General features: G+C 46.0%; 1 protein-coding gene across 2 annotated transcripts; it reads left to right on the top strand.

The window, feature by feature from the left end:
* The first annotated feature begins 46,026 nt into the window (after nt 1–46,026).
* NTN1 (netrin 1) lies at nt 46,027–283,347 on the top strand. 2 transcript variants are annotated; one of them, XM_084647598.1, is made up of 7 exons: nt 46,027–46,228; nt 72,562–73,604; nt 172,166–172,354; nt 198,650–198,799; nt 202,136–202,189; nt 251,207–251,281; nt 282,909–283,347. In XM_084647598.1, the coding sequence occupies exons 2-7, from the start codon at nt 72,587–72,589 to the stop codon at nt 283,235–283,237; spliced, it is 1,815 nt and encodes a 604-aa protein (XP_084503724.1). In that variant the 5' UTR covers nt 46,027–46,228; nt 72,562–72,586; the 3' UTR covers nt 283,238–283,347. The 2 variants fall into 2 exon arrangements, with proteins under 2 accessions (XP_084503724.1, XP_084503723.1); XM_084647597.1 differs by lacking the exon at nt 46,027–46,228 and adding an exon at nt 71,966–72,124.
* Nucleotides 283,348–288,358: the final 5,011 nt, after the last annotated feature.

The following is a 288,358-nucleotide window of genomic DNA, read 5'->3' as shown; positions in this document are numbered from 1 at the left end:
ACCTGAAGAAACCCTTCTTGTTACTCTTAACATCTCTTGCTAGCTGCAACTCCAGGTGTGATTTGTCCTTCCTGATTTCACTCCTGCATGCCCGAGCAATATTTTTACTTAGGATCTTTTGAAAATGTTGCCTCTCATCTATATAACATACGTTCGTAGGGATTCTGCAATACAGAATGAGCTAGGACAGATCATTTGCTTCAATACAGTTGCCACCCACACAAAGACCTCAAAGACCCTAAGCAACCTTTAGTTGCAGAAAGGGATTTGCATAAACAACATTTTCCTTATCTAAACAAATCATTCTGGAATATGCAAAGGGACCGAGCTGCATGACAGACAAGCAGGCTGTAAACATTTCCCTTAAAGTGACCTTCATTTTAGCTTAAATAAAAGTTCTTTTCCAGTTAAAGGAACATTAACAAAAATCCATCTACTCCAATTGCCCCACCTTCTATTTGTAGTTTCTCATCCTCCAAGTTAAGCAGGCCCCATTTAGCACCAGTAAAATTGATAATGTGACTTTTGCAAATGGGATTTAAGCTCCTAAATCTCACAGTTGCTTTTGAAGATGTTATTCTGCAGGCTTACATCCCTCCCTATTCCGCAAATCACTAAAGCCCATGCTTAAGTACTTTGATGAACAGGGATGGACTCCTGAATCAGGGCCTGAATGACTGAGTAGAGTGTTTGCAAATTTGCACAATAAATTAAATTTGATCCTGTACCACAGCTTTTGTAACCTAAGTTTCAGCTGAGAGCACAGTGGTTACAATCAAGGTATAAGTGACAGCTTCATAGCCCATTGATGTCAATGGACTAGCTACCATCGATTCCATTTGGCATTGGATCAGGCCCTCAGTCCTTCCAAATGAAAAGAAACTGTTTTTTTTTCTTTATGGGGAATAAAAAGGGGTTTTGTCTAGTTGTTTTATTAACATTAGAATTCAGGTCTTGTCAACGTCATTTTCCCTAGAGTACTCTATGGACAACTGGAGAAGTGGCAAGATGGTGGTATCACAGACACAAGGTGAGTGAGACTGGATTAACTGTGAAGGGGAGTGGTTTGTATTCAGACTGTTTAGAGTTCTTTGGTTTGAGGTTTTTTGAACATCCATTTAACTAAAAGACGCTCACCCCGGCCTGGTCCATGAAGAGCTGTGAGGCTCCAGATCCGCATCTCCGTGTCCTCCAAGGGATACTTGCTGCAAAAACAGGGAAGGAAAGACTTGATTTTCCTGGGGTAAAAAAACAAGCAGACAGAAAAACTCTTTATAGAAATTGCTTTCAGGCCTTCTTTATATACCCTAACGGAATCAAAAAGGGCACAAGCCCTTTTCCTGTATCTCTGGATTTACAATGGCAGAGTCGGCAGATCCTCTCCTACAGGATCAGTTGGGTGGTGACAGGGTAGGTGTGGGAGAAGCGAAGGGTGGGGGGTATAAACACAACTACCAGTCTGTCCCTCCACTGCTCACTTCGGACGATGTTACAAACTGTAAGGAGGAAGCTCATTTCACAACCACCACCCTCTTGGAGGATTTGCATAAGAGCCTGTTGTTGCAGTACTAGGACCTTTTACATGCTGTGTGTGTATGATGCCATCCATCGTGGGGAGGAAGCTAAGCAGCAGAGTAGCCAGGCCAAGTTATAGCTCAGCTATCCAGTAGGTTCCTGACTCTTATATGTAACTGCACCTGTCACCAGATTAAGAACTTGACTGCACCAGCCAGTGCCCACCTCCAATTCAGCTATGCACCTTCTGCACTGTAATGAAGAGTGAGCTCACCTATCTTGCAATCAGGAAAACAGTGTGCACAGCCAAATGGGAAGTGGGCAACATGCGGCATGGTGCCCAGCCCAGAGATTCAACTTCAAGGTAGCAATAAAGCCTGAGCCTGCACTGATGTGTGCACCAGGAGCTGGGAACAACTGCAATAATTGTTGTATGTCCTTCCCCCTCCCACGGCTTTTTATACATGATCTAATCCACTACCTTGGCCCACTCCCGATGGGTAGTAAAACGGACCAAGCAATGGGCCCAGTCTTCTGCACAGTGAACCAGACGACAGAAAACCTGCATCCTATTCCTGGCTCCGCCACCGACCTTCTGTGGCGAAGGCTTTGGATGAGTCATTTCACTGCTCTGTGCTTCACTTTCCCCATCTGTAAAATGGAGACCCCTGCCTCTCCTTTGTAAAGCACTCTGGGGGCTATTAATGGAAGTGCTATAGTGTCAGTTTTATTATTCTCCTGGAGGGAAACACAGGGTCCTGGGAGACCGGTACTGCTGTGTCAGTGTTATGAAAGCAAGTATAGCAGAAGCACCCAAATGCATAAAACAGCATATTAAGGACTGACTCCGGACTCTTGTGGAGAAGCAGCCAGCAGAGTATGAGGAGCTGCAGGCACCCCAGAGCTGATATGGTCAAGCACCGTCCAGGTCAGACCAGGGTTAGGCTTGCAGACCACCCCACAGGTGCTCTCAGACCTGCTGTCTAGTCATTGCACCAGCCTGCTCCCTGGCGGTCATCGCAGCTGAGTGTGTGTGCAGGGTGCCAGGGCTGGCCAGAACCCCACCCCCTGCTCAAACCCACACCCACACCACATGTTGACATCTCCCTAAGGCTGAGAAATATCTCCCCTTCCACTCAAGGGCCCTGCCAGGTGACACAGAGCTCAGAACTGCCCCTGCTTGCTGATGGACCTAAAGAAGCAGGAGCACGGAAGGGAAGGGGTCCCAGGCCTGCCTTGGAGGAGTAAATCTGGATTAGTTTGGAATCCTTGCTCTGAGCCTGCTCCTACTGCAACTGCCTTCTCCAGAGACCAGGTGTCCCCCATGTGGCAGAGGGTGGTACTGCACCTTGCAGTACAGAGCTCGCACTAGAGCAGAGGTGGGCAAACTACAGCCCATGGGCCCCATCTGGCCCAGCCCCTGAGCTCCTGGCTGGGGAGGCTAGTCCCCAGCTCCTACCCCGCTGTCCCCCTTCCCCTGAAGCCTCACCTCACCTCGCCGCCGGCGCAATGCTCTGGGCGGCGGGGCTGGGAGCTCCTGGGGCAGCGCAGGTGCAGAGCCTGGCCGGACCTGGTCTCTGTGCTGCGTGGTGGCCGTGGGGGGTGGCCCGGCTCCAGCCGGGCGGCGTGGTTGTAGAGCCACCAGCCACCGGTGCTCCCGGCAGCGCGGTTAGGGGGCAGGGAGCTGTGGGGGTGGGGGGTTGGATAGAGGGCAGGGGAGTTTGGGGTGGTGGTCAGAGGGAGGGGGTGTGGCGGGAACAGGGGGTTGAATGGGGGCAGGGGTCCCAGGGGGGGCAGTCAGGAAGGAGCGGGGGGTTGGATGGAGTGGCAGGGGGCAGTCAGGGGCAGGGGTTCCGGGGGGGCAGTCAGGGGACAGGGAGAAGGGGCAGTTGGATGGGGCAGGGGTCCCGGGGGGGCAGTCAGGAAGGAGCGGGGGGTTGGAGGGACAGGGAGAAGGGGCGGTTGGATGGGGCAGGGGTCCCGGGGGGGACAGTCAGGAAGGAGAGGGGGGGTTGGATGGGGTGGGGATCCGGGGGCAGTCAGGGGACAGGGAGCGGAGGTGTGTGGATGGGGCAGAGGTCCCGGGGGGGCCATCAGGAAACAGGGGGGGGTTGGATAGGGCAGAAGTCCCAGGGCGGGGCCAGGTGGATAGGAGGTGAGGGCCGGGCCACGACCGCCTCCCCTAACCATCCCTCCGTACAATTTCCTAAACCCGATGTGGCCCTCAGGCCAAAAAGTTTGCCCGCTCCTGCACTAGAGACTATATCAGGGGGTAGCTGTGTTAGTCTGTATTCACAAAAACAACAAGGAGTCTGGTGGCACTTTAAAGACTAACAGATTTATTTGGGCATAAGCTTTCGTAGGTAAAACACCACTTCTTCAGATGCATGGAATGAAAATTACATATGCAGGCATTATATACTGACACATGAAGAGAGGGGAGTTACCTCACAAGTGGAGAACCAGTGTTGACAGGGCCAATTTGATCAGGGTGGATGTAGTCCACTCCCAATAACTGATGAGGAGATGTCAAGTCCAGAAGAGGCAAAGCTGCTTTTGTAGTGAGCCAGCCACTCCCAGTCCCTATTCAAGCCCAAATTAATGGTGTTAAATTGGCAAATGAATTTTAGTTCTGCTGTTTCTCTTTGAAGTCTGTTTCTGAAGTTTTTTTGTTCAAGTATGGCTACTTTTAAATCTATTATAGAATGTCCGGGAAGATTGAAGTGTTCTCTGACTGGCTATTGTATGCTACCATTCCTGATGTCCAATTTGTGTCCATTTATTCTTTTATGTAGGGACTGTGTGGTTTGGCCAATGTACGTGGCAGAGGGGAATTGCTTGCACATGATGGCATATATAACATTAGTAGATGTGCAGGTGAATGAGCCTCTGATGGTGTGGCTGATGTGGCTGGGTCCTCTGATGGTGTCACTAGAGTAGATATGGGGACAGAGTAGGCAATGAGGTTTGCCACGGGGATTGGTTCCTGGGTTAGTGTTTCTGTGGTGTGGTGTGTAGTTGCTGGTGAGTATTTGCTTCAGGTTGGGGAGCTGTCTGTAAGCGAGGACTGGCCTGCCTCCCAAGGTCTGGCAGAGTGAGGGATCATTTTCCAGGATAGGTTGTAGATCGTTGATAATGTGCTGGAGAGGTTTTAGCTGCGGGCTGTACATGATGGCCAGTGGTGTTCTGTTATTTTCCTTGTTGGGTCTGTCCTGTAGTAGGTGACTTCTGGGTACCCATCTCACTTTGTCAATCTGTTTCCTCATTCCCCAGGTGGTATTGTAGTTTTAAGAATGCTTGATAAAGATCTTGTAGGTGTTTGTTTCTGTCTGAGGGATTGGAGCAAATTTAGTTGTATCTTAGGGCTTGGCTGTAGACAGTGGATTGTGTGATGTGTCCTGGATAGAAGCTGGAGGCATGTAGTTAAGTACAGCAGTCAGTAGGTTTCCGGTATAGGGTAGTGTTTATGTGACCATCACTTATTTGCACTGTAGTGCCCAGGAAGTGAATCTCTTGTGTGGACTGGTCCAGGCTGAGGTTGATGGTGGGATGGAAAGGAGATGAGAGACTATAGATAGCAGAGGCCAGATGTAGCCAGTAATGCAGGTTGCTGAGACGTGAGTTTGTTGTACATTATCCAGGGAGCATTAAGGATCAGGGAATGTAATCATGCCTCTTATTGTGGGAACAGCTTCAGAAGCAGTCAGGAGTGCTGCACTGGTGGGGAGAGGTTGAAATGGGACCCGCTCCTCTCCCCAGCATCTTCAGGATCCAGAACTGCAGGGGAGGCCTCCTCAGCTCTGAGGAAATTGTACCCAAGTAGTGCCTTCCCTCCCCCACATCTTCACCTTAGCATCACTGCACTCTTACCCTCTCCTCCCCGATCCCTCCCCTGCCCTTTTATTTTATAGTTGAGCCCCTCTGAACTAAACCACCCAAAACAAACAAATAACTGCGGCACTAACATGCTGTTTGCTGCCATCACATTGTTCTCTCTGCTGGTGTGTTCGACCCCTTCCCCTGTCCTGGGTCTGTCTGCTACTGTGACTTTATACACCGCTAGCAAAGTGGGGCTGCAATCTTGGTTGGTTCTTAGGTGCTACCATAGTAAACATGATTAATAATACATACTAATGTGGCTGACAGGTGGGGTATCATGGTGGCTCTTAGGCCCACCATCCCCGCTGGAAGCTGTCTCACTGTAATAATGTAATTCACAAAACAATTACAGCCCAGTTTTATTGGAGAAATTTTTTTAAAAAATCACAAGAGCTGCCTTGTGCTGAAGTTCTGAGCAAAACAGAACTCTGTGTACTCCTTTAAACAGTTGTTAATGTGATGAGTTGTAAACTGAGTTAAAAGCTACCACTTTAAATTCCAAGGCGTGCCCTGGTCTTGCCTGCAGGCTAGGGGACCCTGAGGAAAGTGTTCAATGATCAGTGTCAATCTGCTTCACCCAGCCTAGAACAACATTAGGTGAATTGTGCCTCTCTGCCTTCGGGAGCAGCCTGCTTTGTCTCTCTCTGTTTTGGGGTTCTTGTATGTTATTGTATTGAATTTCCAGAAATAAAGTTGTGTTAGGTTGCACCCTTTCAGCTAGAGGGTTTTATGTTTTCAGCTAACTTCTCTGTGTGTATGCTGGGAATTTAACAATTAAGGGCTATGCTTTTTACTAGGGCTGTCAATCACAGTTAACTCATGCGATTAACTCATAAAAATTTATCAAGGTTAAAAAAATTAATCGCGATTAATCGCAGTTTTAAGTGCACTGTAAAACCATAGAATACTAATTGAAATTTTTAAAATATTTTGTATGTCTTTCTACATTTTCATATATATTGTATTCTGTGTTGTAATTGAAATCAACTTAAAAAAAAGAAAAGGAGTACTTGTGGCACCTTAGAGACTAACCAATTTATTTGAGCATAAGCTTTCGTGAGCTACAGCTCACTTTCCGATGAAGTGAGCTGTAGCTCACGAAAGCTTATGCTCAAATAAATTGGTTAGTCTCTAAGGTGCCACAAGTACTCCTTTTCTTTTTTGCGAATACAGACTAACACGGCTGTTACTCTGAAACCTGAAATCAACTTGTATACTATTTTTGATTACAAATATTTGCACAGTAAAAATGATAAACAAAAGAAATAGTATTTTTCAATTCACCCCATATAAGAACTGTAGTGCAATCTCTTTGTCACAAAAGTGCAACTTACAAATGTAGAATTTTTTTGTTACATAACTGCACTCAAAAACAAAACAATGTAAAACTTCAAAGCCTACAAGTCAACTCAGTCCTATTTCTTGTTCAGCCAATTGCTAGGACAAACATGTCTGTTTACATTTACAGGACAAAATACTGCCCTCTTCTTAGATACAATGTCACCAGAAAATGAGAACAGGCATTTGCATGGCACTTTTGTAGCTGGCATTGCAAGGTATTTGCATGCCAGATATGCTAAACATTCGTATGCCCCTTCATGCTTCAGCCACCATTCCAGAGGACATGCGTCCATCCTGATGGCTCTTGTTAAAAAAATAATGTGTTAATTAAATTTGTGACTGAACTCCTTGGGGAAGAATTGCATGTGTTCTGCTCTGCATTTTAACCATCTTCTGCCATATATTTCATGTATAGCTGTCTCAGATGGTGACCCAGCACATATTGTTCATTTTAAGAACACTTTCACTGCAGATTTGATAAAACACAAAAAAGGTACCAATGTGAGATTTCTAAAAAGATAGCTACAGCACTTGACCTAAGGTTTAAAAATCTGAAGTGCCTTCCAAAATCTGAGAGGGATGAAGTGTGGCAAATGCTTTCAGAGGTCTTAAAAGAGCAACGCTCCAATGTGAAAACTACAGAATCCAAACCACCAAAAAATAAAATCAACCTTTTCTGGTGGCATCTGACTCAGATGATGAAAATGAACATGTGTCGGTCCGCACTGCTTTGGATTGTTATTGAGCAGAACCCGTCATCAGCATGGACACATGTCCCCTGGAATGGTGGTTGAAGCATGAAGGGACATATGAATCTTGTTTGTCTGAGCAAGTAGCTGAACAAGAAGTAGGACTGAGTGGACTTGCAGGCTCTAAAGTTTTACATTGTTTTATTTTTGAATGCATTTTTTTTACATAATTCTACATTTGTAAGTTCAACTTTCCAGATAAAGAGATTTCACTACAGTACTTGTATTAGGTGAATTGAAAAATATTATTTGTTTTGTTTCTTTACAGTACAAATACTTGTAATCAAAAAGAAATATAAAGTGAGAACTGTACACTTTGTATTCTGTGCTGTAATTGAAATCAATATATTTGAAAATGTAGAAAACATCCAAAATATTTAAATAAATGGTATTCTATTATTGTTTAACAGTGCGATTAATCGTGATTAATGTTTTTAATCACTTGACAGCCCTACTTTTTACTGTCTAGCTTAAAACCCAAAGAGGCTTGAAAATAAGATTACTAACTTTGTCCTTTTCCATCTGGCCGAGTTTTTACTTGTTTTTTTTGCTCCTGCTGTGGCTTCAATGGATCAGTTAACACAGCTCCTTCTAGATATGTTTCTTAATTCCTTCTTTGTGCACTGCATAATGATTGATCATTCCAGCCCTGGGAAGGTTTCTTTGGTAACCTGTGTGCTCTGCTAGACAGACAGCTGCCTGCCTGCCTGGTTCCAGCATATGACCTAAACAGTGGCTGTTCTTTCTTACTGGGGAGTTTCCATTGAATTTTATATTTCTCAGTGATGAAATTTAAAAGATTAAATGGATAATTGGATCCTGGCGTGAAATCCTGGCCCCACTGAAATCCATGAGAATTTTGCAATGGACTTTAATGAGGCCAGGATTTCACCCCAGATCTTATTCCACACCATTATAAAGATACAGTAGACTAAAATATGAGATGTCCCTTTAGGAATCCAATCCTGCAAAGTTGCTTGTGGGTCTCTGAGTGGCCCCTACTCCTGTTTTCTTCAGCAAGAGTGGAAGGTGCTCAGCATCATACAAGATCAGGCCCTAAACAGGTAATTCTCCCAGTGAAGCATCCTGCAGTATGATCTGCAGAGTGACATCCGCAAGCCCAGCACAGCTCCGACTGACTTGGCCAGGAGACAGTCACATGCTGGCATATCAGTGAGAACATGTGACCCGTGAGGGTCCTGGCTAGAGTCACAGTCACAGCCACCTCACATGCAGGACACACTCAGCAAGTTCAGCCATGAGTTAGGGGAAATCTATTAATTGCTCAGGTCTACTCTAGCCCTTGACTCAAGAGAGGCAGGAATGCCTAGTGGTTAGGGAGCTAGACTTGGAAGCCCTAAGTTCAAGTCCTTGCTCCATCACAGACTTCCTGTATGGCCTTGGGCAAGTTACTTAGCCTCTCTGTGGCTGAGTTGCCCATCTGTACGATGGTGAGTACAGAACTTCCAGGGGTGCTGTGAGGATAAAGACATTAAAGAATGTGAGGTGCTCAGAAGCTATGGTGATGGCAGCCAGATAAATACCATAGATAGAGATCCATCACCAGGATGGTTTGATTTAAATCAAAGCCATTTAAATCAGCAATTAGGAAACTTTGATTTTTATCATCAATTTTAATTGGTTTGTTTATTCTTTCCTTTTAATTATTTTCCTAAAGAAAGGTGGTTTTAATTGATTGGTAACAATTAACACATGTTGGTTTGCAACAAAATACACAGCCTTTACACTAAAATTTGGTGCTTCTTTTTGTTAACCAGGAGGGTGAACTATCCCAATAACTTTTATTTAAGCAATTATATAGCTTAGCTTTAATGTATTCAAATTCTTATTTTTTATATTTTTCTAATGTTAGAAAATGGTGAATGATGCATTTTGTATTTACTACATGATGATTAATTTTTTACTTGTGATGTGTGTCAAGTTATATTTGAATGGAAATTCAAGTCCAATTAAAAATGCGCAAAAACATCATTTCAATTTTGTTATTAAATAAAACTACCTTAAATGTGCTGGATGCACAAGGGAAAAAAAGTTTATCAAAATGTTTTGTATTTAAAACCAACTGATGTATTAAACAAAGGAGGAATTATCTGTAGGTATTATCTGTAGTTAGTGAATTTAAGTGAGTTTAATGGATTATTTCTGGTAAACATGTCTTTGAAGGTTTAAGAACTAGTAGATCTTATTCTCTCACACCTAATATTTATTAGTAGATTGGAAGAAGAAAACAAGCTTCCCTGCTTTTCAACTCCCAATCAGTGTCTCAAATTCAAATGAACTAGCATTGAACTGAATTAGCTGAATAAACTGAAATGAAAAGAAAATCTCTCTCTGTACCTGCAGAAGAGGCTACTGTTGTCAAAACCTGGTTTAGCACTTCAACAAACTCTCCCCACTGTATTTTATATAAATCTCCCCACTGTATTTTCCACTGAATGCATCCGATGAAGTGAGCTGTAGCTCACGAAAGCTTATGCTCAAATAAATTGGTTAGTCTCTAAGGTGCCACAAGTCCTCCTTTTCTTTTTGTGGATACAGACTAACACGACTGCTACTCTGAAACTCAACAAACTCTCTTTCCAGGTGTTTAGACAATGACTTCCACCCATGCAGTGGTCTGACTTTCTTTAAAACTTGGCAGTAAATATGCACAACTTAATATTATTTTTTGTATTTATGTTATTTGAATAGATTATAACAAGTTTAGGCCTTAACATAGGTTATCAATTTCAATTTTAATTTTAAATGGATTTAAAAAAAAATAAACCTGTATTTAATTTAAATGACAAAAATCCAATTTAAGTAAAAAAAAATTCAATTTAAATTAAAAAAAATCCATTTATGTATTTAGGGTTTTTTTTTTTTAAATCGTTGATTTTTTTATCAACCCAGCTCATCATACTCAAAACAAGATCACAGTGGCTCACATCACGTCAGTACACAGTATGAGCAGCAACGCTCTCTTCTCAAGTTCCTATTGTGTGTGGCTGTTCAGCAGCTCTGACAATGGTTATGCAACGGGTTGCAAACCAGTTTCTATCCTTGCCCCATGTCTTCACACGCTCTTAGCTTCCTGGAGCCATGACTAAAATTTTCCATGATTTGATTCTGTCATGGGGAGGGGGGGAGAGGCATTGTGGGGGGAGCTGAGGGGTTAAAATTTTGCTGCTGTCTTAGGCCCTGATCCTGCAATCTGATAAAATTTTGGATTTAGAGCGAGTCCAAAATATGTTTTCCCATTACAAAATACTACTACTAAGAAATAATAATTCTGGCTACTTTTATTTTTCCACAGGGTTAACTCAAAACTGAGCTCAGAAACTGGACACTTTGGGCTGGCTCACAATCAATGGAAAGACACTCATTGTCTTCAACAGGCACTTAACTGGGGCCATAGAACTTAGTGCCTGTGAGTTAGCATCTCAAATACAACTTTATGATGAACATCCCCTGGTCAGAATGAACTGGCCATTGCTAATGTAAGTGTGCTGTTGCAAAGTTTCATAAGAACAGATGATGCTGACAATGATCGCTGTAGCATGTAAGAGCTGGACTGGGGCCCCACTGCACAAGCACGTAACAGAAAGGCACCATCAGGAGCTGCCATTGTGGGAGCAGCCCCATGTAAAGCACATTGCAGTACTCCAGCCTGGATGTGACAGCTATTGGAAATGTGTGACTCGGAGAAGAAAAGCTGCAGCCAAAGGTTACAGCTAACTGGCCAGTGGTGTTTGGGACAGGGGCGATGACAGATCCTCTAAGACCTCAAAGCTAATAGCAAAGTCATTGCGCAATTGTCAGGAGTGCAGCTCTGCAGCTGCACCTGCTCGGTCTCCTAATGAGTCCTGATCAGCTGAGGAAGCCAGCAGGCTGGTTTTTAGCCCAGCAGCAGCAGTAACTCGCTGGCTGCTCAATGCACATGCCCTCCGCTCACCCCACTCAAAGCCCTGCTCCAGCCTATACCCTGCCCTGCACCCACCCTTGTTCCAGTCCTTTCCCAGCCTGGCTCCTGCCTTCACTGACTCCAGAGAATCTGATTCTGAACCTTGGCTCCTATTCCTAGCTCTGATTCTGTCTCACCCTGGGCTCTGGCATTCGGACTCTGACTATGGTTCTGACTCTTGACCCTGGTTCCTGTTGATGACTATCTCAACTCTTGGCTTTGGAATTGAGATGCTGATGCCTGCTCTGACCATTAGGCATGACTCCTGCTCTGACCTGGTCTCCTGACAACAATAGAGGCACATACATTGCTCCCACCCGTCCCTCCAAATGTTCCCCCCAGCCAACCAGCATCACTTCTGAACTGAGCCTTACCCAGCTTCCTTTTACCCAAGTCCTGGTCTTGGTGAAGCACTGTGTGGGGAATCATGTGGAGCCAGATCCACTGCCAGTGAAACTCAGTGTAGCTGTATTAACTTTTATGGAGTTACATCAGTTTATGCTAGCTGAGGATCTGGCCCATAGACGTTAGAATCTGGGCCCAGTGAAAAGGAGACAGAGAGCTGAATACCATTATCATACTGGTGGCACCCTCCATGACCTGGCAAACAGCCCTAGTGGCCTCACATATCCATTGAGCAAGAGGAATGATGTAAGGGACCTCAGACGTAGGAGAGGAATTACTTAACACTGCCCTCTGCAAACTTCCAAACAGGAAGGAGCAAACCCAATGTCAGGCAGTGTGCTGAGTAATAACATGAGAGAACTCCATGCTTGTAAAATTAAACTGGCCCTTTAGTAAGAAAAGGATATACAGCAATGCTGCAACTGCAGCTAGCATTCCAGTCATGTGCACACAGACTGACTTCCTGGTGCCTCCTCCAAACCCTTCCTTCCTGCAAGCTGTGCACCTCCCTCCAGGTTCCATGTGGCTTGCTACAGACAGCGTTGTCCATCGCTTCAAGGACCCTCACACAAGTCAGTGCTATGTTGTGTATTAGCTTTGCACTCTGTGCTTGCCTGTTACGAACCTTGTGAACATTGTGTATCAGGCTCAGAGCAGTCAGTCCTACCCATGCTTCGTGTCCTGCCTACAGTGTGAACCTTGTGATCTGTGCTGCAGGCAAAAAGCATCCATTATCTAACCAGAATCAGGCTGTGGATCTTGACTGGTTCCGAGTGGAGACAAAGGATGCCAAATCCAAATCACATACAGACAATGCAACAGAGGCGCTCTCATTGCCTGCTAGTAGGATGGGCAGGAGCAGAGCAAGTTTTAATGCAGGTAATTGGCTGGCTGGTCAGGTCGGGCTCTGAATCCATATGAAGCTGTTTTCTGTTGGGACTGTATGGAAACAAACAGTGCTGCAGCACTACCTCCAGAGGAGGTGGATGGTCTATGGGTGCTGTCCAGAGTGCTAGAGAGAAGCAACGTGTTCTCAGTTGGCTCTGACAGTCTAGCCATACGGCTGTAGTCATTTTTTAGACTCCTTGGGGGAGACAGGACAGAACTGGGTATTTAGTTTGTGTGTGCAGATTTATAATAAACCACAAAGGAATGTCCCCTTCATAATGCTCTGCATACTGCTGGTAAAACTTCTGTGGGACTCCCCAGCAGGTACAAGGGTCTGGCCATGTGAATCAGATTGCAGGATCAGGGCCTAAGACAGCAGCTAGATTTGAATGAGGATGGGGAGGTGGCTGGGTGAGGAGATCTAGGGAGGGTATTTTCCACATGGCAGAAGGCTCAGAAATGGGACTGGAAATGAAGGGGGTGGGGAAGTTCCAGGCCCAAGGTAGGAAAATGAAAGGACAGGCAGTCAGAGATACAGGATTGGCCAGCCCACAGCAGTAAGCCAAGAGGAGATGGAAGTAAAATGGATCAAGAGGAGAAAGGACACAGCCCATCCACAGCCAGGTTCATGGTCAGGCAGTCTGTGGGGACTGACAGCTATGGTGGCTGTCATATTGCCAAGATTTACCAACAATTTGTCACCTCTTGATCACATGGTGCCCAGGTGTCCTGTTATGAAAATCATCCCCACACAGGATCAGCCAATGTCTCTGAGGCCCACAGCGCCCCGTCAGTCTACTTGAAATAACATGTCACCAAAACAACATGAACAAGTGAGGCTGGGTGGCTTGGAGAGATGGTTGAGCCACATGGGGAACAGGTTGGTCTGGTTGAGGTGGTGCCCACGGCAGCGAAGATGGGATGCTGGAACTGAAGTAAAACAGGTTCAAGGTGAAGTAATTGAGTATTTCTGAATCCCCTGCCGAGCTAGGGTGTAAGTGGAGTAACTGGAGTTTGTCTGAGCTACAGACAAAAGTGTTTTCTGTAGAAGCAGGTCCCAAATGCAGCTAGTGTGAGCAGAAATGAGGAGCAGAGATACATTCCCATTAGACTTCGTGTCAGAACTCCATCTTGCCCCCCGTTGTTTGTGTGGTAATTGGTCCCATCTCATACTTCATGGCTTCTTTCTCCTTCCTTCTCCTGCCACAGCTCCTTTCTCCTGTCTACTGAGTGAGCTGCTTTCGATGTTCACGTATGCTAAATAAGACATGCCCTGGTCTTGGTCCAGATCCATGAATAGAAGCCCCCAGACAGCTCCCATTGCAAAAGTCAATGAGGCAGCACATGTGTAAGGGAGAACAGGCTTTGCCCCCTGCCTTCACTTTAGTATTTAAACTTATGGGTTCTCCTTGAATAAAGCCCTGAAAAGTGACCCTCATTTCAGAGAGAGAGAGAGAGAGATGGAGGCCTCAGAGCCCTTTGACTGTTATCAACATAGTGAAACCAGCTCTAATACACACCAAGTCTCACTGTAATTGTCCCCTCCTCCTTGTCTGACACAGAGGAGAACCCACTATCTCTGCCATTAAAGGTGATAATGACAGGGAATTTCCCAGAGGCTTTCAGTTAAACTGCAGAAAGAGAGGCCAGAGCTGGGCACAAGGGCATCTTTGTTAGGCTTTGTCTAAACTGGCACATTTGTGATAAAGTGATAAAACACTTCCCTGAACAACAAAAGTTTTAACGACGAAAAGCACCGGTGTGGACAGCGCTTCGTCGGCAGGAGCCACACTCCTGGCGACTAAGCTACCGCTCCTGGTTGGCTACACAGCACACCTTACAATGATGTGGCTGCAGTGGTACAGCCGTGCCATTGTAAGGTGTGCAGTGTAGACATAGCCTTAGCCCCTGGTGTAGCACCTGGCTGCCATACTAGAGACTCACGATACATTGCAGATGTGCCGGGGGTCACTGTGGTGTTGGAAGGCTTTCGTTGTCATGTCATGAAAGTCATGCAATGTCCTCTACCCACACTGCTCTGCTTCACTGCCCGGTGCCCTCCTTAGAGCAGTCTGGTGACTGTCAGCCTGAGACACGCTGCTATATCATTTTGGCAGCTAAGTACTTTTAAAGCAGATATTAAAACATAAAGGGCTTGATCCTGCCAGCACAGGTGCAGAGAGATGCAAGCTGGATAGAGACCCTGATCCAGCATTAAAGAGAGTGCAACTACGCATCCAACTGGTTACTCTGGCCAAGGAGCAGAAGGGAGGCCTGAGAAGGCAGGTCATTGCTAAGCAGTGAGGATCCCCCCTGAGCTAACATCCTGGCAGACACCCCCACTGTCCCTCTACACCCCCACCCCTTTTGCCATGTGCTCCACAGTTGAGGAATGAGAGCCCTGCAGGACTGAGACTCACAACAGCTCGGAGAGGAGGGCTGCACCCAGTACTGCTAGGCAGCCTCTCCCTGCGTACCCACTGGAGCACACCAGCCTTGTACTGTAAGGCTCCCAGCTCGTGTGTGGCTGGAGCGTGCTGCTGCTTATGGCTAGTACCTGGGTACTGAAACTATAATGCCTCACTGCACATACAGCAGAGGATAGGGCGTGTGGGTTGGATAGCAATGCTGATGCAAAAGGACACTTATCCTGTGGACAGTGAGGGGCTAATACCTAACAGATCCTGATGCCTCTCTGAGCAGACAGGACACACTTAAACCCAAGAAAGACACAGGAAGCCCTGGGCCCAGACTATTTAAATTGTCAGCTCTTCAAGGCTCTTTTTGCTCTGTTTGTACAGCACCTAGCACCATGGGGTCCTGGTCCAGGACTAGGGTTGCTAGGCACAACCACAATACAAATCATAACTAACAATTCTCAGAGCTATGCCAATTTACACAGGCTGAGAAAAATACCACCTCCACCTAGCTCTGATCTAGTGCTTCTCATCAGTAGACTCTAAAGTGCTTTACAAAGGCATCAAGCACCATTATTCCCATTTTCCAGATGAGGCAACTGAGGCACAGGAAGTTGAAGTGATTTGCCCAAGGTCACCAAATAGGTCAGTGGCTGAGCCAAGAATAGAACCCAAGTCCCAGTCCAGTGCTGTATTCACTCAGCCACACTGCCTCTCTGGCAACCGGTGTAGCCTCACTAGTATCAATGCATCCTTGACCCTGATGCACAAGCTGGAGCAAAGCTACAGTTCCACAAATTCAGGCCTGATAAAAGGAGGAGACACACAGGAGTTCCTGAGCCATAACTACTTCCTGGGCGCTGTCCTTGGGAAGGCTCTGTCTCCCTACGACACATGGCACCACAAGCTGAGACTGTGTCCTGCGTGGGGTACTATGCCAAAAGATGCACACTCCACTTTCCCATCAGCAGTGGCTGGGAAGGAAACAGCGACAGTGTAGGCTGAACTTTAATATTTTTATTGGCATAACAGAGCACACACAGGGGCTGAAGGAGTTAGCCCGCAGAGCGAGGTATCTGTGTCTAGTGCAGATTTCACACGGATAACGATAATGCTGCAGTGTGTATAGTAAGAGAACTGGTTTGGCAGCCGATATCCCTGAGCAGCTTCTTTCACTGCTTCAGTATAGACCATTTCTTGCACTAGAAATGAGGGTTTCCCAGCCCCAGCAAGTGTGTTGCCACCATCATCTCTGTGGTTAGGTGTTGATAGATATTTGGCTGTGTGTGTGTGTTCCCCCTGCATGCCACCCCAGACCTGCGCAGACAGCTGGCATGGCAGATCTCGAGCAAAGCATCCAATGACCACAAGATCCAGTAAGGGATAAAGGCACCTGGCCAGAGTTATTGTCAACAAAGCATAGTACTAGTATCCCACAGACCTTACTGGACCATTAATACGTGTATGCTCGTAACAATGGATCAGCTGAGTGAACAGTGGGATTTTCCGTTCCTCCCTAAGGCCAGACAAAATACTCCCTCCGAGATACATCTTTATACCCTGATACAAACAAGTTAGTACTGCCCCTTTGACATAGTTAGTTACCGCCCCCTGACGTCGCTAGTTACCACCATCATCTTGTACATGTTAGTTCAATCAAAACATCTCTATATTACTTACTATCATCCTGACCTTATCTTTTAGGAGGGGTCAGAGTGTTCCTGTTATCCTTGATATTGGGATGTTCTGGTACCACTTAATATCGGGATGTTTGCGTGAGCACTCTGTGACTAGCAGTTAGGAATGTGTATTTCTGCAATATCAGCCCTGGTTTTGCCAAATTCTGTGAGAGGTCCTGCCTCATACCAGGTCTTTAATACAAGGACTTATGTCTCAGGCTCTCTTCCTACTACAGTCTCCACCCCCTTTTTCCTGGCCGTGTATCATGGTCATTTCCTGAGTACGTTACAGCGTGTGAGCTCCCTACATCTGTTGCTCCCAATACGTTTCGGAACCCGCCCTTAGGAGTCCCCCACAGAACTCACTGGAAATGGGAAACGGCCTGTTCTGCAAATTGGTCCAATAAAAGATATTACCTCACCTACCTTGCCTTTGTTCTGGAAAGGCAGGTGGCCTGTTTCTGGCTGGTGAAGCCTGACACACAGTGGTCTGGGTCCTGAACTGCACTAGGATGGGAAAATGTATTTAAGTAATTAAGGGATAAAGGCACCCAGCCAGAGTTATTGTCAACAAAGCATAGTACTAGTATCCCACAGACCTTACTGGACCATTAATATGTGTATGCTCGTAACAATGGATCAGCTCAGGGAACAGTGGGATTTCCCGTTCCTCCCTAAGGCCAGACAAAGATACCAGGTGCAGATAAGCTCTGCTTAGTACTGCTGAAGCAGGGGGAGCTCAGAGCCCTCTTTCCACCTTCCCGAGCTTGGGGCCAGCCCTGGTACATTTTGGCCCCTGCAGTAACTTAGTGCACACTCAGGGCTGCTTTAAATTTTGTGGGCTGGAACGATTCCCTAAAGATCATTCCAGCAGTCAAGGATCATTGGAGCAGTCAAAGGATCCATTTGTTCCCCTGCCCCAGCAAGCCTCCACCCACCCCTCGTGGAACAGGGAAGGTTGGGGGGCTATGTTGGGTTTCTACCACCCAAGGATTCCCCGACGTCAGAGGAATTCCCAGCTGCCCCTTTGGAAAGGCTTTCAGGCTGCTTTGTGCTGCCTCAGTAATATGAAGGGGCTGGCACGGGGGCAGGAGATGTGACCCATTGCCCCTATTGCAGGAGTCATTAATAAGAAGGCAGGGCAAGGTGCCCAGACAAGGGCTGCACCTTTAGAACATCAGAAAGAAACTGGCCTCCCTCAGCTTCTGGTCAGCATCCAATGCAGCCTCCCCTGATAACCTCAGCTAGCCAGTCTCTCCCCCCCTGGCCTCCCTCCCCAAGGAAGGCTCTGGAAAAGAGGTGGATCTTATAGGATGCCCTGACAGCAACCAAAGCCAAGCCCTGGGGGAGCAAGTTCCAAACTCCAGGACCCCACCATAAGAATGCTCTGCCCCACAGAGTTTCCACTTGCTTGTACCATCAGCACGGGTGCCTTAGATGAGCTCAGCTGCAGAGTTCACATCCCAGCAGAGAGACAGTCTCGGAGAATAAGCTGAATGCTGCGGTTTGTCTGGGCTGTGAGAAATATCCACAACCACGGAACAAACTGACTCCATTTCATGGCAGCCCTATTAAAAACTGCATTGCATTGCTGGCACAGAGCACAGTTTTCACCCGGTTTGTAAGAAAGTAGCGCAATGAGTGCTGACATTTCTAAATTCCATGCACTGATTCTTGCAACAAAATCTGTGGAACTTCAAAAGAGTGACTGTCTCACTGCCAAACCTGTCACTGCACAAAAATATTCTAAAATTGCAAAATTTGGGGGCTTCACAAGAGTTCAGAGTGAAATGGCAAACATATTTCTGTGAAAACCAGGTAGGGGTTTGTTGGTTAGTTGGTTGGTTGATTTTTGCAGTCTTAGTCACAAAGTTGACAATGAGGATGATGAAGGAAGGGATAAAAAATATTCTCTTTGGACAAGATGGTCGCCAGTATGAACACCAGAATATTCAGACCTGGGTGCCTAAAATCCACACTTAGGCCACCACACAGAAACAGACATATTCCCAGAGACACTGAGTATCCCCAGCCCCCCTGAAGTTCACATAAATTACAGATGCTCACAGTACCAGGTTTACAGTGGTTCCATGGTGCCAGGCCCATGCTCAAAAGGGTCCCCGGCACGGCCCACTCCACTCCCAAAACGCTGACCCCTCTCCACCGCCTGGGCCCTTCCTCCCACCACCGTTTGCTCCTTTTGGCTGGCCCAGGACTCCTCTCCACCTCCGTCATGGGCAGGCAGATCCAGCACCTCAACACACACAGACCTTCCCCATTGCCCAGTGCCCTCCAACAACAATCCCCCACTGCCTAGCTCCCCAAAACACACAAACCTCCCACGCTGCCTAGCACCTCCCACCTCCTCACAGCCCAGCACCCACACCCGGCAAGGTCTGGGGGTGGAGTGCTGGGCATAGGGAGATGGGGGCTGTTGAGTGGGAGGCTGTCTGATGAAGCACGGGCCTGCCCACAAGGTGTGCGTCTCGCGGCTGCCAGCTTGTAAACAGTGCCCTCGCACTGGGCTGGGCAGAGCAGGACCACCACTGCCATGCCACACCCCAGTGCCCCTGGCCAGCCCCTCACTTCGGGGACTAACCTCTCTGCACTATACTCCATTTCCCCCATGGGGGCTGTGATAAATGAGGAGGGGGGTAGCTCCCTTTTATGACACCTACCCACCCGGTTAGCTATAAAGTCCCTCTTGGTGGCTGTTTTCTGCTTGCTTTACCTGTAAAGTGTTAACAAAGTCCCCCAGGTGAAGGAAAGGGAGTGGACACCTGACCAAAAGAGCCAATGGGAAGGCTAGAACTTTTTAAAATGGGAAAAAACTTCCCTTTTATGTCTCTTTTTTCCCCCGGGAAATAGGGGATCAGGGAGCAGTTATGCTATGAGAAGCTTTAAGCCAGGTATGATCATAAATCGTCAGATCATACCTAGAACTACTTATTTGGAACTCCCAAATGTGTAAGTAGATTATGAATGTTTGGAAAGATGCAGTTAGGGTTATTTCTGTTTATTTCCTATGGCTAATGGACTTCTCTGTGCTAACCCCAGGTGCTTTTCTTTGCTTGTAACCTTTAAGCTGAACCCCCAAGAAAGCTATTTTGGGTGCTTAGTTTTTGGAATTGCTCTTTTAAAATCTAGCAAAAGCCTAAGTTCCAGATATATTTTCTTTCTTTTTTGGTTTTAATAAAAATTTACCTTTTTTTAAGAACAGGATTGGATTTTTGGTGTCCTATGAGGTTTGTGCATATGTTGTTTAATTAGCTGGTGAAAACAGCTAATTTCCTTTGTTTTCTTTCTCAGCTCTTCCCCAGAGGATGGGGGAAGTGAAGGGGCTGGAGGGTACCATACAGGAAGGAATTCCCAAGTGTGTCTTCCTGGGTTCCAAAAGGGGTTTTGCATTTGGGTGGTGGCAGCATTTACCAACCCAAGATCAGAGAAAAGCTGTAACCTTGGGAGTTTAATGCAAGCCTCAAGTGGCCAGTATTAATTTTTAAAATCCTTGCGGGACCCCACCTTCTGCCCTCGAAGTGCCAGAGTGGGGAAATCAGCCTTGACCGGGGCCCACAAATATTTTTGGCACCAGGCCCACAAAAGGTTACTCCAGCCCTGGATGTTCAGTAGTTTTCTCTTTAGGGGCCTAAATATGGATTTGGGAGTCTAATTTTAGGCACATAGGTTTGGAAGTGTTGGCTGTAACCAATAAGTTCATGCTCCAGGCCAGGCCTGGCCTGCATTACCTCTTTGCTGGGAGATTTGTTTTTGATGTCTCTGTTGGTGGCAAATTCGATTGGTGATGTGCAGTGCTGTTCATGGGGCTTGAGCTAAAAGGTGCACGGAGGTCTTGACAGTCTCCAAGGCTGACAAGCTAGGACACTTCACTAGTGCTAAAATCCACAGGTTTTTTTAAATAGCATGATAGATATTAACACTAGAAAGGTGGTGTGGTCTAATAGCTAGGATGTAGGAGTCTAGAGATCTTGGTTCTAGTCCCAGCTTTGGTCTACTGTGTGATCACCTCCTGCCTCTGTTTCCCCTCACACCTTTTGTCCGTACAGCACCCAGCACAGTGGGGCCCTGATCTCAATCCGATTTTCATGGGGTAATACAGATAGCGATAACCTAGAAGTGTGTTTTGAATATAAGTTGCATGACAAATGACCACCACACTGGAAATAAACTCACAAGACATCATCTAAGAAAAAAACCCAGAGACGAACATGGGGGCTGTGAAGGTTTCAGGATCCCTGGCCCTGTAGCAAATTCTCTGTCCCCCAATGCAGATAACGTTTCTCAGCTGGGGGCGTCTACAGCTGAAGAAGGCTAATCCACGCATTAGGCCTGCCTGCACCTGACAGCAACAAGGCAATTAACATTCATAAAATAGGGATTGATACACTGGGAGGAGGGAGGGAATATTCCAGCAGAGCAATGTATCTAGCCATGGCCTGTTAGGTTTTGCATTGCCTTCCCCAATCCCTGCAGTTATTGCAGGTACCTGTGTCTAGATAGGAGCACTTTCACACCACCATCCACAACACAGCCTGTCCCCTATCGGATATCAATGTCCAAGTTATAGTTTCATCTTCTGGCGCCCTGGCCAGTCACATCAGGCTGTATCATCCCTGTTCTCCAGCTGGATGCTACTGAAAACAATCAGCATCCACTCTGCAGCATTCCACTAGATGTCAGTACAACCTAAGGAGGATTTGTGCTGGAAATGGCCCACCTTGATTTTCATACACGTTGTAAGGAGAGCGGTCACTTTGGATAAGCTATTACCAGCAGGAGAGTGGGGTGGGAGGAGGTATTGTTTCATGGTCTCTGTGTATATAATGTCTTCCGCAGTTTCCACAGTATGCATTCAATGAAGTGAGCTGTAGCTCACGAAAGCTGATGCTCAAATAAATTGGTTAGTCTCTAAGGTGCCACAAGTACTCCTTTTCTTTTTGTGAATACAGACTAACACGGCTGTTACTCTGAAACCTAAGGAGGGAGGATGGCAACTTGCTTATGGAATTGTCCCCAAAGGTCCAGCAAACATGGAGTCAGGCAGCAACATCAAAGCAGCACTATTGTCCTAGGTGTGAATTCAACTGGCCACAGCAAAGCCAGTTCTGCAGCGAGGCCCAAAAGCAGCCTGGTCTAATGGACTGGGTGCAAGCCTGGCAGCCAGTTCAAGTCCCAGGTCTGTTGCACACTTAGTGTGAGGTCTTGCACTAATTGTTCAGGATCAGGTTTTCACAGCCATTCAGCACCCACAATTGCGCTGGATTTTTGAAGTCTTCAGCACCCAGCATGCACCCAATCAGCTGAGCTCTTTCCAAAAAAATGAGCCTTTAATCCGTATGTCACTCAGCTTCCCCTTCTGTAAAATGGTAACAACACAACCTACCAGGCAGGTGTGGTGTGAGTTAGAGGGTGCTTTCCAGATGTGGTGAATGCCTGCAGCTCCCATTAACTTCTGTGTGATTTGTGGGTGCTCAATGCTGCAGAAAAATCAAGCAACTAATGTTTGAACAGTGCTTGGTAGATAGGACACTAGAGATATTACATAGTAATGGTAATAACTGTATCCTGGACTGAAACACGTCTGCCTTCTGGCCTGTTCTGCATGCAGGTTTTGTCCCAGTATTACTCTTTCAGTAGGGAGGTGATTTTTTTAACCAAAATTCTTATACCAGTACAACTAGAGTGCACGTGGTTATATCCCTGAGGGAATAAGCTATACTGGTATAAGCACCTTTATACCAGTATAATTTGGTCCACACTAGGAAGCTTGCGCCATTTTAACTCTACCAGTAGAGATGGGCTGGAACTGTTTCTGTTAAAGTCCAATCCCATTTGCATCTCAGGCAGTGCAGGATTCAGCGGAAGCTGGTAGAGGTGGTGATCTCAGCTGGGTCCCTCCCTTAAGTAAACTAAAATCTGACACTTTTGTAGCACCTTCCACCTGAGAATCTGAAAGCACCTCGAATTGGAAATCTCACCCATCACACTCCCAACTGTCTCAGAAGAAGAGTCTGGGTGTTTCCAGACCCAGGCAAATCCAGGACCTACAGAATCAAGTCCCCCCCCCCCCACAAAAAAAAAACCCTCTAAAAACATTAGCAGTCTTTGAATATCATTTAACAGTTTGCATGATCTTTAGGTTTGGGGGAAGCTTTGAGTCTGTCCTGAGTTTATCTAAATTTGCATGGTTGGCATTAGATGTAGATGACTTAGGTGAGCATCTTGTTATATCTATGATTAAAAGGACATGAAATTAAAGTATTGTGATATTAACATAAGAACAGCCATACTGGGTCAGACCAATAGTCCATCTAGCCCAATACCCTGTTTTCTGACAATGGCTGGTGCCCGGTGCTTCAGAGGGAATAAACAGAACAGGGCATTTATCAAGTGATCCATCGCCTCTTGTCTATTCCCAGCTTCTGGCAAACAGAGGTGCAGGAAACCCAGAACATGGGGGTGCATCCCTGATCATCTTGGCTAATAGCCATTGATGGACCTATCCTTGTACTTATCTAATTCTTTTCTTAACCCAGTTATAGTTTTGGCCATCACAATATCACCTGAGAATGAGTTCCACAGGTTGACTGTGCATTGTATTAAGAAGTACTTCCTTATGCCTGCCGCCTATTAATTCCATGGGTTGACTCCGGTTCGTGCATTATGCGAAGGGGTAAATAATACTTCTCTATTCACTTTCTCCACACCAGTCATGATTTTATAGACCTGTGTCATATCCCCCTTAGTCATCTCTCTACTAAGCTGAACAGTTCCAGCCTTTTTAATCTCCTTTCATATGGAAGTGTTCCATACTCCTAATAATTTTTGTTGCTCTTTTCTGTACTTTTTCCAATTCTAATATATCTTTTTTGAAATGGGGTGACCAGAACTGCATGCAGTATTCAAGCTGTGGGCATACGATACATTTATACAGTGGTATTGTGATATTTTCTGTCTTCTTATCTATCCCTTTCCTAATGGTACTTAACATTCTGTTCGCTTTTTTTACTGCCACTGCACATTGCATGGATGTTTTCAGAGAACTCTCCACGATGACTCCAAGCTCTCTTTCTTGAGTGGAAACAGCTAATTTAGACCCCATCATTATGTATGTATCGCTGGGATTATGTTTTCCAATGTGTAGTATTTTGTATTTATCAACATTGATTTTCATCTGCTATTTTGTTGCCCAGTCACGCAGTTTAGTGAGATCCCTTTGTAACTCTTTTCAATCAGCTTTGGACTGAACTATCTTGAGTAATTTTGTATCATCAGCAGACTTTGCCACTTCACTGTTTACCTCTTTTTCCAGATCATTTATGAATATGTTGAACAACCCGGGCCCTGGTACAGATCTTTGGGGGACTCAGCTATTTACCTCTCCCCACTGTGAAAAGTGACAATTTATTCCCACCCTTTGTTTCCTATCTTTTACCCAGATACTGGTCCCTCTTATCCCATGACTGCTTACTTTCCTCAAGAGTCTTTGGTGTGGGACCTTGTCACAGGCTTTCTGAAAGTCCAAGTACACTAGATCAACTAGATCACCCTTGTTCACATGCTTTTTGACACCCTCAAAGAATTCTAATAGATTGGTGAGGCATGATTTCTCTTTACAAAAGCCATGTTGATTCTTCCCCAACATATAGTGTTTATCTATGTGTCTGATAATTCTGTTCTTTACTATAGTTTATTTCAACCAACTGGCCTGGTATTGAAGTCAGGCTTACTGGCCTGCAATTGCCAGGATCATCTCTGGAGCCTCTTTAAGCAATTGGCATTACATTAGCTATCCTCCAGTCATCTGCTACAGAGGTTGATTTAAATGATAGGCTACGTACCACAGTTAGTAGTTCTGTAATTTCACATTTGAGTTTGGGAGAATACCATCTGGGCCTGGTGACTTATCACTGTTTAATTGATCAATTTGTTCCAAAACCACCTCTGAGGAATTGTTCCAGTCTGAGGAGATAATAGATCTGTCACCTAAAAAGAATGGCTGAGCTCTGGGAATTTCCCTACAATCCTCTGCAGTGAAGACCAATGCAAATAATTCATTTAGCTTCTCCACAACAGCCTTGTCTTCCTGAGTGCTCCTTTAGGACGTTGATTGTCCAGCAGCCTGACTGACTGGCAGGTGTCTTGCTTCTTGTTGTACTTAAAAAAATTGCTGTTAGTTTGTGTCCTTTGCTAGCTGCTCTTCAAATTATTTTTTGGCCTGCCTGATTATACTTGTATACAGGACTTGCTCGTGTTTAGGCTCCTTTCTATTTTGCTCAGTAGGATTTGATTTCCAATTGTTAAAGGGTGTCTTTTTGCTTCTAGCTGCTCTCTTTTACTTTAAGCCCTGGTGGCTTTTTTTTTTTTTTTTTTTTTGGTCTTCTTACAGGTTTTTTTATATGGGGTATATTTATAATTTGAACCTTTTATTATGGTGTTTTTAAATAGTTTCCATGCAGCTTACAGGCATTTCACTCTTGTGACTGTCCCTTTTCATTTCTGCTTAACTAGCTTCCACATTTTTGAGTAGATCCCCCTTTTGAAGTTTAATGCTACCGTGGTGGGTTTCTTTGGTAATTTTTCCCCTACATGGATGTTAAATTTAATTACATGATGATTGGCATTACTGCACAGTTCAGTTAACTTGGTAGTGTAGACAAAGCCTTTGTTGAGTACACTTATATGGACACCCAAAAATCAATTTAATAAAAATCAGAAAAGATTGCTCACACGACCACCCTCTGGCAACAGATCACGCCCACCTTGGGAGCACCATCATCGACAGAGTGAGCAATGCACTGTGGGTATGTATCCCACAGTGTAGGGTGACACCTTCTGTTGCTAGGTATTGTGGGAAGGCATGTCCTGTCATGCATTGCTTTGTGTCCCAGCCTTCCCTTGGCTTCTAGCTTTCTTTCGTGCCATTTTTAATATGGCCATTCTTTGCTGTGCACCCTGGCATCTGTAGTAAGAAGGGATGGATCCTGGACTTCTCTCCTATGCTCTGTTAAGTGTCATGAGGACATCACACATGGCACTGCACTTATTCATGAAATTACTGACAGAGGAAGACTGGGAGGTACCCGACGTTCTGTATGGTATGGATAGCAGCAAGTTTACATTGCTTTTGGCATTCACAGAGCAGCTGCATAGGATAGACCATCACTGTTGGGCTAGAGAAACCAGCACTGAATGGTGGGATCACATCATCATGCAAGTGTGAGACCAAGAGCAGTGGCTACAGAACTTTTGAATGTGTAAAGCCACCTTCCTGGAACTGTGAGCTGAGCTGGCCCAGACCTGCGGCACAAGGACACCAGAATGAGAGCTGCCCTCTCGGTAGAGAAGCATGTGGCAATCACTGTCTGGAAGCTCATGACTCCAGATTGCTACTGGTCAGTCGCAAATCAATTTGGAGTGGGGAAGTTGACCATTGGGGCTGCATTAATACAAGTGTGCAGGGCAATAAATCACATCCTGCTACGAAGGACCGTGACTCTGGGAAATGTGCGTGAAATAGTAGACTGCTTTGCAGAGGTGGGTTTCCCTAACTGTGGAGGGGCAGTAGATGATGCACATATTCCAATTTTAGAGCCAGACCACCTTGCAACAGAGTACATCAATAGGAAGGGGCACCTCTCCATGATGTTGCAGGTGCTTGTGGATCACCACAGGCATTTCACAGACATCAATGCAGGGTGGTCTAGAAAGGTGCGTGACCAGGGCCATCCTTACCCATATGCAAAGTACGCAGCTGCATAGGGCGCCAAGAAATTTTGGGGCACCAAATTTCCTGGTGCCCTGCGCACCTATGTGCTGCTCCAGCCCCTGCTCTGCCTCTTCCCCATGGCCCCCACCCCTGCTCCGCTCCAGCCCCACCTCTTCCCACCCCTGCCTTTTGGATCCAAAGGCCAAATAAGGGCAGGGAGGGGCAGAGTTGGGGCGAGGCCAACGTGAGCACCCACCGGCGCTGACAAAAGTTGGCACCTGTGCTCCACCTCTTCATCAATAGTTTCATCCCCCAGGTTAGGTTCCCTTTCTGCCACCTCCGTTCCCTCCGAAGTATCCGCCCAGCTCTTGGCGATGGAGTCACGGTCACCACCAAGGACACTGCTCCGCTCCTTATTGAAACAGTAGGTCGTAGGTGCAGCACCGGTTTGCCTCCCTCGCCTTACAGTCGCCTGCCTCAGCTCCTTGATCTTCGCTCTGCCCGGCTGGGTGTCCCGATCATAGCCCTTTTCGCACACGCCTTGAGAAACGTGCTCACAGGCATCCCAATTCCTATGCGTTCAGCACAGCTGGGACTGCACAGACTCCTCTCCCCATACACCGATCAACAGCTCCATGGCAGTCCAGGCAGGAGAGCCTTTGGTGCAATAGCCAGCCATGGTTACCATGATGCCATGAGACCTCCCTATGCCGAGCCAGCAAGCAGGAAATGAAATTTAAAATTCCTTGGGCTTGCAAGCGGCAGGGGTTGGTTGTTGTTTACCTGGCTGCAGGCCAGTGGAGTTCAAACTGCTGACCAGAGAGGTCAGGATCTGCATTGTGGGACACCTCCTTGAGGCCAAATAAAGCTATTAAAGCAGACATGGTGTCGACACTGGATCTTTGTTGATAATAAAGGGAAGGGAAAAGAAAAAAAAAAGTCTCTCATAGGGGTGGAAGTACTTTGTTGCCAAAACTGGGCATTTTTCCTGACAAAAGTTGCATTGCAGTATGTACACACTCACTGTTTTGTCGCCAAAAGGCGATTTTTGGTGACACAACTTGGTAGTGTAGATAAAGCCTTATATTCACCTTTTGGACCAGATCTTGTGCTCCACTTGGGACTAAATCAAGAATTGCCTTTCCCTTTGTGGGTTCCAGGACTACCTGCTCCAAGAAGCAGTCATTAATCTGATGAAAGGGTGAAATGAGGTCCCAGTGAGCTTCCAAGAATCAAATGGTGAGAAAGCAGGTATCCATCCCCTGGATATGTAATCACTGGGAGGCGAACCAAGTATTTCCCACTACAGCATCATTCAGCAGAGCACTTAAGTCCCATTGACTTCAAAAGATCTGCCAAACATTAAACATGGTTAAGTGCTTGGCTGAACAGGGACGGACTTAAGCATGTGCTTAAGCACTTTGCAGAATCGGGGTTGTAATGACAATAGCAGCCGTGTGAATTAATCATTAATTATCCTTCACTGGCATTGTTCATTGAACCAGCTGGTGGCCAGATGCTAGAGCTGATTTAACTCAATTAGCTGGGTCTCTTACCCAACCCACCACAAGATGCTCTCCCGAGACAAACTGGGAGACAGCGGAGTGGGTGGGGGTCCATAGGCAGTAGCTCTTGCAAATGAGCCAAAAGTGAACCTCCCTTCTGCTGAACCCGTCAAAGCCATACTCCTAGCAGCTCTTGCTCAGCATAGCAATAGCAGAGGAAGAGCCTGCTTACCCACTAATCCCCCCATACAGTGTACTCTTTAATGCAAAATCATCACCACAGAAAGCACAGCCCTGGGCCAGATAGCTGGAACTTGGTGAGCTCACCGCACGGAAGCAGGCAAGGACACATGGTGCTGGTTTTAACCAGGCTGCAATGTTATTAGTCAAATTACACGGGGGACGGCCCAGCAAGTCACTCACACCCCATGGATCCTTTGCCAATCCTGGTGGTTCCTACCCCAGGAGGCACCAATCACCATACCAGGAGAGTTTCTGGCTGCCTTCACTTGCCCACTAGCATCCCTTCCCCCTTTCGGGGGTTGAGGCAAGAGGGGACCTCGACCTCCAGCCAGCACCACCATCAAGCGTATAACGTGGATCAAATACCCCTATTCATTATTTTGTTAAACCATTTTATCTTATGCTACATCTGTACTACTGGGAATATATTTACATAAATCTTTAGAGCCTAGTACACTAGCAACAATTTTGCCAAGTTCATGTACTGAACAGTGAACTTGAGAGCATCTGCTCTAATACATGGCCTGACTTTGGTTCACAGCCTCTGATTCAGGCCTCAACTCTTGCTTGCACCAGGCCCAGTGCTCCAGGCTCTCTCTCTCTTTGCTACATACTGGGGTAGTGCCCTGGCCCCGGTTTGCATTTGCTCCAATCTCATAAGGAGATGCCCTCGGCATGCCCACCGTGTTACCTTTTTCGATCTGGAGCCTAAATCAGTGAGCTCCTGCACTGGGCACCTGCCAGAAGTTGTGACGACTAAATGACTCTCACATAGGTCCAAACTGTGCACTTCGGCAAGGGGAGAATTCTTGCCCTCTGGCTTCACAAAACTCAACCCCTAGGTTTCACTGCCAGGAAGGTGAAAAAACCCAACCAGCCTCTGCAGGTATGGGGAAAAAAATCTTTCCTAGCCCCAAAGCAGCAACTAACACAGCCTGGCGAGACCCAGATAAGGGAGGGAGGGTTAACTACTGGAAACCAGCAAATAGGAAGTGGCCCTGAGCACATGGCTCTTATCATAGCTCCAAAACTCATGCCAAATCGCACAAGACCTCAAATTTACCCTGGAAGTCTCAGAGGACTGGGCCCATCCTGTCCTTCCTCCACATCATGGAAGCCAGTAAAACACACCCCTCGGTAGGCCCGGGTCCCTCAGCTCTCTCCAATGGAACAGCGAAGATGCAAGGTGTGGGCAAGAGAAGAAGGCAGAAAGGAAAACGTGTATTTATCTATAGCACAGAGATAACAGTTTCATGGAAAGGAAGAGAAACTGGGTGGGAATGGACGGGGTGGGCATAGCCAGGTGCTCTCCTCTGTTAGGAAACTTGTTGGGATATTTAAACTTTTCCTTTTGAATCTCCGGGAGCAGGTGCAAAGCATTAAACAAGGGCGTGGAAGGTGGAATCTGAGCAGCCCTTTGTCCTTGATCTCAGCGTGGAGCGATTACACCCCCACAAAACAAAAAGGAAAAGCTTTAGTGTAATCCTAGTGTTGAGGAGCTGCAGTCAAGAGCAGGCTTGGAGAATTAACAGGTCTAATCAAGGTTCTGTACCGCTGCCATTCATGCAAATGTGAAACAGCTCCACAGGAATGCAATTAGTGTCCAGCATTTATCTCGTGCTGGTAATTTTTTTAGCGCTCTCATTCCACAGCTACCTGGCAAGATTGCTTCCATGCCAATATTGATACTAAATGATCTACTGGCAACACTGCAGATCTCCAGTATGATTGCTCTTGTAGTGTAGATACATAGCGCCTACTGTGACAGTTTTCTCCTGCATCAAAGGGTTTTTGCCAAGGAAACTCACTTTCTAGAGGCTTTTCTGATGGGAGCAGGAAAGTTAATGGACAACTGCAGGCAAAGATTAAAGCGATGTTGTACCAAAAAGAGTGAGGCATATACATTCAGGGACACCACACCAGCACCACTTGTCCCATTTAATCTATCTGGCCCACTTCTGAGGGCACCTTACAAGCTTTAATGTATTTACCCGCACAACAAACCTGCGAGTGCTATTATCTATGTGGTACAGACAGGAGACTTAGGCACAGAGTGGTTACGACTCATCCACAGTCTCCCCCTTAGGTTGTACTGACATCTAGTGCAATGTAGGAAATCTGCAGCAAAACAGGGACTTGAAGCCAAGTCTGCCAAGTCAGCCCCCTAACCACTGGACTGTCCTTTTAGTGAGATGCAGGGAGTCCAGTGTAGCACATGAAGGGGAGAGTGACAACACTGGGGATCATTTGGTTTTGAGAGAAGATGATTACAAGTGAAACTCGCCACTGTGCCGAGGGGGCAGTACATGGGCTATGCACTGTTTGCGTCGCTCTTAAGCCGGATATAAATGGTTCATAGTGTTAGTGCAAAAAAAAAAAAAAAAAACCAAAAATCACCGAGGAGTACTTGTGGCAGTTTAGAGACTAACAAATTTATATGGGCATAAGCTTTCATCGGCTAAAACCCCCTTCATCAGATGCACGGAGTGGAAAATACAATAGGAAAATATATATACACAGAGACCATGAAAAAAATGGATGTTGCCATACCCACTGTAATGAGACCAATTAATGAAGATAGGCTATTATCAGCAGGAAGAAAAAAAACCTTTTGTAGTGATAATCAGGATGGCTCATTTCAAACAGTTGACAAGAAGGTGTGAGTAACGGTGGGGGAAATTAGCATGGGGAAATAGTTTTTACTTTGTGTAATGACCCATCCACTCCCAGTTTTTATTCAAGCCTAATTTAATGGTGTCCAGTTTTCAAATTAATTCCAATTCTGCAGTCTCTCGTTGGAGTCTGTTTTATGAAGGTTTTTTGTTGAAGTATTTCGACTTTTAGGTCTGAAATTGAGTGACCAGGGAGGTTGAAGTGTTCTGACTGGTTTTTTAAATGTTATAATTCTTGATGTCTGATTTGTGTCTAATTATTCGTTTGCGTAAAGATTGTCTGGTTTGGCCAATGTATGTGGCAGAGGTGCATTGTTGGCACATGATGGCATATATCACATTGACAGATGTGCAGGTGAATGAGCCTCTTATGGTGTGGCTGATGTGATTAGGTTTTATGATGGTGTCCCTTGAATAGATATGTGGACAGAGTTGGCAACGGGCTTTGTTGGAAGGGTAGGTTCCTGGGTTAGTGTTTTTGTTATGTGGTGTGTAGTTGCTGGTGAGTATTTGCTTCAGGTTGGGGGGCTGTCGGTAAGGGAGGACTGGCCTGTCTCCCAAGATCTGTGAGAGTGAGGGATCGTCCTTCAGGATGGGTTGTAGATCCTTGATGATGCGCTGGAGAGGTTTAAGTTGGGGGCTGAAGGTGACAGCTAGTGGTGTTCTGATACTTTCTTTGTTGGGCCTGTCCTGGAGTAGGTAACTTCTGGGATTCTTCTGGCTCTGTCAATCTGTTTCTTCACTTCAGCAGGTGGGTACTGTAGTTTTAAAAATGCTTGATAGAGATCTTGTAGGTTTTTGTCTCTGTCTGAGGGGTTGGAGCAAATGCGGTTGTATCGTGGAGCTTGGCTGTAGACAATGGATCATGAGATGTGGTCTGGATGAAAGCTGGAGGCATGTAGGTAAGTAGAGGTCAGTAGGTTTCCAGTATAGGGTGGTGTTTATGTGGCCATCACTTATTAGCACTATAGTGTCCAGGAAGTGGATCTCTTGTGTGGACTGGTCCAGGCTGTGGTTGATGGTGGGATGGAAATTGTTGAAATCATGGTGGAATTCCTCAAGGGCTTCTTTTCCATGGGTCCAGATGATGAAGATGTCATCAATGTAGTGCAAGTAGAATAGGGGCGTTAGGGGACGAGAGTTGAGGAAGGGTTGTTCTAAGTCAGCCATAAAAATGTTGGCATACTGTGAGGCCATGCGGGTACCCATAGCAGTGCCGCTGATTTGAAAATATGCATTGTCCCCAAATGTGAAATAGTTATGGGTGAGGACAAAGTCACAAAGTTCAGTCACCAGGTTTGCTATGACATTTTCGGAAATACTGTTCCTGACGGCTTGTTTTGTTTTGTTTTGTTTGCATCTTTGTGTGGAATGTTGGTGTAGAGGGCTTCTACATCCATAATGGCCAGGATGGTGTTTTCTGGAAGATCACCGATGGATTGTAGTTTCCTCAGGAAGTCAGTGGTGTCTCGAAGATAGCTGGGAGTGCTGGTGGCGTAGGGCCTGAGGAGGGAGTCTACATAGCCAGACAATCCTCCTGTCAGGGTGCCAGTGCCTGAGATGATGTGGCGTTCAGGATTTCCAGGTTTATGGATCTTGGGTAGCAGATAGAATACCCCTGGTCGGGGTTCTATGGGGGTGTCTGTGCAGATTTGTTCCTGTGCTTTTTCAGGGAGTTTCTTGAGCAAATGGTGTAGTTTCTTTTGGTGACCCACAGTGGGATCAGAGGGTAATGACCTGTAGAATGTGGTGTTAGAGAGCTGCCTAGCAGGCTCCCTGACCAGGAGTGAATTTCACCCTCAAGATCTGAGTCTCATTTACACTAAGCTCAGATTTTCAAAATTACTGAGGTAGCTAAAAATGCAGATGGGGACTAGGGGGAAACTAGGCTCCTAAGTGCTGTTGAAAATCCCACTAAGCACCTATTTGCATCTTTAAGTGCCTTTTAAAAATCTGGCCCCTTGTGTTTAAATGAGCTAAGGATTAGTGTAAAATTAAGCCTGCTGGTCTATATGAAGTTGGCTCACAGACCAGAATTAGAAAGGTGTTTATATTTATTCCCTACATTAAAGAAAGGTTATTTCACAGAGGGGGCAGGGAACTTGTGGAATGGGTTTCCTCTTGATGGGACAGAATGTAGCAGCACTGATGCACTGAATTGATAGTCGATGAGTGCACTAAGTGGAATTTAGTCCATTAAGGGGGCATTAGTGAATTCTGTGTTCAGAACTAGGAGCCATAGTCTGCCATGGGGGTGGGGAGGGAATTTAGGAAGACTGTGCTGTTTTCTATCTGGATTGAAAACAGAGGCTGGGTTGGTTGTGTGTTGGCAGGGGAATGCTTTTTGCCTGTCTCTAGCATGGAAGGAACATTTAAAAAAAACCACCACGAATATCTGAATAAGCCTCCTCCTTTCCCATATTTTTGTTTTTAAATCACCAGCCACCAACCCGGCCCGCTTGGCAGCAGTCACTTCAATACTTTGCCTCTGGCTCAGGCAGCAGGTGGTGTCCATCTCTTGAGTTCTCAGACCATGGCAGACGTGAACGATGCATTGCCTGCTCCTATCCGTATGTTACTACGGAACCATGTACAGTAACTCTATGGAGCCTGAGTTTCTCGCTCCCTGTGATAAATAGTGGCACTGTGCTTTGCATCCATAGACCTCAAAGAGCTTTAAAAAGGTAGGTATCATCCCCACTTTACAGATGAGGAAGTTGAGGCAGAGAAGTAAATTCACTTGGCTGAAGTCCCTGGCTGAAGCCTTCACTCTCCACACAAGGTAAAGGATATGAGGAAACCACATAGACATGACTGGCATCTAAACAACTGTGAATTCTAACTATATGCAAGCCTACCAGGCCTAACTACCTGAATATATACACTGCTGCTGTCTCAGGATCTGGTGGCTTCTGCCATAGAACACAGGAACACCAACTAGCAGAGGTGGGAATAGATCCCAGGCCACCTGAATCCCAGTCCAGCATCTTACCCTTGCTGTCTCCCAGGAAGGGCTTTTGGCAGTATCTTCAGCTCACCGCAGCTCGCTTGCTGCTAGTTCAGTTGGAATCACATTGAGCTCAAACCATTTCTGCCAGCAGGAAGTGTGTGTACATAGTAGGGAGAGGATGGGGTGGGAAGGTAGGTGTGTGACTTAGCCGCAGCAAAAAGCTTGGAATTTGGATCGACAAACAAACCATCTCACAATGACTTTGTTGTTGCAAAGAAGATGGATCAAGCTGGGTGGTACCCACCGAAACGTGCCAGGCATTGATAACCTGCTATGTTTGGGCAAGGGGGAGCTCACTCAGGGTTATCGGCTGTAACCAAGAATGATGCAGGCCATTATTGCACTGCACTGAGCACACCGCCAGGGCAAACACAGAGCTTTGTTCACTCTGCTTGCTCAGAGCAGATGCATCCATCCCCTCTTGCTTACCCTATTGATGGGCACTGATTAGCCAGGCTTGGACAACAATAAGAATTAATTAAACTGATAAAGAGAGGAAGTTATGAGACAGCCCTTAGATAAGGCTTTGTTCATACGGTGCCATTTCCAGGACCAGTGGTGGGGAGCTCTTTGCAGCCAATACAGCCTAGTGACTTTTCACACCCAACTCGATCGGTCTATCTCCTCGGAACAGGAAATACAAGAGGTCTCCCCAACTGGATACTGTTATTTCCTGTCCACAAGCAACCCTCCTGGATGTGTGTTCCTCTTTCAAAAAAGGTTATATCCACTCCAAGTCCACTTAATCTCCACTTAATAAATACTTAATTAAGCAAAATTCTGGGTAAGGCTAATAAAAACAGGTTTCCCACTGTCCTGTTCCTTCATTTAGGCCTATCCACTCACAGTAGACAGAGGGTCTAGCTCTTGCTCCCACTAAGTCAATAGCAGTCGTGGCATTGACTTCAATGGGAATGGGAGCAGGCCTTGAGTGCGGGCAGCCTTGCTTCCCAAAGGTATATTAAAAGGACACCAGGAAAGCTCACCATGGCTCAAGAGCTGCAGAGTTGCAGTCAGCCTAATTGGGTCGTTCCACTGCTTTTTCAGAGACAACGGGGCCCACTTCCAAAGAGAAAGGGGTCGGTGTGCTGAGAGCCACACAGCCCAGAGCCAGCAAAAAAACAGGAAGAGAACTTGGCAAATTTGATTAGACAGTGGAAACACGTGTTGGGCTGAAGAACAGGGTAAGTGTGTTCCTAATGAGTCTGTGCAAGTTACAGGGACATCAAACAAAACCAAAGTATTCACTTTCTGCCACTGCCAGCAGCTTAGGCCCGATAGGTATCAGGGGCCTTTTGATCTGCAGGTGGCAGGAGGGAAAGTGTTTAGTCATCAATCTGCATTATTATTACAATATTACCTTTGCTACTAGGAGTCAGCATACTACTCCACTCCTGCTGTTTAAAGAGATCAACTCACAGCATCCAGCAACCAAGATGGCTCCATTTGCTCTGTTGAATGCATGGGCAGTAATGTCTGCAAAGCTTTGGCATGATTTTATTCCACTTTTTCTATTTAAGCTAGATCTATTTTCCACTTATCACCTGCATCTATAGCACCCTGACATGGGATATCATTGGGGGGGGGGTTGGACCAATGTTCACTTTGCACTCCCAGTCAGTACCCAGCTGGGGAAGCTAATGATCCTACTAGTGGACCAAATTTAGTGATGAATCTCTGTCATGTGTCATCTGAACCATGTTGTGCATACACTATGATGTGACACCATTATGTTACCTCTGACATCCTCTATACAACCCTAACAAGTGATACCACTGGTCTTCACAAACTAAGCAGGGCTCAGCCTAACCCATGCTTGGAAGACCTGTTGGAAGACCTCCTAGGAGTACTGGTCACTCAGTAGGTGATGCTTGGGGTCAGCAATGCTCTAACATGGGAGCTAGAGGGTGGCGGAACGTATTAAACCGAAGCCCTGACCACTTGTGGTCAGTAATGATCACACCACACTCCTTGCAAGAACAGAGCTACTAGTCCCAGTGGTCTGGTCAAATCCTTCTGAGTCTGGCCTGAATCAGTGTCTCCTGAGCCAAGCAGATTGTGGTTCTCCATAACAACCAACGCAGCACAACAGAACAAACCACAAAACTGCTCACCCCAGTAATGTGGAAATGGCAGATTTGTTTACCTACTGCTAAAGGAACAGCCAAGGTTACAGGTTGTGAGAAGCCCCTGAGGTACCACTAACCACTGTAATGCAATGTAAACAGTCAGTTCTTTGGCAAGGGGTATTTCCATGCCACGAGTGCTCTCAGAGCAACCCAGCTGCTCAGTGTAAGGCTTGCAAAGCCTAAGCACTGGTGTTGGTCAGACAGTAGGGAAAAATGGGGTGTGGGAGAGTGGAATTGTGAAAAAAAGTTTCCCAGCTTTGCCTAAGTCTGAAATTGTGACAAATTTTTTAAATTAAAAAAACCTGATCAGCTCTACGACTGGTTGAGAAATGGAGGCAAAGTCACCAAACATTTCCCTAGGGTTTTTTTGTTTTCTTAATATTTCAAATTTTGTCAAAGTTTCAAAATTCAGAAAATTTCCCCCAGTTCTGCAAAGCTCCGGATGTAGCAGCTGTACCATGCACCGTGCTTCAAGGTGGCCTTTTATATTTCTAACTGTCCCCCTAAATGCCTCTTATCTCAACACTGTGCATACTAGAGCTGTGTCTGTTTGGTGCTAGGCTGACCACCTCTGTGGCTGGAGTCCTATATAGCCACACTATAGGTTCAGTCTGGCAAGTGGCAGGACAGGTTTGCCCCCCATTGCTCTCCACCCACGAAGTCCCTCGATTCATATCTAGATGGGCTGTCTCAGACTGAGACACTCTGGCACCCTCAATCCTTGGATTCCAAGGACAGGAAATACCAATAGCAAATACCTTTGGTGGCACTGGATTCTCTTGTTTATTGGCAGTGAGGGGTACTCCCTTCTGCAATACAGGGCTTGTGTTTGCCTGAACTGCTCACAAAGAGCAAATAAGCATGAGCAGGAATATGGTCAAATCAAACCCCAATTCAGAATTCAGACAGCCATTCACAAGCACCTCTTGTATAGCAGTTGTCCAACAGGAATTATTACAGGGCAGGGAAACAATGAGGATATTTCCTGTGATGATGTTCTGTGCTGGTTTCCACACAGACAGTCTATAACCAAGTGCTCTGTAGATCCAGCTTTCAGCACAACTGCTCTTAGAGCAAATAAAGCCTTCCTCCAGTCCCATCTCTGGTCCTGTCATCCCCAAGACAAGCCCCAAAAGGGCATAGCCTCTTTGTGGTGCTTTCACCATGGAATGCCACTACACGGTTAGTGATCACATGGTCACCAAAAGCTCCAGTGGCATTAAAAGATCACCAATAAGGGACACAGACGGAAAAGCCAGACTGTCTTCAGACCTACCTAGAAATCGACCTGGGTGTTGTTTGAGCCGCGAGGAGGCTAACTCTGGTCCTAACACTGAATCGAAGCCATGCTCCCTCCCTCTCAGTCTTGCTCAGATGGAATCTTTACTTTGCACCAGATCAAATCCCTTTTCATTGTCTATTCTGAGAAAATACCAAGACCAGGGCTTCAGCTCTGAGCATCTAGCAAGCTTCATATAAAAATAGACATCAGGGTCCTGCAAATGATTTTTGGTGAGGTAGAAATTCTCAACCTGGGGAGCGCAACGATTTACAATGGATTCAAAGAAGGAAATCTTAGCAGAAGCTAGTTGAGCCTCCCAAGGTATACAGACGTTAATACCATGACTTGTCAGGCATAACCAATTCTATAGTATATATCAGGGACGGGCAACTGTCCGCCTGGGGGTCACATACAGCCCACCAGATCATTTTATTTGGACTGCCACAGCCAAGTTCAGGGCAGGCAACCCAGCTGCACCAGGGCCAGAAAGGGGGCAGGGAGGGGTATCACAGGAGGAGGGCCTGACCTGCACATGGACACGTGAGTGCAGGAAATGCTAACTCACCCCCCATCCCCAGGGCCCTGGGAGCAGGACCTGACATCCGCCCCCAGCATCACATCCTCACCTAAAAGTTTTTAGTGGCCCTCTAGTACCTTAAAGTCGCCCATCCCTGATATATATCACCATAGTATTGTTTTATTATACTGACTGTACAAAGGTGGACTCACCACTGGAGTGCCCCCATGTGGCTGGGCAACCCTAGCAGGATCTCCTGCTTTAGAGCCCCCTGACAATGGCTGCTCCAGTTCCACAGTGGTCTGTCTCTTGTGCCTCAGCCCTCCAGCCAGGTCACCTCAAAGTGTGGGGTAGCAATGTCCCAAACAGGCAGTGTGCCACACCGGTCATCGGTCTGACCACTTCCACCTCTCCAGGGTCCCACTCTTCTGGGAGACTCATGGCCCCAGGGCTTCTCCCTGGAGTCTTCACATCAAACTCAGAAGTGAAACACAAACTCAACAAAATCAACCTCTGCCCTCACCCTTGGGCATAAACTTTTAATGCGTCCTCCCCAGCCCTCAGTTCTTCTGCAGCACACAGCCTCAAGGGTTCCCTCCCTAGACTCTTACCTCCACTCTGCATCCTACATACTCATCTATCCCCAAGGCTGTCTGCCTTCTCCCAAGCCCAGTTCAGGAGTCTCCTTCACCCCCGCTGTCCTCTCCCATCAGGGACCAACCCACCATGTAAACTCCCTCCTGAAGCTCTTCAGTTGAACACCTCCCTGGGTTTCTTTCCTGGAGCTCCAGGTCCTGCCCACCACCAAAGCAGGCTCCACTCCAGTGGCTTCTCCATCTCTCTCTCTCTGGGTTCACTCTCAATTACTCAGAAAGGGACTGTAGTTCTTCCCCTGCAGCCTCCTATTAATCTGCACTTCCCTTCTTTGTAGCCAGCACCCAGCTCCATCCCCAGCTGGGCCTCATCTTTCATTAAGGCTGGCCGACCCTCCAGCTGCAGCCAGGTCGCCTAACTGGCCTCATAGGCCCAAATTAACCCTTTTATCACCTGTGTGGGAAATGGACAGCATCACACTGATATTTTGTAATTTATAGAGATGCTGGCAAGATAAAGGTCAGAACTGCACACATGGCCTTATGGAAATTGTAAGATTTTGTTTATTTTAGCATTCTGATCATTGACGCTCCTTGTTTAATTTTTACCTGGCTTGGACATTGAAATTAGACAGGTTAGTTTCACGTTGGCTCTCATTTGCTAATATGATACTAGAACTAGGCTGTTGTGTCTAGGTCAGTGTTGCTAACTGCAGGGGAAATTTTAAATTAAAGACGTTTTCATTGAAACTTAAACAGCCATGACAACATTTCTATTCCTAGTGGTGCTCCAGGGAGTGAATATGGTACTATTCAACACAAAGAAAGTGGGCACAATCTGGCTTCATCGAGTAACTTCGACCTAAACTCAAAGCAGAGAAGACTTAGCCTTTGTCCCCTCAAGATATTACTTGCATCCACAGAAACAGCCGGTTCATTCCAAGCCCACTCTGTTTTACCCACTAAGTAATGTGAAATTTCTTCACAATAGGAGAGGCTTGTAAGAGCTAGTGAATTAAGAAAGCTCAGGCCACTACTTGAACCAAATCTGCTGATTGAGACTTAGCAGATGCTCTGCTGGAGGCAAAGAAACTTTGCTTTGCTTCCTGCAGGGTCGCAGCATTAAAGATTTCAAGGAATATTTATGACAGAGTTGGTTAGAATCAGCCCAAGATTTCTACCACGGGCATGCTGACTGTTTTACCTTCTGCTCTGTTTGTCATGGATCATCCATGAATTGTAGAGATCTGTGAGGGACAAGCCAGGGCAGGGGTCACCTAGTGCCCATTTCATCAAGAGTGGAGGACAAAACATAGTTAAAAAGTTATGCCAACACATCTATGCAGTGGCTTGTTGGAAGCACAATACATACTTTTCCCGCCCAGCCCTCTGCAAATGCTCTGGTTACATCAATCTCTGAAGATGGACCATCACCCTGATAGGACTGGTGTACCTCAACCTTGAATCACAGGAGAGAATGATTTGCCCCACACCAGACACATGGCTGGTGAGACGAAGGCAACTGAGAAAAATAAATAAGCCATCTGAGTTGACCATTAAAGGAAAACAGGGAGGTAGGGGTTTGTTGGGGGTTTTTGTTTGTTTGTTTGTTTTGTGACAAAGCTCTGTCTTTGCCTCCGTGGGTCCCGCGTTTCCTGGCAGATTTCGCTAGCCTCAGAGGCTCACTGTGACCCTCCACGTAACCCTTCTTTCTTTAGAGACAAGGGTCACTGCCTACTGAGCCATTTTCATCATAAGCCAGCAAGGGAGGTGAGGAGAAGTTATCCTTCCTTGCACAGTCTCTGTTGTCTCCCAGTCTCAGTGATTAATCAGGGGGCAAAGGTGGCGGGCGGGGGGGAACCCAGGCCCACCCTCTACTCCAGGCTCCAGCCCAGGGACCCTAATAGTATCAGCTATGGTAGCTGACCTTTTAGAAACATGGCATGTACAATTCCCTGGGCTACTTCCCCCACAGCAGCCCTCAATTCCTCAAGCTCCACTTCACCCTTACCTCAGAACCTCCTTCCTTGTGCCTGATATGGTGTGTACTACTCAGCCTCTCCAACAACACAACTTCCTCCCACAGCTCCTGACATGCACCCCCACCTGACTGGCTGGGAGGCTTTTAACTAGTTTCAGCCAGCCCCTGATTGGCTTCAGGTGTCCCAATCAACCTAGCCTTCTCCCTGCCTTCTGGAAAGTTCTTAATTGGCCCCAGGTGTCTTAATTAACCTGGAGCAGCTGCCATTTCACTTATCCAGGTACCAGGGATTTGTTTAGCCTGGAGCTAATATATCTATCTCCCACTACTTTTTTTAGCCATCTGGCCTTGCCCCGTCACAGTTTCCGTTCCTTAACTTGCAGGTACTCTACAAGGGAGAGCCCACAATGAGAGGAAAATGGTGTGTCATCAACACCACTGGTAGCTCTTCCTCTGTCCGCACACATGGGGGTCTGTGTCAGGCATACAGCCTCACCCTGGAGGCTTCCACCCAGGCCCTGGTCTTGATTTGCTGGGAATGCATCCTGCATGTCCCTGCCAACAAAAGCCAGGTGGGGGATCCACCCACTGTAGGTGTCTGTTGGTAGAATCCCTCAAGAAGCAGGTAAGAGAGCTGCAGAAAGAGGTGGCTTGTCTGTGTAACAACCAGGAGCACGAGGACTTTGACAGGACACACACGTCTGGGATAGAGGATGCTAGCCAACTACAGATGACTACAGCAGCATCAGAGTAGGAAGGAGAACCAGCTGCTCTATGGGGAGAAGCTGGCTGCTGGCCAACTCATGCAGTAGATAGTGCTTCACCCCACACTCAGGTCCCCCATCCACTGTGGCCAAGAACCAGTATGATGTACTGGTGAGGAACAGACTCCAGTGGCTGAGAAGGACGAGCCACCTGCCCCCAAGGCTGGGAGGTTCATGATCACAACTCCCAAAAGGAGTAGGCCTAAGGTGCTGGGGGTTGGGAACTGCCTTCTGAGAGGGACAAAGGCATCCATCTGCCAACCTGACCTGATATCCTGGGAGGTGTGCCACCTGCTGGAGTCCGCATCCGAGATGTTATGGAAAGGTTGCCGAGGCCCATCTGTGCCTCTGACCACGAGCCCATGCTACTCAGCCACATGGGCACTAATGAGATTGCCAGGTCTATCCCTGGGCAGATCAACAGTGACTACAGGGCTCTGGGAGCAAAGGTGAAGGAGTCTGGGACACAAGTTGTGTCCTCATCCATCTTCCCAGTTCAGGGTTAGGGCCCAGGCAGGGACATGCATATCCCGGAGATGAATGCATGGCTGCACAGATGGTTTTGACAGGAGAGCTTTGGCTTCCTTGATCCTGGGATGCTGTTCCAGGAAGGACTGCTGGGAAGAAAGGGGGTCCACCTTAACAAGAAGGAAAGAGCATCTGTGGACACCGATTCACCAACCTAGTGAGCAGGACTTTAAACTAGATTCAGAGGAGGCAGCTGACAAAAGCCCATAGGTAAGCACAAAAAAGGACTAGATGTTGTGGGTGACCTGGAAAATTACAATAGGGTCACAGGAGCAACAAGAGGGAAATCAGTGGAGGAATCAGCTCAACATCGTAGATGTCTATACGCAAATAGAAGGAATATGGGGAATGAGCCGGAAGAACTGGAAGTGTTAGTACACACACTAAAATATGACTTAATTTGCATCACAGGGACTTGGTGGGATACATGTCCTACCTGGAATATTGTAATAAAGGGGTATCACTGGTTCAGGAAGGACAGACAAGATAAAAGGGGAGAAAAAAATTGCATTATGCTTCAAGAATATATACACTCATTCTGAGGTCCAGAAGGTGGTGAGAGGCAGACCTCCCTAGGTAAAGATAAAAGGGGGGGAAATGGGGGTTATGTCATGGCAGGGGTCTACTATAGACCACAAATCAGGAACGGGAGGTGGATGAGGCATTTCTAGAATAAATAGCAGAAGTATCCAAAACACAAGACTTGGTAATAATGGGAGACTTTAAAAAAGTAACATGGCAAAACCCAAAATTTCCAGTAAGTTATTGGAATTGGGGACTAACTGTTTCATAAAGTGGAGGAAGTAACCATTGGAATCGCCATTTTAGAGTGGATTCTCACCTACAGGGAGGAATTAGTTGTGAATCTGAAGCTGGAAGGCAATCTGGATTAAAGTGATCGTGAGATGATAGATTTCATGATTCTAAGGAAAGGAAGGAGTGAGGAGTAGAATAAGGACAATGAACTTAAAAAAACCCTGCTCTTCTTCTCCCCTCTCAGACCCCACCCCCTGGCCAGGCCAGTAGCCACAGCTGGGCTGTGGTAAGAGCCATGGCTGCCCAGGGAACCCAGGCTGCTGTGGGGAGACTGGACCCACCACCTGCCATGAGTGGGGCACCCTGGGCGGGAAGGCATGAACCAGGCCCTGGTCTCGGGCTGCCCAGTCTCCCACCCAGGGCAGAGGGAGGGTCCAGGGCTCCCCACAGTGGCCTCGGCTCCTTGGGCAGCCACGGCTCTTACCACAGCCCAGCTGTGGCTACTAACCCTAACCCTTTTCTTTTTGCAGATACAGACTAACACGGCTGCTACTCTGAAAACTGATCATGATGTCTTGCACTCCTAATATATGCTTAAGCTGCCCATTCGTGCCCTTAGAGATCACTGCAAGTGCTCCTATGATCACTGGAGGTGTCTTTATTCTAGTTTTCCATAATCGTTCCACTCTGTGGCAGAGTTCTTCACACTTCTTGTTCTCTTCTTGTTTCTTTTTTATATTTCTTTCTGCTGGTATGGCAATATCAGTTAACAGGGTCTGGTTTGTCTTCTTTTCTACAACAACTATGTCTGGCCTCTTTGCCTCCACCATTTGGTCTGTGACAATTGCCAGATCCCATAAAATCTTAGCCTCTTCGTTCTCTAGAGCACTTTCGATTTGGTGGTCTTAATACTGCATGGTTCATTTAAATCTGTACTTGCCATAGAGGCTCCAATGCAAACACTTGGCGACCTCACTGTGTCTGTTTATATATTCTCTCCCAGCCAGGCTCCTGCAGGTGCTGAACACATGTTCCACCATCTCTTCCTTTTTGGAACACATTCTGCAGTTCGTGGAGCAGTTCTATTGGTAAATTTTGTTTCAAATAATTAAGCCTTAAAGGACTGCTCTTATGCACTTATAATGAGGATCTCTGTTTCTCTTTTGAGGTATTCTTCTACAAGCCATTAATTTGTTAATCTTTGATCACTAATGGGTTCCATCTCTCTCCACCACTGTCCATGCATTAATTTTTGTGTAAATCTTTCAAGTCTTTCTTTGGCAATTTGCTTTCGCCTTTCTTTTACGCTTTCTTAGTCTGGGATGCATACTTGGCCATTGCTTGTTATCGCAGCCAGATGATCTTTTACTTTGGCTGATTCCTTGTACATTTTGATGTTGTAATCTTCATTGTCATTTGCTTCCTCCACAGAGAGAGAACCTTTTCCTCTGTCACATCATGAGACGCACATTCCATCCACGACTGGTTTGATATTCGTTGCTCTCTGCATTGCCAGGAGCTTTTTTGTTTGCATGTCAAATTTTTCTTCTCCTCTTGATTCCACTTGATCATTCTGGCAGTGTACCACTGTACTGGTATCACATGTATATTTATGGTTTGGATGAAATTCTTTGTGTTGAGTTTTGTCCTTAGAGTAGTTCTTATTCATCTGTAATATTCTTTCCTCACTTCTTCTTTGACTTCCTTATGTAGTAACTCCAATAATTCCCTGATTCCAAGGTATTTGGAGGGGCCATGCTCAGAAATATCTTGGATAGTATCTTTGTTAACTTATATGCCATCTTATGGTACCAATTTACCCCTCTTTACAGACACCAACACATAATTATGCCTTCTATCTTCACCAAAATTTTCTATACCTTATCTATCTCTGCATCTCCTTTTGTAATCATACATATATGTTCAGATCATCCACATATAGCAAATGGTTAACTGGTTGGTTGCTCTTTGCTGATATGATAACCACAGTTTATCTCACAGAGCATGGATGTCAATAGCAGCAGCACAACATTGGTGATAAGGAATCCCCTTGAAAGATTCTGCTTTTAATTTGGACCTCATCAATGAGAATCCCTTCCAGTTAGAATCATATGTTCCAGTTAACCATAGATTGTTGCAGAAAGGAAATGATCTTTTGATCAACCTTGTGCATTTCAATGTCACAACAATCCACAAAAGTGGGATGCTGTCCTATGCTTTTTGGTAGTCTAGCCACATCATCTCTACCTTTTTATTTTTTTGTTTTGCATCTTCTGTGATCCTTGTGTTCAGCCTGAGGCACTCTTTTGTCCTTCTCATGTTTACTATGCAGACTTTTTGTTCAGGAAGCAGCATTCCATTATGAGCTAGCACTGTCTGGATCTTCTTTGCCAGAATTGCTGGTAGAAGTTTCCACATAGTTGGTGAACGCATGATTAGTCTATAATTCACAGGATCACTGCAGCCTTCTTTCCTTTTTTGTATGAGGATGATTCTCCCTGTCACCCTCCATCTTGGGCACCCATTCTTCAAACATTTTATTAAGTTGTTCAGGTAAACAGTCATGGACTGTTGTTAGGTGTTTCAGCCAGAATCCATACACCCCATCTGGTTCAGGTGCTTTCCAAGTTTTCAGTCCTTTCAGCACCCAGCAAAACAGGACCCTGATCAGTCCGGGCTTCTAGGCACTGCCATAATACTACTAATAAAATGTAACTGTGAGCTGAAATATATTTATGTTAGTAACAACACAGACATGGTGTATGAAGGCAGCAGAGAAAATTTCTGCTAGCCAGAATTCCTTTTCTAATTTTCCCTGTTATCCCTCTTTAGATTCCTAGTGGGATCTGGAGCCTTTAAACACCTTATGTACCAAACCTTCCCTGTTTGCTAATTGCAAATGGAAATGTCAACACATTCCTGCAAATTTGCTACTGTGCAACTTCTAAGGAGTATAATTCCGCCCCCCCCCCCCACACACAGTTATTTTTCTGTCCCTGTCCCCCCATCCCCCCAGTCCAAGTTTCCAGCCTTTTCCTGCGCTTGCTAAGTTGAAAGCACTCAGCATTCCTGGTTCCTGTGAGGAGAGTTTTAAATCATGCATTCTATTCTTCCACCCATTCTCTGTGGTATTTTTGTAACCTTCGGCACTGGGCAATGCAAACCATGCCAGGTATGTTTGTGCGCTGGGAAGTTTTTGGAACAACACCCCCCCACACACACGCACACTCTCCCTCCCTCCTCCTTTATCTTTTCATTGAAAACAAAACTGGCCCAAGAGAATCAACTGGTTGATCATTTTTTGGATGTGCAAGGGTTCCCTGATTTAGCCCTTTGGAGCTCACAGAAGCATGAAATCCCTAACAGTCTCCCTCCCCAATGGCTCAGCCGAAGGCAAAATGCCACAGCAGACATGGTACAAACTTCAGCGACACAGCCTGCCCATTCAGAGCCTTGTTCCCACTCCTTAGCTCACTGTGTCTCCTTTGCAGCTCTGGGGGCTTCTCTGCAGGTAGAGGACTGCTTTGCAAGGAGGAGAGTCGGCTAGACACCACGTGGTGGGCTATTTTGGAAGAGCATCTTAAAGGGGACGTGCTCCCCAAACTCTTGATCATTCCCTGATTGTGAGACCTAAATAGCGGAATACACTAATACTTCCTCCAGCACTGGGCTGTCTCTCAGAAGGTAAGAGCCGGCTGCAGTCTGCCTGGAGGAGATCCAGTGCCTTTTATTTGATGTATAATAGGATGACAGTGCTCCTGCTTCTCGTTCTGCTTTCTCTTGTTTGACTCTCCTGTGGGCTAAACTTTGTGCGTGTGTATCTGTGTGTCCGCTCTATCGTTTTCCATACAGACTGGGGTCTAGATAATTGTTTGTATCGTTCAGGCAGAAAAAGTCCCGTGTCTTTTCGTGGGGGCTTGTTTACTATTGTGAGAAAGGAGACAAAATAAACGACGGGTTTGGAAAGTCAGGCATAAACTCCTCCTGGCCCTGGAGGACATAAAAGCAAAGCCTGGTGAATATCTGGGTCATGAGATTCAGTGTCCTTGAGTTTGAAGTTTGGTGTCTTTACCCCCTTTCTTTCAGCTCTTTTTTCCTCTCTTTTTCCTCTCTTTTTGTTGCCAAAAACAATTTATCAAACTCCTTCTAACTCCTCACCCCCACCCCACTGCTAATCGTGTTCACTAAATTATTAGTGCAAGCCGCTGTTATTTCCCTCTGACATCATTTTCCACCTGAAATCTGAAAGGTCATCGCTGCTTTATAAAAGTGTGTTGATTTCTGAGCGACAGGAAACAATAATTTAAAGCAAGTCACCAAGTGGCTGGAGGGGCCTGGGTTTTAGAGAATTCCCCCGCAATGCCGAACCAAACAGAATTCCTACCCTTTCCCCACTATCACCCCAGTCAGAATGTCCGCGTTTTCAATCTATTATCTGCATTTAAGATATTACACCGATATTTTCACACCTAAAACTGTTCCCCCTACCTCGCCGCCCCTCTTTCCAGTCCCCATCGCCTTGATTCAGCCCTTGGTAATTAATTTGGCATTTCAGAATAGCTACTGGGCTGGATAATGCCTGCATTCATCTCCCCAGCCTAATCTGAACAAAATCTGGAAGAAAAGCTTTCAGAAAGACAGAAAATGCCATTCGGTTACTGTTCAAAAGAACTGTCACTCTATAGGAATAAATCGCTCCTGATTATTTCAAACTGGGGTCTTCTTTGGATTTCCATAAAACTTACAATTACTTGGGGGAGGAAAAAAAAACTTTAAAATTATTTTTTTTTAGAGGGGAAAATTTTATCGTGTTCTCCTCCCCTAAAAATAAAAAGAAATATAGTTTGCAAACAGATGTGAAAATAATAGTTTATTGCTAAAAATAGAAGAAAAAAGCTGTAAAGAATGCAAACATTGAAAGTTATTTGACTTTTGAAATAGTGTAGATTTTATTAAAAGTTGCGATTTAAATACATTACATCGAGTTCCCCCTCCCCCCCCTTCCACTCCTTTCACCTCCGACGCACCCTGGCCTCAAATCCGAGGTGACAGGGGCAGGATCTAAAATTGAGTCCCCACAAAATGATCACAGTATCAGAGCAGTAGAACATATTCATTTGCCCTTAAACTCTGAGAGCGATCAAACTTCCATATCTCTCGGCAGGGCCGTCGTTTTCTGCACTTCATAAGCCTGGCAAAACTCCTCATTGACTTTACTGGGAGCAGAATCGGATCCCGTTAACTTCAGGAGAGTTTCCGCGGAGGCAGAACTCCCCTAGACGCCGCTTTATAATGTTCAGATTTTCAGGATTCTTTTTAATACTTTGTGTGTCGCTGTGTGTGTGGGGGGGGGTGATATAACCCCGTGTACAGGCTCCTGTGGGGAATCATATTTAGCCCTGAAACGGACCGAGCAGGCAGCAGCTCCCGTTAGAGAGAAGAAATGGACTGGAGCGAGATCAATGGGTTTTACGTTGGATCTAATTCTGGAGAGGTCTGAACCGGTACCTTTAGGAAAAGGTTCTGGAAGGCTGAGAGGCAACGGTGAAATTTAGCTCGAAGTGAGAGTTTTCGGTTTGCAACCGCCCCAAAAGCCCAGTCTGGTCTAGACAGGGGAGATTCTTTTACAGCCTCTCTCGGGTAGACATGAGCAAGGGCGGTTACCAAAAAGCCAGATGCAAGGATGGTCATGGATAAAAGGAACTCGTAGAGCTATCTTATGCTATCACCCATTGTTTCCTCCCCACAGAGGAATTTTTGCAAGGCAGATGAATGATGCGAACTTTTTCCGGGGAGCGGGAGCGGGCACAACTGGAAAAAATGCAGCAGGTTTCGCCCAGTCCCCATACCCCTGTGCAGGCAAGGGCAACAAGTGTTTGAAGGCGAGCCTGAGAAAAAGTACTCAGTTTTAAGTGCACAATTCGCTATTTCTTTCCCGAGATTCACGAGAAAGGGGGGAAGAAACCCATCGGAGGGCACGCACCATGGCCTCACGGGCTCTGCGGCAGGCGTTGCAGTTTGCTCAACTTAAAAAAAAACAAACCACCACCCAAACGGGGGCGAGATTTCAAATGATCAAATAGGGCCGTTTTGATCAATCCCCGCTTCGCGCACGGCGACAAGAAAGAGGTTAAAAGAATCCCCTCGGTTCAAAAGAAAACGCTGCCGTGACATGACAAACACTTTTCTTACGTAGTAAATTCTTCCCTTGCAAGCGATTCCACAAACACTTTCTGCTTAGCGGGCATGCCGTGTCCTCAGAGCCTTTAACGAATTAAGGAAAACATTAAATAGATCCACCGATGGAAATTCAGCCTTCTGTATCAGTCAGAATTATCTATCTATCCGCCCGATCCCTCTCTCTAGCTGACTGAATTTCCCTTTCTGAATATAAATATATATCCGTGTATTTTTAATGGTATATCCCTCTGAAAACTAATCAATTAGATCTCTCTCTCTCTATATATATATATACACAAATGAATATATATATTCATTTGCTATATGTTTTTCTCTCTGAAAGTTACTCAATGAAACCCTCTTCCCTGCATTAGCAGTTTATAATTTAAATCGCCCAAATTAAGATCCCGTCGGATTCGTTTGCATCTTGTGGTTATGTTGTTCCATAGCAACCCAACCCCAGCGTTGGGGCTTTTAAAGCCAATAGTCGCCGCCGTTTGTTTGCTGGCCGGGTTTCACGCCACCGGCCCTTTCCCCCTAGCTCTTGGCAGCGGATGGTTTCTTCACACCCGGCAGAAATCTGCGCAGGACATTAACGCTAGAGCTGCAGGGACCGGCTCCTTCTCCAGCCAACGCGCCGCGCGCCCCAGGGCGGTCCGGGGGGTGCCCTGCAGCGCGGACCAGCATTGCAAAGCCGCGGCCCGGGCTCCAAAGGCCCCGAGGGCATCAGGGATCGCGGGTTTTCTCCGAGCGGACAGCGCCAGCTTGCCCCGGCCAGGAGGCTGCTCGGAGCTCCGGCTGCGCCCGCAGCACGTGTCCACCTCCAGCCGAGCCAGGGCGCCGCGCTCCGGGGCCCTCTCGCTCAGCCCAGGCCGGCCCGAGCTCCGGGATCTCTTCCTGGGGCCTTCCCCCGGGTTGCGGGCTCCATGCGGCGCAAGGAGAGTCGCCGTTAATCCCCCTCCGCTAACCCATCTTCCCTCCCATCGACCGGCAGCCCCGTCCGCTCCTCCCCGCAGTCAGCTGGACACATGGCCCCCGTGACAGGCTTGGCCCCCAGCCCCCTCTGCGAGCCCCGGAGCCGACGGCTTTTCAGGCAGGCAGCTTCCCTCCTGGTGGGCTGCACAGCCATATGGTAGCGTAGCGCCTTGCCTGATGCTTCCTGTGTCCAGGGCCTGCTCCCTAAGGGGGGGGATCCCGCAGCCTTAAAGGGGAGAGGAAACGTGGGGACAAAAGGGGTCTCGTGATGGTAGTGAGGCATCTTAAAGTTTCTGTGTGAATATACCAACACAATAGATTCTGCTTTTATTGTGTCCTATACTGCCGCTGCTGCAGTTTCTTCTTCTTCTAGACTTCTTTTTATAACAAATTGATTGCAAAGAAAAAGGAATTTATGAATCTCAGCTGGGAAAATATTTTATCTTAGTAATCAGTGATAATATGTTGCTACCTGCTGCCTGTGTTGCTGATTAGTGATTTAATTTGACATTAGCCCATTGAAAAATATTTCAGCGCAAGGTTAATTTGACATTATATTAATTAATAAATAACAGTTAATAACCATGAGCTGATATATCCTCAGGAGGTTTAATGTCCATTTAAAGTGCTGCCATGTATGTCACCAGGCTCACAGACATGTTGCATGTAGTTATATCTTATCCTTGATTATAATGATGATGGTGATAATAAGCATTTCCCATCTGAGATTCATCAATTCCTTTTTCTTTTTGATCAGGGCTTGACGACTGAGATTAGAACATAACCATATGCAGTCAGAACAGCAACAACTCTTATTTCATTCCGCAGTTCCAGACCCAATATCACTGGCTTATGTAGGACGCCTTCTCCCTAGTATTCCTTTTTCTTTCAGGAAAGCACATAAAAGAACAGGTGAAGGACTATTTAGATAATTAGATGTATTCATGTTGGCAGACTTTAACAGCTCAGAGAACTGGTAGGTAAGGTCCCATGGGAAGAAAATCGAAGGGAAAAAGCAGTTCAGGCGAACTGGCAGTTTCTCAAAGAGACCATATTTAAGGCATAATGGAAAGCTATCCCAGTGCAAAGCAAAGAAAGGAAGAACAGTAAGGGTGTGTCTCCACTGCAATTAGACACCTGCAGCTAGCCCATGCCAGCTGAGTCTGGCTTGCAGGATTCTGGCTAAGGGGCACCACAATTAAAGAGCCCCTTAGCCCGAGCCCTATGCGCCTGAGTCAGCTGGCTTGGGCCAGCCACGGGTTTTTAACTGCAGTGTAGACAGAGCCTAAGAGGCCAATATGCTTACATCAAGAACTTTTTAATGACCTGAAAATCAAAAAGAAGTCCTACAAAAAGTGAAAACATGGACACATTACTAAGCATGAGTACAAAAAAAATAGTTCAAGCATATGTGGGACAAAAGCAGAAAGGCTAAGGTACAAAATGAGTTACAAGTAGCAAGGGATATAAAAGGCAATACAAAGAGGTTCTATAAATGCATTACGAGCAAGAGAAAGATGAAGGCTGGTGTAGATCCACTACTTAGTGGGGAAGAACAGCTAATAATGGATGACATTGAGAAAGCTGAGGTGTTTAATTCCTATTTTGATTGGGGGAAAAAAGGTTAATGGTGACCAGATACTCAACACAATATTAACAACACAGGTGAAGGAACACAAGCCAGAATAGGTTAAAGAGTTTAGATAAGTTAGATGTATTCAAGTCGGCAGGGTCTGATGATATTAACCCTAGGGTTCTTAAGGAACTAAGCAAAGAAATCTTGAAACTATTAGTAGTTGTCTTTGAGAACTCCTGGAAGACGGGTGAGGTCCTAGAGGACTGGAGAAGGGCAAACATAGCATCTGTCTTTAAAAAGGAGAACAAAGAGGACCTCAGGAATTATAGACCAGTCAGCGTAACTTTAATACCTAGAAAGGTACTGGAAAAATACTATTAAATATTCAATTTGTAAGCACTTAGAGGAAAATAGGGTAGTAAGCAATAACCAACATGGATGTGTCAAGAACAAATCATGCCAAACCAAGCTAATTTCTTTCTTTTACAAGGTTACGGGCCCAGTGAACAGGGGAAAGCAGTAGATGTGCTATGTCTTGATTTGTATGTCCCATATGACATTCTCATAAGCAAACTAGGGAATGTGGTCTAGATCAGGGGTTCTCAAACTGGGAGTCATGACCCCTCAGGGAGGTCGTGAGCTGTCAGCCTCCACCCCAAGCCCTGCTTTGCCTCCAGCATTTATAATAGTGCTAAATATAAAAAAGGTGGTTTTAATTTATGGGGGTGGGGGTCGCAGTCAGAGGCTTGCTGGGTGAAAGGGGTCACCACTACAAAAGTTTGAGAACCACTGGTCTAGATGAAATTATTATAAGGTGGGTACACAGCTGGCCAAAAACCATGGTCAGTGGTTCACTATCAAACACTGAGGGTGTATCTTGTGGGGACCTGCAAGGGCCTGCCCTGGGTCTGCTATTATTCAACATTTTCTTGAATGACTTGGATATTGGAGTGGAGAGTATTGCTTATAAAATTTGCAAATGAGACCAAGCTGGGAGGGGCTGCAAGCTCTTTGGGGGACAGGGTTAGAAACAAAAAGATGTTGACAAATTGGAAAATTGGTCTGAAAGCAATAAAAATGAAATTCAGTAAAAACAAGTGCAAAGTACTACCCTTGAGAAGGAAAAATCAAAGGCAGAACTCCAAAATGGGGAATAACTGCTGAAAAGGATCGGGAGGTTATAGTATATCATAAATTAAATAGGAGCCAACAATATGATACAGTTGCAAAAAACTCTAATACACTGGGGTCAATTAACTGATAGTGCTGTACATAAGACACATGAAGTAATTGTCCCTCTCTATTTGGCACTGTTGAGGCCTCAGCTGGAGTACTGTGTCCAGTTTGGGGCATCATACTTTAGGCAAGATGTGGAAAAATTGGAGAGAGTCCAGAGGAGGGCAACAGAAATGATAAAAGGTTTTGAAAACCTGACGTATGGAGAAAGGTTAAAATAAGTGGTCATGTTTATCCTTGAGAAAAGAAGACTGAGATGGGACCTGATAACAGTCTTCAAATATGCTAAAGGGGCTGTTCTAAAGAGGAAGGTGATCAATTGTTCTCCATGTCCACTGAAGGTAGGTTAAAAAGTAAAGCGCTTAATCTGCAGCAAGGGAGATGTAGGGTAGATATTAGGGAAAAACTTTCTAACAATAAGGTTTATTAAGCTCTGGAATAGACTTCCAAGGGAGATTGTGGGGTCACTGGGGGTTTTTAACAAGAGGTTGGACAAACACCTGTCAGGCATGGCCTAAGTTTACTCGGTTCTGTCCTCAGCACAGGGGGCTGGACTAGATGATCTCTCAAGGTCCCTTCGTGCCCTACGTTTCTATCATTCTATAATTTAAGATTAGGGAGTGACACTGAAGCCCTAGCAAATTTCAATTATTCATTGGCACTGGAGTCTTTGTATGCCATGGGGTATCTCTGTAGAGACTGCAGCTTTGTTTTTGCCATTTAAACTCATTATTTTGGATACTGAATTGGCGTTACAGATTCACAGAGTATAAACCCAGAAGGGACCATTGTGATCATCTCTAGATCATTTTAAAAAAAACCTGGCTAGTGGACACATCATGCCCCAAGCAACATACATGGCTGGAGATTTCTCTCCTTGTGAGTTAAATCTGAGCATTTTATATGTTGAATGTGTGTGCACGCACCTTATTAAAAGGCCCAATCCCGCTCAGCCTTACTCATTCAAAATAGTCAATGAAATGGGAGTTTTATATATGTAAGGAAATGTTACTCCTATTTATCACCTCTCCAATCTGATCAGTGTAGTCTGTGCTGCTCTGTACTCCAATGTCAAGCTAGTTCCTGCCCCAGAGATCTTAAAATCTAGAAGGAATGGGTAAAAATATAGGACTTGGCCCGGAGAAGTGCACAAGTCTCGTTTGAAAGCCTAAGTGGAGGTCTGAATTTAAAGGGCCCAGAGCTGGGGCTGAAGACCCTAGTGAGGGCAGATAGGTTTGTTGCAGTTTTGCTACCCCTGAAGGGATTCACTTTGATTGTATGACCCGGCTATGCCACTCCTGTCAAGAACAAATGGATATAAACTGGCCACCAGGAAGTTTAGACTTGAAATTAGACGAAGGTTTCTAACCATCAGAGGAGTGAAGTTTTGGAATAGCCTTCCAAGGGAAGCAGTGGGGGCAAAAGATCTATCTGGCTTTAAGATTAAACTTCATAAGTTTATGGAGGAGATGGTATGATGGGATAACATGGTTTTGGTAATTAAATATTCATGGTAAATAGGTCCAATGGCCAGTGATGGGATATTAGATGGGGTGGGATCTGAGTTACCCAGGAAAGAATTTTCTGTAGTATCTGGCTGGTGACTCTTGCCCATATGCTCAGGGTTTAGCTGATTGCCATATCTGGGGTCGGGAAGGAATTTTCCTCCAGGGCGGATTGGAAGAGGCCCTGGAGGTTTTTCGCCTTCCTCTGTATCATGGGGCACAGGTCACTTGCTGGAGGATTCTCTGCTCCTTGAAGTCTTCAAACCACAATTTGAAGACTTCAGTAGCTCAGACGTAGGTGAGAGGTTTTTCGCAGGGGTGGGTGGATGAAATTCTGTGGCCTGCGTTGTGCAGGAGGTCATAATGGTCCCTTCTGACCTTAGTATCTATGAATCTATAAGTGAGGCTGATAACCTACAGGGGTGCCGGGAGCAGGAAAAGGCCTGTAATACTGCATGCAGCCGCCAGAGGCATTCAAGAAGTGAATGCACCCAATAATATATAATAGGAGACTCTTACTAATTCAGACTAATGACAAGACTGTTACAAATTATTGACTACTGTGAATTACCAAGCAAGTTAGCAAATACTGTAAAAATCAAGACTAATGCATCACCAGATGTACTTTTTCCACTTATTTTGACAATTGTTCAGCATGGTTTATGGCCATCCACTATAAGGCCCTTATAAGCATAGTACAGTATATTGTAAAAATAACAAAATTTTAGAAGTATGAGCCCTCACTGCTATGGCACCTCTACTAGTAAATCTTTATTGACAGATGTTTAGAGACTGCCTGGGTTTTTTTGTAAGGATCATAAAGTGTGTGGATTAGAGAAATGCATCTGAGAAAGGTTCTACAAGGTGAGTATCAAATTTTCAGTTAATGAAACCTAGTATATAAGAACAGCAATTAATTGCATTCCGTTTTGGGGTAATTATGGCTCCATTCAGCAAGGTATTTAAACACATACCTAACTTTAAGCATGTGAGTAATTCCATTGATTTTACTGCGACTACTCACATGCTTAAAGTTAGGCATGTGCTTAACTACTTTGCTGAACTAGGGCCTATAAATGCCCACCTTATATCAAAGTCAAAGTTTGCTTCAAGCTACAGATGGTTCACGAGGCTGACACAGGTGCATCAGTGTCCATAGCCATCGACACACAAGGGAGTGTTTTGGCCAGCATCACATCTGACCACCTCTCGTGTCTCTAACCTAATGGATCAGGCACTTGTTTTGCAGCTGGGTGAACTGGAGAAAGCCTTTGAGTGTGAGATCGTCCAACTCACAACTGTAGTCAAGAACCTTAACAACTCAGCCACCGCTCCTCAATCTATATAGTAAAGTCAGGATGGGCAGAATTCGATATTTTTTTATATAACTTTGATGGATCGTGTCTATTTTCACTTTTAAGCATTTTTAACATTTTTATCAATTTAATTTTCATAGTTGTGCGAAATTATGGGTTTTACCATTCTTATTTTATGACACTAGATGCTGAGATTCAAAATGTTAAAGTTTTATAACTGCTAAAACACTAATTTGTCAACATCATACATCAAAATACACAAAGTAAATGGCCTTAAATCAAACCCTAATCAATTCTCAAGCAGCACTTTTCTTACTTTGCCTATCTGTAAATTTCAATTATTATGGATGGAAATATTTTTTCATCAGTGTGTGTGCATGGTGAAGTCAATCGACATTTACAGATAAAAACTGAATCCTTCCAAGCCTAAGTACAGTGTTAACCAAATAACTATGCATACACACCAGGCATTCTTCACACATCCTTGTTCATGTAAGTATAAAACAAAACCAGTGCACCATGAGGGTGGAGAATCCTGATTTCAAACTGTGTAGGGAAGCAGCTTGAGAACCATACAAAACTAAACACTGCCTGTCACTATGGGCCTCATTCTGATTCCTTGACTCAGGCACCGATCCTACAGAGACTTGCACATGTGCTCAATGTTTTGCACTGGGAGTAGCCCCATTAATATCAATAGCACTACTCACAATGTGTAAAACTAAGCATGTGCATAAGTTTCTGCAGGATCTGGACCTTAGGCATTGATGGAGAGCATGGAGATCAGGTCCAGCATCGCAGACTAGATCTTCATTGAAATCAATCATAAAGCTCTCATTGATTCCAGTGCAAGCAGTACAGGTACCAAATGAGCAAACAGGTCATAATTCTCTGCACAGACCAGTCCAAGGGGTAGACAAAGATGCTGCCACAGGGGAATGCACCTTTTCACTAAGAAGTTGAAAGCAGCAAATAAACCATATCTCCTTGCACAAAGGGCTTTCAACTTGAGAACTCTTACAAGCTGGCACCCTTCCTGTACCATTGCAATGGGCTCATCAGCCTGCTGCTCACATATGACCTGGCCACTTTAACATCTGTCTACAACTGTAGCAGCAGGGCAGGCTGATGTGTGGATGGAAATACGTTTTTGCAGGTTAGCTGCTTTTTAGGGTGGGACCTAGACTGGGGAAAAGAGAAAATCATGCCACAGTGTCATGGATTTCCATGTTTTACAGGAAGATTATTTTCAAAATGCTGAGGCAATTAAAATGATAATATGATTTGGTTACTATGGCTCCAATTCAGCAAAGTATTTAGCACTTGTTCATTTTAAGCATGTGAGTAGTCCCATTGGAGTGAGCGGGACTGACTTGCTTAAAGTCAGCCAAGTGCTTATCTACTTTGTTAAATTCTTCTTCTTCCTTGAGTTAGTCCCATCAAATGGGGTCTACTCTGCGAGCCCTCTCCCTCCAAAGTGCTCTGCTCAGAAACGTATCCTCTATGGCACTACATGCTAATGTATCTGCCTTTATGACATCCCACCACTTCTTCTGGGGACGGCCTCTCTGACTTTTTCCTTCAGAGTTGGACTTTCCTTCTGTCTATTGGACTTTCTTATCCACTTAGTTGTCAGGACTGAGCTTTCCATGACTGACCATCTGAGCCTGCCCTCTCTCATTTTTTCAGTTGTGGGTGTTACTTTGATCATGTCTCTAATACACACATTCCTCGCATGGTCTTTCTTGCTTGCACGACTCATCCTTCTCAATTGTTGCGTTTCTGTGGAACAGATCTTTTGCTCACATTTCTTCTTTGTTGCCCAGCACTCAGCACCATACATTAAAACTGAACAGACCACTGTTTTCTAGACTTTCTTTTTTAATCTTAATGGTATCTTCCTGTCATGTAGCACACCACTTATCTCTCTCCATTTGAGCCAGGAATTTTTTATCCCAGCTCTAATTTCATCCTCCATTTTCCTGGATTCTGGAACCCAGATACCTCAAACTGCGTTTTCAGTATTGTTTGCACATCTAATTTCAAGGATAATTCTTCAGTGTTCACAATATTGAAATTACATATCATAATACTCTGTTTTTCCTTTGCGTATTTTGAGCCCATGTCTCTCCAACACATTTCTCCATTTATCAAGATCCTCTTTGAAACTATATTTTCCCTCACTGCATAGAATGACAGCATCTGCAAACAGCATGTACCAAGCTGCCTCCATCCATACGTTGCTTGCGTGGGTATTCAGAACAAGGATAAACCAGAAAGGGCTTGGTGCTGATCTCTGGTGCACTCTGACCTTTTACCCATAGTTCATCTGTTTCACCACCAGAGGTTCTGACTATTAATGTTGCACCTATATACATGGCTTGAAAGAGCCACACATAAAGTTCTGGTACCATTTTCTCCCTCAGACCCCACCATATGAGTTCTCTTGAAACCTGGTCAAAGACCTTTTCCAGATCAACCAACACCATGTGAATATTTTTCCTTTTCTCGCTAATTTTTTCTACTAGCTGCCTCAGGGCAAAAACAGCATCTATTGTCAACCTTCCTTCCTGGCATGAAGCCATATTGATTTGCACTAATATTTACTTCCCTTCTTGGTCTCTTATAGATGACTCTCTTCCACAATTTCATTGCATGACTCATCAGCTTTATACGTCTATAATTTGTACCATTGCCAGCAGCATCACCTTTTTCCTTGTATATTGGCTCCAAGATACTTTTCCTTGACACATTTGGTATCTTTTCCCACCTCATGATTGAATTGAACAGGGATCTCAGGAGATGGATGCCTTCTATTCCAAGCTTTTTCTTAGGGATTCCATCTGAGCTTAGGACCTTATTATTTTTCATTTTCTTTCACAGCGTTTGCCACTTTATCTGGCGTGATAGGCTCCACTAGATCTAAATTAATCACTTTGAAGTTGCATTGCTCTCCTGGGTTTTCTTCATTTAAAAGCAGTTCAGAATACCTTTTCCATTGATCTTTTATACGACTCATCAGTCAACACAATACCAGTTTCATCTTTGATGAACTTTACTTCCTTTATATATTTAGTACTTCTGTCCCATGCTTTCACCAGTCTATATGCATCTTTTTCCCCTTTCTTTCTTCCAAGTCTAGCATAAAGTTCTTCAAAGACCTTTGCTTTCTCAACTACATTCCTGGCCAATTTCTTCACTGCCTTGTATTCCCCCAGGTCTCCTTTGCTCCTACTCCTTTGCCAGAGTTTAAACTTTTTTCTCTTATCTTTTATCACTTCTTGTACTTTTTCACTCCACCACCAAGTTTATTTTTTAATAAAGGTTTTTCCTTTTGATTCACCCACTATTTGTTTAGCACTTTCCAATATATTTGTTGCCATAAAATTCCCAAATTTATCCATTCCTTCCTCATGTGTTGCTGACCTCATCTTCTCCATAATCAACTCCCTAAAGTCCTTCTCAGCCTGTAGTGTTTGCCACCTTATCTGTGGTGTTACCCCCTTTGATATTCTCTGTGTCTTCATTTGAAGAAACATATCTAAGATGAGAGGTCTATGTTGACTTATAAGTCTCCCCTGCAGTCACTTTGCAGTCTTTTATATCTTTTATTTTCCTACGTTGTTAAACTGTGGCCTAAAATTAATATCCTTCCTTTCTAGAGCCAGGCTGCCTTTGTGCTAAAAATTCAACTGAAACCACTTCAGTCTTCAAAGTAGCTTTTTAATAAAAGTAAAGGTGGTTTCCACCAAAAAGCCATAGCAAATTTTCCTCATCAAAATTTTGAAATGTTCAGTAATTTCTGACCGATACTAGAGCTGGCAAAAAAAAATGAAGGAAATTATCAGTGAAATAGTTCATTGAATTCCCCCCTCCTCATTTTTGTTGAAACCTGTAAATTTGTGAACAGCTCTATTTCCAATACACAGTCTTGTTGCAGGTTTAGTCTGAGATTTCCAAAGCCACCCAAGAGATTTAGATGCCCAGTTCCCATTTAAATTAATGGGAACTAAGTGTACAAATCCTTTATGCTGTTTTGAAATTCCCAGCCCTTCAGAGTTGCTATTTCATAATCTCCAAAGCTAGAAACAAGTGCTGTATCCCATTAGAAAGGGGCAGCCCCAGCTCATCTGTAAAATCAAGGACCCATTTCTAACCCCAGCATTTCATGAGATATATTAGCCCATATTGGATGGATGAGTATTACCAGATGTGCAAATGTAATGTAGTCTGTAGTGGTCCCTCACTGTCAGGCTTGGAGGTAGGCCACTCTGCCTTATCGCATCAGACAGCAAACAGCCAATTGATGCTCTAGAGGCTCCGGCTCTCTGGGTGGGGCCAAGCAGTCTCTAGCCCAAGCCTCTTGGCAGGGGCAGACAGCAATTCACCATTTATAGCTCTGGCCCTCTGAGCGGGGCAGAGACAGGAGCAGTCTTTTGCCAAAGGCCTCCTGGCTGGGGCAGACAGCAAGTACTAGTCTGGGGCTCTGACCCTCTGGGCGGGGTAGAGCAGCAAGCAGTCTTTAGCATCAGCCTTCGGGCTGGAGCAGACAGCAATCACAGTCTAGGGGCCCACAGCCTCCTGGTTGGGGCAGGCCACAGACAAGGCACAGGTCTTCCAGCCTGGGGTGAGTAGGCAGCCAACCTGGGGGTGGGGTAGGTGGCAGGGAGTCCCAGCCCAGGGCCCTAACAGTGGAGGGTGGGTCCCACCGAAACACACTGATTTGTACTGCGACAGCACAAACCTGACTAACATCTGGTTCTCCTGGGCTACTTCCTACTGCAGTCCGTTGGCACGGCTTCATGGGCCACACACCCTTAGTGGCTTCTGGGCAGATGGCTGATGGCAGTCCCAGTAACTCCTCTTGTCCGGTGGCAGGGTGTGGGGCGGCTCGGGGCCTAGTCTGGAGTCCTGCAGAGGGCTTGAGATGTCTGCCTCGTTCCCTAAGTTGGCCCCAACTGAGCTGTGGGGACCTCTCTATACTTCCTGTCCTGCCTGTGCACTTCGGCAGGGGCGGGGCTGGTTCGGTTCCACCCACCAGGGCTGTGTAGTGGTCCCTCACTGTCAGGCTTGGAGGGAGGCCACTCTGACTCACTACACAGTCCATTCTGGCTTTGGATAGGACATCCCACATTTGGGAGAAGCTGACTTTGTGTGGCATAAGTTAGGCGCCCGCCTCGCTCCGCACCAAATGGAGGAGGAGATGGTGGTAGTGGTGTCAGTGCTCATCTTATAACTTTTAGCCCCGTGGTTCAAGCACTCCTCTCAGTGTGTGAGATTCAAGTTGAATTCCCCCCTTTCTGTCAGAAGGGGAGAGAGACTTTGGACAAGGGTCTCCGTCAAGCATTCTCTAGCTACTCAGCTGCGGGATATTGCGATGTGGGGATTCCTCAGTCTCTCCTGTTGAAGCTGTTGCACCGTGAATGCATAATGAAAGAGTGGCTGGAGCAGGGGGCTGATCTCAGACACTCTCACCCAGTGACTATTCCACTGTGGATAAATACTAAAATAGTCACTGGGCCCAAGAGAGACATAATGGGTAATCCAGTGGTTATGAGACCACCTGGGAGATGGAAGACCCCACAGCCAGCCTCCCTGCTTCAATTTTTCATTATTTATCCTCAGTACAATGACTTCAACAGAAGAGAGTGAGGGAGCCACACATCAGTATATCCTATAGACCAGCGTTGGCGCACTCTTCCTCTTCAGCATAGCGGGGAGACCTGAACCTGGGTCTCCCACATCCCAGGGGAGTGCTCTAAGCACTGGGCTGAAAATTATAAGGTGGGCAACTCTTCCTCCTCCTGGGTTTTGAATGGAACCCAATCTAGTAAGCAGCTTCTCTCCATGCCTACGGGGTCAGGCCCTGCAAGCAACTTAAGCAGCTGAACTCCTATCTTTCCCCCAGTTTGTGAATTGCTCTAGGGGTCAGGTGGGAGATAGGTGCCCGGACAACCACAGGGAGGCAGCAGTGCACAGGTCCAGGGGCAGAATCCTAGGTGCAGAGGGAATTTTTACTCTGAAAAACTTGGGTGCTGAATGAGTTTAGGCACCTGCAGGGTTCAGCGGGAATTCTGCGGGTAACAATGGGTCCCAAACTGGGACTTGTGCACTTAAGTCTGAGGTCTAGGATCCTAAATACTCTTGTGGATCCCACCCTAGGCACTGAGGCCAGATCCTAAAAGCTATTTAGATATCTAGCTCCCACTGAATGGGAGTTAGGTGTCTAAATACCTTTACAATGTGAGCCTCATATACTGTGATGAACAGTGGTATAAAATCCTAAAATGGATACTTGGACAGCTTGTGTGTCACACGGTTGTTTCCGGACTCTAAATCACATTAAAAGAAACTGAAAATACATTAAATCCTTTCTTGATAAGACATTTCCATGAAACTCGTTTCTGTAGTTGCCACAGGGCTGTTGTGTGATGGTGAATTGGCGGGGAAAGTGTCTATGAGGCAATCTCTTTTAGGATGTGGTACCCTCTGAAAACATTTGAGAAGCCCGGGATTCATAGGCAGAGTGAAGAGGAAGGAGTCACAGGTAAATGGTAGATGCAGTTTGTCAGATGGCTGTCACCACTGCATATGCATAAGGGAGGGTCGTTAACCATTGGAACAATTTGCCAATGGTCATGGTGCATTCTCTGTCACTGGAGATTTTAAATCAAGACTGGGTTTTGTTTTTTGTTAAAGATACAGTCTGGTTCAAAAGGAATTATTCCAGAATTATCTATGGCCTGTGTGATGCAGGAGGTCAGACTAGATGACCACAGTGGTCACTTCTGGCCTTGGAATCAATGAATCTATGCATCTAGGAAGTACTGTTTTAGGTGCCTTTGGTTAACAATGAATTGCGGCCCAGTGTATATAAGTCTATAGTTGTAAAATAACCATATCTAAACATTTTCTACCTTGTTTTGTCACTTCTAACCACCACTGGGAGATGGAAGACCCCACCCCCTGGAGAGTCAAAAGCCTTCCTTGAATCCTGGGAGCTATTTAATTTTTAAAAAATCCCACAAGAAGGAAAAAACAACCAAAATGTCATTTATGTATTCAGACACTCCAAAGCATCCTGTTTCCCATATTATTCCTCCTTCTTGGGGCACCAGATGCTGCAACTAAAAACTCAGATTGTTCCCAAATGAGCTAAGCAAATAATTGATTTTTTGGTTCAGAAGGTGAAATAAAAAAATCTGTTCATTTTGAAAAAAACTGATTTTGCCCTGTTTTTTCTGATTGAAATGAAAAACCAAAAACCAAAAAACAACAGGGTGAATGGATCAAAATAAAACATTCTGATTGTCGATTTGAAATGATATTGTGAAAAGAAATGTGCAATCAAAATGACACTTTTCATTCTGAAAATATCATTTTGAATTAACACTTCATTTTGAAATTCATTTTGATTTTTTTTTTTCAAAATGAATCATTTTGATATTTCAAAAATTGTTGTTGTCAGGGAGGGTTTTCAGCCACAACTGTTTGCTGAGTTTGGCCCAAATTCATGAATAGCTGCAGTGCCCTCAGAATGCTTTTTTCAGCACATTTACTATTCACCAAAAAATCTTCACCCAGCTCTATTCCCAGCCCACTAAGAGGAAAAGGTCAAAATGGTGCCATGTAAACAAAGTGTACAGTGGGTTAGATCTGGATACGTTATTTATCCTTGCTCCTCACTGGTGACCCTCCATAACCCAGAAGTGGATCTCCCTCCTCTGCCACTGGTGGGTTATTAGGCCATCTGATGAGAATAATGTGTCACTCCATTCTGGGTGAAATCTTGGCCCTATTGATGTCAGTGAACATTTTGCCATTGACTACAGTAGGGCCAAGATTTCATCCGATATTTTCTTCTGAGCAAGAGACTCCCACATATGTCTTGGATTTCCAAAGAGCAGATGAAATTAACAGGGATTTGGCCACCCAACTCCTTTAAAACCCCAGCCATAAAGCATGTATTAGCAGGTACTCACAAACTCACTTGTCTGTGTACACTGCTATAAACACAGACACCCCATTCTCAGCCCAGCCATAGCGGCTGGATTAAGCCTGCCTCTCTCTTTCACTGCACTTTATTATTATATATTGTTTTCCCTCTTCCAAAAGGGTTCCCCTAATTGTGCATGTTATTTGTATCAGTTGATTGTGGGGCTGGTCATGGAGCACTGAGTAATTCATAGTGTTTGGACAAGACAAACATTGTTCTGTCCCTAAGCAAACCTCCAGGAAGGTCAGCCCAGTTCATCCCATTGCTGTGGAGAGCTAAAAGTATCCAGATGATGTGAAAATCAGACCCTTTTCATGGAGAGGAGGGGGAAAAACAAGCATGCAAGCACACATCAACAAGTCCTGACATTCCCACATTCTGCTCCTTTCCATTCACCTCCCATTGTTTTACCAGCACAAAGTTGTCCCAAAGCCTTTGTCAGGCTATATTTAAATAATGAACTGGGATTCCCTCTGGAAACCAGGGCAGAGATACAGGCAGTCAAGTCATGCATTTTGCCATCTGATTCAGGAGGAATATTCAGTAGCAGAAGAGAAATAGTTGTCTTCAGCCAAATGTGACACACTGTACCTTATGGCACCTTAGAGACTAACAAATTTATTTGGGCATAAGCTTTCCTGGGCTAAAACCCACTTCATCAGATGCATGGAGTGAAAAATACAGTAGGCATCTGATGAAGTGGTTTATAGCCCCAAATAAATGTGTTAGTCTCTAAGGTGCCACAAGGACTCCTTGCTGTTTTTGCTCATACAGACTAAGGGCTACCCCTCTGATACTGTACCTTGTCCTTGTTCATGGCTGTCAGCTTGGCGCTGTATTCCTGTGGGTTTGGTTTGAAGGAGGCAAAAGGAGAGCGTTAATCATTCATGTCAAATGGTTTGTTTCATGGATCAGGTTCATAAACAACCATTTTTCAAACAACAGCAACTTGATCTGGAGTAGTTTAGCTAGAAACATATGCTACAGTTGAAGACAACTGAAGAAATACTTGCTGTGAGTTGTCTGGCCTAAGAAATCCCTCGCTGGGCATTTAAAAGACGAGCTGTAGTATAATGAATAGGAATGTGTTATGCAAAGGTCTCCCATTTACAGTGTTTGCTACAGAGGAAGTAGAAGTTAGAATCCGCCGTCCCTACTGATACCCCACCCGGCAGATTTCACTCTGATACCCGTACAATTCTCTTAAATTCTCCTGCCACTTATTTAACTAAATTAGAGAAATACCACAAGACGGTGCTGCATTCGGTGTGGAACCAAGGGCTGGGTCCTGTCGGCCTTGTACCGCCAGACTTCGGCACTTGGGTGTCACTGAATGCAGTTGTTATGGATTTTTATACTGAATGAATCCGGAGCGCTGGGGTCTAACGTTACACGGGCGGGGGTTAAAAAAGAAAACTTCTTCCTGCTGTCTAACAAAGGAAATCTCTCTGTTTCTCCTTCCTTCAGTACCACTCACCCACACCACTCCCCCGCCGACACACACACCCCCTCCCAGTCACTTTACCCCTTTCCTTTCCTAAGCACAAATCTCTGAGCTTTCTAACAACCTCTCTGGGAGGGTCTTTGCGTAGCTATCCCAAACCGCGTGTGGGAGCATCTGCCTCTGGGTCCGCTCCCGTACCCGTGGCGGGGCTGATCCAAAGGGGACGGGTGTGAGCTGCAGCCGGCCACCACTGGACGAGTGGCCAACGAAACAGGGACCCTTTTGTGCTGACTCCAGCGATGAGCTGTCTGAACTCTGGGCTGCACCGAGCGAGGCCGGCGGGAATGCGCGGGGTAGCTATACCTGACCCCCCCGCCCCGCCCGGGCTAACGGGAGAGGTCTTAGGGGTAGCCCGCCCCGCACTCACTTTCCCCAGCCCTCGCCGGGGGTCCCGCTCCAGCGCCCACCCGAGCGCTCACTCATGTTACCAGGAGGAATTTTGCATCAGAAAGTGCCCACCTGAGCGGCGCTTTCCCACGCGGTCCTAGGTGAACTGCCGGATCGGGCCCCTGGGTGCGTCGCCTTTTTTTTTAATACAAAAAGAGGCTAATTAAATAGGGCCGCATCCTGAAGGTCCTGATCCGGCAAAGCCGTAGCCGGCTGAAAAGCTGTCGGAGGAGTCTCTTTCTTTCTCTCTGCAATCCATGGCATGAGCAAGGACTAGTCACTTGGGTTAGGATTTGAAGGATCGGGCCCTCAGGCAAAACTCCCTTGAGATCCGGCAATGGGACTTCAGTTTGTCACGAAGGGCCCGCTGTTTCCATAGATGGCAAGTGATCCCCCCCCCACTCATCTTAATGGGCATTAGATAGTTATTGAAGACAGAATAGATTAAAATATATTGCATTTGCTAAACTGCAGCAAAACCGTCTTTTAAAAAATTCCCTGGAGAGCGAAACCGACTAGCACGATCAGCAGTCACCGAGCATGTGAACAAAGCACAGGAATCGCGTAAACAGCCACCGCTCCTCCGCGTCGGTTCCCAAGTCACCCCCGTTATCGAAAGGCCAGCCAAGCGAATTCGTTTAAACCTGCGGCGCCCCAGGGCCTCTCGAGTTCACTTCGAACTATTTTAGATTTGTTTTTTTGTCATCGCTGCACTTTTAAATCTAAGAATAAGATTTTATTCCAGAGAAAGCGATTTGTACCGGATCAAATCGATAAAGCCACAGCGACGTAAAACGATGCGAACAAGCGGCTAGAAACTTTGACATTTACACGGTCGTTGCCGACCGAGCATGAACAAATAGACATAAATAAATCCAGGACAAGATTAATCAATAAATGCAGCTTCCAGTGGTCGGCTTTTATTAAAGGGTCGATCTCCACTCTCAGGTTGACGTTGTCTGCAAAGCCCCTCAGTTGAAAAATGCACCTCCCGCTGACCTCGCTGGGACATACTTCTTGCTAACTCAATCCTGGTTTACACTGACTGCAGGGTGTTCCTAATCGTTAAATTAGACGGTGGTCCCGGTGTAATTGTGTGACATTTCGTATGATTTTTTAAAATTACTTTGATGGTAAAGAGGGCGAAAGAGGCCTGGTTTTTGTAAATACACTCTCTGATACTCACATATATAATATTCATACACGTGTAAAGTTATATGTAATACGCTGCAGAAACACGATTACGCATGTAATATCTCCCAGTGTCTAGCCACACTTTTCACTGCATCGGGACCCCTTAACTAGACCGACTGGAGACTTTTGAAAGACTCAAACGAGACTTTTGAAACCGGAGTCTCTACTAACTTGGGAAATCAATCAAAGAAAACAGGAGGGGATGGGTCGGAGGGTCTAGTTTGTATTTTAAATTCTAGCTCGGCTTTTGACTGAGTGTGAAGGTGTCATTGGACCAGAGCTAAGAAAACAAATCGGAGCAACCCCGCAGCTTCCACGCTGCGCAACCTATCATTTTAACATCAAACCCACCGCCCAGCCCCTCCTCCCCCTAGCCCGCGACCAAGCCGCTGGCCTGGGTGTCAGTTTCACGGACTAGAAAAGGATCAGTCAGACCGCATCGTTCGGGGGAGGGGAGCCTCAAACTTCCCTGCGCTTAAAAATATAATTTTAAAACAAGCTCCTTTCCCTGGGGGAGAAACCCAGAGAGCAGGGAGCCTCGGGTGGGTCTCCCTGAGAAGTCACCTCCAAAGTGGAAAGGAGATTTGGAGGTGTTCGGTTCGCACCCACCTACGCCACTTCTTCCTCCCCCACGTTTTGCTCAGTTTTCCCCTCGAAGCAGCAGGATGCGTCGGACCTGAAGCCATCCCCACCCTCCGGTTGCTTTGGAAAATGCTTTGAACAAAGGGGTGGTTGCAGAGAGGACAGTGTAACCCCGCACCCCAGCCCCTCTCCCTGAGCCAGCTCCCCGGGGACCCTGAAATGTGCTCCATATAAAGGGGGAGCCTGTCCCTAGAGCCATGGCTTTGGGGGCGCCAGGAACATGGCTTGCACCCCTGCCTCGGTGTATGTGCGGGGAGCGGGGGTGGGGTGTGGGACAGGCAAATCTCTCTAACTCCCGTGGCGATTCCGAGTCCTGGGTTAACGTGGTTTTTAATGAGGCTCCTGTAATCCTGCCTTGGCGCTGCCTGGGGAGATGGAGCTGTAAGAGCGCCCGGGGGGGAGGCTTTCGGGCTGTTTCACGGCGAAGAGTTAACAAATCCATCCAGCAGCAGGGCTGTCAAGGGGGAGAGGGCTGGGGGCCGGGGGCCGGAGGGAAGCTGCGCTCAGGCTGCCGGAGCCCGGCTGCCCTGCAGGGAGAGCGGTTGCACTGCCAAAGACGCCCCGCTGGGCTGAGCAGGAGCGGGAGCAGATTAATCAGGCCCTAATTCAATTTACAACAACCCCTTTTATTCAGCTCGGTGGCAAGGAATTCAAAGAGGGAGAGGGGCGGGGGGAGGGGAAGAGGCGGCTATTCGCGTCGCTTTCCATCCCCCGAGCAATGCTTGTCACCGCGGCGGTTTGCAGAGACAGGGGGCAGCTTGCGGAGCGCCAGAGCCCAGGAGATTGAGTGACAAATGCATAGGGAGCCCGCGCAGAAAGGGCACCTCCGTTGGAGAAATAGAACTGCCCTTTTAATCAAGGGGCTCGGCGGAACGCAGGCGGGGGTGGGGGACGGTAAACAGGGCAGGGCGCTGGGGTTGGCAATGGGGCGGAAAGCTGTGCCAGCCCCGCACCCACTGAGGGCATCCTGGCGGTGCACAGCTAAGCCCACCAGCCTAGAGCGCTGGGCACAGCACCCGGCCTGCGGACACCCCTCCCACCCAGTGCATCTATCCAGCAGGGAGCCATCTCCTGGGGATGCTCAGAGCCCCAGAGAAGGGAGGCTGCCATGGACTCAGTGGCTTTGGATCGGACTTTCCTGGTGCCTGGCAGCGTTTAGGTCTAGCAATATCTCACCTCTTGTATTGGCCGGTGGCATGGTGTGGGGAATGTGCTGGGTATGTCAGTGAGCCTCTGCAAAATCATGTCTGATTCACCCCCCGAAAGGCGTCTGATCCTTGTCTACACGCTTTAGAACAGAACCCTAGCAGTCCGGATTCGAGTACTGGCGTGCTCCCGGAGAATGGGCTTGTTCCCACGCACACGGGAATGACACCTTGGGTTCAGGGAGAGGAAACAACCCGTTGAGGGTGAACACCCCCATGGAGTCGAACGCAGCTAGTGTGAACTAGCGAGAGCCGCTGGGAACACGCGAGAATAGCTCGGCCCACTAACTTTGAACAAGTCTCCGTGTCTTTCCGGAGTTAGTAGATCCGCCTGGCAGAGAAACTGGGCGGCGTGTGGGGGGGAATTAGTCTTCTGATGCGGCCCCAAGTTGGACTGAGACCGGAGGGAATTCAGCCCACGAGAACAACCGACAAAAAAATGACACGCGTGCCTTTTAGAAAGAGTTTGATGTGAAAGATTTTAAAGGGGCCGCCACGCTTTTAACGGACAAAATAACTTTTACCTGCCGGGGCCCAGTGCTGTGAGCTGAGGACAGAGGCTATCTAGTGTGCACTGTTTAGCGACAACTCAGGCAGTTTGGCACCCCCCCCCCCACAAGCTATCTTCTGTGATCCTGGATGGGAGGGGGGTGGGTAAAGGCACAACCATTCTATCCAAAATCTTGGTATTCCATAGAAAGTCACCCGGGCCAGTCCCCTGATCTCATTTTGATTTATTCTTCGGTTTATTCTTAAATTATTGATGGCTTTTCCTTTACCTGTAATCAGTGTCCTAAGAGCTGGGAGTTTCAGTAAGAAAGAGTGAAACACTGCTCACAATACACACACCATATCAATATTAGTGACACGTTCATAGGTTCATTCAGAATATAGATATGTTTCACTCTTTCAGGATGAAGCTATGAAGTATGATTATTTGCTAGTTATTCATGATAACTTGTTAATTATAGACACCTCTATTGTATAATCTACACTGTAACATAATCCAGTGGGTCTAATTAGTGAGGAACTACCAAAGCCGGAGCACAGGTGATAAGGAATCCGATGCGGAGTCTGGGGGCTTCCTTTCATTTGCGCACTCGAGAGCAAGCATGAGATGCAGCCTTAGCTGGAAGAAAGGGCTACGGGTTGACGGAGGGGGCTCGGCTGTGTTTTTACAGACAGTCGGGAAGACAGGGCTGAGCAGGGAGCTTCTTCCACGCAGGGTGTGACTTGTCGGTGGAAATGAACGTCCCAAGAAGCATTTCCAGGTGTCTAGCTGAAGCCCAAACACGCTGTAATTCATCCCCGGGATGCAAACAAGTGGTTGATTTGGACCTTTTCCCTCCCATGCCCGACGGGAGCCCTTGCATTTGCTAATGCAGCATGATTAGCGCTCCTAGCTGTTCTGAAGCGAGGTAACAATTCACCAAAACACCCGGCGCAAGGGGAATTGGAGTCCAGAGGAGTTTGGGGGTGAGCGAGGGGGGCAGGAGCAGACGTTGCGCTACCAAATACAATAAGCGCCCATTGTTCGCGCACCCACAACTGGCTTAAAAGGGGCTTCTTGGGGAAGAGCCAGCCTGCAGGGGCCCTCATAACTGGGGTGGCCCTGGTCATAATAGTGAATCCTTGGCAAGTTCAGCGAAGTGACCTTCACCATGGAAAGTACCCTAACGGCACAAATACGCTGAACTTTATACAGCGCGCCTGGGTACGTGTGTGTACAATATGTGTGTGCAGTGTGTGTGTCTGTGTAGTGTGTACTGTGTAGACGTGTGTGTGTACACTGTGTGTAGTATGCACTGTGTGTGTATACAATGTGTGTGTGTTGTGTGTACTGTGTGCGTATACAATGTGTGTGTGTTGTGTGTACTGTGTGTGTATACAATGTGTGTGTTGTGTGTACTGTGTGTGTGTACAACGTGTGTGTGTTGTGTGTACTGTGTGTGTATACAATGTGTGTGTGTACTGTGTGTGTATACAATGTGTGTGTGTTGTGTGTACTGTGTGTGTGTATACAATGTGTGTGTGGGTGTGTATATAAAGCGATTGGGGTGGAAGGAGCTCTCTGATTCGGGGGAGGGGGGGAATAAAGTGAATAGCAGGGTTTCGGAAAGCAGTCTTGCGGGGGAGGGTGTTGAAATCTGCGCCCCTTTCTGACATCTTCCCGGCAGGCGGCTAAGAGGCCCTGTCCTGCCAGGACCCATCGCCCCAACAGTCGCTGGGAACTTCTTTTATGCAGTTTAAAAAGTCCCGTCCCCCCGCCCCCCGCCCACATACAATTTCCTTGTAGGTGTTTTTTTATTTCCCCCGGACAATGTGTTCCCCGGAGAATATACCTGAGACGGGAACCCGTGAGGCTGCCCAGGTCTCGGGGGGGCTCCGGTGCTCTGCTAGGGCCTGCGGACATTTCCAGCTCTATAAACCTGGATGGATCCTATCGTAGGGTCCCTGTCTTCTCCCAAACGCTCTGACTAACCCCGGCGGGGTAGATTTGCCTCTGTTCTCTGCCTCGAGAGTGACCAATTCGTGCCGGCTCGCCCAGTATAACCACGGAGTGCCCCGTAGGGCCTTGCATAAGAGTTGTCCTTGAGAGCACAGCTGTAGGGGCCCGATCCTGCACTCTTTCCTGGGGCAAAACGCCCAGGGAGAGGCCGGAGCAGCCCATGGACGTTCTGTCTGAGCCCGAAGAGCGGGACCGAACCCTGGGTGGAAAGGGTCCCGATCCTGTGTTCACTGAAGCTGATGGGTACCGATTCTGCTCTAACTTTCTCTAGACTCCTCTTTCCACCGACTCAGCAGCGTGCCAAGGCTTTTCTCAACCTCAGACACCAGCGCAGTCCCCCTCCCAGCACCTGCTTGTTTATTTAGACATGATTTCCCCGGCTCCCTCTGAACAGGCGCAGCTGCTCCTTCCCAATAGCTTCCCGAACAGACTTGCAGAAAGCTCTGCTCTGACTTTGTCTTTACACCCCGTGCCTGGCATGACACAAAACCCTTCGCCCCGCGGACAGAGGGCAGAGAGGTAAATAACAGTAAGGACCTAACGAGGAGCTAAAGGCTGACGGCCAGATCCCTTCAGGACCCCCAGTACAACCCCTGCGGAGCCGATAGAGTAACCGAGAGCAGAGTTTGTGCCTGAGGACCCCCCCCACACACACACACCAGCACTTCCCAAGGGAGAGCACGAGGAAGGTCCTTACTACAGTCAAAGGAAGAGAGCAGGGCCCGATCCTGCTGCCATTGCAGTGGGTGGGAACGGCAAACCCCTCCCCCTGCCTCGGCTCCTCTCTTCCTTTGCCTAAGGTTCGTCTTTGCTGCGCTGTAAAACTTTGCTTTCAAATAGCCGATGTGCAGTAAAGAGTCTGCTCTCCCCGATTCCTTCTGTCTGCTCCGTCGCCCCCTGCCCCCTCCCAACGCGCTCCTCTCCCCTCTCTCTGAATTAGATGCTTTGCCTGGTTTCCCCCCCTCCCCATCCTATTGATAAACTACCAGTGGATGTCGTTGTGTTCCTTGTGTGAGCGGAATGTCACTCCTTTAAAATGACCTCAAACTCAGCAGAAGCTGGGAACGTCATTCAGGCTCTCTGCAAGGCGCGGAGAGGGAGGCAGGGAAGGACAGAGTCCCGCCACTAGGGTGTTTTTGGGTGTGTGTGTGGGTTTTTTTTGTTTTTTTTTTTTTGGTCTGAGGATGGGAATGCTCTGGGCTCTTTGAACCACACACCGTTCAGCATCCAGCGCTTCCACTCCACAAGCCAGGAGCGCTCGGCTGAGAGCTTGAAGACGGGCTGTGCCACCTTCCCCGGGAGCTCCAGAAACGTTACCCTTGTGCCTCAGGAGGAAAACCAAACGAGCGAAGAAGGTAGCGTCCCACCTGTTGGTCTCCGACGGCTACAGCTGCAGGGGGGTTAAAGCCACCAGCCTTCGCGGCGGGGGCTAGCTTGGGAGAGGGGGGCCGGGGTCGCTTTGCGCTTCTGATCCAGCCAGGGTTTCTCTGCCTCCAGCAGGCGCAAAGTTCTCCTTCCAACCCGCCAGCTTCCCGCCGGGCTGCAGGCTGGGTTTCCTGGGCAGTGCCCTGGCACGGGAGGCTCTTCCCGTTCGCTGCCTGGGCAGCGATCCCGCTGGATGGGAAGCGCCCGGCTTGCAGAGCCGGTCCCCAGCAGAGCGGGCCGGGCTGCGCTCCGCGCCCCATCTGCCGGGCTGCAGCCTTCCCTCGCCGGCCCGGGTAGCGGAGCCCTTGGGTTTGTGACGGCGGCTTCACCTCCCCGCTTCTCTCTCTCTCTCTCTGTTTGCCGCCAGGCTCCCCGGAGGAGGCGCCCGCAGGATGCCCGGGAAGTGCTGGCGGGTTCTGGTCACGCTGCTGTGGCTGTGGTGCCTGGCGGGCGGCGCGCGCGGCGGCTACGGCATGAGCATGTTCGCGGTGCAGACGGCGCAGCCGGACCCCTGCTACGACGAGAACGGCCACCCGCGGCGGTGCATCCCGGACTTCGTCAACTCCGCCTTCGGCAAGGAGGTGAAGGTGTCCAGCACCTGCGGCAGGCCGCCGGCCCGCTACTGCGTGGTGAGCGAGAAGGGCGAGGAGCGCGTGCGGACCTGCCACCTCTGCAACGCCTCGGAGCCGCGGCGGGCCCACCCGCCCGCCTTCCTCACCGACCTCAACAACCCGCACAACCTGACCTGCTGGCAGTCGGAGAACTTCGTGCAGCACCCGCACAACGTCACGCTCACCCTCTCGCTGGGCAAGAAGTTCGAGGTGACCTACGTGAGCCTGCAGTTCTGCTCGCCGCGCCCCGAGTCCATGGCCATCTACAAGTCCATGGACTACGGCCGCAGCTGGGTGCCCTTCCAGTTCTACTCGGCCCAGTGCCGCAAGATGTACGCCAAGCCCAGCCGCGCCGCCATCACCAAGCAGAACGAGCAGGAGGCCATCTGCACCGACTCCCACACCGACATGCGGCCGCTGGCCGGCGGCCTCATCGCCTTCAGCACCCTGGACGGCCGCCCCTCGGCCCACGACTTCGACAACTCGCCCGTGCTGCAGGACTGGGTCACGGCCACCGACATCAAGGTGGCCTTCAGCCGCCTCCACACCTTCGGCGACGAGAACGAGGACGACTCCGAGCTGGCCCGCGACTCCTACTTCTACGCCGTCTCCGACCTGCAGGTGGGCGGCCGCTGCAAGTGCAACGGCCACGCGTCCCGCTGCGTCCGCGACCGCGACGACCACCTGGTCTGCGACTGCAAGCACAACACGGCCGGGCCCGAGTGCGACCGCTGCAAGCCCTTCCACTACGACCGGCCCTGGCAGCGGGCCACGGCCCGGGAGGCCAACGAGTGCGTGGGTAAGTCAAGCCCCCGGCCCCGGCCCGAGAGCGCCGGGGCTAAGGCGCGTGGGGAGGCGGGTGTGCCCGGCCGCAGGGACCCCGGAGAGCGCGGGACGCGGGGCCCTGGCCCAGGGGAGACTCGCAAGCGGGCGGGAGATCCAGCCGGGCATGGAGCCTTCCTTCCAGCCCTGAGACCTAGGAGAGGACGCTCAGCCGACCCTGGCCAAGCCCTGGGTGCAGGTTAATCCCCCCCCCCACCGCTCCCATGCCCGGTGCCGCTGAACGGTGCCCCGGGGGGCTGGGTGGGGCAGGAAGGCGGATCGGGGGGCTCGGCGTCGGGCCCCGCAAGCTGCTAGCGCACGTGGTAGGTGGCCGAGAGGAATGCTGCAGCGGGGTCGGGGTTAGTGCCCCCGCACGCTGGCGGTGTTGGGTCAGAGATGGCCGGGGAAAGCCCAGGCAGAAAGGTGCCTTGTCCCGGCTCACCAAGATCACATAACCCGCTGCAGCCGGGACAGGTCATGTCTCATGAGTTCTGGGTGGGGAATAAGCCTGCTAGTGACACATCTACCGGGCACAGACTAAGGCCCCAGCCCACGCTACACAGGTGCCTCCCCATAAGTTGTGATGCAGAGGAGTTCGAGCCTAGGGAGCAATTGCATCGGTTAGCTCAGACTATACACTGTCAAGCCTGACTCAAATGAATTGCATTCAGACGTGCGCGAGGTTAGGATTGTTAGTAAATATTTATCCAATGACAGCTCCAGAAGGGCAGGGTCACTTTCTAGTCCTGCCTAAATGTAAATAATTCCTCAGTTGTGGGCCATCCAGGCGGCTTTTAAGGCAGACTGTTATAGCCTAGCTGAGAAGCCTCCAGCTCATAAAGCTGTGCATCAGGAACGTTTCAGTGGCTTTATAGCTCCAAAGAACTGACAGAGCTCTGGCAATGAGTCGCCTTCTGAGAACACAGTAGGTGGTGTTTTCTCCAGCTGACTTTATATGAAATCAATTAAAGCAGCAACTCCCTCTGAAGATGTTGTCCCAGCCCTGTGAAGTGCCTTCAATTGGTCCATGAATAGGAGAGAGCAAAGGAGGGTTTGTGTGGAGTTGATGTGTTTGTGTCATTTCTGTCTCAGGCAGAAACACTGGCCAAGCCAATAATACTGTGGGTCTCTAATGAGGGACTTGAATGAGGACCAAGGCTGAAATGAGAAACAGCAGTGTGCTTGGGGGATGATTTATTTAACTGGGCCTGAGGCAAGAAATATAGATCCTCTTGGCTGTAAACAATTCCAATAATCTAGGTTATCATTCAAGAAAGATTCTTAGCGTATTTACAGGCAGTGCTGCAATATTCCGGCATGGGTTGTTCCTGAGAATGACAGGCAGGAGGATGCTTTGTGGTTGGTGGTGTGTAGTTAGTTGCATGTTCTCAGACAAGGCGCAGATATTCCTGGAGCAGTTAGGAAGGCTTCACCCATCCCAGCTTTCCCTTTCCCTTTAAAAGGTGATGTTGACATTCAAGAAGACAAGTGAGTGAGAAATTGGCAAGTATAAGGTGGGCACAGATAGCTCATCAAACACCACTCAGAGGAACCCTTCCTCTCCTAGCCCATGACTTGCACAGCTCTTGCTGAAGTATCTCTCTCCTGGCCTGTAGCATGCCCTGCTATCCCATTCTTGGGCTCCCACACAGCTTTGGCGTGCACCTTATTCCTGATCTCCAGCACCCCCTTATAGTCTGATCCTGAGGCTCCTGCATTCAGCTCTGCCAATGCTGATCTGCAACACTCCCTTGTCCTGAGTCCCCCACATCTCTGCTAATGCACCTTAATCCTGTCCCACAGCAAACCCCCTCCCATTCTTGTCCCGAGGGCATCTCCCCCCAGCTTTGCCCATTCACCTAAATTCTGACCTGTAGACATTTTCACTTTTGCCCCTCACTCCCAGCATTGCCAGTAATCTTCTAATCTAACCTACAACCGCCCCTCTTTTCCAGTCATGCTCCCATACCCCACATCATATTAATACATTTTAAAGTTGGCCTGTAGCAACCCTATTCTACAGGGCTGGCCAGAACGAAAAAAAAAAAAAAAAGAAGAGAGGTTTCAGCATTTGTTTTGGTTTTGCACTGGAGCAAAAACTAGTTCTTTCAAAATATTTGTGCAAAAAATCAAAGAGAACAAGAGTGAGTGAGACCCACCCCAAAGTAGCCCAGTGGTTTGGACACTCACCTGAAATGTGAGAGAACCAAGTAAGTGCCCTAGGCCATGGCTTTTCTGTGGTGAATCTCTCTCTCTCTCTCTCTCTCTCTCTCTCTCTCTCTCTCTCTCTCTCTCTCTCTCTCTCTCTCCTACATTTCCATGAAAAGTTTCAGTTGTGATGAATCAGCATTTTCCTATGAAAAATCCCCAGCCAGTTCTACCATTCTAGTCTTTGGGGTCTTCTAGCCAGAGACTTAGTCATGTCACACGCTGGTAATGCTGCGGTATGAAAACTTGCCCATCAGAGATTAAACTGAGACTCAGCTATAACTCATTTTTACTTGTCATCTAAGCCACATTCCAAGACTAGTTAACATATAACAATACTCACTTATAAAATGCTTCAGCAGCATCACATGTGTTTTAGCACTTGCATATCTTGGGTAGATTCTCAACTGGTGTAAATTGGAGTCAGTGGAGCTATGCTGATTTACACTAGCTGAGGACCTCTTTTATTAAAAGTGCCTTAATGCTGTATTATTCATTTCTGCATCAAATTCTAGCCATTGATGATACATAAGTCTCTGATCCTTCTTACACTGGTTTTCTACCACTGTGACTCCATTGACATTGATGGCATTCCTCTGGGGTTACACCACCATAAACAGAATCTAGCCCTTGGAGAGAAACTTTTTCTGAGTGCTTGTATCATTTGTGAATATTTAATCACATTATTTACAAAGAAAGTATATATCACTTGCCCTGTCATCCAAAATATTCCGCTCCAGTGATAAGAATAACATTGTGCAGCATCTCCGAACAGTTTGTTTTTCCTTTGCTTAAATCATAATCAGATGTGACTTTAAAGAGTATTTAATTTCTGTTAAGTTAAATTTAATTTCTGTTAAGTTCTGAGGAAGTGAGCTGTAGCTCACGAAAGCTTATGCTCTAATAAATTGGTTAGTCTCTAAGGTGCCACAAGTCCTCCTTTTCTTTTTAATTTCTGTGTCTTCCTCTTGAACACCAAGAATAATAACAAAGAAAAATACTGGCAATGCACAGGGTTATTTGGCTCACTACGTCTTCTTCCTTTAGAAAATTAATACAGCTAAGATACTTCAAGGTTAATACAGAATGCAGACATATGTGCTTTGCAAAACCTTTTCTAAACCTGTCATGTCAAGTCTACATTTTAGTAGAATTCTACTCTGCCAACATACACACGTTCTCTCTCTTCTGCTATCAATCTACCAGATTGATAGATAGATAGATAGATAGATAGATAGATAGATAGATAGATAGATAGATAGATAGATAGATAGACAGAAAAAGAAGAATTTAGTCCAGTTTTAAATGGAAATTACAACACAGTCTTAACTGCACAGCAGTTACTGATGTATGTGTGTATACAATAAAAAAGGTTTCAGAGTAGCAGCCGTGTTAGTCTGTATCCGCAAAAAGAAAAGGAGGACTTGTGGCACCTTAGAGATTAACAAATTTATTTGAGCATAAGTTTCATGAGCTACATGCATCCGATGAAGTGAGCTGCAGCTCACAAAAGCTTATGTTCAAATAAATTTGTTAGTCTCTGAGGTGTCACAAGTCCTCCTTTTCTTTTTACAATAAAAAAATTACTCATGGATGTAGGAAAGCTAGATTCTTCTCTTTAGTGAAACTTTGAATTTCTTCCAGAAATAATCCTAAACAGCATGAAAGAGAAAAATATAATGTTTCAGGGTTGGTGACACTTAGCAGAATACAGGAAATGTTTCATTCATCCATGCATTAGATCTTCGACTGGGGTAACTCAGCAGAGTTCTGTTAAAGTCCACTGAACTGTGCTGATTTACACCATCTGAGGATCTAGTCCAGAATGTGTATGTAGGTATATGTAATCTATACACACATGTGTGTAATCTGAAAGAGTGGTGGTACCGATCTTTCTTTTAATGGATATTTTATTCTGGATGAATTGAGGCTTGTGGAAGGGGTATTCACGATCCCTGTGAATTTTTAGGCACCACTGTTTTTCACAGATGGAAGACAAGGAGCTATATTTCATAAATGAGTTACTGGGGTTTTAATAAACGTCCTGTGAAATTTAGAACTTCCTATGTGCCACTTCGGCATTGTATTTTTGCTGAAAATAATTATTAAAAATAAATCACATAAGACAAATGCTCCGAGATCTTCCCAAGTCTGCGGCTGGGCTATAGTTTATGAAAACTAGTTCTGCAGCCGAAACCACGGATTTGCATAGCACAGTTGTTATTTAAACCCTACGCCAAAGATGGCTGTGTGAAATGAGCTCCTTGGTGCCCTGTAGTTCAGTTTGTCTGTTGGGTGTCTACCTGTGTTACAATGGTAATAATGACACAAACAGAGCTATGTGAGTGTGCTCTTTATTTGACTGTTCTCTCAGCTGCAGGACTCAAATGCTTTGCTGCTGAAGATAATTCTATAGAGTATATTGGAATAGCTTTGATGCAGAATAATATTAGGGTTTAATTCTCACTGTGGAAGTTAATGGAATCCTTGGTCACAGGAGTACTAGGAAGATTAAATTCACAGGAAAGGAATGACTACAAAGGGAAAGGTTTGTCTCTTTACCGTGAGTATGCTCATTACACACATTCCTTGGTTTTTATGCTTATAATTTCTACCCTTGTGTAAAAAGTGGCTTATTGGCATTAACCATGTATTGCTGTTTGAGGACACCAAATCCCAAGTCTTCAAAGGAGGTGGTAAAACCAATCCCTTAGGGCCTGATTCTGATCCCACTCACATCAGTGTAAATCTGGAGCAGCTTCAGTGAAGTCCATGGAATTGCCAGGGTATAGAAGTGGCCGAAGGGAACGGAGTCCAGATTCACACATACACTCTGACTGCTTTGTGCCACTTTCGCAACACCTAACCTCTTCTTTTCTGACCAGTTAAACTGGGTTGATGGCTGTTTTCTGTCACTGGCATGGCACATAGCAGCCAGAGCATGCTGGCAAATCTGGCCCTATGTCTTTAAAAGACCAGAATGATATAAAATTAATACAGCAGACATTATGTGGATTAAAAACTGGCTAACTGATAGTTCTCAAAGTGTAATCGTAAATGGGGAATTGTCATTGAGCAGGTGTTTTTCCAGTGGGATCCCATAGGGATCAGTTCTTGGCCTTACACTATTTCACATTTTATCAATGATCTGGAAGAAAATGTTAAATCATCACTGATAAAGTTTACAGATGACACACAAACTGTGGGAGTGGTAAATAATGATGAAGACACATCACTGATTCAGAGCAATCTGGATTGTTTAGTAAACTGGGTGCAAGCAAACAATATGCATTTGAATATGGCTAAATATAAATGTATACCACTATGAACAAATGATGTCTGGCATACTTACAGGATGGGGGACTCTATCCTGGGAAGCAGGGACTTAGAAAAAGATTTGGGGGTCATGGTGGATAATCAACTGAGCATGAGCTCCCAATATGATACTGTGGCCCAAAGAGCTACTGTGATCCTAAGATGCATAAAGAGGGGAATCTCGAATGGAAGAGGTTATTTTATCTCTATATTTGGTACTGATGTGACCACTGCTGGAATATTGTGTCAAGTTCTGGTGCCCACAATTCAAGGAGGAAGCTGATAAATTGGAGAGAGTTCAGAAAAGAGCCATGCGAATGATTAAAGGATTAGAAAACCTGCCTTATAGTGATAGACTCAAGGAGCTCAATCTGTGTCACTTAAAGAGACAACTAAGGGGTGACTTGATTGCAGTCTATACGTAACTACATGGGGAACAAATATTTAATAATGGGATCTTCAGTCTAGCAGAGAAAGGTCTAATGTGATTCAGTGGCTGGAAGCTGAAGCTAGACAATTCAGACTGGACAGAAGGTGTTAATATTTAACATTGAGTGTAATTAACCATTGGAACAATTTACCAATGGTTGTAGTGGAGTCTCCATCACTGACAGTTTTTAAATCAAGAGGGGATTTTTTTCTAACATCTGCTCTAGGAATTATTTTGTGGAATTTCTCTGGCCTGTGATATATAGGAGGTTGGACTAGATGATCACAATGATCTCTTTTGGCCTTGAAAATCTGAGGGCTACAGGGAAGCATGGTCCAGCCCCTCCTCTTATTGTGAGATTAGCTTTCTTTGGTTTTGTGCTCTGTGTATGGTGTGAAACTACAAACACAATGGAGTTCTGAATAACTTTCATTTTTAATACAATTAATGACCAGCATAGAAATAACCGGGTAGATTAAAGAGTGACAGTAATGAAGGAGTTAACAGGTGCAACATGATTAGCCAGTGGGTCTCCGTGGGAAATAGCATCTCCAAGTCCCTAGTGTGAAGCTAGTAAGTGCTGTTTAAATGTGTAAACAGTATAGAGCTGTCATTTATCTCAGTTAGCCTACAACATCTGGAGCAGAGCCACTGCTGGGATTCTCATTAACACCTAGTGACCAGGATCCTCCAGCTATTCACATGAACAATATACCAGGCTCGCCACAAGCTAAAGAGAGCCCCTTTCTGCCATGCTGCACTACCATTGTCATGCCAGAGCTGCCATTTCAATAAGCCAAAAGAAAAGGAGTACTTGAGGCACTAACGAATTTATTTGAGCATAAGCTTTCGTGAGCTACAGCTCACTTCATCAAATGCATCCGATGAAGTGAGCTGTAGCTCATGAAAGCTTATGCTCAAATAGAAAAGGAGGACTTGTGGCACCTTAGAGACTAACCAATTTATTTGAGCATGAGCTTTCGTGAGCTACAGCTCACTTCATCGGATGCATACCATGGAAGTGAGCTGTAGCTCACGAAAGCTCATGCTCAAATAAATTGGTTAGTCTCTAAGATGCCACAAGTACTCCTTTTCTTTTTGCGAATACAGACTAACACGGCTGTTACTCTGAAACCTATGCTCAAATAAATTGGTTAGTCTCTAAGGTGCCACAAGTCCTCCTTTTCTTTTTGTGAATACAGGCTAACACGGCTGCTACTCTGAAACCTCTCAATAAGCCAGTTTCTTTCCTTTGGTCTCGCTGAGTATTTTACTTCTGAAAAGCAATCACCCAAACTTCTCTCCGGCCGCCAAAGGTAAAAGAAGACACAGAAGAAGGTGCTTTAAAATGTGTATTCCCAGGGTGGATGTTGGAAAGGCAGTGAAAATCATATCTCCTTCCTGAGGAATGCCAGTCTTTCTCACCACAGTTGGTACCTATTTTTTTCCCCTTAAGATGAGCTATGTTTTTTGTTAAGTGAATGTATGTCTTGGAATTAATTCAAGATCACATCCTTAATAGTCTTATATGTTTACACTTCAAAAAGTCCACTTGATTTGGTGTTCTTCTCTGTCAACATGATAATTTCTTTCTATGTCTGTTGTACAATATACAATCACCACATTACATTGCTCTTTGGGTCTAATTTATAGTTACATGAATTCCAAATAGCTTTCTTACCCATAAGAAACATCCCCAAAACTAACCACTTTCCATGCATACAGCTCTTTAATCAAAGATTCTCAAAGCGTTTTTACAAGCATTTGTTAGGAACATAGGAATTGCTGTATCAGAGCATTGGTTCATCTAGTCCAATGTCCTGTCTCTGACAGTGGCCAATATTAAATGCTTCAGAGTAAGGTGCAAGAAACCCTGTAGAAGATAATTACAGAATAATCTGGTCCCTAGCATAAATTTCACTCCTAACTAAGCTCACACCACTGTAAGGTAGATGAGTGCTATTTTCCTTATTTTAGAGATTGGTAAATAGGCACTGGGATATGAAATGACTTGTTCAAGATGAGAGACAAGGTGGGTGAGGTAATATCTTCTGCTGGACCAACTCCTGTTGGTGAGCGAGACAAGCTTTTGAGCTACACAGAGCTCTTTGTCAGGTCTGGGAAACTTAGGCTATGTCTACACTGCACACTTTACAACGGTGCGGAAGTGCTGCTACAGCCACGCCGTTGTAAAGTACACAGTGTAGCCGCTCTTTGTCGCCAGGAGAGAGGTCTCCTGATGACAAAATAAAACCACCCCCAACGAGGGGCAGTAGCTTCATTGATGGGAGCATGGCTCCCACCGATGAAGTGCTGTCCACACCAGTGCTCTTCATGGTTAAAACTTCTGTTGTTCAGAGGGGGTGTTTTTTCACACCCCTGGGCGGAAAAAAGTTTTAACCACAAAATGCGGTGTAGACATAGCCTTGCTCAGAGTGCCACAGCTAAATACAAGGTGGAACAGATTGTTGAGCATAAGTAGTTAACACATATTTCAAGGGACCTTTCAAGCTGGAGTGGCCCATTAACACCCTTCCAGTCAGGGAGCTGGGGAGTTTGTTACAGGGGTATAGATTCAGGGCCGTCCTTACCCATAGGCAAAGCACACACTTGCACAGGGCACCAGGAAATTTGGGACACCAGCTCCTGCGCAGCTGCGTGCTGCTCCAGCCCCTGCTCTGGTTCTTCCCCAGGCCCCCGCCCCTGCTCTGCCCCAGCCCCGCCTCTTCCCTGCCCCTGCTCTGCCCCAGCCCCGCCTCTTCCCTGCCCCTGCTCTGCCCGAGCCCCGCCTCTTCCCTGCCCCTGCTCTGTCCGAGCCCCGTCTCTTCCCTGCCCCTGCTCCGCCCGAGCCCCGCCTCTTCCCTGCCCCTGCTCCGCCCGAGCCCCGCCTCTTCCCTGCCCCTGCTCCGCCCGAGCCCCGCCTCTTCCCTGCCCCTGCTCCGCCCGAGCCCCGCCTCTTCCCTGCCCCTGCTCTGCCCGAGCCCCGCCTCTTCCCTGCCCCTGCTCCGCCCGAGCCCCGCCTCTTCCCTGCCCCTGCTCCGCCCCAGCCCCGCCTCTTCCCTGCCCCTGCTCCGCCCGAGCCCCGCCTCTTCCCTGCCCCTGCTCTGTCCGAGCCCCGCCTCTTCCCTGCCCCTGCTCCGCCCCAGCCCCGCCTCTTCCCTGCCCCTGCTCCGCCCCAGCCCCGCCCCCACTCCCCTGAGGACTCCAGAAGTGGTTGGGCTCCCTGCACTCACTAGTAAGTAGGGCAACCTGGCCCCAGCCTACTTCGCTCCCCTGGCTCCCAGTTGCTCCCCTGCCTCCCGGCCAAGCCTGGGAGGCAGGGGAGCAAAGCAGGCTGGGGCCAGGTCACTCTACTTCCCACAGGAAGTGGCCAGCCCCCCTCCCCCCATCCCCTATGGAGGCCTGGGGCCAGCCCCCCCACCCCCGATCCCCCCCGCAGAGGCCTGGGGTGAGGCTCCACACAGACCCCCCTCGGAGGCCTGGGGCCTCACACAGCCTCCCTGTGGGGGGGGCTGCGTAGGGCACCAAAATAGCTAGGGACGGCCCTGTATAGATTGGTTTCAGAGTAGCAGCTCAAATAAATTGGTTAGTCTCTAAGGTGCCACAAGGACTCCTTTTCTTCCTGTATAGATTGTTATAATAAGCCATAAATCCAGTATCCTCATTCTTAAAGGAAACTGGCCCAACACTTTCAAACAATGAATCTAGGAGCTTAAATTCATAACTTTGCTAGACGTTGTTACAACAATCTATAACCCCTCTAACAACCCCCTTCCTTTTCTCCCAGTGACTGGAGGGGTGATAATGGGCCACTTCACCTTGAATGGTTCCTTGAAATATGTGATAACTGCTTATGCTAAACAATCTGTTCCATCTTGTATTTAACTGTGACGCTCTTGAGTAAGTGCTTGTCTACACTTAAGCCTGGTCTACACTGGAAAATTAGGCCAGGTCTACACTACAGACCTATATTGGTATAACTACGTCATTCAAGGGTGTGAAAAGCCACACCCCTGAGCGATGTAATTATACTGACCATGTAGAGCTTCCGCCTCTTGGGGTAGTTCTACCGCCTTGGGGTACCGCCTCTTGGGGAGGTTACCTACACTGATGGGAGAATCCCTCTCAATTCTGTGTTGGTGTAAGTAGTGTCTGCATTGAAGCATCACAGCGCCATAGTGTAGACAAGCCTGAAGTTTCCCAGACCTGTAGAAGAGCTTTGTGTAAGCTCAAAAGCTTATCTCTCTCACCAACAGAAACCGGTCCAATAAAAGATATTCCGTCCCCCACCTTGTCTCTCTAATATCCTGGGACTGACACGGCCACAACAACATTGCTCAGGATGACACACACACAAGATGACACAGAGCCAAGCCCTTGATTCAATCCTGACTCCCAGTTATGTGCTTTACCGCTATAGACAATACTTAAAATACAGCCCAATCTTACAACTCACACAAGTCCTTACTCACCGGAGTAGTTCCATTGACTGCAGTGGGATTACCTGCGTGAGTAAGATCTGTTTGCCTGAGTAAGAGGGCCCAATGCATTTGAACTGGTAATACTTCCTGGAAATTCCCTAGCACAGTGGTTCTCAAACTTTTTTTTTCGCGGACCACTTGAAAATTGGTGATGGTCTTGGCAGACCACTTAATGATCTTTCCAAATGTTGTTTGTACCATTAGCTAACTATTGTAAAACACTTTGGATAAAAGCACTATATAAAAAAACCCGTAATAATAATTAACATTTTTTTGTTCTACGAATAAAAGCACACAACTCATATTTTAATATCAGTAGTCTTACCTTTCTAATGTGATGGATGTGCCCTCTCTCCCCTGCTGCGGCAGCCCCCGAGCTGGGGCTGGGAAGAGGGGATCTCTTCCCCGCCACAGAAGCCACAGAGCTGGGGCTGGGAAGGAGGGCTGTCTCTCCCTGGCAGCTGCAGCCCTGGAGCTGGGGAAAGTCACCTCTTTCTCTGGCCGCCGCAGCCCTGCACATCCCAAATTCCCCCCACCCCCTCTTCTCACCTCACTGCCCCCTCCCACCTACCCCCTATTCTCCCCAAGGCCACCACCTCACCTTACATGTGTGTCTTCTCCAGGGTCCAGGCACCTAATTAGTGGACATGCCTGCTCGGCTCCACTAATTAGGTGGGTGGCCCTTCATTCTCTCGTGTGTTGCCACCCAGGTGTGCACCTTAGAGGGAACTATCCGCGGACCACCTGAATGGAGTTCGTGGACCACTGGTGGTCCGCGGACCACAGCTTGAGAACCTTTGCCCTAGCACATTCAGCCATTCCAGGAGTCAATATGACACTCACCTTCTTTTCTTGTTCCAAATTAGCTTGTGAGATAGAGGAAATGAGTGTGTAATTCTGATGAAGCTCATGGAGTTCATGCCAGAAGCTACTGTGTATTGGGCTTAAATTTGTTTTAATAATTCTATTAGTGGATTCTTCAGAAAACACCACTTTCTCTTAGGCTATGTCTATACTACAAAATTAAGTTGACCTAACATATTTCGGCATACAGCGGCTGCAGTAATTACATTGTTTGTGCATGTCTTCACTTTGCTCCTTCTGTCGGAAGTGTGTGTCCTCACCAGGAGTGCTTGTATCGATTGTACTGTCAGGGTGAGTCAATGTGGAATGGCTCCTGAAAGCCAGTAACAGTTGACATAATCAACACAGTGTCTACACTGTCACTGTGTCAACCTAACTACTTTGACCTTGACTTTACATCACTCGGGGAGGTGGAGTTATTAAGTTGGCATAGTGGGGCAGTTACATTGGCAGGAGCAAAATTTAACTCTAGACACTTCCATAGTTAGGTCGACATAAGCTGCCTTGCACAAACCTAACTCTGTAGTGTCGAGCAGATCTTAGACCTCAGATTTCTGAGTTACATACCGGTTCATCTTTTCCAACAAATGCCCTACACTTATCAGGAAGCAAGTGCTTTGGAAGAGTAAAACTGCTATAAACCAACATTTCAAAGTGGGATTATGTATTTCAGTTTGTAGAGCGCCCTAGGTACTGTATGAATTAGAATACACCAGTTCTAAATAAAATCCACTACCAAACACAACAAAACAAACAAACTGCCCTGCCAAGACCATACAGCCTAGAATAATCACCCATAGATAACAATCATAATAAACCTATTCAACCACCACCGACTTCCCAGCAATACTCCTCCCACTCTCAGCAGCAGGATCACGATCAAAATCCAGAGAGCAAAGATGGGAATTGCAACATGCATTGAAGGGTAACAGACCCGGGCTTAGGCAGACAGAGGTTGGGAACGAAAGGTGAAAAAGTCAGCAGAAGTAGAGTGATACTTCCTGCTTCACTCTGAAATCTTCTTCAGTAGGTGGAGAAGGTGAAATCCCTCACAGAAGCAGTGTTCAGAATGCCAGGTTCCCTGCCATTGAAACCTGAATTAGCCTGAAGTCAGTTTTGTTATTCTTATTACTGGACTGGTCAGACATCTTCCACTGGAACTTTTTTGTCTCCTTTGATGGAAAGCTGGGTTCTCAACTAAATGAAAATTTTCACAGAAAGTATCTGCTTTCCTTGAAAATTTTAAATTTTTCATCAGAGAACCTGAAAACCAAAATTTCAGTTGTCAGCCTCAAATGTTTCCATTTTTGCTATTGTTTGGCTGGAAAAAAAATCAATGTTCACACTTTTGGCTTTTTGATGAAAAGTCAAAATATTCCCTGGGGGAAAAAACACTTTTCCTGACCAGTTCTAATTCTTATTTATTATTTCAAGGGGCCCACCAGTGTGTTAGAAGCTTCACATGGAAAAGACAGGTCCTGGGCCCAAAGAGCTTATCATCTAAGGATCCAATTCTGCAAAGGGATCCACGCACCCACACCTTTCACCTTTTTGGAGTCCCATCAAACATCAGTGGAACTCCCTCCAGACCTGATCTACCCATGTGGACCTCTTTGCAGAATCAGGGCTTAAAGGATGGATGTGGCATGGAAGTGAGACAATAACATGCTCCAGGAAGAGGAGGGTGAGAAAGGACATGGCTTGGAGATATATTATTGTCGTTAGTTAGTTAGATGTACAACCTGGTGAATCAAATAGGATTTTTTTAAACAGTGTTTTAAAGTGATGCAAGTGACACAGTCCCTGACTTGGTACAGACTTGGGCACGGTGGTTTGTTTACTATTGCAGAGGGCATACCAACATACTAGTAGTTAGTTACATAATATTTCTGTGTTGCTCTCCCCTCTCAACCTTGGTTCTTCAGGTATCATCTGCTCTGCACTGAAGAATAGCTCTGTGTAGTGCTAAAGTTTGTCTCTTTCGCCAACAGAAGTTCGTCCAATAAAGGATATTCCCTCGCCCATCTTGTCTCTCTAATATCCTGGGACCAACACGGCTACAACAACACTGCAAATTGCACTATTTGATCTGTTCCATTCCCGTCAGCGTCTGGCCAACCCAAGCCAATTGCATGCCAGCCCAAACTGTTATAAAGCATCCAAGTCCTTTATAGTGGGAAGGGACTGGTGAAAGAATCCACCAGTGAAATGGCTTCTGAGCTCAAATATTTGCTAGACCATGGTAATGCTTGCGAAAGAGGCCAGGGAACCTTGCCCGTACTTTTAACAGATTTAGTAGCATCAGTAAATTAGAGCCACTAGTTTGCTCTGTAACTTTTCATTAATTTTTTTAGTGTTAGAGATAAGAACCGCTGTAAAACACTTCTAAAACTCCCATTAACATGAATAAAATTCCCTCATGGTTTCCTTGGATATGGGAAACACAATTAGATAAATATATACTGCATTGTATTGAGCAAGCACTTTGAACATGACCTCTGTAATTTGTTCCCATACCATTGGCTTAATCTATGGGGCCAGGGCGTGAGATGAAGTAAGCACCTGCACATCTCTCTGACGTCAATGGCACTTGCAGGTGCCCTTTGCCTCTCAGATTTTGGCTCTATATTTTTGTTCGCCTAGAAAATGTTTAACAATAACAACTGCAATCACAGTGTGAAAAGGGAAACATATTGTTTTTTCAGCTACAGGAGCTGGCACAAGATGCACATTAAGTCTCTCGTTGCATTAGGCTGGAGAGAGCCTTGTTTGCCATAGCAGCCTTCCCATGCCTGAGTTGGATCCTACAGTTAGATGTGAGAACAGTCTGCTGGTAACGATGTTCCTCAGCTAAAGGGAAACCGCAGGTCAGGCTTACTGGGCGAGGGGTAACTGATAGACTCTTGGAAAACTGTAAATGCAAAATCCTACCAATGAATAACTTCCTCTCCAATGAACCTGGGGCTGGACTTTAGTATTTCAGTTGTTGCTGCTGGGAAAAAGTTTTCAGGGCAAACCGATTAGAAAAACTATTCTGAGACAGATCTTTAGCTCGTGTCACTCAGCCTAGCCCCATTGACTTCAACAGAGCTTCATTGATTGACACCTGCTGAGGATCTGGCTGTAATTCTACACAAGCATTTGAGGTCTGTTGTATTTTTCCCCAAGGAGTTCCTCGGGTGCTTTATTAAACCCTAGGGTACCCTTCATTTTAACCAGCTTTAATCTTCCTGCCCTCAAAGCTTCATGTCACAGTCATCATTATTCAAGTGCCTAATTTGTAAAGAAAGAGGTGCCGGGCCTCAAGCATTCATAACTGATGCAGCAATCCCAGAGGTGCTGGGGTTGTGAACTGCCAATCCTAGAGGTGCCGGGGCTCAGCCCTGGCAAGCCCTGGCACAAATGAAGCACTGAATTCTTCCCATCAACATTTCTCTTCAATCAGCCTGAGGGGATGCTGTTTAGCAGCAGAAGACTATCTCTCCCAGCTCCGTGGGTCAAGGAATGAGAAGCTGAGACTGGCAACTGAGTCCGAGTCAGGCCTGTGGCAACCCATGGCGCTATTCCATAAGCCATTGGACCAACCCCACATCCCATGCTGGCCTGGAAAATGCATGCAGGTGCCTGCCTGGCAATGGGGAACAGTGCTTTGGGGATTATAACACATTTAGTTATTTATCAACTTGCCAATTTAAATGCCTGATTCCTGTGATTTTTTCTAGAAAACCTGCTGCATGAAAAATATTTTCATTAATCAAGGAGGAGGGAAGAAGCAGGGATGGGAAAATAAAGGTTAAACATTTGCTTAAATTTTATAATAACTCAGAGGACAGTTCAGCAATGGAACAAACTGCTCAGGATAAAATTCTTCTGTCTCATAGAGAAACCGCTAACGTGCCTAATTTTTTCTGCACTCGAGGCTTATGCGGCTCTGGGGACGAGGTCCACTGCAATTGTATTTATTTACTACATGCATATAGGGAGCCCATCATAGTGGAATCTGGGCACATTTGACATGCCCTAATATTGGGTCTATTCATATTTCCCAGTACGAGCAGAAGACAGACCATGCTTCCCTCAGCACTGAAGACAAAGGGCCAGATCCTCAGCTGGCGTATCTTAGCATAGTTCCCTTGACTTCAGTGGAGCTATCCCAGTTGACACCTGCTGAGGATCTGGCTCACAGAGTGAAGAGAGACTTAGTCAGTGAGATAGGTGGCTCCAGGATTTCATGCTGAAATTCATGGGAAGCAAATCTGAGGGGGATTTGCTGAGCTCTGGAGCCCCTTCTGAGCCAGTGGATTCTGTGCTGCTGTGATTTAAGTGTGCCAGCATCTCTATATGGACCTGAATGTGGTATTTTTATATTAGTGTCGACAATGTTCTCAAATCAAAGTGGGCAAAGACCCAACATCCAAAGTGTTGTATTTCCTTACCCTTCACCTCATGTTTTCTTACCTTTAGCTGAGTTTTACCCTCATTCAGTCTTAGAGGCAGTGTGGGCTGGTATCTAGAGCACTGGACTGGGACTCTGGGTTCTAGTCCCAGGCGTGCCACTAGCCTGCTGGGTGACCTTAGGCAATTCACTTCTTCTCCCAATGCCTCAGTTTCCCCTATGTAAAATGGGGCTTGTGATATGTATCTCCTTTGCAAAGCACTTTGAGATCTACTGATGATAAGTTCTCTCTCCCTCTTTCTTTGTGTGTGTGTATATATATATATATATATAAAGCTAGGGATTATTAATACAGAGGCTAATGTTTCATACACATGGATTGGAGCGGAAGCCAGAGCTGGTACTTGTCATGAAGGGGTTTGGATGCTGTCGTCAGACAGCTGCACAGATAATCATTATGTTGGGGGCAGGGTCTGTCACACTCATTCTTCAGCTCAGGACCCCATGGAAGAGAAGTGAGAAAGAAGCTGTGAAGAAATGGCCATGCAAATGTCCAGGAAGCCAGAAGCAGTACTGCAGCTTGGGCATTCGTCCTGCTCATCGGTGGATATCACATGCTGATGGCAGGTGGAAGCTTTGAAGCAGCTGTTTTTTCCTGTGATGAGTGGAGACACATGCACTTCACTAACCACAGACCCTTGAAGCAGGATCTTCAAGCTGTCTTTGCAGACATTCTTATCCTGTCTGAGAGCAACACATCAGTGTGGTGCTTGAAATAACAGCATTTATATACAACTGGCATAAAACAAAGACAGGGCTAGTTGCACAGGGCCTGCTTTTCAGAAATGATGAAAACCCACATCTTATTGCATTCTGTAGGAATTGTGGGTGCTCATCACCTCTGGAAATCAACCTCTTCCCCCTTTCTGTGCCTCAGTTTACCCATCTGTGATGAGGGGAGGGCAATGCAATACCCTCTCTTGTACAGTGCTGTGGAGTGTGGGTGAAAAGTGCTATTTATTATTACTATGCCTATGTGTTCAGTATGAGTTTTTTCAAGAGAAAAATGGCAAGTGAGGTCAATGATGCAGTCAAATGAGCTGCATGGACTAAGTGGAGTAAAAGCAAAGCCTCTGGCTGGGATGGTCTACAGGAATTCTACTTCAAAATCCATTCTGTGTAGGAGAATTTGTTTCAGAAGAAACATTTGATCCCAAGCATTACTGAGCACCCATAATTTCGATCAACTTCCAAGTGCTCAGCACCCCTTAGGATCAGGCCCTAAATCCTGGGACAGCCTAAGGAAGGTTCATTCTGCCACATGAGGCAGAATGGTATAATAGGTATGGATGACATTGTTATGAAGGACCAGATGGGAAGCAATATCCATAGAAGTATTGGCCTATAAACTGGCAGAGTTGCTAACTGTAGTCTCACAAGTGAGCCTTGCACTGGGAGAGCTTTCTCACAGCCTTTTATTCTCGGGAAGCTTAAAGTTAAACTAATTTCCAACAAAAAGGTTTTTACACAAACAAAACCAGCACAGTTAAGCTAAAACAAAACCAGTCTTGGAGGTTTGCCTTCCCTTTAGCTTGTCCACTGCTAATCTCTGCTCTCCTCTCTCTGGGCCAAAGCATGACATCCTTATTCTGTCCTGATTGATACACACTCCCATTGGCTACAAGGGAAGTTCAGCCTGTGAGAGGACTGAGCAAAATCCGATCTTCTGTGATTATCAGGGATCTCGCTTTGAAAAAAGCATCTGGAGTTTAGGCTCTTCTCTCTTGACTGGTTTCCCAATGATACCAAGGTTGCTGGGCTGTCTGAGCCCTGCCTTATTTTCCCAAAGCACACTAACACTTTCTCTTTATGGCCACATGTGGGAAGCAAGAAGTCCTGGCTGGGAACTAGCCCCCTCTTTGCCAGTTCCAGTACCCAGCGATGGATTATTGAAGTGGGGAAGCACAAGCCTTACATCAGGACCTTTGAAATGGTGTGAAATCTTCTCCGGTCTGTAAGATTTTCTGTGAAAATTTGTGGCCAGCTTAGCATTTCTGGTGCTATTGAATTGCAGGCGTAAATGTGGGATGGCCCCAGGTAGGGCATAGGGACAGTCCACAATGCAAAATTGTGTACTGGGATGTTATCTGGGAAGCAAGCACTGACGCGGCCTCATTTCTGCCTTCAGTGGAGTGTGCGCCAACAAAAACACAGCCAATCTCCCAAAGCCAACACCTCTCAGGCTGCCACACCTTAGACGAAGATTAGGACAGGAAACACTTATACACTGTGGTTACTAATAATCATTGCAATAATGACTAACATTTATTTGGTTCTTTAACACAAAGAGTAAGTTCGCTGCCCCAAAGAACTGACAGATTGGAGAGAATTTATGGTATGCGTATTAATCAATTTTCAGATTAATGTTATGCATATTTATTAAACTCATTAAAACATCTTTCCCTTTCTAGGTAGGTTTAGAAATGCCAAGCAGTGTTATCTAGGAGAAAATGATAAGGGCTAGCAATCCCCCGGCCTCAGCCACAGTCCGGAAAGAACATACTGTAGTATCGCATAAATTGTTCAACATCAGGGCGTTACCTTTTCCTCTGAAAAATCCGCCACTGACATGTGACTAGCAGAGTCTGTGTCTAGTACAGCACCCTGTGCCTCTTTATGAGGCCTCTCTGTTATAGCACCCTGACATAAGGCTCCTACACTCTCCCCCTGCCCCCGTGTAATTAAACCCCAGTATAAATGCTTGGCACCTCACAGGGTCTGGGTGTATTCTCCCATAGAAAAGTGTCACAACAGACCAGGAGACATTTTAAATATAGAGGCTCAAATTGGGCCTCCATTTACACTTACACAATCCCACTGATTTTTACCTGGGTTGTATGGGTGTGGCTGAGGGCAACATTTGGTTTAGATCTTTTTACCTGGGCTGCTTCCCAGCTGGCACGCCATGGGAGGGTGCATCCAGCTGTCCCTTGACCATGTCTCTTTTCACCCGTCCTCTCCTCCCTCACACCAATAGCTTTTCAGCTTCACTCCCAGGGCATGCGCCAGGGTAGTCTCAAGGTTGTTCTGGGCATGGCCACGAAGGGTTCCTCATTGCTGTCTCAGCTCTGTTCCAACCATGAGAAACTGCTGGGCATACAACCATGTTTTTTCTGGCTCTGGCAAATCCCAACTCATTGGTCCTCTCTTTCCTATTGCCTAGACTTGGATACATTTGTTCTTAGGCTATAGCCTGTTCAGGGAGGAGGAAACCTAACAAACTCATGGGCTGTATCGGAACTGGCCCCCAGAATGCCAGTCCTAGCAGCCCTGGTGTAAGTGAGAAATCAGTCAAGATAAAGCCCTAAACTCCAGAAGCTTTTTCAAAGGAGGACCCCTGATAATTACAGAATATCCTGAGAGACGGTGTAACCCAGAAGCAGCTCACAAGCTGATGTTTCATTAGGGCCTACCCATAAAAAGCAGCATTTTTTTGTTCTCTCCACGGGCTGAAGAAGGACCAGAATCAAAACTCTGGATCTCTACTTCTGGAAAACTTTGGATCCATATCTGAAATTTGTGGCTCAGCCCCCTCTCTACTGATCGTCGCTGTTAACTTACAAACATTGTTCTCAGAGATTGGATGGCATCACTGGAAAGGCCAGTGGGCAAACACCAAAATACAAAAAGAGCTAAGTTTAATATCAGACTTTTCTAGGAAGACATGGAAAATCACTCTGCCTTAAATGGGTAAGAACACCATTGGGAGGGATAGGACTTTCGCTTTCAAACTTTTTTCAGGGATATCGCTTATAATGGAATGTTAAAAATTAACACAGTGATTGAGGCTGATGGAATAGCTCACTCCCCCATTAAAAGCAGATGGCCTTGCTAAAGCAGTCAGTAGATTGATGGAATTTAAGACCAGAAGGGATCTATTTGATCCTGATCTCCTGCATAACAGGCCAAAGAGACATCTTCAGGGCCAGATTGTGACCAGATGATTGGCCCTCAGCAAGGGGCAGTGGGTTGTTCAGCTGTCTCTGGAGCAGCGTAGGGAATCACAGTGTCTTGCCAGTTTCTCCACTGTTCCAGGGAGGTAGTGAACTGCAGTTGTATCTGGTGAGTTGCATGCTGCTTGATGCCCCAGCTGGCCAGCACTGTTAGGTGGCAGAACAATGGAACTGCCCACTCCTTGCCCTCTCCTGCCTGCCTACACAGGGAGGGGCCATAGGTGTTTCTGATGTGGGTAGCCAGCGCCAGGCCCTTACATCCCCTTAATCCTTGCACCAATCAACATCAGGCAATGATTTGGCCCAAAGTTAGTTTGAATCCTGCCACTCCTGTTGGCCTTTAGGGGATTTGTAGTTGAGGACAAATTTTGCGAGCTGTATCAAGGACATTTTAGACTTCTCTTACACCCAAATGGAAAAATAGAGCAGAAAAGTGAGGTCCCGGGGACTGCTGTACACTCATGTAGTTTTCAGGCCAACTTCAATAAATATCCAAAACAATCAGGAATTCGCTGAGCAATGGATGTCTCTGACATATAAATTTTATTGGAGATGATCTAAGTTTTGTGTGAGTCAAGTATCTCTGCTTCTAACCCACTAGGCATGAAATCTACAGCTGAGCAATTGCCAAAGCTAAGGGACAGGTGATCCGATGAGCTGTAAGAAAAGGTCTTGGGCCTTGTTGTCAGTCCCCTGTGAGGTAGGGCAGTGCACTGATGAGATGTGTGGGCAGAAAGGTGAGCTGGCACATTCCTCTTGGGATGTGAAATCACTGGGGAAGAAGTTTCATGCAAGCCTGTGAGATGCGCTTTCCCTTCCCCAGGGCAAAAACTGCGATGTTCTTCTGGTACAGTAGGAAGAACATGAGCTCATACACACACACACCTAGCGCTTATTGACTCACTGACTCACCAGCCAATATCTTCACCTTTAAGGGCTACCTGGTGAAGCCTACAAGCCCATCTGTAGGCTAGAGGTTGAGTCATCAAACTGGAGCATGGGTACGTGATAGAGTAAATGGAGTTTGTTTGTCTTGTTTTAACAGTAAATTGATTCTTTTTTATCTGCGTAAGGGAGATGTTGGGATGAGAAATCCGACTGTCACCCCTTGTTTGGTTGCCTCATGCACTGAGAAGTGAACAGGTTGATTTGTCTAAATCTGTATCATAGCCAGAAAAGATCACCGCCAATTGCTCACATGCAGAGGTGTTAGCAGGACTTGACAGTTGCTGTCCCCAGATGGGAATTAGACATAGGAAGAAGACATGCACAGGGAAGTTTCAAAATTTCATAGGTTTATCACACTCTGCAGTGTCCCCTACCTGCAGTGCATCTGGACTCTGATAATGAACCTAAGATTTCGTAAAGTGATGGTAGTTGTTCACATTCCTGATTGTTCTCTGGTCACTATCTTTGCACATGTCTCTCCAATGAAACTGACAGCCATGTGGATGAAAGCATAGCTGAAAAGTCTCCCCAGTGTACCTGATGGTACTTCAAGAGCACTTATAAGCTTGTTATCCATGTGCCATATATATAAAAAGCCAGCACTACCAGGTGCTGAATGAATAATTTCAATCTGAATTTCCCTTCGACCAGTTAAGACTATTTGTGTATATCATAGTTCATACTGACTGATTGTTCAAAATATCTATTTTGGGCCCAGCCCTATTCCTATTGGATGCAATGAGTTTTTCCATTGACTTTAATGAGAACAGAATGTGGCCCTGTTAGGTTTAACAATTATGCAAGAAGAAAATGATATTTTACAAGACCACTCATTAATCATTTAACAAACATTAACAATCTCCAAGAAATGAAAATTAAACCAGTCTTTGGAGGTGAACTGCAAAGCTTTAAACAAGTCTAAGATTCCCAACTCATCAACAGAGTCTATGCACAGACCTCAGAATTACAGATCAATACATTTTAAAATGAAATGGCTGGAAATCTCCTTGTGACCTGCAAAGTGTTGGGTTCAGAGTTCTGGGTTTTCTCTTAGCAACGTGAAAAGCGGGACACTAGGACATGCTTATAGAGCGGTGAAGGATCCAGAGGGAAGGGAAGATTCAGGGTGAGGGAGATGGAACATAGGAGCAAGTGAGGTTAGTAGTTAGGACAGTATAAGAGCAAGGTGTTGGGATGAAAGTCTGAGAGAGGAGAGATCTGAACGTATGTGGCTGAGGAGGAAGAGGAGAGGATGTTGGGAGGAGGTGAGGGGAGAGTTGGGAGAAAAGTGAAGGGCGAAACATGGCAGAACTGAGAGAGGGAGGGGACTAATGGAGAAAGAGAGAAGGCTGGAGGAAGGAGCTAGAGCTGACAATCAGGCCATGGGGCTGTAAGCATTGGATTCACTGAGGGAGGAAGAGTGAAGCTGCTTTGCTAGGAAGGGGGCAGTGCTGGAAGAGGAGTGGCTGGATTTGCAGTGCAGGCTTTCTGCACGGTCCCTAGATATCCTCCAGTGGCTCGGGAGAAGCAGTGAAAGAGGAGGATGCCAGGTGCAAGCCAGGGCTGTGGTTTGGATGCCCTGGGCTGGGGCAGAGGGAAAGTTGTTCCCTTTGGAGAAGAGACTGGAGCTGAGAGAGTCAGGGGGATGCAGCAGAGAACGCAGGGATGGCATTCCAAAGGCAAGGGTTCTAATCATGGCAATGACAAGAGGATGGGTCCAAGCTGACGGGAGTGGGTAATGCTGAAGGAGAGGAGAAGATCTCCAGGTCACCTTTTTGTGTGTCTAGGAAGCAACTTACAATGTCACCAATGTGCCAAGACCTATATGTCAGCACCTGAGTACTACGGCGATTGCTGCTATATTAACACCTAGGGCAGACAGATACGCTATTCACATTGCAGCTCTCCATTGGAGACTGGGACAGGCCCAGCACAAATCAATCGCTGTGCAGTAGCCAAATGGCTGAGAACCTCCTTGGGGCGTGAAGAAGGTGAAATGGTGCTGAGCTTTTTATAAGCCCTTGGTTATAGAACCATTGCTTGTGTTGGAAGGAATCTCCCTTGGCTCACTGAGTCCATCCTGCTGTATCACCACGGGATTGATTTCTATAACCCAGGACCATTCTTGATTGATGGAAGGGTGTCAAATCACTGTTCCTTCATTGCCGTAGACCTAATGTTAGTCTGTGTGGAGCTGGCCATTCACAAGAGCTTTTCTTTGGTGATGGCATTTTTTGTAATTATTTTAAACACACACGCACACACACACAACACACACACACACATGCGTCTAGTTTCCCAATTTTCTTAATAAAGTCCATCTTTACCTTTCTGCTGTCTGTCCATTCAGAAGGCAAGTTCCCTTAAATGCCACCTATTTATTTTAACTTTGAAGTCAAGTACTGGATAGAACAATTGCTGGAATGGACTCTAAGAGTTCTTCTTTCACCTGCCCAGTGGAATTGTCTTGGATGGGACTGGGAGGGTATCTGATCAGCTCAGGTTGCCACCATGTTGGGTACAGCTACACTGCAATAAAAACACCTGACACCAAGATTAGCCTCTATAGATGATGATATCCTCAGACAGTAGACAGATGTCAGACATCCTTGGTAATACTGCTAGATCCTTCAGTGAACGTTGGGACCACTGACATGAGGTGACGTGGCACCAGTCAGGGGCAGAAGGAATAGCTTTCAGAAGGTTTTGCTCATTTCTGTCAGAGAGGTCCCAGAGGGAATGATGAGTGGCTGCTTTCCTTTCTGAGCCCTAAGCTGTGGAGTTCTATAGGGCCCAGACTTGTCATCCCTGTTTCTCATTTATGTGAAATGGCTGGGGAAGGCTGAGAGGTGGTGAGAGCTGCACTGCCTTGGGTTCTGTCTTGCCTTTCCATCAGTGCTAGGTGTATTCCTTGCCTCACTCTCCTGATGTCTTGCAGAGGTAGGAGCCTGGGTGAAAGCCAGCTGGTGCAAGACCAGCCTGGGTAAGGCAGGGGTGACACTGACAGGGAAGTGGACATATTTTGAGTCTGTGATGGCTCCCTCCACTGAGGACATCAGCCCATCTATTGTCAGAGTGGTTTCGGTCTCAGGGTCTAACTCATCTCTGCCCCTTGGTTTCCAGAATGCATCAATGATAGAAACACTTCTCTTTTCATCTTTGGTTGCCCATGATGTTGCACTCATTCCTCTCAGATACAGGCCTCGCCACATGTATCTGTGCTGCTGCTAGACAATTCTAAGCTGGACAATTGTACCAGGATCTGCCTGCAGCTTGTCATGGAAGCTAGCACAGCTGCCTTCTGAGCAAGGTGAACCAGCAAGAGAATGTTACCCTTATGCTCTGCAATCTGAACTGGCTGCCAATCATCTTCTGAGTGAAATTCAAGGTGCTAGTTACCCTATCCAAAGCCCCAAGTTCCCCTCTCCCTCTGTGATCCACCTATGATCAACTGGATCCCTTAAATCTTTGTGTCCCTTACATTAGAGATGTGATGAGTCTAACCAAAGACATGGGGTGCAGGCTGACAAACAGTAGGAAGAGGGTGAACTGATGGAGGGCAAACACAATAGGTTTACGGAGTTATGCAGTTTAGGAGTGTGCGTAGCTCGCTGGTGCAGTTGATTTAAAAGAATTATTATTGTATGAGCACTTCATTATTTAAATGTAATAATAATAAATTAATAATTAATGCCACAGTTGCACTTAGAGGCCTCAACACAGACTTACAATTAAAATGAACAAGACAGACAATTGTTGGGAAAAAGAAATATTATTATCCTCATTTTATAGGTGGGGAAACTGAGGTACAGAGAGGTAAAGTGTCTTGCCCAAGATCACAGAGGAAGCCTGTGGCACAGCCAGGAACTAAATCCAGCTCTTTAGAGTCCAAGTTGACCTGATCGCTCTATTTTCAACAGGGCTCTTCCCTTGTGTGGTTCTCTGTTTGTATAGCAAAGCTTGCCAGTGTACAGTCCCTACATAAAAGGATAAATGGATGCAAATCAGGTATTAGGAATGGCAATATACAAAAACCTGTAGGAGAACACTTCAATCTCCCTGGACAGACAATAGCAGATTTAAAGGTAGCCATCCTGCTGCAAAAACACTTCAGGACCAGACTTCAAAGAGAAGTGAGCTGTAGCTCACGAAAGCTCATGCTCAAATAAATTGGTTAGTCTGTAAGGTGCCACAAGTACTCCTTTTCTTTTTACTGATCTTCAGTTCATTTGCAAATTTGACACCATCAGCTCAGGATTAAACAAAGACTGTGAATGGCTCGCCAACTGCAAAAGCAGTTTCTCCTCCCTTGGTGTTCACACCTCAACTGCTAGAAAAGGGCCTTATCCTCCCTGATTGAACTAACCTCGTTATCCCTAGCCTGATTCTTGCTTGCATATTTATACCTGCCTCTGGAAATTTCCACTACATGCATCTGACGAAGTGGGTATTCACCCACGAAAGCTTATGCTCCAATACGTCTGTTAGTCTATAAGGTGCCACAGGACTCTTTGCCGCTTTTACAGGGTAGCTGTTTAATTTCTGATAGTTGTTGTCATTCTCTGGGAGTGCTGGGCTCTCCCTCACCATCCCATTCGGCATTTGTTTATAGGCAGTGTTTGCTGCCATCTCTCTCGCTCGCTGTGTGCATCACTCTCTCGTTCGTCCCTCCCCAGCTATTTAACATTTTTTTGTTCGTCTCCCATGTCTTAATAGACAAAGAGAGTTTAAAAATAGCAAAAGTAAAAAAGAACCAGCTAAGAAACACACTGCTCAAATTGCAATTATGATAATTACCCTGTAAGATATGCTACTGTTTGGAATCAGGTCAGGTATGCTTTGTTGCATTTCATGTCATGGAAGAACCCCTGGACAGGAGGAGCTTTACATTTACAGGGTCTTCCTTACATAGCTGGTCAGCATAAAACTCACTGGTCTTCCCTGAAAATCCAGAGGTGGATTGAGCTGGCCACACGCTAACCCCACAAACATCTGCAAACCCTTCCTCTGTCTTTTCCCACACCCAGTCTTCCAGTCATCCACCCTTCCTGACCCATCTCCCCAACTGCCATAAACTTTATTTAAAGGAAAATGGAGGAGGCCACAAAGTCTTCCAGCTAGGAGCCACACACCAGAGTCTTTTAGCAAAATGCCCCATCAGGTGGCAGCCAGATTCACGTGGTCTTGTCCACTATGGGATTCCGTACAGATGCTAGAGCAATGTTAGCGCAGACAAGGCCTCTGTGTGTGAACATCCTGAGTGGTACCGTAGTCCAAGCTCAAAGTGGGAGTCTCAGGGGTCATGGGCAGCAGCTCGTCTAGGTCAGGGGTGGAAGAAAGCTCCTGTGATTCAGGAAATGGACTGGGAATCAGGAGGTTTGGGTTCAGTTCCCTGTGAGGCCACAGACCCTGAGTGTGACCTGGTGCAAGGCACTTCCGGTATGTTTACACTGCTAAAAAAAATAAAATCCTCCATGCTGACTCTCAAAGTCTGGGTCAGCTGACTCAGGCTTGCGCTACGGGGCTAAAAATAGTAGTGTAGCTGTTCCCTCTCCAGCTCTGAAACCTCATCCCTGCAGGGAGGTCTACACTGCTATTTTTAACCCATTGCATGAACCCTGCAAGGCCAAGTCATTTGACCCAGGCTCGGAGACTCACTGCCATGGGTTGGTTTTTTTTCCAGTGTAGATGTGCCCGTAATCTCTCTCTGTCTTAGTTCTCCTTGCTCACATGTAAGATCAGTGACTGTCTCCTACTCTGTGTTTGTGCAGCACCTGGCACAATGGGGCCCTGATCTCAGTTGGATCCTTTAGTGGCTACTGTCATAAAAATAATAACTGAAAGTCAGAAGGTACCTGAGCAGGTGAGCTTGTTTCAGAAGCCAGTTCACTGTGGTGGCTTTTACAGAGGTATGGATATACTATATATGCAATAGGCAGTGATGAGAGGTGAGAGGAATGCAAGGAAACGATTATAGTGGAGGGAAAAGAGCTGCTTTTTAAAACGAAGTCAAATCTTGCACAACAAACATCCTGTGAAATTAGCTGATTAACCTGTTGAGCGTCATCCTCAGTCCCTGCCAAACCCAGCTTCCTTGCTTTCAAACCTTTGGCAAGAGGCTATTGTTTATTGGCATAATCAGATGCTGACATGAGAACCAGCAAGGCAGCTGCTCTGATTTTTGTCTTCCTCTTGTATTTGTGGCTATCCTGAGCCAGGCTGTTTCTTCTGTCTTTTCCCCCCTCTGCAGTAGGGAGTTGGTTCTGGTTAATGTTTGAGATTCTAATATGATTACCAAAAGTCTCGTGAAATTAAATCACTTTGCTTCAAAGTGAAAAGGGACGGGGTGGGAGGTGGAGAGGAGGTGGAGAGGGTCTCTGGCAGGCAGGGAGAGATGAGCAGATATTGAAGGCAGACTGGCAGCAGGCATTGTACTTTGCACAATTGAGTTCCGACAGTGTGAAGACAAATACAAACAGCAGCTTGTGTTTGCACACAATGGCTCTGTGGACCAGGATCCCAAGCCCTTTACTTTACACCCTCCGATCCTGGGCAGAGAGTCACCCAAGGGTTGGAGAGAGGGAAACTGCTGAATATTTTGAAATAAATTGAACTGTGCAAACATTCCTTTGGAAAGCTCTCGGCGCGACGCTTTGGAGCAGAGACCCAGCCAGTTGTAACCCAACGGCTGAAGTTTAAAGAGCGACTTTCACACTGAAGCAAAACTGGACAAAGGAGGATAAATGAAATGGCCTTATATGGGGTTTTGTTTGTTTGTTTTTGTAACTCAGCTAATACTTCAGCAGTCATTCTGGAATCTAGTGTTTTTCCTTCACAAAGATTTCTGCGCTGGAGTTGTAATTGGGGTTAGTGAAATGTCACAAGGTTCAGAGTTGGGTTTGGATAAGCACCTCAGAATTTGGATGCTGGAAGCTTTTGAGTCTGAGAAACTGGGCTACAGCATGCTTTCTTGCTGGAATCCAGGCCCTTCTGCATCTGGTCTGAGCCAGTGGTGGTGTGGAACAACCCGTTCATGGGCTATTTCAGCACTGTCATAACAGGTCCAGAACATGGAAGTGAAAACTTAGTCACAAAAATTGACAAAACCTTAAAAATATTGGTCCAGATCTTTGGCTGGCAAATCGGCACAGCCCTATTGACTTCAATGAATGCAGTACGGTGCAGCACTGCCATGATCACAGGACTGGAATCAGGAGTGCCTGGGTTCTAATGTCAATTTTGCTCCAGCTTTGCTCATTTTTAGAACTGAGCAAATAATTATTTTTTTTTCAGCTTAAGTTTGATTCAAGCTGAAACTGAATTTTTTCTGTTTTATTCACTGAAATGTGAAACCAGAACAATTTCATTTGGGTCGAATGAAACCTTTTAAACATCATTTTGAAAAAAGTCAATTTAAAATGTAATGTTGAAATGATTTATTTCAAAAATGTTGAAACAAATTGTTTCCCCATTTTTTCTTTTGGGCTGAAACTATTCGCCAGATTCAACCCAAATTTGCAAACAGTTTCAGTGCCCTTAAAAATGCATTTTTTTGGCAAATTTACTATTTTCCAAAATACTTTCATCCAGCTCTAACCACTTTGTAGCCCTGGGCAAGCCAGTTCTGGGTTGCTTTTTAGAGGTGCTGAAACTCTTACGGAGTTCAGTGGAAATTGTGTGCATAGAGCACTTCTGAAAAGCTGGCCACTTTTCCTTAGCATGGATTTAGGGGCTAAACTTCAGACATTCAAGTGTGAAAATTTTGACCTTCTCTGGGCTTCAGCTGTCCTAACTGCAAAGTGGGGCTAATACTTCGTCCTCACAGGGCTGCCAGGAAAATTTAGTTCATATTTGTAGAGTGCTTTGAAACTGCAAAGAGTTAAACATCATTAGCAATGGGTCGTTATTCAGGTGTTTTCTTTCCAACTGGATGCATCCACCTCCAGACATGGCCTTGTGTTCATGAGAGGTAGGCTTTAATCCTGCTTTATGCTATGTGCTGGAGGAACTCTACAGTCACATGAAGCTTCTGTTGTCTTCAATAATGTAGCATCAGGGCCTTATTCTGTTGTGAAAATGACTGTGATAAGCAGAGCGTGGTGAATTGTATCTTTAAATAATCTACAACTGTTCATTAGAATTTTAAAGCAAATTGGCTTCAGCTGAGTTTGTGCCACTTTTAAGTCCACTTTCCACCAATATTCTAGTCAAAGAGTTTAGTGGCAACAAGATTTCTCCCAAGTGGGCAGCAGTCATTGAAAAAAAAATGGCTGCTTAATAATCAGATTTAAAATAATTAGAGCTAATTAAATAGTTGAAAATTTTAAAACCATAAATATAACACCCAGTTATAACTTTGCTTCACATTATTTGTATTTCACAAGCATGTGGACAATCACCAGATGGTCACAAAAATGTTTATGAGATCAGAAATTTTCATCAATGATGATTCATCCAAACATCAGCGCCCAAAAGTGCTTTGTTTGCACTGTGTTGGTCTCCTGTTTAAAAAAATTTGATCAGCCGATCAAGAAACAAAAACAATATCATGTGACTTGGCTGACCTATGACACACAACAAATAATGACTAGAGAATAGCTGAAGTGAAAACATTGTGAACAGCCCGTAAACCAAAAACGATTCATCTAAATTATCTAGTAAATCTTTATAGATATTGAATTCATTATCCAAAGAGAATCAGGACTGGCTCATGAATTATTTGCTATCCAAAGAAGGCCAAATGCAGAATGAGTATAATTTTATAACAGAGAGTTTAACCAATATGGATGAGTTTAATGTCTGTAAAATATATATTATAGTGTCATTATAGCAAAGACTGAGACCTGGATTTGGAGTTTGCACTGGGCCAGATTCTTATTTCCACTAAGGCTCCTTTGCACCACCAAGGCAGTGCTAAAGAGACTTACAGTGGGAGTAAATTTGTGGTTAATTTATTTGCAATGAATAGTACGACAGCTTGACCCAAGTCATGGTTGAAAAGGTCGGCATGTTGATTAGTAGCAGCAAGACATCCCACATCCCGTAGGCGTTACATTAGATTGTCTAATACAGATACTTGGGATCCAATTCTGGACTCGCTTGAATGGAGCCTTGATTGGAGAGTCATTTAGTATCTGTTGAGTATTCATGAAAAGAACTGAGGAGACCATGTAATGCTTTGCATGTAGGCAGCAAGTTTCCTGCTATAGCTGGTGTGAATACTCAGTAACAGCTGGTCCATAGGAGTCCGAGTTTGGTAAATTTCAGATTGTGCTTGAGCAATCTGGCTTTAGACTGAACATTTATTTCAGATTTATGTTATTTGGTGTTTTCCCCTGATGCTTTAGGGCAGATGGAGTTTCCATGATGGGGAGAACTTTACCAGATGTTTCTGAGTCAATATCAATGATTGTGATAAATGTACATGCTTCTAACCTTGCTGTAAAGTTACAGCTTTTACATGCACTGTGTCAGCGAATTAACATTTTCAATGAAGGAGACTTTAGCATGGCACTCAGCCATTTTTAAAGGAGTTTCCATAGATCACACCACATGTATTTTAAACAGCTTACAAAATAACTGTACTCTAACCATTGTTCAGACTCTTTCAGATATTTCACTACCTGCTCCTGACAAGCTGGGAAATGTAAAATTTAACACAGCACAGTAGCTTGGGGTGAAAGTTGCAAAGCAGCATAAAGTCAGAGTCAGTGGGGCCTGGAGATGCAGCACTTCTACAGACATAGGATGTACAGTACATGTAGGTCAGCTGAGCCTTCTGCAAACTGCCCAGGGAAAGAAAGAAAGAAAGAAAGAAAGAAAGAAAGAAAGAAAGAAAGAAAGAAAGAAAGAAAGAAAGAAAGAAAGAAAGAAAGAAAGAAAACACCCGGGTTTTTCTCTTTTAGCTAACATAGAACTTGATGTCCAGAGGCTCTGAGCACCCACAGCTTCCTCTGGCTTCAGCTGTACTTGTGGGTGCTCAGCACCTGTGAAAATCAGGCCCAGAGGGTTTGATTCTGCTCCCAATGAGATCAGTGGCAAAGTTTCCATCGCCTTCAGTAGGAGACGGCTCGGGCCCATAGTCTCTGAAATGCTTCTGAAGAAAGGCTAAGTGAGATTGAGCCAGCCTGAACACTGATCATGTTTGGGATAGTTGGAAGAGAAATGTGCTGAAATGTGAGGTCATTGGCCTTGTGTAAGTATTGAAACTGTTCCTGTGCTAGACCAGCAGCTTTCTTAACAATTGCTAGCTAGTGGGGTCTTAACGCATGCCCAGCAAGCCTTGGGATTAGAAACAGGTTTGCAGGATTGTTAATGAGAGAACTGCAGCATGGGGCTGGTCGTGTTGGAGCAGTATCACTCTGTTTCCTTAAAAAACAAAATGCAGTCAAGGCCACAGTTTAGTGGATTTCCAGCGTATTCTAAAATCTTCCCTCTCGCCTGGATTTGAGAAGCAGAATAACCACACGTTCATTGCTGGTGAAAGATCCCTTGTTAGTTGCATTGTGTTTGGACAGCGTTGGCAAACTGGAAAAAGGATGTGTATACACTGATACATAGATATTTGCTAGTTAAAATAATGCAGAGGTCACCAGTCAGGAGTGCACTGCCCTGCTAAAGTGTGGGAAAGAGCAAAAGAACAGAGAGACTCACAGTGAGGACTTGAGAAGAGTTGCTAGCTATAAAGGAGCTGGCTCACGGGGCTCAGGGCTCTCATTGCCCTGACAATATTAAGCATTCGGACTGTATTCTTTGTGTGATTCTGCAGATATAATCACTGCAGCTTCACTGCAGGAAAGCCATATTCATAAGTTCTCTATTAATGGGGGAAATGTAGAGCAAACATGTAGAAAACAAGAAGCAAACATTCCTTTTTTGGCTTCTTGTTTTTTTATTGCAGCAAAATGTGCATTAATTGGAACAAGATTTTCATTCAGAGTTGCATTTCTGCAGGATACGTCAGGAACCAGAAAACATGCTTTGGGGGCCTTCAGTTATGAGTATATGTAACGAAGGGCAAATTCTAGTTCCCGTTTCAATACCATAGCCCATAGGTTCACCTTTTTTCTTGTAATTTTCAGTGTAATTATACAGCACTGAAGGCTAATTAGATCCGGCTTCTCATGGGCAAATTAACATTATTGGTTTAATGCCAACCGCACACTCAGCACTGTGCAAACGTATAAAGAGATCCAGGGCCAGATCAAAACCTGTATATAATGGTGACAATCCAGAGTCACTCCAGCTAATTTCAGGGTGGTGGGTCCAGATTTATACCACTGTAGCTGAGATCAACATCTAGCCCACAGTTACTTCCCCACCTAGCAATTTAGTACAAACATTCACTCACCATTTAGACACACCAAGTACTTGTAGGAGTTCCAGCTGGTGAAGGAATCCAGAGGCCACTTTTGAAAGGCTCAGCAGAAGAACCTGTAATGCTTATCAAAGATAAGAATATAACAATGGCCATATTGGGTCAGACTAATGGTCCATCTAGCCCAGTATCCTGTCTTCTGACAATGGCCAGTGCCAGATGCTTCAGAGGGAATGGACAGAACAGGGCAGTTATCAAGTGAGCCATCCACTGTCGTCCAGTCCCGGCTTCTGGCAGTCAGAGCTTATAGAGATACTCAGAGCATGAGGTTGTGTTCCTGACCATCTTGGCTAATAGCAAGTTTATCTAATTCTTTTGAACCCAGTTATACTTTTGGCCTTCAAAACATCCTCTGGCAAGGAGTTCCACAGGTTGACTGTGCGTCATGTGAAGAAATACTTCCTTATATTTGTTTTAAACCTGCTGCCTATTAATTTAATTGGGTGACCCCTGGTTCTTGTGTTCTGTGAAGGAGTAAATAAGTTTCAACAAAGAATAATCAAAGACGTCAGCCTAGTGGATAAACAAACCAGCTCCTTTATCTAACATACTGTATTCAAATCTACCTCAAGTTGTACTTATGGTTGTTCAAATTACTTGTAACTTTTCCTTCCGCGCAGCTATAGATGTGTTCATTTTTACCCTGATTTTAACATCAGACTCACTTTTTTCAGCTACGAGTATTATCTAATCCCAAATAGTTCAAATACTGGAAGTGATGGGTAGGGAGTCAAGGCTCCAAAGAAAGAATAGCCATATAAGGATATGAGGTCTGTAAAACTAGCCAGTTTGGAAAGAGGCTATCCATTTAGATGGACAATTTAAACTAAACATTAGTTCCTCTTCCCCAATTCACAGCTCCTATATAGTAGTCATGTTTAACTTGACGTTTCAAGGACTAGCCTTTTCTAATGTGGCTGCTTTTATAGAGATTACAGCATTGTTAAAGGTTCTTCATTTTCAGTTTCTATTGATTTTTACTGAAAATTTCTCGGGTTCTACAAAGGCCATTATTTGGTTTTTATCAATTTTCACCTGAATTTTGGAAGTGCAGGAACTTCCTGGACCTGGCTCTTCTCTCCAGAAGGAGAGATGGCAACTAGGTAACCTTGGCAGTACAGATTGTCCTCCCATCACCCACTATTAGCCCCAATATTTACCCAGAAAACTTAATTTTTGCACCGATTTTCAGCCATTTTAAAATTAAAATTTAAATTTAAAATACTGATAAATTTTCTGGACATTTTAAACAAACTAAAAACCAAAAACATGATCGTTGTTTCGCTCCAGTGTTCATCAGATCACTTGGGTTTAAAAAAAAATTTGGCATGGGAAACATTTTGGGTCAGATTATATGTACAGAGAAAGCAAGAGGGATGAGAAGACTGAAGGGGCTTCTTGCTTATATCTGACTACATACGTCCACTTACTTCAATGGGCTCTAGGTCAGGCCCTTATTCCTACTATTCAGTTATTATTTATTATTTGTATTCCTATAATGCCTAGAAGCACCTGCTGAGATCAGGGCCCTATTGTGCTAGGCACCTCACAGACATAGATGAACTGGCTGTTTTTCCTCATAGTAAATATAATTAGATTTGAGATAGTCTATGAAGTCATAAACATGGGCCAAATAAGGATCAGTAAAGGCGGATGCATTTAGGAAGAGTGTGTCTGGCAGGACCGACCCACCAGTACAGTGTGGTACCATTCCCGTAAACCACACTTTCAGGAGATGGTTCTTCAGAAGAGAACATGATAGCACAGGTGTTTAAATGTCTAATAGCTGTATGTATATGTAGGGCCTGATTCTCCTCCTATTGACACCAGTGAAAATCAGGGAGTCTTCTTCTGGCATTAGCATCTGATGGTACAAACAATGAATTAGATGTTGTGTAAGTGATGTAGCCGTTGTCACGGCAGCATCATTGGAGATGTCAAGTAAATCCATCCACTATCATGATACTAAAGAGGGCAGTCCATAACAAGATAGCTGTTTGTTGTTGAGCTCACAGGGAGCGCCAGAAGCCCCAGTGGTAAAGCTGTGAGTTAAACCACCCTGTGACCACAATGTGTCCTATTGTAAGACAGAAGGATCTTTAGGTTCATGGGGTTGTTCTAAGGAGCGTGCAAGAGCTGATCCAGAGAGATGAGGGGATGCAGATCTGAGTTGTCTATCTACCAAGAAATGCGCCGTCAATCCAAAATATAGTCCCGCACTGCGGGGTGCCATTGTTTCTTAGAAAGGTCATGTCTGATGTACAGTCTGAGAGGCTCAACTGTTTCAGAAAGGGTGGGGGAAATTGACTTTAGCTGGCGTTTTTGATGTGGCTTTGAGATGAAATGGTGAAGCAAGATGTCTTGCTATTTGGCTGCACACATAATGTGGCCAGGACCGCGCCCTCAGGGAGTGATGATATTGAACTCAGTGGAGTCACACTGCTGCAAACAACAGGAGACTTGTGCCCATACAGCTGCAGAGACACGTACAGGTGTGCTACAAGCATACACACACGTAGTACACCTGCATCAGAAAAAGCTGAAACCTGTGGAAACCAGTGTCAGTTCCAGAAATACCACCTCTTAGAGTTGGAAGTGGGACTTCCAGCCATGATGTCACAAAATATCAGCCAGTCAGTTTCTTTGCATATTGTCATGTCATTCCTAGGTATATCCCATATTGTTGGTCCTGTTCCAGGAGTGCTTGTGAGCTTCTGGTCAAGCAATAAAGAAGAGGGCTGTAGGGAAGCTGTGCCCCAGCTGGGCCATGTGTATGCTGGGACAGATGGTGTATCATGGGAGACCATTAGCAGATTCCTCCAGCTGGACTCATTGGGCCAAATTCAGCACTAATGGAAGTCCAGTGAAATCAGTGAAGCTACACCAGGGTAATTTTTGGCCCTTTTTATGTATGCCTGGCCACTGGTATTCCTAAAGCCCCAGCTCCTGGAGTCATGGGATCACATGAGAATCTCAACATTTTTTTAAAAAATAGTACGTTTCTAGCCCTCATGGATGTGGAGAAAAGCTTGAAAATGTGACTTCTTAGATGTTCAAAAACAAGGTGGCAAATAAAGACAGCCCACATTTTATATATTTTTTAAAAATCTGATGATACGTAAGCCAACCTTCTGATTTTGCTATGGGAAGGTTAACTTGTGATTTTTTTAACACTGTATCATCATCGAACATGCATAGTCTAAGGCTCGTTGTGTCAGCCTGACTTGGTTAATGGCATGGTGCCAGACATTGTGTTATGAAGTTCCCAGATCTGGCTCAATCCTGCGAATTCACTGGGTGGCCCTAAGGGTGACGCCAGGTGGGGTCTGGGCATGCACCCCTTCTCACGTTGATGGGGAGTTTGAGAGCACTGTGTGTTGGGATGCTTTTGCCCATCTGGTAATATGGCTGGAGAGCATGCTATGCCAATATAGAGAGCGCGCTCTTTGTGAGCTTGTGACATTTTGCACTAAGTCAAACTACTTTATGCTCAGGATTTGGCTCTGACTGCACATATAGAATGCCTCTAGCCACTCCAAGTCGCTTTAACACTTGGGGTTGGCAATACCATCGTTAACTGGTTTTCTAACATTTGATAGGACTGTTGGTAGAATTCTCCATTTTCCAGCAGAAATGGACAATACATCTTCTGTGAATGATTGACTGTTACTGCCCCGGAAACAGACAATGGGGAAACAGCTGGTACAAAATGAACAAGCTTCCAGGCTTTCCAGCCTCTGAAACATTCTCCTGAGAGTTTAATTTTTGGGAAGCTTTAACATCACAAGCTTACCCAGCGCTGAAAGAAAGGTCAGCTAATCCCTCACAATGTCTGAATGAATTCAGGCCCAGAAGTGAGATTACTCAAAGCGGATGGGAAGGATGGGAAAGCTGCATGGAAACATAGTCAGTCCTGTTTTCTAAAGAAATGGACCTTTTATTTCAGTTTTCTTCCCCTGGGAGGTGGGAAGGGGAGCAAAGTCCAAAGCACCCAACTCCCCTCCCCCACCAGCAACAGACCTAGAATCCCAAACGCAGTCCCAACAAGATTACATGGAGAGAAGCCCCATCAGAAGAGCCAAGCAAGAGGCTGGCTCCAAGGGCGGGGGTGGAGGGGACTAGAGGGGCCAGCAATGAATTCAGATTCCCTGGGCATGCAGCTCAGATGCAGTATGAATGTCATTATCAAATTCCCTGATCTGTTTCTTCCATCACTTCTTGTCTTAATCCTCTAGCCAGGTTTGAAGAGAGGAAGGGTAACCTCACCTCCCTTGTTTGTATCCTTTGTGGGTTGGGTTCAGTGGTTTATCAAATTGGACAGGGGGCCATATGTTTATCTAGTGAATTTAAATCAATGTAACTCTATTGAAGTCCGTGCTGATTTACAGTGGTTGAGGATGTCGCCCACAGTTTTTAAGGACACAGAGAGAATGTGGCAGTGGATCCTGAGAAGTAACCCAGGTGTTAGCCATCTAGGGGCAAGTCAAGAGAACAATCAGTTTGGAACTTTTCTGTTACAAATATCTTTTTACCCTGACTACTTCAGATGGTTTTTAGTGGACACCCCAGGAAAAGGTGAGAACAAGGAGGAGAAATCCTCAAGAACAGCCCCCCCTCTCTCCCCAGCACACACTCCACTCTCTTCTCTGCTCAGCATCCATCTGCAGAGCATGAGAATGGGATTTGTGCCTTCTGGGAATCCGAGCCATGAGAACGGTCCAGCACAGCGCGGACAGAGACAGCCAGCTCTATTATGCACGGCACCCACAATCCATTGTGAACCCTGGGGTGATGACATGACAGCGCCACTAAGGACTCTCTTTTCTTCTGCAAATCAACTGTCCTCCTCAATGCTGGAAGAGCAGAGCCCCATTGAATGAGGGAGAGAAGCGGACCCCCAGGGTGTGGATGCACGATGGATGAGCCATGGTAACCTGGCTACAAGTGTGACAACACAGACACCCAACCCTCAAGGGTTCCTGCCAGGCTCCGAATTCTCCCCGGATTGGATATTCAGGCCACAGGGTTTTTCTCTATTGACCTTGGAACAGTGTTCTGCATGGGAGAATTTTCTTTCTTTCTTTCTTTCTTTCTTTCTTTCTTTCTTTCTTTCTTTCTTTCTTTCTTTCTTTCTTTCTTTCTTTCTTTCTTTCTTTCTCTGCAGAATCTGCAGAATCAAGTGTTTGCAGTTGAAAACTTTTGCTACCCACCAGCAAACAATTAATTCAGTCTGCTGCCGTTTGGCCAATGGCAGGCCGGATTTGAAATTCTCAGTGCCCAGCGGACAGCGGAGGAAAAGCTTATCCAGATACCTCTGTGATGGTTCAGGTCTCAATAAAGATAGATTGTCTTGGAGCCATTAGCAGGGTAACACCTGCATCATTACATTCCCTGTGCTCTTGAAGTCATTCCTTTGGGTACCTGCAGAAAGCAAAGATGAGTAGAATCATGTTCTGGCAAATCAGCCATGGGGATACCCCTTGGGGAAAAGGTCCCGTAGATCTGAATAGGAATGAAACCAATAGAGTTCTATAGGAATCACTCTAAAATCAGACCCTTCTGTAGGTTTTTACAGCTGTCCGATAGAATTCTGTGGCAGAGATTTACATTTTCTATTCTACTTTGTGTACAAATTGATGAATTTGTGAAGTGCTCAGATACCACGGAGTCTAGACAGACAGATATTTGATTGCATAGGAAGTTTTCAAAAGTCCACAGAAAGCTTACATTTGATAGGAATTTTCCATAAGGGATGCCTACATGAGCCTGACAGCTGATCTCTGCTTAATGCCCTAGAGGACAGAGAAAATCTCCCTAAACCCTTGCTAATTTCCCTTGCAGGGAAAGTTCCTTCCAGATGCGAATTTGATGTTTAGCTCAACCCTGCACTTGTGAGCAAGAATCAGTATGGTTAAGCATTTTAATAACATTTGCGTTGATAGGAAAATATTTTGTTTGTTTATAATATATATGTAATATACTACATTATATATTTATAGTTCTTAATTATATTGCAGCTTTCATCCAGAGAATTCAAAAGGGCTCTATAGACTTGACAAATTGATACACAAACTATAGACAAGAATAATTTAACCTCAGCCACTGGAATGCAGCCACCTGTGAGGTGGAACATGGCAGCTGTGTAATAATACAAAGCAATGCCATGTGATAGTTTAGGGCAGGAATTGAAGTGCAGGTTTTTTCCAAGCCATGAATTTACACTGATTGAAATACAGAATCCCTGGCATCACTATGACCTTTCAAAAAACCCGCACAGTTGGGTGGTGGTGTTCCCAGCAGAACTAACACATTCCACGGAAGTTGTCAGGTAATTTCTGAGAGAAGATGGGGGAAATGCCTTTGACCTGATTCCTGTGATTTTCTAACCCAAATCCATGATTAACAATGCAACATGGCTTTACAGATTTTAAAGCACGAAATCTTACTGCACAGGTCATACATAATATTCCCATTTTACAGATGGGGAAACCGAAGCATGGAGTAGGGGGTGGGACTTGCCCCCAAAGAGTGGCAGTTCCCATTCCACTATGTAAGCCACTAGAAACCGTGGGCCTGGTTCTCCTGTCATTACACTGGTCGTGCACTAGTGTAATTCTGACTCCTGATTTACACCCATGGATGCGAGATGAGAACTGGGCTCCCGAGCTCTATATCATGTGATATTAAAACTAAGGTTCAGGTGCAGGGTATTTCCTGGGGATTCCTGTCCAGCTAGGGGGAACTGATGACCTAAGAGGCAGTGAAAGGTCCACAGGAGGCACTTACAGACTTAAAAATCTAACCCCAAGTGACTAAGGTACTTCTGAAACTTTTACCCATTATTCGTAAGGTGAGAAAGGGACAGCAGCTCTGAAAGAGTAGGTGTACAGTGTTTGTTCCTCTTGTATTTGCTGGGACCGTGAGGTTATTAAATAATATCCTAAACTTGTCTACATCAGAACGTCTCTTTTCTCATGCTGTCCAGTCACCTCACTTTGTTAGTTCCTCAAGCTCCTCTCCATCCTCTCCGCTCTTGCTCACACTAAAGTTCCCTGAGGTCCCTTCCAACCCTGATATTCTATGATTCTATGATTCTATATTATTGTTTCATCAACAAATGTTTCCTCAAGCTATCTAGCCCTTCTCCAGATCATTAATCATACTGAGTGCCATTGGTCCCTGTGCTAGTTAATTAGTAAATTACTGACTAATTAGCTAATTCATGTTTGCAAAGTGCTTTGAAAATAGAGAAAAGTGCTATGTATTATTATTAGTTATTACTGAGGCCTGGCTACCCTACTATTAACCTCTCTGCATGCCAATCATTGGCCATTTAGTCATACCCTTTGTTTCTGCTCTCTGAATCAAATGTTAATCTACAAAGGGACTTTGCTTCTTACTCTGTGGCTATGAAGTTTCCTTAATAGATTTTTGTGCAGAACTTTATCAAACTCTTTGGAAAGTCTGGATTATTTATATCCCCTGGCTCACATTCATCCACTTCTTTGTTAGCTTTTCCAGAACAATCTGACAGGTTAGAGAGGTAGGATTTATCCTTACAATAGTATACACAGCTCCACAGTATATCTCAAATCTCACCTGCAGCAACCCCGCTACTATTCCAATCTTGCACCCCTCAAAAAATGGATGATATCCTGACTTGCATCACCTGTGGTCCCCACTGGCCATTCCAGCCCCTGACATGGCTCTGCCATGGGTCCCAATCCTGACCTGTGTCACTGGTGTTTTGCTAGTCCTGGGAGTTTACCAATCCTGTGATTGGTATAAATGGTTTGTATAAATGGTTCCTTAATTTTGTAGTGTCTGCAGGCAGGGATTAAGATAAAACCCTAAATTCACTTTCACTTCACCATCTAGTGGCCTCCTTGATATGAGCGAACAGCTTGTCGGCTGTTTGTATATGCTAGGTTACATGTGTTTTAATAATCCATTCTCCTGAAGTCAGATCTCAAAAGCTCTGGATTCAGCAAATGCAAACCAGCAAAGCCCCATAGATTTCTGTGATGCTGAAAGTAAGCATTTCCCAGCCTCTCTCTGGGTGAGTAGGAGCCATAATCACAGACAGGGCAGTGGGCGCCAGGAAAGAGTAACTGGTCAGTTAGAAGGCTTCCAAAGGAGTCCCTTTCAGCCCTCCTTGTCTGGAGCATGAGAGTTAAGACACTGCAGGGAGGGCCAGAGATGGGAGATAAAGAGGTTACAGATAAGGGAGGTGGTTGGAATCCATCTCTGGGCTGGGCAAGAGGAGAGTAGAGGACTCCAGTGCCGTGGAGAAGAGAAACCACATTCCAAAGTCTCCAGCTATTAAAGTACGTGAAGTTCATTCACTTGGGAAGATCTTGGCATCTCTAATGCATCAACACGTAGAATTCTCTGGGGACTTTCATAGTTCATAAAAGTGTCATCAGCTCATAAAGCAATGTCATAATGAGCCCCAGTCATCTCTTATCGCCGTTCAATCCAAACAGGGGTCTTTTGGCACCAGATGAATAAATAAGACACCCTCCCCCATTTTTACAATTGTATTAAGAGACAGACCAGCTTCTGGCACCAAGGAGACAACAAGCTATAACTATCACCCAGCCGCCTTATGGGCTGGGGTGCTGGAGCTCCCCCACCCCAGCAGAGCTGGCTGATAGAGCATTTGGCTAAGCAGAGGAGCAATACATGCATATCTCTCTAGAACTTGGCCATTTTATTGCTGTTAGGTTTATGATAGCACCTGGCGGCCTCAAATGAGATGGGAGCCCCATTGTCCTAGGCACTGCACAGACACATAGCAGGGCTCCCCCTTACGGTATACCTGGACTGGATAACAAACGTTAAAATTACAGCTGCCTTGTCTACACTGATTTTAACACAGGTTAACTAACTCATGTTAAAAAGACACCATTTCCCAAGTGAAGACATGGCCACAGAGACTAAGGGCCTCATTCTCAGTTGCCCTGCACCTTTGTATCATTTACATCCGAGCAAAGGGTGTGTAAGACACTGCCATTCTGAGCTGGCAAAATTTGACACCGACTACGTAAGTTGCAGGACAATGGAGAACTGGGCATTAAGACTTGCCTGAGGTTATACGGTGAGTCTGTAGCAGAAGCAGAAATTGAACTCTGAACACTTGAACACCAGTCCAATACCCACAAGACCAGCCTTCCTTCCACTTTGTCCAACACACTTCACTGGCAGAAAACTCCTGAGAGCTCAGCTTCCTCTGTAATTGTCCTACCTTTTCCCACTATTTCTGGGGCAAGTCAGCAGGCTCTGCAATGTTCCCACCAGTGCTAGTCAGCTTGCTTTGCTTCTTGACGTAGCTACTAGCTTTCAAGCAACTGGCCACCCTCCTAAACATCTCTGCCTCTCTCTGCAGTGGGACAATGAAAACTTGTTCCCTTTATAGGATGTGACTTCCAGGCCCACTACTCAGCAGATCAGTTCAATAGTGTGGCTGCTGTGTCACAAGTCATGATTTCCTTCCTTCCTTCCTTTCCATTCAAGGCTATGCATTTCCATGCAGATGAAGTGCCTGCAAAATCTCTTTATTAAAAAGAGAGAGAGGACGAAGACCTCTGGAAAGGAGCAGAGCAAAGAGACAAACGCATCTGCACCTGGGAAATGTCCTGGTTTGTTTTTCAACTTAAAATGGGCAAAGTGACAATAGCTCAGCGGGGGCGTAAACAGGGGGGAATTGTGCAGATTTATAGCTCAAGATCCTCAGGCTGAGCCAAGTATTCCGCCTAACATTAATTTTATGATTGAGATGAAATGCAGAACCTTGAAAACAGGGTTCCTATTAGAATAGAAAAGCTAGAAGACCAGGAATGAGGGACTATCCTGCCACGTAGAGCCACTCGGCTTAGAACTTTTCTGTCAAGGGAAAGTGGGCACAGTTGGAGTCTAGAGATGGACCCCAAGAAGGACCACAAAACCTAAATACTTCCAAGCTTCAGGGATGTCTAGAAGTAGATCTGAGTCCCTTGGCTCAGGCTTGTCTCTATAAGAAGCTCATCAGTTTCACTCAAAGGGCTTCATGTTCTTCAGGTCCGCATTAGGTTTGCACACCTGAGTTCCATTTCCAATTTCACATTCAAATGAAGTTTTGGGTGCAATCCAAAGGTTTTAGCCAGTCTAACTGGAAACAGAAAGTGCAAAACTCTGACCCTTTAACTCTGGTTTTGGTAGATATAGGTTGAAGTAGCTTCCCTTTAGGATTGCCTCAGTACCCATGGTATATCAAATCACCATGTTCCAGATCTGGACGGCTGGAGATAATTGTTAATACTCTGCTGGATGCAAATATTTAACAACACAGCGATAAACTGTGCAATGTCCAGCAGCATACCAAAGCAAAGAAACTTAAATCAAATGGGAACAAATACCCAATCAGGCTAAATTAGATTAGTTATGTAGGACACATACTTAGTAACACAAAGAGTTTGTCTCAGCAGAAGAAATGCAGGAACAATTGTACAAATGGTAAGATCCCAGAACAAGGAGGATTGAGCGGATTCATGGGCATGTTAACATATTTAAGCAAATTCGCCCTTCATTTGTTTTTAAAGTGGCACCCAGAATACTGCCAGAGGGCAATCCAGGCAATACAGTTTTAGGATAATTTGCAAGAAATAAGATCTTGGAAAGTAAAATGTTGTCACAAAATATCACGAAACTGATTGGAGGCCTCCTTCTAGAAGATGATGGCTTGCATTCATGTGCTTCCAAACCACTGACTGGAACACACCACAACTATGTTCAGATGGAAGAAGAAATGCAGACCGTTATTTAAGTGAGCAGTTTTATGGATGTTTATGGCAGAAATTGGTTGTGGTAGAAACAGACCAAGGGTGAAATCCTGGCCTTATTGAAGTCAATGGGAATTTTGCCACTGACTTCAATGGAGCCAGGATTTTACCCCATAAGTTTATAGAAGCCATATTACAAAAGCCATTGAGCAAAGCAGCAGGAGACTCAAGCAATTATGATTAAAGAACTGCCCATTTTCAAAACAAAATATGAAGAATTAAAATGAGAAACCTCAACACAACACAACCTTACATGAATTTGAGGAAGTAATGCTAGATGGATAACAGGAAAATCCCAGACATTTCCAAATATAAAATATTTTTGGGACTACTGAGATCAAATTGCTACACTGGATGGATTCTGTGCAAATGATATTGTGTCATAATATTGCACCAACATAAACTCAGAAGGTCTAAGCATAATCCATAGTACGTATGTAGGTAGTAAGCAGTTTAAGAACAGAGCCTGAGCTATTCTATTCTAGCCATGTGTGAATGCTACCATTGAAGATCTAAGTGTGAAATCTGCAATCAATATAGGTTTCAGAGTAGCAGCCGTGTTAGTCTGTATTCGCAAAAAGACAAGGAGTACTTGTGGCACCTTAGAGACTAACCAATTTATTTGAGCGTAAGCTTTCATGAGCTACAGCACTGAATGCATCCGATAAAGTGAACTGTAGCTCACGAAAGCTTATGCTCAAATAAATTGGTTAGTCTCTAAGGTGCCACAAGTACTCCTTGTCTTTTTGCAATAAATATAGGCAATAGAACACAAAAGAACCACTGAAACCTCAGGAGATTCCCAGCTGTCATTGGTATAAGTTGGGTGCAGATTTATTTGATCTAAATGGGAAAATTACCTCTTAGTAGCGTACTACTGCTCAGAGTTGTGTTTAAACTGAGCTTTTGCACAACACTTTGGGTAGTGATGGAAAAATTTATTTGAATCGTAGTGTCCTCACTCACCATGGCATTTGAGAGGCATCAACAACAGATAACAGGTCCATAGTTCACAAGTGACTTGTTTTGGCAATTCTCTTTGACATATCTGTTCATGTGGTCATCACTTCAGGCCTATTCTGTTCACATTCAATGGGGTTAATCGAAAAGTCAGCATAAATAGGAAAGAGTTAGGTGCAAAGTATAGTAGATGGCTCTTTAATCTAGGAGAAAGAGCCCCAATAGTTGTAAGTTGAAGCTAGACAAATTTAGAGGAGAAATAAAGTGAAAATTTTAACAGTGAGGGAAATTAACCATTGGTATAACTTAGTTAGGGACAAGGTGAATTCTCCATCACATGAAGCCTTTAAATCAAGACTTGATAACTTTTTAAAAGGCATGTTGTAGCTCAACAAGATAGGCTTGATATAGAAATTATTGGGTGAGGTTCTCTGGACTGTGTTATGCAGGAGGTCAGACTAGATCATCAGAATGGTTCCTTCTGGCTTTAAAATGGATGAAAAAAGGGCCTGGTGGCTTGGAGGGATCCATGCTTGGCATTGTCGGCTCAGGACACATTGTTAGGTCAGAACAACATGCCTCTCCATGTTTTATTAGAATCAGCAGTTCAGAAAGGTATGGGAAGAAGAACAAGACCCTTGGTGTCAACATCTAACAAATTTCTAGAGCGAAAAACATTCTACCTGAAATACTTACACAAGAGTTACATGTCAGGAAACCACAACAGAAGAAATACTGTGCCAGGTATGCTGAACCATTACTCCACTGCAAGTGAGAGAAAATGTTGGATTCCAATCAGAAAGTTGCTGGCAACCTACTAAGGTAACAGCTATACCATCCTAGCTAGGACATATGCCATCATGTCCCATTGGTCCTAAGACATCTAATAAAAGCCAAGGGGGACTCTGGCTGCTTCTTGAGGAATATTAGACAGCGCTTGTGAACCGACAGAAGCAGCATCCACCCGCCCAATCCGTGAAAATGACAAACATCAGAGAGCTGCAAACCTGGACTCCAAGGGGTGGATCCATTTTAGTGTCTGAACTGGGTACATCAGTCTGAACTGTTTAGAGAACTAGAAGTGGCTGCATGCTCAAAAGCCAGAGAGTCAGAAATGGGGGTTATTAAACCGATGCCTAATAAAAGGTAGAATAATCCTGTTGACTGTCAGTGGGATCCAGGTCCTCCCCCTGCCTTCCGCCATGCTAGACATCTCCATTGTGTTTCATTAACTGGCTGTATTAGTTTGTGGTGGTTGTTTCCAGTTGTTATTATGTTTTATTGATTGATTGGTCTGTCTTTTTGAAGGGGAGGTTGTAGCAGTGTCCACTACACTAATCTCTGTCATCTCACAGGGATATTAACCTTTTGTAGTCCCGAGACATGACTTATGACTAGGGTGAAGGAGAAGAGGCCAGTCTTTTACAAGCATCGCTGTGTGTGAGACCATAGCGGGGATTTTTCTTCCTGACAGCACAGTCTTTGCCTCATTTTCCCCTCAGTGGTTGGGTAGCTCATCCCTCTGGTCACATCCCCCAATGCTTCCCCTTCAGAAGTCCAGCAAAACAAAAAGTCCAACACAAGCTGCAAACCTCAGCCTTTAGTGCCACCCCCGGTCAGTCCATTGCCGCTGGGCTTCTCCCACAGCCTGTGGGCACACCTATAAGCTGCTCTTGCTCTTTTAAGGTTCCAGCCAGTTCTATTCTTCCTAGCTCAAAACACACCCTTCCTTTTCCAGCTCTTTGGTCGCCCTTCTAGACCTCTCTCCACTCTCTTGGCCTAGAAAGACCCAACAGCAGGTCCTGTTCCTTTCAGGTAGAGAGGCCAACTAGATGTCTCAGCCTTCTCCAGTCTCTCTCTTACTAGGGAAAAAGGAGCTCAGTTACATCCCTGCCGGCTTTCCAAGCATACCCAGCCTACAACGCCAATGGTCTCTCTGGACTACAAGTCCCAGAATACCTTGATTCTGGGCTAAACTAGGAACAGGGCCAGAGCTGGGCCTTGAACCCATCTTAAAGGGCCAGCTCATCCCATGACACACGTCTTTAGGACACATAGGCATTTTACTCTATGCACTCGGGAATACTTGATCTTTCCCTAATGACTGTAATACAGATGTTGCCTTTGTGATAGACAAAGCTGAGCTCCTGGAATCCAGAGACCCTTTATACGTCCTCTTCCTTTTCCTCTGGGATCTTAGCTATGCATTGTGGTATGAGTCAAACCCTGCTTCCAAGTTGTGAAAAGTAGTGTATCATTATATAACCTATCGGGGGATTATCCAGGGATCTAGTTACAGCTGCGGCATGTAAATTATTTTTCATTAAAACACCTGACAGTTGCGCAACATGTTGCACAAACCAGGCCCATTATGCACAAATAGCAGAGTCCCTCGGGGCTATTAAAGGGTTAGGTTTCCTATCAGGCTTTGATTTAAAACAATATAATAACACTGCTTATTATTGATTTATGGCATGCCAACAGTGCACTCAGTGCTGAGTAAAGATACACAGAGAAGATTATGATGTCTGGGCCATTGAAGCTATGCCGTTGATTTCCATGGGAGCAGGATTGGGCCAGAAGATAGAAAGTGTTATGTTTCTCCACACACAGAGCAGTCCTAGCGCTGCACTCAGAATTACCTGTATTTTATATTCAGCGTGCGTGCCTTGATGCACACCACGTCGTGGCTGAATAAAGAGATGTTGTCTGAAAAGTGTCCACTGCATTCAGTTTAAAGGGCAGAACGCTCCAGTTTGGATTCCCTACAGAATTCCAAAGTGGCTGGGAGACTCCACAAAGTGTTTATTTTGTTTTGCACAGAGGCTCAGCCATATCTCAGTCCCCCCATCTTCCCCCAACGCCTTTTTTCCCCTCTTTTGCTCTTCCTACTGTCCCAACACTTTGTCTATGCAACTGACTATCTGGCTGATGAAGACTGGATGGGGCTTAATTCTGAACCTGCTGTCAGGGCTACTCCTGAGCTGGCTAGAGAAGTCACTGCTACTGGGTGATACAAAGTGCTCCTTGAACAGTAGCACTCCCAAACACTGCTGGACTCAGTGGCACGGGACTGAATTTGAGAGTCACACTCAGTAACATGTTGTGTCATACCGGATTGCCTGGTCAGCTCTCAGCAGGGTGCTTTAAAACTAGCTCAGGAACCAGAGTATTTCAAAGTAATCTGAAATCCCACTGTAAATCCTGATCTGAATGGAAAATGGGGGCTGAAGTGTGGGTGGTACGGGAAGGGAGGGAAAACAAACAGCTAGAGGAAAGATTTGGTTCTCAAAATGGCTCAAAGGGGGTGGGGAGTTCTGATTTTCTTCTGGACTGATGCACTCAACCCTCCCCCCAGGTGCAAATATCATACAAACTGGGAGGAACACTCCAGCAGACAGTCCCAGGACAGCTCTACAAACAAAAGACTCTGAGGGCCTGATTCTCTCGTCACTCACACTGGTGCAAAAGAGGAGTAAATCTTTCTAGCCAATGGAGTCACAGTGATGTAAAACAGGTGTAAATAAGAAGAGAATCAGGCCCATATTTCTCTTCTCCCTGTTTTATCGAGGCCCTTAACATGCCAATCACTGTGATATCTGCTGGAAAAAAACATTGCCCCATTTCCTCCTGTCCTGTTCTGAGCTAAACTGTGGCTTTGCTACAAGCTCTGAGTAAGGGCAGAGCACAGTTGTGCCACCCCATGAGCATATCAACAACCAGACTGTGACTCAGATTGAGTTACAGTCTGGTCCCCAGTTCTGCCCTTTCTCTGGGGCTGGATGGGAAATAATCTATGCTAGTCCTATAGCTGGTGCCGATTACTCCCTCCCCCTACCATGTCCTGGCCTAGCTGTGATGGCTGGCACATTGTGGGGGGCTCTGCCCATTCCCTGCTCACTTGCCCAGGAGACTGCTCTCCCTCCAGCACTAGGACCTGCACATGGTGTAGCTGACATGGGGAAATCAGAGAATGCCCGGATAGGTGCCTTGAGTAGGTGCTTGAGACTATTACAAGCCTATCCAGTGAGACATCCTAATTTTAGGACCGCACAGCTATGCTCTGAACAGCCCTGGGGTAACAGTTTTTGTTAGACCTTTAGAAGTTCGTGAGGAAGTACTAGTTTGTGGTGAGTACAGTAAATGACCTTATTCGTATTGGGTATCTAGAATTTAAAATGTAACAGCAGCTGCTATCAGACAATTTTGGGCAAATGCAGAAGGAGTCAGGAAGTGTTTCCTTGTCCTCCTTTCCATACGTGGTATTCAATTTGGGTCCCCTCTTACAACCTTTACTCATGCTGGCAAAAAGTGCAGATTTGGTGACATCCGAACATTTAGCAAATTCCTGTCAATTTCATCCAGTTGTTTTGGTCGAAAAACAAACTAACAAACACAAATTCAGAAAAAAGCAAAATGTTTTGTCTTGACATTTTCAAAATGAGATGTTTTGATTTTTCTATTTGAAACAGTGTTTCATTTCAAAATTTCCTTCAATTTTTGTTATTTTTTAGATAAACCCTTTTTTAAAAAGCACAACATCGAAATGATTTTTTTTCAACTTTGTGGTTCACCAAAATTTTCGTTTTTGAGTCAACCTGAAATGATTTTTTCCCCAATGTTTTGGAATTGCCAGTGAACTGAAAAATCTGTTATTTGCACAGCCCTTGTTGTAACTAGATAATACAGCAATAACTCTCTCTTATCTGGTACTAAGTGGCATCCTATCAACACCTAAAATAGATATCTGCCACCAAATTGTCAAGCTGCTAAACTGAGGTTTTGCTGGTTTAAGGTACTTGATCAAATCGTGGTACTCCCACATTTATTATTTATTAGTTGTAGATTGTTTGCAGTGCAGATAAAGATGGCTTCTCTGCCCCTGAAAACCAGAAAGACTAAGCAATAGGGTCTATGTAGGGGCAAGGGACTGTTGTTAACGATCATCAGGCTATTGCTGGTATAGGCCAGCAGTAGATTACCATTGCCACTGTAACCCCACCTCCGGAACAAGCTTGGGTGGAATTGTGACTCAGGTGTGTGTCTTGGATATATTTATAGATCAGTGTAAGTCCAGGGACTATGGGACTCAAGTCCACAGACCTGGTATTTCTAAGCCCATGCTTGAGTGTCCGCACTGATTAGTGACCCTGGGTATACAGGTTCTGGACAAGGGTCTCACACCTGCACTCACGCATCCATGCTGCACTCTGCATACCCTAGTCTTTGTCTTGTCTTCTGGGGTACTGCAGTTTATGTGCCTCCCTACCACACTCACCCAGAGCTGTGCTTAAAGTGACAATCTCATGGACCTGTGTGTGTAATGATGTTAACAAAACTGGACAGGAAAAAAAAAAAGAACAAGAGTGTCAAAGCAGCATGTTGCAATCCTGTGATGTTTGGGATTTGGAGGCTGCTCATTGGAAAGCAAGTAAGGATGAAATTGGGGGTCTCTGCAGTGCTGGTCATTTCAGGTTATGGTTCACATTGTAAAAGTTAGTGGAGTAGAGGGGGCAATGGGGCAGGATGAGGGGAGGAGGTGAAGACAGAACAGCGGCTGCAGGAGGAAGACAAAAAGGTTCACTCTGGAAATCTGAATGGAGCCTTTTACGCCATGTGGCTTGAAATCCTGGGCCCTTGATTTCCCTTGGTGTTTCTAAATGAAGATCCCACCTCGAAGGATGAGTGAATCTGCCTGGATTCAATGAGAACCCATCTAAATCTTTCCCTTTGGTGCTTTGGGAAATAGGCTGGTGTGTCCGTCCAGCCCCACTGATTTCAACGATAATTAAAAGCTCTTGGCACCTCCTGAGGACAGGCCCCATGTTTGCAGTGCACCAGGCATACCGCAGGAAGGGCTGTATGAATGTTGGCTGGGCAAATTGGGGTTGGCTCATTTCTGACCCACTGAAACATGGTGTGATTCTCAGGCTCCAGTTGTAGAGGGTTTGTGCTTGGATTGGGGCAGTCTGTGGGGAAAGGAGTAGAGAGAGAGAAAGGTTTCAACAACACCTGTAGTAAAAATGGATGAGAGAGTGGGGGTAGAACGAAAGCCAGCTACAGAGAGTGTGTGAGCAAAGGGACAGCGAGAAGAGGAAGAGGAGAACTTTCCAAGGACAAAACAACCAGTCAATAGACCATAGGCCTGATTCTCAGTTACTCTATAATTCATGCTCTCTCTGAGGCCCCTTAACCCTCCCAGAGTGGTGTAAAATGGCTTTTGTGTACATGGGAATTAGGTCCCTTGTATATAGGGCACCCAGTCTGACCAGCCTGCCCTTGCGGGGGATTCTTCTCTCTCCAAAATAGGGGTAGATTTTGTCTCCCCTTAAAGTGACCATGCAGCAGAGTAATAAGGATTCTCCATAGGACTCTCTTAGGGTTGCCAGGAGCTTGGATTCCAGTCCTGTGCTCTACATGGTGCCTTCCAGGGTGCAGGTAGGAGGGGTGGAAAGTGGGGAGACAAGAGTTGCACCTTTTCAGGACTGCAGTAAAATTGCTACCAGGGAGCCCGGGGTGGAATTGTAACATTCCTGGGGCAGTGCTGTTAATGCTCTGCTGGTTCCTCCAGCACCATCTCGCCCAGTGGGCCCAGGCTGCACACCAGTTAGAAAAGCTCTTTATTTTTTTAACTTATTCACCTTGTGGAGAAAAAAACAAGTGTTAAATCACTGAAAAGTCTCCCAGACTAGCTCAGGAACTCACTGGGCCCTCAAGCTCCCTGAGGTTTGCCTATTCATGGAAGCAGCAGTCATGCCAATCAGTCAACTGCCTTGCTTTGTGCTCAGAATATTGTCAGTGTAATTGACAAGTCAGTAGAAAATTGACCATTGTCAACACATCTTGGTGTTGGGGAAGGGGCCGGCAATCCATCCCTGCCCTCGTTCCTCAGAGCAAAGCGGCCAAGACGGGACCCACGCTCAGAGGAAAGCCATCTTAAAGAGGCGACATAATGGCAGATTAGGAGTCCATGGGAAGTCACTGAGCTGCCTGCACTTCCTGGGACCAGCACACGCTGGTTCAGTTGAGTCATTAACTGGAACTTATTGTGCTGCTCCCTCCCCCCACTGACCCCACCTCCCAGGAAATCCGAGCTGCCCCCATCTCCATTTCCCAAGCGTTTGTGCTCAAGTGGAATCACTGACAGATTGTCCTTTTATTCACACGATCAGCTCGCCGGGAATTTTTCCTAAGGCATTTTGATCCCAGGGCATGTGAATGGCGGCCCGGAAAGGGATAGACCCTCTCCTGGGGTGCGTGGGGTTGGAGGAAGCCGGAGGCCTATTAAATGGAAGAATACCCCGAGCCAGCAGGTGGGACATGGGAGCTGTTAATCCCGAATCATGTTTCTTGCTGGCATCTTTTTTATTTATTATTATCACCAGCAAGGCCTGGGAGAGTGATATTATTCGCCCCCTTTTGTGCACCATCCCATGTTTGAATCGAGAAACAATGTGTAGCTACGTGTGCCTCCCCTTAGACGCTTTCCTGTCCCACTGGGGATCCGGACCTTTTCATTTCAATTCCTACACGCGATTGGCCACTTCCTTTCCCCATTTTAGCTCTTTAATAAATATTGTGAGGATTAAAAAACTAACCCCCAAGCTTCATGAGTCCTTTCTGCCCTCTACTAAACAGCGAAGAAGAAAAGAGAAAATAGCAGAAAGCAGAAATGATAAAATACTAATAATTCTTAGCACCTCTGTATCACTTTTCATCCCTGGATTGCAAAGACGAGTTAATGTTATTATCCCCATTTTACAGTTTGTAATTGTAATTTTACCACTTTTTTTTTTTTTTTGGTGTTTGTACAGCACCTAATACCTGATCCATGACTAGGGCTCCTAAGTGCTCTGGTAATACAAATAATCATATACAACCACAAGATTGTGGCTAAAATGTTCCACAGGAGCTACTAATTTGGGGCAGTTCAGTGTCCAGTGGAGACATCATGGGCTTGATTTTCAGAAGTGATGGGCAACCACAGCTCCTGTTGATGTCAAATGGAGTTGGGGGCATTCAGCACCTCTGAAAATCAAATCCTCTGTCTCTCAAGTGGGCACCCAAACACCGCAACACCTGCATGAATGGATGCTTTATTGGAGTTACTCCACACCAGGGCTGGTAGAGCGCTGCAGAGGGTTCACGGGCATTCCAGCCGGACCAGCTCTGTGCCTGTAATGAGGGAGCTACTCAACAATTTTCAGCTGTTCGTTTTTTATTTATTGAAAACGTCAGTTTCATCAAAATGTTTTGTGAAACCTGTTTGATTCTGATGAATTTTTTTATGATTTTGCTGGAAAAAAATTTAAAACCCAGAAATCTTTTTGTTTACTTTTAATTAAAGGTTTGCTTTGGTTTTCGAAAACCAAAACTAAATGACAATTTCCACTTGAAATGGAAAACATGGTTTTTTACTGTTTCATTTCCACATTTTTCACTGGAAATTCAAAATTTTCCCACAAAAAATTTCAAGGTTGTTTCATTTGAATTTTTTTTGCAGAAATAAAATTAGATTTTTTGATCACCTAGGTCTGACACTCAGGCCTGCTGGCAGGAAACAGGACTTAATTTCATGGCCCCGCACTCCTGATCTGACCAGGCGCAGTATCTCCAGTGGCTACATTTAGGAGCACCTTGTTTCTTTCTGTTTGAAACATTTGTGGCAGTGGGTTTTCTTGGCACAGATGTTTGGGGGTCGCTCTTCTCTGTAGGAATATCCATATTCATGTGCAATGCAACAAAGGCAGTTAGAGTGAACCAGAGCATTCGTCATTATTTATTATTCCCTATAAGTTAGTTCCCCTTTTTAAGAAATTTCATGGCGAGATTCTGGTACAGCAGAGGGGGAGACTGTCAGGAAATTAGTCATGGCTCTCTGAGAATCTGCTCTGTCCCCAGAGCAGTTTAGGGTAGCCTGGAGGCTATTCTAAACTGCACCAGGTGGTCTGTGATTCCTAGGGGCTTCCTAAAGGACCAGACAACAGGGATTGAAGTCCTTTGGCTGCTCCCCTGCCCATCCCAACACCCTCTCTCTGAGGGAGGGGTAGGAGTTGACTCCACTGAATTTACACCTGCTCCCCCAACCAGAAGCATGTGCAGCAGAGGTTTTGACTCCCTTTGTTTCACCTGAGAAGGAGCAGAGAGAACCTAAATCTCTCCCCCTCAGACATCCAGTCAGGGAGGAGCAAAGAATACCATATGATTTAGATGATGACTCACACACACCACCAATAGTGAATCCTTGAAGCAAGCAGACTGAGAATGATGCAGAGTCTGAAATTTGTTTGCACAAACTGTATAATTTTGAACAGCAAATAGACGCATCTTAGCAATTCAGTAAGAGAAAGAAGATCTAAAGTCACAGTGAATATTGAGAATGATATATTGAGAATGAGAATATTGAGAATCTGACCAGTTCTAATCCAGATTTACACTAGTGTAAATGAGAGCAGAAAAACAACTCTGTTCAGAGCCAGGACTGCTTAAAAGTGCTCCAACAAAATGGAGTTTAATATAATCAGAGTATTACAGAAATCAGTTCTCATCCAGGCATTCCAGTTCAGTGGCTATTCCCTGAACAATCTTGTTTGTAATTGTTGGCTCCATCTGGGCTACCCCGAAGGACACTAGTAAGGAAAACATGAATCCCAAAATGTGCATTCTGGCCTAACAGTGGGGAAAAAAACAATAACTTAACTTTTATCTAAAGAATATCAGCTGAGCATTGTTGGGTTGATTTGGTGAATCATTAAAAATCAAATAGGAAAAATAAGTTGTTAAACAAATAAGAGGCAAAGAAGTTACAAGTCTGAATTGCAAGAATTCTCTATATCCAGCAGGGTAGAACAAAAAGAAAATGACTTAGTTTGGAGCAAGAAACAGGTTAGATAAAACTTGTTACAGTAGAACCTCAGCGTTAAGAACATCAGAGTTACAAACTGACCAGTCAACCACACACCTCATTTGGAACCGGAAGTACGCAATCAGGCAGCAGCAAAGACGGGGGGGGGGGGGGAGAGCAAATACAGTACAATATTGTGTTAAACATAAACTGCTAAAAAAATAAAGGGAGAGCAGCATTTTTCTTATGCATAGTAAAGTTTCAAAGCTGTATTAAGTCAATGTTCAGTTGTAAACTTTTGAAAGAACAACCATAACATTTTGTTCAGAGTTATGAACAACTTCCATTCCTGAAGTGTTCATAACTCTGAGGTTCTACTGTAACTGTCAGGGTAGTTAAGCACTGGAACCGGTTACCTGGGGAGGTTGTGGAATCCCCATCATTGGAGGTTTATAAGAACAGGTTAGACAAACACCTGTCAGGGATGGTGTAAGTGTACTTAATCCTGCCACTCTGTAGGGGGATAGACCAGATGACCTCTTGAGATCCATTCCAGCCCTACATTTCCATGATTCCCTGATTATTACTTTACCTGTGGTTTGAACAGGGTGGGTCTGTCCGCCCCAGAGAGTCTGTACGAACTGCAGGATTCATATTTTGAATCTTTGAGGATTGCAGATATATACAGAACGATGGAGATCCTCTGAGACTTGGTGTGCGTGTCTGCCCTCCACAAAGCCAGCAAAGGATTTCTAGACTATTATGATTGATACATTTCTTTGAAAGGGAGGAAGGGTACCTGCCACAGCTCAAAGGAATTGTGGGTCCTGACAACCTGAACTTGGGAACTGGAGGGAGGATGTACTTTGTTCTCTCCCCTTTACCCTACAGGGGAACCATGAACTCCCACAGCAGGTTGGCTATTGAACATGATGGTCCCAATCCTGAAAGCCTACCACAAACAGAGTTCCCACATCCAGTCTCAGGCCTGCTCTGATCTCTAGTATGGAGGGAGCAGTTGGGAAGAGGAAACCAGCGGGGTGTCCATAGACGGCTCGGTGAAGGATTAAAACTCACCTAGTTTCGCCATAAAAAACGGTGCTCCCAGAAAATCGTAAATATTACACTCAAGTGATGACTGGATTCCTCGGGGTATGGTGCCCAAAAGCTGGTAGTGGCTGAAGGTTGGTGAGTTTCAGTCCAGCTCCCGGTCTATCTCGTCTATCTAGAGTATAAACTCGGCAAGCCAGGGACTATCTCCTGCCATCTGTATGTGCAGCACCTGGCACTACGGGGCCCTGATCTTGGCTGAGGTCTCCAGGTGCTCCTGCAATACAGCCTGTGTAATAAGAGAACTACGCAGAGATTTCTGGAAAGGACAAGTTTGCACATTTTGTCATTCACAGACAAAAGTGATTCATTCATTCGCCATTGCAGAGGTGACTTAACTAATCTGGCCGTGGGGTTCTTTGTTTGCTTGTTTCCTTCTTCTCAGAGGAGGAGGTCATGCCTTGACATGTGAAAGGCCAATACCCTCTGAACTTTAATGCCAGCAGCACCAGCTTGAAGCCATTTTCATGCTCTATAAATTTTATTGGAAAATCTGTTTCAGTCGGGCCTTTTTAAATATCTCTCAATTACACACCAAGAAGGGCTTGTTAAAGCTGAGCTTCTCACACTGATTAATCCTTCCAGGCAGGGAGAGGTGACACATGCTAATGACATTTCCATCAGGGCCTGTCCCCGGAGACTCCCACTGCTGCAGGCTGAGTACCTCCTAGGGAGACAGAGTTGGGCGTTTGAAAGGTTGCTCTTGGCTGCAGCATGCGTTTGTAGTGGATAAGTGCCTGTAGGAGCTAGGGCACTTGCTGTCTCTCAGACTGCTGAGGAGAACGGCCACGTCTGAGTCTATAGGGATAGCACAAGGGTTTCCATGGATAGACAGTGGAACTCCTTCAGGGCTGGGGGAGGAGAGGGAAGGGGACGGCTCTTTAACCTGGACGAGTCCCCATGGTAAGGACAGTAGCTGCCCCAAGAAGGTTTCTTTGAGGAATTAGAGCGCTTGTCTGTACCACAAGGTTATTTTGTTAACCTAATAAACTGCGGCTTGGGTCTTGCCAGGGTTCTGAGGTTCTTGGAAAACCATCGGCTAACGACACCTTTCCAAAATAATGGCCATCTTAATGAACTGGCTGGGCAGGCACTTACCTACCATCCAGTGGGAGAGTGAGATCCACTTGTGATGCTCTTATCCCTTGGATCTCATGCAACCATCTGTCCCCACCCACCATCCCCAGAGCTGGTGATGGGGAGCTCTCGCATTGCTCTTAAGCCTGTTATACTTCATTTTCTTCAGGAATCACCCAGGGCTCCATCTGGAGCCCCTGTCTATGACCTGTGGATATGGACTCTGTTACAGTGTTATTGTGAGGGGCTGGGAGGGGGGACAGCCACCGTCACTGCCACCTAATGGACAGGCGGGGGTGTGTGGCAGGTTGTCTTCCTCCTGGGCGTCCCCCCCTTTTTTTTTTTACAGCTCCACCCCATGGTGGTCCAGCCTTTCAGTGACTTAGCCCTAAAGCCAAGCCACACTTTCAAGTTCTGAAAGTGTGATAAAGGGTCTGATAATGGAGAAGTTTTCAGAAGTTGGCAATTGATTCAGGGCTTTCCCCTGTACTTACAGGGTCTTCCCCAGCTAGGTTCCTGGGTAAGGGATAGACTTCTGTCGTTGTCCTTCTTTAGGGGCGGTAGGGGACCCCAGCCCACACTCTGCACCAGGCTCCAATCCAGGGCCCACTAGCAGGCACCCTGCACCTTGGGATGCTATGCGCTGCCTCCCTGCATTGCTTCCTACCCATTCCCTCTCTTCTCCCAGGGTAAAGTAAAGAACTAAACCAGAAAGATACAGTCTCTACATGCAGAGAATCACGAATCCCTCCTCTGCAGGCTTGGTCAGGTCTCTATAACCAGGCCTCAGGCAGCATCCCTGTGGTGCTCCTTCTCAGGAACTGAGAGTGCAGGGTCAGCGCACCTCCATTGTCTGCCTGCTGCTGAGCTCCTCTGCTCCCCTTTGCAAGTTCCTTCTCCAGCCTGTGCCTGGGCCCAGAGCAGCTCCTTAACCCCTTCCTCTCCACTGTGGGGTTTGTACATCCCATCACAGGGGCCCAGGCTGAAAGCTAAAAAGTTAGGTTGACCCAGCTGCGTTGGTCAGGGATATAAAAAAATCCATTCCCCTGAGAGTTAAGCCGACCTAACTCCCAGTGCAGACAGCACTAGATCAATGGAAGAATTCTTCTGTCGACCTAGCTACCACCTCTCAGGGAGATGGAATACCTACGTCAGCTGGAGAACTCCTCTGCTCCCATTGGCATAGGTAGTGTCTACACTGAAGTGCTACCGCAGTGCAGCTACTGTGTCGCTGAAGCATTTCAAGCGTAGGCAAGCCCTTACTCTCCTCTGCCTTGTGCAAAACCAAGATCCCAGCCTCACAGGAGAAAACAAAACCCTCAAGCTTTCCACAATGGTTCAGGAATGTGGCCAGAGGGGATGCCAGGTGTCCTGGTGAGCTGGCATAAAGGCAGCGCATAAGAATATAAGCACGGCCATATTGGGTCAGACCAAAGGTCCATCTAGCCCAGTATCCTGTCTTCTGACAGCGGCCAGTGCCAGGTGCCCCAGAGGGAATGAACAGAACAGGTAATCATCAAGTGATCCAGCCCGTCACCCATTCCCAGCTTCTGTCAAACAGCTCAGTCAAACAGACTGGCATGAAACATGTGCATTGAGTGGGTCCCAAGTAAGAGAAATCATGCAGTGATTCAGAACAGAGAGTGGGCAAAGAAGCAGGCCCTGGGTACTTACCGTTGACCCAGGGCACTTAGCAAACATCCAACACTTAACACCAAACTAGCAAGACTGATTGTAGCAGCTCTGCTGTCCTCTGAGAGTCTCTGCCATTGTCACCAAGAAATCTAAGGGCTTCATAGTACAGCACTGGGCTGGGAATTAAGTGAATTTGCTGGAAGAAGGTTCCCACATTCTATAAGTAAGAAAAGGGGAATTGTATTTAAACTGGCACAGCATGGTTGTTTTCACTTAAGCAGAACGATGCACAGACATAGCTCATAGCTGCTTACACTGTGAGGTCTTGTTCATTTTGGCCCAAACAGCCATGAGTGAGAGAGGTGAAGCGAACAGTCAGTTTTTGGAGGAGGCAGTGGAAGGAGAGTGAGAAAGGAAAACTAGAGCAGTACAGTTTACATTACACTCCTAGAGCCAGCAGCTCCAATCCAAGTACAGCAGCTGAGGATCTGGCCTCTTGCTCTGAATCAGGTGACATGAGGCCTCTCCCTGTCTCGATGGTGTTTTGGCTGTGACCAGTATGGGTAACGACTGGCCCAAACTGAAATCAATGAAGGGCCTGGCTCAAACTCCCAAATTCAGAGTCAGATCCAAGTTGGCAGCTCATATATTTGTCCATAATCAGACCAAGTCTTCACACAGAATTCACAGCCCCCCAGCATTTGGGAAAGTTTGGATTTTGAGCTGGATTTCAGGCTGGGACCTATTTGACCCATTGGAGCCAGATATTCGGAGCTCACTCAGACTGGATTTTCACCAGTGTAATTCCATTGATTCCAGCAGAGTTAACTCCTAATTTACGTTTAAGTGAGATAAGAATCAGGCCCAAGAAGTTTGGATCTGGGCTTCCATTTCAATTCCATCTCTGCCTAAAATGCAACTAAACTGGACCTGTTATCCTGACGGCTAGCGGGAAGTTAGCTTAAGTCCCACCTTACTGCACTGTGGGCAGATACCACAGTGAATCTTTCCTTTGTAAGGGATTGTAGACCTCAATGGGATGATGTCAAGGGGTGTATATACCCCATGCTGGCTGAACAATCAAGGGGTTAATACAGGTACTGCTGGCTAGTGCTGATTGGAAGCTTCACAGAAGCTCGGAGAATAAAAGAGCTGGGAAGCAAAGGGGCAGAGTGGCTACCAGGGGAGTGTGTTGGTTGGAGAAGAGAACTCCTGCCAGCAGGCTGCCGAGAGCTGCGCAGGGATAGCACCCTGAGACAAGACAACTGGCTCTACAGGATGAAAAGTCTGTGGAAACCAGGGGAGGTAGGCAGCGCTTACTTTGTGCCAAGGTTTGCCAGGGCTGAGTCCTAGCACCTCTGGGCTTGGCAGTTCATAGCCCTGGCATCCCTGGTTTGCTGCATTAGTTAGGAAAGTAAAAAAATTGCTTGAGCTCTGGCACCTCTTTTGTTACAAATTAAGCACTGAAGGTTAGAAGGAGCTTGGGGCATGGCCAGAGTCACTGAGTTCTGATCCTGCGTGGCTGGCTTAAGGGCCCAGGCTGGAACCCTACCAGAGACTTAAGAACTGTGGGGGTTTCCAGACCCTTTGGGCACCAGGACTAGCTGACCTTGCCAGGACTAAGGAGAAAACACATACTCCCCAGCGGGACTCAGGTAGCGGGGACTGACTGATGGCCCAGCCAGACTGTGTGAACTCTAGTGCAACACTCTGCCTGGCCAGGGGGGCGGGGGAGGGGCAGGGAACATGGACTATTTCATCGACACACGAGCCCACAGATGGTTAGGCCAGGGGTTAGGGTGCCAGCCTCGAAAACCTGGCTTTAGTTCCCTGTTCTGCCACAGATCTCCTGTGTGACCTTGAGAAAGTCATTTACACCCAGCATTTCAAAGGTATTTAGGGGCCTAACTGTGCAGATAGTTGTGTAGTGGGATTATTTAAAATGCCAAAATAAGTTAAGCACGTGACTCCCATATGTTTGAATTAGAGTTAGACATTGAGGTGCTTTGGAGCTTTTGCAAATCCCATGAGGCACCTTTATATGTCTAACTACCTTTGAAAACCCAGATCTTAGTGTGTTTTGTTCCCCTACCTCACTGGGAGGTGAGAGGCCGTGGTGCTGGGGGCCATGAAGAATGCTCAGTTTTAGAACCTGCACGGAACAGAATAGCCTACAAGTTAGAAGACACAAAGGTAATACACTGGTTGAGCTAACTAATAAGCACATCTCACCATTCATATATTGCACCCATTGACAGTTCTTTGGACTGTTCCTGAAGACAAAAAACCAACAAGGAGTCCGGTGGCACCTTAAAGACTAACAGATTTATTTGGACATAAGCTTTCGTGGGTAAAATACACACTTCTTCTGGTGCATGACACAGTTTGTTTTAAAGACACAGTTTGTTGTAAAAATCAAATACACGTTGTCTTAGTGATTGATTCAGTGCTGGACAAAGCTTCAATGCACAAGGGGACTTAGGCACCTAAACCCCAGATGTTGGCACTGAAGTCTTGGGTTTGGGGGCCTAAGCCCCAGTTTTAGGCTTCACTGCCACCCCCAAAACCCCTGACAAACCCTGCAAGTACCTAAATTTGCTCGGTGCCCAAGTCTTCAGGGTAAAAGTTCCTTGGCACCTGTGTTCCTGGCTCTGGGCAGGCACATCGCTGCCTCTATCATTCGGATGCCTATCTCCTGCCTAAGCCCCAGAGTGAGCCACAAACCAGGGGAAGACAGGTGTTTGCCCGTCCAAGTTGTGGGTGGGGCACAATCCAGGAGGTGTGCTCAGAGGCTGCCTACTGGATTGGGTCCCATTCAGAATCTGGCCGTTGGAGGTAGTGTGGTGCCGCTGCCCACATTATTTCTTGGAGAGATAAAGAGAGCGAGCGAGAAGGACTCTGTAGTGCAGTGGCTAGAGCATCCAGCTGCAAGGAAGGAGACCCTTGGTCTAGACCCCCTGCTCCAACCACTCTTTCATTATTTATCCACAGTGGAACGGTTTCAAGAGGAGAGAGCCCCACATCAGAATATAGTAGAGGTCAGTGGTGAGAGCACTCCCTGGAGAGGTGGGAGATCCCTGCTCAAATCCTTTCCCTCAAGCAGGGGGAGGAATTGAACCTGGGTCTTCCACATCCCAGGTGAGTACTCTAACCACTGGGCTGAAAGTTATAAGATGGGCACCACCACCACTGCTGGTCTTGTGTGGTGCGAGGCCAGCCCCTAACTCATTCCTGCAGAAAGCTGCTTAGGTGTCTAAGCTGCCTAGCTCTAGAAAACAGGTTCCCGTTTGCAGATCACCAAGCAGAAAGAGGTGCCCAGACATAGGCACTTATCTCTGTGAGAGGGGAAGGGCTTAGCAAACCCCCCTGTCACGGACATCTCCCATGGCTGGTGGAGGTGGCTCTCCGCCTAGCATGCTGGCTTTTGTAGATCACATTCTAAAAGCACCTCTCTCCCCCCATTTATTGTACAGGCTGCCTAAGTGCCTGACTCAGCCTCTGTGGTTCGCAGTACAGTTCCTGTGATTTTACGAGGCACCGTGACGATCAGCGTTGCAATGAATCATAGAATATCAGGGTTGGAAGGGACCTCAGGAGGTCATCTAGTCCAACCCCCTGCTCAAAGCAGGACCAATCCCCAATTTTTGCCCCAGTTCCCTAAATGGCCCCCTCAAGGATTGAACTCACAACCCTGGGTTTAGCAGGCCAATGCTCAAACCACTGAGCTATCCCTCCCCCCCGAAGTCCCTTCATGGATCTGGGGCCAATGCCTAAGTCCCTTCATGGATCTGGGCCCAGTGCACCAGCAGGAAGCTGGTGGTGATGTCTTTCGGGGGAGATGTAGAACAGGGGTCGTGGCCATTAAAGATCCAGTGGAGATTCCAATGGAATTTATTATAGGTGTTCGAGGGGTTTAACAAGGAATGGTAGGGAATGAAATTAATTCTGTTAGGTTATGGAACTGTTGTTGAAGGGAAGGGCTGGACGCCTCATCTCTTGGTGCATTTAAAAGTAGGTCGGACAGAGCACTAGAAAACTTGTTGCCGATTACTAGAACAATTTTGCACTAATCCTAGAGGCTGATATGAAAAGTCTTTTATACTTCTTTCTTCTAACACTCTGTGAAGCAAACTGTATGTAACTGGCTGAGTTATCCTGGATGACTGAGCGCAACCAAAAATACAGTTCACTTTTTCCTGCAGTGTGGTTTACTCAGAAGATTACAGACACTTCCTGGCCAGTTGCAATCTGCAGAGGCAAACACAGTAGAGCCAAAGTTAAAATAGGCCACACAGGGTCATCTAGAAGTCTGCCAGAGCCAGAGAGTTACAAATAATGGCCAAGATTCTGGGAGAAGATTCTGCATATAGCCAGGGATGCAGGGTAGGAGCTAGAAGGCTTGGAGAATAGGATTTGACTGTTTAATTAGAGAAAGAGTTTGGAATCACAGGTCAGGGAATCTCAGGAAGTCAGTTAGCCACAGAAGGTCACAGAGGCTCTTCCAGGTGTAGAGCTGTCTTGAAACCAAACTAATTTTAAAAACAGCACCCTCTTGTTCCTTAACAAAGAAAGAAAGAGAAATCTCACAAGAAATAAATATAGGATGAGATTCAAGGCCAAGAGACCTGGGTTCAGGTTCAGAGGGATCAGGGCAAAGGAACAGTTCACTCATGATTTTCATTACTTTGTCATCATTTGTGACGTGACCTTCAAACCTGTCAAGATACTTGACAGGAGAATTGCGACTAAAGATGTGCATGCCTCTGAGGGTCCCCAGGGGTCCCAAGCTGGATGAAGTCAGTGTGATGTTATAAGTGTCCCGCAATGTGTGTTTATAGCTCAGTACCAGTGTACTACTTTTTCTCTCTCTAGTATAAATGACAGGTGTTGATTCGATTCAGCATGGGAGTTGGTTAGGTTTCACCAGAGAATAATACCTGTGTTTCTATATAAATGTTTGGAATCCATCTATCCTATGTTCTCATATGGTCCCCATTACCATGGGTATCTGAGCACTTCACAATCCTAGAGATTTGTAGGTTCCAAGGCCAAAAGGGACCACTGTGATCAGGTTGTCTGACCTACTATGTAACACAGGCCACAGAGCTGTCCCAAAAGAATTTCTAGAGCCAATCTTCTAGAAAAACATCCAGTCTCAATTTAAAAATTGCCAGTGATGGGGAATCCACAATGACCCTTGGTAAACTGTTCAATGGTTACTTATCTTCACTGTTAAACATTTACACTTTGTTTCCAGTCTGATTAAGCACTGAAATAAATTGCCTAGGGAGGTTGTGGAATCTCCATCATTTGAGATTTTTAAGAACAGGTTGGACAAACACCTGTCAGGAATGGTCTAGATCAGGTATCGGCAACCTTTGGCATGGGGCCCATCAGGGAAATCCGCTGGTGGGCCGGGCTGGTTTGTTTACCTGCAGTGTTGGCAGGTTCAGCTGATCGCAGCTCCCACTGGCAGCGGTTTGACGTTCCAGGCCAATGGGGCTGCGGGAAGCAGCATGTGCTGAGGGATGTGCTGGCCACCGCTTCCCGCAGCCTGCATCGGCCTGGAATGGCGAACCACAGCCAGTGGGAGCTGCGCTCAGCCGAACCTGTGGACACTGCAGGTAAACAAACTGTCCTGACCCGCCAGCGGATTTCCCTGATGGGCCGCGTACCAAAGGTTGCCTATCCCTGGTCTAGATAATACTTAGTCCTGCCATGAGTGCAGGGGACTGGACTAGATGACCTCTCGAGGTCCCTTCCAGTCCTATGATTGTATGAGACAACACAGCCCGTTTAGATCACAGTAGCAGTACAGTGTTTATTTTTCATAGATTTAGGCCAAAAGGGACCATTGTGATTATCTGATCTCATCTCCTGTATAACACAGGCCATAGAACTTCCTCAGAATAATTCCTAGAGCCGATCTATTTTATTTCCTGATTCTGTACCATTAAAGTCAATGGGAACTTTCCCACTTCAATAAACATATTTATTATTGCTATTGTGGTAGCACCTAAAAGACTCAGCCATGGACTAGGACCCCATTGGGCTAGGAATGGTGTAAACCCAGAACAAAAAGATACTTCCTGCCCAGAGAGAGTAAAGCTGAAATGTAGGGTCAAGGCCACAGAATCAGGAGATCTGGGCTCTTTTTCTGGCTCTGTCACGGACTTATGTGAATTTCTGAGTGTCATTGAAATTCCCTGTGCCTCAGCCTCTCCCTCAGTAAACTAGAGATTGTAATACCTAATCAGAGGGGACTTGTGAGGTCCAATTCATGCATGTTTGTCAAGTGCATTGAGATCTGTAATGGGAAAACACCACAGAAATGCACAGCATTATTATTGCAACGACATTTTATCAAGACAAATGGCCACTCTCCCATTCCCATTTCCTTCTGCATGTCCACTCTGCCAGATGTAGCCTTTAATTAAATACATTCCATGGGACAGAGGATGTTAGCTTTGCTATTAACTGGAAAACGAGCTTTGCTAACACACTATCTGCACCCTGAAGGCTGGTGACCTCAAAAGGTCTGATCAGCTGAACTTGCTCTAGAAATTTCATGGGATTCTGCTGTTTCATGAGATTGCCATCACTTCTCCTTTCGCTGTTAGCAGTATAGAGGACATGACACACAGCTGAGAGGTTAGCGCCACTCAGTGGAGGGTACTGGTTACACATATACACTGGGCAGATCATTACATAAGCTACTAGTGAAAGAAAGCTTGTCATGCAGCATTAAGGATTCACATCAGTTACAGTCCAATGCTTGACACTGGTGTAATGAATCGGTGGCTAACCAGGACTTTACAATTGTCACTATGTTGACAATTTCCCCTTTCTTGGTATTGACACCTCCTCATCCGTTATTGGGAGTGAACCACATCCACCCTGTCTGAATTGGCCTTGTCAACACTGGTTCTCCACTTGTGAGGTAACTCCCTTCTCTTCACGGCCAGTATATTTATGCCTGTATCTGTAATTTTCACTCCATGCATCTGAAGAAGTGGGTTTTTTGCCCACGAAAACTTATGTCCAAATAAATCAGCTGGGGCTAGAAACTCAAATGCAAAGTCTCTGCTACTATGTTTATTGTAATGATTTTGAACCAGAAAATACCACAAAGCACTTGTTTGCCATAGTTTGGATCTCTGGCACAACGTTCACCACAGCCCTGGAAGTAAGCCTGAGCTGAAGCATGATCCTCGCAGCAGGAAACAAATAGAATGTAATAAGTGTTAACAGAGAGCGCAGAGTGGGTAGCAAAGCACTGCATTTCCTAGGAGCCCAGATGTTTGTAACGGAAGCACTGCTCCAGTGCACTGCATTCAGACAGATCTCAGGAATGTTACGGGCCTGGAGGAATGTTACTACATTAGGAAGCAGTGGTTTAAATGCTGTTTACAGACTGCAGAGCTTAGCTGAAGACTAGCCCTATGGTATTCATTGGAATATCACCCTGACTATAACATCTGGGTTTGGGGTGGGGGGAACCAGAGCAATAGTGATGTATTATTAAACCAATAAGGATTATAAACCAAGGAGAAAATTCTCAGTACGAAGCAATACAATTTCGGGCAAGATGAGAGCTCATGACGTGTCTGAGGTGCTAAGGGGATGTTCTGGCTGAGACTACCCTAGGGAAAAACTCAGGCCTTGCGTAAACACTTCTAACTCAGTTGAAGTCAATGGAACTGCAACACCTTAAACCAGGGCTGAATTTGGCCCATAATGGTTTATGATTGTCATGTTGTGTGTCAGACTGACGGTCACCGAAGTCAATGGCAGAACCCTTCACCTGGAGCAGATCCATGACCCTTCAGCTTCCTAAATCAGGCACAAGCAAAAAGACAAAATCTCATCTCTACCAAGAGAGCAAACTTGTCTTATTGTTTTAATACCAAGCTAGGTCACTTAAGTTAGAATTGGCTCTAATGTGCCTTCTGCAAGCTGTAAAGCTCTTAACCTGCAGCTAAGCTTCTCTCTGAAACGGGGAAAGCTCTCTCCTGCTTTTGAAATCATCAGAAAAACTATTTCCAACTGGATCCACCCAACTAAAACACCTCTGAACAATACAAGGGGGAGAGATTTTTTTTTTACAGATAAGTTAAATTGAACCGACCCTCTTAATCTGAAATCAGTGTGCACACAAGTTTGCACTGAAATAACGAAAGGTGTGAATGTAAACTGATTTCATTGGTTTGGCTTCAGTCTGCGTATAGATGAGCCCTATGGGTTTGTCTACACAGGCAATTTTCTGCGCAGTAAAGCAGCTTTTTACGCTCAAACTGCAGACGTGTACACACTGCCAAGCCACTTTGTGCGCAGAAACTCCTCAGTTGCAGCGCTGCAAAAAAACCCACATCGACGAGAGTCATAAGGCTATTTGCGCAGAGGGTCCAGCGCTCTATTGCCAGTGTAGACACCTGATTGCATTCTGTGCTGTAATTGGCCTCTGGAGCTGTCCCATAATGCCCCGAGTGACCGCTCTGCTCATTGTTTTGAACTCAGCTGTCCTGGAGACATGCACCCCTCCCATTTCAAAGCACCGTTTCTGACAGCCATAGCGTACTGTGCTGATCTGCTCCAGGACACAAAGCAAACCATTAATGTGTGTGTGTGTGTCAGAGAGAGCAAGAGAGAGATTGCCGGCAGAGAGCCCAGGGAGGGAGGTGGGGGATGATGTCGGGGTTTCCCCCTCCCCCTGCCTCAGGACTGGTTGCTTCCTGCCGCCGTCTGAACTTACAAGACAGCATGCTGACACACACTCTGTCCCCCAAAACACACTGTCTGTCTCCCCCCCTCCATACACACACTCCCTTCCCCCGCCCCCGCTTCAGTTGAAAAGCAGCTGGCAAGGTAGTGGGATGCCCATGGAACAATGGGACTGGGAAACCTGCATCATGTGACACTGTACCTGCCCCATGAGGCATTGCCAACCCTTCCCAAAGCGCCCTGTGGCCACGTGCACACCGGGGTAGCTACCACGAGGCACTGCTGGCTTTGCCGTTCCAAGAGCTGCTCATGTGGATGCGCTCCACCGTCACGAGCACAGTTTGGACACGTAACAGCGGTTTAATTCCAGCATTTTAATGAAATTGGTATAACTTGTGGCGCAGAAATTTGCCAGTGTAGACATACCCTAAGACATGCTAAGGCCTGGTCTGCACTTAACATTGAGATAGACATAGCAACAGTACTCAGATTCACCCCCCTGAGCATGATAGCTATTTCGCCCTAACCCCCGGTGTAGTCGCAGCTAGGTAGATGGAAAGATGCTCCAGCTACAGAAACCCCCCCTTGGTCTCGGTAGGAAGCATCTACGCTACCGCGCTATCGTGGCATAGCTACGCTGCTGTAGCACCCACCGTGTAGTTCTGAGCCATTAACAAAGGACAGAGGCAAGAGTGGTTTCTGCACACCTAGCTGCTATGCGTGGCCCTGAGCACTAGGGAACCCTGAGCTCCAGGCTGGCTCTTTGAGCATCTCTCTCCTAGCACAGCATTTGGATGTGCTCCTACTGCCATGGTGTTAAACACGGTAGTCTCTGTCTACATTGAATGCTACGTCACATTTCACTTAGTGTTAGCCTATGTCTACACTACAGGTTATGTCCGCAGAACTTATGTCACTTAGGGGTGTGACTAAACCACCTCTCCCCAAGCAACGTAATTTACACCGACGGAAGTGCCGCTGTGGACAGCGCTATGGCGGTGAGAGAGCTTCTCCCGCCGACAGAGCTACTGTCACTCGCAGAGGTGGTTTTATCATGCCGATGGGAGAGCTCTCTCCCGTCAGCATAGCGCATCTGCACCAGATGCGCTGTACATGTAGATGTGCCCTTACAACATGCCCTCGAGGAGTCGTGGTAATTAAAGATCTGTCTTCACTGCAGAGTTATCGACACTTGAGTTACTCCTCCTGAGTTGGCCTGGCTCAAGCAAGACCGGCCACACAAGTTGCTGGGTTCACACTGGTGCTGTACTCACTCTTGTGTGTTGATTGAACTTCTAGGGGCACATTCTCTGGTTCTTAGGGCTCATACTATATGTTCTTTCCCTGTGAATTGTGGGAGAACTTATGTATCCTTTCTGGGCTTCTGTGGGGGGCGAGGGGAGGAGGAATTGTGGGAAGGCATTGGAGGACTATCTGCACTTGAGTGCCACTCATCATACAGCCAAACTATAGGGTGGTCATGTTAGCAGGTGATGAGTTGTGCTCACTTGAGTTTTAGCCCGTGCCCCCTCTCAAGCCAGCCAGCCAACTTGAGTTAAAAACACCACCACAATGGAGTTAAGGACTTTTGTGCATGCATGGGACTCGAGTTAGGAGCAACACTTGAGTTATAACTTGAGTGAATTCTGCAGTGAAGACAAGCCCTAACACCATGTAATTTTCCAGTTTGGACAATCCCTTAACTTTTTCAGCTGTCATGTATGAAAGAAAGGGTGGTCTAGTAGTTAAAGCAGAGGACAGCGAGTCAGGGGGCCTGGGTTCTCTACGTTACCTACTTGTGTGACCTTGAACCAGTCTCACAGGGTCTGATTCTCAAGAAGTCAGATGTGCATTGGAATGGCTAGTTTGCCTGCACTAATACTGGGATTACACATCCATGTTATACCAATAAATTAAAAACCAGCAGGATCTTATTAAAGGGAAAAAGGCAAAATACCACATTTATTGTGAATACAGAAAGAACCATAGTAAGCAGTTAGTTACAGCTATAACATTCCATTCAATCTCATATTTATTCACACATTCATTCACACACACACAGAGAGGCTCTGAAAGGTAGTTATCATAGTTACCAGCCTTAGAATTGCTCATGCCAAGCCACTGGCCAGGTGGCCTGGACATGAGGAGGGAGCAGGGCCTTGTCAGATGCTCATCTGATGCTCCTGGAAGTTGGTTTGCAGAATCAGATCCCAAAGTTCTCACTTTTTAAGAGTCTCTTTTTATAGGAATTTCTTCCTATGCCAGTCTATGGGAATTGCTTCATCATGCTGTTGCTGAATCAATCAGCAGATAGCACATTCCTGACGGCTCTAGGTGCTGCTAGATGTTATCTTGTTCTTTGGTTCTCCCATTCTTGAGGCTGTTGGGTGGATTCCAGTCTGCCCTCTGGGGGTCCTCTGGTTATTTCCACTTGACGCCTTCTTCAGCCAATGGACACTGGATTCTTAGGCTGGCACCTCCCTGATCATTCAGTTATTATCCACACCAAGCATCCATCCACATACATCCTCTATCTCTATTTTAATCACAATTGTTAATACAACAAAAGGGAGGGGAGTCTCTGGGTGCCGTTTCTGTTGTTAGAGTATTGCTTTGAGTCTCTCTCTCTCTCTCTGTGAATTGCTTTGAGAACAGATTTCAGAGTAACAGCCATGTTAGTCTGTATTCGCAAAAAGAAAAGGAGTACTTGTGGCACCTTAGAGACTAACCAATTTATTTGAGCATGAGCTTTCGTGAGCTACAGCTCACTTCATCGGATGCATACCGTGGAAACTGCAGCAGACTTTATATACACACAGAGATCATGAAACAATACCTCCTCCCACCCCACTGTCCTGCTGGTAATAGCTTATCTAAAGTGATCATCAAGTTGGGCCATTTCCAGCACAAATCCAGGTTTTCTCACCCCCCCATCCCCATACACACACAAACTCACTCTCCTGCTGGTAATAGCTCATCCAAAGTGATCACTCTCCCTACAATGTGCATAGTAATCAAGGTGGGCCATGTCCAGCACAAATCCAGGCTCTCTTACCCCCCCCCCTTTTTTTCCCGGGGACACACACACACACACAAACTCACTCTCCTGCTGGCAATAGCTCATCCAAACTGACCACTCTCCAAGTTTAAATCCAAGTTTAACCAGAATGTCTGGGGCGGGGGGGTTAGGAAAAAACAAGGGGAAATAGGCTACCTTGCATAATGACTTAGCCACTCCCAGTCTCTATTTAAGCCTAAATTAATAGTATCCAATTTGCAAATGAATTCCAATTCAGCAGTTTCTCGCTGGAGTCTGGATTTGAAGTTTTTTTGTTTTAAGATAGCGACCTTCATGTCTGTGATTGCGTGACCAGAGAGATTGAAGTGTTCTCCGACTGGTTTATGAATGTTATAATTCTTGACATCTGATTTGTGTCCATTTATTCTGTCTTAGAATGTACTAACGCAATTAGCAGCTTGCAAGTTTCACACATAGAGGGAGAGAAACAGTACCAAAAACCAAGAGACCTCTTAATTAGTAATACCCTGGAATTTAAACTCTGGGGAATCAAACTCATTTGTGATTTTAATACAGAACTTCTTTAATATGATCCAACATAATCCCCCTTTTGACACTAAGATTTATAATCATCAGTGTCACTTTCTATGTAGCCTATTCAAGAGAAGGTACTGTGAGGCAATTTGAGTTTGTGATTCCAATTCATGCCACATACATGATCCTAGTGATGTATCTTTACTACAAGGTTCTGGGGCAACAGGCAAGGTGAGGCACACCCACTTTTGAGGAGTCCATTCGGTACAACCTCTAGTGTCCAATAGCTTCCTTCCCTCCCCAGCCCACTGGCTCAAGGTCCAGGGTAGCCAGAAGGATCCCATGTGTAATATGGGGAGTGGGTTAACCTTCAATACCTTTGCCTCCAGGGACTGCTGATGTGCAATTTTGACAACAATTTCTCCCATTAACAAGTCTGGTTTACAATACTGGAAACATATTGCATCCATTCATATTGATAAGTGTCAAACAATGATCTCTTTCTTTTTTAACAAATGCATCAAACCCTTAATATTTCCCAATATGACCCAGAACATTTTGTGTTCCAAAGTAGCTAGTGCAAGTATCTGCATTTCAGTGCATCCCATAGCTATGGCTGTGTAGTTTCGTATTTCTAATTTTTTTTTTTAAATGGATAAGCCATGTGGTAGTATTAAGCCATTACCAAAGATTCCATCGGCCTTTTAGGTTACCCAGACCAATTTGGACCAAGTCTACATTGGCATGTACTTGTTTTTGTATCAGGCTGTCCTGTAGCTGGGACAGAAAACTTAATTTATTTTTAAGTTCCTGCAGGTCTTCAGCATTTTTTTTTAAACACACAACAGTGCTAGCAACAAGACAAAACACAGAACAAAAAACACAATTTCTATTGTGACAGTAGATTCATGGTATTGGGTTGCTTTTCAGCTGGCATCAGCTTTTCCTGATTTTCTGAAAGACAAAAAGAACATGTTTCTACCCCTTTTTGGGGTGGCAGATTATTGCTTAAAATATTTCTTTTACAAATACCCTTGCTGATTGCAGGCAAAACAGAGGAATTGCCCCCACATTTTCCTGTTTTTGTTCTATAGGCAGGCCAGGTTTCAATGGCTTTTATCTTTTAAGGGTTATGGGGAAATTATCCCACTGTGTAGTCATTAAATCCCTGAGTTTTCCTTCTTATACAGCAGACCAAGTTTATAATGTTTTTCCTGCTGTGTTAAGCTTTAAGTTTTATTTATAGGTAATAACTGAGAAGCATCATTACCACATGACCTTAAAGGGTTTTTCCAAAAATCATACACACTATACTTTGTTACAGGGATACTTATTATCATTAAATTTATTAAAATTATCTTGTTATCCCATGCCTTTTATTTAGGCAATTTGTTTGCTGACCAGGTATGTCCTTTATCTGCAGCTCCTTTGTGCTGCTAGTTCTTTCCTTCCTTTATCATTTAGGTAATTTGCATTTTCACAGACACTTCCTGCTTTTGGATTTAAAGCCATCAGCAGCTCAGAGACTCTATCTTAAAAGGGGCACAATCAACTTTCACCAGAGTTTTGATTACTTTTAACTTCTGCTTCCAAAACACACAGCAATCTGAAAAAGAAAACCCAACCTATTGTGGCTCCCTTTGGAGCCCTAATAGCATTTTAATTAAGTAGCATGGTATGTTTGCATTTCTTTTGCCTCTTCTACAATATACCCTGCGCATGTTCTGGGGCAAATGCATATTCCTTCCATAGTTTAACTTCTATAACATTATCCATATCAATTTTTACATAAGGTGTAACTATTTCTTTTTTTTTGCTTACAGAGTTTTCATGTACCTTTATCAAAGTGACAGTCTGATTACTCAGCCATTTTAAGACTCAGTGTTTCTAACATTGCTTCTTTTTGTTTTGTGTACCTCACCCCTGCTGTTGCTTCAGAGGGCCACTATCTTTTTTAAATTTCGTATTATTTATTTTTTTTACTACAGCTCTCATCTGCTATTGTTACAAAATCAAACAAACAAACAAAAACCAACCAAACAAAAAGAATCCAATTTTTTTTTCTATTCTCCTGATTTTGACTGCCCTGCTGCAGCCACAACTTAAAAACATTTTAAATTTTGTAAAGCACTGAGTTACCTTTTAAGGGTTAAATGCCAAATCCCAAAGCCAAACAACACTAATTACCTGTGTCTAGCAAAAAGGTCTGTCAGTTTTGCAACTTTGAATTAAAATGTCAGATGGATTTTTAGTGGCATTATTAAAAACAAAACCAATTGGTCCTTAGAACTTTACATATTTACACACACATAGATAGATAGATACATACACATTTTCCTTTCCTTAACATCCCTTCCACACTGCTCTGTTTTTTTTGGTTTGGTTTGGTTTGTTTTTTTACATCTTACATTCCCTTTATACATTTGAGGCAGCTAAGTTCCAACAGAACCCCCTTATGTTCTTTTAGCAAATTTGACTAAGTTGTCCAGTCAAATGATTTTAATCAGATAGTTTATTTTTGCCTGGCTAATTTACAGACATTCCTTTGGAAAAGGGCCCATTTTCCCTTCAGAATGGCTGCAAAGAAACGAAGAATGCTCTTTCTCTAACACTTTTCCTTTTTAACATTTTCACAAAGTTTAGCTGCTTAATTCCCACCAGCCTCTGCAGAGTTAACTTTTTTTTTTTTACTCTTTCTCTTTGTAATTATGCCTGGGGGTGCCATACATAGGACCTTCTCCCCCTTTACCTGCCTCCCTCCAGCCTCTGCAGAGTTAACTTTTTCACTCTTTTTGTATTCCTGGAGTTCCTCTTTCACTATTTTCAGCTGGCTTTGGGTATTTGTAGCCAGCACCTTCCAATTGTCTGCTCCCTTTTCCGTTTGTGCCTTTTCCTCTTTCCATGAAGACAAGCGGAGGAAAGAATCCTTACATGCCTCCCAAAACAACCAAATTGCTGCTGCATCTCTTTTGGCAGCACTAGAAGGTTTGTATATGAGGATATACTGAGCCAATCTATCCTCTAGGTCCGAAATACTGCAGACATCAGCTAGGGCTTGTTTGGTCCAAGGACTGTGCCCAAATTTTTGAAGGATTTGTTTAAAAGGTGTGATTTCTTTAACAAAAGGTGAGGTTGGAGTTCCTTCTGACTCTATTCCTCCCTCTGGTACTGGCTTACCCTGTTTTCTTTTAAATATCTCTTTGTCACTCCTGGTATTACTTAGCAAGTGACACAGCCTAGATTCTGAAATCATAACTTAATCTATGCGTTTTTCCCCTGCTACCTTCCTGGAGGCCAGCAGGTCTGGTTAACCTAATAGAAATGCCTAGCTCACTAGAGCTGGCGGTGTGCATACCAATATTTACAATAACTGAGGTTTTTTACCAATATTCCCCCTTTCGCAATTCTCCACCAAAATGTTGTACCAATAAAATAAAAACCAGCAGGATCTTATTAAAGGGAAAAAGGCAAAATACCACATTTACTGTGAATACAGAAAGAATCATAGTAAGCAGTTAGTTACAGCTATAACATTCCATTCAATCTCATATTCATTCACACACACACACACACACACACACACACACACACACACACACACACACACACACACACACACACACACACACACACACACACACACACACACACACACACACACACAGGTTCTGCAAGGTAGTTATCATAGTTACCAGCCTTAGAGTTGCTCATGCCAAGCCACTGGCCAGGTGGCCTGGACATGAGGAGGGAGCAGGGCCTTGTCAGATGCTCATCTGATGCTCCTGGAAGTTGGTTTGCAGAATCAGATCCCAAAGTTCTCACTTTTTAAGAGTCTCTTTTTATAGGAATTTCTTCCTATGCCAGTCTATTGGAATTGCTTCATCATGCTGTTGCTGAATCAATCAGCAGATGGCACATTCCTGACAGCTCTGTGCTGCTAGATGTTATCTTGTTCTTTGGTTCTCCCATTCTTGAGGCTGTTGGGTGGATTCCAGTCTGCCCTCCGGGGGGGTCCTCTGGTTATTTCCACTTGACGCCTTCTTCAGCCAATGGACACTGGATTCTTAGGCTGGCACCTCCCTGATCATTCAGTTATTATCCACACCAAGCATCCATCCACATACATCCTCTATCACTATTTTAATCACAATTGTTAATACAACAAAAGGGAGGGGAGTCTCTGGGTGCTGTTTCTGTTGTTAGAGTATTGCTTTGAGTCTCTCTGTGAATTGCTTTGAGAACAGACTCTGTCTTAGAATGTACTAACACAGTTAGCAGCTTGCAAGTTTCACACATAGAGGGAGAGAAACAGTACCAAAACCCAAGAGACCTCTTAATTAGTAATACCCTGGAATTTAAACTCTGGGGAATCAAACTCATTTGTGATTTTAATACAGAACTTCTTTAATATGATCCAGCATCCGCCCAAACCAGGCATTGGCACATATAAAGGACAAGTAAGATGCATGACTGGCTGTTGGGAGAAACAGTTGATTTGTGCATGTAATTGTGATTTTTGGGTCCTGCTTAATGTATCTTACCGTACAACAGTCTGTACCCATGCAGTACAGGGCAGAGGAAAAGTTGCTTGCCCAGGGATAATGGTATTTTGTAGTGCCCAGCCACACTGGAAAAAGCCAGGTTGGCGGGATCTTAGAAATGTGTTTCAATGGCTGCACTAATGTGTATCTCGGCTGGTTTTCTGGGCATGCCTCACACGTCCTTAGGGTGTGGTGCTGACAGGCCTTCAGCCACGTGAGGAAACGAGCACCAGCAGCCAGGAGAGAAGGCCCAAGCCCGGATACTGGGGCATGGCCTGTCACCTCCCAGCTGTCCCCCTCGATCGCCCACCCTGTGGGAAGGCTGAGTGTGGTGGAATGTTCAGTAAGCATGTTTCGCTGCTCAAGGCTCTCTCCTTAAAACAAGAGGGAGTCACACGCATCGGAAACGCTGGTTGACACAACATCTTTAAGTGATGTTGTGCAAAGTGGCCCAGGACAATCAAGGTTGTCCTTACAGGCTACACAGGGAAGATGGAAGGAAATGCCTGAGAATTAGGGAGGCTGCATTGTCTGGCGCAGCTCTGCCCTAACTGATAGGTTGATGAAAACACAGCTGGCACAAGGCACTCCGGGTGTTATCCTGAAAGGTGCTGAGCTTCTACCGTTCCCATCAAAGTCAATGGCAGTAAGAGGTAGTTCGGCACCTCACAGGATCTTGGCCTTTGTTAATTGTGCATTGTTATGGAAAACTTCTTGACTGCCCATGTGGAGTAATTCAAACTGGTTTTGTGGCCTGGGTGGAATGCACTAACAAGGAGTTGTTTTGAGGTCAGAAAGGAATAAGTCTTTTCCAGATGATTGATGTTATTAAAAACATCCACCGGGGGGGAGGGGGAGGGAATCCCCTCTCCTGTTTGGGAAAGATTTTCCCACTGCATCCATCAAGCAAAAAGAATTCTGTATGAAAAATTGATTTACAAAGTTTGTGAGGCAGATGCACTGGAAAATGAACTGTGAGAGGACCCAAGGTGAGGCTCAGAGAAGCATCCACAAGTCAGCGTCAGAGCCCAGACTAAAGCACAGGAGTCTTCACTCCCAGTATCTTCCAGTAACTAGTGGAAATGCAATCTCCTCTCTGCAAAACCTGGGCAAAATTCTGCACTAGGCTGAATTCATGAACAAAGCTGAAGCAGAGAGGAGAGCTCCCAAAGAGATGTTTGGTCTTACACCATGGTGTGCCTTGGTAGGTAACACAGTGGATTGAACTGCAGGGGAGTGGAATATTTGAAAAAAAGATAAAAGGAAACAAAAAGGGCATGCTCTCCTTGTTTCCTAGATTCCCAGGCCACTCACCCCTGTGCTTGGGGGGTGTAGAATGATTCCAGATCAGAATTCTGGTGTTCCACTCACTTACACCAGTGATAGCATTTTGCACCACTTTGTACAAGTATAAATGAGTAGAAAAGGAGCAAGGTAATGGAGCATTCAACTCTTTGTTGGTACCCACAGAAGGCCCCAAAAGCTCAGTAAGAATAAAGACCATTTTTATTGTATCTGAGTGTTTGTGGCTTATATAGAAATGTGAATGGCTTTAGGATTTGAGGGGACCCTATCTGTGATCAGGCCTTTCCTATTGCCATGTACCTACAGCAGTAGTCTTCCCTGCATGTGATCCCTCTGTGGCAAATTGCCGGTATGACTATGATGGGTCCCATGCTTCCTCTTCTTGGGGGCAGAGGGGTTCAGATCACAGTTTCCTGCCCCTGAACTAGGGTATCTACTGTCCCACTAGTAACCCAGAGAAGGGTAGTGGAGAGGGAGGGACCCGGGCCCGCCCTCTACTCCGGGTCCCAGCCCAGGGGCCCTAGGGATAGTGGTAAACCACTTAGAATCATAGAATATCAGGGTTGGAAGGGACCTCAGGAGGTCATCTAGTCCAACCCCCTGCTCAAAGCAGGACCAATCCCCAATTAAATCATCCCAGCCAGGGCCTGAACTAGTGCTTCCTTCCCCTGGGCTACTTCCCTCTCCTGCTCTTCAGCTTGTGGGGCTTCCTGCCCCCTCTCTCTCTGCACAAGCCAGGTGTCTCTTTACCTAAGGTCTTGATCTTCTACCCAGCCACAGCACTTCTCCAAACTCTCCTCTACTTCAACTCCTTCCCCTAGCTGATTGAAGCAGGGGGGTTTTATCAGGTGACTAGCTGCAGGTCTCTAATTGACTTCAGGTGCTTTTAATTAATCTATAGAAACCTTTCTTCCCTCTACAGGGAATAAGGCTTCTCCTCATCCTGGGATTTACATATCTCTCCTATATCACTCTCCTGCTGCCTTCTGGCCATGCTGTATCACACCTCCCAGACAAGTGGCTAGCTCTGAGGAGCCTGCAAAGTGCCCATTCGCCAATCGCTCCATGATGGAAACTGATCAGCTCTTGAAGCAACCCAAGACTCCTTGTGCCAGCTAAGGTAGAAGCCCCACTGTACCCTGCTATGTGACATCAAGGTCTTAGCCAAACCTCTCATGTCTGTCTCTCCCAGGTGGCGGCTTAGAGGATTTCTATTTCCAGGATGTCTTGTTTCTTGGCTTGAGAAACACAAGTCTCTAAGTCAATGGCTTTGACACATTCCAGGTCTGTAAGCTGCTCTAGGGGGAGTCTAAGCGATGAAGCTAATTGCCTGTGATAAACTAATTAAATGGGTCTGATAAAAATCTGCCTTGTAGACTCTTGGGAATCCAGTGGCTGAGCCCTCCCCAGTGGGGAAATGGAGAGAGGCTGGCTGAGCTGCACAAATCGCTTCATTCTTTCCCTCCCAGCTGCCCCTCGCTCCACAGCTTGTCAACACCATTGCTGGGCTCTAGCCTGGCTCCTTTCCTTGCCCTCCTTTGTCATTCTTCAGTTCCACTTCCCAGCACTTCTTTTTGACAGTGAGGCAGGGTTATAAACATGACCAGTGGTACTCCAGGCAGGCACACGGGACCTTGCAGAAGGCTCAGTTCTGCTGGACTCTTATGGATTCTTGAGACATTGGAGGGCTCTGGCACATACCTTTGTCCAGATAATGCCATGAAGCATGCAAATATATCCTCGGAAATGCCACAGCCATGTGCAATTCTTAATTTTTTGCTAAAATGAAAGCAAAGAAAAGAGGCTTTCGGGTTCTCATGCACTTGGAGTGACAGGATCGTGGTTAGCTTTTTACTGCAAGCTCTTTCCTCCTGAGTCTGCCTGGATATAGGTACTTTAGAGAATTAACAGCCTTGTTTAAAATTGTGCAAATCCTCATCTGGCCCCACTCCTCCAAACCTCAGACAGTCCTCTGCAAAAACATATCCCCAGAACATCAGTAACCCAGGTCCCTTCCCCCCAGCAACATCATCTCTCCCTCTCTGAAACATGAGCTCCCCATAAACTCCAGCCAGCACCTGGTGGCAACCGTTACTAGCAGCAAATATTCTTCTTAGTTTAGAATGGAGTTGGGAAACTTGTAACAGCTTCTTTTGCCTACACAGGCGGGTGCAACCCAGAGGTCTGAAGCTTCAAAGCCATAGGGGATCTTCCCAGATCTAAGGCATGGCCTAAGCTTTGGCTTGTTTTCTGGTCTCACAGGGAGAATCTCCATTGAGACAGAGGTTGAAGAACTTAAAGTACAATGGGGATTTTTCTCTACTGCCCGTCCTAGTCCTAAAACACACAGAGGACAGTATGAGTCAAAAATCATGAGATTGGCTTCAAAATGAGATCAGAACGGGGGGAACCAACATTCTAAGGTCTTTCTATTTGCCGTCTGTTTTCTGAGGAAAGCTGGGGAAACATTTTCCCGCAAATGGTAAATTCTCTGAAAAAATGCAGGAGCACCCAAAGCTATTCACCTGTTTGGGTCAGATTTAGCAAAGAGTTTCCACCAAATGAAAAACGAAGAACATTTTTTTGAAAATGGTTCATTTCAACATTTCCAAAGTGGAGCCATTTCAATTGTTTGTTTCATTTCACCCAAACAGAGTTGTTCAGTTTTTCATTTTGGTTCAAAATAACCCCAATTTTCCCACACCCCAGATTTTGCAGTTCAGCCACCAAAATCAGTTACATGCTCAGCTCAGTTTCAGAGCTCTTTGGTTCAGAGCCATTGTCAAGCTTCTCTCTGCAACCAAGGGACGAAGAAATGTATTTATTTTTAAAAGGAAAGCTGAGATTCTCGTGTGATCACATGATTCCAGGAGCTGGGGCTTTGACAAAACAAGACTTCTGTTAAAATCATGAGGGTTGGCAAAGCTGTGTGGTGAACCAAAAATACCTGCCTGCAATGCTGCGATCCCTGTCACAGCTGCAGCTGGCCATTATAGGCTGTCCCTATGTTAGAAGCAAAAAGGCAAGATCTCCCTTCTGGGTAGAGTTACACTTGAATGGATGGGAAAGCCCAGGGAGCTATTTGTAGTGGTGGGAAGCAGTGAGCGCCTGGGGGGGGCTGCTATTGGAGCTTGGGGCCGAGGGATTTGTTGGAGGGAGATAACAATGGGGACCAGGGGCCCTTTTGTGGGCAACAGGAGCCTGGTAAGCTAGGGGAATGTTGGGGGGGGGGGCAATAGAAGCTTGGGGGATCAGTAGGGTTGCCAACTTTCTAATCGCACAAAACTGAACACACACACACACACACACACCCCGCAACTCTCACTCACTTGCTGATTTTCAGCAGGCTGCGGCAGGGGGTTGGGGTGCAGGAGGGGATGAGGTCTCCAGCTGGGGGTGTGAGCTCTGGAGTAGGGCCAGAAATGGAGGGATTCAGGGTGAAGGAGGGGGTCTGGAGCTGGGACAGGGGGTTGGGGTGTGTGTGTGGGGGGGTGTGCAGGCTCCAGGAGGGAATTTGAGTGTGGGAGGGAGTTCAAGGCTCGTGCAGGGGGTTGGGGTGTGTGCGGGCTCTGGGAGGGAGTTTGGATGCAGGATGGGGCTCAAGGCTGGGGTAAGGGGTTGGGGTGTGGGAGAGGGTGTGGGCTGAAGGGAGTTTGGGTGCAGGAGGGGGTTCCAGGCTGGGGCAGGGGGTTGGGGTCTGGGAGGGGGTGTGTGGTATGGGCTCTGGGGAGCGCTTACTTCAGGGGGCTCCCCAGAAACAGTGACATGTCCTTGGCTCCTAGGTGTAAGGGCAGCCAGGCGGCTCTGCGAGCTGCATGCTGCCCCTGCTGGTGCAGGCATTGCTCCCACTGCTCCCATTGGCTGCAGTGCACAGAGCCTCCCTGGCTGCCTCGGAGATCAGAGGGACATGTCGCCACTTTTGGGAGCCCTTCAGAGCCAGGTAGGGAGCCTGCCAGAGCCGCCAACCAGAGTTTTAACAGCCCAGTCAGCTGTGCTGACCAGAGCTGCCAGCGTCCCTTTTCGACCTGAACGGACACCTGGCAACCCTACTGGGGGGACAGTGGGAACCTGGGAGGTGTTGGGGGGCACTGGGAGGCTGGAAGCTTGGGCGGTAGTGGAGGCCTTGGAGTTGTTGAGGGGGGACAGTGGGAACCTGGGGACAGTTTGGGGGGGTGGGGCAGTGGAAGTCCTTTCTGATGGGCTGGTGGGAGTGCCCCTTCCCTTTCAGCCCCCTCTCCCCTCCCAGGCATGCAGAGAATCTGTCGAGGCGCCACACTGTCCTAATGCCCAGGGGGATATTGGGATGCGGAGTGGGAGAGGAACTGTGAAGTGAGGCAGAGAGGCTGCCTGGAACCCAGCCCCACAGTGGGTCCCAGGAGACAGGAGGAGGTGACATTATGAGATGTCAGCTAGGATTCTGGCAGGTGTGGCTCTGATACATTGCTATTAGTAGGGACTAACCAATTTATTTGAGCATAAGCTTTCGTGAGCTACAGCTCACTTCATCGGATGCATCACGAAAGCTTATGTTCAAATAAATTGGTTAGTCTCTAAGGTGCCAGAAGTACTCGTTTTCTTTTTGCGAATACAGACTAACACGGCTGTTACTCTGAAACCTGCTATTAGCAGGATAATTCTCAAATCTCCCTTACTACTACTGCCTAGTGCATTGCAACCACCCTTCTCTTTGGACACAAATTTGCTCGCAGCAAAATGATTATCTTTATGTCCCTCGTTTTCACAATGTACCCACATTAATCCCATATCTAGGGGGGAAAAGAGGCAAAGATAAGGGAGATCGACTGAGGGATGTGGTGGGTGCCGTGGGATGAGCAGGTTCTCTCTATTTGGGATGGGGAAATTCCCATCCTTGATTATTCTTTGCTAAACATTTTAAAAAATATCAGAAGAAATAAAGAAAATGACATATGAATGTTGAATTCTTGTGTTTGGCTTTTACATGTAAAATTTGCCCAAAGCAGCTCTTAAAAGCTTTTGGGATTTTCTAATATTTGCATTGCCTCCAGTTTTCAGTAACATTCTTTGCCTGGGGCTTTGCCACTACTGTCAGAACAGTGACTGTGTCTGGTGAGCTATAGCTTCAGGTGTTGGCTGCTGGGCCTGCCTCAGACGCATCCAAATGTCTGACTACCTCATTCCTGTCCTCCCTCAGGACCCAGAGATGAGAGCTTGGCAAATGTGCCATGGTTCAGTGGGATTGCTGTGCTGTTCAATACCAGACACTCCTAGGGAAGGGACAGGCAACCCTTACTGGGTGCTCTCTTTTTGGAAGGCCTTCAGACAGGTGCTGAGGTTGGAAAGGCATCAGCATACTTCAGTGGGTGTCCCTTGGTTTGGGTCAGTCTACACTAGAACAATGACCCGTTGCTGAGAGTGGCTGCTGGCCATGAGTCATCTTTGGATCCCCTGGCCTAGTAATGGAGATGGTTTCCCCGAGGTTTACAGTCTGATGCTCTGAAGAGCTGAGTGCAGGGTCAATGCCTCACCCCTTGTAGAACTGAGTCCTTAGTGGTCCCAAGAGGTCAGTTCCTTAGACGTGGCAAAGCTGTTACAGAAGTGGGGACAGACGGCTTATCCCAACATGTCTCAGTCGCACAGTCTGTAACAGAGCTGAAAAGGCCGTCTACACTGGCAGCTAAATGGCTTTCAATGCTATTTTCAGAGTCGTTGCTGGCATCCGCTACCTGCCCTCCTGACCTCACTATTCCCTTGTGCTTCCCCTGACTGTCTGTATCCATCTCTTGTCTTATATTTGGATTGTAAGCTTTTGGGGGCAAGGGTGACCTTTTTATATATGTTTTTGTACAGAGCCCAGCAAAACAGAATCCTGGTCCATGACTGTGACCCGTAGGAGAAAGGGTACTTCAGTGGTTCGAGCACTAGCTTGGAACTTGAGAGACCCACATTCAGTTCCCTGGTTCCATCAGACTGACCTTGGCAAGTCGCCTAGTTTCTCTGTGCCTCTACTTCCCTGCCTGTGAAATGGGGATAATAGTGTTGTCCTCACTCAAAGAAGTGTTGTGAAGACAAATACATGATGAGGTGCACAGATACTATGGTAATGGAGGACACAAGATAGATAGGCACTACTGCAATATAAATAATAGTACTTCATTCATCACTGGACTACAGCCACTTCTGGGGTGAAACGTAAGAGCTTTTAGACAGTGCAGAGTGTCACTGCTCAGCACTTTGGGACAGGAAGTGAAAAATAAATATCCAGTGGCAATTGCAGAGGAATTCTGGGAGACAAAATACAATAGCCCACTGGGATTTATGCAGGACAGTTGGGTTAACCTTGCTTCTGTGGAAGATGTTATCTGATCTTTAATGTTCACAGTGGTCAGGGCCTTGGTTTTCTGCATCACTGAACAGTACCCGTAGCTCCCATGCATACCAGTGAGACAACAGATCTTCCTTCTGCAAAGGAATTATCCATTGACTCCGCAACCTTGTAAAAAGAAAAGGAGGACTTGTGGCACCCTAGAGACTAACAAATTTATTTGTGCATAAGCTTTCGTGAGCTACAGCTCACTTCATCGGAAAAGCTCATGCTCAAATAAATCTGTTAGTCTCTAAGGTGCCACAAATACTCCTTTTCTTTTTGCAGATACAGACTAACAGGGCTGCTACTCTGAAATCAACCTTGTAAGTTACCTTCCCTGAAATTCCCCATCTAGACCTGATCAAGCTGAGACAACAGTCCAAGATTTTTCCGGGAGGGATCATCTGTTGCAGAGAATAGTAGCTTTGCTCTCCTGATTACACAGGCTAAGCTTGTTTACTCTTGATAAACCCAATCTCCAGCATAAAATGCACAGGGGACTTGCAGGAGACAAAAACCCAAAGCTACAATCGCTCTTCTATTTCGTGTAATGCCTGCTTGTTTTCGCCTCTGTTATGGGTGTGCTGAACAGACGTGAAACATCAAAACAGACGTGGGGACTAGGGAGAGAAAAGAGCTTGTCCTGACACTTTCAAACACTTTCATGCCCAAGTCAGTGATAACACTGAGCAAGGTGTCAGTCATATAAGCTGCAGTTTTCCTCCTTTCTTAGATCCCATTGATAAAATCCCTGGACATACCTCTGCTATGTTGATTGTGGTTTAGCTAGCCTCTGGTCACAAAGGAGCGCTATGTCAACAGTCCTTAAGGGGTAGGAATATAGCTGAACAAATACAACTGTAACAAGCTCTTCACACCTGTTCGATGTTTTGAAAGCACAGCCCAGGCCTGACATGAGGGATCCAGGGTTAATGCCTTTGTGAGCAGAGCAAACATCAGGAAAGAAGAAAGGAAGAAAAGAAGGGTAGATCACAGGCCCTTTGCATGTAGCCCCCACTATTCCAGACAGGGTGGTGGGGTCTAGCTTTCTCTGGCCAGCCTTGTTGACATTACTGGCTGTAAAGCTGGTTGCATGGTACATTGCCTGGGAAGTTTGCTCCTTCCTCTATGTGTGTAGCACATTTCAGAGGTAACTCTTCTGTCTTGTGACCGTAACCAGGGGGATCACTTCTGGCTGCAGCACAGCCCTTCACTGGGTACATACAGTGGAGGGGTAGCTTCCTAGCGACAGAGCTGCTGATGAGAGTGCTGCTGTTCCGTCTGCACCTTCAATGGGGTATTGATTTACTTTGGATGGTTTGCTATAATCAACACCCCAGGCTGTTTAACAAGTCCATAATGCTTTACCTGGTACATCGCTGGGCCTGCAGTTCATAAATATTTTCAAACAGGTGACAAAGCTACACATTTTTACAAAATTATCTCAGGTTTTGGAAAACTTGGATGCAGAACTACAAATCCATTGAAATCAAGGCTTTCCCAATCCCCATTCATTTTGAATGTTCAAACCAGCCCCGTTTGACTCCGATGTAACCTTTTTCAGGGGGTTGTGAGAAAACAGAACATTTTCCGTTGTTGCCTCAATTTTCTTCTTGCAGACAGTTTTGACTGATAGGAAACCATCTGCTTGTTTGTCTCTAAATGTAATCCTATGTGCCACTTTGATCTGAAGAGCTCAGCATTCTTTACAGATATCAAAAAGCTTCATAATGGTCCCACGAGGGATGGTACAGAAATATCACACCCACCTCACGGAAAGAGGAAACTGAGCACAGAAGTGGGATGGCTTTGCTAGCAAGTAGCAGAGCCAGGACTAGAACCTAGGAGTCCTGACTCCCAGCTTTGTAGGCTGATCTTCTACACTACATGAAGCTGCACCAATTAGTCCCGGGGGCACAGAATTTCACTATTCACAATGGATGAGGCTGCCAGTCCGCTGGGAGTGGGGGGGGGAGGGGATAGGGCGGTGGAGGCTAGAGTGATGGAAATGGTCTTGTTTTACTGAGAAGCAAGAGCGGAGAAAGTTGCAGGGCTCCTGCAGGGATGGCGTACATAAACTATTGCAGTGCCCCTATGCAGAAAACAAATGGCAAATGTGTTTCCGTTCAGTGGTGTAAGGGTGGCATTTCAGAATGAGGAGCTAGCTGCTCCTTGTTGAGGGGAGTATGTGATCTGCATAGGGGTCACTTTCCTGATGTGGTCCAGGGAACTAAGACCAAAACTGTCACATCAAGAAGTGGGGATCAATTAGAGAAGAGAATAATTACTCAAGGCATCCTACCAGGCAAGGAAAATGGTAGCAAATAATCCAGATGGTTGGTAGAATGAAGAGTCTAACACACATGACAGCAACAAATCCATAGCAAAGGCTTCATTTATATACATTTGTTGCGTCTTTTTAAGGAGTTTAATGTTAGTTTGTGGTGTTCCCTTTCTGGGGCACAGAATTCCCTTAGTGACAAGTGTAAGGCTCCAGGTTTGTTGATATACATGAGCGATGGCTAGGAGGCTTGGGGAAGCAGCCAAGTGTTCCCATTAAGTTCCAAGCTTGCACATCAAGAGATGCAGTGTGGTCTAGTGGTTAGGCACAGACCCAGGAATGAGGAGACTTGAATTCTATTCCTTGCCCTCTTAGTGGTTGGCTTTGCTTTGAGTGAGTTATTTAATCTCTGAGCCTCTGGAAAATGGGAATATCATAAAATTACCATACTGGATCAGACCAAAGGTCTATCTAGCCCCTATCCTGTCTTCTGACAGTGGCCAGTGCCAGGTGCTTCAGGGGAATGAACAGAGCAGGAAATCATGGAGTGATCCATCCCCTGTTGCCCATTCCCAGCTTCTGGCAAACAGAGGCTAGGGACACTATCCCTGTCCATCCTGGCTAATAGCCATTGATGGACCTATCCTCCATGAACTTATCTAGTTCTTTTTTGAACCCTGTTATAGTCTTGGCCTTCACAACATCCTCTGGCAAAGAGTTCCACAGGTTGAATGTGCGTTGTGTTAAGAAATACTTCCTTTTGTTTGTTTTAAACCTGCTGCCTATTAATTTCATTTGGTGGCCCCTAGTTCTTGTGTTATGAGAAGGAGTAAATAACACTTCCTTATTTACTTTCTCTACAACAGTCATTGTTTTATAGAGTTCAGTTGTATCCCCCTTAGTCATCTCTCTTCCAAGCTGAACAGTTCGAGTCTTATTAATCTCTCCTCATATGACAGCCATTCCATGCCCCTAATTGTTTTTGTTGCCCTTTTCTGTACTCTTTCCAATTCCAATATATCTTTTTTGAGATGGGGCGACCAAATCTGCACACAGTATTCAAGATGTGGGGGTACCATGGATTTATATAGAGGCAATCTGATATTTTCAGTCTTAATATCCATCCCTTTCTTAATGATTCCCAACATTCTGTTTGCTTTTTTGACCTCCACTGCACATTGAATGGATGTTTTCAGAGAACTATCCAGGATGACTCCAAGATCTCTTTCTTGAGTGGTAACAGCAAGTTTAGACCACGTCATTTTATATGTACCTAAATACCTCAGCATTTGGCTTGCCATTGTTATTACAACACAACTCCCCTCCCTTGTGTGTGTCTCTGTCTGCGTTAGATGTTTATACGGTGCCAATCACCATGCCATCGAGGTACTGCCTAGTTGATTGAATGAGGTATGATTTCTCACCAGCCTGTCACATTTCATCAAGGTAATGATAAGGAGACGTGTTAGTATTTATTCCTGGGCTTACTGGAATGCCAGATTCTTAATACACATCTGGATCAATAGAGTGGTTTGCTAGTAAAATCCAAGATCTGGCTAGCATAATCTGAAACAGCTCCTTGCTACGCTGCCATATGCTGTACTCTGCTGCCAAGCTGTTTTACTGCCTCTTACATTATACTAGAGATTCTTCAGTGACAAACAGTATGGACAACACAGAGAGAAATGGAGTCTCTTCTCGGAATACTAACATTCTGAGACACCTGGGAATTACTGTGGCGCCTGATTGGGTCCTGGCGTTTTGACAGGGGCAGAGTCTGAGATGCTGAACATTTCTTATTCCCACTTTGGCAAAGGAGACGTCCCTGTCCCATAAAAGACACTCTTCTTCCTGTCTTAGGACCTGATCTTGCAGTCATTGAAGTCAGTGGCAAAACCCCCACTGACTTCAATGAGTGCAAGATCTGACCCTTAAAGCAATGCCTTTTCTGCTGCAATGGAGCAATGCATTCAGCAGAGGTGAATGACAAGCTCAAATTGATTAGAGAACCTCATAGCTGATTAGAGAACCTCTGTATGAAGGCCAGAAGCCCATTTTTGATCACCAGACCCTGACATCAACTCTTATTTGCACAACAAACCATCAATCAACCTAGGAGACTTTATTCTCTTTGGAGGGTTCTCATATTTTGGAAAACATTTTATGATTTAAATTAAAATAAAAAGGGGTATTTGGTTCAGCCCAAGCAACTAAAGCCTTCACAAGGACCTGGGTCCCTGTTCTGGTCTTTTGGCAGGGTTAGAAGTGCCTAAACCATCTGGAGGAGGGGGTAGATGACAGCACTTCTCCTTGCTCTTGTTCAGCCCCTTTTGGCTGTTGGTTGGAATGGTATCTAGTCCTCCTTATCTGGAGTGTAGGGCCGGTGAAGATAAGAGTATAGGAGGTACCATGGAAGATCAAGTGGCTGGCCCCCTTTTTCAGACTATAGTCAGTGGCTGCAAGTTTTCGGGGAAACCTTCCCTTTGCTTGAAAAACAGTGACTGAGCACAGCTGCTGAATGTTGCTTATCCCATCATGAAACAAACTCCAAATTCCCCCTTGTAACAGGAGACGTTCAGCCTAGCTCCCTTGTGGCAGCACAAATATTCGGTTTGCTCTGCTGGATGACCGGCTGATCTGCCAGCCTTTGCCCTGAGCCAGCCTGGCCTCAGAGGGAAACCAAAATGCATCCTCCCAAGAGCTGTAATCTGTTAAACTGGTGTTACTGTGTCTGGCACATCAAGTGGCCAAGCCGAGGTCTGTAATCCATTGGGAAGGGGAGGAGGGCTCAATAGATGCTCCCCAAAGGCTTGCACTGCGTTCTGTTTCTCTTGCACAAAGCAGGAGACCAAGAAGGGGAAAGATGTATTTGTGCTGAGCTGGCTGTGGGAAAAATCAATCCCGGCGACTGAGTGGCCATCTCGGCACAGACAGGTTGGACCTCTACCCAGCCAGATTGCGGCATTTATCTATTGAGGGACAATAGTATAAGTGAGGCAAAGCTGCTCCTCCTTGATTCTGTCTCTGACAGGGCTATCATCGGCTTATTTGATGCAGCTGCTCAACCCAGCTGTATTTAGAGGGGTCTTTTCCGCAGAGTTTAACAGGCGTCATGTCAGATATTTTAATCTAGGCAGAGCATCCCTTTTGAGAATATTGATGTTGCATAGGGCAAGGTGTTCCACTGGTCTACATGGGTGCAGCTCCAATGAAGTCAATGAAAAGGCATCCACTTACCCCAGCTGAGTACCTGACCCCTGTTATCTAGGAAAAGGGAAGAATATTCACTACTCTTAATTCTTGATTGTTGGACCTGATTCTGCTCTCAGTTACACTGGTGTAAACCAGGAGTAACTCCACTGGAGTCAGTCTGAAATTGGTGCAATGGGCCCACTGTGCCTAAGAGCAGGAAATAATTCAAAGGGGCAAAGCTACATCAATGTAGGCCTCAGATTGAAGTTTGTAAGAACAAGATGTTGTAAAACCCAACCTTGCTGAAAATGTTTCCATGCCAGGATGACTCGTCCAGGTTCACAGAACAAGTCAGTGGCTCAGCAGTTATTAGAACTCAGGTGCTTGTAGCTCCTTGGCCTTTCCTTAGCCCGCAAAACCATGCTGCTTCTGATTCCAGACACACCTCAGACCTCCAGGTGAACTCAGAAGCTGCTGATTTTCCCCTGGTTTCAGTTGAAACCACAAATGGACCAAGACTCTCTTGAAAGTCCCAGGATACTCAGCAGATAATGAGTTCTGCATTTGTAACAAAACCTGATGCCAGAGGAGTTTTGTTTGGCTTCAGGTTTCATACTGAAAGCTTCTCTGTTGCCTTTGTAGAGCATCAGTCACCATAGCTGCTCTATTGACCTGCAATGCAAAATGAAATAAGCCTCCTGAGTGGTTCAGTGTGGGACAGTATTTGATGCACATTAATAGCACCAGGTCACACAATGAAGCAGTTATGCACACAAGAGAACAGATTATTCAGCTAGAGTAAGAATTTCTAGATTTTGTGGTCACCATTAAGATGAAATTGTTTGTTATGGACAGCTGAAGTAGTTCAAGTTTCTGATTTTCTCAGGGAAACTATAGGAGCAGAGTTAAGATAGTTTTTGAGTTCCTTACCTGTGAATCTCCATTCTTGGTTTCTCTGGGTTGCTCACTTTAATGTATAATTTTCTGTCTTTTTGCTACTTTATTGTCTTGGGCATTTTAATTAAAACTATAGTGTGCTTTCAAGTTTCTTGGAACCTTAAATCTGAATTTACTAGTTTTGCAGTGTTTGATAACTAGTGTTCTCTCAATGCCTCTAACACTCTACTTATTGATCTGCCCTTTCACTGGAGACTCCAAATGAACGATAGTTTTGGTCAGGTAAAATACCCCTACTGTGGAAGGATAGCAAAGTGCATAACAATGGCTTTTGTAACAACTCTGTGCATCCAGTTTCAGGGCTTAGCCTTTTCATCTTAGAGGTGGGTCTGAACCAGAACCAAGGGTCAGAACACACCGCAATTGTGGGGTTTTCAAACCCAGACCTGTATTTCGTGGCTTTGACTCATTCCTTAAAATCTTACTGGAGCAGCTCAAAGACACTAGTGCAAAAATGTTAGGGGCTGAATAACTGATTGCAAACTCTTTGGGGCTGGGAACTTGGCTTCCTCTGTTTCTTGTAAAGCATCATGCAAATTTGCAATACTACATAAGTGCCTGGTAATAATAGCAAATAGTGTTTGTAGGAAGCAGTTAGCTGAAGAAGGTTCCACCACTCCAAAACACTGTTTCTCTCCCTGTGGCTTTGGGAAGGCTGCTGCTGAGATCTGCACCAGATAAAGAGTGTAACTACAGGGGCAAGCAGTTTTTAAGTGGACAAATTGCTCCCAAGTGGATTCAATTGGACTCTAAATAAACACTTAACAAACACCTAGGAGTTTAACTTGAGCTGGAAGTTCAGGGGCCAACTGCTGTGTACTTTCTCTGATAACCCTTGCATTAACTCTTGCCTTAGGCTTGAAGTCTGAACTACTGGATATAAACAATGCTTTTCAAACCATTTCAAGAATCACATTTTGATTTGTGCAGGGTGCTAAAAATAAAAAAACAAGTGTCGCTTTAGTATCATCACTTGGATTGAAATACATTGTTCATTCCTTTTACAAGAAATCATTCAGGTTAATTCTAGGCCTGTGCTGGTCTGCAAACCTCTACAACTTCCAAAGGGCAGATAGCTGCTTTGCAGACTGTTTTTCTCTGTGCAAAAAATGACTTTGAGTTGTTGTCAGTGAATCCAGTAATATTTCAGTACAATGCATGGGATCCAAAGGGTAAGGTCTTGAGGACTCTGATCCACTGTAATTGGAAATAGATATTGTTATTATTTGATATTTAATATAATAAACCACTTACAGTTCTTAAGGAGCCATTCTATATGATTGGATGTGTCTCATAGAATACAAGTTAGGAATATACGATGCCATAGAATCCCATAGGCTTGAAAGCGCTACTTGTCACCTGTCAGCTGGTGATTGGCGGACCTGAAAAGTTTAGAGTTTGGATTTTTATCTGAACATTTCGGGTCTGCAGATTGGGGCTGTAAGTCTCACAGGAACAAGCTCTCTCATGAGATCCTTGGTGTTTCCTGACAGGCTGGAAATACCATGTGGACAGACTGGGAACAGCTCTTGATATTTTAGCACTCCAGTCCTGTCTGGAACTAAGCCGTGCAGAGGCAGATATGAAAATGATGTATTTTTTCAAAGTTAACCTACATTTTTCAAACCACAGTAAAATCAGGTTCCCATTATAGGCAGTGTTTTCAGTCAGTTCTTTTAGTATCCAACCTGGTTCGTATGCAACTCAGGGTGCTGGAATGATTGAAACGGAATGGTTTTTCTATGTTTGTAGTGACTATTGGTCAGCTTCCAAAGCTTCCATCCTTAGAGGTTTTTAAGGCCCGGTTTGACAGAGCCCTGTCAGGGATGATTTAGTTGGTGTTGGTCCGGCTTTGAGCAGGGGATTGGACTAGATGACTTCCTGAGGTCTCTTCCAACCCTAATATTCTGTGATTCTGTGATCTTGAAGCTCTTTACAAAGGTGGTAAGTATTAGAACTGAGAAAATAACCCTCAGAGTAATTGATTTGATGAGGTTCGTCCCTTTCTCTCTTTGCAAATTGCTCACAAGCAGGTTAGGCTTTTCTCAAACCTATTTGTTATTCAAATGATCTGCCAGGTAATTGTAGCGAATAGTCCTTGGCCCATAGTTTTTTGACAAATTGTCTGTTGGGAATTCTTGCTATCCAAATGTTGAACTGTGGTGGTTGGTGGTGATTGGCACCCAGCTGTCATTGATTTGTGCTTCTCCTCAGATTGGATGTGGGGAACTCTTCCAATCAGATTTTGGAGGGTGAATACTTCCCGCTGTAAAGCTCTGTGAATGTTCTCTAATATTTGCTTAAAAATTCTGGGCATGTCTGCACTATGGAGGCCCTACCTACATAGCTATGCTGGGATTAGTCTCGTAGTATAGATGCAGCCTACACAGATCAAAGGGGTTTTTCTGTTGGCCTGGGAATACCACCTCCCCAAAGGACAGTTCGTTATGTCAACAGAAGCCCTCTTCCACTGACATAGCTGAGTCTACACTGGGGGTCTCGTTGGCATAGCTACATCAGTCAGCGGTGTGTCTTTTCACACCCCTGCCCAAGGTAATTATGCTGATGTGACTTTCGAGTGTAGACCAAGCCTCACTGTTTCTCTGAACTTCCTGCCAGTAAGCTAAGCTTTTTGGAAAACAGCCTTGTAAGGGGAGCAAGCACACAGGAAGCACATTCCACTTTTCATTGCAGTGACTGTTTTGCAGACTGCTTTGAGCTAATCACCCAGCTCCAGTAAGTACTAGTGTCTCTGTGTTCCAGATGAGGCAACACTGAGCCCCAGAGAGGTGCCTGTTTGTTACTGTTATTACGATCTGTGGGCTTGGCTGCGCTACAGAGTTAACTTGAGTTATAATGCAAGTGTTGCCCAGTCCCACTTGAGTCCCTGTCCCCACACAGAACCCCTTCACTCAAGTGTAGTGGTGCTTTGGCTGGCTCTTCAGGGGGTTCAAGCTACAGCTTGAGTGAGCGCGGCCTCGTCAGCTGCTAATCCAATCACTCTGTGCACTCATTTATTCTGTTCCCGATAGGTTCTTATGCTGTGCTTGTCAGTATCCAAACGCCTGCCAGTCCTGCATTAAGCAACATGCCTAACATCTAAGCTAGCTCGGGTATGTCTGCACAGGCTGCAGTCACGCCTCCCGATTGCCTGTAGACCTACCCTCAGTGTGGTGTGATGCAGGCATGCGAAGGTGATAAGCACGCCAACTTTCTCTGGCACAGCCTCAGACAATGCAGTAATGGGAAATTCCATTGTAACTTGACATTAATGAGTCATTATTTGTCCATAAACAGTGCCCATTCTTCCTTTCTTCTGCAGCCTGTGTTCATATGAAGATTTCGTGGACTCTGCCAAAGCACAGCTGTTTATTATGTAGTGTCTCCATTCTATCATGCGGACTTTACTGCACTCCTGCACTCTGACTGTCCACGCTGCCAGCAGGTCTCCCTTTCACAGCCACAATATGCTGATGTATTTTTCCCCCCGTAGTGGGATAGCTCAGGCAAACCAAATCTATTTCAACCCCTCTCCCTCACTCATATGTGCAGCACATGCAACTAAATTGTCCCGGGCAAGGATTTACATTTGGTTTAGGCTGCGAGTCTGTGGTTGATGACAAATACGCAGCAGTGGGGATAGCTCTGGCTTATCCCTGTGGCCTGTGTAACCGCTATACTAGGTGGAGGCATGTCAGCCAGCACAGCAAGTAGGAATAGATTGCTGGTTGCTGTTGATTATTATTTCAGTGTGATGTAGAGGGATGACTTTCTGAACTCCCTTGTAATGTCTGCACTGGGGGTGAGGGTGTTGCCACACATCCCAGCCCCTTTCCCCAAAGCGCTGGGTCACAGGGCGTTTACTTCAGTTATGAGGGCTGGGTGAGGCTGGTGTCACTGGCGGACCTATGGGGACGTCAACTAAAGAGGTCATTGCTGGGTCCTTGCCTGCTTTGAGGAAGCCTCTCAATTCCTCCAGGGTGGGGTCCCTGCACAGGGAGGGCTAGCAGCACCAGGGACAGATGGGTGCACCTTTGTTTGCATCAGGGGGTGAAGAGGCAATATCGTGGCACAATGAGCTTGCCCTTATGAAGGTGGCAACCTTGCTACTGAGTGGGCAGGCTGCCTCCACTGCACACTCAGGCCTTGCTGGCCCAGAGAGCAAGAAAAGGGGGTGTCATTATAGAGTGAAAACACCCAGCTCCTGCCAGTCTGGGGAAAGAAAGTGCCGTGCAAAGCCTGCTAGATTTGGCCTGCTTGAGTTTCAGGACCTCTGCATTTCAGCTTCTGGTTTTGTATCTTTCTGCACCTAAAACCTCAAACCAATATGCCAAATGAAACCACACATGCCTGATGGGACTAGCTAGTCTGTGGGAACCGAAGAAACTCTCCCAGATTCCCCTTTCCTCAGGGACCAGGCCACCCAACATTAGCCAATGCACTGCCTATTTATGCATGTTCTTCCAAGGGATGGTAAAACATAGATAAAATAAAATCTGACCCAAACTTTCATCTAAAACCACATCCTGACTCTCTACCTACAACACAATCTGAACCTTATGCAAGGTTCCAAAAAGCTTTAAAAAGGGGTTTTCTTCCATTGTGTCACAGGCAGTTCTGTGTTCCCAACTGAACTGGAGACTTCCAGCTGAATTTTGAAAGCCCAGCTGGCTTTGATGAGCAACCAGACTTTTGGAAGCTTAGCTAAAGTAGTGCTGATTGGAAAAATGGAGAGGCTATGGTGCACCATGAGGGATGCGATCCCTCTGGGAAGCTGGGCCCTCAGGAGCAAATGGGAGCATGAAGGACTGGAACTACAACTCCCATGAGGCACTGCAGCAGCTCAAGTAAATGCAGAGATTAATATTAACCTGACCCAAAATGAAACGTTTCGGTTTTCCTGATGGAAAATTCCACCAAAACTAATCTTGTGCTGTGGAAACTTTTGACAAAAAGTCATTTTTCAGCAGGAATATGTTTCATTTGAAATTTTTCAACCAGCCCTAAACCAAACCTCTGACTTCTGAGGTTTGGCTGTCCCTGTTTTTTGTACTATCTGCATTTAGTTGGTACTAACTGGTTTACACTTAGGCCTGGTAGTCCAGGTAAAGGCCCTTTCTAGAAGAACATGAGGGAAATATTTGCAGGTTTGCAGAATAAAATTAGCCAACATAGGGCAATTCGGGTCCCGGGCACTCTTGGAGACAGTCACTGCAAGTACCACTGCTCAGTGAGACACCCAATGGCATTCTAGAGATCTCAGCAAATGCAATGTTCTTCTGCTCTATATTTAACCTGTAGGTTTGGGTGTCTGCTAGGCATCTGCTGACCATATTGACAATTATTATTATTCCTATTGATAAAGGAAGAAATTACATAGGTCGGGAGATAACATGGGAAAGATTGGGTAGCCTTTTAGGGCACAGCTCATGAAAAGGAAGATCGAGCGGTGACTTGATTACGTTGTACAAATACTTTCACAGAGAGAAAACAGCAGGTAATAAAGCACAGACAGGTATAATAAGAACCAATGGCTGGAGATTAAAGCTAGGCAAAGACAAATGAAAAATAACATACCAAAGGGTGATTAACCATTGGAACAAACTCCTAAGGGAAGTGGTGGATTCTCTATCTCCTGAGGTCTTCACATGCCGACTGGATGCCTTTCAGGAAAATACGCTTTAGTCACACACAAGTTATTTGGCTCAACACAGGGAACCAGTGAAATTCTCTTTTGGACATAAAATTTATGAATATATATGATGTAGAAACTATAAAGTTTTGGGAGACCCAGTTCCGATATGACAGACTCCCTGAAATAGCTCATGACCAAGGTATAGATGGGAGCCAACCATCTTCAAATTCTTCCAGCTCTGCTCTGCTCAAGGCTGAAGCATGGATCCAGCCCCATCTACACTTCAAGATATGACCCATGCTTTTAGGGATGTGTCAGGGGACTGCTGTGGTGTAGCCACATCCCCCAACATGGCTCTTGCAAAAGGCCCATCTAGGCCTCAGTTCCTTTGCATTCATCTTTATTCAATGTGCCACCATTATTCCACCCTCCCTGCATGCTATTGTAAGCGGGAAATGGCATGGCTATTTTTTGGTCAGATCAAACCTTTCCCAAAAGGCATCATAAAGCACAGCAGGCTAACTACTATAATTACCAGTTAGTCCTGGCCGATGGCCAGCTGAACATAGTGCCAGAGTATTCAGTGACTGGGCATTCAGGAATAGGCTGGAAGACAATAGTTTCTAATAAATCCAGTCTTCTCATGAAATTAGAGCCCGTATTAGCCGCACTTCTAATGGCCAGCCTGATTAACAGGCCATGGTTTCTGCAAACAGGTGCATCGGAAGGGGAAGGAATAAATGGGCACAAGTGTGTGTGTAGGTGTCTGCAGCAGCATAAAATAGGACAACGATTATGGAGCTGCAGGCCCAACAAAAAGCCCACAGAGCTGGCACTGCCCGACACTCCATAGTGATCATTCCACAGCAAGGATAAGGAGGCAGGAAAATTAAATGTTATGGTTCATAGTTCCCCCTCTTCTCCAGGCTCAGAAAGGAATAGTGGGATGGGGGAGGGGTTCCCAAGTTTTATATCTGAGCTGGACATAGATGGAGACGTGTACCCTGGTGCAAACCCCCCCTCCCCACCCAAAAAAGAGAAACAATGCAGAAGTTTGCTCTAAGCGCAGGGGTGTATTGTGTACAAGAAATGGAGCTGTGGGGAATGAAGATCCTTTAGCAGTTTGGGCATACAGAGGAGGGAAGCAAGAAGAGAAGGGGAGGAGATAAAGGAGGTGGAGAGGGCGAGAGAACCAAGAAACAAAGCTTGTGGAAGCTATTGGTGTGTGGGTGGAGGGAGGGGACCATTTGGTACGTTGCTGGAGCTAACAGTAGTGTGAGCCATGGCGGGGGGAGGGGAATTTTGCTGGGAAGGGTAGGCTGGCTGGTTGGCACCTTGGTGCTTTCATCGAAGGTAAGGCTGAGGCCAGGCAGACGGAAGTGAGCAGGGTTTTCAGACTGGCGCACACGAGAGAGAACCGGGAGAGAGAGGAAGGCAAAATGCAGAGCTGGCCCACAACAGCAACAGTTCCTCCCCACTGCTGTGCGGGGCTATGGAGTCCCCTCCAGGGGTTCTCTGAGGTACCTTCAAATGTTCTTTGAGCAGTGAGAGTGTATGTGCCATGTGGATCTTTAAGCCCTTTAGTCTCCTGCTGCTGACGGGGAGCCTGAGCTGCTTGCTTCTTTCAGCCTCCGCTGTTAGTTTCTTCTTCCAAGGTCCTTTGCAGGGAAAAGGGCTAGAAAGTTTTTCTTTGCAGTGAGAGCGGAGATTCACCTGCCCCTGCTTTAGGAGAGGGGGCCATGATGGGCCTGAAAGGCTGGCTATGACAGAGCACAGGGGAGAGGGCCTGGGGCTTGGAGACATTGGAAACGAAACACTTCAGTGCTTTCCCCTCACAAAAAGGGTAACCCCCCCGGACCAAGTCCTCTTACTGTAGTTTCAGCTGTATCAAGAAAAAAATTGCAAGAAAAAAAATCCAGAACATGCTGAATGCATCGATCCTATTTTTGCTCTAGACGAGAGCCTCGTTAGTTGCACTTGCACTATTTGTGAATGCATCTGTTGTGCAGGCAAAACCCTACCAGCAGAAATTCCCCCACACCAACAGGTCCTTGTATTCCTAGCAGGGCAGATGTAGCACCCCTTTTAGCAGATGAACCCGGCTAAGGCGAGTCTGAATGTTTGGGTTGAACTCTCCTAGCCGGTAGGTGTTAAAGGATTCCAGTGGCTGGGAATATCCTGAAAGATAATCTCAGTGCTGTGGGGCAGAGCTGCTGCTTTGTGATTGGAGGGGGCTAGTTCAAGCCCCAGCAAGCCTCACAGCATCAGAGAGAATGAAACAAAATACAGAACAAAACCACAGAAAGCCTTTTCTGCCCTACTGTTCTAGGTAGGCAGGGTATTTTGCTCCCCAGTAGGGATAGGTTGGTTGCAAGTCAGGAGTAGAACAGTGACTGCTTAGAAAAAATAAAATGGAGCCGCACTGTAATTTTTAGGCTGAAATTTGATAATTAAGCAAATACCGTAAGTCTTTGTCTTGGGCAAGGAGCATGAGGTAAACAGGAAGGAATGGGATTAAGATGTCTCTGCTCTAAAGGAAGGTGACGAGCGGAGAGCTCTGACGCCTTCCCTTTGCAGAACTGAGAGGCCCAGATGTGGGTTTGCATTGCTTTGCTGCATTGTTCTGCGCTGTAGGGCAAATAAAAGCAAAGGGAAAAGAAAACAAGCTATAAAGTACTCTGCAAAGCACACGGTTCTTGCAACTGCCTCTTGACAGCTCTGGGGAATGGCAGGGGAGGGGCTGAGCTTTTGATGTTCTCTTCTTAGTTTTCTTTTGTACTGGCCCTTGTTAAAAATAACCACCATGTTGACATTAGGTTGCATATGGCAGAGAGATCTGGCATCTCCTGGCAGGTTCAATCATGGCGTAACTGTCAACAGAGAGGACTGCTTGGTATTTAACTAACAATGTCAGGTTGGCCCAATCCCTGCAGCAGGCTGAGAACGGCTGGTGTGAAAGAGCGGGAGGTTGCATTGTAATGTTGTGATCTAGACACACAGGAAATGGTGCGGCTACAGAATCCAAACCTTTTTAGAAATGTTAGCGGGGAAGGTTTGATAGAACTATTTCAAATCCTTAAAATGCACTCAAACTGAGCCTTTCCTAACTCTGTGCAGCGTGTGTGTGTGGTGGGAAAGGAGAGTTTGCTTCTGATACTTTAAAAGTGGGGTAGAGACTGGGGAGGGGGAGGCATGTCTTAGGAATGTGCTGAACAATTCTGTATTGGTGAACTGGACTCCACAGGCTCAGGAGATGTCTGTCCGGCTGCAGGATGATCTATATTTAACCCTAGCTAATGCATTGCCGCTTCAAGAGCAAATCAGAGGGTAGATGATAACGGTTCACATGGCACTATACTGTTACTCCCGTGAAGCTGACAGTCACAAAAGTTTCTGACCCCAAGTGGCAGAAGCCTATAAAAGGCAGGCACCACCATTTTAACTAGACATGGGCCTCGCCCCCAAAGTTCAAATCTGCATCCAAAATTCAAGCACATTGAGATCCAGGCTCTTACTTCTGGCCCATCTGACGGACTGTAAGAGGGGAGGGCCCAGGGGTCCCACTTCCTACGCTATTATCCCGTAGTGAGGGTGTAACCTCAGAGGATTGGGATGATCCCTCCAAAGCTGATGTGCTTCTCCAAACTCCCTGCCTCAGGAGTCTCCAATATTCAATTGGAAATCTCTCAGGGTCTGCCTACACTACAGTTAAAAACCTGTATCTGGCCCGTGCCAGCTGACTCAGGCTCACGTGGCTTGGGCTAAGGGGCTGTTTAATTGTGGTGCAGATATTCAGGCTTGTGCTGGAGCCTGGGATCTAGGACCCTGCAAGGTGAGAGGGTCACAACTTGTCCCAAACATCTACACTGCAATTAAACAGCCCCGTCACCTCAGCCCCATAAGCCTGAGTCAGCTGGCACCAACCAGCTGCAGGATTTTAATTGCAGGGTAGACATACCCTCAGGAGCTGGTTTATTCAGTGGCTTGCTACCCTTAAGGCTGGGAAAGCAGTCCTTCCCATGGTATTTTGGCATTTCCATTCCCAGTCTCAGGTGCAAGTGCAAGATCATGAATGTAACAAATAACCTTAACATGCACGTTGCATTGAGGGCCAACCAGGCTGGGTCCCATTGTTCAAGCTGCTGTATAAACATATGGTTAACATAACTCCCAGCCCCAAGGGGCTTACAATTTAGGCTGTGTAAGTCTGGAGCAACACCACTGACTTGTTTTCATCAATGTCTGAAAGAAAAATCTGGTCCCTTTGCATATTTGTAGGGCGTTTCAGATTGATTCTTGTTCATAGAAGTCAGCTTGACCTACTAATGTCCAGCTTCCTCCTCCTCCTCAGCCTCTGTGGTAATGGCCAGTAGCCTACATTTGGTCCATGGCTGAGATCCAGTTTCCCCGTGATCAGGGGTTGAGTCTGTAAGTGGGAATCAAGGGGCTAGGATACAGTTCTGCATTGGTTCATGAGACTCATGTACCACAAGTGGCAACTTTTCTGCATTTTGTCTCCTTTCCCACAGCTTGTAACTGCAACCTTCATGCCCGGAGGTGCCGCTTTAACATGGAGCTCTACAAGCTTTCAGGCCGCAAGAGCGGAGGGGTCTGCCTTAACTGCCGGCACAACACAGCAGGCCGCCATTGCCACTACTGCAAAGAGGGCTACTACCGGGACATGACCAAGCCGATCACCCATCGGAAAGCATGCAAAGGTACGCAGGGAAGGAGTGCCTAAGGTGATTGCTGGGATACTGAACGGACTGCTCCCCCCCAACCCTCCCCTTCCTGTCTATCTCTATAGCTGTTTCTGTTGTAAGCCTATTCCCACTCCACCCTCTCAAAGGCCAAACCACAAAAATACCTCTTCCTTCACCCCCTCATTCCCCACAGCCATACTCACCAGACCTACCAAGCCCTGGCTATTTAGAAACAGAGTTTGAAGGTATCTTTTAAAAGCATCTCTGCTCTGAGGATGAAAGATTTTGCAATGCTTGTTTCAAGAAGATGTTTTGGGTCATATTTTTAAAGAGATCTTAACCAAACACCAAGCTGTGCCTAGCATTTAGATGGTACAAAGCCACAACTACCTGATGTGCATGGACAAAAATTTGACTTGTGCAGATTTAGATACTGTTTCTGACAAACGTGACCCCCCCTCAAATCTCACTCATTAGGGGAAAAAGGGGTATTTTATTGCACCTGTCATAGCTTAAGAGAGAGACACATACACACTCAAATATTCAGTGGGTTTGAGCAGCTATTCAAAACACGTGTGACCAGGCAAGCAAGAACAAACAATGACATGGAAAAGAAAACGCAGCCAAAGGAGAAGAAAGACAAAGGTGTTCACGGATTGCTACGGTTATTCAGATCAGCAAAGGGATCTCTGACATTAAAAACCAAAGCTCTGGTCCCCCGCCTCCCACACCTTCTCACAGGTGTGCATACCAGCAAACAGTGGGCTCCATTCAACAATCTTAGCTTCAGGGAGGACAAAGGTCATATCTCTTACGAATCCATATATCTGCGTACACACAACATAGGTCACAAGCATGAGGGAGAGAAAGGAAAAGAGAACATTTAATCCACGTACCAACAGCTTTGTTCCTCTGGACAAAATAAGAATAAAAAGAGAGGCAGGGAGATCTATTACAGCTCAGTAGACCAGGCAATCATCATTTAATTTTTCTGATGTGATGTTTTAATTTTCCCTTTCATTGGAAATGAAACTGTCATAGGTGATTTGGGCTTGAGCCAGAACTCTAGGGGTTCCTTGAGAGCGTAGGAGGATCTGTTGGGTTAGCCCCGAAATTCTAGTACTCTGGAATTCCACAGACATTGTGTCGTCATTCGATCTGGGCCTGCTCAAATCCCTTTCATTGATTTTTCAAACCATTTTTATTTGGCGATACTGAGACAGGAATCTGCTGCAGAATGCGAAGGCAGCTGTCCTTTTGTGTACGTATGAACAGAGGCGATGGGTGGGGGTGACTTAGGTTACAGTGAGCAACAGTTAGTCTTGGGGAGGTGCCCCTTAAGAGTTCATGGTCAAAGGGGGCAGGGAGTGGGTGGAGAATGGGCATGTCTGAGGATACATGGGCTTAGGTGGGATTCTGACACTGAAGATGAAGTACTTAGCAATGCTGTCTACTTTCTAGGCTGTGCGCCTTGTACTAGCCAGGTGTAGGTGGTGGCTGCACATTAGCATTCTCACTATCATTGGGTTGGGGTCCCCAGCACCCCAAGTCCTGCTCAGCCCTTTCTAAATTGTGTGTATACAGGGTAAGGAAGGATAAAACCATGAAAATCAGGCCTGGTTTCAACTCTCAGCCAATCATGTGGGAGGAAGATGAATTACATGCGTGAGATGCCCTGTTCAGAAAACAAAGATACCCAACTGACAATAGCTAGTTAGTAGGGATGGTTGGAAAATGTATTTCTCTTCCACAGGAAAATTTTGTCTTCTCGTGGAAAAAATTGAAAAATGGTGACTGAAAACTGAAAATTTTTGGCCAAAAATCACAGGTTTTTGGCTGAAAAGTCTTGGGTTTTCATTTTTTCAATTAAAACTCCAAATTTTCTATGGAAAACAGACCTTTTTGTTAGGTTGATGGCTTTGTTTACCTTTTATGTAAATGTACTTACATTGTCTCTGCCTGATGACCAGGCTGGTTAGACTAACAAACACACATCTCTTTGTCTAGGGCAGACTGGGCTTATGAATTGCCAGGACCGGCTCTAGGCACCAGCAAAACACGCAGATGCTTGGGGTGGCACAATTCCAGGGGCGGCATTCCGGCAACCCTTTTCTTTTTTTTTTTTTTGCTTGGGCAGTTGCGCTCTTGGAGCTTGGGGCGGCAAAACACCTAGAGCCGGCCCTGTGCATTTCTCGCCAAATACATTTTAAGAACATAATTCTAGCCCATATCCATAATTCTTCGTACACACGCTGTACATACATCACAAAGTAATCTCAATAATCAGTGAGTTATTTGTTTTCCAGTGATGTACTACATGCCACTTTGAGTATATATCATGACAACAGTGTGCTGGGTGCAGTGTTGCTAACACACTGAGTTGCTAACACAGAACAGTGAACCACCAATGGGCCTCTGTGTCACACTCTCTTCACCCCTCACTCTTCCACACACCCTAAATACCTGCTTCTAGTAGGATTCAGATATTGACCCATCAGCCTGGCCTGGTCACTTTCAGTTGCTCTGATCCTCCCTCTAATTTACCTGAAATAGACATAGGTGGTATGCTGGTGCACCTGGCTATGGGATTTTTACCAAAAGAGTGGTGTTTGGGGCGACACCTCCCTGCTTACTATGGAAAACCTGACAGTCATTCAATACCCTGCAATAGGCAGCAAAGTCCTGCAAATTTGGTGTTTACACTATGATTGCCTGGTACTAGCTGGTGACATGGCCTTACCCCTGAAATACCCAGTGATTTGCTTACATGCTACTGATTATGTCAGAGCGATGATTCTGCTCCTGTTTGTTTACTCTTGGGAGCATTCCATTGGTACCCACTAATGCTAGCGCTGCTGCAGACTTCATGTCTAACTTACTTTTATTTCCAACACAGGCTTGTCATTTTTTGTCAGTTACTGGATCTCAAAGGAATGCAAGTTTCTCTCTGGAAGCCGGGATTGTTGCCGTTTTAACCTGTTCTTTTTTTTTCAGGTGGAACATAAAACTTTTTTTATTACCTCTGGAAGAAACCGGATAAAATTTTCCAAAGTACCTAAATCCCAATGGAATGTAGGTTCCTAAGTCTCTTAGCTGCCTTTCCCCATGGTGGATATTATGCCCAATGCTCAGTCCAAAGCACTAAAGCTTTAGTGAGTGGAAAGGAACTATTTTGGCTTGGCTTTACCAGTGGGGGCCAAGCCTCCTGGCTGCATGTGATGGAAGCAGAATGCACCCTTCTGATCTAATCTGGTGCACCTAATCCAGATGTCACAGTGTTCAGGGTCTAAATCTAATGCTGCTTCCAGTGAAGTCAATGGACATTTTGCCATCAACTTTGGTGATAGCAGGATTGGATTCCATTATGCAGGGAATGGGCTGCTCTTGTGAGCCCAGCTGCTTGGAAGGAAAGACTTTTTATGTAGCATCAGCTCACTCACTTCACTACAGTCAGCCAAATGGCAATTTACACCCATGCTTCTCCCCCTCCCCCTCCTCCAACCCTGGAGTCCCTTAAATTTGGCCCAAATCAATAGGCTGCCTCCATTATGCCTTTCACCAATGGCCAGAGTCCCTGTGCTGGGTTGTGCTGACTGCTATTGATACACTGATATCAGTGTTCTAGGGGAACGGGAGGGTGGTTCTTTACTGCTGACTTTTCCTTCTCCAACATTATATTTGGTTGGGCATAGGATAGAATGGCCATGAAAATGGCCTTATCTTTTTATCTCCCAGAGGTGTCCCCCTACCCGAAGCTCACTGATGGAGTAGTTTTCCATTGCCACTGAGGTACCTATTCTCCATGCCTGTCAAGCCAGCATTTTCCACAGGCACAAAAGGTGCAATTCGTCCCTTTAAAAAGAGACAGCACAAGTCCCATGCAGCACCACCAGGGTGGTACATACACCAGGTGCTATCTCTTGGCACAAAAATGAAGTTCCACCTAAAGGAGGCAGTATGGTCTTGTGGTTAAAGCCCATGGTTATGTTTAAGGAGATCCTAGTTCTAGCTCTGCCAATGACTCAGTGTCTTTTTGGACAGTGACTTAACCCCTCCATACCTCAGTTTCCCCATGAGAATAATGCTTACCCACCTTTGTAAAACACTTTGCAATCCTAATTAATTCTACTAAATTCACTTTGCAATGAGTTTATCTTGATGTGGCGTGTTCTTGAATAGCTCCTGCTCTTGAAATTAGAGCTCAACAAATTTGAATACTTCTCCCCACTCTCTATAGTTTATAACAAAACCCCAGCTATTGGAGCTAATAGATACAAAGGTACGTAATAAATATGCTAATGATTGAGAAGCTCCCGACTCTCCAGCTATTCAGCACAATTTCACAGTAGTTGGAATGGTTTATTGTTGGTATAATCTATTGTCCTATACAAACGCAGATGAAATGAAGTTTCCTGCAGAAAGTGGAATTCCTTTGAACCATCATTTTCTTGAGCTCTTTATAATACAGAGGCTTTTCGTTTTCCACTGTTGTTCTTTATGAAGTTTGGCTCTACTATAAAATATTTTTAATGGTAAAAAAATTGTTAAAAAAGAGCTATCATCTAACAATTTCAGCCATTTCTCCATTGATAACAATATTAATTTATCATCTCACCAAACCATCTGTTGATGGGCTTGGCTCCCCCAGAATCTCATGTGGACTGAATGCATTTAAAATTAAGAAATTAACCACCCTGTTGCATCTGCCATCAGCCTTACAAATGACTCACGTTTCATTTCATAGAGCAGATAATGTTTCTCTATAAGACTTGATTCTTTCAACCATTGCAATGCTCCATTCACGTTTTATGTTTAACACATTTAAATGAATGCATTTAATAAAATACCAGTGTCTTGTGAAAATAAAATTGATAGAGAACAGTCAAGCAAGCATGCATCATACTTAATCATTCTTGCAAGCATATGTTGCCTGGTGTGAACTTATAACACGTGCTCGATAAATGATCTGCTGGATATGTTTGTATGTAATAATTCAACTTCATTAATTCAACCTAACAGACACATTTAGCTAAATTGCTTTTCCTCATACATGTGTTTTTCATCTTTCACTCCATACTATAACAGGATTGCATTTCTCGATTTATTTTATATCTAATGGCAAGGTAAAAGAGAATGCTAGATGAACAAAAGGACACTTCTCTAAAAGGACACTTTTATAGACTCAGTTGGGTCCTCAAAGATGGGTTTTTACAAAATGGGTTTTACCAAAGGGTTTTTAGAAATGTCTGCATGGTGGGTTTTTGTTTTGTTTTTTTAAATTCAATTAAAACATTTTGTTTAAAAACCCATAAATAGGTCCCTTGTTGTGTTTTGGTTCCCAACATTGCAACATTTGGCAAGAGTATGAGGATCAAATTGTGAATGAGCTGTAAACAGAAAGTAAAAATGACCCAGGTAGTTCTCCTGTCCAGACTAAATGAAGCTTTTGTTAAAGGGGGGGAGGGGAGGCAAACAAAGAGCATAATGAAAATGCAGTCTTTTAAAAAAAAAATCAGTTTTAATAATCCACTGTGGTCTTGGAAATGCAGGTAAGGAAACGTGTGTTTGTTTGGGGCTTGTAAGGATGATTTTTAACCTGATAGTGTCCTGTTAAGGAATTATGCTCTTATGTTCATGTTGATTTACTGTACATTTGCTTCCTTCCTGTTATCTTCTTACAAAGAAAGATTTCAATGGATGCAGAAGCTGCTTCCCAGACCCATGCAACAGCCAGCACATGGCATGAAGGCACATGGAAAACTTTTTTACTAGACTGGCAGCCTGCTCAGCCATACATTGCAATTTGGCTGCAAACCACATGCAAGGGAACTGGAGCCAGATTGAGAAGGGATATTGCATGAAGTGGCAGTGTTGGGATTACGCCAAGCTCTCCAGGGCAGAGCCTGGAAGCAAAAGGAGCAGCCCTATTACTTCTGATGGTGGGTGGTCAGACAAAATGAGAGAAGCAAGTGGGTCAGGAAGGGGCCTTCATGTCTTTCAGGTTTAGAGGTCAGATTGCATGAGTGAGCCCGGTATCTCTTGGCTGGCAGGCCTGACTATAGGGCTGATCCAAAGCCCATTGAAATCAATAGGCGTCTTTCTGCTGATTCCAGTGAGCTTTGGATCAGCCCTAAATGAATAGGATGCTCCTATATTCTGGCAGCTGAACTAGGAACTTATCCCAATATGCTTGACACTGTGTGTGAAAAACAGTTGGGCAAAAACCTTTACAAATATGTTTTTAAAACATTTGTGTCCCCGCCTCTCCCTAACTTCAGTGAAAGCAGGATCAAGCCCTAAACCATAGAATCAAAATTGGTCTTTCCTCCGAAATAAAGCTTCATGCTTACTTTGATTTACTCCCCCCCCCACACCCCGACACACCTCTCAATGATGTTGCAAGTGAAATTCCACATCTCCAGCCTATGTAAACCGATTCCGTCATAAGCTATTATAAGTAGAATAGATTCCATTAGCTCTTTTGATTAAATTCAGTCCTGATATTTGCCAGACTATCGGTCCTAATGTAATTATATTGTAACAGAGAACCTGTAGGGTTTTATAGCATTCCCATAAAACAGTTCTGAACTTTGTGGGGAAAGGATTTACATGGTTTTGATGAAAAGATGACAAGTGATATGAACCATGAATGCACTTGTGCTAAAGTTGCCAATGTAAACCTATTGCAGAGGGGTGAGATTTGGCACAGATAGGAGAAACGGCTAGATCGCCTAATGCAAGATTAAAAATTTCATTAAGAAAACTAATCTTCCCCTTCCAACTTGCAATTTTAGCTCAGTATCAACACAGAGTTCGAGCAGAATTGTAAATCTTCACTGAAGGATTATTACCCACCCTGTGTAAAAAGTTTGACCCTATCCTTCCTGAATTTACTGCCTTTCACTCATCTAGGCTCAATGGGAAAGTTTCCCTTTTGGAGACAGATTGGGCCAACTGTCATGTAATTTCCATGATTGCTGTGTGCACTCCCACCTGTGTGTGTGTGCAGAACTCCCCATTTTGTATCTGCACACACAGTTTGGTATCTGTGCATGTGACAATTTCCCCAGGTTGCACACACGCATGCTGCTAATGGTAATACATCTGCTAATGGATGCGCTGGCAGACACTGCAGGTGAAGTGAAAGAGGCTACTAGAAACTTGTTCTCCAGCATGTTATTTATTGCTGAGATAATCACCAGGCCTGGATCCCAGTAACTTTGTTCAGAGCCAGCTTCATAAAGATGAGGACTGTGGGGTCCTTGAGATCAAGAGGGAACCACCTAATGGCAAATAAACATGCTTGCTTTAACAAAAGCCTTGTGCTGTCATTTGGTTAAACAACAGGGTGATTCCATCCTAACTCCTGCTTGGTATCAGGAAATATGGTGCAGGCACTAACATCACCTAAGGGGCCTTTCAGATATTTAAGGGGCAGCATCTTTGATACTCCTGGGCTCTAAACCGCCTGGTCAGAAGAGGGAGAGGGCTCCATAGCCCCTCCAAATGCCCAGAGCTAGCTCTGTTGTTTCACTTTGGCCCTTTCCTCAGAACATCAATGGGAGTTTTGCCCATTGGGACCATTCCTGGCTTTGTCACTGGTTTTCTGAGTAAGTTGCACAAGTCTCTGTGCCTCAGTTTCCCCATCTGTAAAATGGGGGTAATGATACTGAGCTCCTTTGTTGTTGTTGTTGTTATAAAATGACTGGAAATATGAAAAGAGGGAGAGGGTGAGTATGAAATAGATAACAAGGCAAATGAACAAATTAAAGGGAAGAGAAGAGAAAACAAGACAAAGCTGAGGACTTTGTTGAAGGTTGTGCTAAATGTTAAGATTCTGTTCTGATCCTGCACCACTCTTTTGCATGGACTGTCTGTACAATGCTTTTGTTTCACAACTTAAAGGGAGCATCATCCATGTTTTCTTCTTGCTTTCTTCTACAAAGACATTTGCCACTGTCAGAAGTAGGATGCGAGATGTGATGGACCAATGATCCGATGGGAACACCTGTGTTCCTAAGCTCTGTTCCTAACTGTCCCATGTTTTAGAGTCAGATTTACCTCCTTTCCACTCAACTGGGTGCTTAGTGCTGGTCAAACCTCAGAAGAAGGCTCAGATCGCAAGGTCAATAAGGAAATGCACACAAGTGACTGGATAGGTATCTTATACTTATCAAATCACAGGAACATCAGCAGTGACAGATTGAAACACACCACAGGTCCGTCTAATCCAGTGCCCTGTCTTCAACAGTAGCCACTATCAGCTGATTTGGAGGAAAGTTCAAGGAAACCCAGAGTGGACAATTGTGGAATAACATGTCCACAGTTAAAGTCACTCCTAATCCTCATTCAAAGGGTGGTCTGAAGCAGGAATGTTTATTTCCCCATTCCAGAACCCTTGGCCTGCTTTTTTATTCAGTTGTTTGTTTTGCTTTTTAAATCCTTACTATTATAACTCTGGACACTGTTGTTAGCCCTATAAATGTCTAGTCCTTTCTTGAATCCTGTGAAGCTCTTGGCCTCGGTGATATATTGTGGCAATGAGTTTCCCTGGACAATTGTTCACTGTGCGATGAAGAATTTCCTTTTATCGAATTTTAATTTGCCGCTTTCCAATGTCATGGAATGTGCCCTTGTTCCTGTACTATGAGAAATGGTGAATGGATGTGCTGGACCTATTTTCTGTGGGCCATTCAGTATTTTGTATATCTTATGTCCCCTTTTATTCATCTCCTCTTTAAAGTAAACAATCCCAGTCTTTGCAATCGATATCTTGGTTTTTCCATGACGCTCATCATTCTGGTTGCCTCCTTTTTGCCTTCTGTTTCCTTTCTGAGATGGGGTGACCAGAACAGAGCAGAGTTCCCCAGGTAAGAGCTAACAACTGATTTATATAATGGCATCATAATATTTCTGTATTATGCTCCATCCCATTCCTTATTCATACGAACATTTTGTTTACTTTTTGGACTGCAGCTTCACACTGAGCAGAGGTTTCCATGTAGATGTTCACACTGATGCCCAGGTCTTTTCCCAGAGTTGTTAAATTAACCTAGAACTAAGTAAGGTGGTTCTAATTATTCGTTCAAAGGTGCATCACATCAACCAACACTGAATTCCATCAAATATCATGCTGCCTACTCACCTAGCTTGGCTAGATCCGTCAGGAGTTCTCACAGTCTTCTCCATTCTTAACTAACCTCCATAATTCTGTCTCACCTGCAACCTTTTTGCATCTGCAAAATTAGGCAAGAAATCACCCATCTGTAGTCATCTGTCTTTTATGATTGCAAGTTGCTGACATCAAAATGTTACATCATGAAACTGAACCTAGAGGCAATACTTAGATATGCTGAAGAAATTGCTTCTGTCTTACTCCCAGCTTCCTGCACAGCTCTGGTTCTGATGCCTTTCATTGTCAGAACTTTCACCATGCTTTGGCCTCAGCAGGTTAAGGAGAGGGACAAATTCTGCCCTTAGATGCATGCCTGGAGCTCTCATTTCCTTTGGAGGGAGTCACCCTGTGTGCCTGAAACAGAATTAGGCCCAAAAGAGTCACCCTCTTTTATAAAAGTTCTCCCTTTTTCCTTTCCCTTCCTCCTTGAAGCTGAATCTAAGTCTGATATTAAGACAAGAGATGAGCCCAGTCCTCAGTGTTTGGATGAGTTTGGATCTGGTGCTTGATCAGCACAACTTCTGATGAGGTCTCCCAAGAACTCCTGTTGCTACATTCAACTGACCCAAAACTTCCCTAGCGTTGGTCTGCAGAGCATAGACCCTGTTTTCCTACAGTGCTCTACACCAAGGTTTGGAAGAATTAGACCGTTATCAGTAAATGTCAGTAACCATTGATTTTTACCATACATATACCAACCAACAATAACTATTCCCATCGATAATCACCAAAATTTACTGACAGGCAAAGTAAGAAAAATGCTACTTGAGAACTCATTCCATTTGATTGAAGGATATTTACTTTGCCTATTTTGATATGCGATATTGACACTTTGTGTTGTAACTTTAACTTTTAGAGTCTCAGCATTTACTGTTCTTGTATAATTATTATCTGCCCCCATAATTTCGCATACCTGTGAAAACTTAAATAGATTAAAAAATTAAAAATGCTTCAAAATAAGCATTGCTATTATCCATTGAAATTACACAAAAATAACAAATTGGATTCTGCCAAGCCTAGCTACACCTTCCCTGAGATTCACCATGGTGTGCACTTACTTTATCTAATCTAGCTACCTGTTTATACCACCCTCATCACTGCAGTGTCTATGTCTGGGTATTCCAGTTCCATGTGGCCAAGTAGGTTATTTAGTTTTTGATAGGGTTACAAACATCTAGCACTAGGTCATAGTTTTATTTATAAATATTGTCATCAGAAAAACAAATTCAGTGAAGGAGCTGAATTACAGAAGTGCCAGACCATCCCATTGAAGGTTTCCTTATACAACAATATAACTCCTCTACGTTTTATACAGTCATTGTCCAAACCATTGCTGCAGGTTTTATTGTAAAATGAACTCTCTCTTTGGGAGGGTTGTGTCACTGGCTAACCATTTGGCCTTGGACAGGTCACTTCACCTTAGGTTCCGTGTCTGTAAAATGGGGATGATCATTTTTATGCCCCTTTTGTAAAGCACTTTGAGAGCCTCAGATGAAAGTACTAAGTCTGATTGCGCTTTGAAGTTATTTTTAACCAATTGAGAAGATATTGGTCCCAATTCAGCAAAACACTTAAAGCCCATACCTGTTCATCACAGCACTTAATATGCACAACTTTAAGTGTATTTGCTTTAATGGGACTTAAGCACTTGCTTAAAGTTAAGCAGGTGCTTATGTGCTATGCTGAATAGCGATAATTTGCTGAATCAGGGCTACAGTGAAGAATTTCTATTGCTCTGCACAGTTACCTAGATGCTTTCTAATACTTTCAAGCCAGATGAGATCCCATGAGAAAACCTCAATCTTGTTCTCCCCTTGGCGCATGTGTTCTGGTTCTAATGAAACATAATCCACCTTATCATTAGCAAGAAACAAAAGCAAATACTGGAAACTACACAGGCTCTTTTCTCTTCACAACCAACAGTGACCCACTGTCTCCACTCAAGTGCGTGGCTGTGTTGAAAGGTGTGTGTTTGAGATCTGCTCCCCAGGTTTGTTACGAACCATAGAGAACATGACACCATTTCGTATTTTTAATCTTTGTTTAGCTAAAGCTTTCAGTATTTTCTTTCTTCGTGGAACACTAATCCTCCCTATCTCTTACCCTGGGGGTGTCCCTGTGTCCGTGCTTGTTCTAAGTTCCTTTGCAAATTCACTGAACTTAGGTCAGAATCCTGCTCCTCTCTGACTTCCTTCTCTCCCTGGCCTCAGTTCAGGACAACATCTCTATGCAGAACAGCACTTAAGCACATGCTTAAAGTTAAATGCTATTCTGAATTGGAGCCAGTATGTTCAGAGAACGCCATACATATAGGGCGAGCGGAATGGCAGAGACCAGGGCTTTGCAAAAGCCATTTCCCCTTGAAGGAACGTGAGCTGGGTGATGTTCTTTGCCACGCACATTGAAGACTGAACGCATCTGCCTGCTGAGGCACAAGTTCCCTGCTGCTGCACAACCTTAAACGCCAGATCCTCACCAGTTGGCCCAGTAATTCATTACCAAAAAAAACCCAAAAAACAAAAAAACCCCATGTCTATGCTTGTGTGATAACATCACAGTGAAGTCACATCGATGCCAGAAATCACTTCAGCTGTGGATGGCTTAAGGCTCCAGGGAACCAGTGATTTCAAATACTGCTCCCACCCAGCCTCCATCCTGGTATAATTTTATTTCCTTTCAACCCTTTTAACTCTTCAGATGAGGAGGCTCTTTCTGGAACTCTGGCTTTGCAGATTTCGCCCTATGCAGGCCTGGAGCTCTGAGGTTTCATTTCTTTATGGGGGAGAGGGAGTACAAGGCAATGAGTTAATTTCTAAACCAAGGTATTGCTCCAGAAGACCATGCCATTTTTAAAGCCGTCTTTCCACGGTGTTCTTCAGCAACACTTCCCTTTCTTCTGGGACATCTCTCTTGAAGATTCAGAAATTTCTGAGACTGTCTTATATCCCTTGTGTCAAATTTAAAACAGATAGAGCTTAGGGGAGGGGGAGGACCAGGAACAAGATGGGGCCTTTGACATCCCTTCGAAAAGACTGAGAAGACATCTGGACATAAACAAGACGGTATCTCACTGGAACAATGTCTGACCTCCGGTGCAGTTCCCAGAATGTTGCTCCGACATGTCCGGTCGACTTCCCCAGTGAAATCTCCGAAGTCGGAGTGTGCCCAGTTACATCAGAAGTATTCCCAGTCCCCCTGCTTTTTGATCATATCTCAGCCTAGCAGCAACGCACATGTGTTTGAGTGTCCTGCCTGCTGGAGTGCAGACAGGCTGCTCTTCCACAGATGCTCTCTCAGTAATAGCATCGGCATTTGGCTTTCAGGAATGAGCTTGTTTCATTCAACAAAATAAAAGCAGCAGCATACACAGCAACGTCACGTGAGCACAGCCATGGTGGAGAAGAAATCTAGAGGAAGCTGCTTTGCACTGACTAGAAATACCCTTTACTTTACAGCTAGCCCTGACATTGTGGGGGGGGAATGAAGGACCAGGGATGGGTAAACAGGATTGAGAAACACGGACCTGAACAATTACAGGGCTAACATAAAACTAATATTCTGCATCCAAAGCACCTCCAAAAGGAACAAGGACTGCACTAGAAACTTTGGGGGAAATCCTGGCCCCACTGAAGTCAATGAGAGATTTTCATTTGACTTCAGTAGGACCAGTCTTTCATCCTACATATGTAAGAAGAGATTTTCAATGTTGCCTAAGGGCTTTAGGAGCATGTCTCTGACTTTATATGAGCCTTGTGCTCCTCATTCCCCTAAGCACGTTAAAAAATCTCCCACATAATCATGAAAATAAAGGGAAATCTATTTAAATATATAATTAATATATGTATTTAAATATATTTTAAGTTGGGCTCCCAAACCTGTATTTAGGCTCCTAAATAAGAGAGACCTGATTTTTTAAGCATGCTTGGCACATGCAGATCCAAAAGACTGCGATAGGCATTGTGTGTTCTTGGCACTTCAGAAACTCAGGCCATTTTTAATTCAGTGCTTAAAAATAGATTTAGGAGCCAAACTTCCGGCACCCAGGTTTGAAAATTGTGGCCTTTATATTTAATTCTTTCATCAAGAACACATTACAAAATGAAATGTTAAAGGCAGGTTCTGGCCCAGATTTTCAGAAATGACTAGTGATTTTGGGTGTAGACATATTGAAGGGCCAACTTGAAACACCATAAAGGAGACCAGATTTTCACAAAGTGCTGAGCACCTGCCTCTGAAAATCAGTTCTCCCTCAGGTGTCAAGATGGGCACCCCAAAATCACTTGAGGTCACTTTTGAAAACCTGGCACTTCATGCATATCTAGGAAAAAGGGAGAGAAAAAAGTAGACCTAGGCGAGAAATGGTTTTCTTGTCCCATGAAACACTGAGATATCAAAAAATTTTCTGGTCCCAAATCAGGATGAAAAGTTGAAATCCTCAAAAATATTTGCAAACAAACGAACAAAAAAATGGTTCAGGCCAATCAAACCCTTTAATCATTTTGATTTTTGACCATTTTATTTTATTTTTTTTTACTATAATTAGCTTAAATTTCACACTAGAAAACCAGAATTTTTTGTTGTGCATTAGTTGAAACAAAATGTTTTGACAAGTTTGAAACTATTGCCAAAATGTTTGTGAGCTGAAAAATTGGTCAAATGAACTGTTTCGGTTTCAACAAACCGGCATTTTCTGATGAAAAATGTTTTGTCAGAAAATTCCCAATGAGCTCTAGAAATGACTTAAGGAGTGGGTCCGATCGGAACATTTCTGCAGGCCTTGCTTCCCTTTCTCTCCAGCACTGGAGGAGCTCCCTGCTCTCCACAGTCTGCCCTGTACTATTGCCAGAGTTTTCTCATCCTCTGTGCTTAGCAAGTACGCTTTGCTCAATAAGCCAAAGAGAGTGAAGTGCTGTGTTTGTAACAGTTGCATAATAGCAGCAACAGAACGCAAGCACTTAGGTCATGTCTACACTGCAGCAGTAAAGGTAAGTTGCAGCAGCTGTGCTGTTGTAGCAAGATAGGGCTTGTCTTCACTACCGCACTACATTGGCACTGCTGCATCAATGCAGCTGCACCGACGTAGCACGTGTGATGAAAACGCACTATAACTACTCCACCGCAATGAGAGGCGGAAGCTATGTCGGCTGGAGAGCATCTTCCACCAACATAGCGCCGTGTAGACACTGCTTTAAGTCGATGTAACTTACGTCGCTTGGGGGGTGGTTTTTTCACACCCCTGAGTGACGTAAATTACATCGACTTTAGCAGTGGTATAGACAAGCCCTTAGTACAGATGCTTCCTACATCGACGGAAGGTTCTTTTTCCATCTGTGTAGGTAATCCACGTCTCTGAGAGGTGGTTGCTGGGTTAATGGAAAAATTCTTCCATTGATCTAGCCACGTCTACACCAGGGGTTCGGTCAACCTAACTATGTCGCACAGGGGGCAAAATTCTTCACAGGCCTGAGTGACATAGTTTGGTCGATCTAATTTTTAAGTGTGGAGCAGGCCGTAGAGATCAGCACAAAATGAAGATTTTTTTCAGCTCTTCATTACTGAAAATGTCAGTAATACGGAGATCATTGTTGCCAGGTTGTTGTGGGTGGGGACTTTAATATGATGATCATCGCTCATAGGCAGTTGGGCATGGGCTTTGTTTACAAGCTCCCTAATAATTGTCCCATTGTTCGCATCTCCAAAGCTAGTGCATGCCATGAATGACCAAAGACTAGATTTATTACAGTTGTTCAAATCCTTATTCTGGATTAATTTAATTTCTTGCTCCGTGGGGGTTTTGTGGAACCTGCCTGGTGGTATGTCACAGAGAAGATGCCCAGTACAAGGACTGAGTTGTGACGTGATAAATAAATTGGTATAAGGCCACTAACAATGCTGCCCTGAGCTTTAGTTCCATAAACAGGAAATTAGGGCTTTGATACACAGCACAGTAGCAGGTACGCTTTGAAGTGGAAAGGAGCTATTTGATTTTACCTGATAAGGAAGTGACTTAGTATTTCTGTTGGCCAGAAACCTCGGGATCTCCTAAGCGATGCGGAAAGGAGCCCAGATGATACTGTACTAAACTCAAGGAAATAGATATTCCTTTGCAGGGGTAATGTAGCTGAATGCTTCTGCTAAAATGATCAGCAGTAAATTAGTTAACAATGTTGGTAGTTAAATAGTCATCATTAGTGTTCAGAGTCAACACATTGAAGCTGCTATGACATTTGCTGAAGTCTCTCCCCCCCCCCCCCCCCGCAGTGAACAGTTTGTTTCTGGTTGGGGAGGGATGTGGCCAGGGTTGCCAAGGGATGTGATGGATTGGTGCATTCCCATGAGCAGCCAGCTTCCACGGAGTTCTCTCCACAACATAATCCGCCTTTGCTGGAAATCCTAAGGGAGAGCTGTCTGCTTTCCCGAAAGGTGAATCACCCTGGAGGTGCAAGAGTCCAGCTAGGGTATTGTAAATCATATTTCTTTGCACCATCTTGAATGTGTCTAGTGTTCAAAGTGAAACTGTGTGGATGTCTGATCTGGGTGAAATGTCCCTGAATCTCCAAACAATGTGACACTTTCCTGTTCTGGGATTTTACTGCAAATCTAAAAGCCAAAAGCAATTCACCAAATCATTTACCAAGGTTCAGAATCTTCTGGAAAATGGGTGGCTGAATTTTGAGGCTGGGGTCAAGTTTCAGATGAACATTTACCTTATGGCTTTCGGTGGAAATCATGCAGATCTCAGTGGTTTCATTGACCTTCAGTCCCCAACCAGGTGAATTTAGTAGAATCAGGCTTTACTGATATGTGAATTACTAAATATGATATACCAGATGGATTGGACCCAATATCTCAATAATTCTTCTGCCGTTCCAGATAAAGCTCATAGGAAACCAGACTTTCTGATCCACGGGATAGTCTGACATTTCAAAATTTGTTTTCATTCTGAATTGGAACAAAAAGCCAAAATTTCAAAATTTCCCACAAAACAAACATTTAGAAAAATTGATTTAAATGGCGCTTAAACACATATGTAAAGTTAAGCATGTGCTTAAGTGGTTTCCTGAAACAGGATACTTTCCTGAATTGGACCCTTACTCACTACCCACTGCAAAGGAATAGATATTTCTCTGGGCTCAGTTCAGTATTTATATTGACATTTTACTGCTCACCACAAAGCACAGAACACGTCATTCGAAACCCAGGGTTTTACGTCTGGAACTGGAAGGTCTGAAAGCTGTGAAGTTATCATTGCAGATATGGTGCAACATGAAGAAATCCAAACACATACCAGGAAATCAAGTCGTCTTTTATCCATTGAAATGGGCTTTGTACTGTTCTCAGCACATTTGCAAAGAAACAAGTTCCTTTAACACAGGAAGATGCTAATTCTCAAAAAATGTGAAGTCCTTTCACTCTCCCAAAATGTCACACTTGACAAGAGAGAACCCTGGAAATTTGTCCTTCTGTTTTCTTTCAACACACATGCGTTTGGAGATTAGCAGCTGAGAATACCTGTGACATGTAATGGCTGCTTGGTGACCTGCCACAAGCCAGACAGATCCTAACAAGTTCCAAAACTTTTCAAGGGAATAGCTCTCTTTCTTTCTCACTCTCTCATTCACAGCCCTGAGTTTTGCTTTGAGTTTTTTATTCGAAAGCCTGAAAACTCCATTCTAACCTCAGCTGAAGCATAAAAACAAAATAATGCCTATACTCAGTCAGACCAGTGATCTGTCTAAATACAGAATCATGTCTATAGCGGTGCCCAGTATTGGATCAGAGGAAGATATAAAACCTCACAACAGACAATTTTGCAATTACCCATGCCCGTGGGGGAAATTTCTTCCAATCGCCAGGCAATTAGTAGTTGGCTTGTGTCCTGAAACAGGAGGTTTGTATATCCCAAGTATATATTTTAATCCTAGCTAGTGCAACTGCAGATGTTCTTAATCTAATCCTGCTGTTGGGCCTTTGCCATAATGTCTTGTAGCAGTGAGTTTCACAAGTTAATTATGTGCAGCACAAAAGAAGTGTTTTGTTTTATCATTTAAAATACGTTGCCTTTTAATTTCATTGAATGCCCCCTTATTCTTGGATTTTGATTGACCTTCCATATTCTGTACATTATTTGCCATTCCTCAATAGTGTTTTACTCATCTTCTCACTAAACAATCCTAATCTTTTCCATCTCTCCTTGTGTGGAAACCTTTCTATGTCTTTTATTGATTTGGTTGGCTGCCTCCATTCCTGCTTTTTTGAGATGAACCCAGTATTCCAGGTAGAACATTCCATTGATTTAGATGATAGTATGATACTACATTCATTTTTAGTCTCTGTCCCTTTTGTAATACTACCTAATATTTGGTTTGCTTTTCTGACCTCCGCTATAAATCAGCCAGATGTTTTTCACTGAATAGTCCTCAGTGACTCCTAGATCTTTTTCCTGTGTGGTTATGCTTAATTTAAAACTCTTCAGTATGTGTGAGTAGTTCACTGTGTTCTTTCCAATAATGCATTTGCTTTCACATTGAGTTTCATCTGCCATTATGTTGCCCATTCACCTAGCTTGGTGATTAGGCCTCTTGGAGGTTCTTCACAGTCGTCCCTAGTCTTGACTGACCAAAATAAATTTGAGTCATCTGCAAACTTTGCAATCTCCCTTCTCACCCTGTTCAATAATAAATACAATACAAGCAACACAAGACCCTGTAGACTGAAGCACCTCACTGTTAATTTCTTTCCATGTTGAAAAGTGACCAACCAAATCATGCATTCCTACTGTTTTCTGTCTCTTAGCCAGTTTCTAAACTATCACAGAACTTTATTCCTCACTCAATGACTCTTTGGTGATTAATAGTAATTAATAGCAGGTAATTAATAATAATAATAACAACAATAGCAGACTCTTGTGAGGGACTTTGTAAAAGACTGTTTGAAATCCCAAATAAATAATATTGACTAGTTCTTCTTTTCCCACTGTTTTGTTGACTCCCTCAAGGAATTGAAAGAGATTGGAGAGGTATGGTTCTCCTTTATCAAAGCCACTCTGGTTGTCCCTGTCATGTGATGTTGTTGTTTTAAGCAGTTTACCAGTACAGACGTAAGACCAATCACTCTGTAGTTTCCAGCATCACCTCTGCTGAGTTTTTGAAAGATACGGATAGCATCAGGTACTCTTGTGTCCTCCACGATATCAGATTTTAATGAGAGATTACATCTTTTAGTTAGTAGCTCATCCACTTCATTCTTAAATTCCTTCTGCCTCTTGGACATACACCATCCAGTCCTGATGACTTGTTACTGTTTAAATTATCAGTTTGTTTCAACATCTTGTTTTTCATACTGAAGCCTCTGACAGTGCCCTGACTTTATTACCTGCAGAAAGTAGACCTGGGATAAGCATTTCCTCAACATTCTCTTCAGTGAAGTCTGACCAAGCTTTGTCTGATCTAGGCCAGTATAAAAACTCCTGAGTTTTATATGGTTTCCACCTGTCAGCAAGGGCCCACTTGGAACTCAGGTCCCAGAGTCTCTCTTCAGCCTGGACCAAGTTTGGTGAAAGATTCACACCCCTCCAGAAACCTAGTTTTGTGCTTAGTTATAAAGATTGTTGCACAACTCTGCATATTTTCAGATCTTGGGATGAGCAGTCTCCTCTCCCCTCTGCCCTATGGATCTCTGTGGGATATTCTGTACTCCTTTAGTATCTGTGTTGTCCATGGAAATTCTATGCATGGAATGACTGCAGAATCTGCAGGGCAGGTCCTACGTAACCAGTGAGGATCAAATGCAAGAATTTTACCCTAATAATGTTCCCTATTCCTTTTCAGTCTCATGCTACAAAACAGAAAAGTTTTGGGAGCCACTTAAAGAAAGGGAGTTCTGAAATCCATTCAGGATTTGCCCTCCATTCAGGAGGTCACAGAAGACAGGCTGAGATCTCATGCTGAAGAGAATCATTGGGGCCCACTTGATAGGGCCCCTAAGGAAGTCGGGGTTCCATTCCAGGCTCACTGACCTTCTGTGAGACCTTGGGCAAATCCCTGCCCCGTCTGTGCCTGTGTTGTGCTCACGTCCAAAATGAAGATAATGCTACTGATCTTCCTTTGTAAGGTGCTTATAAGAGCAAAGTATAATTAATGCTGAAGGAGACCTAGTGGTGAGAGTAGACAGCCAATTAGACATGAGTTGATTATGTGCAGTGTTGTTGTAGCCGTGCTAGTCCCAGGATATTAGAGAGACAAGGTGAGTGAGGTAATATCTTTTGTTGGACCAACTTCTGTTAGAAAGAGAGACAACCTTACCTCACCCACCTTATCTCTCTAATGAGTTTACTATGTGATATGGCTATAAAAATGACAAAAGCAGATTTTGACAGGATACACAAAAGTATCACATCATGGGAGAGGGAGGTGATATTGCTATTTATTTATATGGTGCCCACAAAAGTCTTGCGGTGCTTTACAGACAGACCCCTCTCCTGTAAGGTCCCTGACCTTTCGGGCCTGATTCTGTGAGTCTTACTCATCATGAGCAATCTTTATTCACTGAAGCCATCCTATTGCAATCAATGGAGCCATTCCTGTGGATAAGGATTACTCATAGGATGGAGGACTTGCAGGCTCCTGCCCTATATGAACAATGTATGGGCCCAAAGGGGAGGAGAGGCGGCATGCACAACAAAGTGTTTTGTCTTCCACTCAGAACCCTTGCTGGATTTGCCTTATTGCATTTAACCCTTGCCTAGCTACTCTTTGTTCTGAACAGTGTTTTCCCCAGGAATTGAAATTAGGTGGGGTGTTCAAATTTACGGGGGGTCAGGGCCGATGAGGGGTGAGACCGTGAGGGTGAAGGTGGGCTGTATGGCACCATAGTAAAAACTGAAAAATGTTTCATGACCATTTTATTAGTTTTTAAAATCATCACACAAATTAAAGTTGGCTACTCAAGCCTTCTATCTACATCTACATCCTTCTTGGTTTCTTGTTATAATTTTGTACAACTCTGTTAATAAACTTCTTGAATGCAATGCATTCATCTTTGGTGGCTTCTCATACGTCCGGTACTTCCATTCCTTTAATTGATATGCTCATTAGTTTATTCACATGATCAGGCAGAAGGCGACTTCTTTCAAAACACAAAATTCTATTCAATGATGAAAAAGAATGCTCAGCTGTAACTGTTGTGACTGGGCATAGCAAGAGATGAATTCCTACTTCTTTCAGCCCAGGAAACATAGCATAAAGATCGGGTCGAGCAACTAGTGATGATAAAAAAGAAGTTGAAGTCAAATCTTCATTCATTCGTTGTATGATATTCCACTCTGTGTTCAAATTCTCTATTCTGTCCTGAGCACATGGCTGCCCCATTGCTGGTAGTGCCTCACTCCACTCAACTGTCGGTGTTTTATAAGACAGGAAACTGTAAAAGCTACGTAAAGGTTGAGTAGAATCTAGAAGTCGCTGTTGTCGATTTTTAAGAATCAAGTCTGTGTACTTTTTCAGTTGTCTTAACAAACACTTCTTGTCCTCTTCACTTAAGGATTCCATATAAATGCCTTCATTAGTCAACTTCTGGACTGAAGTCTTTGCTTCTTCCAGTACTTTTTCAATGGATAACTCTCTGATTGATCCAAATGTAGCTTCTATTGCTAGACAAAGATCTACTACTGTTGTAGAAGATGCCTGGATGGCATTGTTTAATGACCCAAGTGGTTTCGACAGTAGACTTACAAGAGAGAGAATGGCAATAGTCTTCTCTGAACGTAATGGCAAAAGTAATCCACCAGCCTCACTACTTAGATCCATCCCATCTTCGTAGATACTTTCCAAAGCCAGTAATAATGGCTGGAGTAATTTTAAGACAACAGCCAAGGATCGCTCATGAGAAAGCCAGAGGGTTTTCCCAGGTTGGAGTAATCTGAACTTCAGTCCCAGTGTATCTTCTATATTTTCCAAGATATTCATTTTTTTTGGACTCCGGCTGAAAAAAGAATATAATGAAGACATTAAATGTATAGCTTTTTAAATGTTTTTTGAAGAGTCTGCAGCTCGTACTAGTGCTAGTTGGAGTAGATGGCCTCTGCAGAGTGTATAGGAGAAACTAGGGTAACACTTTTCTCTGAGCAAAGCTTGTGCTCCACCATGTCTTCCAGAGGAGTTTGCAGCTCCATCAAATGCACAAGCAGCCATCTGTTTGGGGTCCAACTGACAAGCATCTAACTCTTCTAAGATGTGGGTTGTCACAGATGCAGCCAATCTGTCTTCTATAACTTGAACATCTAAAAATGCACGTACTGGCCTACCACTGACATCAAGATAACATACACAATGATTTAATACTTGATGACCATTTTCACTGGTGCATTCATCAGCCATGTATGCAAATTTTCTGTGAGAGTTCTTCACTTTTTCAACGGTTGAATCTTTCACTTTTGCACCACATGCGTCTAGCCAGTCAATTGAGTTTCTTGCAGAAAGACAGTGAGCATTTGCTGGTCTTGTTTGGAACCAGTGTTCAACTTCAGGATGAACAAATGACAATGCATTTAACATTGGCCTCCAGTTTGTAGTGTGTGGTATCTCTTGCCTAAATAGAAAGTATTATACCACAGCCATGTTTGTTCGCATGAACTCACCAGTGTTGTCCTTGGTCAGTGGAGACTCAGAGTTCAGAGATGTTTTCACATAAATTCACCTCCCAGGTGGGGAGCAAGAAGGCACCTTACTCATTCCTCCAGCTGCTCACTGTTCGCTCTGGCCACTGTTGTTCGTTGTGCCACTGTTCACTCCATCACTCTGTTGCCAATGGCCCTGCGCCATCACCTTCTGCTGCCACCTGCCACTGTGACCTCTGCGAATTGGTCTCTTGAGGTTCCACCCAGCTCTCAGTGATTTCAGCTGCGCTCTCACTGAGGGAACCTCGCTGCTAGTGCAGGCTGGGCTGTCTCTTCCACAGAAACACTGTCCCACAGCAGGTCTAAGCACTTAGACCTGATTTCAGCTTAGTGGTCACTTAACAGAACAAAAGACTCTCTATGGAGCCTAATCAGCTCTGTCTTTAAACAGTGGAGAGGGGCAGGTCAAATAGTACTTGTGACTCAGGCAGACCATCAAGCCAAACACCTGTCCCCAGCCTCTCTCTTGATGCCCTCAATCAGCACAGGCTAAGTAACGTTCTACTGCCCTGTACTCATACAGTAAGAATAACAACATTTACCCCCCTGCATTCAAGTGATTTGTAGCCCAACCCCAGACAAAATCTATCACTTGGGCAACACAGCTCTATCTGCTGGATACCTAGGTAGATTAGGTGTGAATGTAAATACAATCTGGTCCTGAAGCGTTTCTCCCTAGCCCCCAGCTCATCACTAGCTGTCAGGGAGAGCTCATTTAGACTTTCTTACAAATCATAATTTGAAATTATTAGGTTGGCCAACATCACCAAAATGAATGCACTGACATGGTCATAAAAACAACAGCTGTATAAGGAAGCTAGTCTATGTTCATACTTTTCAAATCTATTATACTTTTTCAGATACACATATTTTATGATACACTTTATATGCTTTTAAAGTGTATATTAATGTTTCAATTTCAATTCAAATTTCCAAACAATCACTAAATTGGCAACACTGCATGTAACTAGTTTACAAAATGGGGGGGGGAGGAAATTCGGGGGGGTGTAGGGAAATCCCTGGTTCTGAACCCTGTCCTGTCTGCTAGTCTTTGATCTTTAACCTTTTCCTTATTATGTATTTCTTTCAACCCTTTCCCAATTCCCTTTTTATTGTTTTCCTTTATAACCTTTTACAGTTTTAAACTATATCTTATTGCTGCCAACCCTTCCCTGATTTCTGAGTAGCTTGTTCCTGATACCCCTCCTCACACTGCTCCCTCCCCAGAAGAGACAGCCTGTCTCTTTTGATCTTAAGTCTGATTGCCAAAAATTTTCCATCAAAACTGTCTTTTGATGGAAAATTGGGGTTTGATTAAACTAAATGTTTCACCAAAAGTGCCTGCTTTCTGTGAAAAATTTTGACCTTTAGTTAAAAACCCACCCCACATCAGACAAAAACTTGCAGTTTTCAATTTTTTGATTAAAATGTCAATTTCTGTCAAAATTTTCTGCAGGAAACTCTTCTCCCTCCCCACTTTTCCTGACCAGCTCTGCGAGAAGCCGGGGGAGGGTGGCATTTTACCAGATTTTTTCCTTTGCCTCACGCTGCCACAAGTCCTTCAAGTGACTAGGGACATGAATAGAGGGAAGGTGGAAGGGGCATTTTCATCCATCCCAAATTTTAAGTAGAGGGGGACACTTGTCTCCCCTCCCCCAAACTCTCAGCCATGTAGACGTGGAAGTGGGGAGAAGGCATAGGGGGGAATGGAGGACAATGGTGCATCCTGCTGCACTCCCCCCCCAACCTGAACCGCTCCTTGATAGCTGAGGAGCAGCTTAGCAGTTCCTGGCGGTTGGCTCTGCCCGCAGCTGGGCAGCAGGGGAATGGCAGAGACGGCAGAGACGAGGCAGCTGCCCCTCTGCAGGCTGCCCACTTGCTCCTCCCAGAACTCCAAGGGGAAAGATGGGGGAGGGAAGAAAGAGGCTGCGGGGAGGGGAAGGAGGAAACTGAAGAGGGGGAGAGAGACTTCAGGGCAGAATATGGAAGCCAGAGAGGGTGGTGGAGAGGGAGTTTGCTGGCAGGGAAAGGAGTGGGGGTGGAAGGAATTTGATGGGGAAGGTGGAATTTGAGGGAGGGGAGGGGAGGGCATTTCAGAGGAGAGCTGGGGCATGGGGAATTTGAAGAAGAAAAAAGAAGCCAGAGGGGGGGAAAGCAAGAATTTGAGGGGGGGAGGATGCCGGAGGAGGGGCAGGGGGATTTTGTGAGGAGAGCGGAAGGGCAGCAGGAATTCAGGTCTGTAGAGTCAGCTTTGTGCCCCACTCTTTTCCCCCACCCAACCTTGGGCCCAAATGACTCCCCAACCTGTTACTGAAATGGAGAGGGGCAGTTCAGAGAAGATTTGCCTCGATGGTGTCAGGACAGGCTGGGGCGGTTCCAGGGCCAGTGTAGGGGGTGTGTGTGCAGGGTTAAGGGGTCTGTGGTCACTGCCTTCTTCTACTTGCCATGGCAGCTGGGGGCATTTCCAGGCTGCCACTGCCAGCGGATTCCGGGGGACAGCACCCCTCTATGCACTGGGGTGTGAGCCCTCCCTCTGGGACACTGTGCTCCATTCTGTACCCCATCCCAGGCAAGCCTGCCACACAGAGCAGGGGTAAGAGAGGAACAACAACATGTAGCAGGATGGAGGGACTGACTCCAGTACAGCTGAGGCGTTGACTATGTAACGTGTGGTTAAGAGATGACCGGTGTGTATGTGTATGGGGAGGGGGGTCTGGATGTCTAGATGTCTCAGAGGTGTTGTTCCAGTCAAGGACACTCCAGAATAGGCACAAATGAAGCACAGAAAATGGGGCTTTGGCAATGCGTTCGGTGAGACGAGTGGCATCGGGACAAACTGGAGGGAGTCACGAGGTTTCATGGAGCGAAGCTGCATGCACGGGATGGTCACTGGCTGTTCAAAAGGGGGCCATAGTGCAGATCGGAGCACAGAGTGTCCCAGAGAGACCTGGTCTCCCCTTGATCGGGTGAAGGGATACAGACTGCCACAATGGGGAACAGGGATGCACAAGAGGACCTCCTGGATGGGCCCTCTCAAGAGTCCATGATTAGCACCAGTGGGAGTTACATGCTCAAACTGATGCTAACAGGCTGGAGTCCTCAGGTGGAATTCAGCTGTATCACACACTCCCCTTCCCATACCCACTCAGTTCTGCTGGCCTTTGGGCATAGGAAGCAGGGACAGCCGTTGCCCTGCCCTCACCGAACGCCTAGGGTCGCTAGCAGCAAATGGGACACTCAAAGGGAGTGGGGTCTGTGCTTCTTAGGGGGATTGTGACTGGATCCTGCAGGAGAATGCTAGAGGAGGGAAGGAGAGCTCCTCACATCTTCCTCATCACTGCCCATCTCTGCGGGGCAGGCCACAATCGGGCCCTAAGTGTGTAGCATATGAAAAACAGGGAGGTTAATGAGCCTCTGAGCCTGTGTTCATGAAGCGCTGTGATGGTTACAATCCCTGATGCTTTTTACAAACAGCTGCACAGTAAGTGACGTGGGAAAGTAACGCAGTGTCATTTCAAGTGCAGATTTTGCATTCCCTTTCGCGCCCTTCACACCTGCACTCAAACCTCCATCCACCTGAAATGGAACCGTGGGACAAGCCAGGAAGCGGGTACCCCAGGCTGGGAAAAAAAGACCAGGGCATTTCCTTCCTACGCCCACAGTACCAGCTGCAGGGGGTGCTGGTCCGCAGGGACAGGGTGAAAGGCAAAGTAAGAAAAGTAGGTTCTTACATAAGAGGTGAAATGAATTCAGGGCCTTTCTGAAACCAAATAGTTTCCAGCTAAAACCCACCCGGCAGATGTGCAACTCCTCTCAGAAGTCGTTCTCCTCTGTTAATAAACTGGCCAATAGCACATGCGGTGTGACTTTGCAGTGACCCTGGCAGTGTAGATTCCTGAATCACCATGTTTATCTGCCTCTCCCTCTCCTGGCGCTCCCAGCCATGGGACCATCGTTCCCAACCCCAGAACTCCTGGAATTAATGCAACATCACAGGGTGGATGTCATCACAGCAATGCTCTAAAAGACCCCGGGCTACCTCGGCTGCTCAGATCGGGAGGCAGATAAAGCCTCCACTAAACACTGTCCACTTGGTTTGACATAACTAGGTGCATGTTTTGCTTTCAGAACGGTTTGCCTTCGCCATGTCCTCAGCAACTGGATTGTGGGCTTGTTCATCCCCTCTGACTTGCCTAGTGACTGTTTAAATCAACCTCTATAAATTGCCACCTTCGTTTCAGGTTGACGGGATTGCTGGCTACAGAAATGCAGTAGCGTTATATTGGACGGATGACTGTGGAAACCTTGTGGCAATCACTGCTGCTTCTGCCTAGTCCTGCAGCTCTAGTGTAATACTGTCTCATACCATAGGTGGCGCTCTTTGATATTGTTGCTAGATGACATTGTACATTTTCCCCCTCCCCCACTCTGACCCTTTTGTTGTGTGTTCCCCCCACAGCATGCGATTGCCATCCCGTGGGTGCAGCTGGCAAAACCTGTAATCAAACCACAGGTCAATGTCCCTGTAAAGATGGTGTGACTGGCATCACGTGCAATCGATGTGCCAAAGGCTACCAGCAAAGCCGATCTCCCATTGCCCCTTGCATAAGTACGTGGACCACTCTTTTTGAAGTCTGTAGCATAGTGGAATTAACCTTTAAAAAAGCCAACAGCAGCTCAGCCACTGAAACCCAAATGGGTTGAATGGTTACTAACACCAGATTTTACATGCTCAATTACCAGTGTTTAATTGAAAACACATTTGTGAACTCCTAGCTGGACAGATTGCATGCAGTGTGTGCATATATGCCGTAGATATATGCACAGATTACATGCATATCATTTGCCACACTGGTTAGGTTATGTGAGTGCAATCTAAAACCCACTTAATCAAACAGCTGGGTGCTTTAAAAAAGGGCTTGATTTTTGCTTTGCAAATACTTCTGTAATGCAAAGGGTGTCCTGAGTGTTTATTTCCTTTGAGATGCCACCACAATCCTGGTTCCTATGGCAAATTGCTCTGATGTTTTTCTTTCCTTGCCTTGTATTGTCAAGGCCCTTTGACTGAACCCAGCAGATTGCCTGGGTTCATTATTAACAGTTGCTGTCATCCTAAAAGCATATCGAAAGCAGCTGAGCGCTCTACAAGCACGCACACCCAGACTGTTAAATGGGACTGTACCCTCACATGATCCAGCCAGAAATGTGGAACATTTGACATTTTTATTTGTCTTTTAAAGTTTTTATTAATCTTCTGATTTAAAATACACTTTAAAAACAACAACAGCAACAAGCACCAGGCTGCATCCTCCTTTTTTTTCTCCCTTTGTAAAACCCCAGCCCCCTTTTTATACCCCCTTGCAAACCAATCTTAGGGAGAGCCACATCTGCACAGCTAGCCAGTGTGTTCTGTGTTTCAGTCGAATGCTAACCCCTAAGCTCTTCAATTGAACCATTCGCTGTGCTGCCTGTTGTCTTTGCTGTTGTTGGATAACTCTGTGCGTCTGTTATGTGCATATGGGTTGTTTCAGTCCCTCCTTCTCTACTTCTGTAACAGAAACCAAATGTCAAAATTCTAAACTTAAAAAGCAAAACAAAAAAATAAAACCACAGTAGTCTTGGAAAGCAGGAGGGGCAGTAGACAGCAGCCTTCCTTGCCTGCTAACTTCCTGGTGTTAAGACAAAAAGGAAGATGAAGGTTGAAAGAATCAAGTCTTTATCAGAGACCATGGGTCTATTTCAGCATTGTCTATTCCCAAGGTCTGGCTGAGATGATGACTGTTTCTAAGTATGGAGAGATACCCCTTTTCCACTTTTATTACTGAATCAAGTATGCATTCCATGGTGGGTTTTGGTCATTTGAGATTCATTCTTTCTCAAGTTGCAATGGGACAGCAGGAGCCAAAAGCAGATGCTTGTTTCCCAAGATGCCATAGTCTTGACACTCCAGTGTGTTTTGCAATGGATGTGTGCAAAGGTTTATCACTACCGTCCCCAACAGCCATGGTAAATCAGAGGGTAAGTTGATCCTTGCATCACCTCCTCTGGGTTGCATTGCACTACATAAAGACAGACAGAATTTCAACATTATCAAAGTGAGCACAATGAGGAGCATGTTCATGCCAACTCATGGAATCAGCCTGAGAGACAGTCAGGTTGCTGGAGTATCAGCCTGCTAGAATGCTAAGCTGCTCTCTAGTGGCTGGATGTCTGGCTTTGCATATTGCTGGCATTTTAAAGAACATCCAGGCACTCTGCTCTGCCTTTGACAGAAAATGTGATGGTGCGTGAAGGCTTTTAAGCACTTCCACAGGAGATTTTTTTTCCGTATTACTGGGTTTTAATTCTTTTTCATTGTAAAATATTGTTTTAAGGAACCCACACATTTTGGGGGTACATTTTGAATAATTTCAGAGCCGACGACTAGTTACAAATCCTGTTTCTATATGTATATATCGTCACGACAATTTACAATTAGTGAATATTCTTTACAATTGTGATCATGGGGAGGAAAGTGTATTTTACTTGCCCATCAGTAAAAATTTCTTGCCCCAGGGTAAGAGGACAACTAGAATTTTGCAGGGCCAATATATAATGAAATATACATATGCCAAATATATGCAGCCAAAACTGTTAAAACTTATATAAATTCTGCTCACAATGATCTCTGATTTTTTCAAGCACAGTTTCATCCTTAGAAAATGTCAACCAGCATAATAGATACTTTGAATGCAGAGCAATGGTTTTTGTACTAAGCATTTTTTTCATGACACAGACAGGGAGGAAGCAGGTAAAGTTTGACTAGAACAGGTTCCTCCATCTGTCTTTAACTTTCTGATTTAACTCTCTGATTTACCATTGCCTATATTTTCCCCATTCAAAATCCAGTAGACTTCCATCTTTCATAAAATTTACAGCCCATGTAACAAACAGGAATACACTTACGGCCAAATATCCAACACAAACATTTGTATGGTTTATACTGATTTCAGAGGGAGCCACACAAGTCATGAAGAGAAAGATTTCAAGCCTTAGTATGTATGCTGTTTTCCCCTGACTAAATTCTGCTCTCAGATTCACATGGAGGATTTCGACTCATATTCTCTTCTCCTATCAGGATTTTCGCATATGCACAGAAATCCCAGCACTTTGCTCTAAATATGTAAGTTTTCATTCCATGTGCACTGAGGGAAGAATAGATCATCCCACTGCACTTAGGATCATATCCTGCATTCCATCCTATTGACATCGCTGTGCTCAGTTAGAGTTGGTCATGCAGATCCGGGGCATTATAGGGCCTCAAATATGTATGAAAATACTTAAAATCCGGTGACTAGGAAATTAAAGCAGGGAACATTTCACTAGCAATAGAGGTATTTGTATTTCCTTCAAGATGTGAGATAAAATGTCTGTCCCACCAAGGAGATACAATAAGGTGCATACTTGACACATGGCATAGCCTACTGCACTGGAAATAAATGATTTGCAAAGATCACTTCCTGAAACATGCATCCACACAACAACTAAGCAGAAGAAGCAAACATTAGCATCGTTCTCTCTTTCAGTTTGTTTGACATTGGCTAGAATACGGTTAAAACTGGCTGCTGTAGCCCCAGGCCATATCTTGAATTAAGCACTTTTTCTTATTTATTTTAAAAAATAAAGAGATGAACTCCCAATTCCTATATTACACCCATCTGGGCAACACAAGCAGTTGTCAACCTGGGGCAGGTTCTGTATCTCGCACCATTGGCTCTCAAGTGTAACCCTTTGCTTTCTTACTGTGACACATGTAAGACTGTGCAAGCAACTCCCGTGCAGATGGAGTTAGTAAAAGCAAGTGGGATGTGTGCATAGCTCAGTCTTCTCCAGAGCTTGAAATAATGCCCACCCCCCCCTTTTTTATCCTTTCTCTTCCCCTCCTGTCTCTCGTTCTCCTGCACAGAGATTCCTGTTGCTCCACCCACCACTGCAGCCAGCAGCACAGAAGAACCTGCAGGTATGTTATTGTCCTTTCTTTTTTAATCCACTCCACTGACGGATGCACTGATGGAAAAGGGTTTCAGTGGGCAGAGGAGGGAGGCTTCCTGGATAGATAAGCAAGAGTAAAAGTCATTTTGGGGAGGAAGGCAGGGGAAATGGGAGGTTATCGCTCCACAAGTACCCCCTTGGTTCTGTTACCTGAACTGGAATAAACTAATACCAATTAAAGCCCAGAACGTGCTTGCAGAGAGAAGCTCCAAAATGCCTGTGCAGGTGGGCACTTCCGGGACCCTGCATCATGTGAATGCACATTCAGAAACGCAGGGAGACTTTTCGGAGGAGACACATTGTGACTGCATTGACTGGGTTTGTATGTATTTGCCAATGTATATGACATTCTAGTCTGGGGTTGCCCAGAGGGGCGCCTGGAACTGAAACATAATGGCCAGACTGAGATAAGGACTAGAAGCCAAGCTTCACCTGCATGGTTACAAATCTTCTCTTGTCTAGGGACACTGGAACCACAGTGCCCAGCTCAATTGTTCTTCATCAGCAGGGCAAAAGTGATTGTCTTTTGCTTGCCCCAAACCCACGGGCAAGCCAGGATGGCACCTTCCCTCCTTACAGCCGATTAAGCCAGGGCGTATGGAAGGGCTTCCCTCCATAGTCAAAGAGCAGCTGGGCTAGGTTTGGGACAGAGATTCAGGGCAAGGTGCTGGCTTGGGCGGGGTGGGAGGGGCGTGGATAGATGTGCATGGACTTGCACCACTGCCCTCCACTGCCTTACACCCAACACTAGTAAGGGCTAGAGGATAATCACAATAGGAGTCTGAGCTGTAAAGCAGGATCATCTGGCTTCCAGCCCGTCTGTTGCAATGGAGTTCCAAGGGGCCATGGGATAACCGTGGAATATTTAGGTGGCTGTGGATTTGTTATAATGTCCAGATTGACAGCCTCAGTACAACGGCTCAGATCCAGGATAAACCCAAGTCTTTCTGAGACAGCCCAGGCACCTCATGACATGTGAACCCTCTTATTTTCCCATACATGCTCCTCCTCCTTGCACGAGAAACAAATACTTTTATACTGTGCAGATGTCGGTGCTGAAGACCCCAGAGCTGATTCTCCTCTCACTCACACCATCTTTACAACGGTGCAATCCCACTGACTACAATGGAGTTGCTCCTGATTAATACCAGCGTATGTCGTAGAAGAATGCCCACCACTCACCCCTGCTCCTGTGTCACAAAGTGATTTGCCAGAGATTTATATATAGTTTCCTAACATGTCTCAACAGCAATCACAATGCAAGCAAGAGTCCCCCAGGAAAGTGGACATGGTAACTGATGATGTCCAAAGGCTTGTAGATTCCTGCAGTATTTGAACAGTACTGTCTCTGTGCGGGACTTCAGGAGCAGAGATTGTTTACTTTTGTCCCAGCAGTGTAGGAGGATTCATAAATTAGGGATTTTGTACTAAAAGTGATGGATGTCACCTTGACTTGAACTCAGAGTCCCTCACACTGTTCGGTGGCAGGACTTTTCACCCAGTGAACTTTCAGGCCAGTCACATTGCTCGGTACTTAGTAACCCTTCCCAGGACAGGGATATCTGGAAAGCGAAAGGGCGAAGGCTTTAGTTTTCAGTGTCATGGAAAGTTGAGCATGCTCAGTGTTTTCTTTAGCAGTGGCGCTTAAGCCTTTGCTCTCTTCCTCCTGTGTCATTCAGTCACAGCAGCAGCAACACTGAATTTCAACTTGTCTTGTTGGGTTGATTGGTGGCCCGGATTAAAGAGGGGAAATCTGTTGCTCAGGGCAAGAAATATCTGAGGGTCTGGAGTCTGTAACTCTCGTCGGTGCCTCATGAAAACTGTTCACTGAACTGCAGTCTCCCTGGCCCAGGTACGAAGTATGAATCTGTGCAGAAACAAATTTCCCCCAAACTGCATGCAACTTAACCTGGGTTTGGGGTTGAGAGCTTGCACTGACATTAGGTCAGTTTGTTAGCTGTTGTCTTTTAAGGTCAGCAAATTCGTACATGAGATGAGAAGAGATTCATGAGTGTTTCAACAGTAAATAAAGCAGTGGTAAGAAGGATTAGCAACAGAGGCAGTTGTGAAGAATTGGAACAACTAAGTTGAAAACACTGGATGTTTGGGTCTTTGTTCCACATTTCACAACCACAAATCTAAACATTCCTTGTTACAGCTCCAGCCTGTTTTCTTTTGTCTTATTGTCTTTCACTGGGAAGAGCTATTGCTCCCTTTCCTCCTTAGGCTGTCATGGTGCACCTCTGAGCAATTATCTTCTCAGACTCTCAGAGTTCCTCCAGAAGGTTATTTTCCAACTTTTCTTCGTCTTTGCTGCTTTGTTATGAGTTTCTCTAAGTTTGCAAATACCCCATTCTTGTGCAAAGTCCCCAGTACTAAACATGCTTCCCTGATTGGAGCCTCTCACTGATACTGAACAGAGGTAATAGTTCCTTCCTAGGGACATGACTGTTCTCAGTGGAAATGCATATGTAGCCTTTTATTTTATTTAAAGCAAATTTTGTACTGGGGTGTTATACCACTGTAGGTTCAGCTCTGGTGGCTACAGTTTCAAACTCAGTAGAGTGAAAGTCACCTCTGCTACTTGCTTCAGATGTAGAGTCTCTAGGAACACACAAAGTCCAAGGGAAGTGACCACACAGTATAGGATTATAGAAGTATAAGATGGATCAGTAGTTAGAAGAGATCATTAGGTTTTTGGTATATAAGTAAGTAGGGCTGAAACACAAGGCCTATAGGCTGAGGCCTGTAAGATTTTAGTTTAGCCATACTAGGCCACAGAGTTAAGAAATGCTTGACATAAGTAAGTGACCAAAGAATGACCCTATGCCACCAGTTTATGGGAAAACATGTACCAATCGGTGATATTGCGAAAAATTAACTCATGTGGCCTTACCAAGGTTTCTGACAGTGATAAAATGGACTGGATTCAAAATAAGGATAAGAGCGCTGTATTTTACATTGGCATTTCTCTTTGTAATGTGTTTGTTTTCGAAGTTTAACCAGTAACTGTGGCAGTGGTTTCAGACAATCTATATTTAGAGAAAGAAAGCAACTTGAGACTGATCATGGATAACCATCCTGCAGTTCAGCACTGGTGAGAAAGTGAGCATCACAAACGGAGAGGAGATGAATAAGACGTACGATGCTGTTTATTTGTTTAGCTGTCCAGATAAAAAGCCTCTGGTTATCCCTTTGCCCCCAGTAGTGTGCTATGAAATCCTGGAGAAAAATGACCCTTTCTAGGACCTTTGAAATGTTGTACAATTTTTCATCTGTTGCAGTGTAAAGATTAAAAGCTGTCAGCTGTCTGATAGCAGCCAAACCGTCTAGACGCATCCAGGCAGAGTGCATCTGCTTGTGTTGTTGAGTGTTCCAGGTACAACTGGGCAGAGAGCACCTGCTGAGCTGCTAATCATTGCAGGTGCATAGAGGTGGAGCACGCTTGCTGGGCTGCTGCTAAAATGAATGATACGTCTCAAGGCAAAACACACCAGTCAAAGCTATCAAATGCATCAGTTACTTCCAGGGGCAGCACAACTGCTGTGCTGCTGAATGCACAATATCAGGTATATCCAAAAACCCTAATGATTTCCATGGGATGCTAATGAGTGACAGCAGTGCAACAGGTGCCAGGGGGAACAGGATCTAAAGGGCTAATCTGGAAATATGCTTGTGACAATCTGGTTGGAATGCTAAGGGAAAGTTTGTCCCATTGCTCTCTCTTGACAGGAAAGCAAATTGCCAAAGGAGCTAAAGCCAAAGCCCTCGCTGGTGCTGTATGTTAAGCCTCCTTTGGGGTGCGATACATATGATGAAGGTGCTGAGGGACATCTCGGCTGTTCTTGAAATGTGTGGGAATGTACAAGAACCCAATCTCAGTCTGGGGGACTCCCAAAAGGTCTCAGATTAAGAGGAGTACATAAATGTACATCAATGTGCAGCGAAGGGGCTAATCCTGCCAGTATGCCAGTGGGGGTTTGACAGCAAGTCCATTAGGAGATTTCGCAGGCTGCAGTTTGTAGTAAAACCGAGTCGGCTCCATCAGACAATGGTAAATTCCAGCATAAGGTCTGGCTCAGACCCGGATAGAGCAAGGCAGATGGAACATTAAATTTGATGCTCACAGGGTGGAACTAGCATGCTGTCTCGAGGCCATGGAACAGTATGGTTTTTATGTTATGCGTCGGGGCCCTCTCACAGCCACGTCCCAATACACTGCAGTGTGATCAATGTCATACCAAAACACTGGTACGTGTATCACAGGCCATGCCAATGAATATGGATATTCTGTAGCCACGGAGATGCATATGTGGACTCTGCTGGGTTGGGAGTGCTGGAGGCTGATATCCTCCCCAGCCACTGGCAGCAGTGATACAAGCTTGGCCCACCCCAATATTCCACTGCCCCTTCTTCCCCACCAGTGTACCACAGCCCTGCCCTGGGTTGGGGGCTCAGAGGGCGATTCAGTCTGCACGGGTTCCCCAGTATTTGCCCTGAATTACCGAGACAGTCAGTTAGTGTCCCACGTCATGGTGCATTTGATACCATTGACACTTGCCCTCTTGGAACTGAACTTACACCAACAATTCTTTTCACACGGTCATCTGAGCAGCCAGCAGATCAGCTGGGCAGGTCTCACCCGGTTGCCTGAGCTGTGTCCAAGGCACCTGTTGGCCTGATTCTGATCTCCCTTGGGCTTTACACTGATGTTACCTTCCTGGCATCAGTGTAAATGATCAGTGCACTGGTGTAAATGAGAGCAGACTCAGGCCCTAGAACTGAAAGTGAGCTACTTTCAGCCAGGACACTGGGGACTTGTTACAGATAGATCAACACGTATGTTACAAAACTGGTTGGGTTGGGTGGTATTTTGTTACAGCTGGTTCACATGACCGTCCCTGGCATCGCCCACGCTGGGAACACATGCAGTGATGGCTTGGGGTGATGCAAGGGCCTGGATTCTGCAAGTCTTTGTGTGGTGTGCAGAAGCTAGCTCGAGGTGGAGGATGAAAGGAGGCTACGCTCAGGCATGAGTTATAGTATGCAAGGTGCAGCCGGCTGCACTGAGCTGTGGTAAGTGTTTAGCAAGAGCAAAGGCTAACAGGAAGCATAAAGGGTGAAGAACGGGTGTGTCTGAGATGACACTAGCCATAGCATGATCGTCTTGCTACTGAGGTGCCTAGCAATGCTCTCCCCATTCAGGCCCCATTCCTGCCCGGTTGCAATGAAGCAGCACACATTCATGCAGGCTCTCAGACTTTTACGTATGCCCAAATACATGCCACATTCCGTACCTTTGCTGCACAGGCTCAAGCTTAAGGGGCTATATACCAGTATATTGAATTTGTTGTTGCTGCATTGCCATCTGCTGATGTCTGTCCCTTGTCGTGGCGGGGCAGGTTGTGTGCTCTAATGATCCCCAGAGCCTGTGTCGCTGGGGGCTTTTTGCTCCTGGCAGGTTCAACCATGCTGGTTTGGTCTGTGGGGGAGGGGCCAGACAAAACAGACACCCTGGTCCTCCACGTTGGTGGTTAGGCACAGGGCTAACAATCCTGTCCCGTAAAAAACGAAATATGTTAAGGAAACAGTGTTGGAGAGATCGACCATTACTGTGCTCGATGGCCTTCAGAAGTCAATGATCCATATGACTGCCAGTGGTGACAGCCAAAAGGAAGCCACTGGCATGAAGACTGAAGTGCTCAACACCAAGACAAAAACCAAACTTGGTTTTTGGAATGTACGGACAATGTACGAAACAGGGAAATTAGCTCAGGTCACAGCAGAGATGAGACGCTACAGCTTACATATCCTGGGTGTCAGTGATAGCAGATGGACAGGATCAGTGAGATTAACAACAGCCTTCAGAGAAACTTTTCTGTATTCTGGACGGGATGGTGGACAACACCATGAGGGTGTTGCCATCCTTTTGAAGAAGTGAGTGGAGCAGTCTCTGCTTGAATGGACGTCCATCAGCAGCAGACTTATGAGAGCCAGACTGAAAGGGAAACACAATAATATCACCCTGATTCAGTGCTATGGTCCGATAAATGACAGTGATAAAGAAGCAAAGGACAAATTTTACCTTACATTAGGTGGAGTTAGAGAGAGTACCATGCCACGACCTAACTATCGTCATGGGAGACCTGAATGCCAAGGTCAGTAAGGACAACACAAACAATGACAGAGCAATGGGAAGACATGGGTGTGGCACCATGAATGAAAATGGAGAGAGACTTGTGATTTCTGCAGTATGAATGACGTAGTCATCAGCTGAACCCTTTTTCAACATTGTGAAATTCACAAGCTGACATGGTGTTCTCCAAATGTCAGAGATAAGAACCAGATTGACCATATGATGATCAATGGCAAATAGCGATGCTCACTGACAGATGTGAACGTGAGAAGGGGAGCAGATGCTGGCAGCAACCACCACCTTGTGACAGCCTCCATCAAGCTAAAACTGAGAAGTGTGGGTCCACCAAACAAGGGCCATAGACATTATCACATTGACAAGCTAAAGTCCCCTGAAATACAGAAAGCCTTCATTCTGTATTTAAACAACAGGTTTCAGGCACTTGCAGACCTTGATAAAGAGGAGGGGAATGGAGATGAGGAGATCAACAAGAAGTGGGACAAAGTAACAACAATCTATAAACAAAGCAGTGAAGCCTGTCTAGGCTACAGGCAGAAGAGAAGAAAGGAGTGGATTACATCCCGTACATGGAATGCCATAGAAACTAGACGAGCCCTGAAGAAAAAAGTTTTAGACACAAAATCCCAGAAGCTAAAGGACAAATATCATGAGTGGTATAGCAAGGCATATGGGGAGGTCAAATGCCTTGTGAGAGCGGACAAATGACATTATATTGATAATCTGACAACACAAGCAGAAGATACAGCTGCTCATGATGAACAAGGGAACATTTACAAAATGACACGGCTTATCAGTGGTAAACAACAGACACCAACAAACACCCTCATGAGGGACAAACAAGGCCACTTACTGACAACAGAAAAAGAACAAGAAATGCACAGAGCACTTCAAAGAATTGCTGAACAGAGAGCCACCTAAAGAGGAAGCAAACATCCGGGAAGCAGAAGAAGATCTTGATATCAACACAGACACACCAACTAAGGAAAAGACCGTTCAAGCCCTCAAATCCTTAAAAAATGGGAAAGCTCCTAGCAAGGATTATTTGAATGCAGAATTGTTCAAGGTAAATCCTGAGTTAGCAGCATCTATCCTGGCCCCTCTATTTATAGCAGTCTGGGAAAGGGAAAAAGTGCCAGATGAGTGGACCAATGTGAGTGGACGGGGGGGGCCCTGTGGCTGGGCTCTGAGGGGAAAGGGGTTTGGATATCTGGGCAAGGGGGGGACCCCATGGCTGGGCTATGGTGGGGAGGGGGTGCGGGTATCTGGGCCGGGATGGGGGGGGAGCATGGTTGGGCTCTGGGGGGAAAGGATGAGTGGACCAATGCGGTTATAGTGAAGATACCAAAGAAAGGGACTCTCAGCGATTGTAATAACTGGCTTGGTATCACACTTTTATCTGTGCCAAGCAAGGTATCATGTAAGATCATAGTCCAGCGTATATCAGAGACAGTTGCTAGCGTTCTCAGAAAAGAGCAAGCCAGTTTTCGGAAAGGTCGTGGATGCAGAGACCAGAACTTCATTCTACGATACATAATAGAACAATGAATAGAATGGCAACGGCAACTCTACCTAAACTTCATAGACTTTGAGAAGGCTTTTGATAGCATTCACAGGACCAGCCTATGGCACATTCTGGGGGCATATGGAATCCCGCTCCATATAATCAACATCATAGAAAGCTTTTATTTCAACTTTGCATGCAGTGTTGATCACAGTGAGCTCGGTTTTGAAGTCAAACAGGCGTACGTCAGGGGTGTGTCATGTCTGCAATTCTCTTTAACATTGCGATCGACTGTAATTCGGCATACAACAGAAGACATGCCAAGAGGCATGAAATGGACACCCTTCTCATCCCTTGAAGACCTGGACTTCACGGATGATCTCGCTCTCCTATCACATACCCAACACCATATACAAGAAAAAAAACTCGATTCAACACATTCAGCCAGCAAATTGGACTGAAAATCAACTGCAATAAGACAGATATCTCGACCTTTAATATTGCCTCACCATCACCAGTATGGTTGGAGGATTATGTTCTCACCATGTTGAAACATTCACATAATTGGGCAGCACCATCAGCCAGGATGGTGGAATAAACCAGCACATCTGGAACAGAATCAATAAAGGCAGGAACACCTTCAGGAGCTTAAATACAGACTGGAAATCATCAAAATACAACACCAAAACCAAACTCAAGATTTATCAGAGCTGCGTACTTTTATAGTGCAGAATGCTGGGGAATGAGAAAGTATGACATGTCCAAATTGTCTTCATTCCATAAAACTTGCCTCAGAAAAATCCTCTGTATCTTTTGACTCAGAACAATCTCAAACCAAGACCTATTCACACAGTGCAGCCAAGAAGATATGAGCACCATCATTACCAGGAGGCATGTGCTTCAGATAGAAACTGATTCCATCACCAGAATAGCAATAAGATGGACACCTGAAGGCAAGCCAAAATGAGGCACCCGAAAACAACATGGAAGAGAGCTGTGGAAGCTGAGCTGAAAAACCTGGGGCACAGCTCGGGAACCATTGGAAGACTTGCCAGAAATGGATAGGAGCAGAGGAGCGGAGGAGCTTCGTCGCTGCCCTAACCGCCAGAGGCGTAATGGGAACATGATGATGATGAGCATTGCACAAGGAACTGGTTCAGTCCAGGTCTCTGTGTGCAGATTGCCTACACTCTGTTCCAATACATTCCTCATCGGTCACCTCACCCGTCAGCTCATCTCTAAACATGATCCTTAGCCTGGGGATTACTTGCAAGCACCTTAAAGCCCAAGGATTCGGTATCAGAAATTCAAGTTATTCAGTTAGTTTTGATTGGACATACAGGTCACCTGGTGTCTCTTTGACCTCTGATTGGATGAGTGTAGCTCTTGGGATTGGGTCTCTGCTGCGAATATTCATCTTTATGAGCCTCAAATTTGCTTTCTGAAAATGCTCACTCTCTCCCTCATGGCCATTCTTCCTGCCAGTAAACTCAACCTCTCAAATCTTCACAGGGAGTGAATGCAAAGGGGATACACATGCAGCCCCAATGAATCCAGGCTGGGTGGATATTTCTTGCACTCTTTGCCGGTCTCTGTCAGACAGCACTCCCGTTTAAAGGGGCATAATAGACTGTTTTTCTCCACCTGTGTTTCAGGTGACTACACAGTGCCGAGTGTCTGCAGGTGACATGCCTCCCCAATCCGAGTGCTGATTTCAAAGTCAGGAGAAAATCAGAGAGAAAACAGCTCTTTTTGTAAAGTCAAGAGTCAGCTGCAATGACCTGGCCAAATTCCAACTCGGGTAATTGTAGCTGACTACCCGAAATTCCTCTTGCCACATTGATTGGATACAGTATTCTTCACACCCTGCCCTGAGTTGTTCCACAGAGGCAAGGTGTGGGAGGTAATATCTTTTACTGGTCCAATTTCTGTGGTGAAAGAGACAAGCTTTCAACCAACAGAAGTTCGTCTCTGGGTGTAAGCCCTGTGGGAGGGCACCGGTGGCAAGACTGCCTGCTCCCATGCCTCCTGGGAAAATCATCCTGGAGCACAGATTGGTGCTCCAGCCAGGGTGAATTGAACCCAGAGCCTCAAAACACTGGACATTTAAAGCCCTCTATCCGTGCTCATCACCCCTATTAGCATTGCTGTGCAGTTACCCAGCTGCAGTGCTTAATTTGTGCCAGGGCTTGCCAGGGCTGAATCTGGCACCTCTAGGCTTGGGCGTGCGTAGCCCCAGCACCTCTGGGCTTCGGAGTGCGTAGCCCTGGCACCTCTGGGCTTACTGCATCACTTAGGAAGGTAAAAAAATTGCTTGAGCCCCGGCCCCTCTTTCATTACAAATTAAGCATCGCACAGCTGCCCTGTTTAGCCTGCATTTCAGTGACAGGTGAAGTGATCCTTGTGTATAACACTCTGAGGGATTTTGAAATGAAAGGCCCCATGGGAATATAGCTGAGCATTTGTTATTACTCATTGTTTCACTGATGTCCACAGTGTCATTATCCAGTGCCTGTAGCCATGTGCATCTTGCACAGAGAGATGGCTCTAACTACAGTTTATTTCGTGAGCTAACTTGTATGTGGGTTATTGTTACTTTTCTGAGCTTTAATAAAATAAATATTTTTTAAAAAAAATCTATATTGGGCAAAGTACTTAAAGTTAAGCACATGTTTAAGTGCTTTGTTGATTGAGGGCTAAAGCAGGAAAGGAAATTCTTATTTTCGGACTGCTAGAAGAGTGTTACAAACAGACTGGAGAGCAAACCAAGAATCCCAACAATCTGGGAACTATGAAAAACAACTCAGCGGTGTCTTTTGGATTCCTTTATTGTTTGAAATTAGGATTTCCTTGTTCCCCTGCCTGGATCAGTTACAATGGAACAATCCATCTTTTCAGAAGCTGATCATAGCACAAGGCACCCTCTCTTTAAAAGCACAAGGAAGGTTCAGCCAAATTGAGCAATCTGATTGGCTGGGCATGCCCGAGCGCCTGATAATAATTCTTTTATAACAATTTTTATTGGACTTTTTAAGCACCACTTCAGCTGGGGAGCTTGAACCTTCCATATATTATTCCTTCCGTTTCATTATCTGGCCAAAGCGTCAGACAGCTCTGGATCTCGGCGCCGTTTAGATTCCACCGCTGCACACATCCTCCGAGGCAGCCTGCTGAAATCCACAGCATTTCCTAGACAATCTGTAAGTCAGCGTCTTTGCAGGCTGCTGCTCCAGGAGAAGTAGCCAGGGCTCCTGTGGTACGGCTGCAAAGGGCCACTCAACTTGAAATCCAGAGAGAAATCTAGGGGGAGGTTTTCTGAAACCAGCTCCTGGAATGATGCTTCCTTTAATTTGGTTTGTAGCTAAAACTGGCAGAAAGTGGCTTCCTAGCCAACAACTGAATTAGTGTCTCCAAGGAAAGAAGACTTAAAGAGCTTGGCTTGTTTAGCCTAACAAAGGAAGGCTGAGGGGAGATATGATTGCTCTTTATAAATACATCAGAGGGATAAATACCAGGGAGTGGGAGAAGTTATTTAAGTTAACAGCCAGTGTTGGCACAAGATCAAATGGATATAAACTGGCCATCAAGTTTTCAAATTTACGCTTGAAATTAGGCAAAGGTTTCTAAACATCGGAGGAGTGAAGTCCTGGAACAGCCTCCCAAGGGGAGCAGTGGGGGGCAAAAAACCTAACTGGCTTCAAGACTGAGCTTGATAAGTTTATGGAGGGGCTGGTATGATGAGGTTGCCTACAGTGGCATGCAGCACATCCCTGACTGCTATTTGCAAATATCTCCAATATTCAGCGCTGGGACTCTAGGGATGGAGGGCTCTGAGTTACTACAGTGTATTCTTTCCCAAGTGTCTTCCTGGCGGGGCTTGCCCACACAACATATTTGAGATTGCGAAAGAATTTCCCCCCCCCCCCGTCAGGTTGGCAGAGAGGCACTGGGGGTTTGCATCGTCCTTTGCAGCATGGGGCACGGGTCACTTACTGGTTTGAACTAGAGCAAATGGTGGATTCGCTGTACTTTGAAGTCTTTCAATCAAGATTGGAGGACTTCAGTAACTCATCCAGAGGTTAGGGGTCTCTAACAGGAGTGGGTGGGTGAGGTTCTGTGGCCTGCGATGTGCAGGAGATCAGACTAGATGATCACGATGGTCTCTTCTGGCCTTAAAGTCTCTGAGGATCTAAGGTACAGTTGGGCTAGTCTCAAAAGAGGATGGGCCAAATTCAGCTCTGGTGTAAGTTGGCAAAACAAGATTGACTTCAGTGGGGTTGCAGAATGTTCTGTTTGTCCCTAACAGTTCTGGATCAGTTTGGTAAAGCAGCTCAAATTCCATTGCTCGTACGAGCTGTGTGCACACTCTGTCACCCTCTAGGGTCTGCTGCACAGGCCAGAATATCTGGGGATTTTTGTTGCTGCCTGCTGCTAGCCAGGACAGAAATGAGCACAGCCTTTCCTGGCATCCCATCCTATCTGCAACATGGAAGGTCCAGACAGAGGCACAGTAAAGGAGAAAAACAATGAGGCGTGAGGGAAGTTTTACAAAGCTGGAGCAAAGCTGCCAGTCAGTTCTTCTGTTATCTGAATCTGGCCCAGATTGTCTTGGAAACAATTATCTTAGGTGGATGATTTCAACTAGTAAGTTTACCTAAATAAATAAATACAGGTGATTTGGGGTCATATGCAGCCTTGAATGACTTCCCACTGGAAATAGGTCTAGCAAATTCCACGTCTAGATCTGAACTTTCCCAAAAGGTGACTGGCTCCAGGGTTTGGGTTTGGCCCTCTGATTTCCTACCGCTAAGGAAGAGGTGGGATTTAGAGCAGTGAATATAAAAGATAGTCTTTACTGAGGCTGCTGACCCTGTGGATCTCTGACTGTCTTGCAAGCTGACCCACACACACTGGGCTGCCTCCATAGGATCTTCCTAAATCCTGGCCTAGACTCGTCAGCCATGGAATGCTCTATGCAGCTGTTAGAGAAATAGGAGCCAGCTGCAAAGTTAGGCTCCAGATCCAAATGTTCCCTCTGTTTGGGGAGGATCCAATATGGAGTTTGAATCAGGCCCAGCTGGAGTTCCTGTAGTGTGCAGCCAGGATTGATATCTTCCGGAATCAGCTCCTGAGATGTGAGGCAGACAGCTGCTCTCTGTGTTGGAACAATTTGAAATCGATTCGAGGGGAGGAAAAAACCAAACTCCTGCAAGCTGGGAGAGCCTTTTGAGACAGTTCCTATTGCTAAGCCTCAGTTGGAAAAAAACACAAGCACGAGCTGTGGCTCCAGTCTGGGCAAACAGAAACTTTATAAGAAATATTAGAAAACATTCATTTAAAAACATCATTTCTCCAGGAGGGAAAACTCTCTTTCCAGCTCACATGCTGAGCTGATCCACCCAGCAGCCTTATCGACGGTTTTGTATTTGTCCTTAAAGCGACTCCAAAATAAAGATCAGCGCAGGACTCTGATACAGGAGTTGCCAGTTGCAAGGACGGGCAGAGTATGGGAGCCAAAGGCTTGATACTGCATGGTGCTGAGCACCCTCAACTCCCACTGACTTATGTGACAGATCAGGAGGGTTAGCACTTCTTGAGAGGGGCTCTGCACACCACAGGATTGGGCCCCTCATGTTCATCCAGAGACTCAGATCACTTTCTGTCGTACTTGGAAAAGCATAGGCAGCACTCCCCTAGCCAAGCAGAAACCCACTTTACACTACAATTTCGGTCTCCGCCTGCAAAATGTTCACTGCTTCTCTGAACCTCTTGGGTCTGTAAGTTTCAGCTGGAGCTGACTTTGCTGATACTTCCTGCCTGCAGTGGGCCCAGAAAACAAGAGAAACAGCCTCTCTCATGGTGTTCTAGCACCCCGGCCTCTGGGTCTGGCCAGGACCAGGAAGCCCGAAAGAAATACCGTTCAAAAGGGAGACAGCAGCAGCATCAAGTGACCAAACTATTTCTGAACCTAAACTAAAAAAATCAACAACTAACTAACATGCCAGGTTCCAGTCTGGATGAAGGTCAGAGGGGTTTAATTTCATCTGCCTGTTCTCCATTGCAGATCAGCATTGCAGAGACGTACCAGCCGCCATTGCTCCCAAACAATCCAGAATGGCAAGAGAGATTAGGGGGCTTCCACAGGAAGCCGACAATGTTCTCCACCTGCGCAGACGTACATGCCCTGTGGCCGGAAAGGCTCTAGGGCAGAAAGTTAAATGGACGTTTCCATAGTGTTGAGCACAGCTTAATGGGGAGCGTGTCTTAAGGCAACCTCCACTCGCATTCATGAGCATTCATAGGCACACGATCCTCCCATTCACAGTCACATAACTCCCCTGGCAGTAACTGCAGCAATTGCCTACATGGCAAAGTGCCATTAGGAAAGGGTTTAATGTCTTGTTAGGATCTTCTAGTACGGTTTAGCATCTGGCAACAAGTGGCCAGCGCTATGGGACCTCCCTGCTCTGTAAGTAACATCAGCAAGGGGTGCAAGGAACACAGAGTACAGTTTGGAAGCTGATGATCTATGGAATTCCACTGAGCCCCTCCAGAACTTAGGGCCCAAACCAAAACACAGATATCCAAGCACCCCAGACTTGGGGATAGTCTGGGTCTGGATCTAAACTTTGAAACTTGGGCCCATTCTCGATCAATTACCTAAATCATTGGACCCACTCTTACTCCTGGAGACATCAGTGGCAACCTCCCATTAACTTCAGTGGAGTTCAGCCCCTAGAGGCAATGTGGTGGCTAGACTTTGTTGGGCTGATAATAATGTCTGCAGTCATGTGCTGAGATAAGGGCACTCAAATCTGACTGGGAGGGGCAATCAGCTGGTCACTGCAGAGGTTAGGAGACAATCCCACACCCTCCTGTTCAACCTACACAATGGTGCAGGCCCATGAAGGGAAGGATGAGAGGGGCCCACCTTTCTCTGAAGTGTAACATATTATCTGCTGCTGAAGGCATGATACTTCACTTGATATTAGTGGGAGAAACCCATGGACCAGATTCTGATCTCTTTTATACCAATGTAAATCTGCAGTAACTCCAGGGACATCAGCGTATTAGTCCTCTCTACAGTACAACGTTTATCGGACTTTGTCACCAATTAGTGACAGCGTTGGCTTGGAGTGTCGTTTGTGCCTATACACCGAGTGGTTAATACTCAGTAGCATGGCAGTATGCCACCCTGGTGGGAAGCATATGTTTATCTTCCAGGAACCGCTTTGAAATACTGTTTTTTAGCAGTGCAGACAGCAATGTCTGATGGTGCAGGAAGGATTCAGATTCTAACTCAGACAGGAAACCCTAACTCTGTGTAACTGGTTTGACTGGCTCTTCTTCCTCCCTGCTCTGTGTGCACTAGGACACCATCCAGGGTGCATTGGCATTTCTTGGGCATGTCCCTGGGATACTCTGCTCCAAATGTAGGGCTGGAAAAGGACCTTGAGAGGTCATCAAGTCCAGCCCCCCGCACTGAGGCAGAAGCAAGTAAATCTAGACCATCCCTGACAGGTGTTTGTCCAACCTGTTCTTTAAAACCTCCAATGATGGGGATTTCACAGCCTCCCTTGGGAGCCTGTTCCAGAGCTTAGCTACCCGTAGAGTTAGAAAGATTTTCCTAATATGTAACCTAATTCTCCCTTGCTGCAGATTAAGCCCATTACTGCTTGTCTGTCAGGAGTCAGGGCCTGCATCAGAGCTTGTCTTCAGGCAACCGCATCACTGCAGCTGGCCTGCAGCAGGCAGCTGGATTGGCCACCCCACCGGAGGGCCAGCAGGCTGGCTCTTAAGCCAGCCAGCAGCAGCAGCTCACTGGCTTTGCCATGCTCATGCCCACCACTGCCCCTGCTCCTGTCTTACCTTGTTTCTGCTGCTACTGCCTTACACCCATCCTTGCCTCGGTCCTGCCCCTGCCTTGAACCCCTCCTTGCCTGCTCCCCTGCTCCCTCCAGTTCCAGACCTCTGGCTTGACCCTGGGCTCCAGCTTCTGACTTTCGACTCCAGCTTGACCCTGAGCTCTGATAGCCAGTTCCTGATCTCCAGCTTGCCCCATGGCTCTGGCTACCGACTACTGACTCTAGCTTGAACTTAGTCTCTGGTTCCAAAGCTTGGGTCCCAATGCCTGCTCTGACCACTAAGTTAGACTGTCCTCATCCCAATTGCCCAACATTGTACAACCTTCGGTGGACACGGAGAACAGCTGATCCCCATCCTCTTTAGAACTGCCCTTCACATATTTGAAGACTGTGATCAGGTCCCCCCTCAGTCTTCGTTTCTCAAGACTAAACATGCCCAGTTGTTTTAACCTTTCTCACAGGTCAGGTTTTCTAAACCCTTTATCACTTCTGTTGTTCTCTTCTGGACTCTCCAATTTGTCCACACCTCTCCTAACGTGTGGCACCCAGAACTGGACACACTACTCCAGCTGAGGCCTCACCAGTGCCGAATAGAGTGGGACAGCTACCTGCCATGTCTTGCATACAACACTCTTGTTAATACACCCCAGAATGATGTTAGCCTTTTTTGCAACTGCATCACATTCTAGACTCATAATAAATGTGTGATCCATTATAATCCACCAATCCTTTTCAGCAATACTATCACCTTGCCAGCTATTCCCATTTTGTAGTTGTACATTTGATTTTTCCTTCCTAAGTGAAGTACTTTGCACTTATCTATTGAATTTCATCCTATTGATTTCAGACCAGTTCTCCAATTTGTCAAGGTTGTTTTGAATTCTAATCCTGTCTTCCAAAGTGTTTGCAACCCCACCCAGCTTGTTGTCATCTGCAAATTTTATAAGCATATTATCCACTCAAATAGCCAAGTTATTAATAAAAATATTGAATCGTACCAGATCCAGGACGGACCCCTGCAGGCCCCCACTAGATACGTCCTCACAGTTTGACAGTGAACCATTGATAACTAGTCTTTGAGTCTGGTCTTTCAACCAGTTGTGCACCCACCTTATAGTAATTTCATCTAGACCACATTTCCCTAGTTTTTTTAAGAGAATGTCAAGTGGGACTTGCACTGATACCAACCTGGATGAGTCAACGTGACAGACACAGCTAGGATGGCAGTAACACAGCTGGTTGGACACAGACTGAGCCAGGTGACCTGTAACTGGTTAAAGTGATGATCCTTCTAACTGGTTACACAACCGTAGCTGAAAGTCGGAGCCTGGGCAGAGCATTACACATTGTCCATGGCTGAGAATCCGGCCCTGTCTCCCTATGTTTGCATTAGCTGCTGTCAGCTCCTGCCAGCCCCTGCCTTCTATCAGCTTGGATCAAATTCTCCCATTGAAGTCAATGGGGGTTTGGGCTGAGGAAAGACTGGATTTGGCTCCTTTTAGCTCTTTCTTCTCTGATCAACAATTATTTCTGGATAAAGGAGCAGACGATTTACCCCTGGGAGAGCCCAAGGCGTGTGAGCAACCTGGACTGGCTGGTATGTTGTGCAAATAGATGTGTTTACAGCACCCTTTTCCCCAGCTCTGAGCTCCTCCTTAGTGGGCCAACATCTCAATAATGACTAGAGTTGGGCCAGAGCTGCAAAGTCCAGGACCAGATCCGAACCTTAGAATCATAGAATCATAAAGATTAGGGTTGGAAGAAACCTCAGGAGGTTATCTAGTCCAACCCCCTGCTCAAAGCAGGACCAACCCCCAACTAAATCATTCCAGCCAGAGCTTTGTCAAGTTGGGCCTTAAAAACCTCTAAGGATGGAGATTCTACCACCTCCCTAGGTAACCCATTCCAGTGCTTCACCACCATCCTAGTGAAATAGTGTTTCCTAATTTCCAGCCTAGACCTCCCCCACTGCAACTTGAGACCTTTGCTCCTTGTTCTGTCATCTGCCACCACTGAGAACAGCCTAGCTCCATCCTCTTTGGAACCCCTCTTTAGGTAGTTGAGGGCTGCTATCAAATCCCCCCTCACTTTTCTTTTCTGCAGACTAAATAACCCCAGTTCCCTCAGTCTCTCCTCGTAAGTCATGTGTCCCAGCCCCTTATTCATTTTCATTGCCCTCCGCAGGACTCTCTCCAATTTGTCCACATCCCTTCTGTAGCTGGGGGACCAAAAGTGGACACAATACTCCAGGTGTGGCCTCACCAGTGCTGAATAGAGGGGAATAATCACTTCCCTTGATCTGCGGGCAATGCTCCTACTAATACAGCCCAATATGCCGTTGGCCTTCTTGGCAACAAGGGCACACTGCTGACTCATATTCAGCTTCTCGTCCACTGTAATCCCTAGGTCCTTTTCTGGAGAACTGCTGCTTAGCCAGTCGGTCTCCAGCCTGTAGCGGTGCATGGGATTCTTCCGTCCTAAGTGCAGGACTCTGCACTTGTCCTTGAACTGCATCAGATTTCTTTTGGCCCAATTCTCCAATTTGTCTAGGTCACTCTGGACCCTATCCCTACCCTCCAGCGTATCTACCTCTCTTAGTGTCATCTGCAAACTTGCTAAGGGTGCAATCCCATCATCCAGATCATTAATAAAGATGTTGAACAAAACCGGCCCCAGGACCAACCCCTGAGGCACTCCACTTGATACCAGCTGCCAACTGACATAGAGCCATTGATCACTACCCGTTGAGCCCGACAATCTGACCAGCTTTCTATCCAGCTTATAGTCCATTCATCCAATACGTACTTCTTTAACTTGCTGGCAAGAATACTGTGGGAGACCGTATCAAAAGCTTTGCTAAAGTCAAGATATATCACATCCACCACTTTCCCCATATCCACAGAGCCAGTTATCTCATCATAGAAGACAAACAAGTTGGTCAGGCATGACTTGCCCTTGGTGAATCCATGTTGACTGTTCCTGATCACCTTCTTCTCCTCCAAGTGCTTCAAAATGGGTTCCTTGAGGACCTGCTCTATAATTTTGCCAGGGACTGACATGAGGCTGACTGGTCTATAGTTCCCCAGGTTCTCTTTCTTCCCTTTTTTAAATATGGGCACTATATTTAGACTATATTTAGTCCTTCCCCAAGTTTGAGAGGACTAATGTCTGGGGCTCTGATTGAGGCTCCTCTCCAATAGCAATGTGGGGTGTTTCACAAATCGGCTTCTCATCCCTATAGGACTGCCCTTTGGCTAGTGTACTGTAATTCCGCCTTCCTGCTGTGTCCCCAGACACCCACACTCACAACCCCTCCTTCTGATCCCAAGTTCCTTCCTGGACTGAGAGCCTCTGTGCGAGATGCCATCCCAGGCCAATGACGCACAGCTAGGTCACCACCGGGGAACTGGAAAAACACACCAGAGAAATTCCATGGTGCAGGGTGGGCAGACTTGTCATGTTTCCAAGGTTTACCACAGGATCCGGGTGCAGAATGGAGCAACAGTTCCTGGAGGTTTCCAATGACCTTACTCATCCCCTTTGTTGTGTAAAACTGTGACATTTAATTTGCAAGAGCTGTTGTGAAACATGATTATTCAAGTGCCAGGGTTATTGAAAACTGGATGGGGAAAACCCTGGAGAACATACTGTAGGGAACATTCCTGCACTGGCAGGAGGATGGAGGAAGTCAATTCCATTTCTGTGAACTGATGCAAATGTGATCTCATGGAGGGGGAGTGGAGGGGAAGGAGGAGGGGCAGAGACACAAGAGAATGTTGGTTGTTATCTTGGGCTCATAGAAATTGAAATCAACCCCTGTGAGCCCATCTTTGTGTTAATGCAGAGAACAGCATTGTCATTCTCTTCAAAACATGTCAACTATCCACCCATTTGTATGGAAATGTCACCATTGAAAATGCCCAAATCCTTACAAATAACACACAATTGTATTCACAGGAAAAATCTTATGGCTCAGATATTTTGGGGAGGCTGGTCACTGTGAATCACAAGGTATGTCTTCACTTCAGAGTTAGCCAGAGTGATCGGCACCGGGGTTTGAGTCCCTCACCTAGCCTAGCCTGGGTGTGAGCAGCCGCATGGCAAAGCCCTGCCACGTCCTCACTGGTGCTGCACACTCCCATGTGTGTCACCAGGATTTCTGGGACCATATCCCATGGTTCTCTGTGCTGCAGTAAGCAGAGCCTCTGTATGCGTCTTTCTTCATGAATTGTGGGAAATCTTGTCTGCCCTTCTGGGCATACGGGGTGAATTGTGGGAAGGCAGTGGAGGACTATCAACATTCAAGGGGTTTAAGCTGCATTTTCACTGCAAAGTGGGGAGGTTCCCAGCCCAAGTGAAAGCAGAACCCAGGCTCTATCTCACATCCCCACCCAAACCAGCTAGTCTGGGTTGAAAGCACCATGAACCATGGGTGAAAGGGTTTTGTGTGTGGATGGGAGCGGGGTTACTGGCTACACCCAAGTTCTTATGGCGACATACTCTAGAGGGAGGGATTTGGAGGAAGCGTTCATTAAAAGATTCCAGGGGTTGATAAAGTCATAAATCAACCGTGTGAACATAAACCAAATGTCCCGATCCTACTAGACCCATGGTCTCCCCTCCCAGTAACATGACTGGTTTTACCATGATTAAATATCTGCTCTTCATGCCAAAATTGCTCTTGCTTATGAATGGAACAGGCACATATTTTGTTCATCTCTTTATGTTTGTGTGCAGAGTGGGTGGTGGGTTCTACTGGTCACAGCTAATCTCATACTAAGCTCTTGTCAATGCCCATGCCAAGCAATTCCCAGTAGCCATTTCCCATTTCCCAGTGGATACTTCCCAAGAGCCAACAATTCTTTCATAGATTGTAAATTCCTTGTTTAGAAAGCACTAAGCAGCACACTGGAGGTGCTACCATAATCTGAATAAAATCCATAATTATACTAGGGAAGTGTCACTCCACCACTAGGTGACTTAGTGCCTAGAATTAATAAACTAAGGGAAACATTTCCGAATGGGGGTGCCTGAAGTTACGCACCTTTGTCCATAGTCAGGCACCTAACTAAGTGAAAATCAGGTCAGAGGTGCTAATCCCCTGTAACTCCAGTTAAAGTTAATGGCAGCTGCAGACACTCAGCACATAATCACGTGCCTAAGTATAGATTTAAGGGCCTTCCTTTAGGAGTCCGGGTATTAAAAAGTTGGCATAAGTGACTTGCCCAAATCCAGAGAGGAAATCTGTCAGAGATGGGACTGGAACTAGCTCCCAACCCCATGTTCAATCCAACAATCACATTGCCCCTGCCCTCCAAAAGAAAAGGCTCAAGAGATTTAGAGACTCCCAAACATCCTGTCATAATCTTTTGATGGGGCGCTGTATTAAACAGTATTATTAGAAGACAAATTGGGCCTTTACGTCTCAGGGACCTCTCCCTGGGCATGGCTCCATTAGCCCTTTCATTTGCTCCACCTATTGCTGTCTTCTTAACTCCAGGCTCCTTTGCTGCGTTCAGCATGTTTAACACCCAACTCCTGCTCTAAACAATAACACCTCACAATGAGATCCCTTTATAATGGAGGAAGCCAAAGGTTGTGCCAAAGGTTAGAAGGCTGTGAGGGGTCACTAGGGACTCCCCAACCAACACAAAGGAAAGCTGTCTGCCTTTCCCCCTCCAGTTCTTATTATTTTTGCTCTGCTTTGGTGTTGCAGGTGGATGCTGCTACTTTGCAACAATGGGGCATCTTGGTAGGAGTTGGAGGGCAGGGGGAGCGAGCATGGATGGCCTTTATAAGTGCATCTCACTCCCCCTCCCCACACCCACCCTTATCCCTTGCAAAGCAAAAGTCCTTCTATGGAGGCTTTTATTTTGTCTTGGGAGTCGAGTCTTGTTAGAGTCTTTGTGTCGGTCTCCTCAGAATGCAGGGCAGCCAAGATCACCTTTTCTGTTGCCGGGGAGGGATTTATTATTTTTGATGGCATTCCCATGGAGAGATTGAAGCATCTGGAAGGGAAAGGCTGGAGGCAGGAGGAGGTTTCTTCTCTGGGGTGTGTACTGAAGATGTCCTCAGCTAGGTTTGGTTTTGCTTCGTATTTTTAAGTGGAATGAAAGTAACTGGGGATATTTCCTTCACTTACAGACTGTGCTCCCAGTTCATGGGGCTCTTGGATTTCCAGCACCAAGAGCAAGGCAATGTGAAAGTGATGCAGGGCTAAGAGTCAAAAAACAACCAACGTATTTTTCTCAGAGTTGGCCCCAAATCAGACCCTTGAGCCTGAAGCCCTTTGAACTTTGGTTAAGTTAAAATTGGAACCTCCAGATCCAGACTCTCCTCTGTGGTTGTACTTCCAGGTCTAGTCTAAGACTAGACAGGAGTTACTTGCTGGCTTCAGCTTATGGTATTTCAGCCAAGATTTCAGAACTGTCTCCAACCCACAACCACCCAGAGTGCCCCTGCCAGGCTGCCGGTGAATTCCGCAGGGGAAGGGAATTCTTTGAGACAGACTGGGAGTGGACAGGGAGTTCTTACACGACAGTGATTCTGCACTGGGCAGTGGCAGGCTGCAGGAGCTCTGACTTACACCAGCAGAGGGATGGATTTGGTAAGCAGCAGAAGACATGTCAGTTCCAGGATGGCACCAGGTCTTTGTGCTGACCTCTCTGAGGGGTCCTTACCATGCTCTCAGGCTGGGGCCAAACAGCTGGCTCAGCAGGCCTATGGGATGAATTTTCAGCTCCCTGGCTGAAATTGTCCCAAACTCAGAGGCCTGCTCTTTGCCTTGTGTAACAAGGATTTTGCCTTGTGCTCCAAGGAGCTTGCGTTAACCATCCTCAGCATGCATAGCTGCAGCAACAGCCACATCCTGTGAATCTTGAACTTGCCCTGAGATGCTGTGGGGTTTTCTGGTGGCAAAAGATTGGCTTGGCACAAGTTACACAGGAGAGACCTGTGATTGCACAGCCCTCTCAATGGAACAGGACCAACCAGGAGCCCAGAGGTGAAGGATGTGAATGACTGGGGAACGGTGCCCAGCAGTGTCAGGCATTCATGTTGTTTCTTTAGCAGGTCTGAAATATTTCTGACGTGTGCTTGTTTCTGTGCATGGGAAGTGGATCATTTTAACAGGTCAGTTTCCCATAATGTTCTATATTTTTCTACTTGCAAATTCAGAATTAAAAGGACAAGCAAAATATCTCATATACAGCTTTATTTTGTTCTTTCTGGACAATATGTCAGGTAAGGAAAGGCTTAAGGAGGTATCTGATTTCAAACTGGAATTGTCCACAGATCTGGTGAAATCACAAAATTCCCCTTCCACTGTGCACTCAACCAACCTTCATAAAATAGTAAGAAACTAACTTAGCACAGAAAAGGTGCTTGCCCTTTACCGGTCTGGTCTACACACAAAGTCGTACCAGGTTAACTCAAGTTCATTTTTTAACCAGTTAAGTTAAACCAGTGTACAACCCTGAGTTGGCACTCTTAGGTTATGTCATCGTTGCCAAAAAAGGTGTGCTCTTACAGCAAGATAGCTCAGGTGTGTTACCTCTCCCTCTGTGGAAACAAGGCACTGTAGCTCAGCAAGGTCAACCCCAGGGGTGAAACATAGTGTTGAGGTTGCCTAGCTACAACACGGTAAATTCTTGTCTCCACTAGGATCATACAGTGGGATTGCTAATGCACATTATTTATATTGCTTTAAAGAACCACCTTTAGGGGCAGCGAAGCCTTTGTTTTATACTGATTTAATCCCAGCATATATCAGTTTAGCTTGTGTGGTAAATTTTAAGGCACTACTAAACCTTTATAAGTGTAGTGTGAAGACATAAAAACAAAGAGCCATGCTTTAAGTAGCAACTAGAGAACTCCTTAACCAGGAAGTTCCTACATTTATTAAGCTCCCCTCTACAACACATCCTGTGCTCTCTGGTACCTATGGAGGACCAGGAACTCAATAACCATTCCACATCTCCCTTTCTTTATAATAAAAGATTAAAACTTAAAATATAAACCAATATATATACAGACAATTCAAAATAAACTCCAGATTCCTTAAAACTATTTACACTACTCTGTACTCTTATCAGTTGCATTTAAATAGTCCTGAGCAGTATTCTAAAGATCGGTGGGGGGGAAAGGGTCTGAACAGTCCTTCAGAGCATGTTCTCACGTCTGTTAAGCTTGCACGTGAAGTTCCCTGTGGAACTTCCTGACAGAATACCTGCAGGTCCTAGATCGTCTCTTCATTGTGTTGGGAAATACTGAAGATGAACCCGATTCCTCTGAAGAAGTCCTTTTGGAGTCTCTGCTGGGTAGGACCTGGGGAGTTTCTGCCTGATTCTGAACTGCTCCAAACGTCTGGGAGCTTTAGAGCCAAACCGTGTTCCCTGGTCTCAGTTCACAAAGTGCTTTTGTTCAGGGCCAAACATTGAAGTTTTGTTCCTGCCAAATTTTTATTTCAGCATCCCATTTTCGAAATTCCTACAGGTCAGGCCACTTAGGTTTAAGCTGCATTGGGGCCACAGGTAAAGGTATCCTTAGTCTGCTGGCGATAGTCCAGGCCCAGGCATTGTTGACTGATATGCCAGGAGTGCTTTATATGGATCCACTGATTTTTGTAGAAGTCTCTCTAAACTCTGCACTGCTCTCTCCACCTCCCCGTTGCTTGGGGGGAAATGTGGATTACAAGTACAATATTCACAATCAAAGTCCTGAGCAAATGCTAAGAATATTTCAGCAGTAAATCGAGTCCCATTATCTGCTATTAGGATTTCAGGACTCCAGGTCTTGCAAATATTGACTTTTGTTTCTGGATGACCTGTGCCGATGCTGTCTGGGTAAATATAGCCAAGTCAATGTATCTGGAGAAGTAGTTGACTACAGTAACGTATGTGTGTCCTTGTCAGGAAAACAAATCTGGCTATCCCCTGCCAAGGTCTGCCAGATAGCTTTGTAGAAAGTAATGGTTCTGGTGATTAGTTTTTTTCCCCCTTGTTACACAACTAGCAGCCCTCTGCTAACATCTGAATTTGCCTACTCAGGCAGGGCCACCATATGGAGTTTTGTGCGTGTGCACTGCACTTGTTTATACCTTGGTGTCCCTCATGGATTTTGGAGAGCATCATTTTCTGAACTACCGCAGAGATAAGAATGTGCCATCCTTTCAGAAGTAAGCCACTGACCATGTGAAGATCATTTTGGTCCTGCCAGATCTGTTGGAAGTTGACTCGCAGCCGAATTCTTTGGCAGAGTTGAGTCTGTTTCTGGCAAGTCTCATCCTTTAGTTGTTCATCTCTAATTTGCTGAAATCAGCTGGTAGATGCTGGAATTTCTGGCAGAACAAGGTCAGTGTACATTTTGACATTTCTCTAAAGCTTTTCCTCCTTCCATTGATGGATGCTCAACTGGGGCTCTAGATAGAGTGTTTGCTTCTGTGAGTGCTTTCCCTGGTATGTGCTCAATGTTGAAAGAAAATCACGTCATCAGCCATAGTCAAAATCTTTTAATCCTAGATGAAAGGGTCAGCCTGTGGTTTTTAACCCAATAATGCCACTAAGGGCCTGTGGTCTGCTTCTATGTTAAAATTCAAGCCAAACAGATATGCTTTGAGCCATTCACAGGTCCAAGTGACTACTAGAACTTCCTTTTCCAGTTGAGCATACCACTGCTCAGTTTCCGTGAGGCTTCTTATTATGAATGAAACAGGTCTCTGGTCTCCTTCTGGCTGCTTTTGTGTGAATTCTTAAATCATAAGAAGATGTGTCAGCTGCTACCATTGCTGGATAATTTATCGAATATTGTGCCACAATAGGTGGAGATGTCAGTAGTTCTTTTATTTTATTAAATGCGTTTAGTTGTTGGCTACCCTAAATACACATATTGTGACCATTAAGGACGTCGATTGAGGACGTCGATTGTTAGATGAGCTACATTTGGTAAGGTTTTCCCAAAATGAATCAACATGCCCAGGAATCTTCTTACAGCAGAAATATCTTTGGGTTTGGGTAAGGTGAGTAATGCCTTCAGTTTGTCTGAATTCTGTTTGCTAATTACATGTCATACATATTTTATCTGCTCCTTTCCAAATTCACATTTCTCATTCAGAGTGAGGCCAGCTTGCTGGAAGCATCTCAAAACTGCATGTAGTCGTTCATCATGTTCATTTTTATCTCTGTCATATACCACATAGGCATTGACTCCATGGGTGCTCCAGGGCTGGAGCACCCAGGGAAAAAAATTAGCATATGCTTAGTGCCCACTGGAAGCCAGCTCCCCCTTCCCCTCCCCCCAGCACCTCCCGGCTGCCACAATCAGCTGTTTCATGGCATTCAGGAGGTGCTGGAGGGGAGGGGGAGGAGTGGGGATGGGGCACACTCTGAGAAGGGGGTGGAACTGGGTGGGAAGAGGTGGGGCGGGGGTGGGAAGAGGCAGATCAGAGGTGGGGACTTGGGAGAAGGGGTCGGGGGGGCAGGGCTTGGGGTGGAGCTGGGGGGTTGAGCACCCCCTGAGCCCAGAGGAAGCCAGCATCTATGATACCAATACTAACACATCATCCGCCTAGCAAAGGATGCCAGGCAAACCTGACACAATCGGAGAGATTCTCTTTTGGAAATGTTCTAGGCTGAAGATATGCCAAATGGAAGACAAGTGAAACAGTACCTTCCAAACAGGGTGATTAATGTAGTTAATGGTGTAGATTCTTTAGCAAGGGGGATTTGCCAGAAGTCTGCTATAGCAGCTAACTTTGAGAAGACTTTGGCTTCTGGTAACTTGACAGTATCTGGTCACTAGGCGAGGAAAGCTGTCAGGGCAGTACAAAATAAGCACGTGTCTTTTTCTGCACACACTTCCATTAAGTTGTGTCAGGTTGACACAAATTCAGTTTTTTCCATTGAGCTTTGGTACTACTACAATCCTCACACGCCAGTGAGTGGGTTCTTCTCTCTGGGAGATAACTCCCATATCTTCCATTCTCTTTCATTCTTCTTTGACTTTCCCTAGCAAGAGTATAGGAATGCAGTGTGAGACAGCGGACCAAATTTATTTTGCACTGCCCTGACAGCTTTCCCAGCCTGTGAAGACATGTGGTTACATCTCCTGTTTAGTTTGCTTTTTGCCATTAGTGCACTGCAGTTTCTCTATGACATGTAGTCTTGTATTGCTGGCAACTCTAGTAGAGGAGTTGTCAGTCCTTGTATTACATTTATTATTTGATGAAGAATTTTCCATCGTTTCTCTAGTTTCCCAAGGAACTGGCCACAAACATTCAATGTTTTGTTACTAGTCCCACATAACATTTTATTTGGTTTTTGCAGATATCCATCCTGGCATCAGTTATAATCTTTTTTAGAATTGCAGTGATGGCTGCCCCAGTATCAATTTTAAATTTAAGGTTTTCACTGTTTAGATCAGTGGTTCTGAAACTTTTGTACTGGTGACCCCTTTCACATAGCAAGGCTCTGAGTTTAACCCTCCCTTATAAATTAAGAATACATTTTTATATATTTAACACCATTATAGATGCTGGAGAAAAAGTGGGGTTTGGGGTGGAGGCTGACAGCTCGCGACACCCCATGTAATAACTTCATGACCCCTGTTTGAGACCCCCTGGTTTAGATTAATGCTTTAATGCTTGTGTACCAAGGTGCTGTCTGTTCTATTGAGAAGTATGAACTCATTGTCATCTGATGACAACACTCCATCTGGGATTGTTTCCACTACTCTTGGTGACGTGCATACTATTGCAAAATGTCCCATTTTATAACAGCTACTACATTCTGTCTCTTTTGCTGGATATTTTTGCCATCTGTGGCTTGGTGTCTTGCCACATCTTCCAGAGCTTTCCCAAGCTTTCCTCCTATTAAGGTTCTTTGGTCTCAGACGCTCTAGATCTGCACTCTATGTATGTTATAAATTTGGTCTGATTGCTCCTTTCACATTTGTGTCTTTTCTCTTTACTTTATCAGTATTGTCCCCTCTGCTGCTAACATGTAAGTCACATTGCTGTTCTTTGTAGTTTCTTGCATTCTGACTTTTGCTATAACTTTTGCTAGGTGAGATCTGGGTCTAACTGATAGTTATTGGTGTAAGAAACACCAGCTCATCTGCACAGCTTCAGTTAATCTCAGGTGTATATTGGCTTATACCATGTATACTGGCTTATAGCCAGTCCTATAATAAACTATATAAAGATGTATTAAATAGGAAAAGGAAATTAGAGAGTTATTTAAAATGTTAAAACAAGCAAACATAGACACACAAATTAGTCACTGCCTTATGTTTCAAAAGATAATAGAGAATCATAGAATCATAGAATATCAGGGTTGGAAGGGACCTCAGGAGGTCATCTAGTCCAACCCCCTGCTCAAAGCAGGACCAATCCCCAATTAAATCATCCCAGCCAGGGCTTTGTCAAGCCTGACCTTAAAAACGTCTAAGGAAGGAGATTCTACCACCTCCCTCGGTAACGCATTCCAGTGTTTCACCACCCTCCTAGTGAAAAAGTTTTTCCTAATATCCAATCTAAACCTCCCCCACTGCAACTTGAGACCATTACTCCTTGTCCTGTCCTCTTCTACCACTGAGAATAGTCTAGAACCATCCTCTCTGGAAACACCTCTCAGGTAGTTGAAAGCAGCTATCAAATCCCCCCTCATTCTTCTCTTCTGCAGACTAAACAATTCCAGTTCCCTCAGCCTCTCCTCATAAGTCATGTGTTCCAGACCCCTAATCATTTTTGTTGCCCTTCGCTGGACTCTCTCCAATTTATCCACATCCTTCTTGTAGTGTGGGGCCCAAAACTGGACACAGTACTCCAGATGAGGCCTCACCAATGTCGAATAGAGGGGAACGATCACGTCCCTCGATCTGCTCGCTATGCCCCTACTTATACATCCCAAAATGCCATTGGCCTTCTTGGCAACAAGGGCACACTGCTGACTCATATCCAGCTTCTCGTCCACTGTCACCCCTAGGTCCTTTTCCGCAGAACTGCTGCCTAGCCATTCGGTCCCTAGTCTGTAGCGGTGCATTGGGTTCTTCTGTCCTAAGTGCAGGACCCTGCACTTATCCTTATTGAACCTCATCAGATTTCTTTTGGCCCAATCCTCCAATTTGTCTAGGTCCCTCTGTATCCTATCCCTGCCCTCCAGCGTATCTACCACTCCTCCTAGTTTAGTATCATCCGCAAATTTGCTGAGAGTGCAATCCACACCATCCTCCAGATCATTTATGAAGATATTGAACAAAACCGGCCCCAGGACCGACCCCTGGGGCACTCCACTTGACACCAGCTGCTAACTAGACATGGAGCCATTGATCACTACCCGTTGAGCCTGACAATCTAGCCAACTTTCTACCCACCTTATAGTGCATTCATCCAGCCCATACTTCTTTAACTTGCTGACAAGAATACTGTGGGAGACCGAGTCAAAAGCTTTGCTAAAGTCAAGAAACAATACATCCACTGCTTTCCCTTCATCCACAGAACCAGTAATCTCATCATAGAAGGCGATCAGATTAGTCAGGCATGACCTTCCCTTGGTGAATCCATGCTGACTGTTCCTGATCACTTTCCTCTCATGTAAGTGCTTCAGGATTGATTCTTTGAGGACCTGCTCCATAATTTTTCTGGGGACTGAGGTGAGGCTGACTGGCCTGTAGTTCCCAGGATCTTCCTTCTTCCCTTTTTTAAAGATTGACACTACATTAGCCTTTTTCCAGTCATCTGGGACTTCCCCTGTTCGCCACGAGTTTTCAAAGATAATGGCCAATGGCTCTGCAATCACAGCCGCCAATTCCTTTAGCACTGTCGGATGCAACTCGTCCGGCCCCATGGACTTGTGCACGTCCAGCTTTTCTAAATAGTCCCTAACCACCTCTTTCTCCACAGAGGGCTGGCCATCTACTCCCCATACTGTGATGCCCAGCGCAGCATGGGGAGACTTCTATCATCAGCAAGCTCTAGTTGATCTTTAGGGCTAACTCAGGCTAAATAGCTGGGGATCTCTTTCTATGCCTACAAACACTTTTCCCCCCAGAGTCCAAGCAGCATAGAGATCCTTAGTTCCTTTGGTTTGGGGTTTTTATCCTTGTCCTGCCATGTGCTCTGAGCCGCAAAATCAGCTGATGGAAGGAGTCCACTTGCATGACGCATCTTCTTAGGGACGAGAGCAATACAACAATGGGAGGCGTTACTCCTTTTGTTGACGATTCCTCAATCCAGATGTGGGGCATTTCCAGTTGTAAGATCCACCCATAGCCTATCTGGTATTGATGGGTCTCCTCTTTTGGGAGGGGCATAACAATTTCTGTAGAAGAGCAAATCTTCACACTGATTAATGTCCCTCCCCTGTAGGGCGATTCACACAGTCACAGAGGCTCACAAGACAACTGCTCAAATGGTACATTACAATAGGGAGCACAGATATTACAAGTAAGATTAATACAGGCAGCAACTCACAGGCATTCAATAAGAGTCCAGACATTACACACTTGCTTATAATTCTAATACCTATTTTATCAATATTAACCCTCACGTGAGCCAGACAGATTCCAGCAGAAGTCCCCAGCAGAGACATGGGGACCTTGGCACAAGCTGGCACCTGGCCTGCCAGTGTCACAACTCCTTTTTTGGAGAGAGGGATTCACTCCTGACACCATGTAGACACAGATACCAAGAGCCATGTTTTAAACAGCAAGTGGAGACCTCCCAAACCAGGAAGTTCCTACATTTTTACGCTCCCTGCTGCAACACATGCTGGTTCTCTCTGGTAATTGTGGAGGACCAGGAATTCTATAACCACTCCACAATAACTAGTTTTAAACCATCATATGTGTGTCCATACTGGGATTTGCTAAATGGGGTTAGCTAAACCATTTTTTGAACCAGTGCAATTTCTATGCCCAGACAAGGCCTTGGTTTAGGGGAATGGAAGGGGACTGAGTATAAATCTTTTAAAATGTGTTTATGTTAAAATCCATGGGCGAAATTCTACTTTAAGGTTCTATGATATAAATCTGAGTCATTCTGTTGATGTCAGCAGAGTGACTCTGGATTTACACTGGCATCTCTGCGTAACTAATTCTGCCCAGTGTGTGTATGCTGCTAATGATCCTGGATTGTAAATACGTCAGATGATGGATTAAAATGTTCAGCTCACCTCTAAAGAGAAACTTTCACTGTATTCCAATAAGCAACGGACTCCGCCTCTGGGTTACAACCTTTCCATCTGTACATGCTCCATGCCTCACTGCGCTGGTACAGTGCATGGGCCGTTCTGACAGGGAGCTGCTGGCTGGCTGGTAATTTATAAAGTGGCCAATGCTACTGAAGACAGATGGTTTCCTATTAATGTATTTAATCACGCAGACTAGAGCTTTCTGCAAGTTGGTATCCTGGAGGGCAGCTGTAATAGGGAATTCTGAAGTATGTCAGCAGTTGGAGCACAAATTCGGGGGCTCTTGCTCTTCAAGCTGGGAATAGGAATAAAGGCTTGTGGCTTGTGGCTGGCTCTCCAGAGGAAAAGCTCCCGGCTGTGTTCCCTTGGTGACAAAATGTGGTTTGGGCTGGAGAGAAGTGTTTTGTAAGTTTCATGCGATTAAACCCTGGCTTGAAGCTTCACTGTGTGTGCAGATGTGTGGGTGTGCATGCATGTCTCTGTGCTTGTGTATCTGCCTGAGTATCTCTGTGCGTGTGTGTTCACATGTGTGAATGTCTGTGCATGTGCATGAGTGTGTGTATATGTGTGTGCGCTCATATGTGTGTATATGTCCCTTTGTGTACATGCATTCGTGCCTGTGTGTGTACATTTGTGCATGCATGCATATGTGTGTGCATATGAGGCCTTGTCTACACACAAAATTGCACCGGTTCAGTTAAATTGGTTTTGTTAAATCAGTTTACTTAAACTGGTGCAAACCCTTGGTTGGATACTTTTTTTGGTTAAAGAGTGGCTTATTTTGGTTTAATGTAAACCTGTTCTTTAAAATAAATCAAAATAAACCTGGATTAAAGCGAAATAAGCATTGCTGCTCAGCCTTGTTCACAGGCTTAGCTAAATCAGTTGAAAATCACACCTTACGTTAAACCAGTGCAACTCAGTGTGTGGACCAGCTCTCAGGCTCACCTCTGCAGGACAAGCTCCAAGAGGCATGGCTCCTGAGGGTATGTCTACACTGCAGATGCAGCTCAGGTAGATATACATACATTAGCTTTGATAGAGCTGGTGCACTAAAAATAACAGTGTAGCCATGGTGGCATTGGCTAGCCACTTGAATATGTACCTAGGTTCTCTGGAGGGATTGTACTTGGGTGTCTTGATTGTGCTACCGTGGCTACATTGCTATTTTTAGCATGCTAGTTCAACCAAAGCTGGTGTGCATCCGTCCAGCTGAACTGGAAATTACACCAGCAGCTGCAGTGTAGACATACTCTCAGGAGCAGTGGCCTGAATCCAGCACGGTGACTGTGAGAGCACAGGGTGAAAGGCTGCCACTACTGCTCCATTTTATAGGATGCAGTACGCATTATACCCTGCACCAGGCAAGCTCAGCTGGATGGAGTGAAGAGTGGACTCACACCCAGTCACTCCTCGCCCGCATGAGATTTCCGACTCTCCAGCAGAGAGACTTGCATTCATTCGCTTTGTATCTTTCAGCGGATATATGAGGCATTTTCCAGGCACTTGCTGCAGGCTGATCCCCCCCACCCCCCAACCTTCAGCCAATGTAATATTTTTGACCATTCGGATTTGATCCTTTTCTCCTGTGAGGATGCAGGGAGGCTGAGCACTTGCAGTTTGACTCAGGAATCTTAGTAAACAAGCCAAAAGCTTCAGGGTTTAAATTCACTCCGGAGAGAAGTTGCCAATGGCAGCTGCACCTTGGGGCCTGGCTGCTGGGATGTAATTGATCTGGTTAATGGTGGGATGGTGTGTACAAAGAAATATTGGGGAGCAGGGCTGCACTGTCTGTGTGGTTCGGATCTGGAGATAGGGAATGTGGCTGTTTCAAATTTAAAAGGAAGCAAGTGAGTAAAGACTCTGGTGGAATATAACAGGGTGGCTTGCCCCTTAAGGGCTAGAGGCTTCGGACCAGCCAATCCTGTAGCTAAGGAGCAGGAATCAGCTGATTCCCCTATAAAGGGCAGCAGGAACCTGCAGAGGTGGGAGTTCAGGGAGACTAGGGTGGATTACAGAGGTTGCTGAAACTTGCTTGGGAGTAAGACTACAGGCAGAAAAGGCCTGGGAGTGACGGGTAGATGGATGGTGTTGAGAAGGGATTTTATATTTTGGACTGTTTTATTAATAAATCCTCAGGCCCCAAGGAACAAGTGGTACTGGATGGAAAGCCTGTGTGTGGCATTTATTTAAGAAGCTCCTTGATGGGGGAAACTGAGGCAGTTTCACTGCAGAGTGACCTGAGGCTATGGGGGGGGGGTGACATGTGGCCACCCATTGACATGAAGGCACAAATGACTGCAAAGCCTAGTTGCTTATATGGTGGCTTGTTTTCTAGTGTCCTCCTGGTGTTCTCAGACTTTCACTTCAGCTGCTTGACTGTAGCTTGAGCACCCCAGGCATGCTGGGGCAGACTGTGCCTTCCAGGCAGCTGAGCGTCCCGGGAACCTATCCCATCACTCTCCGCAGGGGGCAACTCGGCATTCTGAGCTGTGGAATCTGGAGGTGCAAAGAGGAGCCCAGGGGAGCACGCAGTGCGGGGGATTCCGATGTAGCATGAACGGCCATGTGCAAGTGGTGGGGGCAGAGGTCCAATTCATTCAGGATCACTCCCTGTTGTCTCCGCTTTGGTGCTTTACAATATGTGTCTCAGGGGCCCTCTGCCTGCCTGCGTCTGGAACAATAACAATAGACTGGAGCAAACCTCAGTGCCTGATCCAGTGAACCCAGAACGTTGCGGGAAAGGAGCCTCAGCCTCCAGGCCCAGCTCTGGACCTGCTGCCTCTGAACCAGACAGCTGTGAATTCTGGGGAAGTACAGCTCGGGAGGGGCATGGGGCAGCTCAGCCTCTCCTGTGTTCTCTCGTGGGCTGTTTGGGCATCCCCAAGAACTGCCAAGCTTGTGGCCAAAGCAGCTTGCTCGAGAGTTCCATGCAGAGAGTGAGGAAGGAGACCATTGCTGGTGAAGGTTTAACAGCCCTTTGTTTTCCCAGGGAATATGGACAGATGATGGCAGCACAGGCAGGGGCAATGGGGAACCAGCAGTGAAAGAGTTAATGGCCATTAACGGGTATTACGTTAAGGGCTGGGTTGTGGCGCTGGCCCATGCTGGAGATGCTGCATGGCCATCCCTCCCCAGGTGTGAGACACGATCCCTTCCCCGGTGCTTGGCGGGGAGGGTGCACACCGTGATTCTGCTCTCCCTGTGCACAGTCTGGCCAGCGCTGCACAATGAGACGGGGCCAGGGGGCCTTGCTTCTCCCCCAACCCTTTGGGACTGGCACTCCTGCAGGCTCTAGGAGGGGACAATCCCATTACTCCCCCAAGCCCAGGGACTGCTGGCCTGTCTGGGTGTCCAAGTACCGGGGTGGGGTGGGTGAGTTCCATGTGTCACTCCTCTCAGCCAGACACAGATTAACTCTAGACTGAAAGAGAGGCACAGTCAGGCAGATGCTCCATCGAAATGTTTGCTCTAAATGGGGCATCTTAGCTTCAGCTACTGGTGTTGGAGCCGTCAGGCCTTCCTCTTGCCCCGAGGAAGCTCCAGCTGCGATTGTTTCCAGAGCAGTGCAGGGGAGGGGAGAGAGGTTCTGGGTGGGGACTTTTGACGATTATTCCAATATGCATCCTTCAGTGGGGCGCAAAAGGATCCTGCTTGCTGGGTTATAACTACATGGTGGCAAACAGAACCTTCTGGATGTGGCATTCTCGCCGGGCTGCAGGGGATGAAAGGGGCAGAGATGGGAATACTAATAGGGCCTTGGCTCCTGCAACAAGCCTGGGCTTCGGTTTCCAACCCGGCAGCTCCGGGCAAGAGGCTTTAATCTAATTACATGCTTTATTTGCGCCAATTTGTTTTTCAATCAATCTTGTTCAGCCAGAAGAAAGGACATTGCTGTGGGCTTATCTGCACCTTCTTGTCAGCCAGAAGAAAGGACATTGCTGTGGGCTTATCTGCACCTTCTTGTTCCAAGAGTGAGGTTAATGGCAGTTATTCCTTGCTGGAATTGCCTGTGGGGCTGCAGACCTCACTCAGTTTGGCTCCCTCTTTGCATCTGACACGTCCTGCCCTGAGTGAGTGCCATTTTGAACCTTATCTTCCTACGGCACTCATCAGTGCAGAGTTATTCAGCTACGGAACAGCCCCGCTGCAACATAAGTGTCTCTTTGAAACAGGCCTTATCTATGCTAGTCGAGGGTATTGGTTTAACTAGATCCATTTCAAAGTCAATCTAGTTAAACTGATGCAAACCCCCCGTCGCAGATGCACCTACACCGGGTTAAGCTTCATCCAGATCAGGTTAGATTGGCTCAGTAAATCCAACTGATTTATTAAATCAGTACACTTTTCCTCCATAGACCAGATCTTAGGTTTGGGCTGCACTTCTAAAATTTTACCGGCATAACTATGTCAGTGAGGGCTGGGGCTTTTTGTCTTTTTCTTTATTTAGAAAGCACTGAAGCACTTTGAAAGCACTGAAGCAGATGGAGTTATACTGTTATAAAGCACCGGTATAGCGTATTGTGCTTTGCTGACCCTGAAAAAGCTACACTGCTATGAGCACTTTTATACCAGTATCACTGGATCTGCCCTGGGGGGGTTCCACTTTAACCATACAAACATAGTTCATGTGACGTAACTTTGAAGTGTAGACTCGGTCTTTGGCCTGTGGCCTTAGGCCTGGTCTACACTTCAAAGTTTTACTGGCATAGCTATGTCAGGAATATGAAAAAATCACCACCTGAACAGGGCCGGATTAAGGTTATGAGGGGCCAAAGGCTAATGGGAAGGAAAGGCCTAAATATGAATTACATATTGCAAAAAATATTTCAACCACCATACATTGATTTCACAATCCTGATGGATTAATTTGTACAAAGCAATATCTAATGAGGAAAGATTTCCGATGGCCCTGCTACTGTCACTCAGCTGTTACTTCAGTATGGAATGGAGGGCCTACAGCAGGGCCTGAAAATAGGAGGGCCTAAGGCTATAGTTTTATTAGCCTAGGAGTTTGGTTTTTTTTCCAGGGGAGAGGATGAATGCAGTCCCCCACTAACACAAATTATATAGTCAAGTTTCCTGCATTTGGGGAAATCGCAGGGGTCAGCACACCCGCAGTGCAATGGATGAGCCTCGCCCTGGGAAAACCACCTTTGTGATCATGGTATCTCCCAGTTAATCCGGCCCTGCCCCTTAACTGACACAGCTGTGCTGGCAAAAGCCCTGTAGGTGCAGTTATGCAGGCAAAATAGTCCTTTTGCAGGTGTAGCTAATTTATCTCAAGGAAGTGGTATCAGCTATACCTGCAAAATAAGCCTTAGAAGAGTTTTCCGTTATAGCTCTACCGGACAACCCTTGCTAGTGTAGACAAGGCTGAGTCTGATGGAGCTGGATCTCAGAGGACAGTGAATGAAGGCTGTGATGACCCTTCCCCCACTGCATACCAGACCACCCTTACTTCTGCGCTGCCACTGGCAGTGATGCTTGTTTCCGAGCTGGGTACCCTGCTAGCAGCTGCTACTCTCCGGCCGCCCAGCTCTGAAGGTAGCGCAGAAGTAAGGGTGGCAATACCGCGACTCCGCTGCAATAAGCTTGCGACCCCTTTTTGGGTCAGGAACCCCAGTTTGAGAAAAGCTGGGCTAGTGACACTGTATCAATGCTACATTGTAACATTTGAGTCGATTTGCATTGGTGCAACGACTTTACCCTTTCATGCCTGTGGCCCAGGGACAAAGTCAGGAGGTGGCAGATATTAGGGAGCGTGCCCTGGAGGAATGAGACCAGTGCTGGGCCATGGAAAGTCCTGAGTTCTGAATCCTGGTTCTGTGTGGCTTTGTCTGCACTGGAAAACTGTATCATATTAGAACCTAACTCAGTATAAACCAGCACTGTCATGTCCTTGGACATGTGAGCATCACCCCTTCTGAACACCATTCTCCTTGTTAGCTGATATGTTTGCTAAACACTTCCTTTTCCAAGTCTGAACAGAGCCTGAGTGTTTAATATCATGCTAGGGTACTTTGTTCTAACAGTGTAATTGTCCAGTGTAGACCGAAGTATCGGATGGCCTTGGGTAAGTCATTTCACCTTTCTGTCTCAGTTTCCCCATCTGTAAAATAGGGATAATAATCTTTACCCACGTCCTTTAACCCACCTCCGTGGATATCTGTGCAGTATTTTGCCCATAGAAAGCCCTATAAAATACTAAGTATTACGATATTATTATGGCACCTTAATCCCAGGCTCAGCCCAAAAGCATAGCTTGCAAATGTTCCCCAAACTTTGAGTTTTGAGGTGCATTTGGGGTTCATATCAGTGGCGTGCAATTCCACTCTAATGCAATAATCATAATAATTAAGAATTATAATTTGCAGTTATGTAGAACTTCATATTTTCAAAGCATGTTACACATATTAACTACTGTAATTCATCACAGCTACAGGGGTCCACCCTGATTTAAACTGACTCTGCAGATAACCATATTTCATGGTAACGCTCAGCATTTCCCTGTCAATGATATTATAAAGTGTGTGGGGTGATGCAGAAGAAATTAACAGTGTTAAAACCATGGCTCTTAAAGTGACTACAGTAAGGGCTGTCACTAGGTTGCTTTTATGCTAAAGAAAGAAGGATGCTCTGAAATATAATAATCTGATCAGTTCCAAGCCAAAATAAATAACCAGAATAATACATATTCCTTTCCTTGTCTCCACAATTCTGTCTGAATCCCAAGAGATGATGTCCCCTGTATGGCTGTGCCTCATATTGCAATTCACACAATGCAAAATCTGAAAGTAATCAGCAAGTCACTCAGCCCTCTAATAAACCCACCCAGGCTTTGTATTGAATTCCTCTGCAGTGCCAAAATGATCCGCCATTTGTGCTTTAGGCACAGTAAATTTTTAACACCCCCCCTCCATGTCCAATATCTAAGTATGCAAATAAAAAGGCAATTCCTGCAGCATCCCTTCCTCTCCCCTCCCCTGGGACGTAAGGCCGGCAAAGGACATAAAGTAGCAGCTAGTGTGGAGGGAGCATGTCTGGGCAGCACAACGGGCATTCTATAGAATTATTCTAATGGTTGCTACTGAAACATCAGCTGTGGTAAAATTGCAGAAATATTAAAACCGTCCTCCTTGGATGGGAGCCTGATGTGGTTCTAGTGCTGGGCAAAGCACAAAAGATTTGGATGGTCACCTTGAAGAAGTGTCCAAAAGTTCAGGGCCAAATTCCTCACTGCTCTAACTCCTTTTATTTCAGTAGACGGTCAGGTATTAGCTGGGAACCTTAGCAATCATACATAGCACTCACCTGGTACTTTACCATTGCAGATAGGGTGACCAGGTGTCTGCTTTTTAACTGTAACACCCAGTCGAAAAGGGATCCTGGTGGCTCGGGTCAGCACTGCTGACCGGGCCTTTGTCTGTCTGGTTGGCTCTGTGCGCTGCTCTGCCCAAAGTGCCACCCCAGTAGCTCCCATTGGCCAGGAACCGCAGCCAGTGGGAACTGCGGGGGCGGCGCCTGTGGACAGGGCAACGTGCAGAGCCACCTGGCTGCGTCTCCGTGTAGGAGCCAGAAGGCTGGACATGCTGTTGCTTCCGGGAGCTGCTTGAGGTAAGCACTACCTGGAGCCTGCACCCCGACCACCCTTCAGGCTCCAAACCCCTGCCCCAACCCTGATCCTCCTCCTGTCCTCCGAACCCCTCGATCCCAGCCTGCTGCACCCCTAACCCTCCATCCCCACCACAGAGCCCGCACCCCCAGCCGGAGACCTCACACACACACCCTCATCCCAACCCCCTGCCCCAGCCCTGATCCTCCTCCTGCCCTCCGAACCCCTCAGTCACAGCCCAACTCACCCTCCTACACTCCAACCTCCTCATCTCCAGCCCCACCCCAGAGTTTGCACCCCCAGCTGGAGCCCGTGCTCCAACCCCCTGCCCCAGCCCTGATCCCCCTTCTGCACCCTGAACTCCTCATTTCTGGGCTCACCCCAGAACCCACACTCCCAGCTGGAGCCCTCACCCTCTCCCGCACCCCAGCCCCCTGAGCCAGCCCCGTGAAAATGAGCCAGTGAGTGAGGGTGGGGAGAATGAGTGACAGAGGAAGAGGGGGATGGAGTGAGTGGGGGCAGGGCCTTAGAGAAGGGGGTGGGGCAGGGGCGGGGTAAGGGTGTTTGGTTTTGTGCAAGTAGAAAGTTGGCAACCCTAATTGCAAAGCACTTTATAAACCTCATTTAGCCTTTCTTTAAAACCTGCACAATAGATAAACAGGGTAGGAGCCATTCTGCTACATAACGAGTTGAAATGGGGTCTTTTACTTTCCATCAGCTGCCTCTTGATACAGCCTTCCTCTCATTCATTCTACTAGTCACATCTACAATACAGCAGCACTGGAGCGTACAGGGGGCATCTGGGGGGAAAAGGTGAAGGAGGGGGATGGAGAGGAGGGGGAGGTGAAGCCTGTTTTTCCCTACAGTCTTGTCTTTTTAACAGAGAGGCCCAAACCAACACCCCAGATCCAGAACCCTTTGGGGGTGTCTGAGATACAAAGCAAGACCCAGATCTGAATTTCTCAGACTAACCCGATCTTTGTAATAGGATGAAGTGCCAGAGTTGGGAGCATTTGAAATCCAAACACTCCGTAGTCCCTGCTCTGCTCTATGACAGCCTGACTTCATACCCAAAAGGCGCAGAACAAGAAACTCGAACACTTTGAAGAATGCTTACTACTGGGGGCTTGGGGGGGACAACCAGATTCACCTCACACCAGCAGACAGCCTGTATGCACTAATTCTAGAACTTCTGCAGCCTTCTCATGGAGGGGAGGCTTTCTGAGTTGTAGCAGGTGAAAGATGGCAATCCATGGTGCATCTGAACCTTGTGACTGTGCAGCAGGAGTGGGGCCAGGGGGTGAGTTTCAGTCACTGATGGGCTAAAGCCAAATGTTCAAATCTGGTTGCTTAATGTTAAGCACCTAAATCTATATTTAGGTAGTTACATCAGTATTAGGTTAGGCACCCAAATCTGAAAATGATTTTAAATGTTTCTAACACTTTATATCTGAGCGGCATTTGGTTTCCACTACGGCAGTATGGTTTTAGTAGTGTTGTGAAGATCATCTTTAAATCACAAGTGAAGTAAGTTTCCTGGTTGCAGCTTAGCCTCCCCTTGTGAACACTAGTAGGCATCCTAAAGCCAGGGTGCAACTGGGTATGATGGGAAGTCCCTGCCTTGCACGTGTTCCAGCTAGAGCTGGGCAGAAAATGTTTGGCAAATACTAAATTTGGAGAAAAAATACATTTTGGGGAGCATTGAAACAATTAGTGAATTTGGATTGAATTTGACAACAGTTTGGCCTGAAAAAAATGTCAAAAAAAAATTCTGAAAAGTCAAATATTTCATTTTGACCATTTCAAAACATTTTATTTCCATTTTTCGGTTTCAAAAAGCATTTTTCTTAGAAAGGTGGTTCATTTAGAAAAAAAAAGGGGGGAGGAAGGAAACCACCCAAAAATTAACCAAAACAAAATGAAAAAACAAAAAAACTTGTTTTGGGTTGACCTAGATGAAAGTTTTTCTTTTTTTTTTTTTTTGATTCAGCAAAAAATCCAAAAATATAGTTTCAGTTTGAATCGATCTGAAAATTTTTTTGGACTTTTCAGGTTAGTTCCTGAACCAAAAAAGCCCTTATTCACTCAGCTTACTCCCAGATCAGGAAGGAGGTGCACTGGTTGAGCTGAGTGTGGCTGGTTGTCCAGCACCTGACTGCACCATGCCTGGCTCTCACCAGCACTAACACTCCCTGAAAAGATGGAGGGAGAACATTGTTTTTTAAACTAAAGTGATTTTTTTCAGGAGAAAAAAAAATTAATAAAACAAACAAGGTGTTTAGCCGCGGAAGCCCTTAACACGGCCAGAGAGTTAGCTAGATCAAGGGGACAGGCAGAGCCATGAAGCCTGTAAATGCATTGCTGACATATTTTACTAAGCTGAAAAGGACACAAAACAGCTGCCTGCTACCTGCTCTAAGACCTTGAATCGCTCTCAAAACAAGTAGTACCAATTGCGTCTTTCCAAACTCCCTCTTGCTCAGTTTACACTCAGACTCAGCAACTGCCTTCCCAGTTCGTGTTTTCTCATGGAAAACCATCCAGTCACTCCCATTATAAATGGTAGGATTTTTTTCATGATGTTTTCCCTCTCTTTGATATTGGCAGGTCTTCAGCCCATCGAAAAGGGAAGCATGGGCTGGTGGGAGGAACATATATCTGGGAATTTTGAGGTTTGGGTTTTAGCCCTGCCTCAGATTTCCTGTATTTTCCAGTTTCTAAATAGATGCCTTAAGTAGGCATTTGATGTCCTTTGTTTGCCACCCAAATGCTGATCTACACCCTTAAATCAGAATTTAGGTGCTTAAAATGGGTATTTAGAGTCAAGGATATGGATTTAGGTGTCCACGTTTGAAAACTGGCTCTTTAAACCTCTCTGGGCCCTGATTTCCCCATCTGTCAGCAACAGGGATGATACAATGAAGGGAGTTTTTATGGTTCGGTTAGTTCAGGTTTGTAATGCACTTGAGCCCTCAGATGGAAGATGCTGGACTAGTGACCAGTGTTGAGTTGTACTGTGGTTTCTCCTTGTCAGGGCCGTCCTTACCCATATGCAAAGTATGCAGCTGCGTAGGGCACCGGGAAATTTGGTGCCTCAAATTTCCCGGTGCCCTGCGCAGCTGCGTGCTGCTCCAGCCCCTGCTCCGGCTCTTCCCCAGGGCCCCTATTCCTGCTCCGTCCCCACCCCGCCTCTTCCCCGCTCCAGCCCTGCCCCCACTTCCCTGAGCTCTGCAGCAGGGCCGGGTTTGCACTCACCGGCCGCGGGAAGTGCAGCAACCTGGCCATAGGTGCGCCAGTGGTGAGTGCTGGGGGGGTGGTTCCCCCCTATCCCCCAATCCAGACCCCCCCCCCAGAGGCCTGGGGCCAGCCTGCCCACTCACCTCCCCACGGAGGCCTGGGGCCCCACACCACCCCCTGTGGGGGGCTGCGTAGGGCCCCAGAATAACTAGGGACGGCCCTGCTCCTTGTTAAATAGATTTTAATCCATGAGAGCGCCAGTGTAACCTTGTGAGTCAGCGGATCCCAGATGCAATTTGTGCTGGCTGGGTACAGGGGGAGAGCACGCTAGGTTCTCAAGCAAGAGATCCTGTCTGTCAGGCAAGAAGAGATGGGAGAACCCAGCTTTCTCGCCGGAGAAGCAAGGTTCAAAACAAAGGAGTTGTTTGGGGTGGAAAGTCTCCACCCATTCAAGGAAGTCACCTGGCCCTTTAGCGCTATGGCCGCCAAAACATTACCGAACAGTGACATGGCAGCAGCTGTAATGGTTAAGAAAAAGCTAGGATTGATTCTGTCCTCCAGCCCATCTCTGAGAGGCAGAGTAGAGGGCAAAACCTCAAGCCCAGGACTGCTCCCCATGGGACCAGGACAAATGGCAACTCAACTCTTCCCCATTGCCCTTACAGCTCAGTTCCTACACTACACTACAGGTTCCCCTCCCTCTCGCAGCAGGCCCTGTGTCATCCTGGTCTCTATCACTACATCTGGAGACAGTGGGTGAGTAGAATGTCTAAGGTGAAAATTATTCACCTATTTGCTAAGCAGCTCCCGCTCTTGATGCTTCAGCCATGTCCTTCGTCTAGAGAGGATTACCCCATGGGTGGCCCTTGTTAACCCATGAGGTGTGCAAGACAGTACCCGCATCTCTCATGGAAGCCAGTGGGAGCTGTGGATACTCAGCACCTTTCACGATCAGACCACTCCCACTCAGCCTGGTAGGCAATGGGCGTATGGCGAGGAAGAACACAGGGAGAAATAATTGAGGCAGGGAGAATCCTGCATCCCTTTAATGGTCTGTATGCGTTGCAGCAGTGCTCAGCGTATTCCAGTTGTCAGCAAGTCGCGTCTCCTCCCCACTTCCGACCGCCGCACCCAGCAACCCTTGGAGCTTGGCTCGGCGATCAGCTTTCAGCAAGGGAGCAGCAGCACAGTAAATCTTTCCACCGGAGTCTGAGCTGTTGAAATGATGTTTCATGGACTCGAGCGGAATCTTTTTTTAATCATTAGGCAACGTTAGTGTAATAAACTACAGCTCTCTCTGTGTGCATTTGGCTTGGCTAAAAGGTAACCTTTTTAATATTAAGTATGCGAACAGCTCATTCGCAAACACAAAATCTGAGCTTTGTTTCAGAGATTTAATTTGTCATCCGAAACAGTCTCCAGTGGGTTATCTAGCAGTCTGAGAAAGGAGAGAGCTCAGAAGGTGAAAGACAGAGAGAGAAAGCCAGGGGACCCGATCCACTAATGATGTAAATCAGCACTGATTTCCAGTGGAGCTCTGCGGATTCACACCTGCTGGGATCTGACCCATTGACTTCACTGGAGCTACGTTGATTTACATGAGTTGGGATCTGGCCCTCCTGATTTCTTTAGCGCTATGCTGATTTATACCAGCTGGGGAATTGGCCCATTGAGTTCTATTTAACCCAGTTGAGGCCCTGGCCCAGAAAGTAGAGATGTGAGGAGGAAGAAAAAGGAAGAGAGGACAGAGTAGGAAGGTCTGATCCAGCTCTCCCTTACTTCAGTGGAATTACTCTTCATTGACAGTGATGAAAGCCAGGGAGTGCCAGGCCCAGAACAGAGAACTAGATAGTTAATTAAGAACTAAACTGGTTCCACCTGGTGCATGAGGCTCACAGTATCTCCATATCCACAGCTGCTGAAGCAGGGAGGATGTTTTCACACCACAGCTACCAGCAATCCCTGCTGGGCACCGTTAGGCTGTTTCCTGTCATGTTAAAAATCACCAGCCCCAATGCTACTCCCTGCCCTAAAAGCAGGACTGAGCCCTCGGTGCTCGAATGTGCTGATTGCTGACTCAATGTGATATCCGTTTAGGAAGTACATACTGGCTGGCCGAGCTCATACGGTCTGGAGAGTCAGTTGAGTTTGGATACTTCTCTGAATCTTATCCCAGGCTCATGGGTTTGGAAACCTCACAAGGGCAGGTTTCTTGGAGTGCCTAATCTCAGCCCAACTGAAAATACTATGAGAACAGCCTGGTGATTGAGAAATGCAGAGAATTTAAGCCACGAGAAAAGATTGCTGAACTTCTCTGAAGCTCCTGAAGAGATGCATGGTTCCAGACAAACGCCAGGGTGATTCTTGGTTTGGGATTAATCCCACTTTCTCTAGCAGCAGTACTTCTGGACCTGATGCTAAGACAGGGCAAGCTATAGGAGATGGACAGAAAGCCTTCCCATATTGACATGCTCAGAACGGCTCCTGCTGGCTCAGTCAATGACAATCTCCTGTTTGGTTTTAGCAGAGGTGGTGCACTCCCAAAGTGAGCTTTGACCCAGATCAGGGACTCTGTCTACTCGTCATGTCCCCCCACCAGCTAGCAGACACAAGGCAGCCTCCACCATCAGGGGTAGATTTGGCTGGGCAACCATTAGCCATTCATCCAAGAGGGTATTTTTGCTCTAGCTTATAACTAACATTATACCCCTGCTGCTCATTTCATTCACTTCATTTGGTACAAGTATCAGGATGTGGTAACTTGCTCCCTGTGTTGTCCTGCCGTTAGGGCAGCAGATTGATAGAACTCCTGGGTTTTAGTTTCTTCTGCTACTAACTTGCTGTATGGCCTTGGATAAATCATCTCTCTGTGCATCATTTTCTCTTCTGTGAAATGGGTATTACAAAGCCTAATTAGTGAGTATTTATAAAGCTTAGAGATCTTGCAATGACAAGTGCTATAGGAAGGCAAAGTGTTGGTAATAATCATCATCGTAGTGCATTAGTATCCAGAAAACATCCTGCCCATTGTTCCTGACTAGAATCCCATTAGCTGCATATTCAATGAATCTGATTGCTTGTCTCAGATCTGCATGTTGCTTAGCCAGATGTGTTCGGGCAGAGCCCTGTCTGTTCTGGTTAGGTCAGGGCCTTGTTCTCTTTGCAGACTCTTCCACACAAGTTTTCTTTCAGTATTCATCATCTGGAACCTTTCACAGGACCTCAGCATTGTCGACATTAAAATAACCCATCTTGGACATGGCCGGTGCCCTCAAAGGATGGTCTGGTGTTGTCTGGCCCACTGCAAACATTGGCCTGCCATTTAGTGTCACTGCAAAAAGAGGAGAGTGCATCTCCTGTAGTCTGAACAAAGGGAATTCAGGGTAATCAGCAGTACCTTCCATGACTGCAAAGTTCAGGCCAGGACTTAGGGTAGCTCTTCATGGTGACATTAGTCAGTACAATTTGAGAGCCAGAGAGAACCATGGGATCTGTCTGTGACTGCAGCCTCCATAAAGAATCTCCTTTATATGAATTGCAACCAAGTTCTGGCCCTTCTCTACCCCTACAGAGGGTATGACACGCAGACTGGTTTAAGGATTACACAGGAAACCTCTGAGGATGGAGCAGTTGAATGATTGTCAGAATGCAAGCCCTATAGGGTTAGTGAAAGAAAGGGCTAGATATTATAAAAGATTCCAGCTAAAGCTTTCTGCCAATGCTTTTATGGGATATCCACTCTCTGTTCCAGTGTGTTTCAAGTCTTGCTTAGAGAGACAAGGTGGGTGAGGTAATATCTTTTATTGGACAAACTTCAAGTCTTGCTTGACATTCAGGGTCACATTAGAAGAAGAAAACAAAAAGCCGTAATGATTTCTGTAATCCGTTGGCCCTCGGCTATTCTTTTCCATTTAAAAGGTTCTTGGCAGGTTGGGAACATGGTAGGGAATCTCAGCAGGGCTTCTGGCATGGAAAACCGTGTTGTTTCAAATGATAGGTTTTGCTTCTGGCCCCAACTTTGATTAGATCATATTTAGAGAGCACAAAGCAATTTATCATCATTTGCACTCTTCTGAGGGATGGGAATAAAGTTGATAGCAGTCAAGAGACTAGTGTCTGGAGAACAATAGGAGCGAATGGAGATGGGCTGATGAGGCCATGTGTGTATTTGGTTAGGATTAGCCTGGGGGCTAGGGCTTGGGTTGGAGGTGGAATCAGAGTTAGATTTTGAGATCTTGCAAGATTTTAGCCCTAATTGGTGGAAGTCTGGAAGATTAGCCATCATGGAATTTTTATCATCTTGGTCTCTTAGCAAGACTGTGGCCACATCCCAACCAGAACCAGAAAATAATCTGCTTCTGGGTTTAAACATGACCTGGCACCAAAACAATTGGCCAGGTCTGGGATCAGGTGATTTGAATTCTCCCAGATTTGTAAAGCACCGAGGCACCTAACTCCCATCAAGTTAGGCATCTAAACATTTTGAAAATTCCACTAAGTGCCTATCTGCATCTTTAGGGGCCTAAATACCTTTGAAAACCTGACTCCTGGTCCTTTGGGATAGGTGCTGATTTGATACCATTCCACTGAAATTTCTTTGAAACTAATGGAACATTAAGGTGTTGGGCAACTGCACTTCTCCTGGCTGTACCTTGTATATTTAGCAATACAGGAGGTGCATTCCAACTGGTTCTACCTAACACAGGACTGTATTTTGATACTCTTGCTCCTGTTGAGTAGTAACTTGCTCCATAGAAATCTGTGGCAGTACTCATGGAGTAGGATACATACACTGAGGAGTAAGGCTGGCACAATTGATGCTTTCTACTTAGGCATGCCTGGTATGTCCCAGCAGAAGTCAGTGGGCTAATGCAGAGGTCTGTGTTTTCGTCACGCATTGGAGTGCTGACTTCCCACCAGAGTCAGCACAGGTTCAATAGAACAAACTTCCCCAGCAATTCTGGAGAGTAACTCAAGTTTCAAATAGCTATTGCAACTACAAAGGCTCTAGTGGGCTTAGAAACCTCTCATTCTTTCTGCACCTCTCCAAGGTTAGGAGAGTGGTGGGTAAGGTGTTCCTAGTTCCCAGTCACTTCCCCACGCTGTGCCTCTGTTACCCCTTTACCCTTGGTCTATTTAGATTGTGAGGTCTTCCAGGCAAGGGCCATTTCTCCCTATGGGTTTGGACAAGACCTACCACAATGAGGCCCTGATCTCAGCTGAAGCCTCCAGGCACTACCGTAATGCAAATAATAAGAGCAGTGTAACAGGGTGGCTTGTGTATGGGTTGGAAAGCCTGGGGCTAAGGCAGCCCTGATTGCAAGATGAACCCCACCTGAGAGGAATCTAGTGATTCTGATATAAAAGGCAGCAGGATGCTGCAGAGAGGGGCATGGCTGGGAAAGTAGCTGAGCTTGCCAGAGGCAGTACAGGTGGCCTGGGTGTAAACAGGGGATGCTCTGGAAACAGGATGTTGTGTGGAGCTGGGGCTGATGGACAGAGCAGCTATGAGGAGCAAGTTATGCTGGTTCAGAGTCCTAGCCAGACCATGCTGGAGTTACAGGAGAGAAGGTAAGCTGAGAAGCTGTGTGTTTGTTCTGGACATTTGACAAAATCTGTTGTCAGCCTGAGGAGTGCTGGTGAAGAGTGAATTAGGGGATTTGACCTTACAAGGTCACTGGAGACTGAGTGAGTTCTTTAAGGGGCCTGTATGAAGGGGAAATAGAGGTAGAATGGCCACAAGGTTGTAAGCGGCAATGGTGCTACAAGCAGCTTCAGAAGATCGGGTCCAGCGCTAGCGGAGATGCAGGCAGAAACTGCACGGTTCTCTTTAGAACATTCCAAAGGCTTCTCTCCAGCAGCAGATTGAATCGGGTCAGAACATGAGCTCGGGGAGGTGTGTCAGAAAGTCACCTGCAACTTCCCATCAGCTGCTTGTGCCCTGGCAGCCTTGCCCTTTACTGACACTGCTTCCCTTTCCTGCTTTCCTCCTCCCCAGCCCTCAGTCACAGAGCTCTGGTGCCTCTCAGTGGCATTTCAATGGCATTTGCATTTTTTTAAGGATTACAAAACAACTGCTTAAAAATGGGAGAGGGGTGAGAGAGATGCTGGAGAGTGGGTATTTTTGTGTTGATATCTGCCCTGGTTCAGTCTGGCCTCCTGCCTGAGTCAAACTTTCACTCCCTTTACATTTCCTCCTCCCTTCGGGGAGAACCTCTAAAGCCAATGGTGGAAGCACCAACATCGAAGTCATTTAAAATTGTTACAGTGCCAAGGTGCAGTGTGGCCGTGACAACATGGCCATCGCATGGTTGCATGTGATGTTAGTTTGTCACCACCTTGTGCCAATATATTTGCGCATCACAGTGGAGTGTCATGGCGACAGGGGATGGATCATTTGCTGATGACCTGTTCCGTTCTTGCCCTCTGTTGCACGTGGCACTGGCCACTGTCGGAAGACAGGACGCCGGGCTAGATGGACCTTTGGTCTGACCCAGCCTGGCTGCTCTTATGTTCTTATGGCAATGCAGTGTACTGCTGTTACGTCATCACGTTGCAGCACGTATGCCTCAGGCTGTGTTGTCTGCTCCAGCCACGTGGCCAGACTTAGACCCACCCTGTCAAAACTGGAATGGCTCTGCCAAAATCCGAGCCGGGAGGAGCCGCCGACGTACCGGGAATAACTCCGTACCCAGTGGGCTGAAATGCAGCCAGCACACCACTATGTTGCCAGCGCTGCCAGAGCAACAGTCCCGGCTCCATCACATTAGTGGCAGTGGAACACAGGCCGATGTTCCGAGGAGTAAAATCATCATGTCACAGCAGTAGGGCTCATTAGAAATGAAATGTTCCTACTGGGGTATTTTATTTGCACACTCCAGTAGAGTGGACACCAAAAGGCTTTGCTAATGCTTCATGGGCTGCTAATTTCCTCTCTGACCTCTTTTGTTGGAGCATGACCCCAGCCAGAATCTCTCTGCAATGAATGCCAAAGCCTGCCACAGGCCTGGGTTAGGGGTGACAATGAGGCCTCTGTGGGCTTTAATCAGGCTCCAGTTTGCAGTTTAAGAACAGGGGGAATTTGTGTGGCTCTCAAAAGAGCTGGGTGGCACAATAAGGGAGGCCCTGGGCTCTCCCATGAAGGCAGAGGCAGCCCGGCGAAGACAGCTAAAGGGATTCGTCAGGCGGGGAGGAGGGAGGATGGCTTCCTTTGTAAAAGGCTTTCTTTAGAAAGGAAGGTTTTGCTGAATGCCCCTGCTAGACGACCCAATCGGGGCCTGGCAGATGGATATCACAGGCATGCTGCTTATTCATGGCAGCCTGCAGCTTTTCTCGCTTCCCCCTCCCCCAGCCTTTTATGCATTTTTAAGGCTAATTTGTTTTGTTAATCTTTTCTTGCCCTCTCGCTTTCTCTCCCCCCTACAGATTGTGACTCATACTGCAAGGCGTCCAAGGGGAAGCTGAAGATTAACATGAAGAAATACTGCAAGAAAGACTATGGTGAGTTGTGCATTCTTGGCCTTCTCAGCATTTTTAAAGTGAGGGGGATTTTTAAAAAACATCTCTTTCCACAAATGCAATTGGCCTCATTTGTATTAGATGAGACTGCAAGGGATGAGCTCTAGCATGTCTGAACCCAGGATGTATTCTGCCCAGCGTAGTCACAGATTGTGCAGGTGAGGGGCGTGTATGTGGAAGGGACCACGTGCATTTCCAGGTGCACCTTGGAAGAACTCGGTACATATGGAAGGAGCAGAAAGGTCAGGATTCCTGTACAGCTTCATCTCTGCTCCTTCCTGCCCCATGCTTTAGTGTAACCTGTATTTTAGTGTAACCTGTATTTTAGGCATTATTTTCCTATGGTTTAGAGATGAAATCAGCCGCCCTAAGCAAGGCTCTAAATCGCAGCGATGCATGTGTGTGCAATGACACTTCTAAAACACACAGTGATGCTTTAAAAGTATGTGCAATGAACAGTGAATACCATTTCCCCAGGGTCCTTGCCCAGCCCAGCACTGCATTCTCTGTTACCTAGAGTCCCCTGCAGCCATGCCCACGCCTCAGCCCAAATGTTGCATACTCAGTTATGGCAGTGACCTTTTAAAAATTGTTTTAGGCTTTGGAAAACAAGTGGCCAATGCTGCTTTGTCATCTGAGTGCATATACTCTTCCCCATCCAGCTACACCAGGCACAACTCCCCCCATAGCACGGAAGTCTCATGGTTTGGTCTCCATGCTACAGGTTATCGTTAGTGCTTAGCAATTTTCAGAGTGACTGAAACAAGGGGTAGGGGAAGAGAAATGTCTGCAGACACAGTGACCGGTCGGCTGTGTCTTAGCAAGAGAATACTGTGTGTTTCATGCAGTAGGATTTTAATGATTGTTCAAGCTAGGATGGAGTTCAGTTCATTGGGAAAGTCAGACCTTGCACAATCAAAAGCTCTCCCATCTCATTTGTCTGGAAAGTTACAGTTTTCCAGATCAGATGGGAACATCTAATCAAAAGCCCAGCTTCAAAGGTTAAGATCATCCATGCTTTTCCACTTCCAGAGCCCTAACTTCCTACACTCGGGCACTTCCTGGGCAGAGTAGCGAGATAATTTGGCAAGAGGGGAAGTGATGCGTCACATTGCATGACGTAGCAGTACAGAGGCCCCTGCAGTCAATGTTGCAGTGCCAGTTAATACCAGCAGAGAGCCTGGCCCCTAAGGGTTAGCTGTTGGTTACACACTTTTGTTTTTTGTTTTGATTTAATGTAGATAAAATGAACCCAATGAGATCCTAAGCTAAACTATCTGCCCCTAAAATGTAGGGGACAAGCTTTATTGGACCAACTTCTGTTGGTGAGAGAGACAAACTTTCAAGCTACACAGAGCTCTTCTTCGGGTCTGGGAAAGGTATAAGAGAGTCACAGCTAAATACCAGATGGAACTGATATACTTACGCTAAACGGTCTGATTCATTTGTAACACTAGTTTTGCCAGTGACTTCTATGGAGTTACTCCTGATTCATACTAGTGTATGTGAGAGAAGTATCATAGATTTTTAAGGACAGAAGAGACTCTGAGCTCATGTAGTCTATAAACACAGACCATAGAATTTTACTTCTGTATTGAGCCAAACATCAACCCTTTGTGTTTCTTGTACCCTTTAATGATAGGTTGATGCTTAGATCCTTGGTCATGAAGATATCTTTACAAAAAGAAGTTTGTAATGGAGCTGTAATTTAATTACATCATCAATATCTTTGACAAGTTCTTGGGCCAGTGTCAGATGCAATTCAAAGTGTTGAGTCTCATCTATGGAGCCCAATGGGCCTCATTCTGATCCTAGATACTCTGGTAGCATTTCACTGAGGGGTCTCCAAAGAAGTAAATAGACTTACTGTGGGCTTAGCTGAAGTTAAATGAGGTTAGACTCTGTTTGAGTCTTGGCTTTTGGGAACATCAGCCCTGCTTCCCAAGTGTTGCCATTGCAGTTGCAATTAGCTGGGGGTATTCTAGGTGCTAGGAATCAGATTGCACGGGAATTTTCCATCAATCTGTTAGGGATGGAATCAATAGGGCTCTGTAGAAATGTAACTGAAGTTTGTAGCAATGACTTCAAACATGCCTACAGGGACTGAGACCATTTCTATAGGGTTGGTTTTTTTTAAAGTCACCCATGGAATTTTACATTAGGGATCTAATATGCTATTACATTTTATAGGATAGTCCAAAAATCCTACAGATAATTGATCATTTTCTGTTTAATTCCATGGGGGCTTTCCTATTAGGGTGGGAGACTGGGGGCAGCAGGCTGTGTGCAGTCAAGGCCTCTGCAGTCCTGAATTCACTAGGATGAGGCCCTGAGCCAACTTCTATTGAGGTCAATGGGAATCTTCCCGTTGACTGTAATGGAAACTGAATTGGGCCCTGGCAGAGCTGGGCCACCTTCTCCCTTAAATGGAAGCCCCTTTACCTCACTGTGGCAGAGTAAAGAAGACTTAAAGTGTGTGTGAATTACAGTTGTATTCACTTTAAAGCCCCTTGATGCTGCTTGAGTGGGGTAAAGAGGCCTTTGTCTAAATGAGAATCAGCCTCCTGTGTATATTGATCTTCAGAGTCCATCTCTACGCACTGGCTGTTGCCTGTATGTAGCGGGGGAGTGGACTGATGTATAATACACTATGTAAAAGTGTTCAGATCCACAGCTGGTGAAACTCAGCACATTGCAGGGGCAGGGCCCGACATTTTTAGTCAGGCATGCAGTTCTACATGGGCATGCAAAATGGCATCCTCCCTGCAGCATGACCTCGCTCATGTGATACGAGCCCACACTGTGCGTAGCCTGCCATGTAGGTCTAGAACATGGCATCCTCCAGGTGCGTTCGGGGGCCACATGGAATCCTCCTATGGGCACAGCTGGTTCAGGGGCACACACGCATGCATTGCATTCACTGCTCCAGTGATCTCAACAGTGCTAATCCACTTAGGAGCTGGCCTAGGGTATTTATTAGGGCCTTTTGTTTGTAATTGTTGCCTGTTAGGTTCAGTATTGTACATGCTCCTAGAGATGTACCAGGCATATTTTAAAATCAGGTCTTCAATGAATAATGAAGTAATTACAAGACACTCTTTGGCCATGTTTTATTTCTGTGGGTGTCTTGATTTCATCCCCACTCCTCCCATTCACCACAAGTGGCGCATTGTATCCCCATCCCATTGTCTCCCTTGCTGGGGGGCTAAGATATTATCGTCCAAGCCCCGTACCCTACCCGTGTCATGTTTGGGGCTGATCAGCATACTTGTACATGTTGATTTCAAACTGTTGCTGTGTCAATCCGGGGCCAGTTTTTAATGTGATGCCTGGAGCAAGCCCCGATGAGCTAAGCTGAATGCTGGAGGCCTCTGGAAAAAAAATAAAAAGGCATCCTCTCTGTATCAAAGTTTCCAGCAGCAGTGGTAATGGCACCTCCTCCTCCTCGTTCGGAACGTGTAGTCACACCAGCCGCCCGGCACATCCTGGAAGTGTTTGCAAACGCAGAACTAATTTCCATTTAACACTCCTTCACAACATCTTTTTCATACAAGGGAATTCCTGGCAGTGGCAGAAATTGCTGTGTTCTGAGATACTCTGCTTTGGCTTTGTATTCTGACAGCTTCATGTGAACTCACGGGACCAAGCACGCACAGAGGGGCAGTAAGAAGAGGGCCCTGTTCTTGTACATATACTCACCTCCTCTTCCACCACCCCCCACAGCTCTCACCCATCCTCCCTCCCTCTGAAATAAAATTCCATCGTGCATTTACAGAATTAAACCCTGAATAATTTATAATCTTTGTTTTCTAACATGGGGAAGGGGGGGGGGGAGAGGGCAAACTTTGAAACAGCAGCAATCAAGACTTTCCCAGCCAGTCCCACCGTGCAGGGTTTGAATGCAAAATCTGCCTGTTTATTCTTGCTTTATACCACATGGCAAATGTGTTCTGAAGTTTAAATGCGAGACCATTCCCATTCTGCAACAATGAACAGGCAGGGCTGGAATGCATTCACTACAGAATTATTAAAAAAGGACCCTGCCAAATTCTGCTCCACTGATACACGAGCCCCAGGGAGTTGAAATCCTATTTAAAATCTGTCACAAATGTCTTCCTTAGTGTTACTTACAAGTAGCGCCTTCACTTATTACAGGGAAATAATTTTAAACATCACATGCACTTTTCAGCTTTGAAGCTGTGTGTTGACTTTTTGCATTTCACAAGTTAGTTTCAACATCATTTCCAGTCAGTTACAGATCCTGGTTCTCACGCACTAGCAGAGTCTTGCAGTGCAGGAATTTTACAGCATGGCAATGGTTAGGGTTGTTTCACCCCCCAAAAATCTTGTTTTTATTTATTTATTTTTCTAAAAAAATCTCTATTAGGTTTTTGTGAAACATTTTTTTAAAAGAAGAACTGAAGTTTTAGGCTTCAAGAATCTCATGCTATTGCTTTAAGGGGGAAACCTCTTGTCAGATACTACAGTTGTGAAGACAATATGAAAACCTGTATAGAACAGTACAAAAACCTATACTTGCAATGAAGCACCCTAGCGGGATGCATAGGAAGAAAGAGGGAGCTTTGGAAGTTGCAATATTTTGTTTATTTTTTGTTCCATCCGGTGGCAACATTTGTTTAAAAAAACCACAACAACCCAACAACGTCCCAAGGAAGTTTGTGTAGGGGTTGGGTTCCGATCCTATCCTGTGACGCGCTGAGACCCTGCTGGGAAGTGGAGCATCCCTTCACTTCCACTGAAGGGGCTCTGAAGTGGAGGTGCTCAGTGCCCCCCAGGATCACACCCATAATGCAGTTCATACCAGTTTCCCATGCCCAAACAGGCCTACGGTCAGTAGACCATCTTAGTTGGGGGCTAAAGAACATTTGGGACTCTACTTTTTCAATCAGTGGTGTCTGAGTGAACGTACCAAACGGTATCAAGTCAAAGGAAGGAACATCCAAGGGTGTCAAAATGTGTACTCCTTGGATATGAAACAAGGAGAAGAGGGTGGGGGAGAGCAATCCCAGCCACATAGGCTAGCCGGCACTCATGCTGGCGGGGCCTTGTAAGCATGCATTAGGTGAGGGCAGCCCAGCTTCCGAAACATTCCAGGAGGGAATAAAGGATTGAAAAGGCGCCCGGAGTGATAATAAAGACTTTTTGACTGACACCCAAGCGGGAAGCCAATTAGGAAACAGTTTGCCTCAACTTTACAGAATGATAGCAGCTCTGAATGTCCTAAAAGGCCCTAATTAGGTTGAACATGGTTACTTCTCTTGTGAGCTAAAGCGGGAAGCTATCATCTGGATAGCTCTGTTCAATAGGGCTTTTTATCTTCCTTTTTAATTCAGTGACTCAAAGCAGATCTTTTTATTTATTTATTTTTTATCTATTTGTGCTTTTTTTAAAAAAGGCTGTTTCCCGCAAAGTATATTCTGTACAAATATTTTGAGCTAAGCCATGTAAGAGGGACTCAACTTCAATTTAAACCTCAATGAGACTTGGGGTAGAGCAAAATTCTTTTTACTTTACTACTAAGTGGAATTAGTTAATGACTTTGCTAAATCCCTGTTACACAGAAAACAAGACCGAGCTGGTAAACTGGGAGGTTAAACTTTCTGAGCTCAGGGCTTTGTAAGCGATGTACTGGGAAGCCTTGGGTTTGTGAGGGTATCTAGGTTTGGGGGTGAAGTTGGTGAGGAGAACGCCCTCCCCCCATCTTCCTGGCCTAGTGAAGAAGTGCATGGCAGAGATTACTTCTCAGCTGCTTTGCACCTTGTGTGGTCGTTCTCAGTTGTGCAAAGAGGGTGTGGGACACTCGCACTATGGTGTGAGTGAGAAGAGGATTCTGACCGGATAGCATTTTACTCCCACTTTCCACAGGGGTGAATGACACGCAACGTGCAAGGGAAAGGAGAATTACACCCTGGGTTTCTATTCTAATGGAGGTGCAGCCTTCTCTGCAGGCCAGCCCCTGGAGTCAAATGTACTTGGTCTGCTGCAGCTCCATTTGTCTTCTGTTTATTCACAGTGGCATAGGCCAGGTCTACACTAGTAAAGGTTTGCCAGTTTAGTTCCACCTCTATAGCTACACCAGCTAACGCTCCTAGTGCAGGTGTGGTTACTGGCGAAAAAGTTATTTTGCCGGTAATGCTGATACCAGGGCAGCAAGCAGATTAAGCTATGCCAGCAAAAGCCCTTTCAGGCTTGCATAACTGCATCACACTAAAGCTTGTGCCAGTATAGTAATGTAGGAACCCCCCCCCCCCCCAACCAACGTTGCTGTACTAGTAAAAGCATAGGCCTGGTCTTAGACCAGATACTCTGGTCCAACCGAGTTGTGCTCAGCACTAGAATGTGATGCAATCCCCCATCAGATTCAAGTATTGAGCCATTCTTTAAGCCACCCTTTGTGCCTACTCCATTCAGAGCTGTCTGACCACCAGGCTACTGCCTGGGCAAATTAGATCAGCCTCAGGGTTGCTCTACTTTACTCCAGCTGCTTGTGGTCTCAGAGGGCCAATCCCAAATCCAGGATCAGAGAGGTGTTGAGATTCCCCAGCCTGGCCTCAAATGCTGGGTAGCGGGGGGAGCATTGGAGCTGCTTTGCTAGCCTTACACCGTGGAGGGTTCCCCAATCCAAGAGGAATCCTACACTGTCCAGTTAAGCTAGCTTTAAAGCTGCTTTTCCCTATGGGAGACACACAAAGCAACCATAACTGGACAGGGAATTTGGCCCAGGGAAGTTTCTGCCCATGTGACTCCAGGGTGAGCATTGGTGCCTGACTCCAAGCCCATGGAGATCTCAGGCAGCAGTTCTGTGGTCACCGGTGAGAATTTCGAGCTACACTTGTCCAGGATTGAGTTGAGTCAGCAGTGTGCCCTTGTTGCCAAGAAGGCCAATGGCATTTTGGGATGTATAAGTAGGGGCATAGCGAGCAGATCGAGGGACGTGATCGTTCCCCTCTATTCGACATTGGTGAGGCCTCATCTGGAGTACTGTGTCCAGTTTTGGGCCCCACACTACAAGAAGGATGTGGATAAATTGGAGAGAGTCCAGCGAAGGGCAACAAAAATGATTAGGGGTCTGGAACACATGACTTATGAGGAGAGGCTGAGGGAGCTAGGATTGTTTAGCCTGCAGAAGAGAAGAATGAGGGGGGATTTGATAGCTGCTTTTAACTACCTGAAAGGGGGTTCCAAAGAGGATGGCTCTAGACTGTTCTCAATGGTCTCAAGTTGCAGTGGGGGAGGTTTAGATTGGATATTAGGAAAAACTTTTTCACTAAGAGGGTGGTGAAACACTGGAATGTGTTACCTAGGGAGGTGGTAGAATCTCCTTCCTTAGAGGTTTTTAAGGTCAGGCTTGACAAAGCCCTGGCTGGGATGATTTAACTGGGAATTGGTCCTGCTTCGAGCAGGGGGTTGGACTAGATGACCTTCTGGGGTCCCTTCCAACCCTGATATTCTATAGGATGCTGCTGGCTGCATCAGCATCACTAGAGAATCTGCCTTTCTGCCAGCACAACTGGGAACCTGGATCAGGTACATGGCATCAGTATTTGACCTGAAGGAGTGATGGGTGCTCAGCACCTCTGAAAAGCCAGCCACTTATTTAGATCCCTACATTTCAAGCCTTGGTTTTCCTGTCTGTGCCTAACTAGTGATGAACAGGAACTATGTTAAACTGCCTCCCGCTCCAAGGGGCTGAGCCCAAGCAGCTAGAGCTACTGGATATGTTGAAGCATTCACTGACAGCATTAAGCGGGTGAGAGGACTCGATTAATAGAGAATTAAAGGAGGATAATATCACTAATTCCAGTCAAGACGGGTTTATGGAAAATAAATATGTCAACTTGATGTCTATTTCTGAAGTTTGGCTGCTAACGGTAATAGTATTGATGTAATATACATAGGGTATGTCTACACTACGGAATAAGGTCGAATTTATAGAAGTCGGTTTTTTAGAAATCGGTTTTATATATTCGAGTGTGTGTGTCCCCACAGAAAATGCTCAAAGTGCATGAAGTGCATTAACTCGGCGGAGTGCTTCCACAGTACCGAGGCTAGAGTCGACTTCCGGAGCGTTGCACTGTGGGTAGCTATCCCAAAGTTCCCGCAGTCTCCGCTGCCCATTGGAATTCTGGGTTGAGATCCCAATGCCTGATGGGGCTAAAACATTGTCGCGGGTGGTTCTGGGTACATATCGTCAGGCCCCCGTTCCCTCCCTCCCTCCGTGAAAGCAAGGGCAGACAATCATTTCGCACCTTTTTTCCTGAGTTACCTGTGCAGACGCCATATCACAGCAAGCATGGAGCCCGCTCAGGTAACCGTCACCGTATGTCTTCTGGGTGCTGGCAGACGCGGTACGGCATTGCTACACAGTAGCAGCAACCCCTTGCCTTCTGACAGCAGACGGTGCAATACGACTGGTAGCCATCAGCGTCGTGTCCGAGGTGCTCCTGGCCACGTCGGCTGGGAGCGCCTGGGCAGACATGGGCGCAGGGACTAAATTTGGAGTGACTTGACCAGGTCATTCTCTTTAGTCCTGCAGTCAGTCCTATTGAACCGTCTTATGGTGAGCAGGCAGGTGATACAGATTGCTAGCAGTCCTATTGCACCATCTTCTGCCGAGCAGCCATGAGATGTGGATGGCATGCAGTCCTTCTGCACCGTCTGCTGCCAGCCAAAGATGTAAAAGATAGATGGAGTGGATCAAAACAAGAAATAGACCAGATTTGTTTTGTACTCATTTGCCTCCTTCCCCCGTCTAGGGGACTCATTCCTCTAGATCACAGTGCAGTCACTCACAGGGAAGGTGCAGCGAGGTAAATCTAGCCATGTATCAATCAGAGGCCAGGCTAACCTCCTTGTTCCAATAAGAACAATAACTTAGATGCACCATTTCTTATTGGAACCCTCCGTGAAGTCCTGCCTGAAATACTCCTTGATGTAAAGCCACCCCCTTTGTTGATTTTAGCCCCCTGAAGCCAACCCTCTAAGCCATGTCGCCAGTCGCCCCTCCCTCCGTCAGAGCAACGGCAGACAATCGTTCTGCGCCTTTTTTCTGTGCAGACGCCATACCAAGGCAAGCATGGAGGCCGCTCAGCTCACTTTGGCAATTAGGAGCACATTCAGAACCACACGCATTATCCAGCAGTATATGCAGCACCAGAACCTGGCAAAGCGATACCAGGCGAGGAGGCGACGTCAGCACAGTCACGTGAGTGATCAGGACATGGACACAGATTTCTCTGAAAGCATGGGCCCTCCCAATGTATGCATCATGGTGCTAATGGGGCAGGTTCATGCTGTGGAACGCCGATTCTGGGCTCTGGAAACAAGCACAGACTGGTGGGACCGCACAGTGTTGCAGGTCTGGGACGATTCCCAGTGGCTGCGAAACTTTCGCATGCGTAAGGGCACTTTCATGGAACTTTGTGACTTGCTTTCCCCTGCCCTAAAGCGCATGAATACCAAGATGAGAGCAGCCCTCACAGTTGAGAAGCGAGTGGCGATAGCCCTGTGGAAGCTTGCAACGCCAGACAGCTACCGGTTAGTTGGGAATCAATTTGGAGTGGGCAAATCTACTGTTGGGGCTGCTGTGATGCAAGTAGCCCACGCAATCAAAGATCTGCTGCTATCAAGGGTAGTGACCCTGGGAAATGTGCAGGTCATAGTGGATGGCTTTGCTGCAATGGGATTCCCTAACTGTGGTGGGGCCATAGACGGAACCCATATCCCTATCTTGGCACCGGAGCACCAAGCCGCCGAGTACATAAACCGCAAGGGGTACTTTTCAATAGTGCTGCAAGCTCTGGTGGATCACAAGGGACGTTTCACCATCAACAATGTGGGATGGCCGGGAAAGGTACATGACGCTCGCATCTTCAGGAACTCTGGTCTGTTTCAAAAGCTGCAGGAAGGGACTTTATTTCCAGACCAGAAAATAACTGTTGGGGATGTTGAAATGCCTATAGTTATCCTTGGGGACCCAGCCTACCCCTTAATGCCATGGCTCATGAAGCCGTACACAGGCAGCCTGGACAGTAGTCAGGAGCTGTTCAACTACAGGCTGAGCAAGTGCAGAATGGTGGTAGAATGTGCATTTGGACGTTTAAAGGCGCGCTGGCGCAGTTTACTGACTCGCTTAGACCTCAGTGAAACCAGTATTCCCACTGTTATTACTGCTTGCTGTGCGCTCCACAATATCTGTGAGAGTAAGGGGGAGACGTTTATGGTGGGGTGGGAGGTTGAGGCAAATCGCCTGGCTGCTGGTTACGCGCAGCCAGATACCAGGGCGGTTAGAAGAGCACAGGAGGGCGCGGTACACATCAGAGAAGCTTTGAAAACCAGTTTTGTGACTGGCCAGGCTACGGTGTGAAAGTTCTGTTTGTTTCTCCTTGATGAAACCCCCCGCCCCTTGGTTCACTCTACTTCCCTGTAAGCTAACCACCCTCCCCTCCTCCCTTCGATCACTGCTTGCAGAGGCAATAAAGTCATTGTTGCTTCACATTCATGCATTCTTTATTCATTCATCACACAAATAGGGGGATGACTACCAAGGTAGCCCAGGAGGGGTGGTGGAGGAGGGAAGGAAAATGCCACACAGCACTTTAAAAGTTTACAACTTTAAAATTTATTGAATGCCAGCCTTCTGTTTTTTGGGCAATCCTCTATGGCGGAGTGGCTGGTTGGCCGGTGGCCCCCCCACCGCATTCTTGGGCGTCTGGGTGTGGAGGCTATGGAACTTGGGGAGGAGGGCGGTTGGTTACACAGGGGCTGTAGTGGCAGTCTGTGCTCCAGCTGCCTTTGCTGCAGCTCAACCATACACTGAAGCATACTGGTTTGGTCCTCCAGCAGCCTCAGCATTGAATCCTGCCTCCTCTCATCACTCTGCCACCACATTTGAGCTTCAGCCCTGTCTTCGGCCCGCCACTTACTCTCTTCAGCCCACCACCTCTCCTCCCGGTCATTTTGTGCTTTCCTGCACTCTGACATTATTTGCCTCCACGCATTCGTCTGTGCTCTGTCAGTGCGGGAGGACAGCATGAGCTCGGAGAACATTTCATCTCGAGTGCGTTTTTTTTTTCTTTCTAAGCTTCACTAGCCTCTGGGAAGGAGAAGATCCTGTGAAACACATGCAGCTGATGGAGGAAAAAAAAGGGACAGTGGTATTTAAAAAGACACATTTTATAAAATAGTGGCTACACTCTTTCAGGGTAAAACTTGCTGTTAACATTACATACATAGCACATGTGCTTTCGTTACAAGGTCGCATTTTGCCTCTCCCCACCGCGTGGCTACCCCCTCAACCCTCTCCCCTCCCCGTGGCTAACAGCGGGGAACATTTCTGTTTAGACACAGGCAAACAGCCCAGCAGGAACGGGCTCCTCTGAGTGTCCCCTGAAGAAAAGCACTCTATTTCAACCAGGTGACCATGAATTATATCTCACTCTCCTGAGGATAACACAGAGAGATAAAGAACGGATGTTGTTTGAATGCCAGCAAACATACACTGCAATGCTTTGTTGTACAGTGATTCCCGAGTACGTGTTACTGGCCTGGAGTGGTAAAGTGTCCTACCATGAAGGATGCAATAAGGCTGCCCTCCCCAGAAACCTTTTGCAAAGGCTTTGGGAGTACATCCAGGAGAGCCACAAATGCCAGGGCAAATGAATCCTTTCACATGCTTGCTTTTAAACCATGTATAGTATTTTAAAAGGTACATTCACCGGAGGTCCCTTCTCCGCCTGCCGGGTCCAGGAAGCAGCCTTGGGTGGGTTCAGGGGGTACTGGCTCCAGGTCCAGGGTGAGAAACAGTTCCTGGCTGTCGGGAAAACCGGTTTCTCCGCTTGCTTGCTGTGAGCTATCTACAACCTCAACATCATCATCATCATCATCTTCTTCGTCCCCAAAACCTGCTTCCGTGTTGCCTCCATCTCCATTGAAGGAGTCAAATAACACGGCTGGGGTAGTGGTGGCTGAACCCCCTAAAATGGCATGCAACTCATCATAGAAGCGGCATGTTTGGGGCTCTGACCCGGAGCGGCCGTTCGCCTCTCTGGTTTTCTGGTAGGCTTGCCTCAGCTCCTTAAGTTTCACGCGGCACTGCTTCGGGTCCCTGTTATGGCCTCTGTCCTTCATGCCCTGGGAGATTTTGACAAAGGTTTTGGCATTTCGAAAACTGGAACGGAGTTCTGATAGCACGGATTCCTCTCCCCAAACAGCGATCAGATCCTGTACCTCCCGTTCGGTCCATGCTGGAGCTCTTTTGCGATTCTGGGACTCCATCATGGTCACCTCTGCTGATGAGCTCTGCATGGTCACCTGCAGCTTGCCACACTGGCCAAACAGGAAATGAGATTCAAAAGTTCGCGGTTCTTTTCCTGTCTACCTGGCCAGTGCATCTGAGTTGAGAGTGCTGTCCAGAGCGGTCACAATGGAGCACTCTGGGATAGCTCCCGGAGGCCAATACTGTCGAATTGTGTCCACAGTACCTCAAATTCGAGCCGGCAAGGCCGATTTAAGCGCTAATCCACTTGTCAGGGGTGGAGTAAGGAAATCGATTTTAAGAGCCCTTTAAGTCGAAATAAAGGGCTTCATTGTGTGGACGGGTGCGGGTTTACATCAATTTAACACTGCTAAATTCGACCTAAAGTCCTAGTGTAGACCAGGGCACAGACTTCGGCAAGGTGTTTGACTTGGTAGCACATGATATTCTGATAAAAAACTAGAAAGATACAAAACTAACATGATACACATTAAAAGCTCACTAACCAATATGTCTCAAAATCTAATTGTAAACTGCGTGTTTCTAGTTGGGTCCCACAGGAATCGGTTCTTGGCCCTACGCTATTTAACATTTTTATCAATGACGTGGAAAAAAACATAAAATCATCACAGATAAAGTCTGTAGATGACACAAATTGGGAGAGGAGTAAATAATGAAGATGATGCATCAGTGATAAAGAACAATCTGGATTGTTTAATAAACTAGCTGCAAGGAAACACTATGCATTTTACTATAGCTAAATGTAAATATATACATCTAGGAACAAAGAATGTAGGCCTTAGTTAGAGGATGGGAAGCAGTGACTCTGAAAAAGATTTGGGGGTTGTGGTGGATAAGCAGCTGAACATGAGCTCCTAGTGTAATGCTGTGGCCCAAAGTGCTAATGCGACCCTGGAACGCATAAACAGGGAAACCTTGAGTGGGATTACAGAGATTGTTTTTTTACTTCTGTGTTTGGCACTGGTGTGACTGTGGCTGGAATATTGTGGCCAGTTCTGGCATCCATAATTCAGGAGGGATGTTGATAAATTGGAGAGGGTTCAGAGAAGATCCACAAGAATGATTGATTAATGGATTAGAAAACCTGCTTTATAGTGACAGAGCTCCATCTATTTAGTTTAACAAAAAGAAGATTAAGGTGACTTGATTACAGCCTATAAGTACCTACATGGGGAGCAAATATTTAACAGTGGGCTCATCAATTCAACAGGGGGCAGAGAAAGATCTAACATGAGCCAATGGCTGGAAGTTGAAGCTAGACAAATTCAGGGTGGAAATAAGGAGTACATTTTTAACAGGGAGAGTAAGTAACCACTGGAACAATTTACCAAGGGCTGTGGTGGATTCTCCCTCACTGACAATTTTTAAATCTAGAATGGATGTTTGTCTAAAAGCTCTGCTCTGGGAATTGTTTGGGGACAGGTCTCTGTGCCTGTGACTAAATGATCACATGGGCCTTTCTGGCCCTGGGATCTGTGACTCTGTGAAGGAGCAGTGAGGGGAGCGAAATAACACAAAGGGAGGTAGGGCCTATGAAAGTCAGTGGGAGTCTCGTTACTGGCATCAGTGGGCAATGGCTAAGGATCCCGATCCTCAAAGGTATTTAGGTGTCTCACTCCTATTGAAAAATGGGAATTCGGTACCTAATACCGTTGAAGATCTGTGCCAAGGCCAGGGCCAGCTCCAGGCACCAGGGTTCCAAGCAGGTGCTTGGGGCGGCAGTCAGAAAGGGACGGCAGTGTTTCCATTGCGGCGGCAATTCGGTGGCAGCTTCTCTGTTCTGCCGGCCGCGGCAGCAATTCAGCGGTAGCTTCTTCCCTTTGCCATCCGTGGCGGCAATTAGTTGGCGACAGTTTTTTTCACTGCTTGGGGCGGCAAAAACGGTAAAGCCGGCCCTGGCCAAGGCTGTTAGAGATTTGAGCAAGAAAGATCACCACGAGATTCAGTTTGGAACCCAGCTGCTCATGCATGTGGGGAGAAATAGCAGCTGCCAAAAGAAAAAGGGCTAGTCTAGTTTTGGGGATGCAGATAGAGAGGCACACACCATCACAAAGCAGGGAAGCCCGAGGCCCCTCTCTCTGCAGCTCTGGAATATTAGCCTGATTCTATTCTTACCATGGGCTTTAGTGGAGTTACTGCAGTTTTACACTGCTGGGAGGGAGAAGAGAATTGGGCCAATTGTGATGATGATTTCTGGTCAACTATTTACTAAAAGATATAGGCAAGTTGGAGGGAGTTCAGAGAAGAGAAACCCAAAGTGGTTATGACTTCATGTGGCCAAGCTGAAGGAGGTAAATCCGCATAGCGTGAAGCACAGTAACAATCTGCAGGTATTAGAAGGGTCTGAAGTCCAAAGAGGCAGAGGAATAATTTAGTGAAGTATGGAGACTTTTAGACTGAATATAAACTTCCCATGGAATAAGTTTCCTAAGGGATCCCCCTGTTGCCTGGCCCACGTAGCACAGAGCTGGACAGGCCAGTCTGGCGCTGGCAGGGAGATGGACGGGATTAAATAGCCCTTTTCCATCCCTCGAGTCTCTGGCTGTTCCGCTCTCCGAGGAGGGAAGCATACTGTCATTTCCAGCTCAGCTTCGGAATCTCCATTACAATCTCTTTGGCAGTCCCAGACGCTCTGTCCTCACCTGAAGGCTCTGGCACCGGGCCCAGTGAAGCCAAACCCTGAGCAGCCATGAAGGAGAAAGCAAAACCACAGGCTGAATTTGTAGGGATTCCCGGCTCCATGCCCTAGCACAATAGGATATGGGCTAATTGGTGGCTTTGGAGGGGCTGAGGACAGGCCTGGGTCAGCATAGAAAGTGAACGGGTATTGACCTCTAGAGAAGGTAGCACCTCCAGGTCAAAGCTGAGGTCATTAGGAGGCCAAGGAAGGAAAGATTAACTGCCCCTTGGTATGTTTGTGCTGCACCACACCTGGCCTGTGAATAAACAGAGGGTTTCAATTTCCAGAGCTGTTAATCTCTTAATTCTTTCGGACATGTGCATTATACATTCTCTCCCTCTCCCTCTTCCTTCCTCTCTCTCTCTCTCTCTCACCCCCCCTCCCTTCCTCTCCAAATGCAAAAATAAATCTACGCCCAGGAACCCCGGGCATTGAGACTTCTTGTTCACAGTCCTTCTGACCTCGCTTGGGAGGGTTCCCTTTGCCCCAGCATGGACCCGATCCTGCACAACTGAAACCAGAGGGAGCAGATTTGTAGCCTCTTCATGGGGATCCCAGTGTGAACAGTGTCACCAAACTAGGAGTGAACCCTTCCTCCTGCCTCTCCAGAGGGACCCGATGCTGTCCACTCCCACTGACATCTCGGGGGCTATCCAGCCTTGCCTGCGAGTGCTCTTCGGCTTTGAACAGTTTCGCTTGCCCAGGAAGGGGAGGCAACCACAAGCCCCTTCTTAAAGCAAAAGCCAAAGCTGTCCTCCCTGTGCACCATGCAGCAAACTCCTTGAGAGCAGAGAGCTCAGCCCCTTTCCGAGTGTAGCAGGAAGTGACCCCCCCCAACACCCACATCCCTTTAGCACACCCAGGGGAGCAAGAGGAATTAGTGGGACAGGGGGGCAGCCTTCCACCAGCAAATCACTTGACTGCCATTGCATACCATGCTGCCCAGCAGCTGGCCGACCCCCACTCCCTTGACTCACCAGTCCCTTCCCAATCAACATTTGGAAGAGGGGCTGGGGGAGACGGTGGGATCCTATTCGAAAAGGTGAGATCATCTTCTCACTCTGCCCTTTCTTGGAAAAATCCTTCCTTCGCTGAGACTTCGGTTAGCCACCCCTTTGTTGAAAGGCATCTTGGCAGCGGCACATGGAAAAATCAAAATATGTTTTGAAAAGGCAACTTTTAAAAAGTATTCCACATAGAAACCTAAAACGATCCGTTCTGAGGAGGCCCCTAGGGACAGACTGAGAGAGCGAGGCAGGGGATAACCCATACCTCTGCTTTTTATAAAGCCTCTCTCCAAAAGAGAGACCTCTTCTCCGTATTACTGTGGAGAAACCATATTTCTGAATGCAGGGGGAAGGTCCACGGAGCGGGAGTGAATGGCTGTGAAATCCCCAGCATAACTGCGTCCATATGCTCTGGAACGCTGTGTGACAAAGGAAAATTCTGGGGGAGAGGAGCACTGAGGTAACCTGCTCCTCCAGGGCTGTAATAAAACTGGCCCACGAATGAATTAGACCGTGCGAAAAGGAAAGGGCCTGAATGGGTCACACCCTCTCAAACAGCAAGAGATTAAACCTCATAAATCTCTGATATTAAACTGGTATGACACGGGTGAACCTAACCAATAAAACAATGCCGCAGCGTAAACGCCGTCTTCCAACACTGGTATGAACGCTGCTGGAGAGGCGGGATGGAACTAGAACCAGCTGACAGGACTGCCCTTAAACATGGAAAGTTTAGATGAGCTAGGAACAGGGGATTTGTTTCTGCTGCTATTGCCATCTGTGGCAAAACAGCCATTGACTTCAATGGTAGCAGAATTTGCATTCCCCAACCCTGGTTAGTGAAAAGCGAACAGATGCACATAAGGGTCTGGACTAAAGTTGGCTAGATTTAGGTTCAGATCCTGGCTCTTGACTGGCTTCCTGTGTGACCTTGGGCAAGTCACATGATCTCTCTGTGGTTCAGTTCCTGAGCTATCAAACAAGGATGATATGTCCCTACAGCACAGGAGTGCAATGTGGGTAAATACATTAGTGTTTGTGGGGTGCCCAGCTACCACAAGGATAGTTGGGTGTAGCCCACAGTCAGGCTTATTAGTGAATAAACTGATACCTGTGTCACTTATAAAAACAGGTCAAACCCTCATGAACTTAGCATGGAACCTGGCCCTGAGCCACCACTGGGTTTGGGTTAGGGCTTGCAAAAGCAAAACCCATCTGAGATTCTCCAGGATTCAACCCAGCCACACTTTAGCCTTCGCCAGCACCTTCCACCTGAGGCACTCAGAGTGGTTTACAAACGTTGACTGATTAAGCATTGCAGTAATCCTGTGCAATCAGTGCATTTCCCTTAATATGTTATTGCTCACAATAAAATGAGATGCTAGATACCCCAGTTTGCATGGTGGCATTTTCCATCAAGTACCTGCCATCTGGGGTTCTTTGGAGACTCTTTCCACAAGATACCAAGACCTTCTCTGCAATAAATTCACACACACGCCACCCAAAAGTAAGTTCAGCCTGTTATTTTTAACATTATCATTAAAGATGAACATTGAAGCTCGAACATTTTAGGAAATGTTACCCTTTTACAGTATGGCCAACTCTCACACTATTTGATGCCTTTCTTAAAGCTCTAGCTTCTGGAGTCCTGTGATTATGTCAGAAGCTCCTTGAGGGGCGGCGGGTGTTTTTGTTTTTTAAGTAGTAAATTTCTAGGCCTCGTAACTGAGGAGAAAAGCTTAAAAACAGGGACCCTAAAGATTCAGGAACCAGAAGGCAAATAAAAAGAATCTCAAATTGGTACATCTGAAAATTTCCTGATTTTTTTAAGGCAACCTCATGATTTTCAGGACCTGACTCAAGCTTTTTGAATTCTTGGGGTTGACAGTGCTGCTTTCATTTGGTGTTTTATGATGATGGCCTCCAACATTTTTTTAAAATCTATTTTTTAATTGACATATCCGGTCCTCACATCATCCTCGTAGTTCAAAGACCTCAGTCAGACCTTTGGAGGACGTCAGTAGCTATGTCACATGAAACTGTAACCTGCACTAACAGGGGAGGGGCTGCCGGTTCTTACCCTGTTCAAAGATCACCGCAGCGTATTGCCATCTGTTGGCTGTTTCAGGGTGTGTCTAAAGTAAATTCGGTGGTTTCGATTCAGTTCCCAGCGACGAGGTGTCCATGCCACCACAACTTGAGAGGGACCTAGGGCAGAATGGCCCATAACAACTGAGCATCCTTCCCACCTCTGGAGAGTCCCTCACCATCCTGGCTGAGGCATGTTAGTGCTGTAGTGCAGAGGTGGGTGGCTAGTCCTGCAGCCGCCCGTGCTGTACCTGTCCTGTATTCAGGCAGAGCGTTTCGTTCTCCGGGGCTGTATCTCTGAGAGCTTTAACCACAACAAAAGGCCTGGCAATAGATGGAAGTTGCATTGGTTTCACTTAAATCAGGATTTAAGTGAAACCAATGCAAACCAGTGTGTAGATACACTTGTATCAGTTCAAAACTGGTTAATTTGCAGCGGCAAGCCAAACAGCTATAAACCAGGTTTCCAACGAGTTAAGAGCATCCACGCACAAAGCTGCACCGGTTTAATTGAATTAGTTTCACACCCCATCTTTAGTTAAACCCAGGCAGGCTTGACAAAGCCCTGGCTGGGATGATTTAATTGGGGATTGGTCCTGCTTCGAGCAGGGGGTTGGACTAGATGACCTCCTGAGGTCCCTTCCAACCCTGATATTCTATGATTCTAACTGTGTGTGTAGACCAGGCCTTGGAGACAAACAAGGTCTTTACTCTGGTTTGACTCATTCCTGAGTCAGACAGACATCTCATCAAGGCCAATGTGCCTTTTGCCTGAGAGAGGAGTGCATAAATGGTCTAAGGAAAGAATCCCCATTGCTGACCCAAACGAGGCGCTGTCCTGTGGAATTAACCCTGAGCTACCACACCTGCAGATTTCACTAGCTTGAGTTAGCAGTGGGCCTGCCCGGGTACCTGCGCCACCGGCTGGGAGCCTGGAAAGCAACAGCCGGTTTTGCAAATGCAGGGCTAGGGGAGAAGTTAAGAAGAAGGTGGCTAGCTGATTTTTCAAAGCCCAAAGCAAACAAGCAGGCGAAGGCAGCCAGAGGGATGCCTGCTCTGCTCTTGGCCGCTGGAGCTGTGCGCTCCCAAGGTATTCTAGTCAGGAACTGGACAGGAGCCATTCCGTGTTGAAAACTGGTGTCATCAGCCCAGGCTGCAGCCAGAGCTCTGTGAAAGCTGTGACTCATTTGATTTTGTTCTCCCCTCAGGGGGTACATTGCTGGAACTTAGCAGCATCACATGGCTGCTTACGGGGCACCCGCTGGTTGCTTCAACAGCTCGCCTCAATTACAAATTACAGCAATTTCGCCCATCATGTATTTCTTATGCCAGGGCTCAGACTAATCCACTTTGCCTCTGATCATCGGGTGGGCTTTGTGGCTTGCCATGTGAGCACCACTGTGAATGCAATGGGGGTGATGCCTTGCAGCGGGAAGTTCCCTTCTTCCCCGCTGGGAGAGGTTACCAGTCCTGTTAACCAGCTGGCTTGTCAAAGCTTCCTTTGGCTAAATGCTGATTTGATCTCCCTGCTGGCTGGCTGGGCCTCCGAGCGACGATGGGAGGAGGAATGGGCTGCGAATGTGCATGTCTCTCTCCTGAGCTTTGCTGCGCTGTCTGGCCATGTGCTTCGCCAAGCCAGTTCCCAGTGGGGCCAGGCAGGGGGAAAGAGGGAGGTAGTTAAGTTGTTAATCAACCCCAAAAGGCTCTGATGAGATCATACTCCACAAGGGTGCCCAGCAGTAGCTTGCACTGAGATCGGAAGCAAGAGGGACATGCCCTAGCCCTTAGTTGTCCAGCTCTGTCAGGGGAATGGTTCAGGAGCTAGTGGAGTAAACATCTGTGGAATAGGAGCATGGCCTGTCTGCCGACTCTGGAATGCTGGGCTCATGGGCCACCACAGCGGGATCATCATTGCAGAGAGGCCACAGCGCCCGGCAGTGATATTTGTCACTGGCTTCTCTGCCCTCTGGGAGGTTCCAAGTGACTGGAAAACATTGGAGCTGTCGCAGAGGCCACGTTGCACTGAGCTGCCCTCCTGCCCCCCTCTCCCCACCCCAAAGTGATGCACACTGCTAATTTTCCTCTTGTTGGGTTCAAAGTTTGATGTTAGGCTATTTTCAGACAAGACCTGCAGGCCTAGCCAATGAGGCCCAATGAGAAAAATCAGTGAGACAAGGTGTGACAGCTCCGTGACACCACCAGCCCATTAGCCACCCAAACAGGCACCTCTGGGCTTTCCCCTGCAGGCTACCAGTAGGTGCACCCCCCCCCCCATCCATGCGCACCTTTCAGGTGGTCCCCTGTAGCATCCAGCACCTTCTCCACTGAGCACTCACAGAACGAACAGGTCTTCTGTCCCCAAGGAACCAGTGCACACACCAGCATATGTGATTCATCACAGGTGCCGCACCTCATTTAATGCCACAGCACTGAGATATAGTTATAGTGAAACCAGCCATCAGTTCATTATCACAGATCATCATTTCAGAGAGAGGGAGCAGGGGTAATGGTAACAAAAGGGTTACATATAAAACCAAATTATAACATGCTTTCTACAGTCCAACCCTTGCAGGCTAACCTGCAGGCTAAATCAATTTATCCCACCTCAAATGTCCTCTGGCGTTTTCAGATCCTGTTTTCATGACTATCAATGCACTGTTTGCTTGGCAGGTACAGGAGAAGGGGTGTCACCCTGGCCTTTGCCTTGTAGGCCCAAAGTTCATGGTCTGTTCCCAGAGTAAGGATGAGCCCCTGGAGCTTATTGTCCAGTGTGCACCCTCCCTGTTAACTTCCCACCCCTCACTGACTTCATATGCAAATGAAGCTTCCACTGTGCTGGCCTACAATGCTTAATATACATGTGAGCATCAGAGACGGGCATAATCACCTTGCGTCCAGCAGAAACTCACTTGTCAATGCTGCCCTTGATACAGACTGCAGGGACGTGGTACCGGCAGACACCTGACATAGTATCTGTCCGTACATTTCCCAATGGTATTAATGACTGTTTGATTTCAGATGTCACATGATATTCTTTGGCGAACCAGAATGTACAGCCCAGGAGCAGGATCTTCCTGTATCGCCCTGGCCAGTTGGCACTGAGGGGCTCTTAGGGTCACGTGAGGCTAGAGAGGCTGTTGAGGAGACAGCCTGAGGGGGGAGCTGGGTGGTTGCCCCTGAGGTGGAGCTGGGGAGAACAGTTTGAGACGTGGGTTTGGTCCTTCAGTTGCCCTCCGGCCCACGGCGGTTATGGTACACGGTGCACATGTAGCTATGGAAACAAGCGGCCTCATTGGGTTTGATGCGGGTTGCAACACACGCAGCTAATGGCCTTGCACAGGTGAGAGAAAGTGGGTGCCCTCAGTGGTTCTCACCACATTTGCTAACGCTCCTTGGAAAAGCACCTTTTCTCCTAACCAAGATAGGGCCTTCGCCTCCCTCTGGAATTCGGCCGAGGTCCTCAAAAGTATTTAGGCACCAAACTCCCATGGGATTGATTTCAGTGGGAATTAGGCACCTTTGAGGATCTGAGTCTGAAGATTTGTATCTGATTCTTCATTGCTCTGCACCTTGTCTAGGTGACAACTTGTTTATGGCAATTTAAAGCAATAACAACATTATTATTATTGCTTATGACTATTCTTATCGTGTTATCTCGCAACTTATGTCATCGTTAACATCCATCCAAATGAGTGGAAGTGGGTATAAAACCCCGGCCTGCTAACATTCCACACTGACCCCCCACTTTGCATGGGGGTAAACAAGGACACAAGTTGAGGGGCAACAGGGTCCCTGCAGTCTTAGGCCCTGTTTTTTAATGCACTGGGGTAACTAAAACCATGCCATTTCCGTGGTGCAACCCCCAATGCAGATGTGCTGCCCTGATGTACAAGGCGGCTTACCCCAGTGTGATTTACTCCAGACATTTAAAAAGAGTAATTTGCACCAAAGCAGCTCATTTACACTAGGGGTGTGCATTGGTGATCTGGGGTAGGGGTGTGCACTGGTGATCTGGGGTGACACTTCCAAAAGCACCTAAGTGACTTTGGCTCCAAAAGCAGGTTAGGACTGGATCTCCTAATGAAATGCGTGAGCATTAGGCACCTCACCTGCTTAGGTGCTTTTGAAAATCCCAGTAGACGTCTATCCACATATTTAGGCTGCTAAATACCTTGGAACATCTGGCCCTCAGAAACTTAAGGTTCATTGAAAGTCAGTGGGCTCTTAAGTCACTTTTGAAAATCAGACTTATGCTCCTAAGTCATGTAGGTGCTTTTGAAAACTGACCCCCCTGACCTTTGTGGCTCATCCCAGCTAACATGCTAACCAAAGGCAGACAGTGAAAGTCTCCCCTCACCCCTAGCAGAGAAGTCCATCTAAATGTGCCATTGGGGGATCATCCTGCCCAAACTCAGCCCTCCCTGGTGACATGGAAGATGACTCCACACTACCACTAGAAAACCAAAGGCAAAGGTTTGAGTTTTCACTCCCCTTCTGACTGCAGGAGCTTCCTTCGGGAACCCCAGAGGTGGGTGACAGACGTTTGGCCACAGTCACCCACCAGTTAGAGGAAATAATATTTGAAAGACCATTTCTTTTCCTTCAGCTCCAGGGAAACCACATGTTCTAGATGCAAGGTTGGAGCATAAAACTTTCTGTCAATGAAAACAGCAGTGACTGTGCCAGCCAAGCTTTCACCTAAGCCTTCAGTCCTTCCACTTCATTAATTAAAAAAAAAAAAAAAAAAAAAGAGGACTTTGACATCAAAATATACAGACTGTATTTTTAGACAAACCACGTTTCCTGTAACCACCTCTGTTCAGTTCCTTTGCATTAATTTTCTCCATTCTGTCAGTGCGGATCAGGGCCGGCCAAAGGTTTAAGTTTTTTTGGAAAGACTTGTTTCCAAAAAAATAAAAAACTGGCTCATCTTCACATTTTCTTACCTTCACATTAGTCTGGGAAATATGTGGTCAGAGCTCAGATTTCATGAAAGCATCTGGCACTCATGATGCCCTTTTTAAAAAAAATATGTATTTTGCAATTTTGTAAAGTATTTGTGGACTTACCAGCTTCCACCCAACACACACTTTTTAGCATTAAATCGTGTTGCATATGAGGCCTTCGATGCAGATGTGTTGCTCTGACAAGTGTTAATTCAGTGGATTGAATGTTCATTTGTCATCTAAACAGGTCAGAGATTTTTGTTTGGGTGGTTGATTAGGGCTTTTTTCAACCTACGTAACAAAGGTTGCATCCCTCCAGGATTGACATGGCTCATGGTAAATCTTACAGACAGACAGATGGATAAAGAGGCTGCATTGTAAATGAAGAGGTTGGAAGGCAAAAAATAAAATCCAATCAAAAGTGTTTTGTTGTTGAGAACTACAAAGGCAGGTTGGAAAACGGAAAAAGTGGCATGACTACATCCTCTGGGCCGAGCCAGCTTGGATCTCCCATAAAGTGATTTCTCTTTATTTTGTCTCCTGTCCAGTGCTGTAACTTCCAGTGGATTTTTTCTCCCTCTCTCTGGTTTTATTGATTCCTCTCAGCTCACAATTAGCAAATAAATACATGAAGTCTGCATAATCATTTCCCCACGAGGCACTTTCCTGGAAGCCAACTTAGTAAGAAGTTTCCTCATCGGAGGAAAGACAAAAATAAAAGACATGTTATGTCAACTTTTTGCAACATACAGCAGGGTCGCCCATTCCTCTTCCGTTTTCTGCTTACAGCTGCCATGGGTTTCGTTTGACTGACAGCTCTTCAAAAGAAACAAACAGGTTAACAAGCCAAAGGAAGGTGCCTCCAGATTTCGGCTCTGTTTCATCAACACGCAGCGACTCGGAATGCTCCATTACTCGAGTAATGAAATCAGTTTTCCTTCTCTCCTTGTGGTTTGAAACTGAATCCACAACACTGACATTTTTATGAATGGAAATTCCGACTGCACCACGCATCACCAATCTGGCAACCCTACAGTAGTTCATGGCAGCAACGGAGACTAAGTTTCTGTGCAGACCTCAGGGCCCAGAGCCGGTGTTTGTCTCCTGTTTGAAATGCATTCACTTCTGGTGAAAGTGGCACAGGATGGGCTAGGTGAATGGATGGGTTTCTCCACCCGGAAATGTCTGTGAATCTATATCATGAACTGGTGCTTTAAATAATTATAACAAAGTAAGTAGCATGTGCAGTGAATTGTTTGGGTAAACAATAGCTGCCAAAAACTCTTATCAGGCAGTTGATAACCGAAGGAGTTGGATAGGGCTTTATAATGCACCTCTGGTTCCATTGCTGTGGGTGAGCTCTGAGTAGGGACAATGACCTAGGGTTTTCAGAAGTGATTTGAGAGATTTGGGGTACCTACAATTTCAGTGCTCAACTTGAGACATATTAAATCAGCTGCCTGAGTGGTGCAAAGTGGATGGCTTGTAGTGGAGTATCTGGGTGAAGATGGCAGTAGAGTGGATCCCTGGGCACAGGGCAGTGTGGGTGATTAGTGTTCTGTTTGGGCCACATGTCAAAAAGAAGTGGACATGGGCTGGGACAGAGGCAGCATCCATGGAAGTGGGCACGCAAACAATAAAAGGGGCTGGTGGTAACACGAAGGAGGTGGCTGCGTGACAACTATCAAGCAGCCTGCCTCCTCCATAAGGAGGTTCCAGTTCATCCCAGAACCACTGGAGAGTGGATCAGAACCAACACCAGTACCCAGCACCCTACTGGCTAGGTCCAGACATGGTCTCACAAAGGGGCTGAAGCTAGTGTATAATGCAATGATCCGGTGTAGCTGAAGATGTTTCATAACCTACACTGCATCCCACTCAGCACCTGAGCCAGATCCAAACCCTAGCTCTGATCAACCAGCTCTTAGGCATGGAAGAACTATGGTTGCTCCTGGACCTTCTGAATGTTGCCATGGCAGGTGCAGTCTAGTATCCTGAAGGTATCAGAACACAGGTGTAAACTCAAGGGAGCTGGAAGAAAGCCCTTGTCAGTCACAGGGCCTAGTTTTTGGATCCTCTGAAAGGACACCAGGAAGAGGCCTGTTCCCGCTATCTTTAGATTATGATATGTCACCTTTGTTGTGTAATGTTGAAGTAGTGCTATTAGGCACTGTTAAACAGCCTCTGCGTTCCACTCCAGAGGTGACTGCATGTGGGTGAAAGGATACCGCAATATACAAGTAGTAGTTTGCACTGTGCTTTTGGGTTCTTCAGTGTGAAAGATGCCATAGGGATGGCAGATAGCAGTGCACCACACCACTGAATGTCTTACGAGATGTCCCCAGGGGTCACCGTCATTCCACTTTCCGCTCCCTGCATCCCATAAATGACAGAATCCAAAACTGAGCGAGGGATTTCCCAGGAACAGTCAGCTGACGTTTCCATTTTCTTGCTGATCGTGCCCTGATGGCACCTGTTAGTGTCTCCGCTTGGGCTATGAAATGTCAGTTGTGGTGCTGAAAGGATAGCACCATTTCTGCACTGAACTCTCTTAGACTAGGGACTGAACCTTTGGATCATAGATTCTGCAGATAATGTAGGCCAAAAAAAACCATCTCATCTTTACACAGGCACACACCAGCACTGCATTGTACCTGTATGCTCAGGAAGTGGGAGATAGGCAGGAGTAGAACAGCCCTGTTTGGCCAATCAAAAAAATTGATCAGAAACATGCACTGGGCTTTGTTGATATGAAACAAACTACCCATTATCTGCCAGATCCAGGTCTGGGTGTTTGGATCTGGGGATTTGGTTTGGCCCATCTCTAAATTTCTGCCTCTCTACACCCCAGCCAGAGATTGGTGAACTGCCTCAGCTAAACTAAGAACCATCTCCTCATCCCAACATTTTCAAAGGAACAGATAAGCATCCAAAATTCTTCTTCTTGCTTATGAACACATGAACTTCATGGCTTTGGAGTTTCACCAAGCCTGATTGCAGCCCTCGAGCCCTATATCACTACCTCATTCCTCTGCTTGTGCAGATCTCAACAGCATATCTTTACAAGACCATTAGCAATGGGCTGTAATTAGCAATAGGGGTCATTGCTGAAAGGTGCTAGCAGAGATGAGCCTGCACTGAACCCCAGATCCAAGCCTCCTTGGACTTTGTGAAGATTCAAATCTGGGGCCAAACATTGGCTCAAGCCAATCTCTTTACAGTGGACCAAACCAGAACCTTTCCCTCAACTTTGGGGAAGCTGAGATCGAGCTGCAAGCACCATCCCCATGAAGAGGTCTCTGCCCAGGGCTAAGCTGCCTGCTTGGTTGATTTTTAATACAAATTTAATAGATGGTAACTGACCAACAGCCTGTGCTTCCTCTTGGCAGGAGAGAGTCTTGTGCAATAAAAGCAGGGATTTTGGGCTCCAGCTCAGTCCACTTCTCTGAGCTGACTCCCAGCTAATTTTCCTTCCGCCCTCAACATTTCCAGCTGGCTGCTGGTGTGGGCATCAGCAGCCAATCAGTGTTGCGGCCTCAGATGGCCTCTGCAAATAAGATGGACAAAACCAGAGCCTGGCCAGTGAAGTGCTAATAAGACAGCAATCCCAGATTGGTCATGGACATTGGGACCACCTTTCGATGCTCTTGGAAATCCAGGTCCTTGGGCGGTTGGCAGAGACCCAGCTCCTTTTCCCAGCAAGGCTTCCATCTGATGTTCAGACCTTGTTGATTTAAGCCCTGACTGACATACGCTGGGTGCAGAATGCTGCACATAAGTGAGCATCATAAGGGAGGAGCGGTTTGTTCTGCGAGGCAGCACAATAGCTGCTACTCAACTCCCTTTACAGATTCCCCCCCCCCAATGGTAAGAGACCTTTTCCTTTCCTGTCCCATAAAAAAGGAAGGTGGTTACAACTCCTCTGGACCATTTCCTCTTGGAGTTGCAGCAGCCAGGCTGAACTCAGATGCACTATCCCCTCCTGTAGTCCCCAGGTTATAAGCGGAGGGAGCTTAAACTTCTGCAGCTTGGTAGAGGCTTACATGGCTCTATTTCCCTCCCATCCCATGCTGTGCACACCTTGGGCAGCCATTGTCACCAGTAGTGGGGTTGTGAAGATGGAAGGTTAGACTGGGCGGGTGTGGTATGATGAGACTTGCGTGGAGTCAGCTGGTAACATCTACGCATGTTCTGCTGTTCTGGGCAGCGGGGTTAGTGTTCTGCTCTGGAAGGGCCGGATCCACTTATTCAGTTTCTAATTCAGTTGAATGGCACCTGAGACACTGCCTCAGATCAAATGCAACAGGCCAGGGGCACAGAGAAGGGAAGCTGAAACCGTGGGGTCAGCCTGGGACTTAGGGCTTGTTCACCTCCATTCTAGGTACTTCCCTCCCTTGCAGAAAGTGACATGAACACAAGGACAGTGTCTTGTTTGCTCAGTGGTGCCAGGATGCAGCTGGAGAGGGGAGACACTTATAAGATCGTGCTGCCCAGCTGCCTGGGCTCAGTGCAGCATGGGCCCATGAAAGAATGGGTCAAACCAATTCCCCTGCATACCTCTGAATCTGAGCAGTCGCAAGGGCTGGGATCCAGCTCTGAACACAGAGCTATTTCCAAAAGCACGTTGTCCAAACAGCTGGAACAAACTGGCCGGGAGGGAGGGGTGATGAGGATGTTGTACTGTTAATACTGGCTGAAGTCCTGTGTTAATAATGGGGAGGCTGTCCTAGTCTAAACTGTCTTCCAGCCACCTGGTCTCTGCGCAGCTGGTCAATATAACCCCAGGTGTGTCCTCTCTCCTGCGAAGAGAGATCTCTGTGGGAGATATCCTAGATCCTGTTTCCTTCAGAAAGCGAATGGGCTGAGTTCACAGGAGATGCCGGACATTTAACTCAGCTGCTAAATGCATCCTGTAACAGCCTCCCAATGGGGAAATCAAGTCTTGGGAAGAAAGGGCTGCTTGCAAGTGCTGCGTTACCAGAACCTGCCTCAGCCTGGGCTGTGACTCTCTCCTGGAAAATTGGCCAGTTGTACAAGGAGATTGGGCAGCTGTCACGCAAGCTGCCCTTTGCTAGCCCACTCTGATTTCCTTGGGCCAGCCCAGCTTCTGTTGCAGCTAATCCCCAAAGGGTATGGTCACATCACTCCCTTGCATCCCCCCACAGTGCTGTGGCCACATCTCTGTCCTGAGTGGCAGCACCCTCCACCCCCTCCATCATGCCACGACCAGGCCTTCTCCAGCTCCATCAGCTCCTTTACATTCCTGACCAGCTGCACTCCTTTGCTAATCCAGTGCAGAGCCTGTTCTAACCAGAGACTATCCCTGGTGTCCGTGTGCCTTTTGGTTAGGCGACATGGCTAGATGAACGCACATGGAGGTCACCATACTCACGTGACTTGTCATGCAGTTCAGATTTAGGTCTGGAAAGAGATTGACATCTTAGGACACTGAGCCACTAGTCCAGATAATGCAGAGCTGCAGGCCGCTATCAAACTAGCCATTCATTTTACATTCTCCTTCACTAATCTCACTCATCTGCAAGGCCAAGGAAAAATATTCCTCAAAAACCTAAACAAAAGATAACCCCCAAGCCCAAATTCTCCAGCCACAGAAATCCCACTTCTCACTCACTCACGGCCATGTAACAGGCCTTCCATTTTCAAGGGCCGTTCTCATGCCCAACCCAGCAGCCCTGGCTGCAAAGTCATGGTGTTGAGGTGCATTCGGGCATCCAAGCTTGTCCTGTGAGCATCGGGCTCGCTGTATGTTCCATAAATGCTGGTGATTTGTGCAGAATAGGCCCACATACCTCATCAAAGCAGCTCAGGTATCAGACTAAATAGCAGATTTGATGTAGATTCACGTAGTGTATCATCCAACATGGCGAACTCCCCATGCCCCAGGAGTGGCCTGTACAAGGGATAGCATCTTAAAAGCAGTGACTTGCAATGTCACAATCTAGGGAGATATTTAGGCACCTAACTCCCATTGAAATCCATGGGAGTTAGGCACCTAAGTACCTTTGCTACTCCCATTTTAGGAGTATGGCCATTCTTTCATGTACATGCCTAACTTGCACTGCCAAGTATTGGTTTTGGGTGTAAGAGATCACATCGCCGCTTAGTGGCAGGTGTACAAGGAGGATAAGCACATTAATGCCACCTCAAGGTGCTCAAATAGTAGAGGGGATTCTAGACCTAGGTGTGCTGGGTGTGTGTGTGAGAATTGTGTTTGTTCTCTGCTGCGTGTTACCACCCCAGCTGTCCTGCGCCCGGGGAGAAGGCAATGAGCCCTAGGAGCAGGCTAACAAGCAGCCGTTTTGCTGAGTAAATGTTGAGAATATCTTGCAATGAAATTCATTGCACAGTCCTGGCCAGCTCTGTCCAAGGAAAATAAGGGTTCTGGATGGTTTATTTCCCCCACTTCTCTCCCTGTTGCTTTAAGCAGAAGGGGTGCATTTTGTCACCATGGTTACCTTCATGACTTCAGTCAAACATGAACCCAATTTACTTTTTATTTTATTTATTGTTTTAAAGTTCATAATGAGTGTCAAATCCCTTGGTGAGGCAAACATGGCAACGGTTACCATCATAGCCGTGTTTGGAACATGGAGCCTGGAGTGCAAAGTTCAGGATGCCCAGAAACATCTGAGAGAAAAGTTGGACAGGTCTCCCTCACCACAAGAACCACGAATAACTCTGAACTTTGTCCGTGTGCATCTTCGACACTCCTGGCCCTTATCCCTGCCCCTCACCCCCCCTCCCCTGCCCCGGGTGGAACAGCAGTGCTTTGAATAATGGAGAGGGGCAGGTATGGAGGGAATCACAGCAGAGAACTCCACCCTGAGCTGTCTGAAGGCAGGATGGTCCAAAGGAGAGCGCATCCCAGGCCCATACAGGCTTCTACCTTGGAGGCCAGGGCTTCACCAAATTCCAACAGGGGCCTGCAAATAATTCTACCAGAAACAACAATAGCCAGGTGCTGAGCTAGCATAAATCAAGTGTAGCTCCACCGAAGCCCTTTGAACTTTGTGGATTTACATCAGCTAAGGAGCCATCTCTCCATGGTCTGAAACAGTTACACTTGCTCCTACTTGTACTCCCCTTGGTAAACAAACCAATGCCTTATAGGGAGAGATCAGCACCCATGGAAACCAAGCAGCGAGGTGGTCACAGAGCCATCAGGCAGCGAGGTGGTCACAGAGCCATCAGGCAGAGAGGGCTCTGGCTTGTTCCATTGTTAGTGTCCATAGCTAAGACACAGCAAACTGAAGGCTCTGAGGGGCTGAATGGAAGTCCAGTGCCCTGGGTGCATCTGTGTGTATCTGAGTGTTATACGCAGCGCCCAGCACTTGGGCACTAGTTGGAACCAAGGCTCCCATGGGCAGCATTCAGAAGCCACCGTATTTCTAGCTTTCTTCCTTCCACTTAGAGAGGAGTGATGAAGGCCTGTCAGATCAGCCAGTCCGTGACCCTACAGGGCAGGAGCATTCCCCGCAGCCCCGTTTCTAGTCACAGGGGCTTCCATCCCTTCCCTTGGGAGACTCTTCCAAGGCCGACACCCTATCCCAGGAACCATTTCCTGATACCCAGGCCAAATGCTCCCTGACTCTGCAGGACACCCCCTGCTAGAATACTGGCAGCTCTGCACCTGGGCTGCTGATGTCTGCCTCCACCTTGACCTGCTGGGGGGGTCTCCCTGTGGCCCCTCTCTCTGCCATGAGTCAGATGACCACTTTGAACCAGGTCCCTTTAATTGCCACTCTCAGGTAGGAGTGAGCCTATTCCATCTAGCTGAAACCTCCACTGACCCCGCAAAGCTCAGACCTTTCTGCCAGGTCGCACCACCCTCTGTACCACTTCCCCAGACATTCACACCTACCAGTCATGGATTCTGGGAGAGACCAGTCTGGGGCAGAAGGAGCCAGGGGGTGGTGTTAAGGCACTAGTGCATACTCTGTGGTGTACAGTAGCTGTGGTGATGGTAAGGTGGGTGCCTGAGCAGATGAGAGGGGATGCACTTTTCCTTTCCTTGCTTTTACAGTTCATCCTCAGACATGCTGTATGTGCAGCAATCCTCACTGCTCCCAAACAAGTGCTTTGGGGGTGGGGGGTAAGTCTAGTGTTTCAGATGTTTGTGCTCAGAAAGTCTCCTGAACTGATGGCCCTGGAGCCTGATGCCCTGTGTTTAGGCCCAGAATAGGTACCTCATGAGCAGCAGGGCAAAACTTCTCTCCAAGCGTCTCACTAACAAGCCTCATCCCTGACTTGCTGGGACCACGCCTAAGGGGTATGACCGGAGCACATTCTTTGTGGCCCAGGCAATGGTTGGCATCATTGTTCAGATGGCCTGCACAGCAGTTAATTAGCAGCGACTGGTGTGGTGGCTTTTGCAACGTGGACTTTGGCTCAGGGGGATTTGGCTTCAGACAATAGCTCATTTCACATGTGGTCACCACAAAGCTATTTGACCTTTGGCTCCTCCCTCCAGAGGCTGGTCACCAGAGGTGAGGGGTCCTTGTCCCAAGTGCTTTATTAGCTGGAGTTAAAAATAAGCCTCAACTTGCTTCCTTTTCTTGTCTATTTCTAGCTGTGCAGATCCACATCCTGAAGGCCGACAAAGCTGGCGACTGGTGGAAGTTCACCGTCAACATCATCTCTGTGTACAAGCAAGGGACCAACCGGATACGGCGTGGAGACCAGATCCTGTGGATCCGCTCCAAGGACATAGCATGCAAGTGCCCGAAAATCAAGCCCATGAAGAAGTACTTGCTGCTGGGCAATGACGAAGACTCGCCGGACCAGAATGGGATCGTAGCGGACAAGAGCAGCTTGGTGATACAGTGGAGGGACACATGGGCTCGGAGGCTCAGGAAGTTCCAGCAACGGGAGAAGAAGGGGAAGTGTAAGAAAGCCTAAAGGAAGAGGTGGCAGCGGAGCGCGAGAGAAAGAGAGACTGTGCATGCTGCTTTGTGTAGAACCTGGAGCAGATAGGGATTGGGCTTAGGGATTTTGTGAAGGAACTCACTTTGCAGTTTGTGTGTGTCGGGGGGGGCGGGGGGTGGGATGTAGGGGAATCACTTCTGTGGGACTGCCAAGTTTGCACCTCATAGTACAGAAAAAAAAAATCACAAACACTCACAAAAAGAAACCATTGCGCCACGAGGCTGGATTGGGGCCTGCACTGCCTCGATCGCCACAGCACCCAGGCTTGTTCAGTTACCAGTTCCCGTGGTCCCCTCGCTTATTTCGCCCCTTTGTGTCTAAGAGATCACAGACGCCAAACTGCCTTAAAACTGCTAACGCCTGCTAGTTCCAAAGCCAAGAAACTAACCAACGGCACTGCTGGAAATTAACTTCCCTACCCCTGAATCACATTTTCTCATCTTAGGTTGAAGGAGACAATTATTGTAGGGGAACTAATTAGAAATTGATCACTGAGGACATATTTGAGGATCAATTAACACTGGTTACTTGAATGGTCTTCAGTAAAATATAGTTCTAATAATCAATTGCCTGCTGTACAGTATCTAAGAGACAGGGCTAGATTTTCAAAGTTGAGCGTGTGTGATGGTGCTTGTTTATTAGTACCTGCTTGCACCCACACAACAGCAGGCCTTTCACACTGTATGTGGAGCAGCCGCTAGAAGAAGACACAATCGTCGGTGGGTTACACATGCACCTAACTTTGAAAGCATGGCCCAGCTATTCCTGTCGGATTCAAATCCAGGTTTTCAAAGGAGAGCTGCATGCTGTTTAGATGCCAGCTGGTTAGCACAAGATATGCACAGAACCACATCACGGTACATATGGATCCACCTCCCAGCTGACAATCCTCAGTCTAGCGTTTAATAATCCAGGTCCCATTTGCCAATGGCCAGTCATCGCTGCGTTAAATCCAGAGAGTTGAGGAGACAGGAGGGTAAGATTTGCAGAAGCACCTAAGGGAGGTTGGTGCCCAGGCTTTGCTTAGAGGCTTCTTTCCAAGTCTTTGCTGGCAGTAGCTTCACTTCTGTACCCAACTAGCCCTTCACGGTCCTCTGCGCCTTCCCCAACCCTCCCGCCCCTGTCCCAGCCTTTAAATGTTACTCAGAAGATGAAGGCCCCACTGGGCAAACTGCTGGGAAGCCCACACAGTCACGTTACTTCCTGCCCCTGAGAGTCCCCATGTGTCCCTGAGAACAGCTGGCCGCCTGTTGTCTCATTTCTCATGCCAGTGACGACGAGAGGTGGAGATTTTTGTTCAGCATCAGGTTGAATGTGCGTCTTTTGGGGATTTGTGCTACAGCAGCAGGTAATAATGCAATGCTTCAAACGCAGATTCACCTGTGCTGAGGGGCCAGCATAAAAGACCTGTGTACTACTTCAGCCCCAGTTGGTGTAAACGATGCATAGCCCTGCACCAGGAGAAACACTAGCCAAAGTGACTATATGCAAAAGGCTCTACCCATTTAGCCACTGTAGAAACAAAACTTTCCCAAAACAGGACAATAATCTGCCAATATAAATGAGAGAACCTCTGCAGTCCACAGAGGTCAATTCTTCTAGATAGAGGCTGTATTCAACTCCCTTGGCTTCCTGTAGGCATTGCTGATATTCAGCACCTCACCATTATAACACTCTGCTAGGTGGAGAGGTTGGGGCAGATCAGCTGAGACTCGGGTTTGAGGGGCTTAACTCCTGCATGGAGCCTGTGGCACTTCTGCTTTGTTAAAGCCACGGTGCAGATTTTTCTTAGCTTCCACATTAGACTCATAAGGAGAGAAGGAGATTTGCACTCACACACAACTTGTACAAGCAACTGGTTGTAAAACAACAACAAAAAATGGGCGCAACTTGGATGCACAATTCAAACTCAAATTTCTACGATGCCCATGCTACAAAAATCAAAACCTCCCTGATACTTTTCCTGTTAGGAAACTTGGAAACATCCATTTTATGACATTTTCCAGCAGTTTGGCCTGGTTTTATAGCAATTGACAATATTTATATAATGACATAAACTGCTCTAAAGCAAGGCAGCGATGTAAATAGGTGTAAAATGGAGAGGTGCCCACTGAAATGCAGAGCAGGCTTGTGGAGTTGAAATTCAAGGCTGGGATAGGGAAACCAGCTCCTGTGAGCTCGTCTGACCCGTGGTGTGAATTACAAGGCTTAACTAACTAAAGTAAATTTAGTCATTAGGAGAGAAAATATGCAGAACGCTCCTTGGCAATGAGCGTTCAGCAAAACCAAGTATTTATCCCGCATCCCCTTTTACTGACTGTGGGACAGAAAGAAGAAAGGCAACTGGTATTAAAGGCAAACGATTTTGAAGTCAATGGGACTAGTGCTCCTAAGTCACTTGCATGCTTTTGAAAATCTCACCCTCAAGGGCCTAAATATGTACTTGAGAGCATAACATTTTGGCCAAACTGATCAAATTAGACTGGGCCAAAGTACAGTCCTTGAGAGCCTGCATTGGCTTGGAGATCTATCTGTGCTTCATGGCACCCGGCTGTTCTGTACGCCCTTGTGGTGTGGGATATTCCTAGGTACAGCACCCCCAGTTGAGTCCCATCACCCTGCCACTACATGCGGTAAAACCTTATCTCCAGCTAAGGAACATTTGCAAAAAAAATCCCCTGCTATTCTAGGAGACCTCTAGGCAGGCCGCTGTGTAACGCTACGAGGATGCTCTGTTGATAATCCTAAAGCTCATTCAACTGGCTAAAGACGTTTTCTGACTGAGATTTTCAAGGTAGCCTGTGGCTGGAGTGAGGAGCCCAACCCCTAGTGAGTTTCAGTGGTAGGTGGGCACCCTTTGGTGCCTTTTAGAACCCCAGCCCCCAAGTTTGCATTTAGTATAACATCAAAGCACAGGTATCCGCCCCAGTCTCTGAGGTTTGGCTGGCACGCAGCACATTCCTCCTGCCCTCGCATTTCCCAAATGCGCATTGAATTGCAGCAAGGTCACTCGGGGGCCGCAGCTTTGCCTTCCAAGCGGACTTGCCGCATTCACCGCAATGGCTAGCCGGAGAATAGCAGACATTTCCATGCTTGGGTTTGTGGAGCTAGCATTATTAACCTGGAGCCCGGCACCTAGGACGGCATTCAAAACAAAAAATTTAACTTTAAAAAGAAAAGCCCCAACCCTCAGACTACTGCCTTTAACATTTTTGGAAGAACCCCCGGAAGAACACACAGTAAATGTTCACGCCTCCAACAGAGGATATTTATACGCTGAAAAGCTGTAACGGGCCATGGGTACTCCAGACAGTAAAAAGAAAATAAATAAAAAGAAAACCAAGAAGTTTGTATAGTTAGTATGAGATGTAAAACAAACTAGCGCTCAGAAATTTTATTAACCAGAAGAGTAATAATGTAGATTTTCTAAACAAAGCCCCACCCCTGCCGTGCAAGCCTAGTAAGAAATACTGTCTTTTTTGATTTTGTTTTTTTACTTTTGTGCTTACCAACAAGTCTGAGGGGCTTGTTTGGCTCTGCCCACAGCTAACAAGTATCCCTCTTTAGCTGTGCGTAATACGATCATACAGAATACTGAGCGTGCATAACGTATACAATCTCCGTTACCACTAGGTAAAGCGAAGCAAAACAATCTACTTTTCAGGGGGTGTCTTATGAAGTACGTATTTCCTAGAGGTTGCTGGCTTCTCTTTAAGGACAACCCCCCTGGACTTTAGAAGGGCCAGGATTATAGTCTTTGGGTAACAACTTCCATGGGTAACTTTTGGGTAACAACTTCTCCTCAGAAGAATCCTACAGCTCTTCATTTGGAGGTAGCCAATAAGCCAGCAAGGAATTTATACCCACCACCTAAAAGCAGCCACCGATCCGCTTGATTAGTTCGGCCCTGCTAGCCCAGTGGCTGATGTGAATTAAAAAAGTCACGCTGTGCTGCTCCCCCTTGTCAGAACATTCCACTGATGTGAAAAAAACCCGCATCTGAGTCTTACAGGGGAAAGAACCAAAATAATCATCCAGGCCAACGAGAGAAAAACCCGGGGGCCCAGGGAGAGGGCGAAGGGCTTTCGGAGAGTTCTGTACCGGCAGTTATCATTAAGGGTCACACACAACGGTGGAACATTATGGTAACTTGAATAACACAAAAATAAGTAAATAGATCCCGAGGTCCCCTGAGGACGTGTAACGTGGAATTTGTAACAGGGTAAAAGGGCTGCAGTGCCAACCAAGCGATTCTGGAAAGCAGCTGAAATGCCAAAACAATCATCACTCGACAGTAGTATTAAACAAAAGTTGTTTTGTTTGTTTCATTCTGTGTCCCTTCCCCCCTCCCCCGCACACACCACCCACCTTTTCTCCTGTTACACAGACCTGGCAGAAAAACCTGTGTTTTTTATCTCTGTTAATATCTTGAATTGTAAATGTTGTTTAGTTATGACCATTACATACTGTTTTGGGCAATGTTTCTTTACAATGCATACTAATATATTATGGTTATTATATATGAATATATTTAATGACGTGAAAAAGTTGTGGATTTTCTTATTTTTTTCCAAGTTGTCTTTTTGTTTTGTTTTGTTAGATGGCTGTAACTGAACCAGATGGAGCTTGTAACTGTTCAGCACCCACTTGGTAGAACTAAAGTCAGAAACCAGTTGAATAAACTCTTGTAAACTGTACTCGTCCTAGGCCAGTCTCTTTAGTGACATCGGGATGAAAGAGGAGCTCTAACGCTGTGGGATACAGGCCTGAACTCGGACAATGCTGGGCCCCATCAGCTCTTAGCAGAGTTGGGATCAGCCCGGTGGATGCAGGGTGTTCCCTAACACACTGTGCAATCAACACTTTCGGGATGGGTGCCAAGGGAGGAGCGAAAAGCTGAACAGTAAAATAGCAGCCTGGCGCCAGTCCATGCCAGCAGCAAACAGCAGTATTTGGGGATTTAGTGCTGGTGAGAGTAGCCAGGTTTCCGGCTCTTGGTACAAACGCAAGCAGCAGCATAGCTAACCTCCCTCCACTGCCCCACTACCATGCCTCAGCCCCGGCCAGGCCAGTGACTCCAGGGCGCTGCATTAA

The sequence above is a fragment of the Lepidochelys olivacea genome (genome assembly GCF_965140295.1).
Source record: "Lepidochelys olivacea isolate rLepOli2 genome assembly, chromosome: 14".
Classification (NCBI taxonomy): domain Eukaryota; kingdom Metazoa; phylum Chordata; order Testudines; family Cheloniidae; genus Lepidochelys; species Lepidochelys olivacea.
The sequence above is the reverse complement of the archived record's forward strand: the minus strand, read 5'-3'. Positions and strand labels throughout refer to the sequence as shown.

What these genes read in the sequence shown, in the direction of transcription:
- NTN1 (XM_084647598.1), top strand. Translation starts at nt 72,587, where the DNA reads ATGCCCGGGAAGTGCTGGCGGGTTCTGGTCACGCTGCTGTGGCTGTGG. An exon ending in GGAGGCCAACGAGTGCGTGG is followed by an intron (nt 73,605 to 172,165) that starts GTAAGTCAAGCC and finishes CCTTTCCCACAG; the next exon opens with CTTGTAACTGCAACCTTCAT. An exon ending in CCATCGGAAAGCATGCAAAG is followed by an intron (nt 172,355 to 198,649) that starts GTACGCAGGGAA and finishes TTCCCCCCACAG; the next exon opens with CATGCGATTGCCATCCCGTG.